The 288,358-nt window shown below is 40.4% G+C and overlaps 11 protein-coding genes across 24 annotated transcripts in view; 8 read left to right on the top strand and 3 right to left on the bottom strand.

The window, feature by feature from the left end:
* Positions 1-26,403, top strand: part of LOC124138468 (major facilitator superfamily domain-containing protein 10-like) — a 43,729-nt gene extending 17,326 nt beyond the window's left edge. For all 4 annotated transcript variants that reach the window (XM_048385156.1, XM_048385157.1, XM_046505108.2 and 1 more), the window contains exons 2-12: positions 4,001-4,215; positions 5,634-5,727; positions 11,955-12,058; positions 12,612-12,770; positions 18,326-18,520; positions 21,212-21,305; positions 22,404-22,515; positions 22,844-22,899; positions 24,034-24,177; positions 24,664-24,801; positions 25,776-26,403. In XM_048385156.1, coding sequence (XP_048241113.1) covers positions 4,001-4,215; positions 5,634-5,727; positions 11,955-12,058; positions 12,612-12,770; positions 18,326-18,520; positions 21,212-21,305; positions 22,404-22,515; positions 22,844-22,899; positions 24,034-24,177; positions 24,664-24,801; positions 25,776-25,876 — 1,412 coding nt within the window. In that variant the 3' untranslated portion in view covers positions 25,877-26,403. The remainder of the gene's footprint in view (positions 1-4,000; positions 4,216-5,633; positions 5,728-11,954; positions 12,059-12,611; positions 12,771-18,325; positions 18,521-21,211; positions 21,306-22,403; positions 22,516-22,843; positions 22,900-24,033; positions 24,178-24,663; positions 24,802-25,775) is intronic.
* Positions 26,404-50,687: 24,284 nt separating this feature from the next.
* LOC124138528 (cytochrome P450 26A1-like) lies at positions 50,688-58,969 on the top strand. Its single transcript, XM_046505233.2, has 6 exons — positions 50,688-51,285; positions 53,113-53,317; positions 53,735-54,232; positions 54,918-55,148; positions 56,537-56,716; positions 57,354-58,969. The coding sequence occupies exons 1-6, from the start codon at positions 51,209-51,211 to the stop codon at positions 57,705-57,707; spliced, it is 1,545 nt and encodes a 514-aa protein (XP_046361189.2). The 5' UTR covers positions 50,688-51,208; the 3' UTR covers positions 57,708-58,969.
* A 7,461-nt stretch (positions 58,970-66,430) lies between these two features.
* LOC124138469 lies at positions 66,431-88,538 on the top strand. Of its 4 annotated transcripts, none has more exons than XM_046505109.2 (4): positions 66,431-66,640; positions 80,106-80,252; positions 84,876-84,956; positions 86,973-88,538. In XM_046505109.2, the coding sequence occupies exons 1-4, from the start codon at positions 66,590-66,592 to the stop codon at positions 87,438-87,440; spliced, it is 747 nt and encodes a 248-aa protein (XP_046361065.1). In that variant the 5' UTR covers positions 66,431-66,589; the 3' UTR covers positions 87,441-88,538. The 4 variants fall into 4 exon arrangements, with proteins under 4 accessions (XP_046361065.1, XP_046361066.1, XP_046361069.1 ...); XM_046505110.2 differs by lacking the exon at positions 66,431-66,640 and adding an exon at positions 70,688-70,933; XM_046505113.2 differs by lacking the exon at positions 66,431-66,640 and adding an exon at positions 74,247-74,290.
* Positions 88,539-99,703: 11,165 nt separating this feature from the next.
* LOC124138472 (gem-associated protein 6-like) lies at positions 99,704-102,904 on the top strand. Its single transcript, XM_046505115.2, has 2 exons — positions 99,704-99,842; positions 100,921-102,904. Exon 2 carries the CDS (start codon positions 101,312-101,314, stop codon positions 101,831-101,833), a length of 522 nt encoding a protein of 173 aa, XP_046361071.2. The 5' UTR covers positions 99,704-99,842; positions 100,921-101,311; the 3' UTR covers positions 101,834-102,904.
* A 1,835-nt stretch (positions 102,905-104,739) lies between these two features.
* On the bottom strand, positions 104,740-124,560 carry LOC124138474 (E3 ubiquitin-protein transferase MAEA-like). Its single transcript, XM_046505120.2, has 9 exons — positions 124,482-124,560; positions 122,690-122,875; positions 118,824-119,027; positions 118,299-118,421; positions 117,069-117,145; positions 114,409-114,517; positions 113,653-113,786; positions 109,981-110,176; positions 104,740-108,439 (listed from the first exon to the last, which is right to left on the bottom strand). Exons 1-9 carry the CDS (start codon positions 124,518-124,520, stop codon positions 108,338-108,340), a joined length of 1,170 nt encoding a protein of 389 aa, XP_046361076.1. The 5' UTR covers positions 124,521-124,560; the 3' UTR covers positions 104,740-108,337.
* Positions 124,561-124,717: 157 nt separating this feature from the next.
* On the top strand, positions 124,718-165,778 carry LOC124138473 (C-terminal-binding protein-like). Of its 4 annotated transcripts, none has more exons than XM_046505118.2 (11): positions 124,718-124,991; positions 144,972-145,079; positions 151,092-151,254; positions 152,128-152,285; positions 155,324-155,468; positions 157,182-157,388; positions 158,046-158,144; positions 159,349-159,474; positions 161,320-161,451; positions 162,039-162,218; positions 163,229-165,778. In XM_046505118.2, exons 3-11 carry the CDS (start codon positions 151,197-151,199, stop codon positions 163,459-163,461), a joined length of 1,338 nt encoding a protein of 445 aa, XP_046361074.1. In that variant the 5' UTR covers positions 124,718-124,991; positions 144,972-145,079; positions 151,092-151,196; the 3' UTR covers positions 163,462-165,778. The 4 variants fall into 4 exon arrangements, with proteins under 4 accessions (XP_046361074.1, XP_046361073.1, XP_046361072.1 ...); XM_046505117.2 differs by having other exon boundaries at positions 159,349-159,486; positions 161,323-161,451; XM_046505116.2 differs by having other exon boundaries at positions 159,349-159,486.
* Positions 165,779-166,884: 1,106 nt separating this feature from the next.
* On the bottom strand, positions 166,885-189,654 carry LOC124138475 (tRNA pseudouridine synthase A-like). 5 transcript variants are annotated; one of them, XM_048385142.1, is made up of 18 exons: positions 189,611-189,654; positions 187,418-187,528; positions 186,130-186,225; positions 185,003-185,097; positions 184,043-184,136; positions 182,934-183,002; positions 182,156-182,225; positions 180,333-180,433; positions 179,803-179,830; positions 177,480-177,558; positions 176,950-176,995; positions 175,581-175,674; positions 174,905-174,975; positions 174,164-174,208; positions 171,615-171,689; positions 170,679-170,749; positions 169,412-169,523; positions 166,885-168,512 (listed from the first exon to the last, which is right to left on the bottom strand). In XM_048385142.1, the coding sequence occupies exons 1-18, from the start codon at positions 189,629-189,631 to the stop codon at positions 168,216-168,218; spliced, it is 1,575 nt and encodes a 524-aa protein (XP_048241099.1). In that variant the 5' UTR covers positions 189,632-189,654; the 3' UTR covers positions 166,885-168,215. The 5 variants fall into 5 exon arrangements, with proteins under 5 accessions (XP_048241099.1, XP_048241100.1, XP_048241101.1 ...); XM_048385143.1 differs by having other exon boundaries at positions 185,003-185,094; XM_048385144.1 differs by having other exon boundaries at positions 189,508-189,650.
* A 4,987-nt stretch (positions 189,655-194,641) lies between these two features.
* Positions 194,642-199,417, top strand: LOC124138529 (alpha-(1,3)-fucosyltransferase C-like). The gene is made up of 3 exons (XM_046505234.2): positions 194,642-194,823; positions 197,282-198,502; positions 199,131-199,417. Exons 2-3 carry the CDS (start codon positions 197,366-197,368, stop codon positions 199,170-199,172), a joined length of 1,179 nt encoding a protein of 392 aa, XP_046361190.1. The 5' UTR covers positions 194,642-194,823; positions 197,282-197,365; the 3' UTR covers positions 199,173-199,417.
* A 10,075-nt stretch (positions 199,418-209,492) lies between these two features.
* On the bottom strand, positions 209,493-234,187 carry LOC124138476 (trace amine-associated receptor 5-like). The gene is made up of 2 exons (XM_046505127.2): positions 234,066-234,187; positions 209,493-214,677 (listed from the first exon to the last, which is right to left on the bottom strand). Exon 2 carries the CDS (start codon positions 211,136-211,138, stop codon positions 210,020-210,022), a length of 1,119 nt encoding a protein of 372 aa, XP_046361083.1. The 5' UTR covers positions 211,139-214,677; positions 234,066-234,187; the 3' UTR covers positions 209,493-210,019.
* On the top strand, positions 216,476-219,644 carry LOC125374212 (the record flags this gene model as incomplete). Its single annotated transcript, XM_048385131.1, has 2 exons — positions 216,476-216,517; positions 219,570-219,644. Coding segments are annotated over 2 exons (117 nt in total), but the record flags the coding sequence as incomplete, so codon positions are not given.
* A 52,128-nt stretch (positions 234,188-286,315) lies between the features above and the next one.
* LOC124138477 (zinc finger protein 595-like) overlaps positions 286,316-288,358 on the top strand; it is a 16,267-nt gene continuing 14,224 nt past the window's right edge. The window contains exon 1 of the mRNA XM_046505128.2: positions 286,316-286,405. The gene's annotated coding sequence lies outside the window, so the exon portion shown is untranslated. The remainder of the gene's footprint in view (positions 286,406-288,358) is intronic.

Genomic DNA, 288,358 nt, shown 5'->3' with positions numbered 1-288,358 from the left:
ATAATTTCAATACTTTAATATTTCATTATATCGTTTCAATAAAAAAAAATAGTCAATATTTCACAGTTTGAAGATACCTTGTCACTATGTCCCCTGTGAATAGATACATCTGCTTCGCAGTGTAGTCGCTAGTCTCATCCAACCAATCACTGCATAGCCTGGTTAAGGTGAGAGGAAAGCCACGGTGATCGTACCAATGAACGTTATTTTGGCATCATCAACGTTTCTCGTTCACCATGCCGTTGCCATGTCTTGTTGCCATCTATTCAACAAATTGCTTTAATATCAGGCAACGGTAGGTTTCGAAATTTCATTTCATCATTTAGATTCCATGAGTAATATATGACCTCATTTCATTACTTGATGAGAAATATACACTTGTCACTATATGCTACACCGCATATTAACTGTCATGGGTGATGGAGAAACATTGTGTATACAAACCCAGGAAGTTTTGACAACGTGTTGTGGTTAATGAATCTTGATGCAGAAACGTGTCAATGTAAAATTCATGATTATATCGAAACAAAGAGTGCCATGCAACTCTGATAGCACAGCTCTAGCATATGTGGCTGTAGGTCGAGGCTATTAAATGCAATCAGGCAGTGTTCATGACAGTGAACATAATTGCATTGTCTTGACATCTGTGAACCATTCCAATACTGGATTGAAGGTTTTAGTGACTTTGCACAGCCAGGTTTTGGTTGGCAGTGGATGCAGGCAGGTTTGGTTCCAAGATGCAGAAATGACAATTCCTGGTTCCAGGAGGCAGAAATGACAATTCCAGGTTTCAAGATGCAGAAATAAGAATTCCTGATTCCTAGACGCCGAAATGACAATTCCTGGTTCCAAGATGCAGAAATAACAGTTCCTGGTTCCTAGACGCAGAAATGACAATTCCTGCTTCCAAGACGCAGAAATGACAATTCCAGGTTTCAAGATGCAGCAATAACAATTCCTGATTCCTAGACGCAGAAATAACAGTTCCTGGTTCCAAGATGCAGAAATGACAATTCCTGGTTCCAAGACGCAGAAATGACAATTCCTGGTTCCAAGACGCAGAAATGACAATTCCAGGTTTCAAGATGCAGAAATAACAATTCCTGATTCCTAGACGCAGAAATGACAATTCCTGGTTCCAAGATGCAGAGATAACAGTTCCTGGTTCCTAGACGCAGAAATAACAGTTCCTGGTTCCAAGATGCAGAAATGACAATTCCTTGTTCCAAGACGCAGAAATGACAATTCCTGGTTCCAAGACGCAGAAATGACAATTCCAGGTTTCAAGATGCAGAAATAAGAATTCCTGATTCCTAGACGCAGAAATGACAATTCCTGGTTCCAAGATGCAGAGATAACAGTTCCTGGTTCCAAGATGCAGAAATGACAATTCCTGTTTCCAAGACGCAGAAATGACAATTCCTGATTCCTAGACACAGAAATGACAATTCCTGGTTCCAAGATGCAGAAATAACAGTTCCTGGTTCCTAGACGCAGAAATGACAATTCCTGCTTCCAAGACGCAGAAATGACAATTCCAGGTTTCAAGATGCAGCAATAACAATTCCTGGTTCCTAGACGCAGAAATAACAGTTCCTGGTTCCAAGATGCAGAAATGACAATTCCTGGTTCCAAGACGCAGAAATGACAATTCCTGGTTCCAAGACGCAGAAATGACAATTCCTGCTTCCAAGACGCAGAAATGACAATTCCAGGTTTCAAGATGTTGAAATAACAGTTCCTGGTTCCTAGACGCAGAAATGAAAATTCCTGCTTCCAAGACGCAGAAATGACAATTCCAGGTTTCAAGATGCAGAAATAACAATTCCTGATTCCTAGACGCAGAAATAACAATTCCTGGTTCCAAGATGCAGAGATAACAGTTCCTGGTTCCAAGATGCAGAAATGACAATTCCTGCTTCCAAGACGCAGAAATGACAATTCCTGGTTCCAAGACGCAGAAATGACAAGTCCAGGTTTCAAGATGCAGAAATAACAATTCCTGATTCCTAGACACAGAAATGACAATTCCTGGTTCCAAGATGCAGAAATAACAGTTCCTGGTTCCTAGACGCAGAAATGACAATTCCTACTTCCAAGACGCAGAAATGACAATTCCAGGTTTCAAGATGCAGCAATAACAATTCCTGATTTCTAGACACAGAAATGACAATTCCTGGTTCCAAGATGCAGAAATAACAGTTCCTGGTTCCTAGACGCAGAAATGACAATTCCTGCTTCCAAGATGCAGAAATGACAATTCCTGCTTCCAAGACGCAGAAATGACAATTCCTGGTTCCAAGACGCAGAAATGACAATTCCAGGTTTCAAGATGCAGAAATAACAATTCCTGATTCCTAGACGCAGAAATGACAATTCCTTGTTCCAAGATGCAGAGATAACAGTTCCTGGTTCCAAGATGCAGAAATGACAATTCCTGGTTCCAAGACGCAGAAATGACAATTCCTGGTTCCAAGACGCAGAAATGACAATTCCAGGTTTCAAGATGCAGAAATAAGAATTCCTGATTCCTAGACGCAGAAATAACAATTCCTGGTTCCAAGATGCAGAAATAACAGTTCCTGGTTCCTAGACGCAGAAATGACAATTCCTGCTTCCAAGACGCAGAAATGACAATTCCAGTTTTCAAGATGCAGAAATAACAATTCCTGATTCCTAGACGCAGAAATAACAGTTCCTGGTTCCAAGACGCAGAAATGACAATTCCTGCTTCCAAGACGCAGAAATAACACTGCCCGGCACTCAGCATTAAGGGGATAACGCAAGGACTGGTCCGCTCGGAGTCAGTATACATTGTCTGAGTAGGGTATACATGTTAAACTGCAGCATGGTAGTTTGGACAATAAGAAGCACACACGCGCATGCATGCACTATGAAAGTGCAATTTATCTTGAACGTGGCATCAATCTCGAACTTAACGTCAAACACCATTTCACCTTTTTGAAGCTTGTTTATAGCTGCTATAAGAAAATAATCGTTCTTTATGTAGATGTAGTTTTAACATATTTTATTCAACTTTACTTGAAAGGGTTCAGTGAACAGACCAAACTGGCTTATTTAAATACTGCTCCCTGTTACATGATAACATTTGTGTAGACATCCAAACTTTAGGGAAGAGAAACAGTACAAAATGTATTGGAAGACCACTCATGTTACCAACACTACAGTCACATAAGCTTATTACATATTCATACTCAATGTGCAAACTTACTTATGGAGATATGGTACGGGGAAAGAACATTTTCACATCTATATAATATATTTAATGAATATGCTGAATGTACTCTTCCAATGGTTTAATTGAGCATCCAAGGCCCACTTGCACAAAGCGATCTTAGCGCTAAGATGATCTTAACTCCCATACTTTATCATAGGCTTACAATAGTCTTAGCGCTAAGATCGTTTTGTGCAAGTGGGCCCAGGACTCTTTTCTGCATGTTCACTTCCCCAACTTGGACCCAGGAGTTGTCTAGGCCCCTGCACTTCCTTTTGCAAGAGCCGGCACATTTGTGTTAGCAACAGAATATATTCACTGCTTCCTGACACAAATGTTTTCTTTGATTTTCTATTTCTCAGGATGATCATGATCATGTCCAGGGAATATAAATATTTGTTTTTAAATTTGAGGCAAAAATGTATTTTCTGGAACAAATTCTGTTTATAATAAAGAAACTCCCAGTGCACCCAGAATATCAGTGGGCTGTCTCTTACCACCAAGGGGCGGTCGGGTAGCCTATTGGTTAAAGTGTTTGCTTGTCACGCTGAAGACCCGGGTTCGATTCCGACATGGGTACAATGTGTGAAGCCCATTTCTGGTTTCCCCGCCGTGATATTGCTGGAATACATGTATTGCGAAAAGCGGCGTAAAACCTCACTCACTCACTCACTCTTGTCAGCAAGCTGTATAAAATATTTCGAGAAATAATGCTTCTTCTACTAATATAGTACCATATCTGTGATATAAAATGTTTTATTTCAGACTCTGCCGAAATGGCCAGTACCGCTTCAGCCAAGGTCAATAATAACTCAAAGACCGTCATCACGGACGCCCAGAGCATGACGCCCCAGGAGGAGAAACGGATGAATCGTGTCTACACACGTGTGTTTCTCATGCTACTCCTGGACCTCATCGCCTTCACTGTCATCCTACCACTGCTCCCTGGGCTGCTTCAACACTATGGAGAAAATGATTCAGTAAGTTATCTCCCCTTATGGTGCGTTGATTTGACTGAGGTTGACTGCAACGTTAGCGAGAAAAAAGTAGAGAAAGTTATCTCCCTTTATTGTGCATTGATTTGACAGTGGTACGGGCTTGTGTGATCAAACATGTAACTTGGGAAGCCATTTTCTCCAACAGTGACCATATATGGAGCCTCTAAGTTTGTTTCAGCCTTTGAAATTGCTAGACAGGACTAATTTGCAAATTATTCTTATTTATGTGCTGGTTTCGATGTTTTGAATTCGATATTTGCTTTAACAATGTTTTGATCTGTGCTGTTCTACATAGTTGTACCTAACCATGATCCCAACTTTAGGCTGCATCATTGTATCTCGGGCTTGTACTATAAAACTGGCATTAGTCCGGACTAGTACTAGCAGACGCAGACACGTGATGCACGTCACAATGTAAGTGCAATAATCTTGAGCTTGATGTTAAACCCGCCCGTAGAGAGGATGGTCCGGGGTTCAATCCCCGGCCGCGTCATACCAAAAGACATTAAAAGATGGTACTTGTCGTTACCCTGTCTGGCACTCGGCATTAAGAGGTCAAAACAAGGACTGGTCGGCTCGGAGTCAGTATACTGTGTCTGAGTGGGGTATTCATGTTAAACTGTGGCATGGTATCTCAGTGTCCTAGCACTATAAATCGGCATCAGTCCGGACTAGTACAAGCAGCCACACACACACACATGTGCATGCACGTCGCTATATAAGTGCAATAATCTTGGATGCGACGTTAAACCCCATTTCACCATCACCACCAACTACTGACAAGCAGGAATGTTGTTCTTAAACATTTCAGTCTTTGGGTTAAGATTACTCAGTATTTCTGGTGACTTTTTTCAACTACCGGTGGTAGAGCGTCTGCCCGGGGAGTGGAAGATCAGGGATTCAATCCCCAGCCATGTCATGCCAAAAGAAGTTAAAAGATGGTAATTGTTGTTACCCTGCCTGATACTCTGCATTAAGGGGCCTGGTTGGTCAGTATACTGTGTCTGAGGGGGTAATCCTGTTAAGCTGCGGCATGGTATCTCAGTAGGCTAGCACTTTAGAATCGGCATTAGTCTGGACTAGTACAAATAGACAGACAGAGACACTTATTGTGTAAGTGCAATAATCTTGGACATGTCTTTAAACCCTATTTCACCTCACCTCAAGTACTGGCCCAGCACTTTTATCCAGTACTGACTAGATAATGCGAGAATTGGGGAGTAAAAACCACTCCCCAACTGTTCTTACGCTTACCACGAGTATCTAGGGCAAACAAAGAAAGAGTGCATCGTCTGTTAGGATTCCCTCATCATTTGCCCCATACACTGTGTTTCTTCAGCTTCTCATGTTACAGAACGTTGCATAACATCCCTCTTCATTAGTGACTCTCATATTTCCAGAGTGGCTTGTACTACCTGTTGAGGAAAACGTCATCAGGTTTCCGGTCTTTCTGTGGAATCAAGGACGAAAATGCTGACGCTGTCTTTCTTGGAGGTCAGTGGCTTTCATATTTTGTATCCTGTCTGCAAAGTAGAGATAACCCCACAGCAATGTAATTTATTTGTTTTTTCTTATCTCAGGGCTAAGTAATATTAGATCTTTTACTCCCATACAATATCTCTGTGCATGAAGATCTGAGGACACCCCTAAAGGTCGCATCAGGTGAACTTTCTAATCAGCCAATCAGCACGAGGCTTCTAAATTCTTTATACAAGAGATCAAATCATTCAGACATGCATGTCTGATTTCAGTTTCTTGAAAACGAATATGATTGGGAAGTTCTGAATGCAACAAACTAAAGCCTTGCTATGACTTTGTTGTGGATATTTTATGCATCCTGTCAGTTATCGAGGTTATACATGTATCTGTATTCAGGGCTCCAGATAAAGGCCATATTGGCGTATGTATGACAATATGCATGATACGGAGCAGGATAATTTATCAGATACACATTACAGCATTCATGTACAGTCTGGCATTCAACTATAGATGTATTTCTCAAACATTATACTCTGATTTCAAGCAGCGTATTTTCTTGAGAATAGTGCAAACCTTTTTAAGAAATCGCAGCTGTGTAGAGGGTATATATACACGCCATAATGAGTTTTGATGTTTTTTTCCTCCAAGGCAAAGACATTACAGTGAGCACGTAACACTGGAAATACAATGTCAACAAATGCATACTGAAGTACGCAAATTTATCAAGTAATAACACTGACATAATAAGTCTTTCATTGTATATTTGGACTAAAGTTTGTAACCTATTTTATTAAGTTTAATCAATATTTCATTCAATATTGTTTACGTTATTTTTGGGAAAATCGTGTGTGAAGTGTTCGGTACATCATGCAGCTCACCATGATTTAGAGCAATCATGTTCAAATTACTGTTATTGACGTCTTGAAACAAACTTTAGTTGACAGAGAAAGGATGCAAATATCACAAATGCCATACTTTGACTTGTTTAAAGTCATATTTGCAGTAGTTTGACTTCTATGAAAGTTCAACACAGAGTTTTTGCGAGCACGAGCGCCGGAGCCTCAATGGTGACTGAGAGACTAACATCTAGTCTCTGAAATGAACATATCGTACAGAATAAAAAAACAGTTGTTAAATTATCTTTAAAAAATATAATAAAAAGGAGCCCAGAGACTCATTTCCTGATACTGGATTGTCTGGTATCAGGTATAATTACTTACAGATTGCCGTCATATAGCTGGAATATTGCTGAGTGTGGCATTAAACAAACCAACCAACAATACGTAAAAAAAATATCCAGCAATAGCAAACGGCTGTACCAGCTGTTCGCCTATGGTTTATTGTTATTTTAAATATATATCGTAAAGCTGCAACTAAAATAGTGCAATATTGGAATATATTATTCCTGATACAATGATAGTTTCAGGTTCAATTCTTCTGAATAAAATTCTTTAAAGTTATATCATTGAGTACTTTTTAACCAAATCACTGGTAGAATGGGAACAGATGTGTTGTCAGCTGATTGCTGGTTCCAGCTTAGTTTACAAGAAAATATACCCGGTAATCTCTGCTTCAAAAACAATGCCTAGTAGAACTGGAAATACTATTTAAACGGTAAATCATCATGTCTAGTGATATTTTATCTCAAATTTCAAATTTGCATTGAGCAAGTTTGTTATCACCTGTTCGCTAACCTGACTTTGCTGAAGGGATACGATGTAAAATATTTCTATCCATAATGTGCGACTTTAGTTGCTCCAAAATACTGAATACCTTAGAGGGGAGTGCACATTATACAATAGACATGCGTGTACCCAGTGTCTGAAACTCAGCAGAGTAAAGTGAGAGCCAGCATATTCCAAAAACTGGAGGCCTCGTGGAAAAACTGGAGGCCCAAACATTTTAACTGAAGCAAGGAGACATACTCTTACTATATAAATTACAAAACACAACCAGTCAACGAGAAGCTTTAAGTGCTGTTACTGCTGTCACTGCTTGGTTCCCAGAGACTCGGGGGTGATAGATGAAGCACACATTTATCAAGAAAATTATCAGCTTGTAAAACGTGTTTGCTACTACATGTCATAAATCATTTGGAAGGTCTCATCATACTGTTCTTAAATATTCAAGTTATGTTTATCACATTATTTAAACAATGCATTTATAACTTAATTAAGTTTGTTTTTAATTAAGAAAAATCCATTTTCATTACATCCAAAATGAAATATACTCAGCAACAAAAGTTTCTTTGACACAATATGGAACAAAAACCTGATAAAAGTAGACGCTCACATCTGAACGAATTCATATTTTCAAACAGACAATGGACCAGTCAAACAAGTTTACTGATTTAATGACACATATCTAGCACAGAAATGACGTTATGACAAGAGAAAGATGCAAGAACAGAATTGTCAATTCACACGATAGTAGCGTGTGTGTCCCTCTTGCTTGGATGCATGCAATGCATCTCCTTCGCATTGAACGGGTCAAACATCTAAGACAGCAGTGTGGATGGCATCCTATATCTCCACCAGCCTGTCTCTCAGTTCCTGTGCTGTAGTCGGAGCAGGTGGTAAACGTCGAGACGGCGGTACATTTCATCCCACATGTTCTGGAGAGCCATCTGTCCATGGAGTCACATTGTCTGAACAATCCGGGCTGCATGGGGTCGGGCGTTGTCATGCTGAAAAATCATGCCAAGGCCTTGTTGATTCAAAAAATGGCTAAACGATAGGCTGGATGACCTTGTCACGGTAACACTGCTGGTTTAAATTGCCATTGATCACTTGCAAACAAGTTCTCTGTCTCTCCGTGATTCCTCCCTGCACCACAACACTGCCTCCTTCAAAACGGCCTTCCCCTACAACACAGTTCTGAGCGTAACGTTCGTCGCGATGTCGGTATACTCATATTCGGCAAACCATGGGAGAGGTGAAAACAAGACTCGTTTGTGAACAGAACATGTCTCCACTTAGTTGCTGTCCAACACACTTGCTGTCTCCACCACTGCAGATGCAATCGGCGGTGATTGTTGGTCAGAATTGGGCATCTGGCTGGTCTGTTTGTACAGTCAGGGATTGTTCTCACAGTGATTGTTGCAGGCAGGAACTGAGTTTGCAGATGGGTGGTTCAAATTCAACGATCTTCACCGACGCTCGTAACGGATGGCCTGCCGCTCCTTGGCCTCTGATAGTGTTTGTTTGCTGCCATCGCTGACATAACATCCAAATGGTGTTTCTGTGCACATTCAATCGCCTGACAACTTCATGCTGTTCCTGACTGAAGCATACCACTGGCTCACAAGCTGTCATTTTCAGATAGGCGAGGCATCTCCAAACCTCAAATAAATGACTGAAATTCCCTGGTTTACATCCTTACTTGCACGATTGCCATCAGATCATGCTTTTCTGCTGAGGTTGCGTTTGTGCTATGTTATCATATCTTTGTATCCGATTTCAACATCAGAAAGTTTTTTCTTGTTTGCAACCAATTTGAAAGGCGTGTCACAGGAACATTCGTAGCTTAATACACAAAATTAATCCCTTAAATTCCATTTAGTACTCTAAGTGTACTCTTTCGTTTTGCCAGTATATTAAAACAATAAGGAGTACATACTTCTGGTGCTGACAAGTTACCTGGAGCCCAGCTGTATTCAGTGGCAGCTTACTTTACTAAGGCCGCACTTTTTTTACTTGTTTAATGGATCTGCTGACTAAATTTTATTGAAATGAAAAAAAAAAAATTCTTCAGAATTTGCTCTCTTTTTTTATCACGCCAAAAGTCTGATAGCATACTGCTGCAAAACCAATTAAAAATAAAGACCCACTGAAGATGACTTCTATTAAACAAGAAAACATGTGTACAGCTTATTGCTGTTTCCAGCTTAGTTTACGAGAAAATACACATTGTAATCTTAATCCCTGCCTTGCAGTACAAAAAATACAATTCAAACGGTAAATCAACATGTCTGGTGATTCTTTATCTCAAGTTTCAAATTTGTACTGACCAAGTTTCTTATCACCCATTCGTTTACCAGATTTCCCTGAAGGGGTACTGTGTAAATTTTTTGTGTGCATAATATTTGGAGAAAAAAATTATCCAAAATAATGAATCTGCTAGAGGGAGGTGCGCACTACACTCAAGAAAATATGGTAATAGGATCCATAGATGCATAACAGCATTTACCGGTACACAAATTCGTCAGGTTAACATTGCTTAAAGCAACAGCTGTGACTCAGGCACTGCTCCCACATTAAACTATTTATACTTTTTATGCCATTTGACCTGTCGTGGAGGAAAAAACTATTTTCCTGTAGAAAATCTGTAAAGCAAGTAAAATAAGAGTGTGGCCTCAGAACCTAAGATAAAAAATTCTGATTTGAGGTGGTAAATAAATTAAGCTGAAATGTTTTAACAAGCTGACATCTGATTTGTCTAGACTGTCATAGCTCACTCTGGGTTTTCCTGACACGACCTTTCATTTAGAAGTTGGGTGTAACTTTGACTAGGAGTATTATGGCTGACAACTTCTGTATTCTACACTCAGGAATGACAGGGTGGGAGACCATGACATATATGCTTTCATATGAAGCCACGTGTAATGAGATACATGGAAGGGAAGCCAGTTGTTACAAAGTTAAAGTTGGTGTACAATTTATAGGGAGTTGATGGACATAACAGTTGTAGGCAGGCAGAATTAAGCTTTAATCGGGTCAACGGCCCTAACAGTACAAAAATAACAATGTAACATGACATGAGCAGAGCATGGGAGAAGCATCACCTGGTGGCAAGGGAGTTGACGGACTGTGAGAGTCCAGTTTCCACCCTTTCCGAACTAGGCTGGAATTTCTGGGCACAGCAGGGGGCGAAACTAACAGTTTTCGTCCACTAGTCCTTATAATAACATATAGCAAAACCCCTAAAAATGGCAAATTTCTACTAGTCCTTATGATACCTTTACCATTAGGCAGTTTGGCAAGGACTATAGGACGAGTGCCAATTTCTAAGGCTGCTCAGTCGTAGCGCCACCAGTGGCTATTACGGTTTACCGTATTCGATGTAATAAGCGTCCTGCTCTAATAAGCGCCCACGGCGATATTTGCTAATATATTGGCTAGTGAACAATCCCATTTAGTACCCCTTCCGATTGGACAATGACAACAAGACTTATTTATTCGCATATAATACGCACTCGTTTGTTATATGCACCCTTAATTATGGGCAATTGAATTCTGGAAAAATATATTTGTCGTACATAAACATTTCAGGCTGTCATCATAAACCACGAAATTTATCTTTCAACTCTGTTTTTTTTAACCAAATTGATATTCTAATAAGAGCCCCCTATTTCTAATTTTGAGAGCGCCCTGGGCGCTTATTACGTCGAATACGGAATGTCCTTCTGTGTCCCCACTACTGACCAATATGATTCCACCTCTCATATCACTATTGCATTTGCTGAACAAAATCGCAGCACCCAGTCAAGATGATCTCATTAATGATAAAGATCTGTATTGTAATATAATGGGTTTTAACTCACAAAGTGCATCAAATCACTTGAACGTACTGATTAAAAACATGAAAAGATTTTGAAAATATCTGTCGATGTCCAGTTGATGGTACACATGCTCTGCAAATACTGCAATCGAATGAATTCAGCACGGCAGTTTCGATGTTGTTTATGAACCACCTTGCGATTTCGTTACGGGATTTTGATTGGACTATGCATGGACTCGTTATTCTTGCCAAAATAAAACTCCTTAATACCCGCCAAGTTTGGCAAGGATGGAAACTGGACTTTAATAGTCAGTTAACTCCCTTGCCTCGGGAAGATGAGGAGAGTGGATACAAGGCAATGCCATCTACAAGTGATTTTAACAGTGTTCATACAATAGATTAAATGAGTTTTTGGTGGGGTTGACTGAAAAGTCTGTTAAAACTAAATGTCCCATGCACTGGGTAGGAATACTCCGTGATCCAATTGGCTTGGATTGGCTTGTTTGATATGGATAGCTTCTTGGAACTGCGCTTCCTCCAGATGTGAATGTTTGTGCAGAGGAACTCAGTGTGATGCCAGGAGATGTAGTGGCGGGAGTGTTGATGACATGTTCTGGTAGGAATGATTTGGGGTCTACTTTCTGGATGGAGGGTTTGTGTTCTTAAAGCGTATGTCAACATGTCCACCCATTCCGTTTCAACTCTCTCCATAACCATGGTAACAAGTTGTTTCGTTTTTTCAGGGATGGTGAGCTCCCTATTCTCGTTCCTGCAGTTTTTGTCCTCACCGATTATCGGTGCTGCATCCGATGTGTACGGCCGGCGCAGGATGATGATGCTATGCATGGTATGTAATCTGAATGTAAAGGTCAGATTCACATTTTGGCATGCATGTTTTCGAGAACACCAGATTATATTTCTGGAACACAATGAGTGAATGAGTGAGTACGATTTTACGCCACTTTTAGCAATATTCTAGCAATATCACGGCGGGGACACCAGAAATGGGCTTCATACATTGTACCCATGTCGGGAATTGAACCCGGGTCTTCGAGGTGACGAGTGAACACTTAAACCACTAGGCTACCCGACCACACCTGGAACACAATGAACCCATTGAAATTGACCAGATGAAGGCATAATAGGTACACAGTAATGTCCCTATGTAAATTGATATGGCAATTACAATTCTTGTTTTGTTAAATGGATGCTTCTACCTAAAATTTATAAAAAGGAAAATTACGATTGTGTTTGATCAAAAATATGCTTCAAACATGTTTTTGTTATTACTTCCATGTCAAATATTTTCTTAAAAAAACCTACCCCCTATTCACGGCCTTAAATTATTGTAAAACTGCTGAGGGTGCGACTGAGTAAAATATATTTTTCCCATTATACAGGCTGGTGTGGCGTTGTCATACGTCCTGTGGATGCTGTCGCACAATTTTGCATTGTTTGTCCTTGCTCGCTTTGTCGGCGGCATCAGCAAGGGCAACATCGGCCTCTGCACTGCCATCATCGCTGATGTCTCTAACAAGGAGAAAAGAGGGAAAGGCATGGTAAGTCATTAACCACAGTTTCAAATAAGTGAACCTTTGAGAGTAGATTTTTGCCACGTAGCCATTAGAGGTGTAACAATACGGTGGAATCGTGATACGATACGTATCCTGATACCATCAGTGCGACATGATTCATATCCTGACACGGTAATGTGGTTAAAGTGATATAATACACAGCTATAACACGCTGTAGTTTAGTGTAAATGTGGTTAATGTGATATAGTATACAGCTATAACACACTGTAGTTTAGGGTTAATGTGGTTAATGTGATATAATACACAGCCATAACCCACTGTAGTTTAGTGTAAATGTGGTTAATGTGATATAATACACAGCTATTACATACTGTAGTTTAGTGTAAATGTGGTTAATGTGATATAATACACAGCTATAACACACTGTAGTTTAGGGTTAATGTGATATAATACACAGCTATTACATACTGTAGTTTAGTGTAAATGTGGTTAATGTGATATAATACACAGCTATAACACACTGTAGTTTAGGGTTAATGTGGTTAATGTGATATAATACACAGCTATAACACACTGTAGTTTAGGGTTAATGTTGTTAATGTGATATAATACACAGCTATAACACACTGTAGTTTAGTGTAAATGTGGTTAATGTGATATAGTATACAGCTATAACACACTGTAGTTTAGGGTTAATGTGGTTAATGTGATATAATACACAGCCATAACCCACTGTAGTTAAGTGTAAATGTGGTAAAAGTGTTATAATACACAGCTATAACACACTGTAGTTTAGGGTTAATGTGGTTAAAGTTATATAATACAAAGCCATAACACACTGTAGTTCAGTGTAAATGTGGTTAATGTGATATAATACACAGCTATAACGCACTGTAGTTCAGTGTAAATGTGGTTGAAGTGATATAATACACAGCTATAACACACTGTAGTTTAGGGTTAATGTGGTTCATGTGATATAATACACAGCTATAACACACTGTAGTTTAGGGTTAATGTGGTTAATGTGATATAATACACAGCCACAACACACTGTAGTTTAGGGTTAATGTGGTTCATGTGATATAATACACAGCTATAACACACTGTAGTTCAGTGTAAATGTGGTTCATGTGATATAATACACAGCTATAACACACTGTAGTTTAGGGTTAATGTGGTTAATGTGATATAATACACAGCTATAACACGCTGTAGTTCAGTGTAAATATGGTTCATGTGATATAATACACAGCTATTACATACTGTAGTTTAGTGTAAATGTGGTTAATGTGATATAAAACACAGCTATAACACGCTGTAGTTCAGTGTAAATGTGGTTCATGTGATATAATACACAGCTATTACATACTGTAGTTTAGTGTAAATGTGGTTAATGTGATATAATACACAGCTATTACATACTGTAGTTTAGGGTTAATGTGGTTCATGTGATATAATACACAGCTATAACACACTGTAGTTTAGGGTTAATGTGGTTCATGTGATATAATACACAGCTATAACACACTGTAGTTTAGGGTTAATGTGGTTAATGTGATATAATACAAAGCCATAACACACTGTAGTTCAGTGTAAATGTGGTTAATGTGATATAATACACAGCTATAACTCACTGTAGTTTAGGGTTAATGTGGTTAATGTGATATAATACACAGCTATAACACACTGTAGTTTAGGGTTAATGTGGTTAAAGTGATATAATACAAAGCCATAACACACTGTAGTTCAGTGTAAATGTGGTTAATGTGATATAATACACAGCTATAACTCACTGTAGTTTAGGGTTAATGTGGTTAATGTGATATAATACACAGCTTTAACACCCTGTAGTTCAGTGTAAATGTGGTTCATGTGATATAATACACAGCTATTACATACTGTAGTTTAGTGTAAATGTGGTTAATGTGATATAATACACAGCTATTACATACTGTAGTTTAGGGTTAATGTGGTTCATGTGATATAATACACAGCTATAACACACTGTAGTTTAGGGTTAATGTGGTTAATGTGATATAATACACAGCCACAACACACTGTAGTTTAGGGTTAATGTGGTTAATGTGATATAATACACAGCTATAACACACTGTAGTTCAGTGTAAATGTGGTTAAAGTGATATAATACACAGCTATAACACACTGTAGTTTAGGTTTAATGTGGTTCATGTGATATAATACACAGCTATAACACACTGTAGTTTAGTGTAAATGTGGTTAAAGTGATATAATACACAGCTATAACACGCTGTAGTTTAGGGTTCATGTGGTTAATGTGATATAATACACAGCCATAACACACTGTAGTTTAGTGTAAATGTGGTTAAAGTGATATAATGCACAGCTATAACTCACTGTAGTGCATTGTAAGTGTGGCCATTGTCATAATTGTGGTGTGTTATAATAGGAAACAGATGTGTCTTGAAACAGCTGTGCTTATCAATACTAGCTCCACATATTCAATACTGTGTACAATTGACGCTACTGACTGAAAATCTGATCAGATAGTTTTTATGTGAATATGATTAAGTAGAAATGATTTTGTCAATACTGTGTTGTATTTCTGAATGTATTGTAATTTGGATGACCTAACTGTATCTGGGTTTTACAATGATGTAGCTCACCTGAGAAATAAGAAAACATGCAACTTGATGGATAATAACTTCTGGTTTATTGCATGTAGCGACGTTTCGATATAGATTCTTTCACCGTTATCAAGCTTGAGTATCTAGAATGCCGATCAAACAGTTACTGTATATCACTGTGTATAAGGCGAGTTTTTCTTACCACGAATTAGGGGGCTTTCCAGGGGGGGCGTCTTATTCACAGGGTTGAAGAGTTTTGATGTTTTTCCCCCCAAAACAGACAACCGTGAGCACGTAACACCGGAAATACCATGTCAACAAATCTGTAATGAAGTACCTAAACTAATCATGTAATTACACTGTCCGGTTATAAAAACAGTTCATTATATATCAGGACTTACCTAATTTGTAATCTATTTTATTGATTTTATTCAATATTGTTTATTTTCATTTTGGCAAAATTGTATGTGAAGTGATCGGAAGATCCCACAACTCGCATTTATCATAAATGCCATACTTTGACTCGCTGAAAGTCATATTTGTTGTATTATTTGTCAACTTTGTAAAGTTTTCACTATCATGAGCGGGAAGCATCGGTGGTGATTGGTCAAATTGTTCCATATGAAAAAAATATCCGGCAATAGCGATCAGCTGTACCAAAGTGCTACGCTAATGGTTATTAATATATTTCAAATATATATACTCGGACCCCGTGGTACCGCGGCATTCATCGTATCATGGCATTTGTGATTTCCGGTAGTTCACGCGTCTGTCTATTAATGCAAATCTGTAACCAGGAAGTGCTCGCTTCATAAACAATTTCAGTTTCCTCTAAATGTTCCGGCTGCTGTAAATAAGGAGTTATTAACGCGTTGATACTTACTTACTTTTTTAATATTGCCTTACCCATCTATCAATGGCCAACGATATAACCCGCAGTTCCCCAAGGAAACTTTCTCTATCGACATGAACTCGATCATCTGCATATTCATGGCGACTTATAAGGTAACGGAAGTTACGTAGCCCACACATTTTCCCCCCTCTCTGTGCCCAGAATCTGTTAAAAGATCATAAGGGCCATAATGCCATACTTAGAAATACGGACTTCACTAGTAGCCAAAAGATAAATACATACTTTGGTCATACTAGGAGTGCTTTTTATATATTGATTGTTGACTTTTAACATTTTTCGATTTTATTGACAAATTATTGTCATCCAAATTTTTTTTAAACAATCTTAAAGTATCATTTCTGATATTTTGTTTTTTTCAAATATTTTTCTCTTACTTTTCGGTAAATATGCATTTAATACCTATTACTGATAACACATTTAGAATTTTACTTGTGTTGTCTTTGCACTTGTCTGGACAAATCACTTAAGCATGTTAAGTCTGGCATCATCATACTAAGTGGTTGGTAGAATTATGTCCTGTTTTTGTCCAATTCAGACCTCCATACACAACTTTTCCCTGTACCTCGATACGATGGAGTTCTCTCCCTTGTCAAACAGAGCGCAAGGCCCGGCTTTTACTCGGAGCTACTAATGTAAATAATGAACATTTATCAGTAAAATATGCATTGTTAGATAAAATAAATTACATCTGACTTAGAGAATACAAATACCATATTCGACCCATTAAGCACCCAGGGCGCTTAAAAAAAGACAGAAGGGGTGGGCGCTTATTGGGGCCAATTCAGAGTCAAATGGCGTAAATTCATCAGTAGGCCTTACCGTATTTTCTTGAGAATAGTGCGCACTTTTTTTCTCCAAAAAACACAGCTGTGTAGAAGGGGGTGCGCATTATACACGAATTAATGATTGGGGGAGGGGCGCTTAATGGGGCGAATAAGGTAATCATAAAGGTAAGTGAGTGATTTCGTTTTGTTTAGCGTACATAACAAGTACCGCGATAGCCCGAGGTTGCAGTTTATTATTATTTTTAAATTTATTCCGAAAAAAAATAATAGTTTCATATTCAATTTTTTCGATAATTTGATGAAAATTCTTTAAAGTTATATTATTGAGTAATTATTAACCAAATCACGGTAGATTCCGAGAAACGTGTGTACAGCTACTTCCAGCTTACTTTACGAGAAAATAATTTATCTCAACTTTTAAATTGGTATTGACCAAGTTTAATTGTTATGATCTGTTAGTTTCCCTGATAGCTGAAGGGAAATGATGTAATTTGTTCTGCGGAAGACAAACACGTTTTTACTTCAAATATAGTGATTGTGTATGCGCTGGTGACGTGCTTCATTCTGATTCACTTTATAGACGGGTATACAAATTAACAACGATTTTAAAGGCTTGTACAGGGGGGTCCTCTTATACGTGGGGTCGCTTTATAGACAGCGATATACGGTAGTTCACCTGAAAATTCTTTGCTTTCAATATGCTAATAACCTGACATCTCCTCTGAATCCACAAGGCCTAGGAAGGCGAAACGTTTGCACTGATGATCCCAACAGTAGCGTCAAAGAAAAACTCAAGAACTCCAATATGATTCTTTACATGGCCACAACACGTTATTGTAATTGGTTCAGAGATTTTTGTAGTTGTATCTTTCCCTCATTGAGTTTTTTGTTAACACAATCTTGACTGCCTCCCTGGTCTAGTGGATGAATTGTCTCCCCAGAGAGTGGAAAGTTGGTGCTTCGATCCCCATCCATATCATAACAAAAGATGTTAAAAGTTGGTACTTGTTGTTACCCTGCCTGATGCATGTCAAATAAGGGGCTAAAACAAGGACTGGTCAGCTCGGAGTCAGAATACTGTGTCTGAGTAGGGTATTCATGTTAAACTGCAGCATGGTATTTCAGTGAACTAGCACTATAAAACCTGCTTCAGTATCTCAAACTATGTCTTATACTATTTTATACTGTCCTTCCTCAGCAAAACAACAGATGTCTTAAATATTTGTCAAGCTACAGATATCCAATATCCTCCTATATATATGTATATGTTGGCAGGCTTTGATAGGCATAGCCTTCTCCCTGGGCTTCATCATTGGACCTGCAGTGGGAGGAGGGTTCTCTGCTCTCACGCGGCACGAGGAGAAGGGAATATTCTACCTGTTTCCAGCCTTGTTTGCCTTCATCCTGACGGTGTCCGATATCCTCTTCATATACCTCTTCCTGGAGGAGACTCTACCAAGCTCTAAAAGGGTATGTATCATATATCGTGAATAGTGTATCATGGTATGTATCATATATCGTGAAGAGTGTATCATGGTATGTATCATATATCGTGAAGAGTGTATCATGGTATGTATCATATATCGTGAAGAGCGTATCGTGGTATGTAGACCGCCTCCGTGGTCTTGTGGTAGAGGGTCCGCCCAGAGAGCGGAAGGTCCATGGTTCGATCCCCGGCCGTGTCATACCAAAAGACATTAAAAGATGGTACTTGTGTGTATTGTGGTATGTATCATAGATCGCGAAGAGTGTATCATGGTATGTATCATAAATCGTGAAGAGTGTATTGTGGTATGTATCATATTATGAAGAATGCATTGTGGTATGTATCATATATCGTGAAGAGTATAATGTGGTATGTATCATATATCGTGAAGAATACATTGTGGTGTGTATCATATATCATGAAGAGTGTATTGTAGGATACATCATATATTGTGAAGAGCGTATTGTGGTGTGTATCATATATCGTGAAGAATACATTGTATGTATCATATATCATGAAGAGTGTATCATGGTATGTATTGTATATCTTGAAAAGTGTATCATGGTATGTACAGTCATATATCGTGAACAGTGTATCATGGTATGTGTTGTATATCGTGAAGAGTGTATCATGGTATGTATCATATATCGTGAAGAGTGTATTGTGGTATGTATCATATATCATGAAGAATGCATTGTGGTATGTATCATATATCGTGAAGAGTGTATTGTGGTGTGTATCATATATCATGAAGAATATATTGTGGTTTGTATCATATATCGTGAAGAATACATTGTGGTGTGTATCATGTATCATGAAGAGTGTATTGTAGGATGCATCATATATCGTGAAGAGCGTATTGTGGTGTGTATCATATATCGTGAAGAATACATTGTGGTATGTATCATATATCATGAAGAGTGTATTGTGGTATGTATCATATATTGTGAAGAGTGTATCTTGGTATGTATCATATTTTGTGAAGAGTGTATCATGGTATGTATCGTATCTTGTGATTAGTGTATCATTGTATGAATCATGGAGAGTGTATCATGGTATGTATCATATATCGGGAAGAGCGTATTGTGGTATGTATCATATATCGTGAACAGTGTATCATGGTATGTATCATGAAGAGTGTGTCATGGTATGTATGGTATATCGTGAAGAGTGTATTGTGGTATGTATCATATATCGTGAACAGTGTATCATTGTATGTATCATGAAGAGTGTGTCATGTTATGTATTGTATATCGTGAAGAGTGTATCATGATATGTATCATATATCGTGAACAGTGTATCATTGTATCTATCATGAAGAGTGTGTTATGGTATGTATTGTATATCTTGAAGAGTGTATCATGGTATGTATCATATATTGGGAACAGTGTATCATTGTATGTATCATGAAGAGTGTGTCATGGTATGTTATGTATATCGTGAAGAGAGTATCATGGTATGTATCATATATCGTGAACAGTGTATCATGGTATGTATCATGAAGAGTGTATCATGGTATGTATCATATATCGTGAACAGTGTATCATTGTATGTATCATGAAGAGTGTGTCATGTTATGTATTGTATATCGTGAATAGTGTATCATTGTATGTATCATATATCGTGAACAGTGTATCTTTGTATGTATCATGAAGAGTGTGTCATGGTATGTATTGTATATCGTGAATAGTGTATCATTGTATGTATCATATATCGTGAACAGTGTATCTTTGTATGTATCATGAAGAGTGTGTCATGGTATGTATTGTATATCGTGAATAGTGTATCATTGTATGTATCATGAAGAGTGTATCATGGTATGTATCATATATCGTGAACAGTGTATCATTGTATGTATCATGAAGAGTGTGTCATGGCATGTATCATATTTTGTACAGAGTGTATCATTGTATGTATTGTATATTGTGAAGAATGTATTGTGGTATGTATCATATAGTGAAGAGTTTCATGGAATGTATTGTGAAGTGCATCTTCCCGAGGCAAGAGAGTTAACTGACTATAAAGTCCTTTTTCCACCCTTGCCGAACTAGGCTGGTATTATGGAGTTACGTTTTGTCTGGACTAACTAGTCTATGCATAGTCCAATCAAAATCGCGCACCGAAATCAAAATCTGGTTCGTAAACTGTCGTGCAGATTTCGATCGATTGCAGGGTTTGCAAAGCATGTGCATCGCCAATTCGTTGTCAGGAGATATTTTCCAAATCCTTTCATGTTTTTAATCAAGGTGCTCATGTGATTTGATGCATTTTCGCGATGTAAGACCCGTTTTATCACAATATAGATCTTGATTATTGATCAGATCGTCCTGACTGGGCGTCACCATTTTGTGTGAAGCAAACGCAAGTGATACGAGAGGTGGAATCTGATTTGTCCATAGGAGAGTCTTAGAAGGGATATAATTGGTAATAGCCACTGGTGACGCAACGATCACGCCCAGTAATTCTAGCCTAGTTCGGCAAGGGTGGAAACTGGACTTTTAAAGTCAGTTAACTCCCTTGCCTCTGGAAGATGCGTGAAGTGTATATCATCGTATATATCACATATCATGAAGTGTATATCATAGTATGTATCTATTCTTAATGTTTGTCATGTGAAGTGGAAGAAAACATCATCTATTGACCCATCTTGGCAATTTTCCCACTTTGGTTGCCAGGTGCAGGATACGTCTTATATATGGGAGAATGCTGGCAAATTCATCAACACAAAGTCCATCTTTCAATTTGAACCTGTGCAAATGGGATCAGAAAGTAAGTTGTGTCGCAAGATTTGTTGAGCCTCACGGTAGGCAAGTGGTATTAAGATTGGCTCATCATCTGGGTTTGATTCCTGACAAGGGTGTGACGTCTAGTCGTCATCTACGTCTGTGGTAGCAGCTCCAGTATATATATACTCCTACTTTGAACTGCACTTTGTGTTAGGAACATTTATAGATTGTATATTTAGAAGATAGATTTATCGTTAGGACAGACCAAACATTGCAACTTGTAATAGTGTGACCTGGTATGGAGTCATCCCACTGATGCCATCTTTACATTGTCAGCTTGCTGTGGGATCACTTCACATCCTGCTACAAATGGAAGTGTTTCCTAGACCAGTTGTATTAGTATTTGCGTTTCCCGTGGAGAGTCCGGTTCAGAATAGGACCAAATCAACCAATGCTTGTTGTAAGAGGTGACTTGTTGGATCAGACAGACTTTGTGGTTGGATTGTCATCACGCCTGACAATTACTTGATTGTCTAATCCACACTTGATTCTTTACAGTCATTTAGGTAGACTATTGTTGAGTGCTGTGTTTAGCAACCCAAATAAATAAAAAATTGGTACCTTATTTTCTTGAGTATAGTGCACACTTTTTTGCCCCAAAACACAGCTGTGTAGAAGGGGGTGCGCATTATACACACTATAATGAGTTTCGAGAGACATTACCGTGAGCATGTAACACCGGAAATACCATGTCAACAAATCTGTACTGAAGTATGCAAATTAATCATGTAATTACACTGGTTATAAAAAGTGTTCATTGTACCGTATTTTCTTGAGTATAATGCGCACCCCCCTCTAGCGGATTCAGTATTTTGGAAAAAACAAACAGAATATTATGCGCAGAAAATTATTACACCGTACCCCTTCAGCGAATTCCAGTAAACAAACAGGTGATGAGAAACTTGCTCAGTACAAATTTGAAATTAGCGATAAAAAAATCACCAGACATGTTGATTTACCGTTTAAATTGTATTTTTTGTTCTGGTTGGCATTGTTTTTATATCTAGGGATTAAGATTACCTTAAGATTAAGATTACCACCCCCCACCCCCCAAGTAATATTGAGTTTTTGTTCTCCACAGGTAAGAAGTCTATACAACGCATCGGTCTTGTCTATTTCCTGTACATGTTCATCTACTCTGGCCTCGAGTTCACCTTGCCCTTCCTCATGACCTTCCGGTTTGGATACAACAAGTAGGTCAAATTGTTTGGGTCAACAAGTGGGTCAAATTGTTTGGATACAACAAGTGGGTCAAATTGTTTGGATACAACAAGTGGGTCAAATTGTTTGGATACAACAAGTAGTTCAAATTGTTAAGATACAACAAGTAGGTCAAGTTGTGCAAGTCCAGGTGCTGTAATTAAGCAGTGTGTTACTTGAAGACATTTTGACATAAATTGCAGTGTGTTCTGCAATGTGATTGGTTGAAAAGCACTGATAATGGGATCAGATCCTTAAAGTCATCCCATTCGCATAAATGTTTTTCAATGACTATCACAACTACTTTTTTCTTTCTCTCAGTCGAGGACAAGCGAAGATGTTTCTCATGATCGGTGTGATCATGTTCCTTGTACAAGGTGGGTCTTGTATGTTCTCATGTACCACTCTGCTTTGATATGGATACTGCAAATTTCCTCTTTGAAATAATAAGCATAATAATAATAATAATGATAATAGGCTATGTATTTTGTGCATATTTCCACACCACTCATGCTCAAAGCGCTATCATTACACCAGTCACTGAATCATTGTGCACTCAAGAATCATTCTCAGCTCCCTGGGGAGTATACAACCCAAGCTGCCAGTTAGGCACTGGAAGGTGTCAATTCACTGCTGGGTGAACAGAGGCACATTTCGAACAAAGTCACTTGCCCAAGGAGACACCACATGTGTTACATGTGCTTCAGTGTGGGGCAGGACTGAAGCCCTAGAAACTCTTAGAAGCCAAGCTGTCGAAACGCGGTCACCCATCCGCGACAGACGTTGCTTAACTTCACCTCATTTGTGACCGGTGCGCTGTGCACAGGACCACATCCACCAGGTGAAGGGAGAAGTTAACACAGAAATCGGTTCACACAGCGACATAGTGAAATCAGCAAGGCAGTAGTACTTAAATCCAGAACAGTGTCGGAAGCTGGCAGGAAAACAGTATTTTCAAATAGGCATCCCTGCTACTATTGCATGTAGGTTCGAGACCAGTCAGGTTGAGAAGGCTGGAAGTTGCCCTCTGTCGCTCTTATAAAGCACAGTCGGCCTTCTTGAAACTGTCGGGGGCGCCGTGATTCGCTATGCAGAATTGCATCCATTGGGCACGCCAGAAACCGAAGTGGTAAACGTCTGAGACCTGCATCATTTCGGGCTTTCCTCCCACATTAAGCTTGCACGCTGTGATATAACTGGAATAATGTTAAAAGCGGCGTTAAACAAAACTCACTCACTCACTCTGGAAACTGTCCCATCCAGAAACATTGAGAACAATCAATGTTGCTCATGTATAGGGGCAGATAACTCTAAATTCAGTGCAAAGCGCTAACTCCTCTCCACAGTTGTGTTGTGGATATACCTCTATGACATCATGTAATGTCCACAGCAAAACATTTCACTATGCCTTCTACGTGAGGCTCCGAACTTATCAATCAACCCTAGTTTGAAGGTTTACCAATAAGGATTATCATTAGAACAAGCAGTATACTGTAACAAACACTTTGCAGGCTGTTACACGCGGAAAGTGAAGGCCGGAAGAGAGAGGTCTGTGGCCAAACGGGGAATGATGCTTCTGATGCCCGCGTTCTTCATCCTGGGTATATCCCGGTGGGAGATGTACAACATGATTGTGTTCCCTCTATTTGCGTTTGGTAAGTCTCCATATTTGTCACTGGTTTGTTGGTGGATAAAACAATTTAAACCAAAAGAATTGTGGTCAAAAATAAATTAAACTTGCATTATAGCAAACTAACACAGGTTATGATAGAAATATGGTGTGTGGATTGTTTATTTGAACTTCATGCCAAAAGTTTACTTTCTTTACCATAATGAGTTACTTCCCTTACACATTTCACCTACTTAAAGTTTTTTAGCTTACCTGACTCAAAGGGGGATTAATCAAAAGTATTCTGGTTGTCGTCAGTGAAAAAATAATCTAGAAACAATGGAGTTTGATATTTTACAAGCGCTTCATTCATTTGTAAATTACAAAATCTACTGCCACATAATATTCATGAGTAAAATTATGGGTTGACGTATTATGAGTCAGTTAAATGTATCCCACATATGAGCTTATGAAGATAATGATTAAGATGATGGTGATGACAGTACAACAATCTATATTATTCTATTCACAGCCTCAGCAACAGTTGTGCCGTGCATGACGACCATGGTATCAGTGTGCGGTGGGGATGACCAGAAGGGCATCATCATGGGCATCTTCCGCTCCCTCGGGGCACTGGCACGAGCCACAGGGCCCCTCTTCTTCTCCGCAAGTAAGTCTTAGGCAGTAGACAGCTTCAGTTTCGTCGGGGCACTGGCAAGGGCCACGGGGCCCCTCCTCTTCTCCGCAAGTAAGTCTTAGGCAGTAGACAGCTTCAGTTCCGTCGGGGCACTGGCAAGGGCCACGGGGCCCCTCCTCTTCTCCGCAAGTAAGTCTTAGGCAGTAGACAGCTTCAGTTCCTTCGGGGCACTGGCAAGGGCCACGAGGCCCCTCCTCTTCTCCGCAAGTAAGTCTTAGGCAGTAGACAGCTTCAGTTCCGTCGGGGCACTGGCAAGGGCCACGGGGGCCCTCCTCTTCTCCGCAATTAGGTCTTAGGCAGTAGACAGCTTCAGTTTCGTCAGGGCATAGGACTGGGACATGGGTCCCTTGTCTTCTCCAGAGGTAAGTCCTCAGCAGTAGAAAGCTTCAGTTCCCTCAGGACACATGCCAGGGGACCTGTCTTCTTCTCCGCAAGTAAGTCATAGGAGGTAAACAGCTTCAGTTCCCTTGGGAATCACAGGGGGCCCAGTGGTCAAAGGCACAGCAATTCACTGTGAAATGATCGTGAGTTCAAATCCCGGTTCGCCCGATTATATCTCGGTTTGTCAGCACCTTACCTGTGCTTGTGGGTTTCACCAATGCGGTAAGCGTCAAAGACCTGCATCACTTTGCGCTTTCCTCCCACATTAAGCTGACAGGCTGTGATGTAACTGGAATGCTATTCAAAGTGGCTACTCACTAACAATTTATTGCCAGTTGTGGCTGCACTGTCACTTGTGACTTGGTAATTGTTCCTGGTCTGGAAGTGTTTTTTGGACTGAATGTACATTGTGGTATATTTTTTAAAAGACTTTTGAAGCTTTGAGGAAATGGTGATTGAAGGGGCTGCTTCTGTTTTTGAAAGTCCTTGCAAATATAATACCTCATGTTATTTTCTTAAAAAAACATCTTATGAATTATTTTAATGGCATGTGTTTTAATTTTCAGTTTTCTGGCTCATGGGAGATCACTGGTGTTACAATATTGGAGCTGTGTCACTAATCATTCCACTCCTGCTGCTGAGATCGAAGGAGAGGAAAGAGGACTGAGCAGCCATGTTGAAATTGTCGGCCATCTTGGAATGTCTGACACACATATCGGTCTTATGTCAAACGACGTCCAAAATAAGATTCTGGTGCTTCAGAAGATATTTTGTCCTTTTTTCAGAAAATATGAATTGTAAATAATGAATTTGGAGTAGAAAGTAAGACTAAATCAAAGTGTTCAGCTATTCGAACATAAACTCGAGATAAAAAATCAAAAGAAAATATTACTGAAAAAAGTGATATAAACATTAAGGTAGTTTATTAACAAACATCATAAATCTGATACTATCTATTGCATCAGGGTTTTTTTGCCTCATAAAGAAGTCATGATTAATGAATAGATATTAGTTATCTATATATCTTTTGTAAATATTTTTGAATTTTCTATTTTTACAGTATGACTGAGAATAAATTATTTTTTGGTAATATGTATAGATGGAAGTTAGAAATGTATACATACAATATTTGAAAGTGGACAAAAATGTCAGTCAGTGAGAGTATAAGTGTTTCGCATTATCCATGTCAACCGACATCCATTTGCACAAAAATCATCACTTGGAAAATTGCTCTCAATCATTTGTAATGAATTCAATTTTTCATATTTCTCATTAAAGTTTCAAAGTATTTACAGTATTTTCTGAAGATTACAAAATGCAAGTGTTAAATATATCAAATATATGTCCAACTGTTTGGATAAGTCACATTTCCAGCTCTACAATGCTCAGTAATATCATCATTAATATTTCTTATACAAATGATAAACAAATTTGTTGAATATATGAATATGTATCCCCATAATTTTCTTATGATATCTTTGATATTCTAATTCATACAATAACAAAATAACTCTGTTTTTAATCTCTCTTGTTCATATCTATTTAAAACCTAAATATGATGAGACAGAAATTACTGTACCTTTCAATATAAGGCCAAACTTGAAACAGTATCAGATTTAGAATTGACAAACAGATCGATTGCTTGGATTTCTGAAATGAGACGTACTGTTACAGAATTAAGCTGATCATGAATTGTATCATTTAGTTCTTGTATCATTGGTGAATTGTGTCAGTTGTTGAAGAGGTGTTGAGTGAAAAAAGTGGCCTTTCCCCTGGGCATTGCTGTGTTAAGCTGGAGTTTGAATGATAAAATCATTATTAGATATTGCAAAGTTTTCCATTATATTCATCGGCCTAGAAGCATTAAATGCATAATGACTCCTTGTCAGGTCTGATACTTTACAGTATTGACTGGAAAAATAGAATGGGGATTACCTGATGGTATACTCCCTAAATTTAAATCAATCTTATGTCACTTTTTGTTGGAAACCCCCAATGTCATTGTAGCTAACATGGCTTGACATGTTGAATCTGCTTTTGGCTCTTTATTATGTAATTGGGGCGGTTGGGTAGCCCAGTAGTTAAAGCGTTTGCTTCTCACCCCGAAGACCTGGGTTCAATTCCCCACATGGGTTCAATGTGTGAAGCCCATTTCTGGGGCTCCCCACCCTGATATTGCTGGAATATTGCTAACAGCGGCATAAGCCCATACTCACTTATTAAGTAACAAAACAATTATCAACTTTAGGCAGATTCAAGACCTTTTTTTAATGGATCCGGATAAATAGCATGTCAACCTTGGACTTACCTGTTATTAATATTGTTTTTATTGTCCATAAAAGCAGGTATTGACCTCATATATAGTCTGTAATTGTATGGTTTTACTTAGTAGGATAAACATGACACGTTTCTATGTGACATCATCCTCACTAGTCCAGGGTATTATATTGCGATTTTCATAAATACCCATAACCCATTTAGCTTCTTTTGGAGTATGATTCAGGTAACATGATGCTAAAAATTGCCTTCAGTCAAATTACACCCATCAGAGAGATACCTGTGAAGATCCGGGTTAGATTAGGTCTTCAGCAACCCATGCTTGCCATAAAAGGTGACAGGCTTGCTGATTTGGTTGATGCATGTCATCATATCACATTGGTGTAGATCGGTGCTCATGATGTCAATCACTGGTTAGGTCCTCTGTATTTATCATAATAAAAAGGAGATATAATACCCTTGGTAAACAAGGATGGTGTGATGTGGGCCAGACTGTTTTGTATATATTTTGTATGAATCTTCAAAGCCCGTATACTGTATGCTGCCATCTTTACAACGAACAAACATGCACGAGGGCCTACTGCAGAAGTCTTTGGTATTCAGTCAAATACCTTATGCATGAAACAGTGTTCATTGTAGCATAGCTGGCACCAAGGGGGTCAATTGGGAGAAATACATCTTCACCAACGATGTGGTTCATTTCAATATCAATCATACTTATGTGCTTCATGCCTTGAAATTCATTTTTAAGAATGATCAAGACAGTACATATTGGTAGCCTAGCAACAGTGGTAATCAAATAACATTCGTTAATAAACTAGATGTAGAAAAGATTACAAAAGAAACCAAAATAAAAAATGGGCTTTGACTGCTCTGCAAAAGAATTTGAATTAAAAGTTGGAATGAAACTAATATCAGTTAGTGTTTCTAAACTAATCCTGCTTTCAATTCAACACATCGTTAATACTTTAAAGATTCCATACTCTACGTTTCCCCACTAGCAGAGAATAGGGAAGCTTGTGGTGTAGTCACTGTTTCGAACCATGTTCCTGCTACAGGGAAACCACCAATAAGCCCTCCCGTTACTCCAAGCACAGAGCACAGGATTCTTTTGACTTCCGTGAAATATACACGGCCTCACTTCATTAGTATGAAAATCACTACCATACCACAGCCGTTTGTGTTCCATCTTCCCGAGGCAAGAGAGGTAACTGACTTTAAAAGTCCAGTTTCCACCCTTGCTGAACTAGGCTGGAATTCCTGGGCTCGATCATAGTGCCACCAGTGGCTATTACCAGTTATGTCCCTGCTAAGCCTCTCCTATGGACCAATCAGATTCCACCTCTCGTATCACTTGCGTTTGCTTCACACAAAATGGTGGCGCCCGGTCAGGACGATCTGATCAATAATCAAGATCTATATTGTGATAAAACGGGTCTTCCATCGCGAAATAATACCAGTCTAGTTTGGCAAGGGTGGAAACCGGACTTTTATAGTCAGTTAACTCTCTTGCCTCAGGAAGATGTATGTGTTCAGGGGTTAATTATTTCACTTAGATAGATATTCTGTTATTCTTCATCACTTGAAGGATATTCCTGAAGTCAGCAAGACCAGTACGTATTGATGATGATTAAATGAGTACAGGATAGTTTTTATTTTGTTTTTACGCCCAGAAAGAAGAAAACTTACCTGTACTTACAGGGCGAGATAGTTTGTAGAAGTAACACACATATACAGTAGTTAGTAGTTGTTTTCTAGTTGCTGATTAGGTGACTATTGAATGCAAGATGGATGAAGCAACTTGTAGTCTGTTCGTGTGGTCAGTGTCTTGAAGTGTGTATTGGTCAGGCTGTCCTGACACTGACCAGAGTGGTCTCATCTTGACCCGACAGTGGTCAGTCAACGAGGTGTCCGTGTGCTCCCGATTTGATCTCACAATCTACTTTGGACTGATGAAAACAGCATTTAGCATCACTCACTCACTCACTCACTCAACTCATGGACAGATACTTAGTCTTGTTTTACAACCATAAAATGTAAAAAAATGATATTTTGGTGGCAGGTTTTAGTGGGAAGTTGTAGATAAAGGGTGGTCTTCCTTGACCGATTAAACATATCACTTCATGTTTGGTACCACTATTACTATTATGTTTATACATTATTATACTAATATTATACTAATATTATACTAATATTATACCTGTGGTAACACACAACTGCTGCCATTGTCTTTTATACACTATTTGTAATATGTATGTGTTTTTATTGAATTTTATCTGCAGTGACTCCAAGGACATTTTGTGCATAAAACTGATAGTGTTTTCTTTAGAATGAATGCTATCTGATCAACCATTATGAATTGCTAGACTTTGGGTATTGTCTATCTCAATAGCATACCTTCGAGAACTGTGGATATCTTAAAATAATTACAAAGATATTCTTAAATTATTTTTTTATATTTTGATTAAAACATATCACATAGAGAAAACTAGGTGACAGTTGTTTGTTTGTGACAGAATACTTCAGTTAACCTGGTCATTTTCCAAATCAGTGGAACACCGTGATATAACTAGAATATTGTTAAAAGCGGCATTAAATCCAACTCACTCACTCTCTCCAAATCAATGGTCGCCATTCTATATTAGTGTCCTCAAGCGCGGGACAATTTCCAAACTGATATTCTGTTATGTTTCATGGTTTAAATGAAATACTGGCTATATATGTTGCTGGCTACAAGATAGTGTACAGTCATTTATGAAAATAGATTGTTGCACATTTTTGTACATGAATATCAAACATGCAAAAGGTAATACTTGCAATTGCACGTTGAAAAAAACTAAACTAAACAGCGGGGCACGGGTGGCCCAGTCAAAGGCGCTACGATTCGCTGTGCAGAGTCGCGTCCCTTGGGCACTCCAGAAACCTATGGTTGTGGATTCGAATCCAGGTTCGCCCCAATTATGTTTCTAGGTTTGTCAGCACCATACCCGTGCTCGTGGGTTTCACCGAGGTTCTAAACGTCTGAGACCTGCATCACTTTGGGCTTTCTCCCACATTAGGCTGACACGGTGTGATATAACAGGAATACTGTTAAAAGTATCATGAAACCAAACTCACTCGCTCACTGAACTAAACAGCATTATCTCCCCTTAGTTCTGAATTACCTCCCCTTGACTGTATGTGACCTTCCCTTGACTGTAATTGACCTTTTGTTGACCTAGTCAGATTGTAATCCACAATGAGACTGAAAGCAAGTGAAGATTCTGTGTGCTTATTTTCCTAGATATAATTTATTATAATTTACATTGAATATGATATGGCTGTGCAAAACAACATGACAAAATAGTGACAATTATGTATATATTGTATTGTTTACAGAACTTTTTAGAACTTGATATACCAACAACACTATCCAAATAACACTCCATACAAAACCACATTGCTAGCAAAACAACAAAGCTATAAAAAATATCACATAAAATGAATTGATTAATCAATACATCCAAAGATACCTATCATTCTACATGCTTTGGGTAGCAGTTTCTAACTAAGATAGCTTAAAAACTCTTTGTGTACTTTATCATTCTGATTGCAGGGTAGTCTATAATTTCTTCTTTAAAAGGGATTAATGGTCATGTTACTGTAAACTCATTTTTTGGAGAATTGGCAGACTTTGATTTCATCATATTAATCCAGATTGCTTATTGTGGTTATTGAATAATAATTGACCATATCATATAGTGCTTTTTGCTTATTTAGGTGTTGTTTAACTAATTATCCAGGAGTAAACAATAGGCCATTATAAGTTGATAACACGTTTGTCAGATTTGTTGGTCAAAACGTGGATCTTGGGTGAAGTTGTTTTGAAGGAAATGTATCATTATTAGTCATAATGTTCTTTTTCTGGTAAACAGGAAGTGATTCTAACAATCAAGTTATCAATTTGTCGTGACCTTTTTGTTTCAAGTCAGATGGAAAATGTTTGAACAAATCTGCTCACTTTCTGCATTGAAACATAGATATAAAATTGTTATTTATCTAATATTTTAATAAAAATGTTATTTTCCGACATGGTTTTGTCATCATATACAGATCAAGATGTTTGATCACATGGCCATTGGCTGATGTTTGTGACCACCTCCATGGTGTAGTGGGGGCACGGGTGGCCAAGTCGTCTAAGGCACCGCGATTCGCTGTGCAGAAGGGGACACGGGTGGCCAAGTTGTCTAAGAGTTGCGTCCCTTGGGCACACCAGAAACCTATGATTGTGGGTTCGAATCCCTGTTCTCCCCGATTATGTTTCTAGGTTTGTCAGCACCATACCCATGCTCGTGGGTTTCACCGAAGTGCTAAACGTCTGAGACCTGCATCACTTCAGGCTTTCCTCCCATACTGTTAAAAGAAAGCGGGGTTAAACCCAACTCACTCACTCACCCATGGTGTAGTTGATGTAGCGTCTCCCAAGATGAGTAGGTGGTCAGTGGTTCTTATACAAGCCATGTCAGTCCAAAATATGTTACAAGGAATGTACTTGTTACCCTGCCTGGCGTTCAGCATCAAGGGGATAAACAAGGACTGGTCGGCTCGGAGGCAGTATTTATCTGAGTGGGGTATCCCTTTAAACTGTGGCATGGTATCTTAGTGGGCTAGCACTATAAAACTAACATAAGTCCAGATAAGTGCCAGCACCCACACACTCACACCTGAATGCGGGTCACTGTATGAGTGAAATAATCTTCAATGTGACGTTAAGCATCATCATCATCACCCATTGAAAAGTTGTAGGATCAAGCTGCCTTTGATGTATATTTTCCAGTGCTGTGCTATTGTCTCCAGTGTGCAGTAATGTTGGAGGTCAAACCTCCAAACTGGTGTGGAGATGGTAGCAGTGGTGTTGATAGTAGTTTCGGTGGTTGGGGTGAAAGAGAGAGACCGAAATACATATGGTGTACATTGCCCCTATTTGTGACCAACGAAACAAACGACAACCAGGTTGAGAAACGGGCAGGTTCTCTGACGGGTCTCTGGGTCTGACCAATGAGTGTTCAGATTACATAGCACAAACGGCAATATTTCCCGTGCAACATATTTACAATCTTGCGGCTTTCTACTCTGCACAATCTCATAAAAATCAGATCTAAGTCACGTCAGAACGACCTTTCATCCGACCAATCAAAGCGTCGCTTACCAGATCATGAAAGTGACAGTTGGAATGTGTTTTCTATTCATGCAACCTCGAAAACGTTAACACGGGGTATTCCGAACGACAGTTACAGCCCGTACGACTGATATGTCAAAACTTATCGTCTATCTCTCGCTTCCATAGGAGTAACATTTGAACGGAAGAGGCGTTGCACAGTACGTGGGAAGCACTGCCAAAACACTCTCAACCATATATACTAGCCACATAAAGAAACTGTGCACGGAGAAAATATATTCTGGATTGAAATACAACACAGCAAGAACAAAATGATGCAGACGCTGTAGCAGCTGAATGATCGGACCATAAGAAAATGTCAACGGGACCTGAACAACATATGTTACGATGACGTCAGAAGATCAAAATGGAGTGGGGGGTCAAACGACAAAGTCACAAAGTCAATAACGGGTATGACCACCCTGTGCGTGAATCACAGCAGTGCATCGGCGTCGCATGGAGTCCACCAAATGGGCATGGAAGGCCTGGGGAATGGCCTGCCATATCCTCCTCAAATCCTGTGCCAAGTCACGGACGTTATCTGGAGGATGTGGAAGACGACGGAGACGGTGCTCCATTTCATCCCACACATGCTCTATTGGGGAGAGATCTGGATAAATTGCAGGCCATGTCAGTAACATGACATTGTTATGGTGAAGGGAATCCATTGCGACCCTAGCCGGTAGACACGTTGGCGCCCGTCACTGTGGAAAATGTTGAACCTCGATTCATCTGTAAAGAAACATTTCTCCACCATATTCGAGGTTGGCGAACATGATTTCGACACCATCTTAGACGGTTGACTCGATGACGGTGTGTCAGGATGGGACGTATGGCAGGGCTTCGTGGTCGAATCCCGTCTGACGTAAACGATTCCTGACAGTGTTGGGATGGATACGGCGCAGTCCAGGAATTGTCTGGGACGTCGTTACTGCCGTTTGGAACCTGTGTCGGAGATGTGTAACTCGAATCCATCTGTCCTGTTTTGGCGTCGTTACTCGGGGACGTCCTGAACGTGGGTGGTCGGCAACGTCATTTGTGTTCTGATAACGCCTCACCAATGCCGATATCGTGTTACGATGGCATTGGAAATGTGTTGCCACCTGTTGTTGCCTCATTTCCGCTCGGATCATTCCAATGGCTTCATGACGCTGTGCAGCTGTCAATCTTGGCATGATTTGCTTGTGATATGCTTGTGTCTGCGCCTGAGAAGTTTTGAATTTTTGAATGACCACAGATCATGCTTTCCAAAGTGACAGCGAATTTTGAGTTACACATGCTGTGTACAGCTGCACAGTATGCACGTGCAGTAACACATTGCACGTCCATAGGCCCCCATCAATGACGTCATATCGCATGGCACGTGCATGAGCGTTTGAATGTCTCCAATAATTGCTGTGTTCAAACCTATCTTTCATATATGGACGGTGTGCCCTTATATCTATATTTTCTCCGTGCACAGTTTCTTTATGTGGCTAGTATATATAGACATTCCGGAATGTTAGTTTGTTCAATTTTCAAATTTTAATCGAGAACTGTGTCGATATTTTTCAAGCGTAGTCGTAATGGAAGTCGCCAGATCGCCAGGGTGCCGTAAAGATCGAGAAAGCTGCTTTCTAATTGGCTGATGTCGACTTCTGGTTAGTCATTTCAGTGGTCGGTCAAAGTTCGCGAAAGGTTGTCTGACGTGACCCGTAATGGGATGTCCTCAGATCGTTGTTTAGCGGCAGGCAGAACTTAGACCTGATTTTAATGAGATTGTACTCTACACATTGTCTCAATATCAGGAAGTGGTAGAGTAATGAATTCACATGCAAATCCTACATGGACTCATTTGACTTTCGTGACTGAGCACGGCCTCATTTTATTTTAGAACGTCTTCAGCAACCCATGCTTGCCGTAAAAGGCGACTATTCTTGTAAGAGGCGACTAACGATCAGATGGTCAGGCTTCACTGACTTGGTTGATGCTTGTCATCGTATCGCAATGTGTGGCTCGATGCTCAGGATGTCAACGGCTGGCATGGATTGCTGAAGACCCATTCTACACCGGATCTTCCCGGGTCCCACAATCCATAGTAGTAGTAGTAGTAGTAGTAGTAGCAGCAGCAGTAACAGTAGCCCCGGTGGTGGTAGTAGTAATAGTAGTAGTAGCCTTAGTAGTAGTAGAAGTAGTAGAAGCCCTGGTAGTAGTAGTAGTAGTAGAAGCCCTGGTAGTAGTAGTAGTAGTAGTAGTAGTAGTAGTAGTAGTAGTAGTAGTAGTAGTAGTAATATCCCAGCTATATGACAGTGGTCTGTAATTAATCAAGTCTTGACCAGACACTCCAGTGTTTGACATCATGAGCATAGATCTACGCATTTGGATACGATGCTGTGCATCGTCCGAGTCAGTGAATCTGACCACCGATTACAACAAGCATGGGTTGCTGAAGACTAACACGAATCTCCACTGGTGAGTAGTAGTCATAATCACCATCATCATCAGTAGTAGTAGTAGTAGCAGCGGTAGCAGCAGCAGCAGCAGTAGTAGTAGTAGTAGTAGAAGCCCTGGTAGTAGTAGTAGCAGTAGTAGTTTATAGTAGTGGTAGCAGTAGTAGCAGCAGCAGCAGCAGCAGTAGTAGTAGTAGTAGTAGTAGTAGTAGTAGTAGTAGTAGTAGAAGAAGAAGATCTTCGCGGGTGAGTTGTGTTAGTGGTAGTGGTAGGCATTTCCCTTGACTCTGCACTTTACAGAAACTCCCACACATGTGTGTAGGCCGTGCTTTCGTCACACTGGGCGGGGTGTGACCAACTCAGCGTTAGACCGGGGCATGACCTTGTGCTGACCATCGCTTGAGTGGACGCGAGGTGGACAGGGGTCAGCTGAGGTGAAGTCTGGACCGATACAGGGTACACAGGGGTTAGCGTGAAATCTCGGACTCTTGTAAGTCATGCAATACTGTTATCAAGTAATAAAACCAAAAAGAGTTTGGTTTATTTCACTGACGTACAGCTCACAAAGATCCATGTCTTTCAGGTTGTCGTTGATAAAACATTATCATAAGTGGCAAATATGCTATGACACTTATGTGTTCCTTAGAAAACAATTTAAAACTTTAAATCTCTCATAAATGGGAAAGGAAAATCTTTTCCTGGTAACATTCATGTGATGTATACTTGAACCAACATGATCTGCATCGCTGAAGAAATGAGCCGAACTTTTAGAAAAATATCAGATGTGTTCATACGAATGAATATTTGACTTGATTTGCAAGTGTTTCAAGTTGGTCAATAAGGATTGTTGTCAGCGATAGGTACGTGTCAGACAATTTTCATTCCATTCCATTTTTTAAATTGACATTTCCATGGGGTTTACTAAAGGCAGCCCTTATGCTGATTGGCCCTCTGATGTTCCCTAGCGACTAGGAATCGATATGCAATGGTAATAGTACTGACTGAATGATTTCAGAAAAAGGAATGCATACACACAATCTTACTACAGTGAAACGTAAATTATTTTTAGAATAACGTTTTCTTTCTATAATGAACCCAGAGCACCCTACAGTACCGGGTGCAGACCCTAAGACCCTCGTTAATCCGGACGCTTCGATTTCCCTCACAATCAGTCGTGGGTCCTTCAGAACTTGTATGCAGTGTGTAAGCATGTAGGGTGATAGTTTCGATCTATATTTGTTTGAAACACGTTTCTGTGTAGATATCGACCAAAGCCCCACAATTCGCTGTGCAGAGTTGCGCCCCTTAGGCGTGCAGGAAACGTATGATTCTGGGTTCGAATCCCAGATTTTACTGATTATATTTCTAGGTTTGTCTGCACCAAACCTGTGCTCGTGGGTATGACATATGGGGGCGAGCAGCTTTTTTGGAAAAGACGGGTACACTTTGATGTGAAAAGCAAATGTGCACCTAAAACCCTTTCCCCGCGAAATAATGACCTAAGCCTTCCCCTGGCGTAATACAATCCCGCGTGTAAACGTGTAGATGCATTAAAAGCACACTTTGTGGTACATTAGTAGTACATTGTAAAACACATTACCCCACCAACCCCTTTGTTGTTGTTGTTGTTGTTGTTGTTGTTGCTGTTTTGGGGGTTTTTTTGGAGAAGGTGGGGGTGTTGGCAATCACATTTTATTCGAAAGAATAAGTTATATTGATATAGTATGAGGATAAAATGTTTATACTTGCCTTCTCAGAGAGGAACGAAAGTGTTTCTTCAAATCTGTTTACTTCTGAACTGTAGGGTGAAGTCTTGTAGTACTAGTACAATGATTATAATGGGTCAGCGGTACATGTTAGGTTACGTTTTGACAGCACTGGTGTATAAAGGTAGTCAAATTCTGTAGAAGCTGGTCGAGGTGATGCAGGTCTCAGACGTTTACCACTTCGGTGAAACCCACGAGCACGGGTATTGTGCTGACAAACCTAGAAACATAATCGGGGTGAACCGGGATTCGAACCCACATCCGTAGGTTTCTGGCGTGCCAAAGGGACGCAACTCGCCACAGCGAATCGCGGTGCCTTAGACGACTTGGCCACCCGTGCCCCCTCATTTTTTTATAAGCATACAAAATGTGTTACTTGATGGACAGGACGTATATTAAGATGGAATATAATGATTCAGTAGATCTCTGTAATGTGTACTGATGAAAAGGACATGATTTTCATCTTCAATAGTATTCCTGTCACACATTCTACAAATTTGGTTCCCAGTGGCTTGAAATAGTTTTTTTTGTAAAACATTAAATCACAATAACCACAATAAACCAATTGCGACAATGATATTCTTAAGTTTCTTATATTGACAGAGGTCAAATACTTCTTTAAGTGGCATTTAGACGCCGTTATGATGAACAAGGGAGATAATTCTGTGGATATACAACTTCTTTATTACAATGATTGCGACGTTTCGGTGTAGATACTAACACCGATGTACTAAGGAAATTGTGTATCCACAGAACTCTCTTGTTGGTCACATAATTCTCACATATAAAATTAGTGCGAGTGCGGCGTTAAACAAAAAACCACCAACAACAAATAGTACAATATAACAAGGTGTTGAATTTCGGATGCCTAGAAAACATTTACTTGCTTATAACTGGATTTTCTCAATACATGTATACCTTTTGAATACCCCGAACCTCAGAGCCATACAACAGAATTGGCAAGATTTTAGAGTCAATGATTACGAAATAAAGTAACTACGCTGAACGGTTATGAGAACCTTCTTAGCTTTAAGAGGCAGATGTTTCCTGATGCTTGCCAAGTGAAACTTTCAGAAAATAGCATAGTTACCAATTAGTTCCACGACGATGAAGCAAGCTTGTAAATCCACTTTTCTGTTTGGGAAGGTTTGCCTTCATTTTTTTAAATACAGTATCCTTGTTTTGTCTAAATTCACTTGAAGAGGCCATGTTTCGCAACAATTCTCTAAAATATCGATTATTTTGATTTTGGAGTCCAATTACAGTATCCGAAAACAGAACAACATTATCAGCATATAAAGAAGGAACAGCTCCAGTAAGTATGAGAATAACTGAATTCCATTTGTACAAGTGGACGTGATTTCATTCACCAATTCATCAATGAAAAATGAGAACGACACGGACTAAGAGCACAACCTTGTCGTACTCCTAAAGGACATTAAAACTCTTCTGTATTTACAATTGTCGATGTCCGCACCCAGGCCTTCACATATTGGTACACTGATCTAACACTTTATCCATTTTGTAACAAACCATTCTTTTTCAATACATACCAAAGCTTTACTCTCATGACAGAATCGAAGGCTTTTGGAAAATCAATCAAACAGGAATTAAAAAGTGTTTCATGATCGCGTAGAATTAAAGATAAAATGCCTACGCAACTCGCCAAATGAAATGACAAGAGTTTTAGCAATCAATAGCCACGTGTATGTCTTGAAAACAAACTGCATCACTGTATAAAACTGTATAAACACAATAAAATCAACAAGGGCAATATTTCGAGCAACGAAGCATGGATCGTGTTTTTGGATTAAAATACTCCAACGATTCAAAACATGCTTGGATGCCAGTTTCTCGAATATAAGCTCTCAATGATTTCAAGGGCGGTGTGTTTTTGTTTACGGGATGTGTATATCGGGTAGGTGTGGGGTCACTTAAGGGTAGACAGGGGTAACGCCGGGGTCGTGAACCTGCCCCCGGGGGTGAACCGTGTGTCACTAGAACAGTATACAGTATTTTACAGATACAACAAACCTGTATATTCAACAAACCCATCCCATCATACGGGTATTAAAACCAATCCCACCATACGGGTATTTAAACCCGACAACAAACAACCGACTTCATAGCCGGTAAAAATATGCTTACCTGTTGCAAAAATAACATTTAATTTTTAATTAAACTAGATATATAAATATCAATCCAATTCTTTCTTCAGGTATTATGCACCCTCGACGAACAACCAACTACATGAATACGTTTCAACATGTTTATTTTAAGAAGAGAATATTTAAGGTCTTTCGGAATAAATATAAATAACCCCTTTATCAAATTATTATGTCTATCCAAGCATTCAATGTGTCAACGATATAAATATCTTTTCAAAAATAGTTTTATAAAACCACTATTATCGCAATCTTTTAGGGTTAGGAAACAATCTTGGTCTAAATATGATATATGAATTGTAAAATGTCTTTGATTAATTAATTGATTTATCATTGAATAAGGGGGGTCGTGTGTTCATCGCATGTTGAAATGTATTTGTTTAATGTCATGTAAATGCCCCCGGTGTTAATCGCACTATAATTATTGTATTTTGAGTCTCTCCCTTAACCCGATGACAAAATGCCACCACTTAATCGGTTTGGTGGTAACTGCTAAACGATAAACTGCCATTTAAGTTTCCCACTCATCGCTAAATAGTTTTGAAGAGCCTCGATGCTCTGACAGTGGAACCCTTCACTAAGTGAAGAGACACATGCGCTTATAAACTTAATTGAGACTGCATTTTGAGACAGTTAGCATTATCCCCAGCATAATACCCTAAAACATATTTATAGGTGATTCGTCTGCATTACAAACACTTCTTCATTAATAGGACTATAGAATCAATCAATCCATTATTATTATATGGCTTTAAAGGACAACTTCTTTACTAGTTAAAATAATCACGGAAGAATGCACTGATTTAGAGTGGAGGCATCGTAAGAAGCGGACATAAAATGTCAAGTGCACGGCGAAATGAGCGTCGTCACATGTATTACCGTTGTGATATTGCGTGATGTAAGGCTAATGAAGAACTTTAAAGAATTCTATTCCAGAACTATTTTGAGAGAAATGAAGAAGTCCTTTGATGATTTAATTGTAATTTGGCTTTCAAGTTTGAAATAGCAAAAGATGTTACAAATTATTGGTCATGGTTTAGTCCCCCCCAAAAACCGCAAGTAGTAAAGTACACGAATAACTATCATACAGTGTGTTACGCCGTGCTCAGCACCACCTATATGGCGTCAGTCTGTAAATAATCGAGTCTGAACCAGACAATCCAGTGATTGACATCAGTAACTGGGATATGATAACATGCATCAACCAAGTCCGCGGTCCTGACCACCCGAAACACTCAGTCGCCTCTTACGATTAGCAAAGGTTGCTGGGAACATGTCGATATATCGTTTAAAATCCACGATGTATCTTTTAAGCTCAGGCTGATTCTTAATCTACTAGTCTTAAACTGCAACCTAATTTTTTAAGATATCTAGTAAAATATATACATACATTAAAACACACGAAAATCAGCCTGGTCAATGCTCATGCAGCAATAGAAGAAAACGTTTTCTTAACATTCAAAATCGGCGGTTTCACAGATTTGAGCCGAAATCGATGTTCATATACTATACATTCACAACCAGTGCATACTTATGATAATTTTCATTATTTAATCCATTTTGCAAATTGTCAGTTTTATTAGGCAAAATTGGCTCTTAACGTTTTTACCTTGTGATAACGAAAGAAGAAAATTAAATGCTTTGTATGAGAAGGATGCATGACACTTTCTGAGGAAAACAACTTCTTTTCCTCTTTGTCACGACGTTTCAGAGCTACTTCTTGCCCCTTCATCAGTTAAATGCTGAATACGTACATGGAGTTTATTTATATATATATACTTCTAAATGCCTATCAAAGACTTTATATGTGACAAATATTATTAACACCATAATACGCCCTACCTTTAGATGCTTTAGGTTTCGTGATTCGACCAAAAGTAGCAATAGGAAAATATTAAGTAAAAAGTTAAAACGAGTCTTTATTTGCCGGACCTTTCTATCTTTAATATCGTTTTTTAGAAAAATAAATTATGAAATAACTACAAAACTCTCAATAAAACGTGACTGTTAACTGTTTAAATATTTATGTAATGTTTTGTAATGTATAAAGGTTCTGGTCACTCTAAACCTATTCACAAAGGGGACAAACTTCCCTAACGTTAAACACATGTACTGAAACAAATATATCCAATACACTCTATGCAAGTCTATAATAGTAGGCAAGTCTAGATTACTGCAGCTTCAGTTTATCCGAAAATGAAGAAAGTCTCTTGACTCTTTATCTATTCTATTTTGTTAAAATAAATTAGCAACAGTTATTTTCTTTAAAATATTGTCGTGCCCAAGTTAAATGATCAGCAGAAAACCACTAAAGATGTGTAGCCCTTAAATCAACCATTAATCGAAATAGGTTCGAGATGACAATCCATCATTGTTCGCTTTAACGGTTGTCCTGCTTACAGATAAAACTATATTGTATATTTCCTGCTTACAGCTGAAATTATTTTGTATTTTTCCTTTCAACAGATAAAATTATATAGTATTTTGTTTTATTAAAATAGTTAACTATATTCAATTTCATCCACTGTTGATTAAAACCAGAAAGAGTTTAATCTGTCTTCGCAAGTAGTTTGCTTTCAAAATAAAACAAGCCGACCACACTCTTGCCATGCAAAAACACCCCTTTGTAGTTGTAGAATTGCCGAGTTCAAGTGTGAGTGAAAGTTCAATTAACATAATGTTTAAAGGAATGTTTACGAAGTGGATAAAATGCATCAATGTCACTTGCCCACACCCCCTCCCACCAATTAAGCTCCTGCCCTGCCCGTATACCCTGCACCCATGGGATAACCTGTGACCCTTGACCTGGGTCAATTGCGTAAGGTTACAGTTCACCATTGTGGAAGGGTCGCGCCCCGAAAGAACGGCTTATGGTTTTATCCGCACTCGCTCAGTAAAGCGTTTCGCTGAGACTATTGTCGTGTATTATCAATGGTGGCCGTTTTACATCGATGATGGGCGGTAGAGCACGTGTCAATGTCGAAGGTGAACAGTAATTATATGTTAATACACAAATAGGAATAAACACACCTCCCATATGTGAGATGTCACTTACACTCATTCTCTGTCAGTATTGTATATTAGTTCGGGTTTACACGCTTAAAAACAAGAGATTCAGTCGTCAAATGAAGGGACAGTGTTGCATAAATGCGACTATTTGGGAAGAATTATTTATCCTTTATCGTTTGTAAGCTGAAAAAAGTTGGATTGAAAACACAACTTTTCTTTTTAAATACACTCTCACTGACTCAAACTCTACCCAATGACAACCTTAGAAACAACATGCGTCTTTTTTTCAAGAAGTATACTGGGGTGGTGTGATTGATGGATTAAGGTTTGTGATTCTGTTGTTTATAATTTTTACGGGTAACCAATCAAAGCATGGGTAAATGTGTAGATATACATGTATGGATGTAGTATGTCTGTCACGGTGAATGTTTTACTATAGGGTGTGTACAATCATGTCAAAATGCTTAATTGCCAACGTATACCCACAGGAGTACATGCATGAGTACACCACACAATTGAGTAGGTGTTGGGCAGGGGGAGTACTGGGGTTATTGCTAGAGACAGAATATAAATAGGTTTCGCTTCCTGCGTACAATTATTTCTCTCATAATTTTATTTTATTAACATTCCCAACATGTCCAACGAACAATTATTTTTGGTTTGTATAATTATTTTTTCCTATATTTACTGGAACCAGTTTTATTTTTCAGATGATCAAATGGCTGGCCCCTTACTTGTTAAATTACCCTACACTAAGGTAGATTCTTATCAGTGTTTATCAATTTGGTATTTGATATTATCCACGCTCACTTTCAGAAGATATAACATATATGGGGATGAGTGTGGTGATCTTGGGGGTAGCGAGGTGCACTGTTGCACTTTGGCAGAGGTAGAAGTGAAAATATGAGAGATGGCAACACAGGACGATCAAGAAGGGAGAAAGTTCAAATACCGACCATGGTATAGCAAATGTCAGCCGTCCCATCTGCCTCAAAGGGTTCTGTAAATTCGAGTGATAATTTTAATTAGCAGAACAAATTTAGCCGCTCAGATCAAACGAGGCCGAATAGACAATGGTAGTCTACACTGACGTCCGCGCGAAGAGGTTGCGACAAGTCTTGTCTTCAGTGAGGTCCGCGCGCAAGGTGGAAACGGGGATCTCTACAGGAAAGACCATGCGCCCAGGAAATGACCAGTGTCCAGATGAAGTATTGTCCACTGACCATCCCTTCTCCCCTGATGCGGCCTCTCTGGCCAGCCTCTGACCTTCATCAGGTCATTCTCAGGCCACGCGTGGAACACTGAACAAACCACTCGTGACCACCAGATCGTGGCCATTTTGGTCTCTAATGGAAAGTTCCTAACAATACAGAGAACTATAAATGGAATTTAATAGTTCAGACACAAAACTACTTTATACTTAAATGTTCATATAAATCCTTTTCATGTTTAGATATCGTAAGTGCAAGTATAATGATTGTAAAAACGGAAAACATAGTAAAACAACGTACATATAGATGTCTAAACCCGAACAATTTGTAAATCGACGGGTCAAAATGAATGTGGTACATATATTTTATAAATATTACAACCACTAATATGTTTTTACCAGAAAATTAACAGATATCGTATATGTTATCACTATCCCTCCTTTGTCAGTGTAAGATTCAGCAAGTGATGTAATCGACACTGCAAGTGTCGTCATGACGACCCATCCAGGACATCGACACTAACACTGCATACTTCGGCACGGTCAGCTGAACACACATCCCAAGTTAAGAACTAAAACATGTACAAACCCAGAACGAATTCATTGTTCATATTTTGATGAATACATTATATCAGGACCAAAAATCATTGACAGATATAAAAAAACCAAGGATCCAAACCCTCTGAAGATTTAAGGAATGGATGATTATGTGTAATCTAAGAGCTTAGCTATTCAATTACCGTGTCAGACAACTCACGTCGTAACGATTGCAGCATAGCCTCGGGCATGCAAGAGGGCAAAAGGTCACCAGACAAAGGCCTGAATAACAAGAAACTTAATCAGACTCTCATTAACAAGGCAAAGAAGCCTCAAACACCGAGAAGGGCGGCCATTGCACATAAACATTTACGGCAAATAAGACTCAACTTTTCGTTAGGACATTTCTCTTATTTCTTGATTTACAGAAATGTCACTGTGAAAAGTTAAGTACTTAAACTATAGTTTGGCGTCCTTCAGCCGATACGGCTTTAAGTGTATTGTAAAATATCCTTTAAATTAAGAAAACTAGATTGAAAAAATATCTATTTTTAACAAACCACACCTACCATTAAAAACTGCTTCGTGTTGACAGAAAATCAATTTCTACACAGAAACTAAATGACATTTTAAATAATGACGAAAATAAATGCGCAGATAAACATGTTTGTTTGTTTTACTGATATGGCCATAGTCGTGTTCCCCTCTATTGAACAAAAATCAGGTAAATACATTTTGTTGACTGAAGTCAAACGATTGATTTTCTTTTTTAAAAGGACAAGAAATGCAGTTTTCGGGAAAAGGGAACCCTACACAAAAACAGGTGGGTTGAGGAATTTTGCTTGAGACAAAATATTGTTTCGATCAGAGCCTCACAACATGCAACTTTTCTCTCTGAAAGTTGGTACCAACAATATGTACAACAATCTGTTTTAAGTAAATAATATTCATATATTTGGTTAAAATGGTCTAGTCTTTGGCCCAAGTCGGTTTTAATGGGAGCTAACATTTCTTACTATGTTTTTGTATGAAATTATCTAGGTGAAATATTTGCTCAGATTTAGAGATTCTCTTGAAGATAAAAATAACAGGTTTAGAATAATTTTGTACAAACGTATGGGATTCATCATGTCAGAGGACCAAATTTTACAAGTGTAGGACAGAAAAAAGGTCTAGCTTTCCGCCATTGAACATGCCTGACTTTCCTACACAATGATACTTCGCAAATATCAGCACATTAACACTCCTCGTCAACTATGAAGTAAAATTGTATAAATGAAATTATTGACGTCAGCAACGAAGTCGGTAAAATCAGTGGTTGAGTAACACTTTACATAATTTGACGTTCCATTACAAGCATGACGATGGCAACTTATAAAATAAAACTATTCCCGGTTGTGCCCCTGAATGACATTACCTTTGACGAGCATCACGTTTTCTTGACGTCATCACTTTCTGTGCACATCATGTTTAGCAAACCGTGTGCAACATTATGTAAGTTGGGTAAGGATCAAACGTTGTCTATGTAACCAGTTGTATGACATACGTCACCTCTGATATCTGATTGACCACTGTGACGTGAGAGCCGTCCCCTAGGCGCTTTAGCTAGATAAGGCTAGGTAAGGCTAGATAAGTTACACCACCAGTAACACGTACAAACTTCGTCCCTTGACCTCGCATGCACCACATACCATTGCTGATGAAGCTTACTCCAAATATGGTCATGTTCGACAGCACCTTTTCAATGCTGACCGCGTCTAACTATGAATAAGCCTTAGGAACTATATTGTATACACTTAACTTAAGTATTGAATCATAAATGGTTGTTGGATGTAATGAAATGTAACACATTTAAACGTCAATGGCAGATGCGGGACAGACACGAATGCACACATACGCACGCGCACGCACACGCACACGCACACACAGGGCGAAAGAGTAAGAGTTCACATAAGGAAAGAATTGTTATCTTTTGTGTCCCCTTCAACTGGCGATATGATTTTCCTACTCCTGATCGAGTAATATCTGTGCCAGTTTTTCCTTGCTAGATTGCGTTTTGAAAAAATCTATTATAGCACCCCTTCACCATTAAATAGTACCTATTGTTTTTGCATACATATATGTAAATGACGGTAAAGCAATGCGAATGTAACATGCTCCAAGATACAGGTCTGTTCAAATTTCAGATGTGTTCGGGGCGATGTAAGGTAGTCCATGGTTTGTGCGTTCGCTCGACCAAAACAAAATCTTTACGATGTCTGCCTAACGACTCCTGTGCTTTGGAATGGCAATACATTTTTTCGTTTTCGTGTATTAGGTCAAGTCTTAAATTACCTGGAAACTTGGAAGGTTTCACTGCTGCAATATAAGGCGCAAGTACATTTAATACAATAAAGATATTTTGAACATGTGTGGAAGAGCAAATATTTACAATTATGAAGATCGGAGATTCATGGCATCTTTAATGTATTCTGATAATTATTTTAGAACTGGGACATCAGAGGACTACAACAATGTTATCACACTAACCCTTTGAATAACATACGTATGGACATTGAAAAAAAGGAAAAATTTTAAACGGATATTCACACGTTTATGTATTTTACATTTTCGTTTTGGTGGCCATTAAGCGGGATTTTTTTGTAGGCTGTGTTTAATGTTTAATTAAGTACTTGTTTGGTTTGGGGGATATGTTTAATTCTGACGTGTACAGAAAGGGAATTATATTCCATCCCACGTGATACGTTAGGTCTTTCAGCCTTTTAGATTGACTTGATGATTACCATTAACTATTTCTTGTGTCTATCCTTTTAAACAATGTACAAAAGCGGAAACACCAACATGGAAATGATGAATATACTGATAGATGACTACTGATGATTGTTGAACTCTGTTAGGTCAAACGTCATTCCCTGTGTTGAGACTGAATGTGGATCTATGCCCTCTCAGCGTTTCACTGTGGCCTCATGACGACGTCATCGCTCACCCTCACCACTCCTCCAGTGACCCCCACGCCGACTCTATAGCCGACCCTGTCGTGTTCCGGCACAGATGGATCGGCTTAGGAATAAAGCTGCCGATCACTCCGGTCATATCGATAAATATAACTCAATTATAATAATAGTAAAGTACACTTCAAACTTTAAACCTAATAATATTTACAGGAATTAAGGGAAATAAGTGATGTATAGAAATGTCCGATTGGGCGGATGTGTGAGGTGGATATGGTTTGGGAGGTGGATGGGATGGGGCTTGGGACATATGTGTCCTCATTCTAATTAAAAAATTAAATTCTAATTTAAATTTTTTATTTACAGTTTTAATAAAAAATAAAATTATAATTAAAAATTAAATTCATTAAAAATTAAATTAAACATGAACAGCCATGGCATTTACTTTGCCACTCAGAATGTTGAATTAAGTGATTTGGATCTCGTACACTCGAGAATCCTCATTTGATGTAAATGAAAGATGGAATTTGTCACTGTGACATAGTTTCTCAGTGAGTGTGGTCTTATGCTATAGTCAGCAATACAGTATGTAACACGACGCCAGTAAGCAGACACGTGTTGGCCCACACAAACCGTTGTTAAATACTCGGGACATGGCGATGTAATAGGCCGTCATGTGAGATGAGAAAAGTAGGTTCAAGGCCGCTTTGATAAGTATATTTGTCATACCACTGTGTGACAGTTCAATGTTGGAGGAAATCCTTAAGTGTGACAAGTCATGGGGGTTTAAAATCGGGAACCATTTTAAAGCGAGTGTGGTGCTGACAAACCGAGGATCATAGTCGGTGACTACTTAATCGCCTTTCCCGACAAGGATTGGACCCTTGAAGATCCGGGGTAGAATAGGTCTTCAGCAACCCATGCTTGTCGTAAAAGGCGACTATGCTTGTCGTATGAGGCGACTAACGGGATCGGGTGGTCAGGCTCGCTGACTTGGTTGATGCATGTCATCGATCCCAATTCCGTGGATCGATGTTCATAACATTAATCACTGGATTATTAAGACTCGATTATTTACAGACCGCCGTCATATAGCTGGAATATTGCTGAGTGCGGCGTTAAACAACAAACCAACCAACCGACAAGGATTCGGCCTGCAGTGACGGACTGTGTTTAAGTACAAGATATGCATCAGACTATAGAACAACCAAAGATGTGTGGTGTATCAAGAAGTAACTTAACTGGATTAAAATGATTTTAAACAGGCACAAGGGGATATGTTCTACCGATTATGGTTAAACAGATGGAACATGTAGTGTGACCGCTTGTAGTTATCTGACTGTCGACCCTCACACGGATTGTAACCACATGATCCAAACACAGTGATGTTTATCGCTAGCGACATGGATATTTCCAGACAAGCGCACTTTACAATTTTTGACATAACTAACTAACATTCCATATAGCCGCAATGGTTTGATTTCACATGCAACTATCTTCGTAAATTAATAATCGCGATATTTCGAGATTCTGTTTCAAATGGCGAGGACTATGTTGGTCTTCACCAAAGTGGTAAAACGTCTCAGACCTGCATCACTCAAGGCTTTCCTCCCACATCAACCCGATACGGTTTAATACAACTGAAACACTGTTCAAAGCAGCGTTAAACTCACTCACTCACTCACTTCATATTGAAAGGAAAGTACATGTATTAATATTATTATTTATAGTAATCTTCGATCATCTAATGTATCACAACTCCATTCTCTTATGATAGTGAGTGAGTGAGTGAGTATGGTGTTACGCCGCTTTTAGCAATATTCCAGCAATATCACGGCGGGGAACACCAGAATCTCTTATGATCAACAGCAGACAATTGACGATGAGTTTTGCCCACCACCGAATAGAATTGAACTGAATCTCTGCACTATCACGTCACATTACAGATTTAAGTCATGGTATATCTGAGGGTATAAGTTTGGTGTTTTCAACAAATACCGGTCTCGGTACAAGCTACGGCAATATGGCGACAAAACAAACGGTGCTCATCACATCTCCGTTTCTCTCAAAATGTGGTAATTGATAAATATGGTGAAATTAAAGTGAATGTGTTGTAGTATTTATTCATGTCGGCTAGGGGCACCCGGCCACGCGGGGGGTACATCAAACCGTTTTTCCCTCGTGATAGGTCCACAGTGTTAAGACATCTACATGGCGTGTCAATGCGGTCTGACTCGCGCCCTTATTGGAACATGGCCCACTTGCACAAAGCGATCTTAGCGTTAAGATGACCGTAACTCCCATACGTTAATATAGGCTTACGATAGTCTTAGCGCTAGGATCGCTTCGTGCAAGTGGGCCAGCTGGACCAGTGTGCCGTTGTACAAAGCGATCGTAACGCTAAGGTGATCGTAACTCCCATACCATAACATTGGCTTACGACAGTCGTAGTGCTAAGGTTGTTTTGTACAACGGCACCAAGTGGAGGATAGTGTGAACACACATATTTATCGTCGAGATACGCTGGCCATTGTGTCCACCCGATCAACTCAACAGGAGCTTCCTGCAAAAACAATGAATGAGACACTTTCCAGATTGTCCACTACAACAGATACATGCGGTCATGAAGCCACACACAAGACTGAAACGAAGGCTACTACACAATACACAACGATGAACTTGAAAAATGACTACATCTCGTGTTTCAGAGAAAATGATACTTTTTTTAATGATCTTTAGAAACATGTTTTCTGTTTTGCCTCTAATACCAAACTGAACAACAAGTTCAGACATACATGTTCAAAGTTTCTCTTCTTACGCGTGGTTCGAAGTTCAGGTTACAAAGGAGCAATTGTATTCAATATTTCTTAATTTCTACAATAATTACTAATTTGTGTCGTTGTACGACACGTGTTGCGAGACGAGGTAGTTATTTACTATATCTAAAGACGAGCTGTCAATAGATTCACACCCAGCCCAAACTAATCCCATCAATACAAACTGAGGTTTTATCCCCCCGCGCCATTGTATCAGAAGGTGAAATGCGGGTCATGGAAATGCAGGGAGTCTCGGACTGGGATCGGTACTCGGTGACGCGGAAAGTTCTTGCGCTGGTACTTCCGGGTCCGTGCGTTAAGCCTATATAGACTTGGCGTCTGTCTTTAGTTTAACTATGTGAAAAAATGATAATGATATAATAATTCTGTGTGGACGTTAATCAAATTGACTTAACCTTTCCTTTTGTTTTTTTTCGAAAGGCTCTTCTTTATGCATATTTTTGGATAAAAACAAAGTTGAACTGTTAGTGCAAAGAATGCAAAGCATTTGACATTTAGAATTTACGGAAAACACTATATGTGCTTAGTTTCATTATCAATATAATACTTTAAAACCGGATGTAGAATTGCGTCTGATGAATGGTTTGCCTGGGCACGCACTGTACCTCAATACCTCGTTTTGAGCGAAGTTTTTGGGCATCACACTAAAAGTGAAAACCGTATAGAATCCTTCGATACTCTCTTTAGTCCATTTCCCTTCAAGTCAATACTCGAACACTGTGTCATAAAATTATTAACATAGAATAAATTACCTATTACTGTAAAGAAGTTTAATTATGTATTTATATCATAGTGATATTTGAACGATTATAAATATGATGGAAATGTGATGAACATTATGAAGATTTGGGACCCTCGAATCTTATTCCATCTCTTCTCAATGCATAATTACTGTCGTTGTTTGTTGTTGTTGTTTGTTTGTTTGGTGTTGTTTTGGTGTTTTTTTTGGTTTTTTGTTGTTGTTTGTTTGTTTTGGGTTGTTGTTTTGTTTTGTTGTTTGTTTGTTTGTTTTGGTGGGGTTTTTTTGTTTGTTTTTTTTGTTTTGTTTTGTTTTGTTTTTTTGTTGTTGTTGTTTTGTTTGTTTTTTTTGGGGGGGTTAACACGCAATTGTTTAACTATAATGAAATCTCATTTGAATTAGCAAAGCTCACTCCAAGCCAAATGTCCCCATAAGGCCAAGCAAGCGCTGCTTTCGCTTGTCAAATTACCAACGCTGGTTAATCATGGAAGCTCTCCACAAATTCAAATTAATTGCGTCAGATTTAAATTTGACCTAAGGCTTGCCCTGACCAGGGCATGGCAGACAGATGGGACCCCTCCCTCGTCAAACCACGTGACAGGGATGGGGTACCACGGGGGGTCGGGAACAACATGTTTAGGCTGAACCCACCTCCTCCAATGGAAAAGAACGATGTTTGGAGGTAAAGGTCAGGGGTCGTAGTCTAAGAACAAAAGGGCAGCGATGTTCACCGTTGCTTTCACCTGACCTTGGTGACCTCGGGGGCAGCGATTACGTCGATGCAAGGTCAGTAATTGGTTTACGTGAGACTCGCCGGGCGATATAAGACCGGCTGCTCCTGTTTCTTGCATTACTAGACACGAGCTTTTACAAGCAACAAGCATGGCTGTTTACGAGTGCAATGCGAGCTTCTCACAAGTTGCCTTTACTGTAGAGGAAATTAATTATGGAGAAATAAGGTAAGGGTTTAATTCGAATTTTGTTGACAAACGTTTTAATTCATTTTTTTAATATATATAGTTGTTTGAGGTTATATTCAGTTTTATTTAATTAACTTACCGGCAACCGGCTTTAGCAAAACAGGTAAATGACAATTATATTTTTTTGAGTTTTTCATTTTTGTGCTTATGAATATTTTTGTAACTGTGTTTTAAAAAATCGTCAATAAATCATAACAATAAAGTGTCATATATTTTCATGAAATGTAACAAATATGTGTAAGTATATGTTCAATACTGATATGCAGCCATTCACAAAATACTTTATGTCCTCTGTAAGTGTGCCCGGCGTGAATGTATCAGTGTGATCTCTTCTAGGATACGTGTTGCAAAGTGAAATCGGTACTTCCTCAATACTGATACTTCTTTAGTTGTCAAAAGAAAATGTTTGTCAAGTCCGTAAACATGTCAAATTTGACGAATGTAAGCTTGTTACCTTGAAGCCAAAAACTACCCTTTTAAAGAAACAAGACCGCTTCAAATAATGGTTCTTTATTAAGAAATGTTAAAAATATGCCCTAAAGAAATTATTATTATTATTATTATTATTAATGTAAAACCATGAAATAGTTTCACACGTTAGTGCAGCAAGCAAATATCTTTAAAATGCTATACCTGATTTCTAAAGATACTTGCCTATCATGTAGTGTCGGAACTTCGTCAGCGATATACACATGATTACGACTGTGATTTTTTATTTCCTAGATCAATATGGGAAAAGGACTTAGATGAATACATTGAGATTAAGTAATAAGTTTGATATTTAGAATATTATAAAATTAAATAGTCACTTATTGTACCGACAAGGAGTGTCCAACCTGGTTTTAGCGCACACGCAAATGTACCACGTGACCGCGCTGCGCATGCGTGACCGAGGGAGAAGGTCATATGAGGTGAGGTCTGGGGTCACACCGGCTACACACAGAGGTCAAGTTGTCGCGTGCTGGGCGGAGCGTGGTCATTCAGACCGACCACTCCTACGCGTGGGCGTGCAGTCCACCGGTCAAACATGATACTGCCAATTAAACTGATATCTTGTAAGCTTTAGGCTGGGTATGGGTTAATCATATCCCTAGAAACAAGACAACCGGCATACTTATAAGATGTTTTCGTAATTGAAGGGGTTAAAAAATCCGATATTATTTGTTTATTATATTATTTATTATATTATTTGTTGCATTGTCTGTAAAGTCACAGTTAATAATCAAGTACTTAATATGCCACAGATTAGTATAAACAGCGGCTACACATTGATAATGCTCATCATGGAATGGTGTGTCTCCGTGGGCCATGCGTGCGAATCACGTACTGATATCACATCTGAGCCAGATCTTTACACTGGCCAAGCTGATGTTTCGTGGATAAGGATGGAAAGACAAATATACTGTTAGTTAAAACGCACATGTTGCCTTGTTTGTTTATAATAATTATAAATAGTTAATAATTATCGATACTAATTATTCTTTATTACAACTAATTATTTACTCGTGAAGATCCGGGTTTGAAAAGGTCTTCAGCAACTCATGCTTTCCGTTAAAGGTGACTATGCTTGTCGTAAGAGGCGACTAACGGGATTAGGTGGTCAGACTCACTGATTTGCTTGATGGTTGTCATAGTATCCCAATTGCGTAGAACGATGCTCATGATATCAATCACTGTATTTGCTGTTCCAGATTTGATTATTTACCGACCGCCGTCATATAGCTGGAATATTGCTGAGTGCGGCGTTAAAATAAAACAAACAAACAATATAAATTATTATTCATTTGTAACTGTTTGATGTTGCAGCTTGTTGGAACCGAGTGAGAGAAGTGTGCTTGCTATAATGTCTGTGCTGATGCCATCGATACTTCCCATGATCCTCCTGGTTACGTCCTGGCAATTGTGGTACATCTACAACGTGAACTGCCGAGACCAGACCTGCAAACTTCCGCTTCCACCAGGCAGTATGGGACTTCCGGTCATTGGGGAAACCCTCAATCTTGTGTTAATGGTAGGCTTGTAATTCGATTTAATTTCTGTTAAAGTGAATAGTAATTATGATTTCTAAACGAAAACGCTTTGAATAATGCATTTAATGTGTATTTTCTCAATTTAAAAAAACATATTGTTATCCCTTGAGGTTTGTCGGAAATATATTTTGATACACTTTTACCTCATGGTCCCATGGGGATTCTGGGTGAGAACATAGGTCCCTAGCATCCTGTACTTGTCGTAAGGAGAGACTGAATGGATCGGGTTGTCGGAGACGTGTTAATTGCAAGTCATTTGCGTTGATCGATGCTCATGATGTCAGTCACTGGTGTCTGATTCGATTATTTCCTGACCGCCGTCATATGGCTGGAATATTGCAGACTGCGGCGTTAAACAACAAATAAACAATCATAAACGCAATGTTCCTCTTTTTCAGGGCGCCAAGTTCTACAAACAGAGACTCAAGTCGTACGGGAACGTCTTCAAGACACACATCCTGGGAAACCCCACCATCCGGGTAGTCGGAGCCAAAAACATCCGGAAAATTCTACTAGGAGAGCACTCCCTGGTGACCGCCTACTGGCCCAAGAGCGTCCGCACTCTCATGGGGGAGGGGACAGTTACCCACGCCATGGGTGACACCCACCGCCACCGTCGCAAGGTCATCCTAAAGGCCTTCAGTCACAAAGCGCTGTCGTCTTACGTCGGCGCCGTCCAAGACGTCACCCGCTCCTACATCCAGAGGTGGTGTCAGCAGGGATACGTCTTTGGGTACCCAGAATGCAAGAGTATGACATTCAAGACCGCGTGTCGCGTGCTGGTGGGGTTCAAGGTCAGCGAGAAGGAGCACCAGCAACTCTTGGAAACATTTGGGGAGTTCATGGACAGCCTCTTTTCCCTTCCCTTCAATGTTCCCGGATCTGGCTTTAATAAGGTACAGAGTTCGTTTGTTTGTTGGTTGGTTCTTTAACGCCGCGCTGAGCAATATTACAGCTATATGACGCAGCCTGTACATAACTGAATCTGGACCAGATAATTCAGTGATTGACATCATGAACATCGATCCACGCAATTGGGATACGATGATATGCATCAACCAAGTCAGTGAGCCAGACAACCCGATCCCGTTAGTCGCCTCTTACGACAAGCATAGTTGACCTTTATGGCAAACATGGGTTGCTGAAGACCTATTCTAACCCAGATCCTCACGGGTTACAGCTATATGACGGCAATCGGTAAATAACGGAGTCTGAACCTGTCCGACAATTAAGTGATTGCCATCCTGAACATCTATCCACGCAATTAGGAAGCAATGACATGCTTCAACCAAGACCACCCGATCCATTTAGCCGCATACATCAGGCATAGGCTGCTGGTTCTATATTCTTATGGATACCTCACGTGGCATCATTTAAGGTTCAGTCTATACAGGTGCAAATAATGGACCACAGAAGCTCTGTTTATTTTCTAATACCGACATTTCAAATAGTAACAAGCAATCAATCGGCCGATTTGGCAGCAGCACTAATTTTGTAACAAACCACTCGTCAGATATGAGACGGTGACGCACCATAAACTTATACGTGAATATTGGTTTTCACCAAGATGTTTCTCTCCAGGGTCTGAACGCTCGTCACAAACTGTTGTCTAAGATTGAGGAGTGCCTTCAACAACGGAAGGAAGAAGGGAGCGGCTTCGACGCCCTGTCCCTCATGATGGGGATCGACGGGGAGGAAAAACTAACGCTGGAGGAGCTGAAAGACGTCGGCCTTGAACTTCTGTTTGCTGGCCATGCCACGTGCGCCAGTGCTGCGTCATCCCTTCTTCTCCATCTCGCCAAGAACAAACACGTGAGTGCAGCTACTACTACTGCTACTACTAATACTACATCTCCTACTACGACTGCCACCACCACCACCACTACTACTACTACTACTACTACCACTACTACTTCTTCGCTGCTACTGCTACTTCTTCTACTACTGCCGTACCACTAGCATCTGGAGCCTGGATTGGGCTTTCCTTCCAATACTGAATAGTGTTCACTTATATCACTCTACTGCTATTACTGGTATCACTACAGCAGCTACTCTACTGTTTTTTATCTCAACTACTACTACTACTACTACTACTACTACTACTACTACTACTACTAGACTCGATTATCTACAAACCGCCGTCATATAGCTGTAATATTGCTGAGTGCAGCGTTAAGCAACAAACAAACATAATACTACTACTACTGATAATGATGATGATGATGATGATTATGAAAGGATACAGCCTTTTGAAAAGTGTGTGTGTGGGGGGGGGGGGGGGGGGGGGGGTCATGCACAAATGATTAGAAATAATTTGGAATACAATTTGCTTTTGTTAGCCGAAACCTAGTTCACTAATCGTTACAATTGTCCTTGTGCCTTTATGTATTCCGTACGTAGCAACTGACAATACTTAGTCGCGCTACAGGCCCCAAATCTTCCCGAGGGAACTCTTGCTGTGACATTACACAACAGTGACCCAACACAAGCAATTGTTATGACAAGCGGCGAGCACAATAGTTCAATGACCTTGAGAACTAACAGCAGATATACTGAAAGCCCTCCAGACCGACTGACTGGAATTCAAAACGTGCACTCTGTGACGTAACGATGTCACCATCACCCCGGGTCATTCACCCCGTTGCCCGGGGGTCTTAACGAACGCCCGGAGCCTGGTTGAGTCAGTTGCCAAACTGGTCATCCTTGCACCCCACAACCACCATAGTCACGGCTTAGTGCCGTTATACATGATTAATACGTAATGCGTAATTTGTGGACGTAAAGACGTATATAGATATATACGTCTTTGGTGGACGTAATTGTACGCTGAAAACACGTAACAGAAAAATCTTTTGTTTCCGAGGTATTCATTCGCGTTACGTCAAAGAGAGAAGGGTCATTACACCATGTTGAGGTTTTCATTAATTCAGAAAAGACAACAGACACTTGCAATAGAGAGGTAACCCGGGGACAGTGTTAGAAACCAGTTAATGCTTGCCCCGAGCTAGTAACATCGATCCCAATTTGTTTGTGGGTGATTATTTACAGACCGCCGTCAAAAAGCTGGACTATTTCCGAGTGCGGCAAAGTAACAAACAAACAAATTACCATGCCGTGTAATAACTGATATATACTGTTTTGAACCAGTCGTTCATCATGTAATAATTCCTTATATTGATATATTATTGTCTTGATGACAGGTTGTTGACCGGATAACGGAGGAACTAAGAGATCACGGTCTGGATGAGGATGACACGGAGTTGTCGCTGGAGAAAATAGGTCAACTAAAATACGTGTCCAATGTGGTGAAAGAAGTTCTTCGACTAGCGCCACCTATCGGGGGAGGATTCAGAAAAGCACTCAAAACATTTGAAATTGATGTAAGTCATTTTGTTGTTTGTTATTTAATGCCGGACTATATTCAGCTATATGGCGACGGCCTGTAAATATTCGAATCTGGGTCAGACAAACCAGTGACTGATTTTATGAGGAACGTTCCACGCACAGGGGTATGATCAACCATGTCACTGTCACAGAGCCTAACAAACCGATCCATTTGTTCCAAGCCCGACAAACATTATGTATAGGTCCCAAGCAACCTTGTATGTTGTCAGATTTGACTAAATTGGATTTGAGTGTTCAGTATTTTTTTATTTTGGTGATTGGCTGTCATGCCGATGGCGTTGATCTTTGTTCATGCTTTCAGTCACTGGTTTGGCTGGTCCGGACTCGATTATTTACAGGTCATCGTGATATATCAGGAATGTTACTGACTTGAGATATAACAACATTCACTTACTCATATAGCAATATTTTAGCGTATGTTACGACTTTCTGCAACGCTTGGTACTGAAATCCTGTTCCGCTTTACAATCCCTCTTTTCAACGATGCCGTTTTGAAGAATAATCGAAACACTCGTGCTTCATCGTCGTATCTTGAATGTGATAACGCAGCACTGGCATAAGTGGCATTAATTGCTAATTCGTATACTAATTGCTGATCTTATTTTATTTCAGGGCTACCAAATACCTAAAGGATGGACGGTCGCCTTCAGCATCCGCGAAACACAGGAACTTACAGAAATATTCAGTGAAAGTGACAAATTTAACCCCGACAGATGGAATTCAGTTTCCGATGACCGCTTTCATTACATTCCTTTTGGGGGCGGAAGTCGAACATGCGCTGGAAAGGAACTTGCGAAACTCATGCTCAAAATATTTGCCATTGAACTTGCAAGAAACTGTACGTGGCGACTTTTGAACGAGTCATCAAAAATGAAATATATTCCTGTTCCGCATCCGGTTGATGGACTTCCTGTTCACTTTTCACAAATTCCCAAAAACAAACGACCGCGTGCTTTCACGTGGTAAGGTGCACGTGAACGAGACACTATTGAATTCCATTTTTGACTGGTTCTGTGATTGCGGTTCGTCATAGTGATAGTTTATGTCACTAACAGAAGGAACGGCAGCGGCAAACCTGTCTGGCTCAAATGACAAACTTGAAATTCCGTCCTTATTTGCCTCTGAACATCGGCTTCTTGCAAGGTTTAAGTGGCACAAGGAATCGTTACCTTTCTTGTGGGGCCAAAGACCCGGGCTCGATTCCCCACATGGGTACAATGTGTGAAGCCAATTTCTGGTGTCCCCCGATGTGATATTGCGGGTATAATGTTAACAGCGGCGTAAAACCATATTCACGCACTCTCATTCACGCACTCTCCCTACCTGTCTTATGTTATCGGTAGATTCGTTTGGGTTTTTTTTGCTCGTCGCTACAAGTCGGGTACACTTGCCTCATTGCCATGTCTACCCGTTCAAACAATATAAAATATAAAGAGTTGATTCGGATACATAAAAAAGAAATCTCCAGACAACCAGTTCTATAATATCAGTTTGTAATTTTGTAAGTTCAAGACTTCTGGTTATCCAAATGGTTCCATATCCTGTGGACAAACCGGCTGAAAGAACATCTTTGAACATGTACGGTGCCTGCTAATCCAATGGGTAATCTTTCAGCATACAAATGATTCAAATCAAACATTCCCAACATGTTTTTGTTTCAGTTATTTTTTTACTTCATCGATCTGATATCTGAAAGGAGCGCGTGTGACGTTTCAATCCAAAAATCATGTCGCTGCTATTAGTCAACCTTACTATGACATTCTAACTTCGCGGCAAACGTCGGGAGTGTGTGTCCCGAAATGAAATGTGTGTTCACGCATACGCTCTTCATCCTTTGAATCTTGATTATGTTTATTGAATTTTTCATCTCGAAATGGCTTCAATGTTTTAAATATATCATGTTTATTTATGTCATAAAATTATGACATCAGTCATATCAAAATGTTTTTAGATTTGAAATAGATCATGTTTATTTATGTAATAAAATTATGAAATTACATTCTCTTTGATTGTTATTTTGCGCGATACATTTATAGGTAAATACGGTTGACTTTGTTGCCGTAATTTGCTATGGGGAGCTGCGTCCCTCAGGCCAATGATCGTGGGTTCGAATCCCGGTTCTTGTGGCTTTTGTTTTCGATCTGCAATCACTACAGAACAGAAAAAAAATGACATGGAAAGTGGTGTGACATGGACTTTAACAGCGACTTATATAGCGACGTGCATGCAGTGTGTGCGTGCGTGCGTGCTCGCCCCCCTTTTCAGACACCTTACATGTTAACTGCGGTCTCAGCTAAGTTCAGTAATGTCCCTTTTTCAAAATCCTCGACCCGCCTATGGTCTGTCTGCTTCTAACAGTCTGGACTAATGCAGGTTTTACAGTGCTAGCACCCTGAGGTACAATGCCGCGGTTTTAACATACCCTACTCAGACACATTATACTGACTCCGAGCCAACCGCTCCTTGTTTTAGCCCCTCAATCTTGCAGAGCGACAGGCAGGGTAACAACAAGTACCACCTTTTAACGTCTTTTTGGTATGACACCTTGGGATGGAACCCAAGACCACTATTAAAAGGGGAACGGGCAAAGGGATTCATTAACCGCAGGTACCGGTGTCCCCACAACTATTTATATTAGATAATACAAAAACTTTTTAAATCATAATTATCTTTTTTCCCCCTGTTCTTTGATATGCTGAGTCTATTACGCCGAAATTTCTACAATGATCCCCAAACTATCAGAATGAGAAATACTTCATTCAGGGGTATCAATTACATTCGGTACCTAGACGAACTTTCTCCACGTCTGTTGACATGACCCTACCCTGACACCAGTTGCATGCTTTGTCCGTCACCTGCAGCCGGTATTTATCTCAACATCCCCCTTGCATAACAGACGCACGCCCCCTCCCCTCCCTTCGAGGGGTAACTTTCCCAGTTGGGTGGACTGTTAACACACCACGCAATCACATCCGGTACGCCGGTTTCACCTAAAAGCATGACCGGGTCACAACAGCGGACGGCTTTGATGCAAGCAGGCGCACCTGTTTCGACCACCCGTCTGCCACCTCCTCCGCAGCTCGCGTGACCCGACGTTGCTCAAGAACGCCACGACGACCCCACGATGAACTAGGGAATTGACTAACGCTATTGTTTTGCTCAACATTGGCAGATGGCGCGTACCCATCCTCAAAGGAATTATAGGAAGCCCATTTGCTCTGTGCGAGCACTGACTTCTGGAATTTATTGAGGAGATAACATCAGCAGATTAACTGTCACCGTACACCCCTTCCCCCGCAATTCACCTCCGTGCCCCTCTCCCACCCTCCCCCTACCTCTCTTCCGCTCCCTCCCCCACACACTCATTCATACTTCTGAAGTCGTTCATGTTCGACCATCAATGAGATGCAATCATTAAGGTGGTGGGTTGATGAAGTGGGCAGAGACTGTCCCACATAAACGATGTTGCCTGTCCCACAGTCTCTGAACCACATTATTTTCTCTTAAGCCCAGCCCTTACTATTACTGTAACGCTGTTCTAAACGAAGCAAGTCTAGATTTTCCACACGTTCCAGTTCTGAATCAAGCGTCAGTCTAATGTTTTACCGTCACAATCCTCCAGATGCATTATGGGGTTAATTAAAACTGGTTTCTCGTTGGAGTTTTAACACATTACTTAAACATATTAATCTTTCAAACGCACTGCAAGATTATTTAAAAAATTTCTTGAACGTTATATAACCTATAATAACAGATGGCGCCAGGAATCTGCAGTAATATCAATGTCAAAATGGACTCTCTCATATGTAAAATGTCCCTGTCTATTCCCCTCCAACAACAAAATGACAAATCTCCAATATATTTTTTTCTTGATCTATGCCCAGACACTCTTCAGTAACGTGCCACACATCCATGTTGTTAAGGGCTTACTATTACTCGCATATAATAAATTTATATTCCGTATTTTACCACCTTCAACCAATGACATTCAAAGAACTAGTTTTGGTTGCCAATGGAGGCCCTCAAACATCTATATATAATTTTCCTAAGAGAATGATCTCTCTGGAATAATAATTATTATATGTGCATTTATAGAGCGCAACAATTCACAAAATAACTATGCTCTGTGCGCTTTAGCAACTGTAAGACTGTTAAAACAGAAATGTCTTAAGCTGAGATTTGAAAGAGGATATAGTGGGATCAGATTTCAGATTTTCAAATAGCCGTCATGATCCTGCCCAAGCGGAAGAGTACAACTTCTGTCTGTACGCATATACTTGTACTTGCATGTATACAATCTCTGGAAACGTTACCATTCATCTTCATTAGTGGTTTACGGCCATGGCATCCAAGGCGCGGCAATACAGTGAGTGAGTGAGTGATAGAGTGAGTATGGTTTTACGCCGCTTTTAGCACTATTCCAGCAATATCACGACGGGGGACACCAGATATTGGCTTCACACATTGTAGCCATGTCAGGAATCGAACCCGGGTCTTCGGCGTGACGAGCGAACGCTTAAACCACTAGGCTACCAGACCGCCCCCGCTGCAATTCACTGCAGAGTTGCGTGGGTTCGAGTCCAAGGTTAGCTGTTATTATTATCATTGATTGGTTTGTTTGGCAGCACCATGACGGTGCTCGTGGTTTTAAATTGTTCAAGTGATAGTGTATGGTAACCAGCTTTAAAACATACAAATTTACCAGAAAATGTAAAAGATAGATCCAAACAATATATTTGCTTCGACAATTTTACAAAAAACATCCCAGCCCCTAGCTCTCACTATTCTGACCAATACAATAGAGAAAGATTATTTCCTCGTCCAGTTAATAGGTACATCAGCTTTTATTGCATTACCGTTATTCCAATGGTTATCGTGACGCTTGTGTCATCTAAAAGTGTAATTCGCTGAAACCAAGCTTTAGTCAACAACGCTCCTACTCCACAGAACTAACAAAACTCAAGTAAGAATTCAGTTCTGACCTTAAAGTGTGTTCCATGAGACAGACATTTTAATTAACACTATCCGAAACTAGAATTAAGGATAATAACCCTTGCAAGTAGAAACAGTGAAATTAAACAAAAGGACAAAGTCATCGATACCCCCTGCAATGGTAAATAATTGTCGTGGATACGTCAACTAGTTATACTGATTAGTTGCCATGGAAGTAATTTTTCACAAAATCCCAAACTATAGAAAGGCACCAGTTCACCACTAGACCTATCTATGTGCCAAGTTTTGCACGGACGGGCAGGGATAACAAAGCATTAACAAAACTTGTAGCAAGGAAATAGTGATGCAGAGCTTCAGACTTTTCATTTGGACTACACTGTTGTCCTCAGTAGGTTAACACAACTCGTCCTTATAAGTGGCCGTCTAAATCAGGAAAAAGTGACAGTTGAATGAATTGGTTAAAATTTCTACAACAGTAAATTAGTCAGCTTACCAGTTTCATGTTGGATCAGGAAGTATGTGTAAAACCTGAAAATATTAGGCTTATGTATACTTCCCGGGTTAATCACACATTACATATATTCCTCGAACATTTCAGAGAATATACATATTTCCTGATCAGCCATATACACGCAAAATGCAATATAGTTTGATATTTGTGCAAATCCTCTTTAAGCAAAATAGACAGATTTCAGAGCTATTCTCTTGAAACAAAACGAACTCACGTTTAACCTTGAGCTTTGTTCTCACAATGTGCAGGTATCGTAACTAATTATACATTACTCCATGAAATATTCAATTTGTACACAAACTTACAGGATCGGTTATCCAGAGTAAACCTATTTATCTGCTGTATTTCAATTACAAATATTAAACATTATGAATAGCAAAGTCACTTTCAACACTTTATTGGTGTGTAGACAAAGTTTCAGGTTAAGATCTCGAGCGGGCCCTGCAGCTTTTTATACAACCTAACCGTAAATCTTTGAATAAACGCCGGTTTAACCGACATAATATATTCACACTGTTCAAAGTGATGTCCAGCCGATAAGGAAACGGCCGTATACTTTTGTAAATCAACAATCAACGTCAACAATTAACAAATATTAGATCACATATGATACTGCAAAACATGTTTTGCTATATAAAGTTGGACCCCGTCATCCCGAGATCGGTTATCTCGAGTGTACCGATATCTCGAACCTAACGTAGAAAAAAATTAACGACCTATTTAGTCTTCAAAAGTCACTGAAGCGTACATACTTTTACTTGCAAGAATTGGTTTAAAAGAAACAAATGTTCCCCTAATATCACTTAAAGGCGTCTTTAAACATAAACTTGATATTTTTTCCATAAATAGATTTTATATGTATATATTCAAAACACATTTCACGTTAAACTAAAACATAAAAGACACTTTGAAAAATATCACAACGGTTTCAGGGGGTTAGAGAAAAATTATCTTAAATATTCACCATTAAAATAAAACAGTAAGTAAACATTTAGTATCATTACATTTGGCCATGCAGCTAGGACTTGTAGGAAAAATAAGTAATTTAACGTCAATAATCAAATTTGGTTTGTGTATATTTTATTATTGCAGCAATGTGTTCCATAATCCCTACATGAATATTTCCTTATTGCAACCATGTGTTCTATAATCCCTACGTTATTATGTCGTTATTGCAGCCATGTTCCATAATTCCTACGTGAATATTTCCATATTGCAGCCATGTGTTCTATAATCCCTACGTGAATATTTTGTTATTGTAGTCATGTGTTCCATAAGTCCTACGCAAATACTTCCTTATTGCTGCCATGTGTTCCATAATCCCTACGTAAATATGTCGTTATTGCAGCCATGTTCCATAAGACCTGCATGAATATTTCCTTATTGCAGCCATGTGTTCTATAATCCCTACGTGAATATTTCGTTATTGCAGCCATGTGTTCCATAATTCCTTCGTGAATATTTCCTTATTGCAGCCATGTTATACAATCCGAACGTGAATATTTCCTTATTGCCGCTATGTGTTCCATAATCCCTACGTAAACATGTCGTTATTGCAGCCATGTGTTATATAATCCCTACGTACATATGTCGTTATTGCAGCCATGTTATATAATCCGTACGTAAATATGTCGTTATTGCAGCCATGTGTTATATAGTCCCTACGTAAATATGTCGTTATTGCAGCCATGTCATATAATCCCTACGTAAATATGTCGTTTTTGCAGCCATGTTATATAATCCCTACGTGAACATTTCGTTATTGCAGCCATGTTATATAATCCCTACGTAAACATGTCGTTATTGCAGCCATGTGTTATATAATCCCTACGTAAATATGTCGTTTTTGCAGCCATGTTATATAATCCCTACGTAAACATTTCGTTATTGCAGCCATGTTATATAATCCCTACGTAAATATGTCGTTTTTGCAGGCATGTGTAATATAATCCCTACGTAAATATGTCGTTATTGCAGCCATGTTATATAATCCCTACGTAAATATGTCGTTTTTGCAGCCATGTGTAATATAATCCCAACGTGAATGTGTCGTTGTTGTAGTCATTATTATTTTGCATGTTATCCCAACTATTTGAAATTAAAACCACCAGAAGTAAAACTTCATATGTATGAAACGATGCCAAAGAGGAGCTTAACCCCAATAATAAAACTTGGTTCCTTAGAAAGGGTTGAGCAATGTTCCTGAGATATCCATTGAGAGGCCTAGAAGTCGCAATCTCCTCGCCATTCACTTCGACTTGTGCAAGATTCAACATCTGGTGTGACAGTGGTAGTTTGTCGGAATCACGAATACATGTATATGAATGATATTTTAGAATATATTAGAATGAAAACACATTATTTCATTTCAAACAATAGGTTCCTCATTCATTGCAAATATCAAATGATACACAGAACATACTACAATACTACACTGTACCATGAAATAACCTACAGGAATGTAGGAGATATGTAGATTTTATGAACGCTTCACGGCGTTTTAGGAACTTGCTTCCGTATTTGAAACAAGCTTTGTCCTATTTCGGAGAATGTATCTGAACTGGCCCAGCAGAAACTGGGGGGTGTTGGCTGTATTCTGTGTAACGCAGGTGGATAGATACATAAATAACGGTATTTCCTCAAAATGACAAGGCGTGGGGTTCGCTATCAAAAAAGTGTCGCAACATAGCAATCATCCCCGATTAACAAACTCGCGTTCCTTTAGCTACGAGGGAGCGACTACATATTTCAATTCTCAATGTCCCTATGATATTTATAAAATATTAATCTTGTTGTATAACGTCTATTGTATAAGAAAATGGGTGTATGGTTATGTATAATCTATGATGGAAAGTAGACAGTATTTTATCCAATTCTGGAAATGATCTGAATAAATGTATGTGCCTATTATACGGAAGACAAAAGAGTTACTTTAATGATGATAAATAGTACACGATAGAAAATCGATATTGTTTAATTCAACTTAAAATATCCCGTATAACATGATTAAAATAATCACTGTGTTCAAAATACGTGCCTATAAGACAGAAATAAAAGGGTTTGTGTCAGCATGACAAAAGATATTCTTTCTCGAGCACATTTTTTTTCTCAAAAGTGCATGAGGTGGGCGGTAGGTCTTTTTGTTTTTTAAAATATTAAAACAAAAATTGTAAGGGAAGAACGCTTTATTTTTTCCACAAAGCATACCAACAAGCACAACTGGGCTTACCGGTAATATGATGCGGGGAATTGATTATTTTCAACTGGCAATACAAATGACAGACTCTCATGATTGAAGGTGACGCATCGATATACGTGAGCGATATGTCTTCTTATATCTGATAATACGCTTCTATTTAGGATTTTGGGTAAAATCAGGTTTGCTTGCAAAGTATGACAGTATGCTAGGTGTTGGTAACATGATACTGAAGTCCCACCCTGCCGGGGTACGATGGCACGCCAGGACAGCCGGGACCAGCATGTTATTCACTGCATATCTGGCTTCCCAAGTTGGGTTACCGACCTGTGTTAGTTATATCGACCTCTTGTGGCACATTTTCGTTCTTCTGTTCACATATCTTAGAATGTTCAAATATCGAAAGTCGACGAGTAAACTAATCTTAGAATGTTCCAATATCGAACTTCGAAAATCATACAAGATCATAATACCAAATCCACCGAATTCAATATTTCCTATTTTACAAAAAATATATCCAGATTCTTAAATAATTTGTCTAAGCGGCTTCCTAATTTGGTAAGCATCAGTCCGTCAGATAGTAAATCTATTCATGCATCTATTTGAGTTCGACGGGTATCTCATACAGACCCCAGGGCGGTGGGGTAGCTTTGTGCTTAAATCGTTCGCTCGTCACGCCAAAGCCTCGGGTTTGATTCTCCTTATCGATTCTTCTTATCCCCACCCCCGCCCCCCTTGCACAAGCCTTGCTTTGGCCACACATTATAATAATGCATGACTATTTCAGATACATCGTGCTGAACTTTGCTAGAATATTCTCATGACGTATAATGCTCACTTCTTCCGATCATGTTGGAAAAGAGTTATCGCCCTTTATTAACAGCTTCGGCATTGAAACCACTTAAATTGCGAGTAATTATAGAACATGTTTCACCTGGCATTAATCTTTCATTTCGAAAAAAAATGCCCACCGCCCAACAACTAAATCCGTGCAGTTGCTATGGAACTATTTATATTGTATCAGTGCGCAGTGTCCAACTCATTTGTCTGTGACGTCACGGGTCTGTTATCGCATTGCCTGAAGGCGATTAGAAGCGGGTGTCAGTACAACTTGTGTGCACACTTTACAAATGGAGTTCTACAATTTGCTACAGTTCACGGAATAATTAATCATTTGATTGGATAACGATGGCAAAAGGCAGGGAAAATGCAAGGTGTACGAAAGCAGACGGAATCTGGGTAAGTCAACCATTATTCATATTAACTTTAAAAACATTATTTGTGAAATTTGGTTTCGCAATAATTAGACGTTATTTAAGAAATTGAATAACATTTAAACGGACATCTTATGATGATGCTCATATGTTCAGTATAAAGTACACGACTAAAAATCTCCGTGAAATCTATGGAACCCCAAATGAGTTTTATATATTGAACATAACGATTGAAAACAGATTTTATAACAACACTCTTTTATTCTTTTATTCCTTTACGTGTACACCCAGTCGCACCTAGCTGTTACCTATAAAGCGATAAGTAATAATGGATAGTAAATTTAACTAATAATTTCTTTCGATGCAACCTAAATAAAGCCTTAAAATTGACATCAAGCAAAGTTAACAGGCTAAACAAACATAATGAAACATGCTACAGGATCGCAATCATTGCTGTATTGCCAAGTTCGCTTGCAAATAACAGCTGTGTAATTAAGGTGTTATCGAACAACAGCGAAACTCAGTAGCGATCAGTTAGCTTCATTAGTGCTTACTTCAACGGGTTGCTATGATGGTCGCTTTCCGGTATTAGGGAAAAACCTGGAATTCATGCCAGATTAATGCATTTATTGTCGGACATTAAGGATCAATATGGTGGTAATATCATCTAATGCCGATTATTATCGACTAGAACGAAAGCCAAGATCATTTCGGTGCGAGTCGTTTTCTGTAGCAAGTGCGAGTGTTTGAATTAAAATCAGTTAATTGTTATTGATTCTCGAAGCTATGTAGCTTGCATGGATTTGAGGTTTTGATTACTTTGATCTTATTTGACGGCTTCTTAGAAACATTTTTGGGAAAGAGTAAATACGCGTTCGTTTATGAACTTTCATATTGAATTGATCAGTGTTGATGCGGTTGTGTATGCAGATCATAGGGTTGTTAATAAAGGCGTCAGTGTTTGAGCCGCACACAACACTATCCACACAAGAACACAGCGGTCTGTTACGTGTCGAGTCTGGACCCGGCAAACCAAGGGCAATATTCCACGATATTGGGGCGCAGTCAGGGTCATCAGCCCTGACAACGAGGCTGTCCAACCGATGCATTTCGACTGTTGCCACAAACTCTTAGGTTATTGTAGGTGTAGGTAGGTTTTTAATTATATATTCACCATAACAAGCTGATAACTACTGCCTGTAGGCAGAGAGTTTCCACCGGTTCGCCATTCTTCACTGTAACGTGCGGAATGTTTTTAGCCATTCACTTGTTTTTGCTCCCTACATCTCGTAAGCAAATGTTCGTGTCCACTCTCACTTCAGGCAAAATGAAAGTCTCGTGGTTCTAAGAGGCAGCTATTGATAAATAAATTATAAATAGTTAGTGGCAACAGTAATAAGATTTAGAACGAACATGGGCAAATAAACTACCTGTCTGCGTCCAAAATATGGTTCATTGGTCATAGAGTTATCTGCCCTTGTCGTGTAGTAAAATCCGGAAAGACGACCAGGCGCAAAAAACGACTCGGGTGGAATCGAGAAATAACATATTTTTCGACCTAGTCCAGCTGCATTACATTACCACGTGCGCATAGCTTTCTCGGTTATCATCTATGGCGTTTATAAGATTATCAATTGATTACCATTTCCTGCCTACTTAAAACACGCCAAAGCTTGAGATAAATGTTCATGTTTTGCACAGCCTGTAGTGCCCTTCACCGGCCTATAGCTATGTACACCGGATTAATATAACCGGATCTTATACAGCCTACGTCGCTACATGACCGTTCCCTTCACTGTAAGCCCTTAAGTAACAGTCCCCTAACGATAACACAAAGAAAAGGCGTGTGTAGTTTCATAGAGTATTTGTATATGAAACCGCAGATCCTTTTTAAGGCTGCACTGATTTCAAACAAAACACCTTAAATTGTTGTCAAGTTTCCAGAATAAATATAGAAATATATTTGATATTCAAACATCGAAAGTTATTTTTATTGTTTATATACTGTTTTGTAAGTGGCCAAAGTTGTATTTTCTGATTTAGCTTCATATTTTATCTTTTTAAATTCTTTTTGTATGTACAGTATCTTTCATGTGACCATACACACTTTGTGTTTTAGAACATGTTCCCGTTTTAAGCATTGCTGCAATAGTTTTGCAATGTTTTTGCGTTCTTTCATCAAGCATAAATCTATGTATGATTCCACTTACGTGGACAGTGACTGTGGACAATTATTAGTATCCCCCGCTATCAGATTGCTTGAAGATGAGTAAGAGTAACATGCACTGAAAAGGTGTATATAGTAATCTGTCATCTCACTGGTTCCAAGCATTACCTTGAGTAGGTGGCCACAGTTTATAGGCATACCTTGCAATGCATGTAACATTGTAGCTCGTGCAGGACGCCTTCTGTTAAATGTCTACCATTATACGTAATGTTGACACCGATAAAACTGAAACACTCTTCAAAGCGGGATTAACCCAAACGTTTTCCTTGTAAGTAGCCAGGTGGCTAAAGCCTTCGCTCGTCACGCCGAATGTCCGGGTTCGATACCCCGCATGATGTGTGAAATCAGTGGTGTCCCCCGCCGTGATGTATTGCGGGAACATTGCTAAAAGCGGCGTAAACCCGAACTCACTCACTCATGTTAAGGACGAATACATGTACCATTGCATGGTTTCCGAATGATAGCTATCAAAGTTGAAATATATCTCAAAACGGGAAATTTTCTCTTAAGATGTAATAATTGAATGGCGACTTTGTTTTCTGATGTTGTTAACAAAAGAATGTTATAGTCTGTATTACAAAAAACCCATCATCCTATCACGTTAGCTTCAGTGATGACAAGAATCGCTTCGACAACCGTGTATTATGATATACATAGAATCAGAGCACGGGCGACTACCTGTCCAAGTTGCGTCCCTTAGTCGTGCAACTCTCAAAGTTACAACACAACCATCTCAGCCCCTCACCCGCATAGCCTATTGCAACCTGCTAGGCAATATTTAGAGAATCAACAGATTATATCGGAATGTAGTGTACCGTGATACCACAAAACTCAAATTCAACGTTGTCAAAATAGTTTAAGAAGCGTTCGTATAATCTGACGTATATATCAAGCGGTTATCCACATCGGCGCTCAGTTGCCTTGCCATGATTCTGAGGTGAGGTGAAATGGGGTTTAACGTCGCGCGCGTTTGTGTGTCTGTCCGTACTAATTTTTCGTACTAAAAATCCGTACTAATGCCGATTTTATGGCTCTAGCCCACTGACATAGTATACTGACTCCGAGCCGACCAGGCAGGGTAACAACATGTATCATCTTTTAATGTCTTTTGGTATGACGCGGCCGGGGATCGAACCCCTAACCTTCCGGTCTCCGGGCGGACGCTCTACCACTAGACCACGGAGGCGGTCTCGTGATTCTGAAGAGATAGTAGTTGTGCTGTTTCAGGGTGGGTGGTTGTAGACAAAGGAGAAGTAGTTGCAGCAGTGGTCGTGAAGCAGTTATAAACATGCATATCCACCATCACAAATAATACATTTAAGGACAACATATTTGTAAGGTAGCGTTTTCATGCGGAATTATTTAAACGAATCGATTTTCATCCTCCTTGGAGTATTAAATCAATATTTAACTCGGTGGGGATATTGATTCTGGAGCTAATAGCTGGAACTCCTTTATTATTTATTCCACTTTTTACAAGCATTGCATATGTTTTATACTTAATACAATATACGTGGAGAAATACAGCCCACGGTAACAGATCTACAAGATTACCTTCTCTCGTGTTCAATGTAAGTTAGATATATCTTATTCACAAATCAGCTATTGAAAAGCTTACGATCTAACACCCGTATTTTCAAAGACAGTACGTTTTATTCACCACGTTGTCACAAGTCCTATTCACGGGGACAAGAATGGGCTAGATATCAAAATACATATCTATCGCGTCCCCCAAAATCCCGCGAATCACGTGACTGCATCGATCTATTGATATCCACCGAGGCCTGACTTCCCATTGATTTTTATCAAAGGAAATACCGAGCACTGTGAAAGACTATTGACACTTTGTTGGCGGGTCTATCAGGTAATTCGCTATGGGCCTTCGTCATAAATGAAGTATTTAACTATCTCAATGCTAGTATTTACCTCGACACAGCGTTATGCCAGTAATCAAACGAAACATCTATACCGGTGTTGTTTGCCTGGGAGACGGGCCACGGGTGCCTGCGTTACTGTTACTCGGTTCTCTCAAAGGCTACAAATGTCACACAATTGAGCCCGGATTTCATAGATTTCGGAATACCAAAAATGGTGAGTGTTAGAACACATTTCTGCTGTTAAATATGTCGATATGTTGACACATATTTAATTGTGGGTAAAGCTTTCCCAATGTCATACAATGGCAACTGCTAACAAAAGTGTCAACGGATTATAGATATCAGAACCCAATAGTATTGGTGCATCAAAATGATCATTTTCTTTCAAACACATTTATTTTGAAAAATGTTTAGCTTATATATATTTATTTTGATAAATGACATATGTATATACACTTTGCTATAAATTATCCAAACTGACAAATATTTATTACAATGAGTATTACAACGTGTGTATTTAAACCTCTTACTGTGTTATTGAAGTCTATCTAAATATGACGAGTTCTTAATGTCAAGTTTGATATCATGTCTAACTTACCCACTTTGCACAAGCTGTTGCACGTGTTGATAAAGGAAACGTTTCCGGAAAGAAGCGTCAGGAAATGACAAAGATTAAATAAACCGATACTGAGGAAATATGAAATAGATAGAAATTTGAAATGTGAAATATAGACATGGCTCGCGTAATAATTTACATTCCAAGATTTATAAATATATTCTCGAAGATAATGTAAATTAAACTCTGCTTTCTGGTGTGGGTGGGGGGGGGGGTGGGGTGGGGTGGGGGGGCGGGGGGGGGGGGGGAGAGGGGGGGGGGGGGCGGGGGGTATGTAAAAATGACGTTTTCTTTCAACAGTCTGCACCACCGTTCATTGCGATGGATTGCTCAAAAGCATTATATATAAGCTTGTCAACATAATGGATGTTTGTAAATATCTATGTGTGTACATGTTTATATATCCATATACTCGTCATGAAATTTGTCCCTGCGGCCAAGAGGAAATCCTTTGTGCTGAGCTTGTTCGAGTCGCCTTCGCCTGTTGTACCATGAATCAACCAAATGCCCTTGTGTCTTTGCTTAAAAATGTCTAGTAGATCAATTAATATCACGAGAGTCAGAAATGCACTATTCTATTTATCTTTAGGATAGTGCATTTCTGACACTCGTGATATTTTTATCTAGACATATTTAAGCAACGACACAAGGGTCTGTATGATCACCTGGGGGCTTTGCATTATGCAGAGTTGATTCCATTACCTCCGCCAGGATCCGCTGGTTGTTCTGATAACGACGCTAGACCGTCTACTCGTTCTCATTATGACACCTATATTCATATATTATTGACAACTGCAGGGACACTGGTGACAGTCGACTAGGGCGCACAATTTACAGTGAAGAGTTGCGTCCCTTAGTCTTGCCAGAAAAATGGCATGGGTTCGAATACCAGATTCTCCCTGTTTATGTTTCTAGGTTTGTCAGCTCCATACCGAAGCTCCTATCTGCTGTGATAACAATAAATATTATAGCATACCGTCACTAAATTACCGCTTCTTCAGGCAATGTTCGCGTTCCCTCACTGAACCAATGCGTTGGCTGGCTGTTCCTTAGCGTAAGTGGCGTTCCCGCTGCAATTCGCTGTGAAGAGTTGCGTCCCTTCGTGTGCCAGAATCCGAAGATCGTTGGTTCAAATCCAAGATTCGCCATCTGAAATAAAGCGGCTGTAAACTCAAGTCACCCTCTCACTGATTCATCTCAATGATTTACGGCATCTTGGGTCATAACTGTGTCAGTTGACACAAAGCCTCAAGTCCTTCGCTTGACCTACAGGTATAAACCTTTCAGTGCTGAGAACTAATAGTGCTGGCTGACAGTTGATGTGATGGTCACAATAAACACTACAACACATTTATTTATAATGATCGATCCATGTTGGCGTTCTCCACAGCAATGGCTATCCCAAAGGGGGATGTGCGTGAGTATGGAGGAAAAAAAACAACAATAAAAATAACACATTGTACAATAAAGTTTCACTGGCGACCATGTATAGTTTGGAAGGACGTTTCATGGCTACTTCTTGTCCCTTCGATAACCCGATGATAATCTGATGCAGGGACAAGAAGTAGCCCTGAAACGTCGAAGGAAGGAAGGAACGACAGACGGACGGACGGATGGGGATGGATGGACGAATGGATGCGGCCGCGGTCAATCCATCCAAACCTATCCGAACCAACCCCACCTTTGTCTAGACTGTACATCAGATGTGAGGACCGGGGAGTCGCACAGCCCCGCCCCCACCTTTACTAGACTATACATCAGATGTGAGGACCGGGGAATCGCACAGCCCCGCCCCCACCTTTGTCTAGACTATACCTCAGATGTGAGGACCGGGGAATCGCACAGCCCCGCCCCCACCTTTACTAGACTATACATCACATGTGAGGACCGGGGAATCGCACAGCCCCGCCCCCACCTTTGTCTAGACTATACATCAGATGTGAGGACCGGGGAATCGCACAGCCCCGCCCCCACCTTTGTCTAGACTATACCTCAGATGTGAGGACCGGGGAATCGCACAGCCCCGCCCCCACCTCATCTACAATTACCCGTCTCGATTCCCGCATGCTACAAGGGTGAATATTGGATAGCTTATCGAGAAGGATAATCTAGATTAAAGTTATAGATGTGTGGTTATTTAATCAGTGTGGCTCTTCGTGAGTATATCTGACACCTTTCTGTCACCCTTTGTTTGATTTAGTACAAAATACACTGTTTGGCTACATATCATCTTCTTCTGGACGTAGGCAAATTGTTTTATCAATATTATCAAGAAGTGGAACATTGGCATTTCATGAAAAAATATCGAGAATTTATCTGATATGTTAAGAGTCTTTGCATATTAGTATATTCATTTGTCAGAACGATTTTTATGCAGGTCGAACACGATCTACTTTAAATGCGTTTTCGTTTGGGAGGAATATTTTACCTAAACAATTTATTGATATACTTTTAAAGTGTATATTAACATATATTCACATTACATTTGTTTCAAATGTTTGACTCAGCGTAACTGACAATTCAGCAAGATAATACATGACACCAGTGTACAACTATTGACGTCGCCTCTAAGTACAATTAACAGCTCAGCGTGGCATCGCACTACTCAATACCAATCTTTATACGAAATCGGTTATATTCATTTAATACTGTCAATGTCAATCTTCGGCTCAATATTTATTGCAAATGAACTTCTACGTCGAGCACAAAATACTATCTTATCGTTACAGCTGTCTAAAGAGTGATTTACAACAACTTCTGATCCCAACAGACAAACTCAGACTTGAGGATCGTGTTCGTTGAAGAAGCACAAGTGTAATCCCTCAATCGATTCCATGCCGACTTGAATAACTCACATAACACATATCGATAAGCGCGATTTCACGACAACCAAAGGGGGGTAATTGCTTTGGATTGGGAATATATTTACAACATTGAAGTTTTAAGGACTCGCAGGTAAGTCTATCGCCGTCGTTTTAGTTCACGTCCAACTTTTGTTACAAATGGAGTTTTATATCAGGTTGCGTGTGAATAGTGTGGAAAGAGCATTTACATTGATAACCTTTGTCAGCTTTGAACAGTTTCAGCAGAACGGGAGAAAGGGGGGTATATATGGTTCGGGAAATGAGTAACGCAAAACGTGCACAAATCTGTTTTGAGTAGTTGGACAAATAGGCATGGCAAATAAACCAGGTTTTAAGACTGAGAAGTATTGTTAACACGTGGAAATGGTACCTGTCAGTTGTGACGGTGTATGGGTATGAACAAGCTGCTTCAGATTTTTTTAATGCAACACTTTGTCATGCGACGAAACATAGAGAGCCACGAACACAGCTCTGTCTATTGAAGCATTCCGGCCCACTCGGATATTTCCTTACTACATAATACCTCGCAGCAATGGAATTGCGGTGATGCATGATTTCACTTTAAACCGCATACCGATTGTTCGCATCTATACTACTCTCTTATTTCATATTATTATCGTAATATGAAAGGCCTGGGTGGTCCGTAACTTCTTTTAACTTGTATGTATTTCGTACACCATGACGGCCGATTTGAGAAAACCCTGTTTTCATGGCTTTTAGAAATTAAGTATAGATACACATATATAAATACATAACGGCAACGACTACTGGGGAATTATGTTGTGTTATGTAATAGGCACATGAAGTAGTGAAACTAGTTTATTCATTTCCAATATGGATGACCTGTGGGGTTGAAGAGAGGCGAGTGTCTATTGGGAGACGATCTCAAAAAGGAGGTCGGTAGGCGTAAAAAAACACATTATACATTGATTAATACTGATCATTGAGCATAGGATCAATATTGTCAAGTTGAGTCTAATTTGATCTTGACATTTGTATTAAGTTAAGGATTTGTGAATCACACGTGATGTAGTGTATGTATGTGTGGGTGATACAGCAACCATTAGACACGCTAAGAGGGGTCTCCGTTGTCTTAGGCGACGCAGTTTTGTGTTCAGAGTTGCTTCCCTTAGACGTGCCAGAAACCAATGGTCGAGGGTTCAAATCGCGGTTCGACCTGATTATGTGTCTTGGTTTGTCGGCACCATACCAGTACGTGTGGATTTTACGTGGTAAACGTTTGATACCTGCTTCTGGCTTTCCTCACCCAACAATCCGTGATATAACTGAAGTGATGTAACAAGCAGCGTTAAACCAACTCACTCACTCACTCTTGACGAAAAGTGTATCTGCCATTTGGGTTAATTCATTTGTGTCTTTACGTAGTTGTATACCTAGAAAGTATCATTCTAGAGTATCTACAGAGTCCCTACGTGGGTCAGTTGGGTTTGTTGCTGCCTTGTACGTCATCCATAGGCGTAAAGGTATTCAGCTCTTGGCCGTTTACAACTTTGGAACCACACGAGCACGTGTATGGTACTGAGACGCCACGAGTCTGGAATTCCAACCCACGAATAAAAGAACCGTGCCCCTATGGGACAAAACTATCGCCGGTACAATGCCGGTAAAGATGTTTTTGTTTTTTTATAAATTAGTATGTAGGACTTCTTTTTGTTACAAAGACCATATTTTACAGGTTTCCTATGAGTTTGTTATATCGAGGTACATGTTCTCTATCCATAAAGGGGCGGTCGGGTAGCCTAGTGGTTAAAGCGTTCGCTCGTCACGCCTGAGACCCGGGTTCGATTCCCGACATGGGTACAATGTGTGAAGCCCATTTCTGGTGTCCCCCGCCTTGATATTGCTGGAATATTGCTCAAAGCGGCGTAAAACCATATTCACTCACTCACTATCCATAAAAGTCGATTCCCCACATGGGTACAATGTGTGAAGCCCATTTCTGGTGTCCCCCGCTGTGATATTGCTGGAATATTGCTAAACGCGGCGTAAAACCATATTCACTCACTCACTCACCCACTCACCCACTCACCCACTCACTCACTCACTCACTCACTCACTCACTATCCCTTAAAGCCTGGTTGGGATTTACTGGTGGAATAGATCCCAGGTCAAGTACGTGTCATCGTGTCCTTCCTGGTGACATGGGTTTAACTGATGCCTTCAGTCACTGGATTGTCTGGCCCAGACTCGATTACTTACAGGCTGCTGTGATACAGCTAGGATGTTTGAGCGGCGTTAAACAACATTCACTCATTCGTTCTACATCGTGCCTTCTATGAAACCTATCATGGTATCTGTAATCATAACAACCAGACATGCACCGCTGTTTATTGATTAAATATCTAACTACACGGCATGGAGTTAAGTGATCTGACACGAATATGATCTTAATAAAACGTTGTATTTATCGAACACTGTCGACGCATGAGATACGTGGATTACCGTACCATGAGCTCAAGTAACAGCTGAAATATTTATCGACCTACAAAAAAGGTGTAACCTTTCCGTGCCTAGTTACAGGGAGCGCAGTTGTTGTGAGGATATTGATTAAAACAATTTGAGACTGACTGCTGAGAAGGGGGTTGACGTTTGACGTTGGGTATGTATATATTTTCGTTGTAAACGTTCATTGAATAATATGCTTTATTTACGTCTTGATAATGAAGATACCGTTATGTTTGATACGTCACGCACCTGTGTAATCGATGCCGCGTATGAGTCGATGTTTTGTGTGTAGGTACACATGTAAATTAAACAAATCGAAATCCATGCTAGTTTACACCATATCAAACTGTCATCGGATATTTACTTTTAGAATAGTTTTATTTGTGAACTAGATTCCTCTACAAACATCCTTTTACATCATAAATTATATTGAATATCACTACATATAGAAAAGTACCTTTCTTTGGGAAATTCGGCAAAACAGATCCGATGTATTGACAAATGAATTACAATCTTGAAAAACGTGTTCCCCTTGAGCAAGTCATGTAAGGAATTATCGGTGTCCACTAGTTTGATCTCATTGCTGATTTTTTCGGAAACAATCATGTTTTGTTTCATTAAACGTATACCACATCGGCGAAACCACGTTGCACGTGTATAGTACTGATAAACCAAGGTTCATAATCGCGCTAAATCTAAGATTCGAACCAGGGTGATCGGATCCTGGAACGACAAAGACGACTTGGCCACCCTGGATTGTATTATTGACTTTCAGGAAACATACAAAGTAGACAAAGTTGGTGCATGTTTCTTGTGGAAACAATACAATTTCTGTGTGCACGATGAAAAAGACCAGGGCCCATTCACCAGAGACCATAAACTAAATATATTTTGTTACATCTGCTCTCACTTCGCGGAGACGTGATCCCTATTGTTCAATAATGTTCGACTGACTTGGTTAAAGTAACAATATCAAATTCAGCCAAGTATATGTACATATATATGCGATGTCAAAACGAAATCACCGTCTCAACTTCAGTAGTCAGTCGGGTTAGGGACATTTCAAAATCTTTAGCCCGACCGAAATTTTGCAAGCAACGACAGCGTTAGAAATTGGCACACTGGATGCCACACGGGGACACCGAATAGGCGAATATGACAACACAATTACAGCTTATTCCGGTCAGTCTGTGAGTATACAAGTATAAGATCCGGGTAGAGAATATGTCTTCAGCAACCCATGCTTGCCGTAAAAGCATTCGTGACTAACTCGTGTTATTCCGGGACAAGCCGAATAGTGACTCGTGCCCCTCTCGTGGCCATTTTTGCGACCGGGTTCCGTCTTAGCGCAAACGGGCATACCTAAAACAAACTCGTTGCGTGATGGTTCACATATATTTCCCCATATAATATATATATATTTCAGATGCAATTATAAGCACATCGGGACATGCGGAAATCATACCGTATGATTGAACATATTTAACTGTGTCTTGGGTATAATTTTAGATGCAAGACATAAGTAAAATCAAAAAAATATTTCTGAGGGATTCTTTGACGAAGAACTTGAAATCATACGCGCATTCTGATTGGTTTGTCGAGTCTTCTTGTAGGTTACGGAAAGGGGCGAGTGGTGACGAGTGGCCGTAAAACAACAACTAAATAAGTATACCAGTCCGACTTTGACAATCCAGTGATCGCTAGTATGAGTATGGATTACGATAACACAATCTGCGGGTCATATCAGATTCATTCGGCTCACCTCTGTCCTCTAGGTCACCTCGGACAGCATAGGGGATCTCCATATTGGAACTCCGTTCACTTATTCACGTGACTTTCTTTACACAACATCAGCTGGCGGCAGATACTAGTGTATATATATCAAATGTATCATCATTTCAATGGCTGTTAAGTATAAAAAGGCTTCTCTGAAAATCAGCTATATGCGGAGAAATCGATTGATATATGGTTTACAGTGTAATCGTGCAATATCTCTACAGTACTCCTTTGTTGCCCGAAGTATCACGAAAGTTGCGGAATAGGCCGAGTGGACCCGAATGCATTTGATTCTCAAACTTTGCAACCCTCACGGGTTGGGATACCTGATACCTTCTTGCCCAGAACACTGACACAAACTACATAAACTTGTTGACCAACTACCAACAGACAGACAGGCAGACAGAAATACAATTCATTTATCAATGTCTTATCTCATATCAAAAATACATGTGATTCAGATCCACTTGGAGATGACAGTTTCAGGCGCCACCTGATGAGGGTCATGAGACACGATAATATCTGACATTAAAAAGGCAAAATCGTAAATATTTACAAATAACTATTTACTTATCTCACCTTTTTTAAAACGTAATATCATGTTAAACAAGACTACATCAATATCCATTGAAACATGACACCAAATATTCAGCAATAAGTAATAGCTGGAAGCGCTCGTAAAATCTTCAGAAAATACGTATTCAAGAATGAAAAACTTAAATCAGACACAGCTGGAAGCCTGATACGCTGGGACACTTTCAAATATACATACAAATATAGAAATGATATGATTTTATATACGGCTGTAAAAACAAAATAACAATGAAACTCTGTTAATCAGGAAACTCCGCATTCCGGACGAATGTTGCGTGGACCCTCTGTATATTCTAAACAGAACATTGCACTCTGTATACCACTGATTGCTTTATACGGAAAATTGTTAATCATGACGATTTCACGTGCGGATTAAGAGTTAAGATTGATAGTCACATCGGCAGCTATATGGCCGTCCGTATTTACGGGGTTTAACGGTGTATCTTAATCTTCACCTTTGTTCAAAAGAATTATACCAATCCCCGAGATTTATCTGTAAACAGAGAAGCCATGTTTTCCTGAGGTTGGTAGACTATCGCGGCGATCGCCGTTACAGAACCGCTAATGTGACGAAAACCAAAGTGATCTCTCTTTACTTCCCCTTATTGCACGGAACCATACCCCGTGGAAATGGAAAATACACCTATTGTATGGGAAAATGCGAAAAACATGTATTGTGGGGGTAAATGGGAAATTGATGTATTGAGTGGAAATGGGAAATACATGTTTTGTTAGGAAATGCGAAATACATGTGTTGCGTGGGAAAATACATGCATGGCAATTTATTCAAAGTGTGTTTTTGGTTTACCGTGAAATTGGTATTTTTTACATACGCCTGAAATTGCTAAGGTTTATATTATACATTTCGCTACAATAATGAGAGAGACATTCTTTATATGGCTGCACTTGATTCGTAACCCGACAGTAGGACCGGCGTGTGCGACAAGATTCGACTATTCTACACATTGCCCGGATTTCGTTGTCACGTGACACACAATTAGATCATCTCAAAATGCGTCTCGCATGCAACATACGGATGCACTTGGTGAAGAGTTTCTTGTCTGTTGCAGTATCGTCATCGAGGCCTGGAGCCTGGTGTGGTAGACATGCAGAGAGCGGCGGCAACGAGTACAGGGTCCATGCTTGTTGCACCGTTCATGGACGACAACGAATACGTGCCACAACCCCCGCCTCCTCCATTCAACGTGAAGAAAGATGTGAGTTTTATTTTGTCTATGTGCTCTGTTGAACGAATTATTAGACATAAACCAAATATTTAAGTAAGCATCGGTGGTACAATACGACTTCCGGTTATCCGGGGCGAATATTATTCATTCAGCCCGGGATAGAAAATGAAAAAGTAAAACCAAAGTCCGGCGCAGTGGTGACTTAGCATAACTCTGGGTCGGAGAGTGAAGAAAAACATAAAACAATCATGGCTTACGCTTAACCGAGAACGTCTGCTCCGCAGCAATCAATCCCGGTCTAGCCGGAAGTCATGTTTGAATTGATATTACAAAGCTGAAAAACAGTGAAATGTAACTATGTCAATATAGAGTGAGTGCCAGGGGAATGGATGAAATAATCAATATTTTATTGACCAGAGGCCTTGGTACTCTGCCGCCTGTCTGAGTGTCATACACGGAGATTGTGAGATTGCATTAACAGAAAGTCAGAGGAGACTGGGACAAAGCATTTAATGGAGTATTCAGTGGAGATAACAACTTCCGGTCCTTGGAGAGATTTCCGAGAAGTGAACATTCAGCAGGGGTCACCGGAAGAGAAAAATCAATAAAACTGACATGGAGTTGGATGTTCTTAATATCAAGTCTTTGTTTGTCAACCCACTTGGATACACGCTGAGCGTGGTTTTATACATTGGAGTTAGTGAGTGAATTGTGTATGCCGCCACATTCACAATAGTCCACCTACATCATGACGGCCCTTCAGTCACCGTCTGGACCAGATAACGTATACCGCTATCGGAGTTAAGGGGAGGTTAGACTTGCTCCAGTTGAGAGTTCCATCATATTTCTGTCAAGCCCTTAAAGAATAATTTTGTTTTTCTGATAGCTCAAAAGTTATGATGAACGTCAATCTAAACTGCCTGGCAATAGAAAGTATGCACTTGAAAATAGGATGTGAGAAAAAGAATTACAGTTATGAAAACGTTACTTGGCTGAAGACAGTCGTCGAAACACTACGAACTTACGGTAGTGATACCCGTATCAAATACATCACCATCGAGTAACCATTTCTTGTCAGTTTTATTTTTAGCCGCCATCAAACGTGGGTGTAAACGTACTTTTTGCCCAAAGGTTTAGTAGCTATTGTAGTTTATGAAACGTAAGTCCATCTTTTGCCCAGAGGTTTAGTAGCCGGTGTAGATAATGAAACGTAAGTCCATCTTTTGCCCAGAGGTTTAGTAGCCGGTATAGATAATGAAACATAAGTCCATCTTTTGCCCAGAGGTTTAGTAGCCGGTATAGATAATGAAACATAAGTCCATCTTTTGCCCAGAGGTTTAGTAGCTGTTGTAGTTTATGAAACATAAGTCCTTCTTTTGCCCAGGGGTTTAGTAGCTGGTGTAGATAATGAAACATAAGTCCTTCTTTTGCCCAGAGGTTTAGTAGCTGGTGTAGATAATGAAACATAAGTCCTTCTTTTGCCCAGGGGTTTAGTAGCTGGTGTAGATAATGAAACATAAGTCCTTCTTTTGCCCAGAGGTTTAGTAGCTGGTGTAGATAATGAAACGTAAGTCTATCATTTGCCCAGAGGTTTAATAGCTGGTGTAGGTAATGAAACATAAGTCCATCTTTTGCCCAGAGGTTTAGTAGCTGGTGTAGGTAATGAAACATAAGTCCATCTTTTGCCCAGAGGTTTAGTAGCTGGTGTAGATAATGAAACGTAAGTCCTTCTTTTGCCCAGAGGTTTAGTAGCTGGTGTAGATAATGAAACGTAAGTCCTTTTGCCCAGCAGTTTTGACTGGTGATTGATACACTGGATAATGGAAGGTGCCCTTTATGTAAAACATCTGGACAAAGAAAGAAAACGCCTCGTTGTTATAGGGCGCGCATTACGGTATCTAGACCGTGCAGGAGACCGTGTAACACAATACGCCTTTAAGAAAGTTACTTCACCAGAACGCGTCTGCTGGGCAGAATTCTCTCACCTTCCGTACGCTAACAATGATGCATCATGCACCACGAGTTTGACTGTTGTTACACGAGTCGAAGAAAGAGCTGGCGAACCCTGTGTCTGTCTCGCCTAATCCCCCTACAACAGGACGGATTACGCGGAACCTGGTCTATCTCATCCATGTCGTTTATACACGTCATCTCAAAGCGTTCATATAACTGTTCAGGGTTGAGAATCGTGGCGCTGTGATCCAGCAACAATCCAGCTTAAGCCTTAGTTGTTATACTGGGAACCTCACTTGTGTTGCAATGTCACGGTCAAGCCTTATACACGTATTTTCAAGTTATGAGGATCCAAAATAGCCTTGCGTACGTAAGAACTTAAATAATACATTAGTACACAATATACTGTGGATAATACTGACACATTAGTACACAATATACTGTGGATAATACTGACAGATTAAATTCTCAACGCGTTGGAGTAGGATTGTCAGATGTTGATGGTGGCTACAACGTGACCAGTTGTCATGGTAACTCTGTATTCCTTCATCTGTACAAGGATGGATGTTGGAATTGGTTTAACTGTTAACATTGATATTAAGGTTGCTTTTGCGTGATTACATTGCTTGAATATATATCAGTACTTAATAAATATTTGTGTGCTGTTATTACACACATTTAGTGTCTGACGTGAACCGAAACAAACAACGAATCACAATGCAAGAAAATAATTTGAAACCTTGTTTTGAAAAAGTAAAAACATAGAGTAACTGTTTCATGAGATTTATTGCTTTCGAAACACAAGTGAGGAAGACGCAAAATTCATCGGATTTTGTATGTTTTCGAAAATTGGGATAGGGACTCACTCCAGTCTAGAATACGAACTAGTTTCGTGAGATTTGTAGTCTGTCATACAGACCCTAAAACAAATATATCCAATACAGCCCATGCAAGTCTATATGATTTGGCAAGTCTAGAATAATATCTCTGGGCTCCTTTTTGTTAGCTTTTATGACTATAATTGAACAACTGTTTGTTTTTTTGTGAAAGAAATAGTTCATTTCAGAGGATGGATGTAAATCTATCAGATTTGATACCTTTATTTATTTATATTTTTTTCAAAAACATTCCACACTTTTTTAATGCTTCTATTAAAAGTAAAATACACTAATCCCTATTGTTTTCATCATTTTACATTTTTCACTGGCAGGCCATTTATACTACACTAATCCTTTGTTAGTGGCTCGTTGTAAACTGAAACCCTTTGTTAGTTCGATTTTTTTGTTAATTTGAGATATTAAAACCACTATGAAACAAATCCTTTACCATGACAATTTCATAATATTTAAGATTAACATTCCCATTGTCACTTAATCCAACCCCGTACTGCAAACCAACATTAACATGAGTTTCACTCTGTCGCTTTAATGTGTTTTTTTAAATATAAAAATATTCATAGCGAATGGAAATTTTCTCAAAAAGGAATACCACATAAAAATGCCTAGATTAACATTTTTGCTTCCAGATTATAGTTAGAAACACGAAAATAGAGTCCGTTTCCATGGATACCATTTTACGTGAGAAACACGCATTATTTGAAATACAACAGCCAACTTCGATTCGAATTCCCTGTAAACATGTTGATTGGCTTAAGCTTTAGGAATAAAGGTCTTACAGAAAGGTATCGGTTTTGAGGAAGTTGTCAGGGCAAGTGTACTGTAATGTCTTCAACTGAAACCTATTGTTATTTAGAAAGTTATGTTAAGTAACAATGGGTTTCCGGAAGCAGCAATTTAGGGAGAGTCCTGTAGTTCAAAGCCATTAGTATTATTAGGTTGAATGAGCAGCAAGGGTGAATGGCCTTAAATCATGATCTTGACGTTGTAAAGACATTTTAAGTACCCGAAGCTAAGCCCAGCTATGAGAGTTAGGGGAGCAGTGTAGTAACGTGACAATAGGCAGTGATGTCACGAGTCCCATTGATCTGTTTGCTCGGTGAAAAAATAAAAATACGCATATGTTCATCTGTTTGGCGTGTAATGCATGGATAAATATACAATGTGATATGTTTCATATCATCTTTGTATTTCAACATGTATTTTGAGATCGAGGACAACATAAATTATAACTGGTTGTTTTCTTTACGTTTAACTTTGAAAAACAGATTCGTATTAGTCAGTTTAACGTAGAATTTCAACAACAATTCAACTTCATTGCAACTTTCAGCATACAGTGACACCCCGTTAATTCTAGACAATAACGAAAACCCCGTTTAACTGGCAAAATGTTTCAGATGCCTCGCATATGGAAAAAATAGGAAGAAAATAATGTGCCACTCTTCTGCCAAACAATACAGTTCGTTAATATATTTAGTTGAAAAATATAATTGAGTGCCTGTTTATGTTGGAACAAATGATAGAGTTCCTGAACGTTAAAAATTATACTGCTGATCTGCCCTCCAAATGACAGCTCCCAAAGTGTCTGGAAATCGGGGTTCAGTATTAACGGGGTCCAGACTAACCAGGTGTCACTATGGAGGGCGTCTCACGCTACCCCGACCCTCTTTGTATCGCACGCGCGCGTCACTCTTAAATCATCCAGCGCACAGCTTGGGCATTCGAGGTTGAATTGTCGATTGCTAATCGCTTATGAGATGGTTCGTTTGGTAAACTGATTCCATTGTGTTTTGTATTTTGGCAGGTGAATTACAAGAAGTCCAACCGGTTCAGTAACCACGACAACAGAAACGCCTTTCAGGACCACGGCGTGTACCTCGGAAATGTAAGTTCGAGTTTGTCCTCGTAATGGTTCATTGTTCATACGGCGGAGAGATGATGGTTACAACGACGAATTCACATTAGTAGTCAGACGGCAGATAATTATATTAAATGTTCAGAAATTCAGTTTTAAATACAAGTTGTGTTGAATTTTGAAACGTATTTCATGACATCCTAACTTTTTTAAGCTATATTTTTTTAAGTCGGCACTGAAACAAAACAAAAGTAAAGTGCCTAAAGCTTAGATTTGCCTGAGCCAAAGGGTATTTTCATTGTTGACTTTAATTCTGTCTAATCGGAGGGAGCGGGACAGGTTACCGATTCTAGGTCTCATTTCCAAGCTTGCTCTTCACTTTCAACGGGTCGTATCTCATTAGCATACCACCGTTTATCACGTGACCACGAACGGGCAATGGAAAGTTAGAAAGCAGCGTAAGGCACTGAAATGACGTCACAGGAGGAGCTCATGGTTCACAAGCCTGTTGGTTTTTTTTAGATTAATTCCATTTTAATTGTGTGTTACACGTGATCTAGTGAAGAGATACCATGAAGTTGTTTAATTAATCTGGTGGTTATTTTAAAGATATTCATGTGACATAAAACAAAAAGGAAAGTAAGTAAAACCACGGACCTATATAACAAGTTATTCAAGTCCGTAGTGAAACAGCATGCAAATATTTGTTTTTAGTTAAATATCAAAGGTCACTACTAGGCGGTCATTTGGAATAGTTCTCGGATGGGAATATATTGAAGGTATGTTGCACATTTAGCGTAGTCTGTCTTCAAGACCCGAGAGGATGAATTGAAAAAGGAATCCAACTCAGTTTCTAGGACGATTCGGCAAGGCTAGATCCCTCAGCGTCTGAAATTATGCTTTGTTCTGGGCTCCATTTGGATTTTATTTTAGTTTGTAGATATATATTTTAAAATAACTTAATTGTATTTCTGGGACTTAATGTTGGTATAATTAGGCCACTATTGTTCAGACAGTTATGAAAGTATTGGTATATAAGCTAACTATACCATACCATACCATACCATACCATACTAGACACAAAGGAAAACGAAACTACAAGATTTCGTCACAATCACCATTTCTTGGATTAATTAAGCTATAATTTTTTAACCAGAAACCATTTACAATTACTATATGTTGTCTCTGGTTAACACGCTAAATCCTCCTCATTCAGTGACGCGCGCAACTATTCCTGACATCACGCGTTCACATCAACGTTCCAACGCTGAAATTAGAAGCGCTGAAATGTTTCTTTTTCTTTTTCACTATAAGCATTGCGTCATATTTGCGTCTAAATTTAGAGTGAGTGATTTGGGTTAAACGCCGCTTTTAACAGTATTCCAGTTATATTGTGGCGTGTCAGCTTAATGTGGGAGGAAAGCCCAAAGTGATGCAGGTCTCAGACGTTTACCACTTCGGTGAAACCCACGAGCACGGGTATGGTGCTGACAAACCTAGAAACATAATCGGGTCGAACCGGGATTCGAACCCACAATCATAGGTTTCTGGCGTGTCCAAGGCACGCAACTCCGCACAGCGAATTGTGGCGCCTTAGACGACTGGGCCACCCCAGGTCACGTCAGAACGACCTTTCGCAAACAATGACAGACCACTGAAATGATTAACAAGAGTCGACAACAGAAGACAGCTTTCTCAACATTACCGCACTAGTTCCTAACTAGCGACTTCCATTCCAAATCATCAGATCTTTGTTTGGCGAGAGCTTGGACCTGATTTTAATGAGACTACGTTTAAATCGGACGATGTACCTTTAATTCTTCCATCAAAAACGAACATCCCCAAGAGCAACGCCATTGCACAGCATTCCCGCTCAATCGATTGGGCTGTGTAACAGTGTGAGATAACTTAATACTGGAGATGTATTAATTTACTATTAAATGTCACTTTGTAGGGAACGCCTCGGTGTTGCTGCATCTTTAGTGTGATCTCTATAAATATAAATCAGTGTGGGTTGTGCTCTAAATTATGTTTTTGTTTTTAAAGGGTCGCGAAACAAGGCTTCTTGGTCGACGTCTTCTCAGCAGTCACCAACCCCTCCACCAAACCACCAGTGGCTTCCTCTCCCACCAAACGATGCAGCCGATACAGGTCGATCAGAACAGCTTATACACAGCTTCGTTTCTCGGCCATCCAACAAGAGAGCCCCCAGTTCACCGGAGATTCCCGAAGGCTTACAAAGAACCCCGGGAAGGAACGATTACACTCGACACATCCACACCAAGCTGGTTCAAGACTCCAGAAGTTCCCTATAGAACACCTCTTCATGTTCTAGCTGTGACACAGGAACCCTTCGTAGAACATAATCCGTGGAAGTATTCAAATAATGCTCTCAAGCGAGTTTACCCACCGTATGACAGAAAAAGCGAACCTGTTGTGAACAATACCTTTAATCGGTATGGAGCTGCTTTTGCCGACAAATGCTCCAGTGGCCACAGGCGGTCTCAGATATAGTCATTGTTTCTTTGAGCGTGTTATCTTACTGTATTCGTAAAATTATAAAGTCAGTGGTTTTAAAATGGATTTCGATATGATTATTTAAAGTAGGCTTTCGTAATGCGACAATAAAGCCACCCTTAGTTGTCAGAGAATCACGTCAGTGTCTGAGTAATGTCATATGTTTGTTTCCTGTTTCGGTTATATTATTGAGATGCGCTTGCGCAGGGTTTTTAAAGAAAACTAGTATGTGTGCAAAATAAGACATGGATTTCTGTTAATATCCGGTTAATGTGACCTGACCACATGTTTGAGAATCGCGTATTAATATATTGTGAATGAAGGAAACACAATCTGAGTACAGTTTCGAATTTCGTTGTACAAACAGGAAATGATCTTGACTCTTTCCTTGAAAACGGACTTTGATTATGATATAATATAATATAATATAAAATATTTTCGATTTCTTTCGATTGTAGTTTTATTAAGATCAGATATCGAAATATTTCGTTCAGATTATGGTGTTATACACATTTTACATGTCTACCAATTTTGGACACTGGTGGTATTTCATGCTGATCTGTTTTCGACATAGAACAGTTCTTGGAACAAACTAGTTTTCATCCTCTTTGGTATATTTTCTATCCACCCAAAGAGCTGTCACTTTCGAAACTTACAAATATCGTTTTCTGGAAGGGAATTGTGAAGTAATTCATTTCAAATAATTTCTATGTAGTATATTTTTGTTGTCAATGACGTATTTTTGATCACACGAATTGAATATGAACAGATTAAAGTTTGCCTGCCGATAACATTGGGTGCCCCTCCTTAAAACTGAAAGGGTTACACAACACTCGAACATCATATAACGTTGCTTGATCCAGATTGGTTTCTTTTCGAGACAGGAGTTTGGGGGCACTAATTGCCTGGTTCAGACAATGTGTATTGTTTCGCTTTACGTAATACACATTCTAAAGACACACGGAGAAGGCCATTCACTGTTTTAACCGCCAGTATTACACTGTATGTATTATTCTTATTTTCTGTGATATATTGAAAAGCACACGCCTACGTCGGCATAAGACGTTGTTAATTTAATTAAACAATTTTTCACTATTATTATTGTGTTATCTTTTAATACGTCTGAAATGTGGCATCTTAAATATACCCTATTACCTACTCAAGATAAGCAACGTCAATTTACAAAGGGTGGAAGGGTGACATTACACTGCGGTGGTATTTGACACGATATTGATATGACAAGTTTCAGACTTTCCTTGTTTGTTTGTTTGTTGATAAGTCGCAATCAGCAATATCCCTGCTATGTATTGCAGCGACCCGTAAATATTATGAGCAACGACCTTTATGAAATGTATTCAATCCAGTCACCCAGCCTGACAGTCCGATCCATTAAGTCGTCTCTTACGACCAGCCTAGGTTGTCTCATCTTCCCGAGGCAAGGGAGTTAACTGACTATAAAAGTCCAGTTTCCACCCTTGCTGGTATTATGGAGTTACATTTTGGCTGGACTTTCGAGTCTATGCATAGTCCAATCAAAATCGTGCAACAAAATCGAAATCCGGTTCGTGAATAATTTCGGTCGATTGCAGGATTAGCTTAACATGTGCACCGCCAACTTGTTGTCAACAGATATTTTCAAAATCTTTTCATGTTTTTAATAAAGATGCTCACGTGATTTGATTCATGTAAGACCCGTTTTATCACAATATAGATCTTGATTATCGATCAGATAGTCTTGACTGGGCGCCGCCATTTTGTTTGAAGCAAAGGCAAGTGATACGAGAGGTAGAATCTGATTGGTCTATAGGAGAGACATTGAAGGGACATAGCTCGTAATAGCCACTAGAGGCGCTGCGATAGAGCCCAGAAATTCCAGCCTAGTTCGGCAAGGGTGGAAACTGGACTTTTAAAGTCAGTTAACTCTCTTGCTTCGGGAAGATGAGACAACATGTACGGAACGAAAGTAAAGGTTGAGAATTATTTCGAGGCAGTAGTAAGTATTTTCAAATGATTGGTAGTCTTTAAAAATACTTGTAGTAATTCCCTTTTGAAGAGTTGACGACACCACTTCTCCATGACTGGATAAACTGAAGGCGGATAGTATTCTCAAGTTGTACTATAATGTACACTTTGTTATAATCACCAGGGTAACCAAACATATACGTCAGACAACAATTATCAAATACACGTTTGATATGATAAAGCCATAGAAAGCTTGATTGTGATTTATCATAAAGATTAACATAAAAGTCGCGATGTTATTTTCATGATGTGAAGGCTGACGTTTTGTTGTTGTTTGCCACGTTATGTAAGGAATACATTCAATACAACAACCTATTTTTCCTGTACAAAACTGTGTTAACGGCAAAAGTTAAACGTTAACGTCTGCGTATGTTTTGCTTTATTGTTTAACGCCTTACTCAGTAATATACCAGCTATATGGCCCGGCTGGCTGTACATTATCGAGTCCGCACCAGACAATCGATCCAAGATCCACACTGACACACAATCAAAAGTCACCAAGCCTGACCACCCGATCCATTACGTCGCCCCTTGCGACCAGCATAGGAGGTCTTGGTATGAATAGGTGAGGTGGGGTTCAACGTCGCGTCCACGATTATTGCACTTTCATTGCGACGTGCATGTGTGCGTGGCTGTTTGTACTAGTCCAAACTAATTTTATTGTGATTTTATTGGGCATGTTTAACATGAATACCCCACTCAGACACAGTATACTGACGACGGGCGACCGGTCCTTGCTTCAGCCCCTTAATGCTGAGCGCCATTGGGTATGACGCGGCCAGGAGGACCGGACGACGGAGGCGGTGTTTTGTATCTATAACAACCGTTCTTGTCGGTGCCAAAGTGGATGACATGCGTTACTTAGGGCTTTCGTTCCACTGAAATATACTGCTTAAAGCGGTGATAAATCAAACTCTCACACTCGCAAACCTTTGTCACGCTGCTCCACACTCACTGCAGGGATTCTAAGTAAGCATACGTCACCCTACCGCTACGCCCACGCCCGCACCACGGAGGTTAGGACACATATCGTTACCTAGTGTTTAGAATGTGATGGTTTTGAAAGATAACTTCTGCTTGTGGTGTTTGAGGTGACCAGAGTACATTCAGTTACAGGCTCTGTGCTGACCCTGCCGCTGGGTCTTGACAGCTGATGATCAATGACCAAGAAATAACTCTAGCAGACGACACATTCTTAATTCCCAAAAGAGAAACATTTACACAAATAATATATATAGAGAGGGCTGAAAAGAGGATAGGGATAGTTGTTTATGCGTACAGATAATGGAGTTCATATTACTAATTATAAAAGCAAAGCCATTGCATGTGTAAAACAGAGAACCTAGGCCTAGAACGTTGGATGAGTTTCTTCTATAAATCATCGTAACGACCAGTGGCCGTAATAGTTCCACAACCATGTAAATCAACTGGATATGTAACAGTAAATAAAAAAAGACAATCACTTAACAAAAAGTTACTTTCAGCACTGATATTCAGATATTGTCTGCATAAATACTAAGGACTAGCTCTAATATAGTATAGAATACCATATCAACATAAGTAGAAACATATATGCCAAAGTTAGTTAACACATACCATACCAAGTTTCATTACATTCTGTCCCCGAATGGCTGAATAATTGACACAAAGAGGTTTTTTTCAATTATGTCTGCCATTTCAGCTGCTTTGGTCGAATGGCCTCGGTGTCTTCCCTTTTGACGACTGTGTCAGTGCACAAACTTCATGGGTTAATGCTACCTACCTCTCTTGTTTCTAGGCGAAGCTTCTTTATTTAATTATACTATTCATTTATTCATGAATTCACCCGTTTCAGGTTACAAGTGGATTCAAAGTTGAATATATTACTCGAAAACCCACCAAGGGTGGTACATTAGGATACATATATACATTCAGTATATAATACAATCCTGATGCCAAGACCGGAATTTATGTTTCCGGCAACATGTTTAAACAGTACATTAATGCGTTTAGATGGATTCTCTTTAAGTTTACTGCTTTCTGGGATGATTTATAAGCAAGATGGGGTCCATCAAGAGTTATAAACTGGTATAAAATATTTATTAATTTCTCGATTTCCTTATTTGCTGTAATTGTATGCCAAATTATGTTACTGCGTGTTCACAGTTTAATATTCAGTGGTTCTTTTCTCAAATTTACCATAAACCATACAATTGGTGTTCAGTAACGAAGACAAGCTGCAATTTTCATAAATTTTAATTATATTTTTATAAGTTTTCAATGAGGTTTGTATTTTCAAATCCCGAACAATACTTTACAATCGGGGAAAAAATTATGATACCATACGATCAATTTTAATATTTCGTGCTTTTTTTCATAAAATATATCATATAAGAGCAAATACAACATCTTTGGGCTGAGAATAGATGAAGACCGGCGTAGTCCATTATTCTATAGGTAGGCTTATTTTACCCATTTCCTTTTTTAGAAGTCAAAATAGGAACAGTTATAATGGCAGTGTACCATGGTCTCTGAGGAGATAAGGTTAACAATGTGAAGAAATGCATTATGAGATTGGGGCTTGGTTAAGTGCAAATGTCAAATAAAGGTGGAAATTTAAAATCTCGCACAAAACAGAAAATATGTGTTGATCGCCAATACGAACTCCAAAAGTACCAAATTGTGAAAGAAAATCGCTGAGAAATGGTCATATGAAATTACAGCTTTTCAGTATTGTTAAATCAAGGTCGAAATTTAAAATATCGCAACAACAAAAAAACCAACGACCTCGGAACATACATGTTGAATGATATTGGTAACTACACATGTTCCAAACTTCGTGTCAGGGGCGGTCGGGTAGCCTTAATGGTCAAAGCGTTCGCTCATCACGCCAAAGACCTGGGTTCGATTCCCGACATGGGTACAATGTGTGAAGCCCATTTCTGGTGTCCCCCGCCGTGATATTGCTGGAATATTGCTAAAAGCGGCGTAAAACCAAACTCACTCACTCACTCCAAACTTCGTGACATTTTGAACATTAAATTGCATTTTCATTTTTGGCAGTCATATCATGGAGGCCGTAGTGAAACAGGAAATCGAACGTCTTGAACAAATCAGTGTGTCGTCATTGGTGGGAAGAAGTATGTTCCGCGCCATTGGTCCAGTGAGTTTCTGAGAAGAAGATGTCAGTTTTCTATCTCTGATCACAGACTTAGAGACAGGGACAGTATTATTGGAGCTAGCAGAAATAACTGAATCTTGGACGGTGTTCCTAATTATCTCATCAGAACAGGTGACTAAAACGGGTCTGTTTCTTAAAGTTCAAGGGTTTTTTTATTTACAAGACCCATGCAGCACTCGGCCAAATGCCTTCCCACACTGAACAAGTGCGTTGGCGGTGCAGTGGTGCGCGTCAGCAGTACAAAAATCGCTCGTTGTTGATATTCAACCTTGATTAACGCACTGCAGCGGCAGCGCGATGGCAGAAGATTGTTTAATCCCCCCTAAAGCGTTTTTTTACAGCTTGCAGCCCCGACGTTTTGGGAAATCCCCTTTTTTATAATGTCATTTCATGTTGAAAAGAAATGTGGTGACCCGATGCCAAAATCACAAATATATGAACCATTATTGATTCTGGAAGAACAGAAACATCCGTGTTTGTAGGTCATTGAAACAAAGCATTACAAAGACTCCGAAATGGCAATTAATTCATGGATAGGTACCGACAACTTTGTCAATTTAATTAATTGAAATCAAATCCCTTTGCATATTTAAGATCTGAAGGAGTACGTCCATTCAAGTGATATCTTATTTTTATATATTTCTTCAACAAATGTCGGCTTTATATGATAATCGACACGTTTACTGCATTGAATGGCTGCCCAAATGTTAAAACAAAACACACCGACGCACAGCACAGCACTGGTTTAGTTTGGGAAGTTGGACAGGAAGATAAACTAGCATGGGTCTCTTGATTCGGTAGGACACGTTACCTTCATGTTGCGTGCAAATGAATATTTTTTAAAGCGGATTGAACATTCTCATTCCGAGCTGGCCACGCCTGAAGCTCGAAGTTCACTGAATAATAGATCCAAGATGGCCTTTCCGCTGCGGATGTTGAGAGGCAGAGCGATCGATCGATCGACAATGTAACACCCTGGCGTGGAACGTGATCCACGGACAATTTCAAGGCTGAACACGATAGGAAGCACCTACATCGCTGTGTTTGTCTGTTCAATTAAAGTCCAGCTGTGAAGGTTTTAGTGTGGAAGGCAGATTTATTTTACGGTCCGTTTTATTGATTTGTTCGGAGTTCAGTGGGTAGATGTATGTTATAGTCGTCGTCATGCGATGCTTGTCACCTTTATATTAATGTATGAACGATAAAAATTGATTTTTGTTCACATCCTTATATATATGTAAAATGTTTAGCACAGGTGGCCCAGTCGTCAAAGACGCCACACTTCGTGTAGGGTTGCGTCCCTTATCTTGTGCTCGTGGATTTGTGGCGCTGATTAATTTCTTGGCAACACACCCTTGTTGGTGTTTCTCACAAAAGTAGTGGACGTCAATGACCTGTTCTGCTTTTGGGGCCCGTGTCACAAAGCGATCGTAGCGCTACGACTATCGTATTGTCTATACATTAACATATACTTACGACAGTCGTAGCGCAACGGTGGCTTTGTGAAACGGGGCCTGGCTTTTCTTATGCTACATTTAACTGACACACCTTTATATTACTAGAAAACCGTTCAAAGCAGCGTTAAAAAAGGCTCCCTCACTCATGATCATCAAAATACTCATGTTAGTCATATTGCCATGACAACAGAGTTCTGACGTCATTGGTTGTATCTAGTCGTGTCAGCTTAAACTGCGAGGAAGTCCACAATGATGAAGATGGTAGACGAAAATGAACTCCGCAAAACTAATTGCGATGCTGAAGAGCACTGGATTTTAGTCAAAATTGTGCACTTTGGGTTAAAAGCACCAAACTTGGCACACTTATACATTGAACCATTCTAAACATTTCTGGATATGGATCCACCTCAGCAGCGCCACCTGGTGGTCGAAAATCCAAGATGGCCGCCATCTCTTTTGATGTCCATTTATATTCAATATATCATAATTATTTTGTCAACTTTGGTCATTTAAGTAAAATGTATTGCAACAATGTTGTATATAATTCAAATCTAATATGCAGCGCCCTGTGGTGGCGAAGAAAATCCAAGATGGATGCCAAAATGACTTAATCTTCAAAAAATGTCAAATGTTTGTCCACAATATCAGTATCATGTGTTCATTGCAATCATTTCAATCAAATCTGGCCTTAAGACAATTCCAAGTAATGCTTTACTGAATGTATCAGTTTTTGGTACTAAAATTCGTTCATTTGAAGTAAGATCTGTATTCCGTAAGGCAGATCTGGGGAATATATTAGACTGCATGAACTTGGTTTAAATTCAGAAACTGAACTTGGAATTGGAGAAAGATATTGGACCAGCACTAAAACACGCCTTTTTGATACTGAATCATTAAGGCTAACTAAACGAGCAACACTTATCCGCAGACGTGATTTAAGGTTGAAACAAACTTTCAGGGGAACGTTTCCTCCTGACTGCTATAAACAGTATGTACCTGCCTCTTTGAAAGTTCTAGTCAGTATGAAATTTGAAGGACCAGGTATAAAAAAACAATCCCATTCCAAACTATCTCAGAACATCTTGTCTTCAAAGCGTGAAATGTCGGTGCACCAGCACAAAGACACCACTGAGACCGAGAAATGCAAGTCCCAGTTTACTTGGTATCAAACAAGAAAACGTGATCTTGTTGACACATTTTACAGTATGGGTTTGTGCATTTAGCATGACTGTCTGGTGTATTTCAATAGATATGGCACAGTTTGTGGTGTTTATGAAGACGAAGGTGTGGTATACCCACCAACATTCGCAAAAGATAACATCTATCATAATCCCTGCTCTAAAACAGCAACATATCCACTTCATGGTACCAGCATTTCACTATTGCAGCTGCGTCTAACGGCTGAAGCGGAAGGAACATCACATGTTGTTCTTTTGGCTGAAGAATGCACACAAACAAGGAAAACCATTTCCAAACAGCCCACAGTATATACTAATGTACCCCCATCCTGTTTTAGCAGGATGGGTAATTATGTGCCTCATTTAAAAGTACCTTTCACCCTTGGTGTAGATAGTGTTAACACAATGCCTGATGATGAGTAGAACTACTCATATCACATGAAGGAAGTACTGGGGAAATAAGACAAACATATCCTCAAAAACCAATTGCCAATATGCCAATGTTCTAGAATGTGCACACTCAGTTGCTATGATACAGCATTCAGTTAATGTGGTAAAAAGGGTATTGAGCATTTGAATCCTGGTCAGATGCATGAGCCACCATACACAATTGCTAAAACAATCCAGTGGAACTGTCCTGAATTATATGATGAAGTTCCTTATCATGTTTGGTAGATTTGAATATTGAAATAGTTGCTTTCAGGATTCTCAGAAACTGTCCCGAAGGAAGTAGATGGGAAACTGCAGTCTGTGCTGCTGGAATTGCCTCAGGCATATTTGCTGATTCCTTCATCAAGTGTACCCACCCTGCTACACCATCAGGCATATGTGCATATCCTTCCAGAAACTGGTGTGCACCGAAGTAAGCTGCTCAGCCCGTTTAACCACTGGTTCCTTGTTCTTGAACAAGAACTTTGCATATTGTGCCTGGTTGGTGCAATTCAAAAAGCAGATTTCCCAACGTTTGCAGCATCACTTATCATATTAATGGCTTGCATTTCACAGATATGTCACTCTTACAGTAGAGCACGAGCACCGCTCTACCGCGAATATTGTTCTGGTTGATTAATGACACACAAGACTATACAGACATTCTCTGGTGTGTCCCAAGGTCAGACACATGAACAATACAATAGCCGTATGAAAGGAGATGGGTTGCAGTTGGATTGACTGAAACAGCCGAGAGTGCTCTTCTAGAGGCCCGGGGGCACGGGTGGCCCAGTCGTCCAAGGCGCCCTGATTCGCTGTGCAGAGTTGCTTCCCTTGGGGACGCCAGTACCTATGATTTTGGGTGCGAATCCTGGTTCGCTCCGATTATGTCTCTAGGTTTGTCAGCACCATACCCCTTCTCGTGGGTTTCACCGAAGTGGTAAACGTCTAAGACTTGCATCACTTCGGGCTTTCCTCCCACATTAAGCTGACACGCCGTGATATAACTGGAATACTGTTAAAAGCGGTGTTAAACCCAACTCACTCACTCACTCATTCTAGAGGTCCACGGAATTCAAAGACATTGTCACTATTTAATGCCTTCATCGGTTCATATGCTTGGGATGCGTGTCAAGTATTTAATGAAGTCACCACTGCTTTCCCATCATCAGCAGATATCTCTGACAAGGCAATGCAGATTCTTGAGATGTTTGTCGTTCTCACTGGTTTATTTGGAAGGTCAATGAAAAGCAAATTCTCCGTTCATGAAGATCTTAGACAATTGACATTTCAACCCAAAGTCTCTAAGACAGCACCAATGCATGTATGGGGACAGGTGCTTGAGTCAGGGGTTGGGAGAGGACATGCAGTAATATGGATACCCAAGTGGACAGCACTTGGTCAGGCACAAAGAAGTGTTATAAACTAACACTACACCTGTAAGAAGTCTTGCAAACCGTTGTAAACTTTACACTGCCGGTCTTTAGTGCAGTGCTATGTGATACGTTGAAGGAAAGTGTTCACTGCAACTGGATTATAGAACCGTAAACACATACATTGAACTGATATTCCTGGTCCTACTTGAGTAGTAAGTAAGTTGATGTCAAAGGTTCATGGCAATAATATCAATAATACTTATACATACATTCCTGTTTTTGAGATATGAATCCATTCCCAGATGAGTGGTTTTGGGGTGATCTAATATAAACTAGGCAGAATATTTCTCAGTAGATCATTTATAAAATAATATGCCGAGAATAGATCATACACAATACATATTAATTGATACAATGTCATTTAAAAATGTTTCATCATATCAAAACTTATCAACTTGTCCTCAGTCCAAAGATATCAAATGATATCTAAATCTGCTGTAGAAATAGACAATTTCTGAAAACTAAAACATTTTGGAGGCCATCTTGGATTTTCGTCATCATAAAGCATTGATGAAATTGATCCTGAAAAAAACCACTGTGATAAATTGTATGAATTGACCAGATAATTATTATATAATGAGTACAGATTAAAGTCATTAGAGATTTCAACCATGTCGGCGGCCATCCTGGACTTTCATCACCACCAGGGGGTGCTGCATACTAGGTTGGAATTACATACAGGGTTGTTGTGATTACAATGATAATTTGTATAAATTGGCCAGATAACTATGATATATTGAGTATAGATTGATATCATTAGAGATTTCAGCCATGCTGGCGGCCATCTTGGATTTTCTAAAAACCAGGGGGCGCTGCAAACTATATTTGAATTATATACAGCTCTGCTGCAATTCATTCCGCATGCATTACTATGGATATGTGTATAAATGAATCAGATAAGTATGATATATTGAGTATATATTGATATCATAGAGAGAGTTCAACTTTGTTGGCGGCCATCTTGGATTTTCTTCCACCAGGGAGCTCTGCTGAGGTGGATCCATATCCAAAAATGTTCGGAATGGTTCAATGTATATATAAGTGTGCCAAGTTTGGTGCTTTTAACCCAAAGTGCACAATTTTAGCCTTAACCGCCCCACTACACTGGGCGGACTGACATGAGTAGCTAACTGTGACCAGTTGAGTTAAATATAACACATATGGTCACTCAAGGCATCGTCTTGAGATCCAAACCCAGGGCTCGTAAAGACCAAGGCATCGTCTTGCACCCCCCACACAGACCCAGGAATCGTCTTGCGTTCTGCTGCCTGACTCCTGTGAATTTCTTGGGCTGCCCCACACTGAAGCACATGTAACACATGTGATGTCGCCTTGGGCTCTTTTGTTCGAAATGTGCCTCTGTTCACCCACCAGTGAAAGTTCTCATGTGGGGAATCGAACCTGGGCCTTCGGCGTCACGAGCGAACGCTTTAACCACTAGGCTACCCCACCGCCCCGAAAGGGGATGATAATATACCCTACAACATAATATAGCAACGTTACATTATTGATACTCAATTACACAAATCTGTAATTAAACAAACATACCATTACAGTATTACATTTTACATGTACTGTATACCATGAGCATCACTCTATTCAAGCAAATATTACACAGTACAACCATACAGTGTAAGGCCAGAACAGCCATCAGTATATTATTACAGATACAAATCTCATTTATACGATAAAATACACTTTCAAACATGACACTACATACATATATTGCCAACACAAATGCCAACCTTCACTAAAATGGCACAACTAAGTAAAGTGTAAATTATGCGCGCAAGAGAAGAGAAATGTTGAAGTGTTGAGGCTCAGATCTGTTCACCTGCTACAGAAACAATAGTAGGGCAATCACTGGCCAAGCTGTGCCTGGACCTGGGAGCTAAAGGCCAAGAAATGCAAGCGAATCCCATGCTAACTTACATGACTACTTTACCTGGGATTAGTAGAGAGTGCTCGGGTTAGTTTAGGAGGCTGCTACCGTATTTAACTAAATTATTTACCGTTATTATGAATTAATACATAAATTAAAATACACAATATTTACATTCTGCTTCACATATTATTATATTAATGGATAGTCTGTATCCTACATTGGTTGACCGACATATCTCTAGCGATAGTGTTGAAAAATATATTTTCCGGTCGGGATTCGAATCAATCACGCATATAGACACATACCTATGAAATGAATGTTACACACTGAAATGGACTCGTCGATTTATACCTGAGTGGTAAGCTTGGCCCAAGCTTTTTGTTGACTGATTCACTGAGATCACATACATCACTGTTTTGTTCGATCTTTCAGTGAACGAGGTTTGAAAACGTGTAGATCTGCCATGGATAATGGTATGTTAGTTGAATGTTTGACATGTTTTCCATTTTAGCCCATATATGCATTACATACAATGACAGATGCGAGAGAGACAGAGACTTGTGAACATAACGGCAGCAGTAGGCCTATACTTATTTTATGAAGTTTTCATTTTTAACGCATTTCGAAAACCATCTAGTAACTTGCACTTGGTCCGGTATTTATAACTCCGGGATACGTCCGGATAATATAGGCGGAAGTGATCAGGGGAGATAATAAAACAAGGGGAATGGAGCACGTTGAACCTTTGTGAAAGTTTTTGCAGAGCAATGGCAGCAACTTATGCAGAAAATGAACTCAATTTGCTTCCAGCAATCTATGATGTAATACGCAGGTAATATTTAAGTCTGAAGATAACAAGATGAAGTTGGTTTCATAAAATGCCCACAGAAAAAGTCACCGATTGAGGAATTTGGGCAATTTTCGTTTCGCAAACAAACGTATTTCTTGCGTGACGTATAATATTAAAATGTTTATGGCACATGTGCTGTTGACGTAGAGCGAAAGCCTTGCAAAGCTTGCTTTGTTTTCTTTAGGGATGGCCACCTCATGTTAGCTTACCAAGTTGCCGTGCTTATATGCTTTCAATGCATTTCATATGTTGCGAGTGAAGTATTACGGTGTAAACAAACTGCTTGAGTATCTACAGGTAACCTAGCTCTACATTGAAAACATATGGTATGGTTATCTCCTAATTGATCAACTGGCCAATCATTGAAAGATGATTAAAGATGCTTCAAACAAACACTAAGGTAAATTCATAGATTGTTGGAAACGGTCACTGTCAGCCTAGACACGGATCGAGTCGATACTACGATAGTTTGGATGTGCATTTCTTCGCTTGTTCATTAGGATGGGCTGTAGTGAGGATATTCATAAGCAATCATGCAGTCAAGCCCTCTGACGTTTCTCAATGTATACTGAAACGCTGAGACCAAGATTAAAGGTTCTAAATGATCAGAAAGAAGGCTTATGTATGTTTTCGTGCTGGGAAATTCCCAGGGAATGTGGAAGTAGTCAATCAGTGTTTACGTCATTTCAAGGACACGGTCTCGTAAAAAACGTATGAACATCAATTTTGCGGTCATGTGACCGACCTCTTGTCCAATGGAGAAGCCGTGTATCGTGTAAACGTCAAATTAATAAATTATTTGCTTATTTATTATAATGCCAGCAACATACTAGGAAAATCCTAAGTCCCAGAAAAACAGGACATCTTGTGGTTCATAAAATCATTTTATGATGGCTGATTCAACTGGAAAAGCCTTATTTCATTTCCCTTTGGGTAGTGCATTGATAGACGATATCAGAATCAACTTGTTCATTAATGGAGAATGTCACAGGCCAGGTAACTCAATTCCTACATATTGATAACATTTCACCATAATAAATGTATATTTTCTCTTCCTCAGTATTGAAAAGGACTCACATGATGTCAATCAAAAGATGACTGATCTTAAAAACCAACTACAGAAAGCTCGAGAAAGTGTTGACAAACTTTCTGGTGTCCAGACAAGCAAAGACGAACAATTGAAGAAAATAGATATCCTTCGGAAACAGCTGACACTGAAGACAGAGTTACTACAAAAATACAAGAAGCTGAACAACTTTGAATTGGGGCATTGACACTCTTGTTAAAATATCATCATTCTGTTTTTACTCTACCATCGAACCTCAGTTCTGTTACTCATACACCTCATTACTGAAGCCTTCTTATATGACTGCCTTTCTGCATTTGAGAAGACATTTATAGAGAATATTTCCCATTTAGCTCTTTGAAAATTCATATTAATTGTTTGATTAATGATGGAAGGGGATACCAAGGCTCATGCCATCTATAACAAGGATCCTGAAGAATGGATGCAGTTTGTGTATAAACAAGTCACAGTTCTGGCTGAGGATGGGACCGAACATACAGGTTGGGTGTTTACTGTAGACCCAGTTTCAGAAACCATTGTCCTGGCTCAGTTTGATCAAGATGGCAATGTTAGCATTGACATTATTAACGGCAGCACTGTATCTAAGGTAACTGTTATCAACAATAATACAGAAATATATAGAGTCCAACTTGATCAGCTGTTCAAGCCTGCTTCAGTCTTAGCCTTGACCCCTGATGAAATGAAGAGGAGACAACTCTTGCTAAAATCCTGGCTGGAAAAAAATCGAATTCCAGTCACTGTTGATGGAGACATTTTGACAATTGCGGATGCTCTCTTTATTGAGCCACCATATGGGTTTGAAAATTGTCGCAGTACAAATGAAATTGTGCTTGGTAGAATTCAAGGTTTGATAAAAAATATGCCTGAAGATCATGACACTTGGTGATAAATGTCGCATATACATTCCTTCTTATGTTCGGTTTTGTACTGCAATTATTTTTACCAAAGTTGTGATCAAATATTTCAGTCACAGATCATAAATAACAAAACATTTTAGAGAGAAAAAATCGGGCAATTGATTTCTGGAATTTTGTTCATCTTGAAATATGATGTCTTCTTTTTGCTAAAAAGGTAACTGGCTGGCAATCTGGGCCAGACAGTGTTGAAAAGAACAGGCCCTAATTCACGATATCGGGGCCAATGTTGGCCCTGTTTTCTCAGGTGCTGTAAATTGCTGTGCAGAGTTGCGTCCCTTATATTTTTAGGTTTGTGTGCAACATACCCCAGTGGGGGGTTTGACTACAGTGGTAATTGTCCGAAACCTGCATCACTTCAGGCATTTTTCTCACATTAAGCTGACACTCGTCACTTATCAAATTGAATGTATTAGGATGCAGGAAGTCGTGTCCGATAAATTCCTGATAGCTCGACCATCAATACTTAAGTCTTTTATATACATTCCTCCTTCACCCGTGAATAAACTGCTGTGTCGAATGAAAGCGATATGAAAGCTTTAGCTCGACACACCAGGAGCATTCTTCTGTTGCTTTATTTATCATGTTTCTAGGCGACTGATCAGCCTTTTTAAAGACTATTCCTGGAGACGAGTGTAAATCTTCACCAGTCCTCAGAGTTTGAAGCAGGTCCTGCTTGAACAAAACAAACATGTTAGCCATGTTTACATTTTCTGTCAGTTTTGTTAAGTTCCACTTTGTAGAAAAATTGGTTAACTGGTTCAGAATTTTAGCCCTCAAATGTTACTCGTCAATGAGGACAACCATCGTTGAAGTTTTACTTGTCCTCAGCACAATTTAGTAGTACATGTATTGGGCTTACAGACTAGCATGAATTTTTAGGCTGAACATCAAACATACCCTTGTTGTGTTGCAAGGTTTAGACCTGTAACTTAGTATATGTTTAGACACATTGTATCATGTTCATTATGTGTCAAGATGTCAATCAAAGTGATGAGATGATCATATACATGTTCAATGAGGAATAAATGTTTTCAGATCTTTGAATGTGTTGTGTAATGAGATTTGAGAATAGCTCCTACTTTCAGGCAGAAAAGATTAGAGATCTTTCTTTTGTGGCTTATTGATACTCTTAGCAATATTCTAATTATTTCACTATTTCCAGTAAAAAAAGAAGTCTTGACCACACAAACCAGTGATTGATATTATGAGCAACTTGCCAGATCATGTGGGTAAGATGACACAATCAACCAGAGCCTGAACCCTGAGCAAACTTTGACTGCCCATTCTGAATGGAAGATGCATGGGTTTTTGAGCCAATCAGATGTTGGCTTTCTTCAACAATCACGCTTCATTTCTTACCACTTTGATTTGGAAATTTCAATCTTGGTAAAAAGAAAACTGCACAAATATAGCCTCGATAGTACACACTTTGGGTGTAGATGCCATGGCGCTCAGAAACAACTGGATGTAATAAATATAATATACACAACAATATAATAGCACAACTTTATTTTATGCATTCAGAACTAACCGGTCATATTACATTTCGGGAAGTAAAAATCAGATGAATCTCAGGATGCCTTAACTTGAAAAGAAAGTTCAACTGATGCAACATCCCATAGAGGTCTCCTCAGATCTTCAGGGAGAGATATATCGTATATAATAAGATTGGTAAGGCCACAAACGTGTGGACAAAAGTGGCATCCCGGGTAGAACTTCTCCAGACAGTCTGCAGTGAAGAAACCCCGAAACATGCATATCAAGGCCATTAGTCACTGCCTGCCTTAATTATCCCCCGCCGCGCGAAAGCGCGAAGCGGGGGATATAGTATTCACGACCGTCCGTACGTCCGTCCGTCCGTCCGTACGTCCCACCTGTTTGTTGCCGCGATATCTCAAGAACTAAACACTGGATTGTCTTCATATTTGGAACTATGGTGTATATACAGACTCCGCAGACACCAGTCCGTTTTGGTGACCTTGATCCCATTTTAAAGGTCACAGCAGGCAAATCTGCTTTTGGAGTTGGAAAACGGTGTTGCCGCAATATCTCAAGAACTAAACACTGGATTGTCTTCATATTTGGAACTATGGTGTATATACAGACACCGCAGACACCAGTCGGTTTTGGTGACCTTGACCCCATTGTCAAGGTCACAGCAGGCAAATCTGCTTTTGGAGTTAGAAAACGGTGTTGCCGCGATATCTCAAGAACTAATCGCTGGATTGTCTTCATATTTGGAACTATAGTGTATATACAGACACCGCATACACCTGTCAGATTTGGTGACCTTGACCCCATTTTCAAGGTCACAGCAGGCAAATCTGTTTTTGGAGTTGGAAAACGGTGTTGCCACAATATCTCAAGAACTAATCGCTGGATTGTCTTCATATTTGGTACTATGGTGTACAGGCGGGGGATATTTCGTCACTCTGTGACAAATACTTGTTCTTATATAAAATCAGTTTGTTTTTTGTCTAACATTGCCACATCTTACCACAAGGACAGCATCTGCGGTTAAGTGGAGAAAGCGTCTGCCCAGAGAGCAGAAGGTTGGCGGTTCGATCCTGGACTGCGTCATACAAAAAGATAGTACTTGTTACCCTGCCTGGCGCTTGGCATTAAGGGGATAAAACGACTGGTCGGTTGGAGTCAGTATACTTGAGAGGGGTTTCAAGTGGGCTAGCAGTACAAATTTGGCATTAGCCCAGACTTTTCCAAGCAGACACAGACACATACTTTGTGATGTGCATGTACATTGCTTTATAAGTGCAATAATCTTGATATTGTTCATGATCAGCATTAAACCCCATTTCACCTCACCTCACCTCATCCCAACATTGTGGAACGTTCACAGAAAACATGACAACAAAAGGATTCATATACATCATGTTGCTTTATTATAAATGAGTATATATTATGGTACATGTTCGTCTTTGCCAAGCACACATACAAATACATGCAAGCAAATCGTGCATGAATGTTCGGAGGTGAAAATAGACATTGATGATCTGGACAGAAACATAACTAAAGACTTCAATACAGAATTAAAACATCTCTGTGAAAGACACATTCAAGTAGCAATATTGAACAGGGAATCTTGCAATAAACACCAGCAGAACACATATTTGATCGTCATCCATCAGAGAGTAGATCTGTTGGCTGCTTCAGCAAGATTCCAACAATATCAAGGTAGGGGATATCAGAAAAGGGCTTCATATTCTCTACCAATGTGGGAATCAAACCCAGACCATCGTTGAGATGAGCAAAATGCTTTGTCTCACCTTATATTAAAGTATTAGCTTCTTATTGGTCAAGGAGTGGGCATTTATTTTAGATTAGATTTGGAAAACATCTGTCAACACCGATTTGATGGTACACATGCTCTGCAAATTCTGCAGTTGACATGACAGTTGCCATGTTGTTTTTGATCCGATGTCCATAATTTAACCTAGTTTGGCAAGGGTGGAAACTTGATTTTATAGTCAGTTAACTCCCTTGTCAACGGCCATATGTCTGGAACTTACAGCAGAACTAATGAACCAGCCATCAGATCGTCCTTCAAGTATATACCATCAAGGATGTTATACCAATTTACTGGCCAAAAACACTCCTACTTACGCACATACCATCAGAAATAAACTGATAAATGTCTTTTACTTTGTTACACATAATTCACTGAGAAGAAATCCACACGATGCTTTCGGGATGCTTTTCAAAACGTGAAACAGTAAAAATTCTCAGGCCATGCCTCACAATAACTTTTGAAAGAGTCTTCAAAATTAAGTGTCATGAAAGTTTCTAGGCAGTTGGAGTGAGTGAGTATGTTCGTTTAATGCCGCTTTGAACAGTCTCAGGTATATCATGGTGTGTTGATGTGGGAGGAAAGCCTGAAGTTATTCACATCAGACATTACCACTTTGGTGAAACCCACGAGCACGGGCATGGTGCTGACAAACCTAGGAACATCACCTGGGCAAACCTGGATTTGAACCTGTGATCATAGTGCTTTGGCACGACGCCACTCTGCACGACGCAACTCCGCACGATGAATTGCAGTGCTTTACATGACTGGGCCACCCATAGCCCCTCAAACCAGTTGGAATATCCCACCTAGACTAAATTTAACTAACATTGTGATGTTTTTTAATCCAATCCATGGAGAAGAGGGTGGTACAGAACCAGGATTCGTATGGCCTTGGACAAAACTAAAGTCACGATCATGGTTACAGCAGATATTGACATCACACATATTCAAGACAATCACACTTCTTTCGCCAACAAGAACACTACGTGCCTCAGACATAAACAGACACTTCCCCTGTACATTATGTCACACTTTATTTGGGGGGGTCAATGTCTTCGATCAACCATGGCCATGACAGCCAGTTCACCACATAACGGGTAGTGTTATCGGCTATATATAATTGTTCCCTAAAATACAAATGAGGTCACCTAGCAGGAACTACTTGAAATGTTGTGTGTAACATTCCCTAAAGGATCGGAGAGTTGTTGTTTTCCGATGTGTCAGTGCTTATGAAAACAGCAAAGGCTGCAGATCATTTGACACTACATCATAAATGGGGCGGTTCACTCAGGCTTTATATTCCTACGTGTTTTCTTAAGTTTCACTTCTCACATGTATATTACGCTCCTCCGTAACCAAAGAAAATGTATGTCAACTTTGCAGTGTACTAGTGAGGCATGTTCATATCTACGACAGTAATGAAATGAGACTATGCACAACTCACACAGGTCAATGAAGTGCAACTGGGAACTTTGTGCAAACCCTACCGTTGCCTGGTGTTGAAGCAGCTGGTCACAAAGCCACAACACTGCCATTGTTATCCTGATTATTCCCATGCCATGGCTTGAGTGGTCGGTTAAAAATAGCAACTCTTCCGCAACTTACTCACTGTTTGTTGTCATGGTGATGAAGAAAAGGAAGTGTATATAAACCTGTGAAGTACTGACGATGCCAATGGCAAAAACATAACGCTTAAATGATTCTGCAACTGATTTCCCCCTTGTTTAAGACAAGTACTGAATGAATGCTGGCTAGATAGTTTGAATGTAACGTTTACCTGAACAATATATCAATCTCATTACAATCAGATCTTCAATATGATATCTTTACTCATGACGATCTGCGGACACCTCCATAGCAGGTTACTTCTGTGAACTTTCTAATCAGCTAATCAGCCAATCAGTGCCAAGGCTTCTGAATTCAGGGTATGAATGAGTAAAGTATACAGAGCAACATATCTGAATACTGTGCCTTGAGGCCTGTGAAGATCTGGATAGAGAATAAGACTTCAGCAACCTATGCTTGCCATACCTGGCCATGATGCTTGTCGTAATAGGAGAATAACGTGATAGGGTGTTCAGGCTCGCTGACTTGGTTGATGCATGTCATCGTATCCCAAATGCGTAGATTGATGCTCATGATCTAAATCACTGGATTGTCTGTTCAAGACTCGATTATTTATAGACCACCGTCATATAGCTGGAATATTGCTGAGTGCTGGGTTAAACAAAACAAACAAAATGTAACTTGAAAACAAAATAAACAGTTCTAAATGTTAATAAAAAAACTACACCCAAAATGGTGAACTTTCGAGCGTAATATCTGGTGGCTTTCTTTCTGTAAGTGCCTACCATCTAAGGAATATGTATGTTCTATGTGAGAAGCATGTCTGATTTCTGCACCTCTAACAAGAATATTACTTTTGAGCTCTGTATGTTAAAAAATATAGTCAAGCTATTAAATTGTTGTGAACATATTATGCATCCTTTTGTTTCTGAGCGCCATGGCATCCACACCAAATGTATGTACCATTGTGGGTAATTTTGTGTTGTATGCCAGTTTTCTTTTGCCAAGATCAAAATATCGGAATCAAAGTGGTGAGACAACAATCAGTGTAGAAAGTTGCCATTCATTTGACTCAAGAACCCATGCATCCTTCCTTGAGACGAGGCAGTCAACAATCAATCCTGAGTCTCCTAACGGACCTACTATGGAGGAGAAGTTAGATCTTCATGCAGAGTGGTATCGCATCAGAGTAGGATTTCATTTTAATGAAATTGGGAACAACATCTGAAAAACTTCACAAATAAGTACATATTTATCAAGACTGCAATGCCACACATTCCGGCTTTCATAAGCTATTATTAACCAAAGACAACATTGAACAGTTTGTGTAATCTCACATCAACGACTCACGATCAACTCTCATGATTTATTGACCATTCGCTGCTCAGCTTAAAACTTGGAGTGTTGTTCTGTACATACATTATCAGTCCACATCTCACATCGAGTATCTACACCGTTCTACTTGGTTCTATGTGTAAATGTAAAGCTAAAATCAGTCACAATCCAGTCTCTTTCTTACTTTCAGTAACTATCTATCTATCTATCTACATCACATGGTCGTCTTTCACGCAGTGCCTTTTTCTCCGTCGTGTGAGACTGATCACATGACAAACACCTTGTCGATATCATCTAGCTTGTAGATTTCTCTTGTTCGTGGGCAGACAACCCGGCCATCGTTATTAGAAGCCATTGTCGCAAGAGACTGAAAAAAAGTTGGTATGTTTTGTAAACATAAACAGATATCTTAATCATATGGGTTTGATATGGATGAAAAGAAGAACATTACTCATAAAACCATAAAGTTTCCAGAACAATTATTTTTAAATCTGAAAATGGAGGCTATGCTCCAATCTTTGGTGCCAATTTCCTGTTGAAGTCAAGACAATCTCGTACGTACACAATGTGAAAGGACAAAGCATGGAGGGCACTTTTGCCCACAATTTTGTGAATTGAGGGAAACCATTTAAAATCATTATGAAAGTAGACTTTCTTCATTTCAATAACTGCATGTTTAGGTTTAAATAAACAAGTAAGGCTAAAATGTGTGCAACAGTCTGTATTTAGGGGTTTCAGGTAGTGTTTTAAAATAGTTGATCATGAGCAAGTCTTCGACTAATGGTGATTTTCTTAGGAGATGTAATTAAAACAGCATAAATACATGGTACAGAATTCAAAGACTTGCCCAAACATAGATTTCTCTTTAAGTTAAAAAAATCAGCATTGCAAAACACATGTAAGATTGAAAAAGGCTAGTTGTCAGTCATTACCTCATGTTTTTGATGTCTCTATGTATTTAGGATAATAAAAAAAACACATATCAAATCAAACACAGAAATAAAAAAGGGCCAATTTGCCCAAGCCTAGTGCCCCTCGAATTCCCTAAACATTTGACAAAACAGATGCATACATTCTTCCCAGGGAGCACACAATGCAAATTCTTCTTTAATTATCAATTTAAATTAAGAATCCCTCATTCAAAAACAGAAAGTTGTATCAATATCAATGCAACACATGTTGCTGCATATAAAAGATGTACAAAATTACCAGTAGTCATGGTGATAGTCAGCTGATTTACAAGTAATTGCTGAAATTCTGGATGTATCTTTTCCAGTCAAACACACATCCACACAGCACTCCCTCCTGATTAAACACACAACACTGCCTGAGAGCACAATTCACAGATGAGTTATCTCCCCTTGCCAGACAAGTCCATGTACTCAAGAACCTGCCTGGGCCCGTTCCACAAAGCGATCTTAGCGCTACGACTATCGTTAGCCTATGTTAAAGTATGGGAATTAAGATCGTCTTAGTACTGCGATCGCTTTGTGGAACAGGGCCCAGGACCCTAACGGAGTGGCACCTTTTCACATTAAAAAACATGTTGCTCCTGAAACAGTATTCACTATATTAAGCACCCCGGTCTAATAAGCACACTAAACCAAATTTTAGACCAAACTGTGTATAATCTTCAAAATTGCCTGTAAATATTTCCTTGCGTATATATTAACATGGTTATTTTTACAAGAACACCAGAGCTGTGTAGAAGTGACAACATATCTTACAAGCATATATTGTGAAAGTGAAAACATTTAATATTGAAAGCATAAAATTGATACTGGACATCAGAATTAAACTTGAGTCAAACTTAAACTACCACTTAAGTTTTTAACAGCCTAGGATGCTTTGTACAGTGAATACGGTATGTCAAGAGCAGCTCATAGCCAAAGGTAGAAATCTACTCACATTGTATCCATAAACATGGCCATTGGGGAGCATCATCGGAGGGTTATTCTCGTTGAGGGAACCACCCGTAATTGTGCAGATAAGTTTGGAGTTGGCACAGTGGGCATACGGCAGAGGTCTAGCGAGCTCGTTCAGGTGTTTGGAACACACGGGACAGTTGGGGTTCTTGTTGTCAGATGTAGACTTGTAACAGTGACTGTGACAGTTAAGGATATCACTGGGAAGCACTTGTATTGTGGAACTGACATATTGACATACAGTAAACTACGGTTATAATGAACTCAAAAGGATCACTACATTTAGTTCGTAATATCCGTACATTGTAGTTTGTTATAAGCATATATACAGCATATATACACAAATTACCGGGACCAAAAAATTAGCTTGTTATATCCGTCAGTTCGTTCGTTATAAACATAGTTTACTGTATTTGACAAAAAACTGAATCCACCATAGTCCAGTGATGTGAGTGAGTGAGTGAGTGAGTGAGTGATATGAGTGATATGAGTGAGTGAGTGAGTGAGTGATATGAGTGATATGAGTGAGTGAGTGAGTGAGTGAGTGAGTGAGTGAGTGACATTGTCGGGAATCGAATCAGGGTCTTAGGCATGAGGGTGAACTAGGCTACCCCACCGCCCGAAACCAATATTAATGCACTTCAGGGGACCTGCAAAGTAAGTTCATTACACTAATCTGTGTCAAAAGGTTTTGAGTCTACTTGTCCATACTTGGCTATCAGCATGGTTTTCAGGAGATTCAGTGTTATTAATTGACAATTTCTATCAGAGCTTACATGACCAAACAGAAGTTTACTAGACTCCAGCTTCAGGCAAGTGGCTGAAGATGCAAACTGTTAATCCCAAGTTGGTGCTTCTCCCCCTGTGGCATGCAAAAGTAAAACTTCGGGGGAAATGTTTTGCAATAGTGGACTCTTTGCTGTATCCAATTTCATCCCATCTTGTATTTTAATAAAGACAGTGCCCAAGCCTAAGACACTTGTAACTGTCATGGAGTCAAACCTGGTGTCAATGAGTCAAACAAGTCATGTATTCATACCTACTATCATGGAATCAAACATATCAAGGCTGCTTATCAAGCCAAAGTGAGTGAGTGAATGAGTTTGGTGTAACACTGCCTTGAATATGGCCTCAAAGTTTAATTTTTACATAAGGAGCCATTGGCTCCTAACCATTGTTTTCACGGAGCCAATGTGAAATTCAAGAAGCTAGGTGAGAAATTATGGAGGAAAACTTCCAAGATAATAGTCGGTTAAGGCAAACCTAATCTGCCTAGTTGGAGCTATACTGATTTCTCTGTTCGGTGTAACAATCTTTGTTGTTAGTAACGTTTTTGAAAATACTTGACAAGATTATCGATTAATTTTTACCATACAATTCCCAAGCTGATCATTAGATATCATAAAATGAAATTTTAGTTCAGTTGATCAATAGTTATTTAAATTGTATTTTTGCATTATGCAGTAGTAATATCAGGTCACGGCTTGATTTTTTCATAAGCCAAGTGTCGACAGCTAAAATAATATTGATTGCAAGCTGAAAATATATATTGCCATGGTGACCAAATTAGTTGCAATGTTGAGGCCTGTTGAACAGTAATTAACTTATATCACAATGTGTCCGCTTGATGTGGGAGGACAGGCCAATGCAGGTTTTAGACATTTACCACTTTGGCGAAGCTGACAAATATAGAAACATGATCAGGGACAGTCTGGGATTCGAATCCAAGGTCATAGTTCTGGACACTATGAAGCAATGAATTTCTACAGATGGCTTCCTACCTAAATAAGATGAACTTAATTTAATCATTATTCCACGTGCACTGGTATGGTGCTGACAAACGTGGAAACATAATTAGTGTGAATCTTGGACTCAAACCCATGATCACAGGTTCCTGGCCCGCCATACAGGTGCACCTCAGTGTCACAGGTTCCTGGCCCGCCATACGGGTGCACCTCAGTGTCACAGGTTCCTGGCCCCCCATACAGGTGCACCTCAGTGTCACAGGTTTCTGGCCCGCCATACAGGTGCACCTCAGTGTCACAGGTTCCTGGCCCGCCATACAGGTGCACCTCAGTGTCACAGGTTCCTGGCCCGCCATACGGGTGCACCTCAGTGTCACAGGTTTCTGGCCCGCCTACAGGTGCACCTCAGTGTCACAGGTTCCTGGCCCGCCATACAGGTGCACCTCAGTGTCACAGGTTTCTGGCCCGCCATACGGGTGCACCTCAGTGTCACAGGTTCCTGGCCCGCCATACAGGTGCACCTCAGTGTCACAGGTTCCTGGCCCGCCATACGGGTGCACCTCAGTGTCACAGGTTCCTGGCCCGCCATACGGGTGCACCTCAGTGTCACAGGTTCCTGGCCCGCCATACGGGTGCACCTCAGTGTCACAGGTTCCTGGCCCGCCATACGGGTGCACCTCAGTGTCACAGGTTCCTGGCCCGCCATACAGGTGCACCTCAGTGTCACAGGTTCCTGGCCCGCCATACGGGTGCACCTCAGTGTCACAGGTTCCTGGCCCGCCATACGGGTGCACCTCAGTGTCACAGGTTCCTGGCCCGCCATACGGGTGCACCTCAGTGTCACAGGTTCCTGGCCCGCCATACGGGTGCACCTCAGTGTCACAGGTTCCTGGCCCGCCATACAGGTGCACCTCAGTGTCACAGGTTTCTGGCCCGCCATACGGGTGCACCTCAGTGTCACAGGTTCCTGGCCCCCCATATAGGTGCACCTCAGTGTCACAGGTTCCTGGCCCGCCATACGGGTGCACCTCAGTGTCACAGGTTCCTGGCCCGCCATACGGGTGCACCTCAGTGTCACAGGTTCCTGGCCCGCCATACGGGTGCACCTCAGTGTCACAGGTTCCTGGCCCGCCATACCGGTGCACCTCAGTGTCACAGGTTCCTGGCCCGCCATATAGCTGCACCTCAGTGTCACAGGTTCCTGGCCCGCCATACGGGCACACCTCAGTGTCACAGGTTCCTGGCCCGCCATACGAGTGCACCTCAGTGTCACAGGTTCCTGGCCCGCCATACGGGCACACCTCAGTGTCACAGGTTCCTGGCCCGCCATACGGGTGCACCTCATTGTTACAGGTTTCTGGCCCGCCATATAGGTGCACCTCAGTGTCACAGGTTCCTGGCCCGCCATATAGGTGCACCTCAGTGTCACAGGTTCCTGGCCCGCCATACAGGTGCACCTCAGTGTCACAGGTTTCTGGCCCGCCATATAGGTGCACCTCAGTGTCACAGGTTCCTGGCCCGCCATACGGGCACACCTCAGTGTCACAGGTTTCTGGCTCCCCATACAGGCGCACCTCAGTGTCACAGGTTTCTGGCCCGCCATACGGGTGCACCTCAGTGTCACAGGTTTCTGGCTCCCCATACAGGCGCACCTCAGTGTCACAGGTTCCTGGCCCGCCATACGGGTGCACCTCAGTGTCACAGGTTCCTGGCTCCCCATACAGGCGCACCTCAGTGTCACAGGTTCCTGGCCCGCCATACGGGCACACCTCAGTGTCACAGGTTTCTGGCCCGCCATACGGGTGCACCTCAGTGGCATAGGTTTCTGGCTCACCATATGGGTGCACCTCAGTGTCACAGGTAATGTCCACAGTATTCACACCAATGTGAGGTGGGTCAGTAAAGGATACGGTGTTTTGAGTGAAGACAGTCCGGCCTGGATGGCGGCGGTGAAGACAGACGTACAGTTGAGCTGGTGCAACTTGAAGTTTTCCTCCCGGAACTGCTGGACAAGCTCCTGCCACCGGCTCACATCAAGCAGCTCCTGCAACACCACAGCATACACTCACTCACTCACTGACTAGTCCTGCAACACCACAGCAGACACTCACTCACTCACTGACTAGTCCTGCAACACCACAGCATACACTCACTCACTCACTGACTAGTCCTGCAACACCACAGTATACACTCACTCACTCACTGACTAGTCCTGCAACACCACGGCATACACTCACTCACTCACTGACTAGTCCTGCAACACCACAGCATACACTCATTCACTCACTGACTAGTCCTGCAATACCACAGCATACAATCACTCACTCACTGACTAGTCCTGAAACACTACAGCATACACTCACTCACTCACTGACTAGTCCTGCAACACCACAGCATACACTCACTCACTCACTGACTAGTCCTGCAACACCACAGCATACAATCACTCACTCACTGACTAGTCCTGCAACACCACAGCATACAATCACTCACTCACTGACTAGTCCTGAAACACTACAGCAGACACTCACGAACTAGTTCTGAAACACCACAGCATAGACAAGCATACGAAAAGCATGGGTCCATGAATTTCAGACATTCTTACAGATAACTGTTTCTACTAGACAGATCAACAAAATATTCCATCATTCCCCCAGGTGCCATACCTTATAAGGAGCTATCTGTGTATCACTGGGGAATGCCAGGAGTGCCATGACCTTCTGCACCGCTGGGATCTGGTCGTCCTCGACACCACTCAGGTATTTCCTGGCATGTCTGCACATACGGAACATTTAACATGTCAGGATGGAGATTCAACAAGTTACTTCATTCCTATTGATTTGGGCAAATCAAACCTCCACAGACGAAATCTGGTTGCTACCCTTGCAGGCAGCATGTCACCTGCCTACCAGCAACTATTTTGTTCTGTGGCAACAACTTCACCCAATCTGTTGGAACTTGTCCATGCCAATGGCTCCTAGAAATAACCCTATGTTAATGTTAAACGTTCAACCACTAAGGGTCCCTACATTCAAAGACCGCCTCTGTGGTCTACTGGTAGAGCGTCCGCCCAGAGCGTTGAAGGTCCAGGGTTCTCTCCACGGCCGCGTCATACCAAGAAGACGTTAAAAGATGGTACTTACTGTTACCCTGTCTGATGCTCGGCATTTAAGGGGCTAAAACAAGGACTTGTCGGCTCGGAGTCAGTATACTGTGTCTGAGTGGGGTATTCATGTTAAACTGTGGCATGGTACGTGCATGCATGTCGCTATATAGGTGCAATAATCTTGGAAGCCACGTTAAACCCCATTTCACCTCACCTCACCTTACATTCAAATACTATTCAGCGTTAGAAATTGGCACTAGTCCTGTAGTCCTTGCTAAACTGCCCAGTGGTTAAGGTATCCTAAGGACGAGAAGAAATTTGCCCTTTTTAAGGGTTTTGCTATATATTATCATTATAAGGACTAGTGGGCTAAAACAGTTACCATATTCGATGTAATAAGCGCCCAAGGCTCTCTCAAAATTAAAAATAGGGGTCTGTTATTAGATTATTATTTGGGTGAAAAAAAAACAGTTAAAAGATAAATAACGTGGTTTATGCTGAGATCCTGAAATGTTTTCCAGAGTTTAATTGCCCATAATTATGGATGCATATAACACATGAGTGCGGATTATACGTGAATAAGTAAGTCTTTTGTACATTGATCAATCGGAAGGGGTGCTAATTGGGATTGTTCACTAGCTAATATATTAGCAAATATCGCCGTGGGCACCTATTAGAGCGGGGCGCTTACTACGTCAAATACGGTAGTTTCTATTGTTGCTATTGCAGCAAACTCCCAGGACCACTGTGGTGCTTCTAATTCCTAACATCGCTGATTTTACCACAGGAACATCAACCTTAGATTTTGGGGAAGCAAGTTTGTGATTCACATGTGTATTCATCGTGGTTGTATGTGTATGATTTGTTTGTTTGCTGTTTAACGCCGAACACAGCAATATTCCAGCTATATGACGGCGGTCTGTAAATAATCAAGTCTGGACCAGACAATCCAGTGATAGATATCCAGGCATCGATGTAAGTGTATGAAGGCATAACTGTGACAGAAGGGAGGTAACAATGTTAGCATTGATATGGTTAACTATGACAGACTGGCGGTAACAGTGTTAGCTTTAAGGTTAACTGTGGAAGAAGGGTGTATAGTATCAGCATTGAGATGTTGACTATGACTAAGGGAGGTAACAGCGTTAGCATTGAGATGGTTAACAATGACAGATTGGGGGAAACAGTGTTAGCACTGATATGGTTAGCTGTGAAAGAAGGGACAAAACTGTTATCATTGAAATGGATAACTATGACAGAAGGGAGGAAACAGTGTGAAAACTGATCTTCACGGGTCGAGAAGGTACTTAACCATCTCATTGCTAACACTGTAACGTCCCTTCTGTCAGAGATGGTTAACTATGACAGAAGGGCAGTTACATTATTAGCACTGACATGGTTAACAATGACAGAAGGGCAGTTACATTATTAGCACTGACATGGTTAACTATGACAGAAGGGCAGTTACATTATTAGCACTGACATGGTTAACTATGACAGAAGGGCAGTTACAGTGTTAGCACTGACATGGTTAACTATGACAGAAGGGCAGTTACATTATTAGCACTGACATGGTTAACTATGACAGAAGGGCAGTTACATTATTAGCACTGACATGGTTAACTATGACAGAAGGACAGTTACAGTGTTAGCACTGACATGGTTAACTATGACAGAAGGGCAGTTACATTATTAGCACTGACATGGTTAACTATGACAGAAGGGCAGTTACAGTGTTAGCACTGACATGGTTAAGCATGCTAGAAGGGAGGTAACAGTGTTCATTAAGTATGTATGTTTAGGGTAAACCACATGTAACAAAGTTCAATAGCCATATTCAACCACATTGATGCTTAAAAAAACTTTGTCACAAATGTTTAGCCTCAGTAATGACGCTACTTCCACCACCATCGTGCAGCCATAGCAATGAATGACATATGAACCATGGTAACATACATCCGCCTACTAGAAGTGTTGACATCTCATCATATCACATGACCGCATCCACTGAGCTGCAGCAGCATGAAGTACAACACAGGAAGTGTTTCTCAGACTCAATCTCGGAATCAGCCGGAGTGAGTGAGTGAGATGGGTTTTATGCTGCTTTTGGGATGATTCGGTTAATATCAGACCGAGGGCATACCTATCTTTATTTGCTATTTATGGATCTGCCGACTCTGCTAATAATTAAACCCTTTATGATCATGGTGTTTGACTTACTTGACAGCCTCCAGTCTCTTATCACTGCGAACCAACTCAATAAACTCCTGTCTGCGAACTTTGAACTCTAGGGTACTCTGAAACCAAGTGACAAGTGATGAAGATGCTGCTGCTGCCATGTGGTCTTGGTTTTCTTTCTTTCATGTGACAAATATGAGAAAGGAATTGCTGATGCGGGGATTTATCCGAGAGTCTAAAATAAGTGCCCCTTGCTGGCAATTGGGAAAAAATTGTTACTTTGTTCAAATTTAGTTCTTAGTTTCTTAAATTCAGAGGTATTTTAACTTTCAAGTCTTTGAATGGCATTTAGCACCAATTACATAATATAATATAATACATACATAATATGTAATTGTTTTCTTCCCTTCCAATTCGTGGCGGGGGATAATAATAAGCCATGCTAATATATTGTTGCGGATATGTTACACATCCTGTTATCTCAATAGGGTGAACTATCAAGGGTATATTAATGCTCGGTGGCAGTTTTCTGAGTTTGGACACTCAATTTTTACTCAAGGTCCACCTGACCTGTTCCAGAGACATCCTCAGGGAAAACTCTGACTGCCCAAGTTAAAGGAAGGATACGTGGGTTAACCAATCAGGTGTTGGACATTTCCACTTGTGCAAATGAAAACCCACATAGAACACAAATATGCCTTCGATGGTACTCTTTTTTAGGTGTAGATGCCATGGCTCTCAGAAATGACAGGATGTAGGAAATATCCACAGTATAATGCTAATGGTACTTTCTACTTGTCATTTTAATTTGTTTTTGAGAGACAGAAATCATTTGTGATGGTTTGAATGCTTCACTCATATTAAGCGTTTAGAAGCCTTGACATTCATTGGCCGATTAGAAAGTTACTCTGACACAACCTCTTGTGGAAGTGTCCCCAGATCTTGACGTAGAGGTATTACATTCGAGTAAAAGATCTGATTTCAATGAGGTTTTGTTGGTCCTGATACCCAAATTTCAAAGTAAGCTACAAAGGTGGTAACGAAATGAAGTATTTTAGAAAAGTGATGTCTGATCCACTCAACAAACCCACACATCCTTCATTATGATTGGGTGGATTAAAGTTCACATGAGATCTTAATACAGAGCTCTTGTTTCAAAGTAGGATATTAAGATATACAAGTAAACGAGATCTGGTGGTGTTTGTACAATCATCCCAATCTACGTCACTTTCTAACATAAACTATGATGCATACAAATTATGAAAAAATAACCTTCATCTTTCGTAGTTTGGACTTGTTGTCGTAGCACCAAGCTAGACAGGGCCCAGTCTCGTGTCTCATCAGCGATTCCTCAACTTCCTTTGAGGTCAGGAACAGTTCTATGTTTGTCAAGTCCTGCAAAGATACATGTGACTTTCATGAAAGCTCAAGCACATTTACAGAAATAGAGCACCAGTATGACTGTGGTAATATTTTTCTCCAACATATGGGAAATCCAATTTATGCTTAGGTCAGAGAACTTGGAATTTTAGTGTTTACAATGTCACAATGCGGAAGTGAAGGTACAAAATCTAAAGAAATCAGGGTTAAAAAGATATTTCTTTTGGTAAAATTTGGTTTTGTCCAGTTATCTCAGCCAAAAATTGCTGATACATAAGAGAAAAGTTCAGGACAAGAGCACTCAAAGATTTTGTTGCAGACTGCTAAATATTATAACCAAAAAAATCAGCTGAACTAGGAGCCAGATTAACATATCTGTGAACATGAACTTTGACAAAGCAACAAATCAAAATGTACCTCTATCTCCGAATGCCGCGCCAACTTCAGAGCTGTGTTATAGTACCCTGCCCGCAGGAAGAACTCCACCAACATGCGATCCAGGCGCTTCTTCTGCCATAGCGGACGCGCCTCCTCGGGGAGATTCTCGGCCTCTTTCAGGTGCTCCACACGGCGCTTGATGACCCTCGCAGCTTCCAACTCATCCTGGATACTTTCATCAGCCTAAGATCATACATCATTTGCAGTGAGTGAGTGAGTGAGTGAGTGAGTGAGTGAGTGAGTGAGCGAGTGAGCGAGTGAGCTTTTTCAATGGATGAGTGAGTGACTTGAATTTAATACTACTTTGAACAATATTTCAGTTATATCTTGTCATGAAACGCCCGAGCACAGATGCAGTGCTGAAAAACAAAGAATTCTAATCAGGATGAACCAGGGATTCTAATCCATGACTAGGTTGTGAGCAGACGCATATTGTTTTCTTGGAACCAAACACTCAAAGACACTTGAGGAAGCCACAGCATTGATCATGAGACATTTGCAACGTGCTGAACATTTATGTGTCATAGGCATGTTGCAGGCACACATTAGAATATTGTTGCCCTAACACTTCATGTTTAACAATCTGTCATCAGAAGATTGGGGGCCTGATACCAACAAACAAATAATGTTGATGATCATCAGCATCGCTCAGGACACCCAAGGACAAATAAGAAATCGAGTTTCGAGACATCCTGAGGAGCATTTCATGGATGCTAACATCTTACAGCATGACAGTTTTGGAGGTGGGTCCATAATGGCATGGAGTGGTATCACAGACTGGCCAAACTGCGCTAAATATTGTCCATGGCAACTGTCAGGACATCATTGCACCACTCTTGGTGCCATTTGCACAAACTGTTAGGCAATGTTTCATCTTTCAGGATGTTAAGCATGTTCTCATCATGCCAGGATTGTGACTGAATTATTCCAAGAGCAAAACATCCATGTTGTGCCAGGGCCAGCACTCATTCCTGACCTTTCTTCCATAAAACACTTACTGGATGTCATTGTACGTCAACGTCAAAAGCTACCCATCACTCTCAATGAACTCGGTATTGCTCTCACTGATGAGTGGAACACATGAGTTAAGCTGACATTGGTCGACTCGACAGAAGGATGCCTCAAAGAATGCGTGCATGTCTGGCCAGCAGAGGTGGTTTTAACCACAGGGATGTATCTAGATCGCCTCAAACACTGATATTCAGCACCAAGTCGGCAGCAAATCTCAGTAAAACTTCCCAAATTGGAATGAAGAAATTCACAATTCATGTTAATATAGTTATAACTAATGTATGGCATTGTTGAGGTAACTTGTATATCACTGACAACAGGGCCAATAAAGTGGAAGAGGAATTAATGCTTAGCTTTACATTACCACACTGAATGCAATGTTAAAATAGCTCAGAATTAAGGACAATAAAAACTTTCAAAAATCCCAATTTTGAACAGAATAATGATTTTTCCCAATTTGCCTTCCATGGGCACTTAGTTTAGAATCCTGGATCAATCCCTGATCCGATACAAGTGACGTTGGCTGCAACATGCAATTTGGAATTTGACCCCGCCCTCCATAATGATCTTGTGTGCCACCATCTCATCACACATTAGAACTCATTAGATCTGATCGCCTACCCCCTAGCAAATATGAATAATCATATCATTTCCATTTGCCAATACCATATCCCACTATCCTCTACTTTATTAGCATAGTATATTATGTCATTAGGTATTGACAGTCATGATAAGAACCTATTGACTATCATGCCTTATTTGGGACAATGATGAATGAAAGCTGTTTTATGTTGCAGTGTGCATTATCAAGGTTCATACAGATGTGGAATACTTAATTCAAGGCCTTTTCAATGGTTTCACCTGTCATTTTCAAGGCTTTTTTTAGTTGGCTTATTTGCCTTAGTCTGTCAATATTTGTCTTAAATCCAGAATACTATATACAGTATCAGTCCCAAGACTTAAGAAGCAGTATGAACATCACAAATTTTCCAAAAAAGATTTATTTTCACAACCAAAAAATAAAATAAATTAACTCATAAATTTTAATACCAGTACTTTCATAAACAAGCAGAGCTCCAGATAAGCTTTTGGTGTTGTGGGTATTTTACCCATGCATTTTAAAATCATTGGGTAACAGTAATTCTATCTGCGTATTCAAATTTCTGTTACCCACTAGTTTTTACAGATGTGGGTATTTAAGTTAAATATTTAAAAACACTATTCATCTAGTCCCTGCAAACTGGTGTCGTGTGGGTTCGAGAGCTTTATAGGACTCAAAAATACCACGATACTTCCACAAGAAAGTGTGATGGCAAATGATCATGATGTGACTGTCATCGTGGAGTTTGGCAAGGTTGACGGAATGCCCGTTTATAATAATACACAGGGTTACTTCACAATATTTTGATGATACGCACAAATTATATTTTTGTAGCATATCTGTAATGTTCATTGCGTATTTGATACCCTTGGATTATATTTTACTGCGTATTTCTGCATTTCTGATGCGTATTTCACGCAGATACGCAGCTTATCTGAAGCTCTGACAAGTATGTGTCATTTTATAGAATTCAAGGCTTTTCAAGTTAATTTGGTGATTTTTAAGGATTTTCAGGCTTGACACTAATCATCAAGGCTTTTTAAAAAGGGCTTAAAACTCAAGGCCTTATCAAGCCTGTTCGAACCTTGAATAATCAAGGTGTATCATTGTAGCATGTAAGTAACAAAGTAAGGCCAGGTCAACCAGTTATTGAATGCATGAGCAATAATCCACACTGTAGGGGCATCATAATGACACACAATCAGCTGAGTCCCACATTGCAACTGCCTGATCCTCAATATTCAACTCGAACAACAAGCATGGTGATGTGGATCAGTACTTTCCTGGAATCAACACAGATGAAGTGAAAATGGGTAGTTATATGGACCACTGTTTGTTTATTTGTTTGTTCTTATACTGACTCAGAAATATTCCAGACATATGACATTGGCCTGCAAATAATCAAGTGTGGACCAGTATGATGACACGCAATCAACCATGTCACCGAGTTTGACCACCCGATTCATTTAGTCACCTCTTACAACCAGCATTGGTTGCTGGGGACCAATTCTAACCAGGAATCCCCACAGGGGACCACTGACTAATAATAGAGGAATGACGACGATGGGCACAGTGACTGAGTATGGTTTTACGATGATTTTTGCAATATTCTGGAAATATCACGGCGGGGGACACCAGAAATGGGAAAATATGAGAAATATCAAACCCGAGCCAAGCAAACGCTTTAATCACTAGATTCCCCGGATGTGGTTTTCTAATCTACATAATCTGCTACTGTTATATACGAGGACATATCTATGATTCTAAACTAAGTGCCCTTGCAGACAAAAGGGAAAAAAATATAATTATTCTGTTTAAAATCAGGATTTTCTACTGTTATTTTCTTAAATTTAGATGTTTTTTAACTTTATACTCTCAAATTGCACCTTCCTCAATTTTGTCCATTTTCCAAATGTCACATCACACAACTTGCTCACTTGACTCAGTTTTTGTGTACATACATTTATGACATTGTGTAATGTCCACAACAAACCATTTCACTCTTTCGTAATTTCTTCAATGTAAGGCTTAGAACTTATCAATCAACCCTCAAACTTTGGAACCAAAATAAAACCTTTTTTTTTCACCGAAGATTTATGGTAACAGATTGACCACAAGATTCATTCAGATCAAATAAATATAAATAACCTGTCAGTATTTTTACCAGGCTTTCCATCACCAGAACAAATTATTGCTTTGTACAAAAATATTCCCTAACTGACAAAAAACTTACCTTCCTCTTGAGAAATGTTAGTTTTTCCACCATGTTGTCAAGGACTCTTGAGACATCACCCACTGAGACACTACTTTCCTGCAGACATTTCTCAAGTTCGTTGCCCGCACCTTGTATGTGAGAGACCTCACGGTCAATATTTTTTTGTGCTGTGCGAAACTTTTTGTTCAGTACTTCATATGGAACCTGTATAACATGAATACATGAAAAGGTCATAAAATCATTTAATCTTAATAGAAAAGTAAACAAAATATCACTGCCATGGTAAACCTATCTTAAACTGGTCAACAAAAACAACACCATATGCAGGAAACTGTGCAGTATGGCACAAGTGGGGAGTTTACCTTAATGACCTACAATACTTACTTCCGTGCTGTTAATATTGCCACCTTAGATTTCATTTGCATATACAGCCATAATTTGCTCTTAGTTTGCATAAAAATAAAGGTATCTGCAATGCACATTTTTTTAGCCCCTTAACAATTTGTGACCACGCGCTTTATAACGTAATCAAGGTAGAAACTTCAAAGGCCACTGAAGACATCAAAGTGTTCGCCACTTGCCACTGAATTATGTTGCAAATTATGCTACACAAGGAAAGATATTAAAAAAATAATGAAAAGATACATCAAACCTTTTTTACATACGTACATTTTAATCAAACTTGATCGGATGATAATTTTGCATTGGAACAATTGTATGTACCAGTTATGTATCGGCTTATGTTTGAAAAGTTCCTGTAATGTTATGTGACTGCCCATGTGCATCTATTTTAAACTGGACTCTAATGGAGGGGTTCGAAATCATGTAACAGTAAGAAGATGGTGCCTGATTGACTCATCACAGAACCGAGATATAAGACAGATGAAGACAGATGTAAGAAGTTTATCTTAAATACATTTGTGATAATTTTAGAGATGTAAGTGATTCAGTTAATTTGAAACTGATAATAAGTTTGACAATACCTTTCTCTGAAACAAAAATAAAACATAAGCCACTAACCTGGTTGGCAATTTTTAAGTAAATATACAATGCTGGCCCAATATCAGCATGCAGACTTTCAACTAACATTGTCCCAAATTGATATCAGTCTGTTTGCTAGGATGTGTTGGAGGTTGTTATTCCAGCAGAGTTCCCATGTTGTTTTAGCCAATCTCAACAAATTACTTTGATAAAGGGGAAAGGGGAGGACCACAACACATGACAAAAGGATACTTGATTACTGTTGGGTTCAGCTAATATTTATGAATGTGCTTGTGAACGAATCTGTGTGAGGTTTTCTAGATTATAGTACTCTTCCTAGCTTCCCTGAAATATGTAATGGCTATATTTTGTGAAGTTGTCTTTGACCATTTTGTCTCTGAGTGAGAGATTCCCCCTTGATTATGACTTGATCGAAGGCATATAAACTGGTTTGAAAATAAGTGTCATTGAAAAAATGAAAACGTAAAAAACGTGAAAGAATGTCTATGGTCGATATCAAATGTTTCCAAATGATTTTGGATTTGTGGAACGTTTGAAAGTTGTCAAATGATGACCTTCACCCATCCCCGTTAAACGTTGAATTACATCTGAGGTTGACACTGTCGATGTGTCGTGAGGGTCTGGCTTCGGTTTTAGTTGGGTCACGTCACATCAGTAATGAGTCGAGACAATAATTTTCCTCTTAATATCCAGAAATAACAGTGTAAACGTTAGTATGTTTCAAAACAAAAAGAAGCAATTATTTTGTAATCTGATTTGTGGTGAATTAAAACAAACTATTGCAGATATCGTCTGAAAACAATCGCACCTTCAATGTTGGATGTTCCAAAGACTTCACGTCCGCCATGATTGTTTGACCCGGAAATGCATGAAACAAATGTATTTGGGCTTCTTTTTTTTTAAAGTAAAACGTTTATGATGATATTGTTTCTAATTGATGCATAAATATTTGATTTTGTCCAAAACAATTATCTCTTAAGTTAAATCGTAAATTATCGTGCCAATTCCGGAAAACCCCGAAGAGCCAGATCTCGCGGCACACTGACTGATGATGCGAGATTTAGCGAGAGCACGCGCCATTTAGCGGCAGGACTACTGACCACTGAAAGTTTTTCAACACTCGAGAAGAAAGCCACTCAATTCCAGAAATTGTCGATAATAATTACGATTTTTCGAATAATTGAAGTCCTAACACCCTGAGCACCATCCCGGTTTACCCAGGAGGTGACTGTGGATATCGCACGGAGTGATTGAATCGTGTTCACAGGACGGACTAGGCCTGTGGCGGACATTGCGAGCCTTTGTCTTGATCCGAAAGGTGAGTTTAATCGAGTCGCGCTGACCCAATGGCGAACATTATGTCGCAGTTTGATGTGTAAATCAGATAATACGTGAATTAAATTAGTCAGCAGATCGATCAAGCAGATTGCATTTGTGCTGTAATTTTACTCTTAACTTTTCAGTTGTGAAACAGCCAAGTTGGCACAAAATTAGGTCATTGCTTGTCGGGGAGCATGGACTCGCTAAGTCCGTTTATGATTTGTACGCTTCAGTGCAATTTTTTTCTCTCGGCAATCGACAATTATTGATTCCTCAATGTTTGTTGAAGGAGGCTGTCGTGATTCCTCCATCTGCCGAGATGTAGCGCATAGCTGACAGGCGCGTGTGTTCAAAATATCCCAGTTTTGACTATTTGCAGACTGCACCATGGGACATCCATGTCGGTGCATTTTATGCAAATGACCCCCAGCAGAGGGGTGTCGATTTCGCCGAGGCTTGATGACGGACCGTACTTCCTCCCTTTGTTTTGCTCCTTCCTAGTGTCAAATAGTTTCGTAGACAAGCAAATAAGGCCACATATATGAATATTTACACAATTTTGTTGGAATTGTGAAACACATTTCAGGTGTTTCCTAGCATTGAACATTTCCCCCGTATATATATGTGGGTTGTGTCCCTGAAGTAGTCCAGGTGTTTTTTGTATTGACAACAATGATCGCATTAATCAGCCTCTGTGTAAACATAATAAATTAACACTTTGATAAAGTGTCACGGCTAACTGGGAGACTTGCAAATTAATCAGTGCCCTACAATCTGGTGAATAAAATTACTCTTCCTGACAGGGTACATTTTGGCTTCAGATGGATTAAGTTTAATGCCAATATTGACCCATATATTTATTGATTTTAAACTTTCATAGGATGTTATTCTGTGTCAGAAATAGATTGTGATTATGTTAATTTGGCAAATGAAATCAATATTGGTGAATGATTTCTTTAGCATGACTGAATTTGATATGCTTGACTCGTTCAAAATTTCACCCTTTCTTAAGTTTCTAAGTCATGATTATATCCTAGACTCTGTAATTGTGGGATTAATTGGATGTCTTATGCTGAACATTTCATAGCAATTGAGCAAATGTCATGCATTTACTCGGTTACCTTAATCCTTTACTTGTTTTGCATACCATTGAAAAAACAGTTGCACAAAGAGCATTGATTGATATTGTTAAATGCATTGATTCTTTTCACCATTTTGAAGTTGTTAAATATTTTGCCCATGTGACCTCTAAATTCTAATTGCTTACACATGTCATTTATCATCATGATCGCTTTAGTTGTTTGTCAGGTGACAGATGTATACAGTTTAGGTTATTTTTGTTTAGACAAAGAACCATTGGTGTTTATGCACTTTATTTATTAAGCAAAAACTGTTCTGTGTCATTTTGTTTAAGAAACTGCGATATGGATAATATACCCATTGTGGGTCTTAAATTCATTTCCTGGTTTTGTTTGTTGTGTAGTGCCACACTCAGCATGTTTAGGTAATCAATTCTAGGTATATGTAATCAGAGATGTTTTTGGTATCTATAATGTATCTAGTACCATTGTTGAAAATAATACAACATATATTATGGAAACTTGTCAAACATGTTTTCAGCGTCAGAAATTGACACTAGTCCTTGCCAAACTGCCCAATAGTTAGGTACCGGTATCATAAGGACTAGTAGAAATTTGCCATTCTTTAGGGTTTGCTATATGTTATCATAAGGACTAGTGGACTAAAAATGTTAGTTTCTACCGCTGATGTTTTAGGTCTGTATGGAATGCATTTGGATTTGAAGTTAAAGGACATATGTTGAGCGAAAAGAATATTGTGTCAGAAAATATTTTTTTGAAGGTGTTATCATTTTCATTAGGAGGTATTTATGTATTGTTATCAGTGCAAAAAGGGAAAGCTAAGTATTAAAAAACACTTGTGAACCAGCTGGTTAGTAGTTTAGGCATGTTTCCGAAACCATGGTCTAGTGCATTTTGTGCATAATCTGTGCATTATGAATGTAATGTCTTGTGACAAGTTAGGATACACTCATTTAGATTTTGGGTACAGGCATGAATTGCGAATGGTGAATCCTTACCCAAGTGTCTTTCTTGTAGATAACAACACAAATTGGTCATAGTGCAATTTTGTGAATTTTTATCATTTTTCATCATTTTTCTCTAAAGACTTTGGGATGCATATTGGTCTAAAAACACCTTAGAGATAATCGTTATTGTGATAACTATATTTGTATTGATATCCCCATTTTATTTGTAGGTAAAGAGTGACGAGTGTTTAAATATTTGTTATTTATCGAAGAGCGCAATAGCGAGCGATCACTGTAGTGGCAAGTGTTGAATATTCATTATTACAGTGGTGAGTGTTACATACTCGTTATAATAGTGGCAAATGTTACATACTCGTTATTATAGTGGCAAATGTTACATACTCGTTATTATAGTGGCGAATGTTACATACTCATTATTATAGTGGCGAGTGTTACATACTCGTTATAATAGTGGCAAATGTTACATACTCGTTATTATAGTGGCGAATGTTACATACTCATTATTATAGTGGCGAGTGTTTAAATATTTGTTATTATAGTGGCAAGTGTTACATACTCGTTATAATAGTGGCAAATGTTACATACTCGTTATTATAGTGGTGTGTGTTACAATTACCACAATAAATGTTTTTCTTGGCTAATGTTTTGTCACTTTCCCCGGTTATTGCTTGGGATGACATGACACACTGATATCATGATGTCCAGTGTATCAGCAGCAATAGAAATTGGCACTAGCCCTGTGGTCCTTGCCAAGCTGCCCAGTAGTCATGACACACTGGTAAATTGATGCATGTCAGATTTACACCTGGCGACGCAGTACGCCTCATATCGATTCATGTTTATGTTCTATATTGGTTTCACAAAGTAATATTGACTGTTTTGCAATGACCCAGCATGATGACTACATCTCATTAAAAATCTATATTTCCACAAAATATAAAGTAAAACATGGAGAATGCCGTACAAATATAGGGAAGTTTGAGTATCATGATTCAAGCTTTACGATATGTGTTGATATGTGAGTAACGTGATACCCCTCTTGCGTATCATAATACTTTGTCGTAAGATCTATATGTATTGCATCATGATCAGCTGTTTGGGTAAACTTGTGTGAACATATGGCCTAAACCAATGTGCCTCAGACAAACTGGCAAACCCAAATTTAAGGTGCCAACTGAAGTTCTTTTCCCGGGATGGTCAGTGGCACTCACTCATGAAGATCCGGGTTAGAATAGGTCTTCAGCAACCCATGCTTGTCTTGTGACTATGCTTGTCATAAAAGCCGACTAACGGGATCGGATGATCATGGCTCGCTGGCTTGGTTGATGCATGTCATCGATCCCAATTGCATAGGATCGATGCTCATGATATCAATTACTGGAATTTCTGATCCAGACTTGATTATTTACAGACCACCGTCATATACGTGGAATATTGCTGAGTGCGGCGTTAAACAACAAACCAACCAACCACACTTGACTTAAAGTGCAAGTCTCTGACTGATTCAGCCCACCACTAAAAGGACAAATTTCTACTAGTCCTTATGATACCTTAACTACTGGGCAGTTTGACAAGGACTATAGGACTTGTGCCAAGTTCTAACGCTGCATGGGTATATACAACTTTGCAGATTTGAATGCACTGTAACATCGTTATGCAAATATTTTATTCAAAACATCAAAAGGGGCACATTAATAAGGTTATTTGCACTTTGTCCCGTCTGTCAGTTTCAAAGGCTAAAAGCAAAATACATCAGAGCCTCTATATACAAAGGCTCCATATATGGTCTTGTAGGAGGAAATTACCTCCAATATTACACACTTGATTGCAAAAGCCTGTCCCTCCATTTGCACTCGAGCAGGCATGAGTATTAGTAGGATTAAAGGATGGAAATATACTCCTCTTTCTTTCAACAATGGAAATGTGACAATTGCCATTTACATCATGTTCAAAATAAGCACTGGCCCGTGGCAAGTAGATTTGCGTTTGGCATGTAGTTTCTAATTTGTAGGGGTCCTTAAGACCTGCAGTAAACTTAGGTGTTGATTTATTTGTCCCAGTAAGCTGCGGGTTTTTTAATTGAAGGCCTAAAGAGTTTAAACAAGGCCTGCATGTTCTAAAGTATGTGGGTCCTGATGGCAGTTGACTCTATTTCAAACAGTGTTTACGTCACAAATTGAGTTCACTATGCTGTGAGGAAACATACTATTTCTTCAATTGCGTTTATTGTTCAGTAATGTTCACATTTTGGTACTTTTATTTTGTTGAGACATTTCTGTACATAAATTATTCACTGATATGTGTATGAATAGATAAAGCATCGATTGTACTTATTGGTGATTTCGGAAGAAGTGCAAATGAAGCCCTACCTGTGACAGACAAGGAAATAATCAGGACTGTCCTCATTTTGGACTCATGGGTTACAAGTGATTGCAAAACAGATTGGCTTGAAGTTGCAATATCTTCTTGTAGTCTTGATATGGCACTACAAGGATGAAGCGACATGCCGTAGACTCTGAATCCGTGTCACATGCTCACATGCTACATTCCACTAGGCACATGGCTGAGTGTTTTATGATACTTGGACTGACTGCTGGCATACATTATGCACTAACCTACTGCAGTTGCCTGTTGTGAGATGAGTGACTAGGTGAGAAACATACTGTTCTGGTTAATTATCATTAATTGGCTCACGGATCAATCAATGTCTCTTTATAACAGCACAGATCGAGGGTATGGGTGGTTGTAGAACCCATGCTCCTAAAATTAAAAAGGAACATATCTTGCGATGAAATATTGTTGAGTGTGGCGTTAAAGAACCAACAAAGGAAACAGTGGCATTCTGCGTCAAAACAAGGAGCTCACATGTAAATATATGGCAGTCACTGCTGCCCGTACAGTACTTCTCTGACAAGGGTTATTAAAAATGGCCCAAAGCCCTATTTTGAAATTAGGACTAATCTTGTTTTGAAACAACTGAGGAAATTTTAAGTTATATAATTATTTTAATCATTCTGTGATGTTAGATAGTCATATTTCTTTTTAAGATAAATGCACTTAAATGAGAGTAGTTTAAGTACCATAATAAAGCCCAAATGTTGATATATTTGAAAACCAGATAGTAACAACAAATTATGAAACGATAGTTATTGATATACTATGAAGCATCACATATTGATATTGAGATTAATATTTTAGTAAGGCACAAGTGTATCGGTGAATTGTTTCCGATTATTTTCTGGATCTTATATGACCCAACAAAAATAATTACCAGTCCATTATTTTTCTAGGTGTATATGCTTATGATCAGATGTCAGAAGAAAATCTGAAATTAGAATTTCAGAAGGTCCTAATTAAGGTTTTCTCTCTCAATAACTTTTCAAACTATCCCAATTTTGCACAAGATTGTTTTTCATTTGGAAATCTTAAATGAAACCGAGGGACCTGTTTCACAAAGTGATTGTAGCTGAACGACCAAGTCTGTGCTGAAAAACAGGACTTTCAATAGTTGGATTTTTACAATTTGCTTTTTGAAACTGAGTCCTGATACCTACATTGCAGTCCTACCAACTTTAAGGCATATGTGTGGGAGTAGTTAATTGTTTTTGTTTTGAGTGCAACATTTAAGTTGATGTGTTAATCCTGTCAATTTCTACGCCTGTCATCTTTTAGTGCGCATGTCATAAGAGGTGTAATTTCACAATGTGAATGTTATCACTGTTTGTGTAGTGTCAATTGACACACGTTTTCAAGGTAGTGTTTAGAGTTTGTCTAAAAGTTCTCCCAATTCCCATTTGATGCAAAATTCCTGATTTTCACTGTGCATGTGTGTATTCTTGATTTCTAAAGTGTAGCGTATAACAAATGGTCCATTAACACTTTATATGTTGGTATTCCACATGTTAGATAATAGATGCCTTGTGGTTGAAACCCAGAGTACAATCTTTTTGTTTGAAGTTTCAGCATAGAAACTCACATTGTTTGTCAGTGTGTTACACTAATATGTGGAGGTGTGCCCATTGGGATTTAAATGTGCCAACCAGAAGAATCCTTTCCAACGAAAAATGAAATGTTATTTGAAATTCTGTTCATATGTTGATAATTTTCCATGTTTGTCCAGTTTACTTCCACTTATGACTGGCTGCACTAAAATCAGAGCTCCAGATAAGCTTTTGGTGTTGTGGGTATTTTACCCATGCATTTTGAAATCATTGGGTATCAGTAATTCTACCTGCGTATTCAAATTTCTGTTACCCACTAGTTTTTACCGATGTGGGTATTTAAGTTAAATATTTAAAAACACTATTCATCTAGTCCCTGCAAACTGGTGTCGTGTGGGTTCGAGAGCTTTATTGGACTCAAAAATACCACGATACTTCCACAAGAAAGTGTGATGGCAAATGATCATGATGTAACTGTCATTGTGGAGTTTGGCAAGGTTGACGGAATGCCCGTTTATAATTTCAAAATAAGTTGCTGATTTGCTTATCAAATACAGAGGTTACTTCACAATATTTTGATGATACGCAGAAGTTTTATTTTTGTAGCGTGTCTGTAATGTTCGTTGCGTATTTGATACCCTTGGATTATATTTTACTGCATATTTCTGCATTTCTGATGCGTATTTCACGCAGATACGCAGCTTATCTGGAGCTCTGAAAATTGTTATTTTAATTAAAGACAATGTGATTTGATAGTGTGCCTTTAAGGCACCGACATCATGCTGTAACTGTGACATTAATTTGACTGACATTATTAATTTGACTGACATTATTAATTTGACGGTGTGATTGGCACATTGTTTGTGTAGGAAATGATCTGGGTCCAAAATTTGTTGTAGCTGAATTATCCGTTTGGCTGCCAGGAGAAGAAAGGGGGCCAACTCTCTTCTAATGACCCACGACGACCAAGCATGTTAATTACAGTGGTCAAGATTAAGCATAAGTCATTATGGTCATGGGACCCAATTTTAAACTTTGAAGTTAAGAATTTAGCGGTGTCCCAAGATTCAAATACTTATAGCAGCAAATCTCAGGGACCAAATTTTCAGATTGATTAATTTTCCCATTTGGGATCGATTAACTTTGACATTGATTGTCATCCAAAATACCCTAAAAGTTTTATTCAAAGTTGGTAATGGTTTTGAAGAATGTCGTTTTGAAAGTAACCTAATGCCATTTGTCCTCAGCAAAGTCGAGGACCACACAAGGCTTGTTAATTTCGAATTGTGCATACAGATTCATAACTATAAATGCTCAAATTTTAACTTGATTCGACACGATTATTTATAAGGTTATATTATGTATACATGGTATATGTATATTCAGATTGATTAGTCTATTAAAAGGTATAGGTTAACTTTTGGAAAAGGCTGTTTTCTTGCTCTGATAATAAATGTACATTTTTTAGTTATATTTTTGGGATGTGTCTTACAGTATTTTCTCGAAAAAGAACCCCATTGCATTCCATTTTTGACAGATCAGTCACTTACATTATGATTATAGTCTTTTTGACTCTCAGACATGTGCATTGAAGGTGTGATGGAAAACTTAATAGGAGCCTTGAACATACATATGCTTCATGTGAAGTGTTTTGAAGGAAGGCAATGAAAAATGTCATGTCAACTTGAGTAGTTTCCAATAGCAGCTTGCTAGTCCTAATGAGTTTCTACTAGCCTCAGGCTAACAGGATAGTGTAGGTTCACTTACCGGATCATAATTCAAGGATGGGTCATGTCCCATAGTGATGAATTTGCCCCAAACCTCTGATCAGATTTAGTCTGACTTTAGTCATGTGTGTACTTCTGTCATGAACCCCTGAAGATCCGGGGTAGAATATGTCTTCAGCAACCCATGCTTGTCATAAGAGGCGACTATGCTTGTCGTAAGAGACGACTAACAGGATCTGGTGGCCAGGCTCGCAGACTTGGTTGAAGCATGTCATCCATCCCAATTGCGTGGATTGACGCTCATGATATCAATAACCGGATTGTCTGGTCCAGACTCAATTATTTACAGACCGCCGTCATATAGCTGTAATATTGCTGAGTGCGGCGTAAAACAACAAACCAACCAACCTGTCATGAGTGAAATCAATTTATAATTCTGAAATGACAGTTTCCTTCTAATCGCAGGTCATATCAAGTGATTCATGGTATATCGGTTTTAATGAAGACCCTTTGTGCCACATCATGAAGATCAATGTTACATAGTCTGTGTGCACAAAAAATCTGGTTCTTGATTTTGTCTTTTTGCACCTTTTTCAGTAAATTGTACTGTTAATACATGTATATGGTCAAATCATAGTTGAGTTTACTAGACTGAAAGACATTTTGCTGGTGTGCTTGTGGGCTAATCGACTTGTTATGTGGTGTTGCATATATGGATTGATAGGATTTGGGTATGTATTCATAAGGTGTGGTTAGCTGTATGAGGGTAATATATATAAGAATATTTTTTTTTTTAATATACCCAAGTTTTCATTCTGTTAGTGCCATTGGCATCATTAATACAGGTTCTCTCTGTCGGAAGGGCACATTCAGAGATTCTATTTGTTTCAGGGAGAACACCTTGTGACGATGTTTATTATATCATGATTTTGATGGAGATATTGCATGAGGACATTTTTACCATATATCAACTGTCGACAGCCCATTCTTAATAGTCTGATGCCTGAATCTATACACTCTGTTCGGTCTAGTAAGCTTGGCTATTAGTAGTGCTTATGATAAAACTAAAGATTACAGAAAAAGATCCTAAGGTACATGTTGTTGCTAGTTGACATTTTAGATAATTGTCATTAAGGAAAATAAAGCTGTCTGAAATCCTGTTTCATGAAGCCAGTGATGAATGTTCTTTTGCCTTGAAGTAAACAAGACAAACACATGTACAAGGATAAATATATGGACACACTGAATTCATAGTGGGAGTCACAAAATAATCAATGGATTCACAAATGGATTGTCAGTTTAAGTGGAAAGGAAGGGGTACTCTAGGTCGTGATGAAATGACATTCACAAAGTTCGGAGATGTTTGTTGGCACGGATAAATTCAGAAGTTTTTGCCCAGGGCTCCAGATAATTTTTGAGCCATTGAGTGTTGACACACACGTTATCATTCACAATTGGTATAGATAGTTTACCTTGGGTACACAGTATATTTTTACTCCCTTGGGTTGGGTCTGCTGGGTATTAATATGTGAATGTGTATTATAATAGGTGACTTCTAATTTGCATTTGCTCGTGTGCTGCCCCAAGTGTGTCACATGTTACAGCAGTAGAAACTAACAGTTTCAGTCCACTTGTCCTTATAATGAAAACATATAGTAAAACCTTTAAAAATGGCCAATTTCTACTACCGGTAGTCCTTGGGATACCTTTACTATTGGGCAGTTTGGCAAGGACTATAGGACTAGTGCCAATTCTAACCCTGAGTTACATAAATCTGATTTTCATGTCTAATTTACACTAAGCAGGTTCTTTTATATGGGATGCCTGCTCTCAATCAGTAAATACACACCTGTAACGACTTGCATGTACACAAGTTGAAAAGGATACATTGGGTAGTAGTGTTTTACACGTTTTTAAAAAAATCATGCTTATTTATACACAAGAAATTAAAATTTTATTGAGTAATGCAGCGTTAGAAACTGGCATTAGTCCTATAGTCCTTGTCAAACTGCCCAATAGTTAAGGTATCACAAGGACTAGTTGAAATTTGCCATTTTTAGGGTTTTGCAATGTGCTATCATTATGAGGACTAGTGGACTATAAATGTTAGCTTCTTCTGCTGGGTTATGCATATTTTGCATATTTTACGCAAATAAACAGCTTATCTGGAGCTTACCCAAACATCCCTGTAAGTCCTTGGGGACAAATACATTTCTGTCGGTGTATTTAATACAGCATCTTTGCAGATTGACTCAGTTTCTTCATATCGGCCTGAAGTGAGCTGCTAACTGGCTTTCTACGAAAGAGTTATGTAATTTCATTAGATCATGAGTAGAAATAACACAATTACAACTGATTTGAGAGCTCTAGATATTGACCTAACTAATCAAAGGGTTATCCAGTGCATTGCTATGGTCCTTTTCTTGACCCATCAATGTCCACATGTAGAAAATTCTGGCAGTGATGATGTATCGAGTCTGGCTTGGCTTTCCTTGATAGGGGGATCTTTTGTAATGGACACAATCTGAGTTGTCAACGATTCTCATGATTACTCAAATATGACACAAATGCGTTTTCCTCAGAAATATTAATGTATATCTGTGAATCTCTTTTTCCAGTATTGGGTTTAGTTGGTGTTGTATTTTAAATACTTGTCCATTTGTCACATGTTGAATAAAGTAATTTATTTGAATTCTTTTGTCTTCCAGCCAGGAATGGCAACTTATTATTGTAATGATAAAAAATCAGTATAGAGGATATTATATGAGTGTTCTATTTATTCCCGGGGGCACGGGTGGCCCAGTCGTCTAAGGCACCGCGATTCGCTGTGCAGAGTTGTGTCCCTTGGGCACGCCAGAAACCTATGATTGTGGGTTCGAATCCCGGTTCGCCCAAATTATGTTTCTAGGTTTGTCAGCACTATACCCGTGCTCGTGGGTTTCACCGAAGTGGTAAACGTCTTAGTCCTGCATCACTTCGGGCTTTCAACATATTTTTTGCCCATGCAGAAATTCAAAAATGCCTGGTCACTGCTCGTCCCTGCTTTGGAATAATGTTAAAAGCGGCAAAAAACCCAACTCACTCACTTACTCTATTTATTACCGAAGATGTCAGCATACAGAGACAAATTTTAGTGTTTTCCTGTAAGGACAGCAAGGTGAACATCAGTGGACCCACACTTGGTCAAATGACGTCAAGAATCTTCAGCTATGGCGTCGTTTCAGGTGTGATGTCATTCTGACCTTACGTCACAATAAGATTTGAATGGCATCAACAATTTCGTCCAGATGATGGAAACAATACACTGTTGTCTCGTGATGTGATATGACTCTAGGACACATATGATTTTTATGAACCCTGATATGTTTTCAATCATAGGTAATAAACACCAATGTTACACAGGAAGTAACCCTTGGATTTTGAAACCTCAATTTTTTAACCTGTCTGATAATGTGTTGATGATTAGTAAATAATGTTAGAATATATTGACCATTCTTGTTTGTAAAAAAATATACCTATAATCAAAATGTGGGTACAATTTGTGAAGCCCATTTCTGGGGTCCCCTGCTGTGATATTGCTGGAATATTGCTAAAAGCTGCATAAACCATACTCACTCACTATAAACCAAATGATTAAAAATGAGGCCTTATATGCTGGAAGTGGGCTAGCTACAGAGTTAAGATGAGTGAAAAAATTGCCCTTGCACGCTTGCACAAGTACTCTGGTGTAGTCTGAGCCAAAACTACTGAATCAGCCTAATGGCCCTAAATTGGCTTTAGGCAGCATCTTCATCAGATTTGACTGTTTATATGGACTGTTATAAGCTGAGTGGCGACAGAAACTTACTAGGGCCAGGCTTTGGAGCAGTTAGTGATGACACTGACAGCTGCATCAGCAAGTTAATGTCCCCAATAACTGCCCGAAACCTTTGAGAAAGAAAATAAATTCACCTTATCCAAAGCATACTTTTAGCCCAGGACAGATTACTCAAGGTTATGACTGAAACTTCTGGATATGAAAATATTACCTTGTTGCCCTTATCACAGTTCCCTAAGTTGTCGTTTATTAAGTTTTGGGGTTATCAGAATTTGAAGGCCAGCAAAACCTTGTGTATCACTGATGCAGACAACTGGGATATTGTTTCAAATAAATATACAATTTCAGCATTGTCAGACAATGAATCATGTTCTTACGTTTTTTATTCAGAGCAGTGTGTCTGTGTTTAACACTTTGTAGTGCAGGGTTGAATAATGCCAAAAGTTTTCAAAAGATGGCATGTGTGGTAATACTGTTTGTAACTATAGCAGAAAACCTCACAGCACCTCGGTTTGTGTCATGCAATGAATAATAAGGGAGTTAATTTTAAGGGGATGCTTTAAAACCCTCTGTCTAGTTGTTAGCAGACATCATTAGATACTTGGTAAGTCCTTACTGAATATCAAATTCTTTAAAATAGGGCATCAACATGTATGTCACGTTCAATTTTGAGGCCTGTTCATTGACATAGTTAAATGTTATCGCAAACAAGTGGTGAAGTTCCAGGTCAAGCATGTTAAAAAATCAACTAATGGCGAATATGCCACACCTTGCGTGACAATATGTTGTTTCTGTGATGCTGTCACATGCAACTGAACCATACAGGAAACGTGATTAATATTTTATAGACAGTGATGCCGTTATGACAACAGCTGGGGACCTGATGCGAGCCACTGCTCGGGGCTACAGACATGAGACATCCACATCACTATGCCACTTGCTTATGAGTAGGCTGCCCTTTATCAGGCTTATTAGGTCAGATTGTCACATTCTCAGTCCGCGACCTATTGTCACGACAGTAGGAAGGACTTCCACATAGTCTACAGGATATATCATCTGCATTTACTGTTTCGGGGAATTGCGGTTATTAATCAATTTTGCTGACGTGTAGTACAGTACATCCTTAAATGGAGGCCTGGTTAATTGTCTTCAGATTCTTTTTGACCAATTTGCATAAAGGATGGGTAGCAGCTGAGCGGTTGGAGTGTTGACATGTCACACCTAAGCCCAGAGTTAGATCCCAAAAGGGTAAGCTGTGTGAAGTTTATGTTGGTATCCCATACTGTGATATCTTGACTATTACTAAAGGCAGAAGGAAGTAAATTAAGACTTGCAGTGATTTTACAATGACCGGACTTGTCATGACATCAAGTTCTGGAAGGACATTCTTCTATGTCAATGCCAAATTTGAAAAAATCTTTCCATGCTTTAGGACGTCCTAGAAAATGAACGGATATGAAACCCAGGGCTTGTTACTGCCATTGTCATGTTGCTAAATATCTATCTCTTGTTATTCACCAGGGCTTGTTACTGTCATTGTCATGATGCTAAATATCTATCTCTTGTTATTCACCAGGGCTTGTTACTGTCATTGTCATGATGCTAAATATCTATCTCTTGTTATTCACCAGGGCTTGTTACTGTCATTGTCATGTTGCTAAATATCTATCTCTTGTTATTCACCAGGGCTTGTTACTGTCATTGTCATGTTGCTAAATATCTATCTCTTGTTATTCACCAGGGCTTGTTACTGTCATTGTCATGTTGCTAAATATCTATCTCTTGTTATTCACCAGGGCTTGTTACTGTCATTGTCATGTTGCTAAATATCTATCTCTTGTTATTCACCTAACAACCAAGGTGAGTGAGTTTTTTTATTTAAAACATTATAACAGGTTGGAACTTTGGACAGAGCTTCTAATCCAGGTCGTCCTGTAGTTCTTTTCCTGAATATTTGGGCAGATTATTTATCTTAATTAGAAAATAATTTTTTTGACTAGTCTGCTGCTGAGCTGCCATCTACCTCATGGTAAAAGTGGTAGTCTATGTAGAAATGTTGCCTGTCCCTTTAAAGTTTACTTGTCTCAGATTAGCAGGTCCTGATAGAAGTTAATTCTTTCAGGAAGTTTTAGTTTTGAAGCTGCAATGGACATCATGGATACTTAAGATAGTGATTATTGTAAACATATTAGTGATTAAGTGGTGAAAACTAGAGAATATTGACTGATTATCTGACTGGATTGACTACTCTGGGGGTGACTGACAAGATAGTGCCATAGATATTTTAGCAGTATTTCCTCTATGATATCTTGTAGGAGTACATTATATGTAAACATACAGACTATACAGTTAACTGGTGACTGTACTTTACTAAACATGATTTTAATTTTTTTTTAAAGAAATTCCACTACAGATGAAATATTAGAAATATTGCTTTGTAGCAAATTAGTATTTTATAGTCTATATGCATGGTGTTTGATGGTTAGATTTATTGCCGATTAGTTGCGATGAGTCGAACCCAGCTCGCTCGCTCGCTCACTCACTCACTCACTCAGAATTTAGTTAATTGTAGACTGATTTGGCATGTTTTATAAAGCACCATTTTGCAAACTCATCCTGCATCATGTAATATGTAGCAGCAATTAAATTAAAGTGGCGTCCAGATTCTTGAGGTTTGCCATGGTATTCTGAATCTTGGAAACCATAAATCTTTTCTTTAAACATTAGGGTTAAGACAATGACCCCTTCACATTCATGCTTTATTTTGAACTCTGTGTACTCAAGTTTATCTTGAGCGTTTTGCAATATCTATGAACTGGAGACTGTCAAATCTGGACTGTGGATTGATACACGTGCTATCACACGTTTCCAGTTTCCGTAGCCCATAGAGTGTCAATATTAGCAGGAGGGGCTCTATCGATTCTGTTGGGACCATAAAATTCATTCTTGTGTGGTAGGGCGGTGGGGTAGCCTAGTGGTTAAAGCGTTAGATAGTTAAGCTGTAGCCCCGGGTTCTATTACCCACATAGGCATGATGTGAAACCAATTTCTGATGTCCCCTTCCGTAATAAGCTGGGTACAACCATACTCATTCACTCACTCACTCACTCACTCACTCACTCACTCACTCACTCACTCACTCACTCACATGTCCGTTATTGAGTTTTCTTGTGGATGTTGCAAGGTGCAGGGTTTTACCTTGACCTCGACCTACAAAACTATATGTTCAGGGGACTCCAAATGCTAATTTCATGGTGCCTCACAGATAATATGAGGTTCCTGAGCATTACTAAATAGTCAGGGTTGAGAGCCTTCTGCGAATTTCCACGAATTTTAGTGACCAAAAATCTGTTTAACACCCCCAAATTATGGATCCCGCTCCTTTGAAAAGAAATTTCAGCTGAAAAGGAAAATATCCATTCTCATCCCTAAACAGTGTAGTGTACTGTACTGTAAGATTTAATAATTACTTTAATTACATAATGAATAGTATTGTGCGTTCCTTTGGATGCAATATAAATTTTATTATGCATCCATCCTATACATTAGCGTGTAATGGATGCACATTTCTGCGTAGCATAAAACCCTGAGTGTTGTCAATGCCTCTCAAATTTATTTCTGATACAATACGTGATCTATGTATCCATTTCACGTTTTTCCTCTGTCGATATTTAAAAAAGTAACATTTGCGACGTTTTGCTTTTATATCATGCTGATGACTACTTAGCTTAGCCTTAAGTTACTGCATGTCACGATACAACATGCTACATCTGATGGCATAAAGCTATCCACACAAACCTAATTGTAACCGTCATGCAAGTTTAACACTGTCTTGACGGCAACAATCTCTTATTAGCTGCACCACAGGCAACATGGAGAATTTCATGCAAAAATGCTGCAATGTGGGCATGGCTAAATGTATCACATCGTGACTAGTTTGTGATGTGTATCGATACACGACATAAATGTATCATGATCCCCTAATATCTTAGCTTTGTGCCTTGTTGAGTGGAATGTGAGCTGTCTTGTATTTGGCTACATCAATAATGGATAAAAAAAACAACTTCCAAGTTTTCAAATCCATGGAGATGAACCTGTTTCTAATCTTGAGCCCATTAATATCTTCTTATTCCAATGCTTCCACCAGTTCCAAGTGATATTCTATACTTTATAATTTTCTCGTGAATTATTGATTTAAATCTTTACCTGATCAATACGACACACACACAAGGGGGGAACAGCACAATCCTTGCAGTTGTACAGCTTTTTGCCCACTCCCTGACCAATCTAAGTTGACTGTTCAGTGATTGTGCAATTTTGTTCAATATTTTTGCTGTGCTTTACATGTTCATCAAGTTATCGATCTGATTCCATATTGGTTTTATCATTTGGAGCTGTAATTTTTAAATGTGTTCTCAGTGTTGATGGCGTGGCTTTTGTTGAAGGTTAAATGATGTGGTGAGATGGCAGATTAGTTCTGGAGGCCATCTACACTGTTGGGATGTTGTTTGAATATACTCTTTAGGCATTGTTTGGAATAGGTTTCTTATTGATAATTGATTTAACAGGGTTAGAAAATAACAGCTTTTGTCCACTAGTCCTTATAATGATAACATATAGCAAAACCCTTAAAATGGGCCAATTTCTACTAGTCCGTAGGATACCTTTACTATTGGGCAGTTTGATAAGGACTACAGGACTAGTGCCAATTTCTAACGCTGTTTAATACTGAGAAATGATAAATTCATACAAAGCACATATGTCACAATGACTTCACCTGAGCTGCAACTTGTAGTCGTAATGCAGATGTCATTGATGACATCCTGTTGCCATTGTTAGCATCCTGACCCATATGGGAGACCACTTCTTCAGAAGGTGCACAGATGGCCACGTTATCAAACGTGTGTCTATGGCACTGGAATTCTCTGAAAAGCATTGCGACTCTTTGTCTTCCCACACTTCTTAGATCATGGGTTCGAATAACAGAATCACCCTGGTTATGATTCGTGAGATTCAGTGCAAGCCCTTGTGAATGGTTTCACCAAAGTGATAAGAAATATATAGTAATGTCTTGGACTTGGCTCAGTTCAGGTTTTCCTCCATATCAATCTGACACGCTGTGATATAGCTGAAATACTGTTTATAGTGGGTTATAATCCACCTCACTCGCCTACTGCAAGGTCTCATATTTTGAGGAAATTGCTTTTGCACAAATGATTAATTCTTTGTTTCTAAGCAGTCAGTTACAAATTCAATTAATTAGCTTGCCACTGCAGCATGGCGATATGACAAATGTTAAAAAAAGCATGAGATCCAATTACTTAAATGCGTGACAGACAAATCATTCATCATAAAATCCGGATGTATGCCATTTGATGCCATCCAACATAAAGTTATGAAATGCTTGTTTGTCATACTGATCAATACAACATTCTTGGGAAGTACAAAATGCTGACACTTGTTTCATTTGCCAGTGTGACACTATCACTCCTGTTCTGATCCCTACATCGTTCACTCGCTCAGATTTCTATATCCTGCTTGTTTGGAAGTAGGAAATATATACGGCTATGTACTTTGTACTGCACATCCTCTGCAATGTCATTGTCTCATCTGTCCCAGTGAACTTCCTTATCGGTAACTAACCAGGATTTATAGAAACAAGAATTTCTCGCGTTAATTTTTCACGTTATTAGATGCAGATCCTGTGATAATAATTCCTGTGAATATTGTTCCTCTATTACACCGCTTCCAATTTCCATAAATCCTGTATATTGGCTGTCATCACAATATATAAATCTTTCGATTTTCAACAGAAGTCCTCTTTACTGTCAGCCATCCATAATCAGTTGAGCAGATAATAGTGTCCTGCTGCCCAATGCTTTTGCACATACAGGAAGTGGGAAGCCTCAATTCTTTCCTGTGTGTGCTAGAGTCCACATTTGAATTTTTCTTCTGAGTTTTTGTACAGCACACATTTTGGTAGTTTGTCACACAGGTTATCTATATTTTCAGTTTCACGTTGCTAGATATATATCATATCTTAGTTTTAGTGGGTTATCCTTGGTTTGGTTTCAATTTGTGAAATCATATTCTTTAGTCTCTTGTGCTAAAATGACTTCTGTTGAGCATATCATGTCCTTTGTTTGAACATTTTTATGTTCCCAACTTGCCTCCGCATTAAGCTTGGAATCCAAGATGAAACCCTAAATATCATGTTCCCTTCATCTTCATCGTTTTATAGATTATAGAAGTTACCTCCTAAAATGTTTGTTATCTTCTGTTATCATATAGTTGGTGATTAGGGAAGAATAATACTTTTCCAGAAGCCATCATCTAGTTGTCTAGCTAGGGCAGGAACTCTTCTGCATATTATTCAGGTATTGCATATTCCATCACTGCCAGGTTCAAATCAAGATTTTCCCAAATATGATCTGAAGTTCCTCTGCTTGCTTGTTTGTTTGTTTGTTTGTTTGTTTCTTTGTTTGTTTAACACCGCACTCAGCAATATTCAAACTCTCTATGATGGCGATCTGTAAGTAACCAAACTGGACCAGACAATCCAGTGATTGACATGAGCATCGATCCACGCAATTTGGATACTATGACCTGCATCAACCAAGTCAGCAAGTCTGACCACTCAATCCTGTTAGTCGCCTCTTACGACCAGCAAAGTCAGCTCCTACGACAAGCAAGGAATTCTGAAGACCTATTGTAACCCAGATGTTCACAGGTTTTAGCTTCTCTGCACCAGTACTAATGGGTTTCAGGGTTAGCATTATCCTGATTTGTGGTAATAGTGCTGAAATACTGTTTGAACAAATATATAAACTGTACCCTAGGCTATATTGTCTTCAAGTACAGCATGAAAGTAGAGTATAAGATCTACAATACCTCATTGTACTAAGAGCCCTGCTACAATATGCATATCCAACCAACTTCTAGATTAATTATCTATGTAAGTGCCCCCTGGTCAGACCGAAACTTGATGTGACAGTCCATATTTTCTTGTGTGTATTTCAGATTTTTTTCAGACGACAGAAGCGTAGAATTGGTTCACAATTGCTTACTAAAGTACTCACGGAAATGAAATTTTTTTTTTCGATCTCAGATTTTAAATAAATGCAGTTAATATACAAAATATATAAATATTCAAACAACTCAGTTAGTACTAATTGGGCCTTGGCACAAATACAGCGTATCAAAGGTTTTTATGTCTTTTTACACGTGAAAGTGTGTAAAAATATGAACAAAACAGACTATTGTGAAACTGAGCATAACCAGGTGATAGTAGATCAAGGTGAATGTCCATGACCTATGACACCTTGACGACAGGTGAAAACAGGTGCTTGAAACCCATGTGCATGGGATTTGTCAGTGGTTAGTGATTTGTCAGTGGCATTGTGGGATAGTGAATCATCGTCAAAATATCAGAACGTAAAAGTAACATATTCCGTTCTCAAACAACAACTTACATGTCATTATTATTATGTACATAAACATAGCTGTTATTTTTATTGTTGTTTTGATAACTTTTTTCCAGGCTAATTTGCATAATGCCTATAGCCTGTTTCTGCCATGTCAATTTGGACTTAGTTATATTTTTGAATGTTGAAAGTGCCTACAAATTACCTCCTGTAAAGTACATTTTGTATTGAGCACTGAGATAAAACTAGCAAATCCAGACTAGTACTTTTCCAGTTGTTTTTTTATTTCATATTTACATCTATGTAATGCTTTGTGTCGACTGTTAAATCCTGCAAAACAGGGTTTTTTCATTTCCATGAGTACTTTAACCTTTTAAGTAAAACTGTAGATGTTTGAACTGTATTTTTCACAACTGCTCTATCTGAAAATATATTAACCTTGTTAATGGTTTTAATTTTCTATGCCTTGGGGGTGTTATTATGGTGAAAACCATACTTGTCAATCTGGCCTCACATACCGTATTCGACGTAATATGCGCCTCACTCTAATATGTGCCCACGGTGATATTTGCTAATATATTGGCAAGTGAACAGTCCCAGTTAGCACCCCTTCCGATTGATCAGTGTACACAAGACTTATTTATTTGCGTATAATACGCACTCATGTGTTATATGCACCCTTTATTATAGGCAGTTAAATTCTGGAAAAATATATTGGTCGTATATAAACATTTCAGGCTGTCAGCATAAACCACAAAATTTATCTTTCAACTCTGTTTTTCTTCACCAAAATTATATTCTAATAAGAGCCCCCCATTTCTAATTTTGAGAGTGCCTGGGTGCTTATTACGTCGAATACGGTATGTAAGATCAGATTGACTAGTACCGATTTCATTTATAATAATAATTTGAATTATTTTGAACGTTGGGTAAAACTTTTTTCACTTCGGCGCTCACTTGATTTATAACAATGTACTCAAAGTGTGTTTTCTTGGTTTCAGGTATTCAGGATGTTGTCGTTCCATTTGAGAAAATTTGACCTGGTGATCGGGACACTACTGTCCTGACGCCACTGTTGAATAACCACTTGAGTTGTCTCCCCTGACGAGGTGAGTTTTCATTGAAATGCTTGTATTGAAGAGACTGCTTGGATACTGCAGGTTAAGAGACATAATGTATAGTGTGGCCTGGTGTGGACCAGGTTACTTGGTTGATTGCATGTCGTCGTACCATGAAGATGTTTCCCAGCTAGTAAGGCTCAAAGGTTATGGGCAGACTGTAACCGTAATTGCAGGTCACTGTAAACCTATGGTGTGGAACATTGGACCTAATACAGGATTTATGTTGACCTGCTTAGAGGCTGATAATCCAAAATCAGAATGACAAATTTTCCAATTCATGTTACCCAGTAATAACTAGTGTTATGTCTTTGTACAAGCGGGGGCGGTCAGGTAGCCTAGTGGTTAAAGCGTTCGCTCGTCACACCGAAGACCCGGGCTCGATTCCCGACATGGGTACAATGTGTGAAGCCCATTTCTGGTGTCCCCTCTCCGTGATATTACTGGAATATTGCTAAAAGCGGCGTAAAACCATACTCACTCACTCCCTTGTACAAGCGGCTTGTATTTCACGGACCAACTTGAACAATAAAGGTTGAAAAAAACCTAAGGGCACTTAGTTTTGAAGTCCTGTCCGGAGTTGATTATTGTGAAACTGCTGGAATAATGCCGAGTGTAAGATGAAATAAAACATTAACAGACATATCATTAAATTGCAAACGAATCACATTAAATTCAAGGCTGTAATGCAACAGCGCAGGCAAGGCGGGTCACCTTAGGTGACGCAGTGTTCGCTGGGTAGAGTTGTGTCCCTTGGTCATGCCAGAAACCTGTTGTCATGGGTTCGAATCCCAGTTCATTTTGATAATGTTTCTAGGTTCCTCAGTAACATACCCATGCTTGTGGGTTTCACCAAATTTGTAAACGTCTGAGACCGGCATCACATCACGTCTTAGACCTGCATTGGGGTTAACTCTTTCAACACCGGTCACCCAGAAGCTTTTGCTGCTGTGCTGGGTGATAGAGAAGCCTTTACTACCAAGGGAATTATCTGCTTTTAAAATCCTACTCTTATTACATATGAACGTTATTTTTATCACATTACTTCAAAAATGTATTTAATTAAGTTTGTTATAAATTACAAAAAATAACAGCTAACACATTCATGGTGTACAGATTAATTTTAAAAATTAGAAGAATTTCGGAAAATATGAGATTTCATGATATCCATTTACCTATTTCTTTTTCCATTTTCATTGTTTATGTGATCGGAAAAATATTTTAGAAAGAATTTGATATAGGATCTGTCATCATCCATTTCCTGATAACAGTGGCTGTCCGCTCAGCTCAATAAGATGAGGAAATAGCTCCGTTTATGAAGCTTCGTATGAATAACGTGCGTCGATGGCTTCAGTGTCAGGTACCATGAGAAAGCTTATGGCATCCCTTAAATGACAGTTAACTCCACTGGAGTCTTTTCGTAGCTGTTTCATGCGATTTTATTGGATAAAAATTGGTTTCTAATGAGGCTTTCTTGTCAAAATCTACTACAAGGTCGTGATTGGTCAAATTTAAGCACATGACCTTAGGCAGCCAATCAAATTACACCAATGGTGCCGTCCTCGTGTATAACAAATTTCAGATTTTGACGAAAGGTTTTGGTTATTGTGTTATTCTGAAAGTTTTAAGCGATCTATATTAAAAATATGGAACTTCCTGGATGTATCATGATAGGTGACGAGCTGTGACAGATTTCTCATGCACATATTTTGCACTAAACATTGTGTCTGAGCCGAGAAATCAACGCATTGAAAGCCGAGATGTCATTTGACTTACATTACATGCGATCGCACAAAAAGATGAATATAATAACTTTGATTTAAGTTTGACAACTTTTAGATATATTTTTGTTGATTTTAGTTATTACTTTAATTAATATATTTAAAGATTTGCTTGAAACATCTTTATTTTGCTCTTTGATATGTTAATTGTGGTTCTTTTGTCGAAAGTGTGTCCAAGAATTTTATTTTCAATAACATTGCAGAAAATAGTAAAATACTTTTTTAATTTATCGATAAAATTGGATAACCTGAAATGAAATACGGATTTCAGATGTTATGAAATGTGTTAGATTTAATAAATGAATGATATGACCGGGGTTCCCAAAATTATGTGCTATTCTGATGTGGCTTCGGCTTGTTGAAAGAGTTAACTTCCACATCAAGCTGACACGCCGTGATATACTGGTGCCAATTTCGCATTTGGTAAAAGACTTTGATAGAATCCTTAGATTAAGAGTTTAAAGTGCAATATTGTTAATTTATCTGAGATATAGTTGACAGTAACCATGGTAACAGTTAGAAAACAGTAATTCAATGCATTGGTTAATTAGTAATAAGGATAAGGTTAAAACATGCAGCTTTTGAAATATTGACAATAGATTATTTAATATTTGATCCTACTTGTATTTATAATAAATGGCATGAGTCATTTAAGTACTCCTGAAATTAATATCCTCTTAATCAGATTGTCATTTCTACTACTCGCAAACTGTGAAAGCCTTTAAAGACATAGAATTTTTAATAAGATTGAATAAGATAAACACTTTAAAAATGAGCTGGCAGTCATGAGTGCTTGTAAGAGGAGTCCTTTTGTCTGCTGAGCATCTAAGTGGTAAAGTGAAAAGCATGGTAAGTTAGTTACGTATTGAAGAGAGTTTGACCTTGGAAGAGCTGATTCAAGGTACATGTAGTTGAATGAAGTTGAAAATATTGATGGACATGGGTGATCTGCTTGTGCTGAACTTGCTCTCTTTGACTAAACTGAAAATATACACACAAAAAACAGTTATGAATTTGAATATGATTAAGGGATTGGTCATTTACTATATTGGTTGTACTATATGTTGCAACTGCCGGGGGGGGGGGGGGGGGGATGTATATTTACATCAAGTTGCTTTGAAACTTTTTGACTATTCATATTTTTTAGCAGTTTCAAAAGAAAAAGTTGAAACTTCCCTCTAGGCACATGTTCGTATTGGCTATTTCTAGGAGTGAACTTGATAGCCCTGTTTACAACACATTTTGTGATGTTTGACAGGTGCTGGGGGTCCTTAGATGAATAGTAAGTAATTTAGTTTACCCAGTGTATCGTCTTATATTGATACAGAAAAAAACGTATCATGTATTGTATGGCGACACGAAGTCACGCTCCACCAATGTATCGTTTTACCCTTACAATCAATGGTACGCTAGACAGCATTTGCTTCCAGTTATTACTCTTCCTGACTGTTTGACACAACAGATACTGGAAAACTGCACACCACAAATTGTTATTATCCCCGCCCCAAAGAAGTTGGCAGGGGATATAGAAATGGGTTCCGTCCATGTGTGCGTGCATGTGTGCGTCCGTCCCGAAATCGTTTCCGGAGCATAACTCAGAAACCGTTAAATATTTCTCTACGAAACTTTGCATGTCTATCAGACTCATGCTGAACCGGTGCCTTTTGCTGTTAAGGAATTTTATGAATTTTTATTTTTTACGTTTTCATGGCAACAAGTTGGACTTAGGTTCTATAAGGGTGCTGTTCGTTTCCAGAGTATAACTCAAAAACTGTTAAATACTTTCTTACAAAACTTTGCATGTCTACTAGGCACATACTGAACTGGTGCCTCTTGCTATTTAGGAATTTTATAAATTTTTATTTTTTACGTTTCCATTGCAACAAGTTGGACTTCCATAGGGTAGAGTTTGTTTCCGGAGCATAACTCAAAACCCATTCAATACTTTCAAACAAAAACTTTGCATGTTTACCAGACACATACTGGACTGGTGCCTCTTGCTATTTAGGAATTTTAGAAATTTTTATTTTTTACATTTCCATGGCAACAAGTTGGACTTAGGTTCTATAAGGGTGCTGTTCGGTTCTATAAGGGTGTTGTTCGGTTCCAGAGTATAACTCAAAACCCATTCAACACTTTCAAACAAAAACTTTGCATGTTTACCAGACACATACTGGACTGGTGCCTCTTGCTATTTAGGAATTTTAGAAATTTTTATTTTTCACGTTTCCATGGCAGTAAGTTGGACTTAGGTTCTACAGGGGTGGTGTTCGTTTCCAGAGCGTAACTCAAAAAACGTTAAATACTTTCTTACAAAACTTTGCATGTCTACCAGGCACATACTGAACTGGTGCCTTTTGATATAAAGCACTTTTATATTGTTTTATGTTTTCATGACAACAAGTTGGATTTAAGTTTTAATGTAGGATTGGTTTACTTAAGGTGTATAACAAATAAATTGTTAAATATTTCCTTGCCAAACATTGCATCTCTATATATAAAGCGCATACTGAACTAGTGCCATTTGATACTAAGGAGTTTTAGAAATGTTTATATTAGAATTTCCTTTGCAGCTATTTTGACATGGGCTAAGAGAAATGTTGGGTCAGTTACCTGGTTTGGGACCATAACGTGTTAAAATGGGCGGGGGATATAGATGACTTTGTCAACTATACGCTTGTTATTATGACTGTTCCAACTTAGGGGGTCCTGGGGTCCTTGAAGATCACTCCTATAATATTGGAATTGAGGGACCCCATAAACTGACACTTCAAACATTAGGGTTATGACAAGGGCCCTTTGACTTTCATTCTTAAGCACTGATGAATTGTAGCATTTTAGATCTTAGTGTTTATATATGGACTACAGGGCTCAAAATTACTTGTGCCGCGTGCCCAAAGCACACATGAAATGAGAATTGACACGCTTGATTTTGTGTAGTGCCTCAAGTGCACGGTCATTTTCATTAAAACTACTTATGTTAATTTTTATTTTGTCTTTGAAATAAATGATTTCTTCCCATTATTTGCATGTTCTATCACTATCTTCTATCATTCTATCACTGTTGTAAAATCAAATATTCAGTGATTTCCGGTGACTGCAACTTACAGACGAGATGGTCAAGATAGCACGAATACATTTGAATGTAATCACGTCTTTATGTATTTTGATGGAATATCGCGTTTCACCTCCAGTGTTCTTAATTGAATCCTTTCCTGTTAATCCCATTATATTGTTATCTTTGAGCATTCGCCCCACCTTGTGTTGTGTAAACATATAATGATTTTCATAAACGGTATGTATTAACTGTAGACACTTTCTCAGCCTTCAAAAGGGCAAGAAGTAGCTCTGAAACATCGTGACAAAGAATGTAAGAAGTTGCAATCCATACAAAGTGTCTTGTATTCAGATACCTGGCTGCGTGGTCTGACGACCCCTCCATAGAAGGTCGTGGCAATTAAATGTCAGCTGTCTTAAACAGATCAACCTTATTTCTGTACCAGTTTGATTTAGAAATGTTTACTGAATATTTGATTTTACAACAGTGATAGAAGATAGTGATAGAACATGCAAATAATGGGAAGAACTCATTTATTTCAAAGACAAAATAAAAATCAACATCCCACACACAACACAGTAATCCCTTTTGGATAGAACGCTGAGAAACAACAAGATGTTTAAGATATGCAGAGTTTTATTGATTGACCTATCATTTGCATTCGGACCTGGTGCACAAAAATGGCAGGGTTTATAAAATATCCAAAATAAAATGGAGGTGTGTTTTTTCGGCTCTTGTAACTTACTTATTTATATTTGTTTTTGAGATCAGATTTGCTGATCTGAATGTTGGGATTCCTGGTACAGACTATTTTGAAGCCTCCACTCTGATTGGCTGATAAGAACTGTCATGTGATGGAGGGGTTATCAGATCTTCATGTAGTGAGGTATCATATCGTTAGGAATCTGATTTTAATGAGGCTGGCGCTTGCTCGACACCATATTGGGTCAAAAAACGCCTTTTAGATTGATGCTGTAGGGAAGGATTGAAGTTAATAAATACAAAGGGTATTGTATTGTATCCATGATTCGTTTATCAAGATCTGTTGTACAATTTGACTGGGAATAAGCTGGATAAACAGGGTTTCTCTGGATGGTTTTTGTCACAAATACGTTGATTCGCGAGATTTGTAGTTTTCTTTTAATATTTCCTTTTTCTTTTCAGATTTAGACAACCATTTTTCCATTCGGTACCAGCCCACCTAGCAGGATTCGCGGTCAGGAGGCATCGTGGGATATACACTTTAATCAAGGTGTCCCTATCCAGCTCATGGATAAAAGGCGGCCGGTACAGCCGATCAAGAAGCCACGAATAGACACTCCCACCAGTGAGTAGATCCCTGCACCAGGGTTAGACTTGACACACTATGCCAGGGCTGGAAATGTAGTTTAATTTTCCACTAGTCCGTAAAAAAAAAAGATCTGCTACCGAGTTGCCATCTTCCTAAAGTTGCCATCTTCCTAAAGTGGTAGTTCACGAGGAAATGGTACTAGCCCTTCTTGAATGTCACTAGTCTCAGACCAGCAGTCAAGATAATTTTGTAATCTGAGAAGCTATAGCGTGTGTCTGATATACGAGAATATTATCATTTTGTTATGACATTCAGCTGTCATTGGCGTTGCTGTGGGGTAGCCTAGTGGTTAAAGCGTTTGCTCGTCATGATGAAGACCCGGGTTCAATTCCCCACACGGGTAAATGTGTGAAGCCTATTTCTGGTGTCCTCGCATGATACTGATGGAATACTGCTTAAAGCGTCATAAAGCCATACTCACTCACCCGAGCTGTCATTTGCACACCTACATCTGTCATGACTTCCTGCCTTTCATTCAACTTGTCATAAAACACCTCGTAAACGAGGTATAGCGGCCTCATGTGGTTGCATTAACTATTTTATTACCTCAGGATGTGTTGGGACTACTGCAATACTTCTGACACAAGCATGTCAATCAGTCTTATCTGAATAATGCTGTCTCTGTAAACTTAGCCAAGAAAAGATAAATCCATTCATACTGCATATCCTTGACCTAGCTTCTGACTCGAAGCCCTAGCCCTATTTTCGTGTTTTTACCCTCTAGTATTATCAGTATATGGATGATCATGACTTTCCTTCCTCACAATAAGTTCTCATGCCTCGATATGAGTGAAATACTGTATTCTGTTGTTAGCCACAGCTGACTCACATTTGCCGCTGTTATTCCAGTGTCGATCCGTGGACCAATCCCTAACGGGCCGATGCATCCCCGTCCCTTGGTAGCTCTCCTGGACGGTCGAGACTGTTCCATCGAGATGCCCATCCTCAAAGACGTCGCTACTGTCGCCTTTTGTGATGCCCAATCTACAACAGAAATACATGAAAAGGTAGGTGTCGCCATAACGCCATCCTCGCTTATCTGGGGTATTATATCTTCGGTTTTATCATATATATACCCTGGACTCCTTCGCAACAATAGCATCATTAGCTACATCTCTTAGCGCAAAATTAGGACAAATTCTCTTGATCATAACTTTGGAATCAACAGCTTCAAACAGGGATTTTTCTTATTCTTAGTGCCTCTGGCATTCAAATTGGGGAAAAATGTTATTTTGGTCAAAAGTGGGAGTTCTTACTTTCTTATATTCAGAGGTTTTTAACATTGTGTTTTGAGATTGCATTCACTACAATAATAAAAAACTAATCATTAAAGATGATTCTTATTGGCACTCTTATCTATGAAATATAGCTTATCTCTACAAAGCGATAAAAGTAGTTATTAATTATATATATTTTATCAATAATTTGACAAGTTTTAGTTCCAATTTGGGAATGTTTAGTGACACTTGCTCTAGACTTGGGGCTGAATATGCTTCTGCGAACAGGTCTAGGTAAATGCCTGCTTCAAGGTATCCAGTTGTAAACGATTCACATGTTTCTGCATCTCACATTGCCCCTACATCTAGTGACTAGATGCATATTTATAGACATGAGGGAGTAGTTTGTTTTCTTTTTATTGCTATATCAACCAAACATTTCACATATATAAAATAATTTCAAGAAGAGCACAAATCAAATTTCTGCAATGAAAAAAATTAAGAATGGATTGATGTTGGAAGGGAAGTAACTCTTGCATTGAAAAACTCCAAGCATTGTTTTTACATTATGTTTTTCAAAGTTGGTTTAATGTTACACTACTGGCTATTCTTTCATTAGCTGATTACATTACACTCAGATATGCAGTTTATTTTTTGACGTCTTACCTTTTGTTTTTGGAAAAAAATCAATCTTTAAGCCGAGTAATAAAAAATGTTCGTATCCAGGGATGTTTTTTGTCTAGGATACCTTTGCAGATAAATTGGGAAAAGCATTTTTTGTTCTGATTTAAGATTCAGGGGTATTGTAATTTTCATTCGTTGCTAAAATGTTAAACTGAACATTAAACACCAGTGAAATGAAAATCATCCCTGCTAAGCAATAACATAAGTTACTACTATAATACCATGACTCATGGTTAGAAATTGACACTAGTCCTGCAGTCCTTGGCAAACTGCCAAATAGTTAAGGTATGATAAGTTCTAGTAGAAATTGGCCATTTTTAAGGATTTTGCTATATGTTATGATTATAAGGACTAATGAACTAAAACAGTTAGTTTCTACTGCTGCATGACTTGGCAATTTTGTTCCAGCCTGGGAATTTAATGACATTTGCTGGGGGCCACAATGTCAACAATTCTTATGGCAGATGTTGTTTAAAAGATTTCTTTATCTGAAACCATGGCAACCTTAAGACATTTTCTCCTTTTTCTAAAATCATATTTATTATGAGAGATTGTCATTCATTGATGTTGTAAAAAACTGTTGAATAATTAAAAAAAGCCACCTTGGCAACACACAAGTTGGGAATATATTGGAAGGTCCATGGTTTATTAAGTGAGCAGCTTTAGGTGAAATTTAAGGATTCAGTTTAATAGGTGTAAATACCAGTAAACTTTTGCAACCATCTGACTGTTATATGTAATTGTTTTGTATTCTAATGTATAAATTAATTTGAAATGTTAATGTTTGGTTACCTATGTATAAAGTACTCATCACTGAAATATGTTGCTAAAAAAATATTAAATTAGTTGAAAGAACATTGTTTTTAAGTATTAAGAATCAGTGTGTAGAAATTCATTGCTTCATGGTGTCAGGCCATAAAAACAACTATGATGCTGGGTTTGAATCCCAGATTGTTCCTGATTGTTTCTGGGTTTGTCAGCACCATACCCATGCTCGTGGGTTCATTGAAGTGGTAAACATCTAAGACCTGCATTACTTTGGCTTTTCCACCAAATGAAGCTGATGTAGTTTTAGAAATACTGATTTACAGGGTGCGGACAGGGCTTGAAAAGGCCTTGATGTTTAGAGTTTGTCTAGGAAAGGCCTTAAGTCGGCATTTGAAAATATACATCCCTTGAAAAGACCTTGAATTATATAAAGTACAAATGTGCTTGTGAATGTCCTCAAATGAATGGAATAATGCTGATCGATAAGTTACTTAAACTTCATAAATGATCTTTGATTGTATTGTTTACGAGTGTTCTACCTAATAAATGTGATTGCAATCCAGAATATCATTTGCATTAAATTTGACTACAAGCACTTTGAAAAGCCTTCAGTTAGTTGAGGACAAGTCTGTACAAATCTGATATAACTGATAGTGTTCAAGGAGGTGTTAACCTGTTAATATCCGGGTTAGAATTGGTCTTCAGCAACCCATGCATGCTTGGCGTAAGAGGCGACTAATCGGATCGGGTGGTCAGGCTAGATGACTTGGTTGATCAGCGAAAGTCCTTGCCAAACTGCCCAATATTGACATATCATAAGCGGGGCAGTGATCACAACCAAACTACTTATATGACATCGAACATTGTTGCAATATCTGAGAAAGATGCCATGCGAAACATGCTGTGTATCGCCAATGTGACTTGTGGACGGTGATTCTCCATCAATAACCTGCACATATATCAGGTTTTAAGTTTTGTGTGATCTGTCAGAGTGGCCCCAGAAGTCTAGAGAATGACCCCACTATGTATGCTGAAGGGGACCCTGTTCCCACTTTTCAGGGGGCAGAACACTGCATAAGGACAAGTATAAATTTGCCCTTTTTAAGGGTTTTGCTGTGTTTCCATACAGACCAGTGGACTACAAATGTTACTTTTTGACACTATTGATGCATGTCATCGTATTCCAATTGCGTAGTTCGAAGTTTATAATTCAATCACTAGATTGTTTACAGATTATTTACAGATCGCATTCATATAGCTGGAATGTTGCCGAGTGGGGATTTAAAAAACAAACATGCAAAACAAACATCAAAGCGACCTAAAACCATACTGTGCACTGTTTGAAGTTGTGGTTCATGTTTCTGTCTGTGTTGCAGGTACTAAACGAAGCAGTGGGGGCGTTGATGTGGCACACCATCACACTCACTAAAGAGGATCTTGAAAAATTCAAAAGTTTACGTGTGATAGTGCGAATTGGAAGTGGTTACGATAATATAGATGTCAAGGCTGCTGGAGAAATGGGTATGCTGAATTGATTTTTCTTTCCATCAGGTTTTAGTTATAAAATATTTATGTCATTACAGCTGTTATCAATTTTAGTGGATTCATGTTTTTAGATAGTCACTCATTATGTATGTGTTTTCCCTGTTAGTGCCATTGTGTGTGTCGTAAATGTGAATTTTGATAGCTTAAGTTGATCGCAGATGTCGTGTTGAACTTTTCTTTCAGAAATCAATAAGTTGCTGATTTAAACAGTCATCTATGCTAATGTCTATGGTTGCTCCACACTCTGACATTTCTTGAGCCTCTCACAACCAGAATATTCCACTGAAGTATTATCATTATCAACTTCAATCTTTATGGGTTTGAAGGTTTCCTTGGCAAATATGACATGGCTAACAAGGAGTTTGTGTCTATTAATGAAATAGCCAAAAGAATTTCTGTTCAAGATATCAAGATTAACAGCTTAAATTCTTATTAAAAATTGATTTTCATGCTGTAAAAATCTGTGAGAAGATATTGTGTTCTTATGGTGGGGAAAAGTGGTTTCCCAGGCAAAATAAGTTTGAACTCTACAAACTGACAGCCAGCTGTTGAAGATATTATTTATTGTTTTGACAGTGTTGTGTACCTTTTTATGAAGAAAAAGGTTGGCTTTTGAAAAAACTGATAGTTTTGTGAAATTTTCAATAATAAAACTCATGTGAAAAAATTTAAATGATTTTACCAACATTCACATGTGTGAAGAATATTGTGTAATGTAAGGTAGAGCAAATGCCATATTATCTCACTGGACAAACAGGCGAAACTGTTCTTTAGCAATTCAGTAAGTCAGAAGTGTTCAGTATGCCATCGAGGAATCAAGGTTGGAAATTTGGGTCCCCATGACCAACTGAACACAGAATTTTCATTTGTGTTGTACTGATAGGGGGTAGAATAGGTCTCCAGCAACCCATGATTGCCGTAAAAGGCGACTTTGCTTGTCGTAAGAGGCGACTAACGGGATCGGGTGGTCAGGTACACTGACTTGGTTGATGCATGTCATCATTCCCAATTGCGTGGATTGATGCTCATGGTATCAATCACTGGATTGTCTGGCCTAGACTCGATTATTTACAGACCGCCGTCATATAGCTGGAATATTGCCGAGTGTGGCGTTAAACAACAAAACAACCAAACAACCAATTGTACTGATAGTGTTGGAGAGTGGAGGTGGTCACGAGTCATGCAGTATTGACTAGTTGAGGTGTCATAGTTGCAAGTCGCAGATTCGTTCTGATCATGATCATAGGTTTGTCAGCACCATACCCATCTTGATCATAGGTTTGTCAGCACCATACCCATCTTGATCATAGGTTTGTCAGCACCATACCCATGCTTATGGGTTTCACTGTACCTGTTAAGGTCTTGGAAACTAAGGGAAGCATGCCAACTTTCTCCATATGTTTGTGCCTTGGACCTCCCAAAGTTATTACTGAGAGTCCTCTGGACTAGAATAGGTTGATCCAGATAAATCCTTGACAAGTGTTGTTCTGTCAGTATTCTGTTCGGAGAGGTCCACAAAGCGATCTTTGAGCTATGATCATCAGAAGTTGATGTATGGGAGATGATATTGCGCTAAGATGACTTTCATGTACAGGTCTGCATAGTGTCTGCAGGGTTATTGGTTAGTCTTGACGTTGATGCAGGATCCCAAGTCCATCTTAGACATCTAACCATCTTCTACTGTTGCAGGTATTGCCGTGTGCAACGTGCCGGGCTATGGTGTGGAGGAGGTAGCAGATTCTACTATGTGTTTAATACTGAACTTATACAGACGGACTTACTGGCTCGCTAATATGGTCAAAGAGGGCAAGAAAATAAATGGCCCTGAACAGTTACGTGATGCAGCCCAGGGTTCAGCACGTATCCGTGGCGACACACTAGGAATTGTGGGTCTCGGTAAGAAATTGCAGTATTGGTCCTAGTCTGACTCAGCTGATATTGACAACCTTGTTCTAGACTAATAATAATAACTGAGTGTTAGAATAATAATGAAACATTCACCAAACGAGATGCAGTAGTTAGGCCACATTTTTTCGTCTCATTTTTATTGATTCGCCTCAGTCTTCAGAAATTGCAATATTTTTTAACGCAAAAAGTCTGTGAGCCCATATAATAAATAATGTTGCCTAACAGTCCAGCCTAACGAGTATCAAGCACTGATAATCAGAGATAGATATTGACACTAGCTTTGACGACATTATCACCATTCAGGCTATTTGATTTCTTAAGTTAATTTCTACCCTGGTAAGTAGATATAATGTTAACGAAATTGTCAACACTTGTTTCCTTGTTTGCTTATATTGAGACTGCTAGAAAATGTTTGTTGGCAATAAGCTCCAGTGAGGAAGGAGATAAATGGTTCATGCTTCATCATGTGTGGAAGATGTGCACAAGGGCGGATGCTGATGCTGCTGTTGTTGTTATTGTTATCATATGCATGTTCTGAGGGAAAAGTACAGTTGATTTAGTACAAGTTGCCCTTGTGTATTGACAATGTCTGACAAACATGTGTTTGTGTTTCCAGCCTTTTGACAGCATGAATTAATGTTTCAGGTCGAGTTGGAACTGCGGTTGCAATACGAGCCAAAGTGTTTGGGTTTAACGTTATTTTCTATGACCCCTACCTCGCAGACGGTATAGAAAAATCCCTGGGTAAGAAACCTGAAAAGGAAGGATGACAGATTGTTGACTTTTTTAGCAATCAGCCAGTCTGTCTGTCCGTCCGTCTGTCCGTCCGTAATCATTTTCTTTTCCGGGGCAGAATTTGAAAACCATTCTGTGTATTTGATCGAAACTTGGCAAAGCTATCAGGCACATACTGAAGTGGTGCCTTTTGATATTTTGGGATTTTTCTAATTTTTATTTTTTTAAATTTTTATGGGATGAAGTTGGACCTAGACTCCATTGGGGAACGGGTTCGTTTCCGGGGCAGAATTCGAAAACCATTCAGTTATTGATCGAAACATGGCAAAGCTATCAGGCACATACTGAAGTGGTGCCTTTTGGGATTTTTCTAATTTTTATTTTTTTTAAATTTTTATGGAATGAAGTTGGACCTAGACTCCATTGGGGAACGGGTTCGTTTCCGGGCAAGAATTCGAAAACCATTCAGTGGGTAAACAATGTATGTTTCTTAAAGAACATTCAACTGTTGACTCATAACATACAGAATTGCACATTTACTAGTGGTTACTTTACAGACAGCTGCCGGGGGGATATGTCATCTTTCTGATGACTCTTGTTAGATGAGGTGCAAGGGATTTGGTAGCTTAGTGTTTGCTTGTCACAGACCTGGGTTTGATTCTCCACATGAGTCATGTGAAATTACATGTATTTTACAACTATTTAGTGCCAGCGCCACATTTATGATCGTTAATTACAACTGCTTATTATCTAGCCTTGGTGAAATGACATTCTCTGAGTTTGATGCCAAAAATGTCTCACTGTTTTTCCAATACGGCATGATACGCTATGATACAACTGAAAAACTGTTTAATGTGTCGTATCATTTTCGTGATGGGGCACAGATGACCCAGTTGTCAAAAGCGAGTTGCAAGCCTTTGGCACACCAGAAACCTGCAATCATGGGTTCAAATCCCAGGTCGGCCAAATTATGTTTCTAGGCTTGTTAGCACCTTACCATTCTCGTGGGTTTCACCAAAATGGTAACGTCAGAGACCTGTATCCTTTCCTCCAACATGAAGCTGACACGCCGTGATATAACTGGAAAACTGTTCAAAGCTGCGTTAAACCAAACTCACACGCACTCATTTTTGTGATGGGAGATCAGGAAAAACTTAATATTCCAGAAAAGAAATAAATGTTGTGTTACTATGGTGCTCTTGTTTTCTTGCAGGCATTACGCGTGTATACACATTGCAGGAACTACTTTTCCAAAGTGACTGCGTATCACTACACTGCAACCTCAATGAACACAACCATCACCTGATTAACGACTATACCATAAAACAAATGAGGCCTGGTAAGTATGAAGGTATCTAAACCGTTATTACAACATAAAACTCAGGGATCAAGGCGAGTTCAAATAAATGTCTTGTTTCACATGACTTACCCCATAAATGGCCTTACCCTCATATTTTTGGATGTGATTTAAAAACTAAGTATTGTTTTTACACCGGATTCTGACTGTTTTTGCAAACCCATTATGTTAATAGTGTGTCAGTTTAATTTTTGCAATGGATTCCGACTTTTTTGTTGCCCACCCATTTTCTTCATAGTGTGTAATTTTCGAGGTGTTATTTACCATTGCTCTCGGTCATCTCTTGTCATTTAGAGTGGCATGGAACCTGGCCATTGAGGTCACGTAGTACATTAGAAGCTGGTTAACTTAAGATGTTTGTAATCTGAAAAAATATAAAAATTAACATCCTCTTAAAATATAAAAACCATTAAAAAAAACAAAACTTCCACATCTGTCCAACCCATGTTTAAAAATGGTCATGTAAAACAAGAATATTTTTCAACTGGCCTCATAGATTATGCCACCACTGGCTCGGATCTACAGCTTACCTGTCTTTGGAGAAAAAGATCCAAATGCCGCAATGGTCTTTTCTCTGTGGCCCGATAAGCAGTAACTCAAAGCCAGGCGGGGTATATCTGTAGTGCTACCCATTGTCATTTTTGTGTGGAAATTTTATAAAAAAATATCAAACTCTGCTCATCTAGATTGAACAAAATATGACATTTGGTTACCAGGCAACTTCACGAAATTGGAGCTGTGTGTTCCCCTTTTCATAGGGAAAGCGTTTATGTGATCATGAACTTTAAATTTAAAAAAATAATAATCACAAATGATACTTTAATACTTTTATTGGGTTGCTTTATGTTGCCTGGGAACCAAAATCAGATTATTTCTCTTAATTTTCGAAATTTTGCAATATTGATTAAATTTCTGACAGTTTAAGAGTCAAAAGTCACATTGAAATCGATTATTAGTCATTGTTTTGTTCTGGCAAAGTTTTGTTTCTATTTGTTTTGAGAACATTTTGAAGATGACAATCTGGGTTACATATTGAATTTTATCTTCCGCTTTTGTGAAATATGCCCTATAACTAGCCAATATTGGTTATATGGCAATCCTATTTTCACCTTCAGTGCCAAGAAAAAATTGGCACTGTTGGGAAAGCAACGAAGACACTTTGGAATGCTTCCTCAGTAGACAAATTGCGGGGTTACAAACATACAGGGCAATGCTCCAGATCTGCTCGTATTTGTGTAAAATACGCAAAATCAGTCACAAGTACCCACCCACTCACCCACTCACTCACTCACTCACTCACTCACGTATTATCACTGGTCAACATGAACATGATCTGTTGATGGTTGTCCCCCTTGCTGTATCCAATGTTGGTGGCAGAATCTTTCACACCAATTCTGACCCGTGAAGATTAGAATAGGTCTTCAGCAACCCATACTTGCCTCAAAATGTGACTATGCTTGTCGTAAAGGCGACTAACGGGATCGGGTGGTTAGGCTCGCTGACTTGGTTGATACATGTCATCGATCCCAATTGCGTGTATCGATGCTCATGATGTCAATCACTGGATTGCCTGGTCCAGACTCAATTATTTTACAGACTGCCGTCACATAGCTGAAATATTGCTGAGTGCGGCATTAAACAACAAACAAACAAACAAACAAACCAGTTCTAATCCATTGGCTTTGTGATAATGGTATCATGGAAAACTTCTAAAAAAGAGTTTTGTTTGCACTGTAGTATTTTTCAGATGGTATTTGTACATGGTGTTTAACTGTATAGTGTGTCTGGTATTCAGCAGGTGGTATATTGTGTGACTTTGGTATGTTGCAGGTGCATTTCTCATCAACACAGCTCGCGGAGGACTTGTAGACGAGCATGCTCTAGCCTCGGCGTTGAAGGATGGGAGGATACGTGCATGTGCACTTGATGTTCATGAAAATGAACCGTTAAATTCCCTAAGTGAGTTGGAGGGATTTGGTTTACTTCTGTTAAATGAATTGTTCGGTTTGTAGATAAAAGTTTTACCCCTTGGATTAAAAAAACAACACAATTTGGTGTTAAGAAAGAACATGGACATAGGAGCTGATCTGAAACTGCATGATCTGAGCACTTCTTAACATCAAGTTTTGATCATGTTTTGCCGACCATGACAGATTATTTTAGTCACACATTGAAAAATAGGACGTTCTTTAACTTCTGTTCAGTAGTGTTCTATTCAAAGCAGCATCAACTCATTTGGGACACCTACCAGGCCACATGATATTGTGACATACAAGATATGACAGTATAATTTTATCAAGAAAGTTAGAGGACACCCACAATTGGAAAGCTGTGTGTTGCAATACCAACCAGCCACAACAGATTGACCAGTCATATGAACAAATTGGCTGTTTTACACTTGAGTAGGTTTTGTTTTGTTGGGAAACTTCTCTCTGCATCCTTTTCAGCAGCTAGAGTGCAGGATGAACGCTAACTAAGGTTTGTTTTACCAATATGCCTCCATTGCCACCATGTTGAATCTGACAGTTACCCCCCTTTGTCCCCAGGTGGCCCTCTGAAGGATGCCCCGAACCTCATCTGCACTCCCCACGCTTCATTCTACAGCGAACAAAGTGTGACTGAGCTCAGGGAGATGGCAGCGGGCGAGATCAGGAGAGCTATCCTAGGTCGAATACCGGATAGCTTAAGGAACTGTGTAAACAAGGAGTATTTCACACCCACACCCAGTGAGTCTTCCCCCTCCCCAGACACCTTGAAAGTAGCGTGACTGGTAGAGTGAGTCCTTCCCAGTGTAACCACAATAGGTTCCGTGAACTGTCATGTGACACAACGACCTTCGTGGTCTAGTGTCCACCTGGAGAGAGGAAGGCCAAGGGTTGGATACCCAGCTGCATCATAGCAGACAATGTTAAAAGATACTTGTTGTACTTGTTGTTTCCCTGTTTCCCTGCCTGGCTCTTGGCATAAGGGGCTAATACAAGTACTGGTCGGCTAAGAGTTGGTATGCTGTGTCCGAGTAGATTATTCATGTTAAAGCGAATGCACACGTATGTCACGTCACGTCCAGTCACATCACGTCACGTCACGTCATTTTAAACCCCATTTTACCTCACCTCAACTCATGAGAGGCAACTGAATAAGGATCATGTGATCTTGTATGACACTGACTTTTTGTTTAAAACAAAACTGGAGTAAAGATGATCAAACATTGACAGTGACATTGACATTCACTGTGCATGCTACTTTGTCTATTATTAGATTGATTGTAGTGAGGGGCGGTTGGGTAGCCTAGTGTCAGGTCGAAGATCTGAGTTCGATTCCCCACATGGTACAATGTGTGAAGCCCTTTTCTGGTGTCCCTCACCGTGATATTGCTGAAAGCAGTGTAAACACATACTCACTGATTGTAGCGAAAGCTTTGCACCCATGTGACTTTCTTATGTGCTCTCTCAGCTCACTTGCATAAAGGACACAATATCATGCGATTGGTTTTGTTAGCTTGCCGCACTCTGCAATATTTCGGCTCTATGACAGTGGTCTAAATAATCACGTCTGGACCAGACAATTCAATCAATAATTGACTTCATGAGCATCGGTCTACGTCAATTGGATATATGATGACATGTATCAACCAAGTCGGTGAGGCTGACCATCCGATCCTGTTAGTTGCCTCTTACGACAAAGCGGTTACTTAACCCAGTATGATGTTATTACAATAACTTTTGTTTGGTTTCAGATCCTGGTAGTGTCCGCTACCCTTTCCCCCCAACTGGTTACCCTGACAGTATGAACGGTGCTGGCTACCCTGCATTTAACCCAGCTGCCGCCGCTGCAGCCATGGGTGTCCACTCGACAACCGACACCCACTCCGTCGTCCCACTAAGTACCGCCCACACGACTGCTCACAGCACTCTGGCTGAAGCAGGCAATCACATGGCCAAAGCAGAAAGCTCCGAGGTCGTCCATTAACCCTATTTTTACAAATTGTGCTGTAAACTAAACTAAAGTGCTTGACCGCACCAGGAAGGGTTCATTTGTGGAACAACCAAGCTGGATTTTCAGAAGTTGAGCTCAAAAGGAAATAGGTTATGCTGTTACTTTTATTCTTGGATCAGGCCCTGACAAATGAGGGAATTTGAGATGAGAGAAGCAGCCGAGATCGTTACTGCGTCTTGAGAGCTGATGGTGCAGGAACTGAAATTGAACAATTCAGAGGAGCGAAGAATGGTGGCCATTGTGTTACCATGGCAACAGACGCAATCTCAGCCACGTGCAAAACCAGACTCCTAGAGTTGCTAAGAGCAATTGTCTTTTCTACCCGAAACTTTAGAATGTAGAGATTTGTGTCTGTTTAAACAAAAGGCAATTTGACAACTTAACTGATTTTAAAATCTAATTGATAAAATCATGTAGGATTTGTGTGTAGTTGCTTCAAAGGTTTGGAAACGACCTGTCTAGAAGACCAGAGTGTGAAGCTTCGTATTGTCGTCAAGAATCACGTCCGAAAAATTGTGTTGAGTGTATTGGACATGGAATATTTTCATGATCGTGGCCTCCAAGGTTTCAAGCCAGTTGGCTTCTAGGTGTCATTTCATGTGCAAAGCAGCTTAGGTCAGACATTATACATAAGTAATATCGACAGCAAACACCTTCCTTCAAGGATGGCTAGATTTTGTATTTTAAGATATTACAATTGAGGTGTAGCATGGTCACTACTTATGTATCTTGTCTGTGTAATAAGGACGCCATGATGGTGGGTAGGTGTTCAGGATTTCATCATCATGAATTTTTACTCGCATTTTGTCAAAGAAAGTTTTTAAGCCAAAGATAGCAACTTTGCACTTCTCGTATGTTCACCCAAATTTCCACCTACCTGAACGTGTGTAGTGTCGACGCAGGTGTAGTAGTAACTTTGCATATATCAAAGGTGATTTCATCTTTGTGGAGGTCGGATCAAAGATGGATTCAGATGAACTTCTGCAAATGAACTTGTTCACTTGAATACAATTATTTTTTGATATATGGTCATTACCAAGCTTTCTTACAGATTTGAAACAGAGGAAGGCAGTATTTTTGACAGACGTAACTTCATTTGTTGCATTTCTTCACTTCATAATGGGAGAGATTTTAGCATCTGTGAGAAAGAAACATTATTACTGCATTTTGCAATGTATTTCATTATTCAATCATAATTATGTTCATCCATTAGCACTGGCGATTTCCCACATGGCTTTTAATCCAAAAAGCTTTCTGACAATCAGCATTGATTGCTTTGTGGCGACACTTCCCCACTCGAAGGACCTACATTCACTTGATGTACTTAGATCATTCTGCTCTGAGAGAGGTTTGTGCCGGGATGTGGTGTAGGAATAAGGTGGACGCTCAACACGATGTAAAAGCGGTTGGGATGATAACGTGGAAACGCTCAGGCAATGGTGCATTCGATTCATCCTCATCCTTATTGACCAATTACTTTGTGTGCAGTTCTACTGGATGTCTACATGGATAGACACTGTTTTTCTCTCTCGTCATCTTTAATACAACCGACATGCATGTTTTCTTTTATACAACTTTCAAAACAGTAACTGCGGTCGGTGCTTGATATGTTTTGTTGAAATTGAAATGTTTGATAATGTTTTGTAAGTATTCATGGAAGATGAGGACTATGCATAGAGGGCGCTGCTCCTGGCGGCCACCCCTCGTAGCGGCTGTATGTGCTTGTCTTACTTTAAACCTGGGACACATTTTCTTGAAGAATTAATTCCATTGGCATATTTTTAGTTCCTCTAATTCCTTGTAGTATTTTCTGAAACCCAAGGATTGAACCGTTTATATTTCCTGATCAACACGTGCCTGTGTCCATGTATTTTATGTTTACATTAGAAAAAAAATAAATTGAAATTAAATTGAAGTATGAGAATTTTTTACAAAGTGTTAGTATTTTTTTAATGCAGTTAATGAATTTTGAAACTCCTGCATCAAAATGGGGAAATTATTTTTTGAAATTTGTATGCATTTTGTTGGTTGAATTTGGATTGTCCAACAGCTTCCAGCAAATGCAAATAACTTAGGAAAATAAAGCTGTGGTTTTTTTTCTCGAGAGTTTGTTGTCCCATGTCAGTATAATGCTTCATTGCATTGTCTACGATTCATTAAGCTTATAGACCTATCTCAGTAGCTGTAGACTAGAAACAAATGTAGATAAAATTCGGAAAATGCCAGTATATCTGATCTGATCTTCCAATATAATTTTATGAATAAAGACAATAAAATTTTCTACAAATTGGTCTATTTCTTTGTTGATCTCTGAGTGACTAGGCAGGCTGCCTTCGTGTGCCAAGAAACGCCCCTTACAAATTAGAAATGATTGTGGGCTGTGTGTTGAGAAAGAAATAGTCTCCAAGAATGGCATTCAAATTGCGTTTTTTAGGCAGTGTGTTGCCAATGGATTGAGGTGTGACATACTGTTGAAATATTGTAGGTGGGGTTAGAGATGGCTCTGTGTCCCGTATCGTAACACAATGGGAAAGGCAGAAACTCAGCTGAGACGTCTTCATAGACACTCTTCTGGTGGGAATAAATGTGTGCAGTCTTCGTAATGTATAAATATGTATGTCATGCTAAGGACAATCTTCCCAAACGAACAGATAGGTCTTTAGGGGTGTTATGTGTAGGAGAAACCATGTCTCCGAGGGATTACTAGAGATCGTAAATCCTCACATGACAGACGTTCCCGAATGTGAGGGTTTACAATCTCTAGTAATCTCGAGGAACTTATAAACCGACTCATCGCATAGACAACGTTTTTAATAAAATAACTAATAAAAACTCTCAAATGTATAATCTGTATCAGATATGAAATATCGCCTGCAGTCGTGAACTCGGTTCAATGAAACCGGTAACCTCAGCACGTGGGTTTCGTAGGCTGTTCAAGGGTTTACAATGATTGTAAGCCCTCCTGCGAGGTGTTACAATCGTTGTAATACCTCCTACGAGGTGTTACCACAATTTCAAAAACTCAATATCGAGTTACACAAACAGCCAGTAGATTTATAAGATTCACTCACGTATGGATGTGCCTACCCATGTATCAATTTACAAAAAGTTATTTTTTAGAAAGTTTTGCTATAAACTGATCTGGCTAGTTTTAGTTTATGAAACAAACTTCTAAATCTGAGAACATGGTACTATTAGATCCTGCATTTAGAGGGCGGGATCCAATCCTCGTGCTTGGTAGATCAATGAGTAGGTGCCATCCGTCGGCACGTGAAGGTACCCGGCTGTGCGAGTGGTCGACTACCCCCTCGTCAGATTCCCCAGTCATTGCTGGAGTTTCCCACATCCTACAAGATGTTGGAGCTGAGTCTGGAAGCTGTTTTCAAACACATGACGCTCTCTTCAGGATGTTTTATTACAATGACATATATACAGATAATGTTGGACTCCATGGTCCCTCATTGCACAAATACTTCTTATATCCATCCACATGATATACATCCTCCAAATAGTTGCACTTGGCGTGGAAATTTTTAAGAAAAAGGATGTACCGTATTCGACATATTAAGCACCCAGGGTGCTCTTATTAGAATATAATTTTGGTAAAGTTGAAAGATTGTAAAATTTTGTGGTTTAAGCTGACAGCCTGAAATGATACAAAAGAAAAGTCTGTGCGTATTTTACACGAGATATATTTTCCAGAATTTAATCGCCCATATAACACACCAGTACGAGTATAATACATGAATAAATAAGTCTTGTGTACATTGATCAATCGGAAGGGGTGCTAATTGGGATTGTTCACTAGCCAATATCGTAGCAAATATCACTCTGGGCGCTTATTCAGTCGAATACGGTATTTTTAGAAGATTCATACATTTAGCTGACAAGATAAAATATAATTAAATCATATCTTGAAATTTTGTTATATAAAGGTATCTTAACACAAACAGCCATCAAATGTTTCATGGGGTGTAATAAATATGAAGCGATTAAAAAGTTCATTTATTGCAAATAATTTCTTTTGACCTAAATGGTACTTTCTATACTCACCGCCAAAAGAAACATGAATACCATACAAGTTGGTTTATATATGAAGAACAGCTCATTTTCAAGAGATTAGTTTTGTCATTAAGTGGTACACATTGGAAACATCTAAACGTACATTTTGGTATAGTTCACGTTTCTTTTAGTGGTGAGTATATAAGGCCGTGTAAGTGGGAGTTGGTTCGAGCATCCTTGATGCATGGATATTATATCTCCACTGCATATACCCTAGATCCATAGTTCTGCCTTAAGCATGATGTGAATAACAAGACGTCCAAAACAGCCATCCAATCAAATAACACTCCCAAGAGAAGTTAGTGATGAGAGATTGAAAAGCTTATGTCATTTTCAGAAGACGTGATGGCAAATGGATCCAGGGTATTAATCATCATAGAATGAAGATATATCCCTGGATAATCGAGGATGGGGCTCACATTCTAATTAACATGAGTGAGTGAGTATGGTTTTAAAGCCGCTTTTAGCAATATTCCAGCAATATCACGGCGGGGGACACCAGAAATGGGCTTCACACATTGTACCCATGTCGGGAATCAAACCCGGGTCTTCAGCGTGATGAGCGCACGCTTTAACCACTAGGCTACCTGACCGCCCCTTATTAACATGACCTCAATGATGCATATTCAACCCCAAGCTTGCTTCTTTCCCCGCGGCTTGAATCATCAGCTCTGGACAACGCTGCCTGGACTGGTGTCTACCTTTTCACCACAGTTCTTGGAGTTGGAGTCTGTCACTGTACCAGATTTGACACCTGACTCCTCACCTTTGGCATCCGATGTTGTCTCCTCTGATTTGGGATCCTGAGTTTTGGTTTCACCTGACATGATCATCTCTGATTTGTCCTCCGTGACGACTGTAGCATCCCCAGCTGCTACTGTGTTGTCCTTGTTCAATGTTGTTCCACTGTCGGTCAAGTCTGCGGAATCGGACGAGTCATCGGTACCATCTTGTTTCTTGCCCTATAGACATAGAACTTAGATAACTGCAGGCAAGAGTGTTCTACTAGACTAACACGTAAGGCTGTCGTACTCACCTCAATGTTCTTAAAAAATTGCATCATAGGGCAACAGTATCACGCACAACTGGCAGGTGTGTATATCACAAATGAACCCTATCATCTTCCTAAGGGAGAACTGACTATAAAAGTCCAGTTTCCACCACTGCTGAACCAGGCTGGAATAATGGAGTTATATTAGATAACGAATCTGCATAGTCCAATCAAAATCGCATAATGAAATCAACATCCGATTTGTAAACTGCCATGCAGGTTTCGGTTGATTGTAGGATTCGCAAAGCATGTAAATCGTCAACTTGGCATCAAAAAGATATTTGTCAAATCTTTTCATGTTTTTAGTCCAGATGCTCATGTGATTTGATGCATTTCGCTAAGTAAGACCTATTTTATTACAATATACATCTTGATTATCGACCATATCGTCTTGACTGGGCACCACCATTTTGTTTGAAGCAAATTCAAGTGATATGAGGTGGAATCTGGTTGGTCAACAGGAGGGACATAGAAAGGACATAACACTGGTGGCGCTTCGATCGAACCCAGAAATTCAGGCCTAGTTCGGCAAGGGTGGAAACTAGACTTTTACAGTCACATAACTTCGTTGCCTCGGGAAGATGGAACCCTACTTGCAAAGGCGAACTATCTGTAAATAGTAACAGGATTGTCTCTATCATGCATTACACCACATATCTTCAACATTTTAACCATTTATTGTGTGCGAAGATGACAGACAGTCGATCATAATTTGTTTGCTGATTCATCCATGGATTATTTGTAATAGGTGAACTGGTCACCTTGACCTAATCAATGTGCATCAATGCCAGGTTAATGTTACCTACTCACCCCCTTTTCCTTTGAGAGATCACCATAGATTTTGAACATTTTCCACCGAGGCACTTCCTCTTCCTTTATGTCAAACTTGTGGAAGTGCATCGTCCCGAGCCACTTCAACATACTGGAGGTCAAGGTCAACAAGGTTTGGGTAAAGCTACAAAGCTTATAAAAAAATAGTTGAACTATCTATCAAAGGCTAGCTCGTTGCAGGCCCTGATTTTGAAATCAGTTTTATACCTCAGAGAAGGCATTTTGATTGGTTGATTTGTGAATGAGAGAAATTTTGTGTTAAGTGTGTGTGTGTGTGAGTTGGGTTTAACGCCGCTTTTAACAGTATTCCAGTTATTTCGCGGCGTGTCAGCTTAATGTGGGAGGAAAGCCCGAAGTGATGCAGGTTTCAGACGTTTACCACTTTGGTGAAACCCACGAGCACAGGTATGGTGCTGACAAACCTAGAAACATAATCGGGGCGAACTGGGATTCGAACCCCCAATCATAGTTTTCTGGCATGCCCAAGGGACGCAACTCTGCACAGCGAATCGCGGCGCCTTAGGCAACTGGGCTACCCGTGTTAAGTGATGAGAGAGTGGTAATGTCACTTCTGAAACGAAGCTGTGTTTGAAAGGGTCCAGGGTATTTATCAAAACAGAATGGCAGTTTCTGAAGTTGAGCATGAGATTCAAGGGATACATGTAGTAACCCTAATGTCAAAAATTAAAAATTTAGAGGGTCCCCTGAATCAAATACAATAGGACCCCACAACCCCCTTAACTCTGATCACTGAATGGAGACAGACACATGGGATGATCAAGATGTGATGCACAGAGCTGTACAGCAGTGGAGAGCGTGTTCAGTAGGATGACGGCCAGTTTTGCGTATACGGAGGGACGGTATTTAGTCTTGTGAAGTGCTACTGCAGCCATACGTATTCACAGGTGACGTAGGGACTGTATTCAGACCCGTGAAGTGCTACTGCAGCCATACGTATTCACAGGTGACGGAGGGACAGTATTCAGACCCTTGGAAGTACTACTGTAGCCATACATATTCAGAGGTGACGGGGGGACGGTATTCAGATCCTTGAAGTACAACTGCAGCCATGAGTATTCACAGGTGATGGAGGGACGGTATTCAGACCCTTGAAGTACAACTGCAGCCATACGTATTCACAGGTGATGGAGGGACGGTATTCAGACCCTTGAAGTACGGATGATGCCTTTAGAGGAGATTCCTGCGCCTCATGGGGAAGCCTGACCACAGAACCCACAAAGGATACACACTTTCCTCTATCTCAGACTTGACTATGTGGGAGAGAATATGCTCCTTTTTGAAATTTTCCAGCACGTCCTGTGGAAGAAAAACAGTTAAGACCAATCAAGACACAACCTACTCCAAGGGCGGATCCAGCATTTTGAAAAGGGGACCAAAATATCAAAATACTCTAACAGATAATTTTACTGCCTACAACATACTATATTTGTTTTTCAAAAGTGCATAGGGGACCCCCCTATGTACTCACTCAGCTTATCCCTTTTTGTTTGTTTGTTGTTTAACGCAGCACTCAGACATATTCCAGCGGTCTGTAAATAATTGAGTCTGGACCAAAACATCCAGTGATTGACATCATGCGCATCAATCCATGCAATGACATGCATCAACCAAGTCAGCGAGACTGACAACCCAATCCTGTTAGTCACCTCTTATGATAAGCATAGTCGCCTCTTACGGCAAGCATGGGTTTCTGAAGACCTCTTCTCTGCCCGGTTCTTCACTGGTCCTCTGTTTTGCTTAACACATCACTCTACAACATATCACTTTCAAAGTGAGTGAGTGGGTTGGGTTAAATGCCGCTTTGAACAGTATTCTAGTTATATCGCGGTGAGTCAGCTTAATGTTGGAGGAAAGCCTGATGAGACTTGAGCTGTAGTTGTTACCTCTTGGGTGAAACCCGCACGTATGGGCATGATGCCGACATACCAAGAATCATAATGAGGGGAAATCTGGGATTCGAAACCCATGATCACATCAAGGATGCAGCCACAGAGTTTACTGTGGTTGCGGAGATCCCTGTGCTAAGAATGGCTCATTATCAGGGCCACACTGGTCTGATATGACCATGGGAGGTAACTCTGCACACCTAACTCACACTTGCCTAAATGGTGAGGTCACCCACACTCTCACACCTTTTGCCTTCCCAGTGGTGTTACTGTACCTCGTATTCTGACCAGTCCAGCGCTTCGTGCATTCCATCTTTGCCAAACCTCTTGTTGTAGCCGTCATAATGGAGCTATCATAGAAATGATCAAATTTGATGATGCAGATGAGACAAGGGACAAGGAACATCCAAACTGCCCCAAAAGAGACAAAATGAAATGGGCTATATGATGTTTATTGCCGTGTTCAAGACTATTTCACTCATATTGATATACTGTTTGTACTAGTCTGGACTAGTGCTAGTTTTATAATGCTAGCCCACTGAGATACCATGCCGCAGTCTAACATGAATACCCCACACAGACACAGTATAACTGACTCCGAGCCGACCAGTCCTTGTTTTATCCCAGGAACAAGTATCTTCTTTTAAAGCATTTTGGTATGATGCGCCTGGTGATCAAACTACTGACCTGCTCTCCGGCCAGATGCTTGATCCACTACACCATGGAGGCAGTAACGAGCAGCTCAAATGGATTCTACAAGACTTCCAATAGATTTGGCAAGAAATATATTTTCTTGGTTTACGGATTGTTTGGGGAAACATCTTTATCAAAAGACATTTCACATTTCTTAGAGGGGATTCAGCAGATTGCTTTGAAAGTTGAAAGTTGTAAACTGAATTTAACATTATTAACTTGATCTAACTGGTGTTTGTTTGTTTGTTGTTTAACTCTGCGGTCTGTAAATAATCGAGCCAGGACCAGACAATCAAGTGATTGACATCATGAGCATCCACCCACACAATTCGGATGCAATGACACGCGTCAACCAAGTCAGCGAGCCTGACCACCCGATCCCGTTAGTCGCCTCTTATGACAAGCTTTGTTGCCTTTTATGACAAACATGGGTTGCTGAAGACCTATTCTCCCCCGGAGCTTTCTAGTACCCACTGGCTTCTTAAATTGATAACCATGTGTCTCTTCACGACTGGTGTATTTGGTATCAAAACGAAGTAAAACTAAATGATTCGGAGTTGTTTTCACTCTTATTACATCTACTAATACTTTTAACAAGTACTTTGTTTGTTTAATCCAGCACTTAGCAATATTCCAGCTATATCATGGCAGTCCATAAATAAACCAATCTGGACCAGACAATCCAGGGATTGATTACATGGGCATTAATCTACGTAATTGGAACATGATGACATGCATCAAGCAAGTCAGTGAGTCTGACCACCCAATCCCGTAAGTCACCTCTTACAACAAGCTTGGGCTGCTGAAGACCAATTCTAACCCGTATCTTCACTGGTTCTTTTAACCTGTAATTGATGTACTGCCATGGGGTCATTTAAGAATTGACCTTCACTTTCTGTGAGTTCATTGGAGTATGAACCTGCACAGAGTGAGGGCCAAACTGTATTAACGTCGGAGCTTGCAACGACGTTCATACATTGTTTGGCCCTCACTCTATGAAGGTTCATACTCCAATGAACTCACACAAAGTGAAAGTCAATTCTTATAATTTTTTATCACAATTTCTTTCCTCAAAGGACGTAGGCCAAGATCTAAACACAATTTTATTTAGTACGTGTGACTTCATGTTTACACTGACAGCCAAACAACAACCAGCTATATCGTGGAATAAAATAGTTCCCCAAAAAGAGAGGTGAGCGTATGGATGCAGAAATTGCTCTTCAGAAACATCTTATGCAACACATATGTTCATATAATATCCCCATTAGATGAGAAAGGTCTGTAATGAACTACCTCAGTAAGTTAGTCACAATGACAGCGCGTCGTAATACATTTACATCAAGTACAAGACGTTAAAATGGCCGACACGATAAACGTGACGGGAGGATTTCCAAAGTTGTTAATGAACCTGTGGCGGTTACATGTGTTAGTCATCATTGATCAACTGACCGATTATTGAAAGGTGATTAAAGATGCGTCAAACAGACACCAAGGTAAATTCGTAGATTGCTGGAGACGGTCACTGTCAGCCTAGACACAGATTGAGTCGATACTGACGATAGTTTGGATGTGCATTTTTTCATTGTTCATTAGGATGGGCCGTAGCGAGGAAATTCGTGAACAATCATGCAGTCAAGCTCTCTTCAAGGTCAAGGTTTCTCAATGTATACTGAAATGCTGAGACCAAGATTAAAGGTTCTAAATGATCAGAAATAATGCTTATGTATGTTTTCATGCTAGGGAATTCCCAGGGGTTTCCCCAGGAATGTGGAAGTAGTCCATCAGTGTTTATGTCATTTCAAGTTCTCGTGAAAAACGTATGAACGTCAAATTGTGTCGTTCATACACTTATGAATGTCAACTTTGCAGTCATGTGACCGACCTCTCGTCCAATGGAAAAGCTGTATATCGTGTAAACGTCAAATTAAAAAATTATTGCCTATTGCAATGCACCGACAGCTGAATCAGTTCTCACACCCAGCCAAGTGTTAATCCAGTGCTGTAGATCAACATAAGTTATTTGTGATCAACTCATAGGCTTGCACAACAGCTGGAATAAAATATATAGTGTTTCTGTATGTTTTTTCAACTTATCAATATTTTAGAGTCGACATATCCCGTAAAAACATACCTGCTCCAGCATGAGACCAACTCCAGGGGCCTTCGGTACATCAACCTGCAAGCACCACCAGACATGGTCAAACTAACTCTATTGCAGTCACACACCAGACATGGTCAAACTAACTCAAATGCAGTCACAGCACAACAATGTCAGCAATAAGGCTAAAAAAATAATGGTCTTGGTTCTCAGGCACTGACTGCATCATCATGAAGTTCACTGCACATTTCGTTTTTATTTCCATTTAAAAAAAAAAATCAAAAAATCAAAAAAAAATCCTTAAACATTCCAACTCCAATGGTAGTCAAATACTGTATTCCAGTAATTTACTCATCAAGGAAAACATTTATGTAGGGAGGCCCTTTCCAAGGTTGATTGTATTTGGTTACACAACTGTTTATTTGGTTACATACTAGTTTGAACAACTAAGAAAAGAAAAGAAAAACGCCCGCCCGTACTATATTTTTAAAAGCCATTGTCTGAGAACCAATTCATTCCTTTTCTTTAGCCTAAGCTATGAACTTAGTGTATATATTCACATGACATATTTTGGGTACTGAACACTTAGACTTAACTGGAATTCTACATTAAAGAAATATCTAATGCAAGTTATCTTAGGGCTGATGCTAACTATTGGCTGGTATCTGTGGTAAAATATAAGTGACTTTGGCTAGTATCTTGGTGTTATGTGAGTGACCATTAGCTAGATTCCCTGGAGCAATGCGAGTGCCACAGATCGCCATGTTGACCCACCTTGTCCGGCTGCCATGCTTTCTCCATCACCTCCTCGCCACAGTAGCCTTTCACAATGGCTATCATCAGTCCTGAAGTGAGTGAGTGAGTGAGTTTTTGTTAACTCTGCTTTCAAGAGGTATATAAGTTATATCACTGCATGTCAGTTAAGTGTGGGAGGAAAGTCTGACATGACGCTAGTAGTAACTGTTAACCACTTGGGTGAAACTTTTGAGTATTGGTATTGTGCTGATCAACCAAGAATCATAGCCAGAGAAAATCTGTGAATCAAAACCACGATCACAGGATCCTGGTACATCTAGGGGAGGCAACACATTTTTACATTTTAGTGGTTTGGGACAAGAAGACAACCAAACCAAACAGTTTTTAACTGTAACCATTGATAAATGATATACATGTCCCACAATAACACCAACTAAGTGAAAAGTGGATGTGATCACGGTCTACTCAAGTGGATGTGATCACGGTCTACTCCAGTCAATGTGATAACGATCTACTCCAGTCAATGTGATCACGGTCTACTCAAACGGATGTGATCACAGTCTACTCAAGTGGATGTGATCACTGTCTACGCCTGTCAATGTGATAACGATCTACTCAAGTGGATGTGGTCACGGTCTACTCAAGTGGATGTGATCAAGGTCTACTCAAGTCAATGTGATCACGGTCTACTTACCGATCATTTTCCGTATATGATGAAGCATGAAGCTCTGCCCTTTGACCCTCAAGACAACAAACTCGGTGCCATCTGTTACAAACGGCTGGCCACACTGGAAGGTGAGAGAAGGATCGTGGTCATGGTGACACTGCACACCTGATACGTTTCATTAGTAAGGTAGTAAAGGGGGTACTAATCAGGAATCCATGCAACATTCATTTATCCCTTCACAAAACGTACTTGCATCAAATTTAATTTAGTTTGCTTGTTTACATGCGAGATAGGTTCTTGCAAAAAGTATAAACACATCCATACCACATCGGGCATTTGGGGATCTAGCATTCTTTCTAAGTTAAATGTAGACAGAGTGCTTCTGGTTTTACCCCACTCTCAGCAATATTCCCTCAATATCACAGCAGGGGACAACAGAAAGGGCTTCACATGTTGTACCCACGTAAGGAACAGTCTACACTTTACCCACTACCCCATATTTAAAACACATCTGTGACGTCATTCTATTGTTTGAACGCTCCATTATTTTTCAGAAAGAGTTGTTTGTCAACTATACATTATCTTGAATCAACATTTGAATTAATTTCCACTTGGAATAGATGGAACTATTTTTTAACATTTATTGTCAAGTGAATATTTTCATTTTCTTTCAGAAAAAACATGTGTCGCCAGCGGGGTTCAAACCCGCATTGTTTGATTTGAGAACGTGTTATTGTCAACCTAAGCTACGGCGGCACATAAAGGTATGGTGTGAAATTAACTATTAAATATTTTCATCATTTTGCATAATGCTTAAAAGCTAGTATATATTCTGTGTTAGAGCAGGTTACGTACAATAATGTTCATATTTATAGCAATTATATATTCTGTGTTAGAGCAGGTTATGTACAATAATGTTCATATTTATAGCAATTAGATAAACCTTTGACGAGAAAAACAAATCAGGTAATATATATATCCTTGTTCGGGACTCCATATTTCCTATTATTCCTGTCAGCATGAATTGACAATGTGCAAGCGATTGATAAATACTAGTTCAGGACACAATGAAATGATGAAGAGCCGTGTACCATGCATTGTAAATGTCAGCTCGTGACGGAGCTTGGTGCACGTGCAAAAGTGCCAGAGAACTTATTCCTCGTGCATCACGCAAGTTGACTCACGCAGTATAAATACAATCTACAAAGAGATCTGGTTTATTTTTCAAATATTTTCCACAACAGAATATTTTGTCAAAGTGTAAAAGTAGGAATGAGTAAAAGTAGGGGAATATCCTCATAACTCTCCATTCCTGCGGCGCCTCTGCTCCATTATTTTTGAGGAATGGAGAGTTATTCGGACATTCCCCTCTACGTAAATACAGTAAGGAACGTACCTCAAAACTAATGATATATCTCTTGGCGCTAGGATCATCAGGTTTTCTGGAACAAATTACATAACAATTTATGAAATGGGATGACAAGGCTGGAACACTAAAGTTTGCACAATTCAAAAAGATTTATACAGGTAGATGTATGAAAATACTGTTTGATAGTAAATTAACATTAAATCAATTTTAACAAAAATAATTCTCCTGGCTCTTGGCATATTGAGAAAACATGTTTGTCTGTTCAAAATAGAAAACAACTGGGAAATTATCTAAGCTCCTCTTAGGAAGCTGTTTCTTCAGTTGTATATTTGCTTGTTGTTCAATGCTATACTCAGAAATATTCCAGCTACATGACAGAGGCCTGCTAATTATGTCTATCCCAGATTATCCAGGGACTGATATAATGATCTTACAACCAGGATAGGTTGCTGGGGACTGATAGCATAGCTCAGAATCCCCATGGGTTCCTGATAGTCGCCTCTCACAACTCGCTGGGGACACATTAATATGTTTTGGTACACAGCTTTCAGACTTACATGCCGGAGGTAAAGTTGTGGAAGTTGTGAGTTCCCTTGTACATAGCAAGAATTCTGTTGACCTCTGTGATGATATCCTCTGAAACAAACAATTAGTGAATCAACCATTTTCCTCTGTCTAAAGTAAGTGGCCTTGGTTTGAACAGTATTTGAGTTCTGTATGTATTTATCATCCAAAACTGACGTCTGCACAGGAGATATCGCTGGGATGAGATCAAGCAACATCTAAGAGATATCACAACAATGAAATTGTGTATCAATGCTTTTCAGGTCATTGTGATGTCATCAGTAACCATGATATCACAATCAAATGACATCACTAATCTCTCTTTCACTGAAGCTGTTCAGCTGTACCTTCTTCACTCAAGACACAGGTTATTACTGTCGCAAAATAGACAACGTTGATTTTGGATAATAAAAAGAATCCCACCTTTTTGTCTTTTGATATCAAAATTTATGAACACTTGTCAATAAAGTTTTAAAGTTTTTTATTGACAAGTGTGTGGTGTGCTAGATTTACAAAGATAGCACAAACAACGACTGATGAGTCCTCAGAGATAGTATAACAGTGAGTGAGTGAGTGAGTGAGTGAGTGAGTGAGTGAGTGAGTGAGTGAGTGAGTGAGTGAGTGAGTGAGTGAGTTGGGTTAACGCTGCTTTTAACAGTATTCCAGTTATATCGAAGTGATGCAGGTCTCAGACGTTTACCACTTCGGTGAAACCCACGAGCATGGGCATGGTGCTGACAAACCTAGAAACATAATCGGGGCGAACCTGGATTCGAACCCACAATCATAGGTTTCTGGTGTGCCCAAGGGACGCAACTCTGCACAGCGAAATGCGATGACTGGGCAAACCGTGCCCCCAGATAGTATAACAAGCATGACTGGGGTATCCATGACATACAACTGCAGCATGGTATCTCAGTGGGCTAGCACTATAAAACCAGTCCAGACTAGTATAAACAACCACACACAAGTGTGAAAAAACCTTGAACACAAGATTAAACCCAATTTCACCTCACATCATCTGAAGTGTGATCATTACTGTCCCAATGTTTCTACATTTCAAGTCAAATTACTTCACACCAATGCCAATGTTATAAATTTACTTCTCAGCATGTCTAATGTTTGGTGCAGCAATCATGTCGGACAGTACATTACATTTCAACCAAAGCACCACTTCAACTTATGATTCATATGCTGCTTCCGGTATGCTAAACGTTACACACAAACCTATGGCCCAAACTCATTCAAATCAGATGGAGGGAGGGTTTTCATAAGGTTATGCATCATCATTCATTGAATCAGAGCAACAGCCTGGTTGTGGCCTCGCATTGCGGCTAAAGGGCCATAACTCTGCATACAAAGTCATGACCCCTTGGCAACCTATCCCCACTCCAAAACTAGGCAAACGCCAATCTCATCAAAATCAAATCTTAGCTCCTGCCATGGCTAAACAAAGACCCGAGGACATCCCATTACGGGTCACATGTAGATGCCATGCCATGCTGTAGTGGATGTGTATAAAGAACCCACAATATAATGGTATGGCCTTAATATCTAAATACAGGACTATTAGTTCCAGTTCGTGTTTCAAGATACAGAAATCAGACATGTTGGTCTAAATGCATCGCTCACTCGTACTGAGAATTTAGAGTCCACACTGATGGCTTACTTGAAATTTCCACTGATGCAACCACCTATGAATGTGTCCTCAGATCATCACACAGAGAGGTATCGTATCCAAGGCAAAAAATAATAAAAGTCATGATTCTTAGGCACCACCTGCATTATCAGAAATTCTGCCGTATGTTTCATTTTTATTTCCTTAAAAAAATTTTTTTTAACAAAATCCTAATACTTAAAAACAATGCGATCCAATATAGCACGCAGTTACTTCCCTTTACATGCGCACTGCTTTACTGCACATCTTGTGTTAAGGTAATGGCGGCAATAGGAGTTTGTTTGCTTGTTTATGTAGGGAGGCCCTTTCCCAGTTTGATGGTACACAACTGTTTATTTGGTTACATACTAGATTGCAACAAAAACCAAAAACCACCACCCTCCCTCACTATATTTTCAAAAGTCATTGCCTGAGAACCAATGCTTTCATTTTTTAAAGCACAAGTCCAAGATCTGATTTACTGGTAAATGAGATTGGTTCTACCCGGGGTACAGCGACACTGAGTGAGATCACACATTAGAACAATCCCATGATACTGTTTGTATGACTCAATGTCAAGCATTGGTACTGGCAACCTATTCTTCAGGCATGACGCCTGGAGACACAACTCACTTCTTATGATGCATGTCTTGTCTTACCTGTGATTCTATATTCTGCTGTTATGAACTGAAAAATACAGAAATATCATTACAGACTTTCTTTTATCATCAAGATTATTTCTAGATTAATAGATTTAAAACAGAATTGATTACTTGACATTATCAAAGTGTATTGCTATTCATACCATTATCACAGATTCTTGGATCGGGATGTTAAGATATGATATGTTGCCACCTAATACACAGTTTGGAGTCTGTTGGCACATCCATTTCCTATTTCAGATAGAATAGATCCTAATATAAGGGAGATAACTGTTTTACACATATTGAATGTTGTCCTCTGGGTTGTAAGTAATGTAATGTTTTAGCTAATTACAGTGATGTCATGGTAACATATGACAGTGATTAGAATGATGTGTGTGTCTGGTACAGTATTGGACTCTTGAAAATACATGTAACATTTTTCATGCCCCTAAATCTTTATCATCGTCACAAAACATAGAACTGTGTCACATAATCAATGACCAGTCCAAGTCACTTGGCAGTGAACTGCCATCATAACAACCCACCTTCTTGAGCGGTGCAAACGCGTACGTTGGCGTCATGTAGGCGTATGTTCGGCCACCACACTGGTTCTTACTGTTGAAGGCTTTCGTCGCTCTCCTGTAGGCTGAAAATATTGAAACATTCACTGAGAGAGTGAATTCTGTTTATTGATGTAGTCACCAATATTCCAGCTGTCATGGCAGCATAAAAATATTCAAGTTTGGACCAGGCAACCAGTCACTGAAAGCAAAGAGCAACGATCCATGCTTACGGGGCATGATTACCTGTTTTGCCTTTTTTTTCCTCTTCTTTTTTTAAAGCAATTCAACTATCATATAAGCATTTACCATCATTCCTCCTATCATGATGTCATGCCAGTGTGACATCATTCTGTCTCACACCAAATCTCATTAAAATCAGATCTTAGTTCTCGCTACCGCAAAACAAAGATCTGGGGCGGTATTCATAAAAAAAACTAAGATTTTTCTTAAGTCTAAACTTAAGGTTTTTTTCAGACTTAAGTTCTTTTATGAATACTGCCCTTGAGGACATCCCATTACGGGTCACGTCAGAACGACCTTTCGCAAACGTTGACCGATCAATGAAATGACTGACAAGAAATTGATATTAGCCAATCATAAGGCAGCTTTCTCAAGCTTTAGGACACTAGTTTCAAACTGGCGACTACACTTCGAAACATATTTTGACATATTCTCAATTAAAAAATGTTAAAACTGATAAAAAGAACATTCTGGAATGGCTTACAGATGGCCTAGATTGTATGGGTATAATCATAAAACCCGTAACTGTCGTTCGGAATACCCTCTGTTAAATATTTCGAGGTTGCATGATTAGAAAACACAATCCGACTGTCACTTTCATGATCTGGTAAGCGACTCTGATTGGCTGGATGAAAGGTCGTTCTGACGTGACCCGTAATGGGATGTCCTCAGATCTTGTTTAGCGATAGCGAGAACTGAGATCTGATTTTAATGAGATTATCTCACACCTGGTGCTATGGAAAAGTACCAATACATTTTCATATTAAGACCTGACTTTAAATTGGCTTACGATCTTCCAACCCTTAAAAAATATAAAGTGAAAGAAATTTACCTGAAAACATAAATATCTACTGGGTACCCCAAATACATTTGCACTCAATATGGTTACAATAAGACAAACTGGCTACGCACTGCTCAACATATTCATATGACTTGAAAAAAAGTTGGAAAAAAAATCTGAAATTTCATGTTTATTTTTGTTTTTATTTCCCTATCAACCAAAGATTTCATAAACATATCAATGAGGCAGGTTTAAAGAAACAGCTTGCCATGTAATGTTGAGATACATTATCTGCAGGTCATGCTTACACACTACTTGTGTATGTATAAACCATTATCTGCAGGTCATGCTTACACACTACTTGTGTATGTATAAACCATTATCTGCAGGTCATGCTTACACACTACTTGTGTATGTATAAACCATTATCTGCAGGTCATGCTTACACACTACTTGTGTATGTGTAAACCATTATCTGCAGGTCATGCTTACACACTACTTGTGTATGTGTAAACCATTATCTGCAGGTCATGCTTACACACTACTTGTGTATGTATAAACCATTATCTGCAGGTCATGCTTATACACTACTTGTGTATGTGTAAACCATTATCTGCAGGTCATGCTTACACACTACTTGTGTATGTGTAAACCATTATCTGCAGGTCATGCTTATACACTACTTGTGTATGTGTAAACCATTATCTGCAGGTCATGCTTACACACTACTTGTGTATGTGTAAACCAGACTGGGGTTTGTCCAAATCCTGACTGTCTTACTCACCAATAACCCTGATTTGTGGTGGCAAGCTTGCATTGATGTTGTCCACTAAAGTGTCCTGATTGAGCAACATGTAAAAAAAAATATACCAAGGTCAACATATCATCATGGAAAATATAACAGAAATTAATTGTAAAAGTGTGTTTGTTTGTTTGTTTGTTTGTTTGTTGTGCATTGCAGTCAGCCATAACCCAGGTATATCACATGACCAGACAAACCAGTGGGTGATATAATGAGCAATCCCATAGCGTCGGGTATGATGACACGTCAACCAAGTCACCGAGCCTGACCACCCAAACCCATGTAGTTGCCTATTATGACAAGCCATAAAGTGCTGCAGACCCATTCTAACCTGGATCCGCATGGAACATAAAACCCAAACAGAATTGGAATCCGGCTTAGTGTACAGCTACAAATGTCTTGCTAATAGTGGAAGAATATTCTTCCCGTGTTGTTTGCTTATCTGCCAAAGACACAGGTTTTGATTCCAATTTTGCGATACCTCTTATGCGTGAAGATTTGAGGGCACCTCCACTGGAGGTCGAGTCAGCTGATCTCTCTGACCAGCCAATCCACGTTGAGGAGGTACAAAAATGAAGCCAGTATATTTAGAAGCTGATTGGCTCAAGAACCTGTGCATCCTTCATTGAGATAGGACGGTCAAAGGTAAACTAAGGGTTTTTGCATTAATGTCACTAGGACCTTGATATGACAAGCTTGGCTCAAGTCACAGTTTTCACTGAATGAAAGGATCATTGGGAATGAAAGTCGAGCTACATATCTTCAGTGACACCACATTTCCCACGGCTGAGACACCCTTGTCAGTTCGGGCTGCTCGCTGGAAGGACATCTGTAAGACAGACAGGGGACGAATCAACACAACATCAATAATGGTTTACTTGTTGCTTAACGCTGCAGTCAGCAATATTCCAGCTTTATCACAACGGCCTGTAAATAGTTGAGCCCGAGTTAACCAATGGTCAATATCATGAGCAATGACTTATTCTGTCGGGGTACTATGACACACAATCAACCAAGTCACAGAGCCTGACCACCAGATCCATTTAGTCACTTATTACATGCACAGGTTACAGGGGAAATAATCTAACCCAGGGCGCCATGGGGAACAGAACAGGAACGGAAGAAAAAAAAACAAAAACTGTTGTCAAAGGACCCTTGTTATTGACTCCAATACATAAATTATGATCTTCTTTTTTCAGATAAAAAGAACCTCATGTCCCTAAGTTTCTAAAAGACAGGGAGACAGGAAGGACCTACTCCATTCTGCTCCGGAACCCCTCAGGGAGACAGGAGTTGTCTCCCTTATCTAGCCCTGAAACCTAATGATGAGATTGGAACGGTCTCTCCCTATTCTACCATAAAACCCACTGAGATAAGAGGGGTACTACCCTAGTTTGTTCTCAAACCACACTGGGAGACTGGTGTTGGCGTCCATATTATGGCCCTGATACACCACAGATAGACAGGAGTAGTCTCCCCTAGTCTGCCCAGAATCCAAATAGGAAGGATGGAATGGTTTCCTATTATCTGCCCTGAAACCCTATAGGGAGACAGGAGTGATCTTTGTTAGTCTGCCCTGAAATCAAACAGCGAGACAAGAGTGGTTTTCCCTAGTTAGTTCTGAAATCCCACTGGGGAGACTGGAGTGGACGACCATATTTTGGCCGTGACACATTAGTAGACTGGTGTAGGCGTCCATAGTCTGCCCTGAAACCAAACTGGAAGAAAGGAATGGACTACAACTGTCTGCCCTGAAACACTAGTAGGGTTACCTTAAGAGATACAGGAGTGATCTCCCCTAGTTTGCCCTGAAACCAAACAGTGAGGCAAGAGTGGTCTCCCCTATACTGCCACGGACGTCCACCTCACCTTCTGAGGACAGTCAAAATGTTCCTGTGGAATGAGCTCGTTCTTGAGTAGCGCTTTCAGCAATTCCTCCTCGATGGTGTCAAATCCTTTGTTTCTGTTAAAACATGATGGAGATAATTAAACCGGAAATTTAACTGTCACATTGCCTTTATGGGAAAGCAGAAAGGATAGAAAATGTAACACAATGCTTGTAGTTATGTCATTTAGTCATCTCCTGGCAACAGTGAGTGAGTGAGGAACCTTTTACTCCGCTTTTAGCAATATTCCAGCAATATCACTGCTGGGGACATCAGAAATGGGCTTCACACATTGTACCCATGTCGGGAATCGAACCCGGTCTTTGGCGTGACGAGCGAACGCTTTGACCACTAGGCTACCCGACCGCCCCAGTCCTTGAATTAACAAAATGAGGATATCTACACCAAACTTGGCCCTGCAATATTAATAAGAGTTTATATGCCATGTATATCATAATAGTTCAGGGTAAAGCCAAAGTTATTCACAGTTACTATATATCTGCTGAGACACTGTTTATCTGGTCTTTGTTTAATGCTACACTCCGCAATATTCGAGATATATGACGTGGTCTGTAAATACCAAGTCTGGATCAGACATTCCAGTGATTGATATAGTGAACAACAAACCACGTCATTAGGGTATGATGACACACAATCAACCAGGTTAGCAAGCCTGAATGCTGACAAAGGATTATAACTTAGGCTAAAAAGGATGAGTGAGTGAATGTTGCCTTATGCCAGTCAGCAATATTCCACCTGTTTCAATAGTCTGTAAATAGTCAAATCAGGGTCAGATACGTCAACATTCAGTGGTTGATATCATGAGCAAAGTACCACACACAACATGACATCCAGCAATTTTCACTGTTAGGGCTTCCATAGATGTAGTGTTTTGACTCATTTCAAACGTAACCATGGTAACTATTATCGGGCCAGTTCATACCTTTGAATACCGTAGTATCCTTTACCACAGTAGGCCAGCAAGATGGCCACCTTCCTCTTCCTGTCTGCCCGACCCTGCATGGGGGCAACCTGCTGCTGAAACACCACAGGGGTCAAAGTGGACAACAGTTTACATATAACAACTACATTATTCAAGAAATGACTTTCACTTTGTGAGAGTTCATTGGAGTATGAACCTTCATAGAGTGAGGGCCAAACTGTCTACTTCTTAGAAATGCCTGTCAAAGGCACAGACATTTCATGAAAATCCCATTTTCCACTGACAATTCCATGACCTGTTAAAAACCTGCCATATAAGCACAGTGAATATTTTAGCATAATTGCAGTGCAGAGATATTATCTTACTTTGTAATACAATTAAAAAAATACTAACAAACAAGCCTTTGTTTAACAATTAAACAGGTTAAGGTGCTGAAATACCATGCTGCTGTGTATCATGGACACCCTACTCAGGACACTGATTCCATGGTCGACCAGTCCATGTTTTATCCCCTTAATGCTGACAGGGTAACTAGGATTAAAACCATACTTGATATAATGAACTGACCCTAAAGTATTATATTTAGAATATTAAACACCCACTGAGCTCATCTTCCCAAGGCAAGGAAGTTCACTGACTGTAAAAGTCTAGTTTCCGCCTTTGCTGAAATAGGGTTTGATCATACTCATAGTGCCTCCAGTGGCTCTAAGATTTATGTCCCTCCTATTGACCAATCAGATTCCACCTCTCATACCTCTTGCATTTGCTTCAAACAAAATGGAGGTGCCCAGTGAAGAAGATCTGATCGATAATCAAGATCTATATTGTAATAAAACGAGTTTTATTTTGCAAAGTGCATCAAAACAGGTGATTAAAAACATGAAAAGATTTGGAAAATATCTGTTGACTCTTAAGTTTACGGTACACATGCTTTGCAAATCCTGCAATCAACCGAAGTCTGCAATGCAGTTTACGAACCAGATGTTGATTTTGTTACAGGATTTTGATTGGACTATGCATAGACTTGTTAGTCCAGCCAAAATATTACTCCATAATTGCAGCCTAGTTCTGCAAGGGTGGAAACTGTTAACCCCCTTGCCTCGGGAAGATGACTGAGCTAAACAAACCTCTTGTTTGACTTTCTTCTGTGCAGGTTGTTCGTCAGGGGCATCTTTCTCGTCCTTCTCCAACGGCCTCTTCTCCATACCTAGCTCTGGGGAAGCCTGGGAAATAGTAGTGGACATGTGTCAGGATGGGCTGAATACTGTAGAGGAGTGTAAGCGTCAAATTCCATTCACTAAGTACATTATTATTGCCCCCGTCACTGGATCAGTGAGCACTTAACCATCATTCTCAGCTCCCTAGGAAGTATACAACCCATGCTGCCCCTGAGGCGGTACGACGTTAATAACCACATTCCTATCTCATCCTCCCGGGTACCCATTCACTGCTGGGTGAAAAGAGGCACATTTTGAACAAAGTCAGGACCAAAGTCCTCGAAACTCTCAGGAGCCAAGCATGGTCAGCCATCCAAGGACTCTCTGCGACCATTGTTGCTTAACTTCACCTGAGTTGTGACCTGTGCACAGTACCATGTGCTGCCCTGTGGCATTACTTTGTGACACACGAATACTGGCACTGAATCACTTCAAGTTTCCATCTTGTTGTCCATCATGGAGGGAATGATAAGAACATTAATTTATCACAATCTACACAATAAAAGGACTGACTGTTAAGTTTTATACAAATCATGATGTATTTAAGAAATAAATGACTATTGGTCATTGTTTATTGTCCAATAAAACACTGGAGGAAGAGTAAACCATGAGGGAACAGCGCCGAGTGGTTTATTCTCCCGACAGTATTTTATTGTACGATAAACATCGAACAAGAGTCTATTCATTTATTTTATACATGAGATATCAACAGTATGTACAGTCTCTTCAAGGGTGTTAGAAAAAGTCCAAGATTTGAAAATATTTACCCATATCTAAATATTGACTCCATGAATACAATTTGATCACGGCAATGAACGATAAGTCCATTTTATGAACAAGGAAGATAAGTTTAGTATCTCCCGGATAGTCTCACAATTGTCACAGCGATGTTGTTGTTTCTCCAATACAGATTGCCATGATATCTTGCTCACATTTGGAAGTGACCATTCGGCCATTGCATTTATTTGCGTTGCCCAGCTACATCTATGGGGAACAACTAAGACACTTCCCTCTAAAAAATAACGTCATCCAATTTACGTCATCAAATTGCAGGGGTTGAATGTATGTTTGTTGTTGTATGTTTGAATCTCCAGAAATGATGTCATGATGGAACAATGTTTTATTGTGAAATAAACCATGCTTCATTCTTCAATGTTCTTGGTGTATCGTATACATTATAATATACTGGGATACCCACATGTTTACTAAGGTCCAGTGCCTCTGCCATATTTGCTGTCTTCTTGATAATTCTAGCTAGAGAAGCTGATAGACGTCGAAGCATCCGTATCTGCTTTTCCTGAAGCCCCTCCTGTCAAATCATATAAATGATATTATCACATAATTCTGACATTATAAGACAAAGCGATAAGGAACATATTAGGAATATAAAACAGTTTGAATAAACCATTTTTTTAAATTCCTAAATATAGGATATTAATGATATGGATACACACATGGATACAATATTTTCTTCAGTATAGTGTGCACCTAAGTATAATGTGCTTCCCCTCTAGTGGATTCAGTATTTTGGAAAAATGATTTTCCAATATTATGTGCAGAAACAAATTACACCATACCCCTTCAGCGAATTCCGGTACACGAATGGGTGATAAGAAACTTGGTCAGTACAGTATTCCAATATCATGTTATTTTAGTTACAGCTTTTACTAACTATATTTAAAATAATAATAACCCTAAACATAGCACTTCGATGCAGCAGATTGCTATTGTCGGATATTTTTTTGACATGGAACAATTTGACCAGTCACCATCGACGCTTCCGCACACGTGATCGCAAGAACTACATATTGACATAGATTTGTCAAACTACAACAAATATGATTTTTAATGAGTCAAAGTATGGCATTTATGATATACATCCATTCTCTAATTAAAGTTTGTTTCAAGGCACCAATAGCTGTAATCTGACCATGGTTGCTGTTAATAACGGTGAGTTGTGTGATCTTCCAATCTCTTCACACACGATTTCGCCAAAATTAATTAAAACAATATTAAAAGTAATTTTGAATAAAATTAATGAAATAAGTTACAAACATCAGTCCACATGGTCCAGATATACAATGAACACTTTTTATGACCAGGCAGTGTAATTACAAGATTACATTGTGTACTCCAGTACGGATTTATTGACATGGTATTTCGGGTGTTGCATGCTCACAGTAATGTCTTTGCGTTGGGGGAAAAAAACTAAAAAATTCATTATGGCATGTATAACATGTATAATGCGCGCCCCCTTCTACACAGCTGTGTTTTTTTTTTTAAAAAGTGTGCACTATACCATTGTATACTCAAGAAAATATGGTAATATCCTCTATGCAAAGGCCAACTTTTTCTTATCTTGGCTGACAGATATGCCAACACTAAATTACTATATCCTCCTGCAATCAAACTTTTAGGAATCGCTGTGAGAAAATAATTCACATTCATGCACTGTTGCTGTGTCTAAAGAATGTGGTATGTATCTCTGTACAACCACAGAATTTGTCCCCCATTCATGATTTTATGTATTTTATTTTCTGTAGGGTCCAAATCCTGTATTTTATTTAACCCAGAATTATTTCAGTTATTTTTCCCAGATAAATATGTCACTCTTCTAATGAAAACAAGCAAAAATAAAACGAGTAACAATCATGTGCGCACAATACCAGGGTTGCATGAAAATTAGTTACTAACCAGTAAACGAATGGTAAATGCGTAGGAGTCAAGTGTTTTGACGGACCCTTTAACAAGAGGAACAACAACTGAGGCTGTAAACATGGTAAACTCAGAGCTGTATTGCAATACATATTGTAATAAGTATCAAGGCCCAAATAATATATCTCTATTGTTCAAAGGGTACTTCTTTAATCAATAAGAAACCTGTCTTACATGTTAATTCTTCTGTGGCCGTATTGGAAAATTAATACGCAAGGGTTGTATTGCGATACGTGTATTGCATATGGACTTATTGCAACACACTGGTATACCAGTTATATTGCACATCCGTAGCACTCGCACACACTGAAGTTGAGGAGGCAGGTGCAAACTTAGTATCGGAATCTCTAATAGGAGGTTACCAACTGTATTACGTATCACAGCGATCGGGAGGTATCAGATAATAAAAGCAGAGTAGTACATAGCATACGATTTCGAGGCTACCGTCGGTGAAGCACAAGTTGGCTGACGCAGCATGGTGAAATGTTCACAAAAATGTTTTACTTTTAGCTAAGCTTAAAATTATTTTGAACGTCACTAAACATAAATTGGCATTTACAAAAATTAACAAACCTTGTGTTGGGCACTAGTGTTGTAACACTCACTGGCACTACTGCTTGAAATCAGTTCCAATAAGTTGAAAACTTCGCGTTGAGTTACCGAAAGTATTACCTACACAGCCATGTGTACACTGCATGTCGCCATGTTGGGTCTTGGGAGTTATCTGCCCTTTGCAAATATTCGGTACATTGTAAAATCGGAAACTGAAACTATTTGAAACCAAATTGTCGATTTTAATTCGTCTCACTATATTCATCATTCATAAATATAGAACGTGATGATCTTAACAATACAAATATTTATGACCTTCGTTGAAAATATACTTACCGGGAGCAATTATTTTATTTCCAGGGAGTGGTTTGAGATCGGCATGTTTTTATTTATAAAGGAGCACCATTATTTTTTGTATTATACTAATGATAATAATAATAATAAGAAGAATGATAATAATAATATAAAAAACACCACAACCAACAACAACAACAACACCAATAATAATAAAAACACCACCACCAACAACAACAACAACAATAATAAAAACACCACCACCACCAACAACAATAATAATAATAACTAATTTTATTGTCGTCAAGAAAAAGGCACATTATGTTGTTTCTACAATGTGAGGCATATGATTTTTTTATATCAGTAAAGCAGGGTCTTCCAACGACAGTAAACGGGTGTGTCAAGATCACAATTAATGGACTATGGACTATGGCCTTTTGAGTTAAAAGTTATCGCATGTGCATGTATAAATATAAGTGAACATTCCCAGCGGCTGGCTAATTTCGTACCAAAGGGACTATCGATTAACTTGTATTAACCTAACACAAAATCGTTTATCAACTTCTGACATTTCTTAGTTTTAAAGGGGGACTATCCTCCACGAAACGGCTCCCACTGTCGGACTGGTTCTAGGCCTTGTAATTAGTAACTCTTGGCCAATTACACACGTTTTGTCTCTAAGCAGTTATGATAATCACCAACCGATAGAGAGAAGTAAATGATAAAATTTGAGTTTACAGACAAGTAAGGTGTGTTTTGCCCCATGGAAACTGGACGTTTATCGTCTGTTGACCTGCTTGCCTCCTCGAAACTGGACGTTTATCGTCTGTTGACTGTCCTGCCTCCTGGAAACTTGGCGTTTATCGTCTGTTGACTGCCTTGCCTCCTGGAAACTGGACGCTTATCGTCTGTTGACTGTCCTGCCTCGTGGAAACTGGACGTTTATCACACTGTGGCTTCCATCGAGCTTTATATGTTAGTAATATGTGTGACTATTGTCCATCTTATCTTAGACTGGCAGCAGCACGTTTCCAATATTAATGAGAAGTATTCACATAAAAATACTTAAATATATTTTTCATCGACCTGGGTTTCCGAATGCATACAATTTTGGGAACAATTATGTTTCTATATTTATTCTTTAAACGCTCCAAAAAATATCAACAATTCCCCCAAAAGTAAAAAAAAAACATATTACCGATAACGAAACTAGGACTATTAACATCTCATTAAAACTAAGGGCTATGTCCAGGAGTAAGAGATCTATATAATGAGATTGGTACATACTACTATCAACAGCACAGCTGCTGTTTTATGAAGAATTTAAAAGTAACTAACAATGTAGTAATCATTGTAGTTGATATATTATCACGGTAAAAAAACGGTTTTCTTGGTCAAGACTCGATTGTTTACAGGCAGCCGCGAAGCTGATAACATTCACTGACTAACTGTCCCGTGATATTGACATGTCGTGCGGTCGAGATAAGGGCAACAGATTGCACTGATAACGAGGCAATGTTTGGGTTGAAGGGTCTGTTAGGCGTGCTTGAGAATGTTCTTGAAGACCAGTCGCACGTTTGTGGGTAGGTACGCAGTGAATTCAAAAATACAAAACTGAATAAGAATACAAAGGAAACGAGTGAGTGAGTATGGTTTTACGCCGCTTTTAGCAATATTCCAGCAATATCACGGACACCAGAAATGGGCTTCACACATTGTACCCATGTCGGGAATCGAACCCGGGTCTTCGGCGTGACGAGTTAACGCAAAGGAAACGAACAAAAAATATGGAGTACAGCTTGTTGATCTCTTGATAATAGGTCAAGGTCACGCAGCTTGTGCTGTAACGGTTCAGACATACATGTATTCTTTGACACGACGAGGAGAGTTGTCTGAGAGAGTCCTCACACAGCTTATCACTGATAACAGAGCCCACCATCTCTTGAGATCGTTTATTCATTATTACACATCTACTCTGGAGTTGTTGTTTAACGTCACAAGCAATTGGGATACAGTGATATGCATCAACCAAGTCAGCGAGCCTGACCACCCGATCCCGTTAGCCTCTCACGACAAACATAGTCGCCTTTTACGGAAGACATTGGTTGCTGAAGACTTATATTCTAACCTGAATCTTCGCCGGTGCATCTACTCTAGAGAGCGGTGTTGAACAAGGAGAGAGTCAACAATTTCTAGATTCATTTGACATGTGGAGCACTTGTAAACATGTTCAAGATCCATTACATGCCATAGCCCCGTGAAGATCCGGTTTAGAATAGGTCTTCAGCAACCCATGCTTGTCGTAAGAGACGACTAACGGGATCGGGTGGTCAGGCTCGCTGACTTGGTTGATGCATGTCATCGTATCCCAATTGCGTAGATCGATGCTCATGATGTCAATCACTAGATTGTCTGGTCCAGGCTCGATTGTTTACAGACCGCCGTCAAATTGCTGGAATATCGTTGAAAGTGACATTAAAAAATATACATACAAATAAACAAACAAACAAAACATGCCAGTTACATAACAAAGATCAGGCTGTCAGATGGGATCTTGCGGGGAGAGTTGTGGTTGGCGAATGCGTTGCAGGATCCTGGTAGTACAAAGGGAGGCAAGTGTGTGTCACCCGTGCCTCTTGAGTCCGAGTGCGGAAATGACCTGCCAGATTCTGGCATGGCTAAGGGGCGCAACTCAGTGCCTCCTGAGTCGGAGAACGGTACTGCGATGTTTTAGTGAGTGAGTAAGTGAGCTGGGTGTAAAACACTGCTTTGAACAATATGAAGTCGCCTAGTTCTGCAAGAGCCACGCTAATGCTCTTGAGCTTCACTTAAGCAGGAGTTAACAGGGGCGGTCGGGTAGCCTAGTGGTTAAAGCGTTCGCTCGTAACGCCGAAGACCCGGGTTCGATTCCCGACATGGGTACAATGTGTGAAGCCCATTTCTGGTGTCCCCCGCCGTGATATTGCTGGAATATTGCTAAAAGCGGCGTAAAACCAAACTCACTCACTCAGGAGTTAACAGGTTACAGGGTGGAAGAAATACGCCTTCCTCAGGATATGAAACAAATAGCACAGGCCACAGGAGAAAACATCTTGTGCATGTGATGAAGAAGGAACGGGTCCACATTTCTACTGTTATTCATCATAGCTAAGTACAGATCAATCGGAAGCTACATAGATCCCGGGTGTGTAGACCACACGTGCTGTTTACACGTACATGACACGACAAAGTAACCTGAAGAAGATCACTAGGAGAGTGTCAAACACGTTAGGTTTGGGCGGGACGAAGGGTCCTTTCAACAATATAATTTCTTTTCAACATTCTGAAGCCTAAATTTTTTTTTAAAATTTTTCTGAGACATTTGTTTTTAGACAACTCAACCCACCCCCATGAGTGAGTGACTTGGGTTTAACGCCGCTTTTAACAGTAATCCAGTTGTATCACGGGGAAAGCCCCAAGTGATGCAGGTCTCAGACCTTTAGCGCTTCGGTGAAACCCACGAGCACGGGTACAGTGCTGACAAACCTAGAAATATAATCGGGGCGAAACGGAATTCAAACCCACAATCATAGGTTTCTGGTGTGTCAAAGGGACGCAACTCTGCACAGCGATTCGCGGTGCCTTAGACGACTGGGCCACTGTATCGAGATTTAGTCAGTCTTTGTTTCTTATAGTGAGAGAGTCAGCCAGTTACTTAAATAAAACAAATGAAACGACTTTTAAATATATTGATGAATTGGTTCAGCTCTGTCTGTATGTCCATAAAGAGATATACTCAAGTCATAGCACTTAGTAAATTTATGAGTGAGGCATACCAGAGTTATAGTCGATGTAATTATGTATTTAAACATATAATTAATCATTATAAAGGTTTCACTGTATGAAAATAAAGTTTGAATCAGATACCCGCGATCCCGATTTTGTTTTTCTCAAACCGCCGATGAGTGACTGAAAAACGTGGACCTTCGCATCAAGGTTTGTGGATTGTGGTCTATTGTCCAGTGTTTGAAATAAAAACAATTGCCTGGCTGCCATCGGGTCCCACAGACTTAATTAGCTGCAGGCCCTGACCAAACTCTTCTGTCCCTCATTTAAAAAACAAACTGCAGCTTATTGTGACAAACAAGTCCACATTGTTTCTGCAGGCCATAAGCCGCCACACAAATTTGAAACTACGAGCCCGAAGCGACATCTACCTGCCACGGGCCTACGGGCTTGCGCTTTTGTCGAACACAGCTGTTGTCGTGTGTGGGCACTCTACGGTACACACGCTCTGACGGTCCGCCTCTTGGACTCTCGTGGTACAATGCAAGGATATATCAGTTTTTCACACGGGGATGGGGATTGGGTGTGGTGGGAATTTTGTGATTCCTTTAATACGGGTGCTAGAGGAATATAAATAACAGAAAACAGTGTTATTGGTGGTCGTGTTTCAACGTTAAAAACATGTCCAACTTCTTAAGGTATATCGGTGAAATACGTTGACATTTACCCGATGACCTGTGAAACCATAGCATTATGTAAATTGATTTATGATTCAAAACATAGGGGTACCCCTTTATACCCTCCTGATAGGTGTAGTTAAGGCAGTTCGCTTTTAGAAGGCATACAAACATTAAGAAGCATCCCCGTGTAACTTCCATTGATAACAGCCGTATTTAACTATTGAGACAGTTCGTCCTTATAAAGCATAATAGTAAACACCACCACCAACACCATCTCTTATAACACCCCTTTTTAACAACGTATCGGCAAATTCCGTATGCAAATAGATATTTCGCAACCCCTCGCCATGACGACGACCTTTACAGGTGTTTCGAAACCACATGATCGATTATAAAGCTTCCCCTATTTCCTCCACTGAGTGCTCCGCTGACCCCGCCCATGATCGCGACTGGTCATTGACGGTATAATCTGGGTCGCGGTATTGAAAGGACTCAAGGTTTGCACACATTTACGTCTCCATGAGAGAAAGCATGTTGTGTGTATTTCGTTGCCTGATTATAAACATGTTATGTGGACGAAAGACGCCGTCATACCAAGGTATGTACAACACTTCCTATGGATTTTTGTCGTGGGTGTCGTTGTTGTGAAACACGTTGTTTATAGTAAAAGACTTCGATGGTGATACGATAAAGCAGATGTTTCTGAGATGAACGGTTGGGCAATCAAAGAAATTATTCACTGATGTTAATGATACAATATAATCATTTCAAGAATTATATTGAGATGGAAAACATTTTTCAATTTGATCCAAGCTATCCAGAAATGCTATAAGGGTGCGTTAAAACAATGTTTCCATCTTCCCGAGGCAAGGGAATTAGCTGACTTTAAAAGCCAAGTAGAAACTGGACTTTTACAGTCAGTTAACTTCCTTGGCTCGGGAAGATAAAAACCTTCATAACGTAGGACCCTGTTATACCGGAAACCTCGGTGGCCGGGCGAGTCTGTCGCCGAACACTGGAACGTTCAATGGCAGAAGCTCATGGTGGTCAATTAACTGAGAGACTGCATTGGCTCCAGTGCCGGTTGACCAGTACAACACGGTATGTCTGCTTAGTGTGTGAGTAAAGCCCAAAGTAATGCGGATTAATATTGAATAAATAATCTACGTCGCAGTCAATATTTGAGCCATACATAGCAACGATCTGGTGTACGATATCTACACTTTGCTGAAACCAACGCGCATAATTATGGTGTTTGGGACCGACCACCAAACAAAAAATTATGCTTACGACTGTTGAAAACAAAAGAAATTGACTGCCACAAAAAAAAACATTGTTGCAAGGTGTGATAGTTTTAAATAGAAAAATATCTGGTTTTGTAGCCTTAGCTGAACAAATTTCTCATCTCGATTAACAATCCCAGGCCACCCCCCACCCCCACCCCTATATCCCTATCCCCACCCCCACAGAATATCAAATGGTCGGTCTCGTGTACGAGAACGATAGCGCCAAAAGCACTGGCAAACGTTCAGTTACAACCTGTCGACAATCTATCTACAACTGTAATGGCTAGTCAAATAGTCCATACATCACGCAAGGTAAACAGGCCCATCAATGTCATACCGTGAGCAGTCAGTGTCAGTGTTGCCCCCGTGTCTCAGTCTGGGTATTGGCATGTGAGATACCGTTATTTGACCGAGTCACTTGATACAGAAGTGGACTTGAGTCCGAAGTCCAGTAAATTCCGTCAGTCCGTCAACGTCGTTACTGTTTGATTTGACCTCGAACATGATGTCAGAGTTTCAATCTCATTAAATTCGGATTTTGACTTCGATGTGGTACCTCTTTGCGTGAATATCTGGGGACACCCCCGTAGAAGGCCGCGTGAGGCAAACCCTGAGTGAGCTATCATGCGTGGATTCTTTTCAGCTTTCTAATACGAGTCGGCTTCGTTTATTTATCCCATCGATTCGGAAATTTCGATTTGTACAAATGAAAGCCACAAAGACACAAATGTACCTTCGATCGCACTCCCATTTGGATGCAGGTGGCGCTCAGAAACGACAGAATGTAGGATTTGTTTGTTTGTATGTTGTTTAACGGCGCACTCATCTATATACCAGCTCTATGACGGAGGTCTGAAAAATAATGGAGTCTGGACCAGATAATCCAGTGATCGTGAACAACGATCCACGCAATTGGGATACGATGACATGCATCAACAAAGTCAGCGAGCCTGACCACCCGACCCAGTTAGTCGCCTCTTACGACAAGCAAAATCGCCTTTCATGGCAAGCATGGGTTGCTCTAAGATCTATTCTAACCCGGATCTTCACGGGTCAGAATGTATGAAATATCCACAACAACGTAATGGCGCCGCTATCTCTACTTTCGGAACTTGTCGTTTGACTTCGTTCTCGAGATACAGATATCAGCTGGTTTGAATGCCCTTGCTCACTCCGAGACGTTCGTCACCAAATCGTGATATTGCGGGACAAGAGTAGGTGGCTCTATTTGCAGGTTACGGAAAAGGTCGAGTGGTGACGAATGTTACTAAGACCCCCTGTGGAGGAGTGAAATATGTAATTTTAACGAGATTGTAAAAGTTTCCCCAAGAATAAATTCTTTTGTCGTGCAGAAACAAGCAAGAAAATAATCTTTTACCTATACATAAATATCGCACCAGTTTGGTTAAACCAACGTGGTGGTTCATGAAGCGGACAAGATAAAATTTGATTCGAACCTACAACCAGCGGATCCAGGCACGGTTAGGGGACGCAACTCAAAGCTGCGGCTGAGGTCCGGATGCCTCTTGCATGGTCCCTTGATTGGATAGCTTACCCGTAAACCCAAGTTCTAGTCCGTGTATTTGTCTGGTCTTGAGATAAACTTGAATTGATAGAGAAATTTGTTGATGGGAAAACGAAGGACAAAACGGCACTGCTAGCCCTTATGATCGATGTGGGTCCGCCTTTTACAAAACGATAATCTATTGCATGTCCCGTGTTTAGAAATCTTGCAACTGTGAAATATGATATTCTGTTTTATTTTTTCAGGGCAGCGGGATTATGCGCGAAAGTTGTCTTGGTGATAGTATGACGTAAAAGTCCAAATCACTTATGACAGTGTGTCGTCACTAAATGAGCGATATGAAACGGATATTAAGACATTCAAGAATAACTCTAAACACCCGTCTTAGAGTATGTGGCGCGTGCCTAATCACATTCGTTGTATTTCTGGAAATATTTTCAATGTCAGAAATAACTGACAACGAATATATTCATATTTTCAACTCTGAAGAAGTTCCAAACGCCTCGCATAAAACCATACTTCTTTGGACCTCACTTTTCAATAACAACACATGGACACTGCCAAATTTAAACATACCCAGCTGTCCAAAGTATTACCCAAACAGATGTGAACTGACAACTGATCGAACACGCCTCGTCACAAGCGATGTGCTGCTATTTCACTCAGGGGACATTGATGAGCTGCCTTCGATTAGACGGACGGGTCAGATCTGGGTGATTTTCAATATGGAAGCTTTACCAAACATACGACAAAGTCTCAAACAGTTTAATGGTCTTTTCAATTGGACAACCTGGTACAGGACGGATTCAACTGTACCCATGGTATATGGGTATGCTCTGAAAAGGCCTCGAAGAGACATGGAACTGTCAATAGATATATTCGCAGAAAAATCCAAAATGGCGTTTTGGGCAGCTAGTAATTGCGATGATCCAGTTCATCGATACAAGGTTGTGCATGAACTGAAGAAACATGTCGATGTGGATACGTATGGTCGATGTGGGGAATTGGTGTGTGATAAGACTGATAAAGAGTGTTTTAAGAAGTTAACGGACTACAAGTTTGTACTTTCATTCGAGAACAGCCACTGTCGAGATTACGTGACGGAGAAGTATTGGTTGGCGCTGAGAAGGCGACAGATCCCTATTGTTTATGGTGGCGCTGATTACGAGTCTTTGGTACTTCCGCGCTCGTATATCAACGTCAGAGATTTCACTAACCTATCAGCACTAGCGACATATATGATCAAGGTCGCTGCGAACAGAACGTTATACAACAGTTATTTTGATTGGATGAGGGAGTATGAACTGCCACCGTGCAATCAGGAGTTTAACGAGCACTGTTTTGATTTGGAGTCCTATTTTTGTTCCCTGTGTGGAGCTCTGCATGATCGGACTACACCGTCCCAAGTGTACAGCAACCTGCATGGGTGGGCGACAAATGACCTTCCACAGTGTCAGGAGTTTTCAGTAAGTACCGAGCCTCTTTTCTTCCTTATATAGACCGCCTCAGTGGTCTAGTGGTAGAGCGGAAGGTCCGGGGTTCGATCCTCGACCGCGTCATACCAAAATACGTTAAACGATGGTACTTGTTGTCACCCTGTCTAACGCTCGGCATTAAGGGGCTAAAACAAGGACTGGTCGGCTCGGAGTAAGTATACTGTGTCTGAGTGGGGTATTCATGTTAACCTGATCCATGGTATCTCAGTGTGCTAGCACTATAAATCGGCATCAGTCCGTATTAGTACAAGCAGCCACACACACACACACACACACACACACACACACACGTGCATGCACGTCGCTATGTAAGTGTAATCATCTTGGACGCGACGTTAAACCCAACCCATCTCACCTCACCTCTTCTTTTTATAAGTGAGTTCAAACACAAGCAAGAGCACAAAGACAATGATGTCACCTAGCCCTTAGAATATGTGCATAAAATGAAGTTAATAAGTTAATGTAAATGTGAAACAGTGGTTTGTCTCATTTACTCCAAATGTCCCCACCCCCACCCACCCCCACCCCCCACCCCACCCCCCAGCAACCCATCCACATTATAGTGATGCACCAACATTTAAATATGGGTTGACTTCAGTATTTCAGGTTGTTCAACCCGTTCAGACTGCTGGGCGTGTAGCCAGTGCCCCGAAGGAGGACCCTCGGACAAACGGTGCAATAGCGGTTTCCAGGGGGACATTCGTACTGATTACGCTACACAGTGATAACTTTGTCCACGAGTTTCGACAACAAAACATGTACTTTGATCTATTTATTCTTCACTAGAATTGTTTCATCAAAACCAACATTTTTATCAAAATCAACCCCCTCGACAACAACACACACACACTCATCAACACCAACACACTCATCAACATCATCAACACCAACAGACCCATGAGCAGACCCGTGAAGGTCCGGAGTAGAATAGATCTCGCTGACTTGGTTGATCGATGCTCATGATGTCAATCACTGGATTGTCTGGTCGATTATTTACAGACCGCCGTCATATAGCTGGAATATTACTAAGTGCGGCGTTAAGCAACAAACAAACAAAACACTCATCAATATCATCAGCACCAACACACTCATCAACATCAACGACCTCATCAACACCAACACACTCATCAACATCATCACACTCATCAACATCATCGACCTCATCAACACCAACACAATCAACACCAACACACTCATCAACATCATCACACTCATCAACACCAACACATTCATCAACATCATCACAACCATCAACACCAACACACTCATCATCATCGACCTCATCAACACCAACACACGCATAAACATCATCAACACCAACACACTCATCAACATCATCAACACCAACACACTCATTGATCTCATCAACATCATCAACACCAACACACTCATCAACATCATCAACACAAACACACTCATTGATCTCATCAACACCAACACACTCATCAACCTCATCAACACCAACACACACATCAACATCATCAACACCAACACACTCATTGATCTCATCAACACCAACACACTCATCGACCTCATCAACACCAACACACACATCAACATCATCAACACCAACACACTCATTGATCTCATCAACACCAACACACTCATCAACCTCATCAACACCAACACACACATCAACATCATCAACACCAACACACTCATTGATCTCATCAACATCATCAACACCAACACACTCATCAACATCATCAACACAAACACACTCATTGATCTCATCAACATCATCAACACCAACACACTCATTGATCTCATCAACATCATCAACACCAACACACTCATCAACATCATCAACACAAACACACTCATTGATCTCATCAACATCATCAACACCAACACACTCATCAACATCAACACCAACACACTCATCAACATCATCAACACCAACACACTCATCAACATCATCAACACCAACACACTCATCAACATCATCATACTTATCAACATCATCGACCTCATCAACACCAACACACTCATCAACATAATCCTCATCAACATCAACACAAACACCGTCATAAACGCCACCGTCCATCATACCATCAACGCCAATGTCAATTCAAAAACCTAAATCAACATCATAATAATAATCATCATCATCAAAATCTAAATCAACATCAACTCCACCATCAATATTCTGATTCCTACAGAGTCGGTACTACTCTGTTATATTTGCAAAAGTCGTCCTACAGGGTAAATGTCAATAAAGCATCAACCTTTGTCATCTACGAAGAGACAGGTTCCCAGTTCGTCTCGCAACCACTGGTTTCAACGTTGGCTCACCAGTATCATGTATATATCACGTGCGAAGAAGGCCTTAATCAATGTATGTCTGTCTCGCAGTATGTAGGAGATTTTACACCGAATATATTTTTTGAATTATTTGATGCCCAAATCCAACCAGAAGTATGGGGATTTCAGCGATACGATAGTCTCGGAAAGCTACATGTTTTTATCCTGTAAAAAATTCCTATCCGCTGGTCCATCAACCCCCAATTGTATGGTCTGTGGCGAGTGTGGCAGATACTAGTTATATATCAACTCCCAAATTAGATGCTTGAAATACTGGTTTAATATTCTTGGAATGCATGAACGCCGAATCCCCAAACTTGCTTATAATATGCTTGTACCTTTAGACGACATGGGCAAAGGAACATGGGCATCACATGGAAACCTTTTGTTTTCACATGGCTACGGGTTGTATGGGTAAACTAAGCAGTTGGTGATGTTAAACTCTTTTTGAAACAATTTCGTGAACAATCTATAAAATATGTTTTATCAGGAATGGCATTCCACTCTAGAAAACAGTTCAAAAACAGTTCTAGACTTGTATAGAACTTTAAGAGTCTCATTCAACCCGAAAAATACTTATCTACATTAACACCAAGAACCCTTCGACGTCCATTTATTCAATTTAGGCTCGGATTGTTAGATCTCATGATAAATGAAGGAAGAAAAATGTCCTCTGAAAAGTCGAAGAGGCTGTGCCCATGATGTCATTCAGCTATAGAAAATGAAATTCATTTTTGTTTTGTACGTCCTTATTATTCTGATCAAAGAAACAAGTTTATACCAGGACGCTTATCCCGTACCTGCTTTTATTTCTCTTCTTTCTTCAAAAGATGATGCTGTCATATTAAAACTGGCTATATATGTTAAACATGCAATTTCCCTCAGAAACAAATTGTTAAATTGAGTATATATCCAAATATGTAAACTATTTATTTGTAACTCTTTTGTATACGGGCCGGAGGCCTTACATGCAATAAATATCTTTGACTTTGACTATTATATTTGTGTAGCCAGGATCCATGTTGTAAGTGATGCTGTCACACGATCTGCAAGAAAAATACAGCTGGCAGGAAAGGTCATTCGCCTGACACAGACTCGTGGTCTCAACAACTGAGGCACTGAAACATGACATCAGCAGGAACAGATCGTCTGAATGTAGCAGCCATTCAATTTACATCTTAATGGACTCACGGACTATAGCGACAGGGAGTAGGTGTTGCGGGTAAATCGATTAACTGTGTATGAACACACAATGTCATTTAGAAAGTGGTCAAATGTAACAAATGTTATATTTGGGATAACACTTTTTTAGTAAAGTACAGATTCTCGTACTTTTTTGGGTTGAGTCCCGTCCACGATTAACTGTGGTAGTGAATGAAGTTGATTATGACGTGACCTCGAAAAGCTGAGTGAAACAAAATGTGATGTTTGACACATATGTTTTATTTGTAAAGGTATCTGAGGGCTCGTTTGCTATGCATCCTTGTGTTTGAAAGGTACATAAAACGTCCCGCATTCAGGAGAAATACCAACATACAGAAAGTCTTAATCCTCTGTTTTTTTCACAGATGTTTTACCTTTGGCATGGAAACAAAAAAATTGTGATTCTACAGTTGAAGGCATCGCTTTCGTCATTCTTCTTGACATGTATACCTTGTTTGTTTTACACTTAGCATCTTTGATATTTAACTTTGTACTTTTCTGTGAACGCTGATCGTGAATGTATATGTTCACGTCGCTATATGACTGAACTATTGCAGTCAAATATTAACTCGTCTCTCACTAACAGCGGAGGGGAGGTCGGGTAGCCTAGTGGTTAAAGCGTTCGCTCGTCACGCCGAAGACCCAGGTTCGATTCCCGACATGGGTACAATGTGTGAAATCCTTTTGTTCCCCACCCTGATATTGCTGGAATATTGTTTAAAGCGGCATAAACCATACTCACTCAATCACCAACAGATGTGCCATGTCATTGTTAAACGTAAAGTGCATTCTGTAGCGGAGATAAAGCTACTGCGTTTTGAAATTTAATGTCCCACTGGTGAGTAGATACCTCTTATTTTAATTTGTTTCAAATGTATATATAAAAGGGTACTACACAGGACCTTAGGATCTTAGAACCTTCCGATAGTGCAAACTGTACGTTGTTTGTCATATGCGCAAGCTATTTGCTTTTTGTTTACACTGCATGACGTATTTGAGAATGCTGTTATCAAGATTTATTATAATCGACATTTTATTGACTAGTCGCCGTAGACATTTTACGTTCGTTTCTTTCCCCCCGAGTGTAGAATTCGAAATATGTCCAGATTCTAAAACTGGACGCGAAAACAAGTTATATTTGTAAATAAGAGCATCGCTTGAAACTACTGTGGGCGTTTTTGGAAACCCAGAGGTTAAAGCATTCGCTCGTCACACTGAAGACCCAGATTCCACTCCGGTCATACATACGATGTGTGAAGCCCTTTCTGGCGTCCCCTGCCGTGGTATTGCTGGAATATTGTTCAAACGGCGTAAAACTCTACTCGTTCACCCTCGCATTTGTTTTTTGGCTCGCTAAGTAAACACATGGGCCAATACCTCAGACATTCGCAAAACACCAGTTCCTGAGGTTGTCCTCGGGTTGACTACACTTGTTTTTGTTGGGTCTTCTCCATGGTATTTCCTTTCTGTATACATTTGCGTGTCTTTTTAGTTTTGGGCGTACACTAGTTGCAAACATATTCCGGCAGACATCTGACTTGTCACCCATGTCTTGAGGTGTATTCCCCTCACAGCTTACCTCACAGTCGTCATTAGACAACATTAGCATGTGCAAGCAGATTAAATAATTTTTACTTTTTAAGTAAATGACAAAACCCCAGGTCTCTATGCTAACAGTTTATTGAATATCTTGGATATTTGAGATAAGGTGGCATTTTAAATACGTCTAAACTCGATGGTAACGCTCCCTTAACGTCTTTCTCAGTCAGCACAGACGTTATGGATCAACAAAGGTGTCCCGTTTACTGACTGCTGGTATGTTCGCGAACTGGATAGCTTTAAGACTGCTAGCTCGTCGTACTGTCTTAGTTGTGACAATTTTGTCTCCATAGTTGTCTTCTGAGCAGCCTCGGCTCTTTCCACTATTGTATGATGTCACGTCTACCTTGGAGTACTGCTTTGAAGAGGGCACGCTACGACGGGTATTATGTTTGATCTACGATGACCTTTCTTTAGTATAGGTTGGAATGTCTTCCTCGTTCGATTTTCAAAATACTGGATAAACTTCTTGGGGTCCGGAACCAATACTTTTCGTTCCATTGTCGTTATTTTAGGAAAGGATAATGGCATGTCCATGTTAAAGAACTGTCTGACTTTGTCTTGTTCAGACAAGTTGCGACATGTGTGAACTTGTTCTCCTCCGTCAAACAAACAACCAAAGCATAATTCAACACTGAGACGTTTCCTGATTTTACGGAGTTCCAGACTGTAACATGAGTGAGTGAGTTGGGTTTAACGCCGCTTTTAACAGTATTCCAGTTATATAGCGGCTTGTCAGCTTCATGTGGGAAGAAAGCCCGAAGTGATGCAGGTCTCAGACGTTTACCGCTTCGGTGAAACCCACGAGCACGGGTATGGTGCTGACAAACCTAGAAACATAATCAGGGCGAACCGGGATTCGAACACACAATCATAGGTTTCTGGCGTGCCCAAGGGACGCAACTCTGCACAGCGAATCGCGGCGCCTTAGACGACTGGGCCACCCGTGCCCCCCTGTAACATGATGCCAGCAAGGATTCAGTATACTTCATCGCACAAACAGCTTCAACTTCATCGCACAAACAGCTTCAACTTCATCGCACAAACAGCTTCAACTTCATCCACCAAAACCTGTAGCGTATTTTCTTGACAATCACCCGCTTGGTTGCTTTCACATCATAATGAAATCTGGTTTTCGCAGCTTGCACACGTTGGTGTCTGTCTTGAAACCATTGGGGGATTGTACAACCACTGTTATTGAGGAGATCAGCTGCTCGCATTACATATTTCCATCTGTAGAAAGTGGCTCTGTCATCTGTCACACTTTTTGAAATAGAACAAAAGTGTTCCCTGACTTCCGTTAATATTTTCTCTAATAAATTCTCTCCTCACCATTTTTGACGGAAATACAATGCTCAGGTCATGAAGAGATAGTCTAACGCCCTAAAGTTTATCATAAGGACTAGCCACTACGAGAATTCTAGGAAAAGAGTAAATCAGAATGTCTTTTAAGTGAGCAGACTGACGATATTAGGCCAGAGATACTTTTCACACCACATCACAGCATACACTGTCCCACTTCCATGCGTTAAACTGTCTTACACGTTACCCAATCGTTTCTGCTCTGCAGGTGTTGAACATTTTAAAATCTGCTCGGCTGTGTCCCAGTCTCCAAATATCACCGCTTTGCTGTACATGTAATATTGTTCAGCACAGTTAACTTCCTTGTCATCGATATGAATGACAGTAGCGTAGTGTTGACTGAATGGAGAAAACTTGAAATAAAACAGTACGAGCCTACCTGTCATAATTGTTGCAATAACTTGATTCAATATTGATTGGCTGTTGAAAGCGTAAAGCAACCTGACTGGTAAGAATACTTTTTCGCATCATATATATAATTAACTGTTAAAATGATTGGTCCTATTTCACACAAGGTAAACAGAGATTGGTTAGGTAGAACAGGGAAGGGTATTAACATGTGAAGGAAAGATTCATTCACATGAAAGGTAGGATTTCACAGCCATTTTGTCATTTGAGCATCGGCCTCTATTTGGCTTGTGTGGACTGCAGCCCAGACAGCGAATGGGACTTCTCCCAGAAGGCGCTGCCTAGTCAAACCCACCTAGAACTTTTCGGAGAATGTGAAGACTCACTCAACACACACTGCAACCTTCTGCATTACCACCCGGATTGTCAGAAGGGCTGTATTCCTGGCAACAGTGCGTGAGTAGTCTTTTACGCCGCTTTTAGCAATATTCCAGCAATATCACGACCGGGGACACCATAAATGGTCTTTACACATTGTTCCCATGTTGGCAATCGAACCCGGGTCTTCGGCGTGACGAGCGGTTAAACCACAAGGCTACCCGACCGCCCCTCCTGGCTGCAAACCCGGGTTCCTAACCTAAGGCACCGAGAACAATCTGGAGTCGGACAACTTGTCACTTGAGATGCAAGTCTGACGTTTCGAAAGCGAGGTCTGCATATTTGCCATGTTTTTTTCTGAATCTTATCAATCACATTAGTGTCAAAAGAGACAGAAAATTCAATGATATAAATGATTTCATTGGGCTTATCAAAAAGGGCAAGATCAGGTTTGTTGGCCTGGCTAGATCTGAGGCTGTATACTGGCCTATTCCAAAGAATTTTGTATTTATCATTTTCCATGACGCCCTCTACATTTTCTTGGTCGTACCATGGACAGACCTCTGTTTCAAAACCACAAGCATTGCTTAGACGGTAATAAAATGATACTGTGTTTTTGCTAAAGCTGGGCATCCACTGACAATGTGTTGGACAGTCTCATTTAATTCATTGCACAATCTACATTTCGTGTTTACATTATAATGCAAAATCACACATTGACGGTTTCGATGGTTCTTGTTGTCACCCTGTCTGGCGCTCGGCATTGAGGGGCTAAAACAAGGACTGGTCGGCTCGGAGTCAGTATACTGTGTCTGAGTGGGGTATTCATGTGAAACTGCGGCATGGTATCTCTGTGTGCTAGCACTATAAAGCGGCATCAGTCCGGACTAGTACAAGCAGCCACACAAACACACACACGAACATGCACGTTGCTGTATAAGTGCAATAATCTTGGACGCGACGTTTCCCCATTTCCCCTCACCTCACCTTTTAAGGTGCTGAAGGTCTACCAATTATTCTACTCCCGAGCACGAGCTAGACCAATGGTTAAATAGGTCGCGTTGGTGATCATTGCACTTATATAGCTACGTGTGTGTGTGTGTGTGTGTGTGTGTGTGTGTGTGTCCGGACTAATGCCGGTTTTATTGTGCTATCCCACTGATATTTATCAGAGCCGACCAGTCCTTGTTTTATCCCCTTAGCGCGAAGTGTCAGGCAGGGTAACAACAAGTACCATACTTTAACTTATTTTGGTATGACGCCTCCAGGTGATCGAACCACCGACCTTCCGTTCTCCGGGCCGACGCTCTATACTCCACACCACGGAGGCAGTCAATGGTTATATCATTCATTCCTTACGCCGCATGCCTGGGTTTGGGTACAATGTCTATTCTTGGTGTTCCCTGCCGTGATGTGGATGGAATATTGCTATTAGCGGCGTAAAAGCATACTCACTCACAGATGGTGATTCCGAGAGCACTGTTAACAACGCCCAGCCTGCATCTCACTGCTTCCATTCGTCACCACTCGTATCTGTTCGTAACCTGCAAGAAGCATTCGTAACCAACTCGTGCCATTCCGGGGCACGCCGCCTTCGTGTGTCATTCCTATCATATGACGTTTTCTTGAAGGTTACGGAATGATGGGATTGGCGACGATAGATTTTTGTAGGTTACGGAAAGAGACGAGTGATGACGAATGCTGCGAGATCATTCGTGTTGCACCGGAATGATTCGGAAAGGTCACGAGTACCTGCTTCAACACACACGGGACAGTATTGCATGTTTCAGACAGAAGTTAATTACCCAATGTATCTGGGTGTGGCCTTGTGTGTCGGTAACAGGAGAGTTCTGTAAAGTTGGTTTCAGCTATCGCCCTTGATCAGTTGACAAATAGAGATTCTCTTCCCTATTTATTTTTTTGTTTAACGCCGCACTCAACAATATTCTAGCTGTATGACGGTAGTCAGTAAATAAACGAGTCTGGACTAGACAACTCAGTGATTGAGTTCGACGTACACAGACACACACGGGACATAATAATTCTGAGATACATACTCAGACAAACAATCCAATGTTCATTATCGGGGAGTATCTAGTATTTCAACCTACAATTAACTGGTACTCGCATCCGAGCTGGAAGAAGAAGGGGAATCGAACCCCGACCATCATTGGGAAGTCTGGCAAACACAATCGTGCTAACCAACCGCCGTGTCCTAAAGAAGGGTTTGTCTAAGTAGTGTTATACAATCGTAAATCGAGTCCATATGGTTCTCCGGAAGTTTCATTCCAATAAATTGCGGGCAAAAGAAAGTTTACAACCATGTTGGATTGTGGCCAAAATGAAAAAGAAACCAAATGGTTATTGGGTCGTAATGTGTTTGATACGGGTATCACAGTTGTGTTTTGGGTCGTAATGTGTTTGATACGGGTATCACAGTTGTGTTTTGGGTCGTAATGTGTTTGATACGGGTATCACAGTTGTGTTTTGGGTCGTAATGTGTTTGATACGGGTATCACAGTTGTGTTTTGGGTCGTAATGTGTTTGATACGGGTATCACAGTTGTGTTTTGGGTCGTAATGTGTTTGATACGGGTATCACAGTTGTGTTTTGGGTCGTAATGTGTTTGATACGGGTATCACAGTTGTGTTTTGGGTCGTAATGTGTTTGATACGGGTACCACAGTTGTGTTTTGGGTCGTAATGTGTTTGATACGGGTATCACAGTTGTGTTTTGGGTCGTAATGTGTTTGATACGGGTACCACAGTTGTGTTTTGGGTCGTAATGTGTTTGATACGGGTATCACAGTTGTGTTTTGGGTCGTAATGTGTTTGATACGGGTATCACAGTTGTGTTTTGGGTCGTAATGTGTTTGATACGGGTATCACAGTTGTGTTTTGGGTCGTAATGTGTTTGATACGGGTATCACAGTTGTGTTTTGGGTCGTAATGTGTTTGATACGGGTATCACAGTTGTGTTTTGGACCTTGTGTTTGAAATGTTCGGAGACTCTTTCAGGTTAGTAGCGTTTTATTAACGTTTGTAACTTTTTTTTATCAAAACCATTTTTCAAATTGTTTACTTTCTTTTGCCCGGCAGTTTTGGTTCAGCCCGTAGTAATTTCAATCATTTTGAGATAACGTTGCAGCGTGGAACAGACGTTTTACTTCTGGATTGCGAATTGATATAAATAAGTAAAAGAACGTTTGAAACCACTATTTCATTTTGGACATCTCTGGTCATTTTGAGGGTGCATTTTGTGCAAGTAAAACTGACGCAACTATGGATCATTATGTAAACTTATAGAGAAATGATAAAACATAACATGGTTAAAGTCGGAGAAATCACTCGAATCTGTTACGGAAGTGGAATCAATCCGGAATTCGGAAGTAGTATCCGGAATAGAAACCTATCCGTTCATTCGAGATTGCTCTTTCGTGGATGTACGTTTGGTTTCCCTCGAGCTTTTTGCCAAGAACTGTAACATTTAAAATTCTGTCTCCCTCTGTTCCAAATGAGAGAGTGAGTATTTTTTACGCAATATTCCTGCAATATCACGACGGGGACACCGGAAATGGCCTTCACACATTGTACCTGGGGCTTCGGCGTGACGAGAGAACGGGGCTACCCCGTTCCAAATAAATTAGCCAGCATTAAATAATCCCAAACGCCCGCAAATTTAAGACACAGTATGTTTGCCATCACTGCGTTATCTGAACGAAATATCATATTCTTATTTCAAATATATACAGTCAAGGTTGTTGGGATGGACTCAGAAATCAATGATTCATGACTCAAAGGTATATATATATATATATTAGATTTAATATCATTTTTTCAAGACATCCAACATGTTCAGTATACATTTATGGTTGCGACAAAGACCTGAGGAAAACATATTTTCTTTCAGTTTTGGGCAATTCTTTGGGTTTTTTCAGAATAACAAATGACAAATGCTTAAAAACGATAAAAATGCCTGAAAATCGGCACATGATGTGACACACAGTCCTCCTGCAAGATCAGAGTGAGTGAGTGAGTGAGTTGGGTTTAACGCTGCTTTGAACAGTATTTCAGTTATAGCACGGCGTGTCAGTTTGATGTGGGAGGATAACCCGAAGTGATGCAGGTCTTAGGCGTTCACCACTTTGTTAAAACCCACAGGCACGGACTTGGTGCTGACAAACCTAGAAACATATTCGGGACGAACGGGGATTCGAACCAACGATCATAGGATTCTGGCGTGCCCAGGGACCCAACTCGGTTCAGCGAATTGCGGCGTCTTATGATATACATGTTATCTGTGTCTTATATTCGCCATGGACAACGCGTCACTAGGTATATGTCGAGCCCGTAGTCTTAACAACAACATTTTTGCAGACTCCTTGTACGATCGGTTCGAGAAGTAATATATTAAAGGATTCAGCATTGAATTGACATAGCCTAGCCACACGACCAGTCCATACACCTTGTCTGATATTTTATAGCCCAGGAATGGATTGGCCACGGTGACAATTTCCGACGGGAGCCAACATACGCTGAACGCTACCAGGATGATTCCAATGGTTTTGGCAGCTTTCAGTTCCTGCTTAACACTCTTTCCACTCGTCCCGTTGTCGCTCACCGACAGAGTTCTGATCAGAACAGCTTGTTTTCTAGCCTCGTAGAAAATCTTGAGATAACACACCATGATTATAATGAGGCAAATTACAAATGTCATGAAAGTTGCAAGTGAATATGTTTTGTTGGCGAAAAAAGTACAGTGACCCATGGTTGAGCCTAATGGTAATGCGCATGCGTACCAGTCCTCCAATCCGATTCGATAAAGCTCACTCATGATTGGTAGGAAGGAAAAGCCGATGGGAGCGATCCATGACGTCATTAGCATGAATATGACGCTTTTCTTTCCAACTCGTTCGTAGAAGAATGGGTAACTTACACTTAAACATCGGTCTATCGCCATGAATGACACGTGGAATATTGATAATGTACACAGGTAGACATCAAACGAATTCAACAATAAACACACGAAGTCGCCAATGTGCCACGTAAGGCTTGTATACATTAAGTATGTGCTAAGCGGCATTGGTCCAAGCGCTATTAAAAGGTCTGCGACTGCAAGGGAGAAAACCAAAATATTTGTTTTTGTTCTACGCGACCTGTTGAAGCAGACGATCATGATAACGAGGCTGTTATCCAAGATGGCGACCAACGTAATTAGAACCATCAATGTGCATATTACTATCCTCGCTTCCAGCTGGAATCTCGTTGCTGGAGGAGGGCCCTCCAAGAGAATTCTTGCACACGCGTCGTCCGAAATAGTTCCCGATTTGTTCCCTAAGTCTAAACTATTGTTCATGTTGATTATTAGTGAAATCACATGTTGATGTGTTTGTGAATACGATATGGAAAACATTCGGAATACGAAGCTATGGCACACTACTTCCTGATTAGACTTTACCCTAGGGCAACAAAGACATCAGAGTTTGTTTTTGTGACGTCACAGAAAACGTGATCACACCCTCACAACATGACGGCACATCTGATAAATCCAGATATGAAGATGTGCCGTAAACGAAAGAGTCCTTCTAATTAATCGGAGTATTGTATTAGCGCGAGTAGAATCGTTACAAATCCACAGGAATTGACGTTAACCACTGACGTCATATCTCTTCAGGCAAATGTCCGTCGTTGAAGCAATCAATCATAGGGACTGGTAGCACAACAAACACAATTTTCGATTAGTCTTTTGATCACTTAGAGTGACCTACCTTCCTTGACGACCATCTGTCGCCACCAGGTGTCGCTGTCTTTCCTTCTGAATCACTTGGTGACTATTTACGCTCCAAGAAATCACTGCACGTTGTAATATTTTCTCCAAGTAAATGATCCAATAACAATAGCACACAATCAGCAATAAAATGCATGTTCAAAGCTGATGGTTACGTCCTCACAAGTGCAAGAGAATAATATATGGTATAGTTGCCGGGAAATCGTACGAAACACATCAGATAAACTCAAAGATAACCCGGTTATCACATGTCCAAAGCTGACACTTCATAACATTTAACATCCTTTCCAGGAGTACACGGAAATAGACTTATTACACCATACACACTGTTAATGGCACCACACACGTGCTTCCAATTGCTGTCCAGCTGCGCTCACGAATGCTCAATGGCTATTTGGATACCTCCATATAGTATATCCCACACAAGATGCTGTACTGTTATCCCGTTATGGTTTACCACGTGTGGATCAGCTGTAATCAAACTGACTGGTCAGTGCTCTTGAGGTGAGAAATGGTCGATGGATAAGATTGCTCATACGGGAATGTTCCAACAATAGGCCGTTATCAGCATTGGTTTCCGAGCTCAACTTTCAGTGCATGGTTGATACTATTCAGGTCACCTATGACGTAGAGAAATGGTTGATATATTTTTAATATGCACTAACGGTGATCATATTCCCCACTTTGAGTGTTATCGGTGGTACTGTTATTCAAGAGGAATGTTTGAGACATATCCTGGTTCCTTATTTCACACAACAGTAGCAGCAAGGTGACGGATTGAGATGTCAGGCTCCATATATAAACAGCATGCCATCAACACATTTTCAATTGCACTTGAGAACCTGTTAAATTATTTTCGTTATTTAAATAATCCCACTTTAAAGCATAAGATTTAGCTTCTCTTTGAAAGCAAGATATTGTACGTTTTGTTGCTTTAAAAGCTGGTGATTAGCTTTCACTAAATGAACTGATTTCCTTCTCCTTCAAAAGCTGTTGGTTTACTTTCACTTTATAAGATATTCACAAAATTCAAACCCAATAACTGGGGATAAATTTCCACTTAAAAGCCTCTAGATGTTATTCTATTGTAAACTCTCTTGACGCCCTTCGTCTCACAAAATGCTGAATTATTCCACATGAACAAAATGTAGTAAAGTTCCACTGTTCCACGTAATCCTGCTCAGTGAGATCCCTTTGGATCACTTTTGATCACCTTTCATCACTTTTGATGGACTGGTGATGCAATTCCAATGCAATGACTTCCCAGAAAAAAAGCACAGGGCCCGAATCGCAGATTATCCTCTTAATGCAGACATTGCCTGTTATTCCTTCTGGAAACAATCCTCTGAACAAATTCAACTTTTTTCTTTGGAGACCACAAGCTCATATCATATTGAACAGGTCTTTCAACTTCCTGCGATCGCGTTAATCCAGAATACCGCAACGGTAATGAATCCTGAATGTGTCAATGTCCAAATGATGGGTCTTTTCACAATGCTCACATTTTCCTTGCATACCTAGAAATGACATTCGTAAGAATTGCTTCAAAACTCCCGAGCAGGTTGTAAGTATACGGTAAACGGCGCCGCGTCTTAATTATTAATGATATACAAATTATAAACACTTACTTTCCAGCATACTCTTTCATACTGCATATGATATGCTCTAATTAGGGAAATCGGGTAATAACCCATCCATCATAACGCACACCATGTAATCAGCATTTACGTCCTGGTAACATGTAGTTGCTCTTGCCTATGGATGAGGAGCTCAAACTATCTGGTGTTTTGAGGTAGAGATAACACATTGAAATATCCATCACATGAGCGTGTTTTTCACGTGTTCCTTTGTTGTTTATTCCACGTCATTTGTATGTATATCGATGTTTGGATTGAGGTCATAAAATATCTGACATGTTAACAATGCCAGAGGCCAAGACACTCAAGGTGTCTTAATTGACACATGTTTACATCTCGAATCAAAAGAATCCATTTCACGGATGAAATCGCAGGTACCACATCCCGAACTAACGCATTGTCACTGTCATTTCTGAATTATCCAACCTCCTGATTAGAAGAATGAAATCGAATATATTAGAAGCGCTGAGATAGATTGACCGTTAATGATGAAGAACTTTCTTTCGGAAATATCGTTAATGGAACAAAGTGATTCTAAACTACTTTTTCTGTTAACAACGAACTAATCGGATCAATTGCATAATTCTCCCAAATTAGTGATTGTCATTGATGGGTTCACTTTGGAACCGGAAATCCCGATTCCGCTTTCATCCATTAATCCATAATCTGTAGTATCATATAACACGCTGTTCGATCGATACTATCGAGAAATCTATTCCGTTCTCATTCCACACTCCTATCTTCTTAGATGTTAAACTTGAATTGATTGCATACGTAGTACCACAGATGGTTTCAGCATACCAGTCAGTCATTACCATTCTTCGAACGTACACTTAACTGGGTCCTTTCCGCCTTTCGAATCCAAAGTTATTTAGCATGTAGAATTGATATTGCCGTTTTGTGTAGTTTTCTCTGTCTGAAGTGTCGAAGATCTGGACATTTCCTGAATACATGTAAACCATTAGCCGTTTACAAATTCAGAAAGAAGATATTGGTTTCCACATATGATTTGTCAATTCCAGTTGTTTTAAACATAGTTATCACTGCAGCCATTAGAACTGATTGCTAATGACAGCCTGTTTGAATATTTCCATATGAGGCACTTATAACGACCTTGTATTGTCTTGATATACTTGAAATTAGGCTAATCAGCTTCTGTTCGGTGTCACTTGGTGTCACATCAGTGGAATGGTACCTTTCAAAACAATAATCACATACTGGAGAAACGAGCTGTTTATACAACCCAGTTCTGTTAAACATGAAGAATACCTTCACATGGTTCCTTGGTATTCCACAGGGACAATAGAGTCAGAATAAATATTGATAAATATAAGCATAACATCTTCGGTTTTACTTTATCAACGGCAACATGTTCAGGTCAGCTCTGCGCAGATTGCTTTCATTGACGTCCGCGCCATTGGCCTCTTAACGGTTGTTTCCTCTGAGGTCCGCGCAGACAGTTTTCGATTAGTTTCATGAGAGCATTAGCAGTTGGTTCTATAAGGGTTGCTTTTCTCAGTTCATAATCTGTAATAGAAATATTTGAAAATATAAACACTAAACAAAAACAATTGACAACATCGTATTCAACTATTAATTTCGGCATGTGTGCGTGTTACTCCTCACTAAGAAAGATCTAACATAAACAATAAAGATATCTGATCGATACGATCTCTGGTCCCTGTGTATGAAGCAAAACAGAAAGTGTGCTTGATACTTCAGATTACATTGCCTAACTGATTAAATCGCTTTGAATCTATTAAATGTCCTGACCTGGCTCGGTTTACCGATATAAATCGACTGTTCTAGAAACAGTTGCAATATCGATTCCAGAGGAGGTAATTCAATAAAGAGAACAGCCAATCTTATGTAACAGTGCATATTGATTGTGGGCGCAGTGCGATCACACTGCGTTTATGTTATTCAGTTAGGCTACTGCCATGAAGAGAGATACTTTATGCGTACATGCATCTAGCGAGACTTAGAGAGACTTGAGAGAGAAAAGAGGGAGAGAGGAGAGATAGAAAGAGAGAGACACACAGAGAGAGAACAGAGAGAGAGCAATAGAGAGAGGAAAAGAGGAGAGAGATAATGAGATCAAGAGAGAGAGAAGGGAGAGATAGAGGAGGGAGAGGTAGGGAGAGGAGATAAAGTGAGAGATACAGAGAGAGAGAGAGATATAAGGAGAGGTAGAGGATGGATAGGTAGAGAGGGAGATGAGAGAGATAGTGAGAGATACATACACAGAGAAGATAGAGGTAGAAGAGAGATAGAGAGAGATAGTGAGAGATACATAGAGAGAGAAGGAAGAGGTAGAGGAGGGAGAGGTAGAGAGAGAGGAGAGAGACAGTGAGCGATACACACACACACAGAGAAGGGAGAGGTAGAGAGTGAGGAGAGAGACAGTGAGAGATACACAGAGAGAAATGGGAAAGGTAGAGGAGGGAGAGAGGAAAGGTAGAGAGATGGGCGAGAAGTAGAGAGAGATAGTAAAAGAAGCGATAGAGAGATAGTGAGAGAGGCGATAGCGAGAAAGATGAGAGAGGTAGAGAGAGAGAGGGGGAGAGAGGTAGATAGAGAGAGGGGAGAGGTAGAGAGAGGGGGAGAGGTAGATAGAGAGAGGGGAGACAGGTAGAGAGAGGGGGAGAGGGAGGGGGAGAGGTAGAGAGAGGGGGGGAGAGGGGGAGAGGTAGATAGAGAGAGGGGAGAGGTAGAGAGAGAGGGGAGAGGTAGATAGAGAGAGGGGAGAGGTAGATAGAGAGAGGGGAGAGGTAGAGAGAGAGGGGAGAGGTAGAGAGAGAGGGGAGAGGTAGATAGAGAGAGGGGAGAGGTAGAGAGAGTGGGGAGAGGTAGAGAGAGAAGGGAGAGGTAGATAGAGAGAGGGGAGAGGTAGAGAGAGAGAGGAGAGGTAGATAGAGAGAGGGGAGACAGGTAGAGAGAGAGGGGAGAGGTAGAGAGAGAGGGGAGAGGTAGATAGAGAGAGGGGAGAGGTAGAGAGAGATGGGGAGAGGTAGAGAGAGAGGGGAGAGGTAGATAGAGAGAGGGGAAACAGGTAGAGAGAGTGGAGAGGTAGAGAGAAAGGGGAGAGGTAGATAGAGAGGGGAGACAGGTAGAGAGAGAGGGGAGACAGGTAGAGAGAGAGGGGAGACAGGTAGAGAGAGGGGGGGAGAGGTAGAGAGAGAGGGGAGAGGTAGATAGAGAGGGGAGAGGGAGAGAGAGAGGGGAGAGGTAGAGAGAGAGGGGAGAGGTAGATAGAGAGAGGGGAGACAGGTAGAGAGAGGGGAGAGGTAGAGAGAGTGGGGAGAGGGAGAGAGAGAGGGGAGAGGTAGATAGAGAGGGGAGACAGGTAGAGAGAGAGGGGAGACAGGTAGAGAGAGAGGGGAGACAGGTAGAGAGAGGGGGGAGAGGTAGAGAGAGAGGGGAGAGGTAGATAGAGAGGGGAGAGGGAGAGAGAGAGGGGAGAGGTAGAGAGAGAGGGGAGAGGGAGAGAGAGAGGGGGGGAGGTAGAGAGAGTGGAGAGGTAGAGAGAAAGGGGAGAGGTAGATAGAGAAGGGAGACAGGTAGAGAGAGAGGGGAGACAGGTAGAGAGAGGGGAGAGGTAGAGAGAGAGGGGAGAGGTAGATAGAGAGAGGGAGAGAGGTAGATAGAGAGAGGGGAGAGGGGAGAGAGGTAGATAGAGAGAGGGGAGAGAGGTAGAGAGAGAGGGGGAGAGGTAGATAGAGTGAGGGTTGAGGTAGATAGAGAGAGGGGAGAGGGAGAGAGAGAGGGGGAGAGGTAGAGAGAGGGGAGAGGTAGATAAGGAGGGGAGACAGGTAGAGAGAGTGGGGGAGAGGTAGATAGAGAGGGGAGAGGTAGAGAGAGAGGGGAGACAGGTAGATAGAGAGAGGGGAGAGGTAGAGAGAGAGGGGAGAGGGAGAGAGAGAGGGGGGGAGGTAGAGAGAGTGGAGAGGTAGAGAGAAAGGGGAGAGGTAGATAGAGAAGGGAGACAGGTAGAGAGAGAGGGGAGACAGGTAGAGAGAGAGGGGAGACAGGTAGAGAGAGGGGAGAGGTAGAGAGAGAGGGGAGATGTAGATAGAGAGGGGAGAGGGAGAGAGAGAGGGGAGAGGTAGAGAGAGAGGGGAGAGGTAGATAGAGAGAGGGGAGACAGGTAGAGAGAGGGGAGAGGTAGAGAGAGTGGGGAGAGGGAGAGAGAGAGGGGAGAGGTAGATAGAGAGAGGGGCGACAGGTAGAGAGAGGGGGAGAGGTAGAGAGAGAGGGGGAGAGGTAGATAGAGAGAGGGGGAGAGGTAGAGAGAGAGGGGGAGAGGTAGATAGAGAGAGGGGAGACAGGTAGAGAGAGGGGGAGAGGGGGAGAGGTAGATAGAGAGAGGGGAGACAGGTAGAGAGAGGGAAGAGGTAGATAGAGAGGGAGACAGGTCGAGAGAAGGGAGAGGTAGATAGAGAGGGGGAGAGGTAGAGAGAGAGGGGAGACATGTACATAGAGAGAGGGGAGAGGTAGATAGAGAGAGGGAGAGAGGTAGATAGAGAGAGGGGAGAGGGGAGAGAGGTAGATAGAGAGAGGGGAGAGAGGTAGAGAGAGAGGGGGAGAGGTAGATAGAGTGAGGGTTGAGGTAGATAGAGAGAGGGGAGAGGGAGAGAGAGAGGGGGAGAGGTAGAGAGAGGGGAGAGGTAGATAAGGAGGGGAGACAGGTAGAGAGAGAGGGGGAGAGGTAGATAGAGAGGGGAGAGGTAGAGAGAGAGGGGAGACAGGTAGAGAGAGAGAGGGGGAGAGGTAGATAGAGAGAGGGGAGAGGTAGAGAGAGGGGAGAGGTAGATAAGGAGGGGAGACAGGTAGAGAGAGAGGGGAGAGGGAGAGAGAGAGGGGGGGAGGTAGAGAGAGGGGAGAGGTAGATAAGGAGGGGAGACAGGTAGAGAGAGAGGGGGAGAGGTAGATAGAGAGGGGAGAGGTAGAGAGAGTTTGGAGACAGGTAGAGAGAGAGGGGGAGAGGTAGATAGAGAGGGGGAGAGGTAGAGAGAGAGGGGAGACATGTAGATAGAGAGAGGGGAGAGGTAGATAGAGAGAGGGAGAGAGGTAGAGAGGTAGATAGAGAGAGGGGTGAGAGGTAGAGAGAGAGGGGGAAAGGTAGATAGAGAGAGGGGTGAGGTACATAGAGAGAGGGGAGAGGGGAGAGAGGTAGATAGAGAGAGGGGAGGGGGTAGAGAGAGAGGGGGAGAGGTAGATAGAGAGAGGGGAGAGGTAGATAGAGAGAGGGGAGAGGGGAGAGAGGTAGATAGAGAGAGGGGAGAGAGGTAGAGAGAGGGGGGAGAGGTAGATAGAGAGAGGGGTGAGGTAGATAGAGAGAGGGGAGACAGGTAGAGAGAGAGGGGAGAGGGAGAGAGAGAGGGGAGAGGGAGAGAGAGAGGGGAGAGAGGGGGAGAGGTAGATAGAGAGAGGGGAGAGAGGTAGATAGAGAGAGGGGAGAAAGGAGAGAGAGAGGGGAGAGGTAGATAGAGAGAGGGGTGAGGTAGATAGAGAGAGGGGAGACAGGTAGAGAGAGAGGGGAGAGGGAGAGAGAGAGGGGGAGAGGTAGAGAGAGAGGTGGAGAGAGAGGGGAGAGAGGGGGAGAGGTAGATAGAGAGGGGGAGAGGTAGAGAGAGAGGGGAGAGGGAGAGAGAGAGGGGGAGAGGTAGAGAGAGAGGGGGGCGAAGGGGAGAGGTAGATAGAGAGGGGGAGAGGTAGAGAGAGAGGGGAGAGAGGTAGAGAGAGAGGGGGAGAGGTAGAGAGAGAGGGGGAGAGGTAGAGAGAGAGGGGAGAGGGAGAGAGAGAGGGGAGAGGGAGAGAGAGAGGGGGAGAGGTAGAGAGAGAGGTAGATAGGTAGAGAGAGAGGGGAGAGAAGGGGAGAGGTAGATAGAGAGGGGGAGAGGTAGAGAGAGAGGGGAGAGAGGTAGAGAGAGAGGGGAGAGAGGTAGAGAGAGATAGTGAGAGAGAGGCGATAGAGAGAGATAGTGAGAGAGGAGGCAGAGATAGAGGAGAGAGGTAGAGAGAGAGGGGGGGAGGTAGATAGAGAGGGGGCAAATGTAGAGAGAGACAGTGAGAGAGGCGTTAGAGAGATATTGAGACAGGCGGCAGAAATAGAGGAGAGAGGGGGAGAGAGGTAGACAGAGAGAGGGGAGAGGTAGAGAGAGATAGGGAGAGAGAGGCGATAGCGAGATAGAGAGAGATAGTGAGAGAGGAGGCAGAGATAGAGGAGAGGGGAGAGAGGTAGATAGAGAGAGGGGAGAGAGAGAGAGAGAGAGAGAGAGGTGGGAGAGGTAGAGAGAGCGGAGAGAGAGATAAAGAGAGAGGGAAGATAGGGAGATACATGGAGAGGTAGAGAGAGAGAGAGGGGAGAGGTAGAGAGAGGGGGAGAGAGAGAGAGAGAGAGAGAGAGAGAGAGAGAGAGAGGTGGGAGAGGTAGAGAGAGCGGAGAGAGAGATAAAGAGAGAGGGGAGATAGGGAGATACATGGAGAGGTAGAGATAGAGAAGGGGAAAGAGGTAGAGCGATACAAAGAGAGAGGAAAGGGTGAGAGAAGTCGAGAGAGAGAGGGTAGAGGTAGAGAGAGATAGAGAGAGAGAGGAGGGAGAGATAGAGGGCAGAGGTAGAGAGAGAGAGAGAGAGAATCATCGATTACCACTTTTAACATATACTTGGTTGGGGCTACATTTTATTATTCGTGATTGTGTATGGAGCAAAGACATCATGTCTAGCATACAATAACACTCTGCTCAAAAGTTTTCTGGATCGTATACGTAATAGTCTCAAAGATGCTCGTAAGAGAAAAGACTCAAAAGATAGACAAGACAGTGGTAGGCAAAAGAAAGAAAACGATAAAATGCTCGTAGGTCCACTTTGGGTGCTTTAAAAAAGAAATCATTTTCTGGGTACGACCAGTCATTTCCTAGACTACAAACCCCAGTTTATCGTAAAACTAAAACAAAACCAAGTTGATTGCAATTGGGGCCATCATTAAACATTGATGAAAGCCGTTTCCTGATTTATCGATATCGTGCTAAGTTTAAGTAAACCCAACCCAACTGATTGGGTCAGTGTTACTGACATGTCTGGTTCGCCCTTTGCATATCTGAAACAGATACAGCAAAATCCGTTTACCTTGGAGCTAATTCATCTTTCATAAACGTGTATCTTATTCTTAGTTCTACCGAACCCAATTGGGCATATCGACTTGAGATAGCGGTTGTATTCGGGCGATAGGTTCCTTATTCGCGAGCAATATTTTACTCCGCGAAATATATAATGTTCGGCGTAATGTCCACGCTAGTCCTGTGCAATGACTGTGGAAATATTATATAGTTTACTGAAGTAAGTCTCTGGTTTCCTTGATTCCACATTAACAGCAGAGCAGGAAAGGTTCTTTTGAAAAAAATGAATTACAATTATCTGAATGAAACGCTTTATTAGTCTATGTTCATGCAAACAATGCTATAAACCCAGTAGAGCTAATTCATTTTCATTATCGTGTAGCTTCTACCGAACCCGGGGCGGTCGGGTAGCCTAGTGGTTAAAGCGTTCGCTCGTCACGCCGAAGACCCGGGTTCGATTCCCGACATGGGTACAATGTGTGAAGCCCATTTCTGGTGTCCCCCGCCGTGATATTGCTGGAATATTGCTAAAAGCGGCGTAAAACCATACTCACTCACATTCACTCTACCGAACCCAAATGGGCATATCCACTTGAGATGCAAGTTGTATTCGGGCGATATGTTCTTTATTCGCGAACGATGTTTACCCCACGAAAGAAATATTGTTCGGTGTAATGCTCATGCAAAAATGCTATAAACAGAGTAGTCGCCATGGTAACATGTAAATACTAAATGTTTCATAGAGGTCGACTCGAGCACGGCCACAGAGACTGTCCTGCTTAGGAGGCATGTATCAGCACCGACATGTCGCAACAGAGATTGACATTTAGTCCCAGAAATAAAGTTATCTTTTTTATAAATATATATTTTTAGGGCTGTCGTTCACATAAATTGGTGGTTATTATGATCCCGTTGTACATAGAGCCACAAAAAAAATATTCTTTTTCATATTAATATTTTAGTTCTCATTGATAAGGGAACACGGTTCAAAAGTGAACGTTTATTGTCATGTACGGTAAGAGGATATCGGCAGTTAAACAAAAGATAACTGTCTGTCTGAATAGATTCATCACACATAAAAGGGCAATCTGTTTGTGAAGGGCTTCAACCGCATTGAAATCAGATCTTTTACTCCGATAAGATTCCTGTCGGCGTGGAGCTTGTCAGCTTTCTAAAACGACTGATTTTCATTTTGTTTAACCCCTCGACTAGGAAATTTTGATGGGGACATCGCACTTTCACCCTGGATGTAAATAGAACCCGAGCGTTGGCATGACGAGCCAACTGTTAACCTTTTAGCTACCCCACTCTCCTCATGGTATAGCCCTTGGGTGAAACAAGTTTTAGCTTAGCAATATCACGGCGCGGATACCTGCAATGGGCTTCTCACATTGTACCCATGTGGGGAATCGAACCAAGGCCTTCGGCGTAACGAGCGAACGCCTTAACCACTATGCTACCCCGGGCCACCGCCCCCTTAAATATGAAAATGTCGTGTATTTGAAAGTAGTCTATGTCAAGTGAGTATCGACTGTTTTCTATCTACATTGTTTACAAAGTGTTTAGAGCACGTGTTATTATTTTTGTTAGCCACAAAGGGAACGTGCGGTTATTGTTTTTTTTCTGAATGTTGTTGAGTTCTTTTCGGAATTGACAAATTAGCCAAGTAAACGTGAGATGCCATTAAAGCAAAAGTTGAGAGAGAGTTAGATTGTAGAAGATCTAATCAATACCGTGGAGTCGTTCATCATCCCCAACGTCAACTAAACTGCGCAGCGTTGTTGAGTGTAGAGGATGGCATTTCTCTTAGATGTGCATCCCTGGTCTTTCACATGTTAGAGAGAGACACGACCTTTCACTGCTCTCTTTAATTCCTGTGCAACGAAGCTACTTTAGATCACATACTTTCTTTGTCTATGAACGGCATGACATTTCACCCTTGTTCAAGATAACGGTAAACGGTTTACTCCTTATTCAAGATAACAGTTCGACATAACGGTAAACGCATCTAAAGCATCTGTTGAATCCTTTTACGTTTTTGTGTGTGTAGGTGTTAATTTTATCATCAGGAACACGTTAACTGACAAACAGGGCCTTTATGCTTTGACGGATAGCAATCCAGTTTTGAGAAATAATGTCTATCCTCTGATTTTAACTCAAGAGTTTTCAAAATTATCCATTTATAGGGAAAAGGGGGCTCTTGGTTACCCTAGGAGTCATGTAAGTATCAGGGATCTAGTTTGGGCCAACACTTTTCATCTTATAACAGACTACGTGGTGTAGTGGATAAAGCGTTTGCCTGGAGAACGGAAGATCGGTGGTTCGACCCCCTGGCTGCGTCTTGCCAAAATACGTCAAAAGATGGTACTTGTTGTTATCTTGCCTGGCGCTCGGTATTAAGGGGATAAAACAAGTACTGGTCGGCGTGGAGTCGGTGACCATCGGTACTTTCTGGATGTAAAGAATGCGCCATGGTTCTCCACAAACGTGCAGGACAACGTGTATACATAACCATGAATGATGGATGAAGCTCCTCGATGGCCCAACCAACGCATGCCAGTTGATTCAGTGGGGCGGTGAGGCAGGGTAGTGGTTAATGCGTTCGCTCGACACGCCGGAGGCCTGGGTTCGATTCCACACATGTATCCACTGAGATATGGGGGATTATTGCTAAAAGCGGCGTCAAACCATACTCACACATTTATACAGTGGAACATTGAATACAGCACCCCGCGTCGATTATTAACAGGCAGCTGAAATACTGCTGACTGCGGCGTAAACCAACATTCACTCACTCCAGTAGAGTTGGCAGTATTGGCTAACGTAAACAACAATTCATCTGGTTGATCTTTATATGAACTTATCGAAACGCTGAAGTAACACATTTTGAAATTACGTTAAAACAATTTTAGATCGGTATGTACATAAAATGCTGATGTTAAAGATACATCACGTTCTAGAGAGTGTGATGACCTCGCAATATATGCACAACATCATGCTTGGTCTTCTCAATTACTTTGTTCACTGAGTTTAAATGTTAAGAAACCCTAGTTACAGTTTTCAACGAGTAATAAACACTCAGTAAGGTCAGTAGGCGATGTGGCCATTAGCCCTTTGAATTCTCAATTTAGAAATCTTTTTTAATCCTAACATATCCTTGAAATGACTTTTTATTTGATTCACTTGCCCGAATTACTTTTAACATATCCTCTTTTTGTGCATTTTGATAATTCGTTTACCAAGTCTCATGAATCAAAAGGCGCCCTACAGCTCCACAGTTGCCCTGGGAGAGATATCGACGCACTCACTCAGCAAATGCTGCATATAGCTGAACGTGAGACAAGGGTGAAACAGGATCTATCTGTGAGCCCCCCTCCATCACTCATGAACACACACACACACACACACACACACACACACACACACACACACACACACACACACACACACACACACACACAATGGCCATGGTGCTACATAATAAATGTTTTCATTTTCAAAAGGCATAGTCGGTGTATTATAGTTGCATATCTTCGATATTTAATATAAGTACGAGCGCACGCAAAACCAAGTTCACATAATATTCGATACTTTCTACATTAATATTAATTGACCATTTCGTTTCGCTAGACACTTGACATTTCTATAATTATCCAACACGAACGCAAGCATAAGCCTAAACAAAATAGCAAAATACTTATCTGGATAAGATGGGTTGTCGGGAGTTTTCACTCACTCACTCTCCACGCTATTGAGTTCTCGTCACAAGCGACCACGAATAAGAGTTTGTTTTCACGTTAAGAAATGACATTTTCATGAGAAAAATGCAGTAAAGCCGTTTTAATATGCAAGGTCCTGTAATAATCACGATTGTTGGGATTAAGCTCGGACTTGAAACATGTTTATCTTATAACGTCTTAACATAAGCAGGATGTAAATATTATATTCTACATGCAATTCACTCTGCAGACCAGCTAATGTTTATATATAGTTCATATACTACTGTCACACAGCGTAGTGGAAAGAAATTGCGTATTTACCACACAAAGCGTCGTGAGAGAATTATCCACCACTGAAATACTATGATAAATAAATGAACCTCCTTGTGTCTAACTTGGATGTGTCGAATTCCCGGTTGTGTCAAACTCACCTACCGGTCCCTGCTAATTCCTTCTATATTTATCATAATTTATTCTCGGATCTGTCGAACTGGGTGTTCGGATAACTCGTACTTTTTCCCTCGACACAACGAGGTTCGAATGTATATACGAGGGGTGTTCATTAAAGATTCCCCCTAAACCACTTAGGGTTATCATATTTGGTTGAAATTTCACATGTATAATGATACATGTATCTATGGGTTATGTCTGAATTTGCAACACCGAACTATTAATCTTACCACTTTTACAGGTGTTATGGTCGAGTAGGGTGTGACAATGGAGCCAGTAGAATACCGAGCAGTGATTAGGTTTTTATATTTGAAAGGTCGCACACCAAAAGAAACTTTCGATGAAATGAAAGCAACTTATGGGGAAGATGCCCCATCATATGACGTTGTTAAACACTGGCATCGACAGTTCAAGTGTGGTCGGACATCTGTGGAAACAGCTGCCATTCCTGGTCGCCCCCATTCAGCCATTGATGAGGACACTATCAAGTGGAGACCGCCATTTTGGCAGACCGACGTATAACTGTTCGCCAGTTAGCACAAGATGTCAAGATCAGTGTAGGGTCTGTGGAAAAAAATCATCCATGACAATTTGAACATGCATAAGGTGTCTGCACGATGGATTCCCAGGTTGCTCACACCTTTCCAAAAGCAGGAACGAGTCAATTGCTCAAAGGATCTTTTGGACATGTGCCAAAAATCCAGGCAAAATTTTTTGACAGACTTATCACACAGGATGAAACATGGGTCCATCACTATGATCCTGAGACTAAAGTTCAGTCGATGCAATGGAAGCATGTGGAGTCACCACCACTGCTGCGGAAATTGCGGGACGCTATCAAGCTTAAGAGGCGTGGCATGCTGACCAAGGGTGTCTGTCTCCTGCGAGACAATGCTCCAGTACACAACTCTCATGTTGCCCAGACAGAAGCGCGGTCCTGTGGCTATGAAATCCTTCCACATCCTCCTTATTCTCCTGACCTTGCACCATCTGACTTCCACCTCTTTCCAACCATGAAGTCATTTTTGAAGGGAAAACGTTTCACAGAGAAACACTGATTTCTGAAGTCAAGTCCTGGTTTGAGACGCAAAATAAGGGCTTTTCCAAGCGAGGTCTCCGTAGTTGCATAAAACGATGGGAGAAGTGTGTAACTCTTGGTGGTTCCTATGTGGAGAAAGACTAATACCTATGCCAAGTGTCATTCCACTAGGTCCATCGGAAGTGGGTCAGGGGAAATCTTTAATGTACACCCGTATAAACCTATCATCGTAAGGTTATTAAGTAGGTATCGACATTATATACAAATATACAAATCATTGTTCACGGGATTGTTAGAACAACTATTTTGTTTCAGATTTAACCAAAACAAGTGTTTCCTGAAAACTTGGAATAACATTCGTTTTGGTTCCTCCTTTCTGACAAAATAAATATTTGTCTTGAAGTAGTGTCCAAAGCAAATTTCCCACCTCCCCTCCCCAAAAGAATAATAAAAGGTCGCCCCCTCAGCATTAAACGGTAGGTGAGGTGAGGTGAAATTGGGTTTTAACGTCGCGTCCAAGATTATTGCACTTATATAGCGACGAATATGCACAATATGATCAAATATTTATTCCACTTTTCTACGATGAGTCATACGACCTTTCTCGATGTATATAGACAATATAGACTGACGTCATAAGCAAATAAATTTAACAAGAAAATAACAATCATCGACATTTGCTTTTACGTCTTTAAAAACCTTCCATGGATCCACATAGTTATCAGCAACGCTAAATTATATTTGAATCTTTGTTTTTTTTAATTTGTGTCACAAAAGAGAAAGTACTACTGTTCTTATACTGGAGATATCAACAGGAATAAACTACGTCACCAGGCACGCGCAGACGTATTCCTACATTTGTTTGAAGGTCAGCAATATGACGTCACATTACCGGTGCCCTCTATGGCGTTGATACTTCCGCGAGCTGATAAATATTTCCGATGTGTCCAGTCTTTAACGAACAACCTAAATGTCACGCGGTACTGACTGTCAACGTCCGATTTAGAACGACATGAGACAGACATGAGACCGCTTTTCGTAGCGAAAGAATACACGCTGGAAAAATAACAAAAATGGCGCTTTGCGACACGAGCAGTCTCTATTGACGAGTTAAATGCGATTTTTACTGTTTATAAAGAATAACAACAAACGGCAATTAAGATGCGATATAACTGACCGTTTGTCATTATTTTACCTTGTCAATGTGGAACTAAAATATAAATGAAGTCAACAGTTTGTGTACTGGCTACACGTATGATAAAGGGAGATTATTTGCGGGGAGGTAACTCTTATATGACAATAGTTCCGTTAAGGCGTTATGTTCATTTCAGTGAAATATCAAGTATTATGGTCACTGCAATGAAAATATCATTTTTCTTAACTTCCAAAAACTTCACACTGAAGTATATAATAAATCCTAACCTCTACATGACAGCAGACTCATGACGATCCGGGGTAGAATCATCTTCCCGAGGCAAGTGAGTTAACTGACTTTAAAAGTCCAGTTTCCACCTTTGCCGAACTAGGCTGGTATTATGGAGTTACATTTTGCCTGGATTAACGAGTCTTTGCAAAGTACAATCAAAATCGCGCCCCGAAATCGAAATCCGGTTCGTAAACTGTCGTGCAGATTTCGGTCGATTGCAGGATTTGCAAAGCACGTGCACTGCCAACTCGTTGACAGCCGATATTTTCCAAATCTTTTCATGTTTTTAATGAAGGTGCTCACGTGATTTGATGCATTTCGCGATGTAAGAACCGTTTTATCACAATATAGATCTTGTTTATCGAGCAGATCGTCCTGAGTTAACTCTCTTGCCTCGGGAAGATGGGGTAGAATAGGTCTTTTGCCCATGCTTGCCGTAAAAGGCGACTATGCTTGTCGTAAGAGGCGACAAACGGTATCGGGTGGTCAGGCACGCTGACTTGGTTGATACATGTTATCGTATCCCAATTGCGTGGCTCGATGCTCATGATATCAATCACTGGATTGTCTGACTCTTTTATTTACAGACCGCTGTCATATAGCCGAAATATTGCTGAGTACAGCGTCAAACAACAAACAAAAAAACATGGCGACATATAACACGGACACGTGCATATCCTTTCGTTTAATATGACTCAGACACGTGTTTTTCCTAGCGTTTTACATGACGCCATATGAGCCGCGCGTGTATAACCTTACGTGTAAATGGCGTTATATGACTCAGACACCTGTATATCCCGAAGTCTCTTCGGAAGATCTAGTGAATATTGTTCTGTTAACTCCCCAGGCAAAATGAGCATTTCCAGTGTTTTCTGAAACAAACTAATTGATCCGTTCTATAAGCCAGAGACAAGCCCCTTTGTATCAAACAGCCCCTCCCTAATCAACAACCTCGTGGTCTTATTTTCAATCACTATCAGACAGTCAGGCACCAACATTTACAAAGTCAACATTAATGAGGTTTGGCTAAATGGAGTTATTGGAGTTCAATGATAAGATATGTATATATGCAATATACAGACAGGCTACAGATCAATCCAATGACGTCACAATGTCCTCATCGTTAATCTGAAATCAACTGACGTCATACCAACGGTGAACTGTCAAGCCGCGTGGGGAAAATATTGATTGAATTTCATTTTCGAAACCTCTTCAGCCGTGTGGTTTACGCTGTTGCCATTTGGTTCTTGAAAATCTGAATGTCACCTTTATAAAGGTTTTCTAGAATCATTAATAATAAGTGACTGTTTCAGCGCCTTGTTGCGCCCACACAAATAGTACGCAAATACAGAAGATGCGGGTGTGACAGGTATTTCAATAATAATTTAGACCGAATAATACAGTCTCGTTTATCAAGATGTCCGCTTAAACAAGGTTTAATGTATTACAGGGTAGGCAGTGTCTATCGGTGTGTAATTCTCCTTACCATTGGTTTGGTATGACCAAACGATCGATTCATGCTGTTGAATAATATCAACCATACACTACAGCCTTATCCCACTATTAAATGTCCAAACTCGAAGTTTGGCTTTGTTTGGGGTTTGCTTTTGTTTTTTTAGGCCCCGTTATATCCAGTGGTTGATATTATGAGCATCGTCCCACGCCGTAGGGGAACGATAGCAACCAATCACCCAATTAGCCGAGCCGGAGCACCCATTCAATCTTAAATCATGCATAGAATACTTGGGGCCTGTTTTACCCTGGAGTCTCAACGGAGCGTACGGATTGCAGCCGTGCCTGAGATTCTTTGTAAAATTTGGCTTTGTACTTGTGCAACAGCACAATGAAACAGTGGACCCCACGATATTCTTGCAATTACCGTCCCAAGTGAAATTATCCGTATAAATGAGTCATTGGTAATAAGTGACGTCAATCGATATAAACCTCCCTAACAGCTCGTCTGGAATGGCGGGTGCACGTACTAAGGAGCCCCCCTTGCACTTAATCAAACCATGAGGTTCTATTGTTGTGCGTAAATATTTTCACGCCAACCAAACAAGAGAAACACCTGAATAGACTCTTCAAAAATATAAACAAGCCAGTACGAGACACCGTGTACACACAAGCCAGTACGAGACACCGAGTACACATCACTGAGTACGAGACACCGTGTACACACAAGCCAGTACGAGACACCGAGTACACACAAGCCAGTACGAGACACCGAGTACACACAAGCCAGTACGAGACACCGTGTACACACAAGCCAGTACGAGACACCGAGTACACATCACTCAGTACGCGACACCGTGTACACACAAGCCAGTACGAGACACCGAGTACACACAAGCCAGTACGAGACACCGAGTACACATCACTCAGTACGAGACACCGTGTACACACAAGCCAGTACGAGACACCGAGTACACACCACTCAGTACGAGACACCGAGTACACATCACTCAGTACGAGACACCGAGTACACATCACTCAGTACGAGACACCGAGTACACACAAGCCAGTACGAGACACCTTGATACACAGGCCATTACGAGACAACGTGATGCACAAGCCAGTACGAGACACCTTGATACACAAGCCAGTACGAGACACCTTGATACACAAGCCAGTACGAGACACCGAGTACACACAAGCCAGTACGAGACACCGAGTACACATCACTCAGAACGATACACCTAGTATGCACACCTCAGTACGATACACCGAGTACACACAAGCCAGTACGAAACACCTAGTATACACAAGTTAGTACAATACACCGTGTACAAACAAGCCAGTAGGAAACACCGAGTACACACAAGCCAGTACGAGACACCGAGTACACACAAGCCAGTACGAGACACCGTGATACACAAGACAGTACGAAGCACCGTGATACACAAGCTAGTACGATACACCGAGTACGCACAAGTTAGTACGATACATCGAGTATACACAAGCCAGTACGAGACACCGAGTATAAACAAGCCAGTACGTGACACCGTGATACACAAGCCAGAACGAGACACCGTGATACACAAGCCAGTACGAGACACCGAGTATACACAAGCCAGTACGAGACACCGAGTATACACAAGCCAGTACGATACACCGAGTATACACAAGCCAGTACGATACACCGAGTATAAACAAGCCAGTACGTGACACCGTAATACACAAGCCAGTACGAGACACCGAGTATACACAAGCCAGTACGATACACCGAGTATACACAAGCCAGTACGATACACCGAGTATACACAAGCCAGTACGTGACACCGTAATACACAAGCCAGTACGAGACACCGTGATACACAAGCCAGTACGAGACACCTAGTACACACAAGCCAGTACGATACACCGAGTGAATACAAACCAGTACGATACACCGAGTATACACAAGCCAGTACGAAACACCTAGTATACACAAGCCAGTACGATACACCGAGTATACACAAGCCAGTACGATACACCGAGTACACACAAGCCAGTACGAGACACCGAGTACACACAAACCAGTACGAGACACCGAGTACACACAAGCCAGTACGAGACACCGAGTACACACAAACCAGTACGAGACACCGAATACACACAAGCCAGTACGAGACACCGAGTACATTCAAACCATTACGAGACACCGAATACACACAAGCCAGTACGAGACACCGAATTACACACAAGCCAGTACGAGACACCTAGTACACAAAAGCCAGTACGAGACACCTAGTACATACAAACCCGTACGAGACACCGAATACACACAAGCCAGTACGAGACACCGAGTACACACAAGCCAGTACGAGACACCGAATACACACAAGCCAGTACGAGACACCGAATACACACAAGCCAGTACGAGACACCGAGTACACACAAGCCAGTACGAGACACCGAATACACACAAGCCAGTACGAGACACCGAGTACATACAAACCAGTACGAGACACCGAATACACACAATCCAGTACGAGACACCGAGTACACATAAGCCAGTACGAGACACCGAGTACACACAAGCCAGTACGAGACACGGTGATACACAAGCCAGTACGAAACACATAGTATATACAAGCTAGTACGATACACCGAGTACACACAAGCCAGTACGAGACACAATGATACACAAGCCAGTACGAGACACCGTGATACACAAGCTAGTACGATACACCGAGTACACACAAGCCAGTACGAGACACAATGATACACAAGCCAGTACGAGACACCGTGATACACAAGCCAGTACGAGACACCGAGTATACACAAGCCAGTACGAGACACAATGATACACAAGCCAGTACGAGACACCGAGTACACACAAGCCAGTATGAGACACCGAGTACACACAAGCCAGGACGAGACATCGAGTACACACAAACCAGTACGAGACATCGAGTACACACAAACCAGTACGAGCCACACGATACACACGCCAGTACGAGACAACTAGTACACACAAGCCAGTACGAGACACCGAGTACACACAAACCAGTACGAGACACCTTGATACACACAAGCCAGGACGAGACACCGAGTACACACAAGCTGGTACGAGACACCGAGTACACACAAGCCAGTACGAGACACAATGATACACAAGCCAGTACGAGACACCGTGATACACAAGCCAGTACGAGACACCTAGTACACACAAGCCAGTACGAGACACCGAGTACACACAAGCCAGGACGAGACATCGAGTACACACAAACCAGTACGAGACACCGTGATACACAAGCCAGTACGAGACACCACGATACACAAGCCAGTACGAGACATCGAATACACACAAGCCAGTACGATACACCACTAGATACAAGCCAGTACGATACACCGAGTACACAAGCCAGTACGAGACACCACGATACACAAGCCAGTACGAGACACCTAGTTTACACAAGCCAGTACGATACACCGAGTATACACAAGCCAGTACGAGACACCATGATACACAAGCCAGTACGATACACCACGATACACAAGCCAGGACGATACACCGAGTACACACAAGCCAGGACGATACACCGAGTACACACAAGCCAGTACGATACACCACGATACACAAGCCAGTACGAGACACCACGATACACAAGCCAGTACGAGACACCACGATACACAAGCCAGTACGATACACCGTGTACACACAAGCCAGTACGAGACACCACGATACACAAGCCAGTACGAGACACCGAGTACACACAAGCTAGTACGAGACACCGAGTACACACAAGCCAGTACGATACACCGAGTACACACAAGCCAATTGGAGACACCATGATACACAAGCCAGTACGAGACACGGTGATACACAAGCCAGTACGAGACACATAGTATATACAAGCTAGTACGATACACCGAGTACACACAAGCCAGTACGAGACACCGAGTACACACAAGCCAGTACGATACACCGAGTACACACAAGCCAATTGGAGACACCATGATACACAAGCCAGTACGAGACACGGTGATACACAAGCCAGTACGAGACACATAGTATATACAAGCCAGTACGATACACCGAGTACACACAAGCCAGAACGAGACACCGAGTACACACAAGCCAGGACGATACACCGAGTACACACAAGCCAGTACGAGACACCGAGTACACACAAGCTAGTACGAGACACCACGATACACAAGCCAGTACGAGACACCGAGTACACACAAGCTAGTACGAGACACCACGATACACAAGCCAGTACGAGACACCGAGTACACACAAGCCAGTACGGGACACCACGATACACAAGCCAGTACGAGACACCGAGTACACACAAGCCAGTACGAGACACCACGATACACAAGCCAGTACGAGACATCGAGTACACACAAGCCAGTACGATACACCACTAGATACAAGCCAGTACGATACACCGAGTACACAAGCCAGTACGAGACACCACGATACACAAGCCAGTACGAGACACCGAGTACACACAAGCTAGTACGATACACCGAGTACACACAAGCCAGTACGATACACCGAGTACACACAAGCCAATTGGAGACACCATGATACACAAGCCAGTACGAGACACGGTGATACACAAGCCAGTACGAGACACATAGTATATACAAGCTAGTACGATACACCGAGTACACACAAGCCAGTACGAGACACCGAGTACACACAAGCCAGAACGAGACACCGAGTACACACAAGCCAGGACGATACACCGAGTACACACAAGCCAGTACGAGACACCACGATACACAAGCCAGTACGAGACACCGAGTACACACAAGCTAGTACGAGACACCACGATACACAAGCCAGTACGAGACACCGAGTACACACAAGCTAGTACAAGACACCACGATACACAAGCCAGTACGAGACACCGAGTACACACAAGCCAGTACGGGACACCACGATACACAAGCCAGTACGAGACACCGAGTACACACAAGCCAGTACGAGACACCACGATACACAAGCCAGTACGAGACATCGAGTACACACAAGCCAGTACGATACACCACTAGATACAAGCCAGTACGATACACCGAGTACACAAGCCAGTACGAGACACCACGATACACAAGCCAGTACGAGACACCGAGTACACACAAGCCAGTACGATACACCACTAGATACAAGCCAGTACGATACACCGAGTACACAAGCCAGTACGAGACACCACGATACACAAGCCAGTACGAGACATCGAGTACACACAAGCCAGTACGATACACCGAGTACACAAGCCAGTACGAGACACCACGATACACAAGCCAGGACGATACACCGAGTACACACAAGCCAGTACGAAACACCGAGTATACACATGCCAGTACTAAACACCTAGTTTACACAAGCCAGTACGAAACATCTAGTATTCACAAGCTAGTACGAAACACATTATTTTCACAAGCCTGTACGAGAAATGAAGTTGACAGCTGAAGTCGACAAGTCACGCGTTCCATTGTGGATATGTACATGATTTCATTTTACAGTAAACATAACACCTGAATAAACTCATCAGAAATATACACACGCCAGACATAGAGAAATACAGCTGTCTTACCTGTAATCAAACAAATCATAAGAAGTTCTGTGTATACGTACGTAATTTCCTATAACCCCAACAGCAAACAAACACCTGAATCAACTCACAAATTAGATAAACCAGTAACGAGCGATATATGTCTTACCTTCACTTACAGGTGTAGTGTTGCACGTGGCGTCTTCCTTATCAGGTTGAGCTAATTACGAATGGCGTACACAACATGTCCAGCTGATTGGGAACAACAGTTCCCCGGGACGAGCCGGTACCCTTCCTCCTGCGCGAACTGTAGCGAGCAAATCAATACAGTCGGAGAACGAGACGGTTGTAGAGCGCCATCACCTTTGCTCTCTGTGGAATGAGCGCATGAAGTTATATACGCGGAAATATTGTGCTTTTGGAGTAAGGATTTCTATAGTGTGGAGACGGTAGATAGCAAAGTGGTGGTAGCGTTCGCTTGTCACACGAAGCGAGAGTGAGTGAGTGAGTGAGTGAAGCTCACTGTGGGGATATTGTACGAGTGTTGCTTTAACCTCATTCACGCCCACACAAAAGGGACATCTATTTCGATAAATGATAGACCCCTGAATCTTACATATACTACGGACACCTGATGATAATGAACAGTCCCCGAATCTCACAACACATGCTACATATACCTAACGATAATGAACGGTCCCTGAATCTCACCACACATTCTACATACACCTAATGATAATGAGTGAGAGGGTGGGTATTTTTTTACGCCGCTTTTAGCAATATTCCAGCAATATCACGGCGGGGAACACCAGAAATGGACTTCACTCATTGTACCCATGTCGGGAATCGAACCCGGGTCTTCGGCGTGACAAGCGAACGCTTTAACCACTAGGCTACCCGACCGCCCCTGATAATGATCGATACCTGAATCTAACCACACACTAACACACCTACTGATAAATGATCGGCCCCTGAATCTCGCCACATATACTATACACACACACATACTGATAAACAAACGGTCATCGAATCTCACCACGCACACTAAATACAACCAGTGATACATTATCGGCCCCTGAATCTCATCCCACTTGGTACAAACTCCCAGTGTTAAATGATCGGTCCCTGAATATCACCACGCAGACTACATACACCCAGTGATAAATGAGCGCCCCTTGAATATCCCCACGCAGACTACATACACCATGTGATAAATGATCGCCCCTTGAATCTCACCACGCATACTACATACACCAATGCAGTGATAAATGAACGATCCCTGAATCTCACCACACATACTACATACACCCTGTGATAAATGAACGGTCCCTGAATCTCACCACACATACCACATACACCCTGTGATAAATGAACGGTCCCTGAATCTCACCACACATACTACATACATCCTGTGATAAATGAACGGTCCCTGAATCTCACCACACATACCACATACACCCTGTGATAAATGAACGGTCCCTGAATCTCACCACACATACTACATACACCCTGTGATAGATGAACGGTCCCTGAATCTCACCACACATACCACATACACCCTGTGATAGATGAACGGTCCCTGAATCTCACCACACATACTACATACACCCTGTGATAGATGAACGGTCCCTGAATCTCACCACACATACCACATACATATAATGATAAAAGAAAGGCCCGCCAACCACCAGGGATCACGTGTATAAGTAAATCTGGTGCCGAAACTCGACATCCTCAATCCACCGATAAGCTCCTGACAACATTACTGTATCAGGCCTGCCTTAATGGCCATGTCTGGAGAGGCCACTTGTCTGTCGGTGATGCGTCTCAACGGGCCATTAATAACACTGCAACACAAGCGGTTGCGTCCACCGCCTACACACCCAGTATAAAATGGAACATGTCAATGAAACTGGTTTACCAGCGTCCTTTAATTAAGCAAGTCTACTTCAATGATAATTTCAGATATATTTTTACACATTGAAGACCACGTTCGTGTCTCTCCGTGTCAATACACGACTCCACTAAAGCGCCAAAGGGACTGAACTGGTTTTTCGAAAGATACGCGCAGCATATATGTCAGCATTTACAACAGTTCTTTAGTCGTTTATTGACACGACACGGCAATGCACAATAAAATCTAGCAGAGGCAGACTACTCTGACAGGTTTCTCAGGTTAATTCATTTAGAATTATATGAGCTGACCAGCCGTAACCCTAAACGGAAGTACAAGGGGGGACCTTCAACTTGGCGCCAATGCATTCATTGCTGGCAAGTGCGCACCGTGAACACCAAACATATCTCTACAAACTGAAGAGTCAGCTGTTTCCCCAAATTTTGGAAAATAGACAGTTTGTCTCTGTCTACACGTTGATTGAAGCAATCTAAATTTTCAAAAATGAATCAATAGTAATATTACCTTATAATATATCACGTAGCTTTGCGGCGACTAACGGGATAGGGTGGTCAGGCTCGCTGACTTGGTGGATGCATGTCATCGGTCCAGACTCGATTATTTACAGACCGCCGTCATATAGCTGGAATAATTGCTGAGTGCGGCGTTAAACAACAAACAAACAAAACGTAGCTTTGCGCGATTATGCATATATTTGAAACTGCAATAATTCTAGTAACATCTCGGTACAATCTAAATTGATCATGTCTCCCGACTGTGTCACCATGAGTCTCTTCCCCTGTGTGCTCCATGTGCTTTTTCCACGTGATCAATGTCAGCTAGAGGCTTTGTGTAAATCATTTCAGAAAGTGAAACAGTTTTTGGAGGTAATTTGGGCTTGAACCCACAACCTCAGTGTTTCAACAGGTAGTACTCCTTGAACAATAACATAACCATTGAGTTAGTGAATGAGTGAGTGAGTGAGTATGGTTTTACGCCGCTTTTAGGTACATTCCAGAAATATCACGGCGGGGGACACCAGAAATGGGCTTCACATATTGTAACCACGTGAGGAACGAACCCGCGCCTTCGGCGTGACGAGCGAACGCTATAACCACTAGGCTACCACTAGCCTACTCCATCGACCCCTTAAACATTAGACTATTGGTAAAATATATATTCTAAACAACGGTGTGGAAATATGGTCATCGTTTTTATGTATTTTCTAGCTTGTAAACTAATTGTAAATCATGTGCATATATGACATAGATTAGCATACCCTTGAAATCTGGTATAACAATGTTTAGATACAGTCTATGTTTCATGCCCTCCTAAATAGGTAAAACTATGATTACGCCATTGACAGTATTCAGCAATAAATTCAATGGTTGATGAGCACTACCAAGTTAAAACGTGTCAGTTCAAACAAGTATATCCCTACAATCCTTGAGCTGGCCTCTATTGTCTAGTGGTTTGGGGTTCGATCCCGGCTGCGTCATACCAAAAGATGTTAAAAGATGATACTTGTTGTTACCCTGCCTGCGGCTCGGCATTAAGGGGCTAAAACAAGGATTTGTCGGCTCGGAGGCAGTACACTGTGTCTGATTGAGGTATTCATGCTAAACTGCGGCATGGTATCTCATTGGGCTATAAAATCGGCATTAGTCAGGACTAGTACAAGCAGCTACATACACGCACGCACGCACGCACGCACGCACCCACGCACGTGCACGCAAGATGTACAAATGTTCAATTTCTACAAACATTTTGATAACGCTCTGTTAATTTTATTGCTTCACATCTCACATTCGTGTAAAAGACTTTTAGTAATACTGAATCTGCCCTAATATCGTGCAATGAAAAGTAGAATCGTAAATGCATTTGATATATTCATGCGTGTATCTCTGTAACCTGTCGACCAACAAGATCTACATCATCTAGTTCATTAGGTTGATAAACAACATGAGTTTATTATTCATAGAAGAAATATGACGGGAACGCAACATGCCTACAAGGCAACACTATTTCAGCCATGAAAAAAATATATTTCTTGGTAATATATTTGTCCTTTTCCGTTTCCATCAAACATATAAATTTAGTTGTTGTGTTTAATACTCTGCCGTTTACACGCATTCCCAAATGTACGCGTTTTGTGGACTAAGTATGTACCGTATTTATTATTTTGATTTAAAACATAATGTTATTGTCGCAAGTATAGTATGGAACCAACTAAATAAACATACAGCGTTTCGTATTTCTACCCCAAGAAAGATATTTGAAGTTATACAAACCAAGGGAGACGACAAATGATGAAAATTATCAAACATGATTGTACTTATAGTGACAATATGTTTCAAAGATGCAACCTATTATAATATGAAAGCTAGTTCATATAGGGCAAATCCGGTCATTGCATGCATTTCCTGCGGTATTTGCTTTGTTTCAAAGGTGTTAAATCCGGATTTTGGTGCCGTGTTTTATTCCCTTTTTGAGCTCCAGCAGCATGTACTGATGAACCATAAGAGAGCTCCTAACAATCATGTCAACATGATAATTTGATAATATATCGATATGATCATCACTGAATGAATTTTATTTGGTGCCCTACTTTGAATTGTGTAAGTTTATTGAAAATCCATATTCCTATTTAAACTTCTAAAACGTTGGAAGCGTGTTTTCAACACCCGGTCTTTGCCAGGTCACGCATCCTCTTAGCGAAGAAATCAAATAAATGAGCATTATTTGTCCCATATATGTTAATAAACTTGCGTAACATATTCAAAGTAATAGAATTCTAAATAAACTGCCAGGCAAAGTAAATCATACGCCCATGTTTGATGGTGGCTACAAATGAAACAAATAAGAAATGGTTATTCGAAGGTGATGTTTTATAACTGAGTTTTGCACCTTAAGCGTGCAGTGTTTCGGCGACTGTTTTCAGCCTCTTAATAACGTTTGTAATTTTCTAGATTTGGTCTTTCTTTTGCCCGGTAGTTTACTCTAATTCGAAACTTCCATAAAGCGAAAAAAGAAAGATTATTTTTCATTTTATCTAAAGAACGATCAACTCGAAATAAACCGTTAGCATCCTTTTTTTGTCCATGCAAGCTTGCAGAAAGAATTAACGGTTTCTTAAACTCGACAGGGGCTGGGGGATAGCCGAGTGTTAAAAGCAACTGAAGTCAACCCTTGGCGTCCCCTACACTGATATAGCTCGTCTATGATACTAGAAGCAACGTAAAGCTAATTCACACACTCACTCATTCTTGACTGGGCGTATGACATCTTCTCTAATATGACGAGATGCTTAGCTGTGTCCCGCGACTTCCTGAGAGATGTACCCAGATGAAGAACAGACTCACTTGTGTCAGACAATGTGAGCATTGATTCACGAAGTTAGGGTACGATGACTCCGTTGATCAGCCGGTTCATAATCCTGGTTCTTTTGACAGATTGAATTTACAATGGTGAAACAGATTGGGTACAAGTTGTCCAACTTAAACAGCCTCTGCATATATTTACAACATTCAGTTACAAGATGTACAAAAGACAGAAAGAAGGGAAACAGAAGCAGAATATATTATCTATAAGACGCGTGTTGGTAATTATAAAATATTTTGTATGCTAGTTAAACAATTGAGCTGCATTAAATATACATTGATTTTTAGTAACTTAGAGACCTGCATTGCCATACAAAACGAATTTGATATATAACGGCAATTTGCTCACGACTATATTAACACTTGCTAACAACTCATTGCGTGACAAACATACGCTTTATATTTTAAAAAAATGAAATTAATTTTCATATGGATCGCCATAGAAACACGTTAAATCTCTGATAATGCATAGTCTGTATAAATCATAATTTAATTGGCTTTTCCTATATCTCAGCTAAGTATGACTTATATTTAAAGGGGTTTTTTGCCCCCCAAAATAGGCCCAATCGATTTACTTTTTTTAAGAGTTGCTATGAACTGTGATAAAAATGTAGAGTTTTTCTATCATGTAATGGAATGTTATTTGACATTCTTATTGTAGAAAGAAAACGTTATTCGTGAGAATGTTTTAATTGTGTAAACGGAAGTTTGGTGTTGTCATCATTTCGGATACATGTTCTTTGAATTTGATTGGTTGAAACACGTTGCCAAATTGGATTTGAAACCCGGAAACCTTCTAGACTTTTCAATGATGAGTATATTATTTTCTAAATAAGGAAAAAAACGCCGAAGATCGAAAAGAAATTTCCGCGGGTTATGTACTCAAGCACATGTGATGATGTTAGCGTTTATCTTAAGTTAACCAGTTGAACAGATCCGCGAAGTAAAGCATAAATTATCATAATTGGATTGCTTGCTTTACAACGATGTTAGAAACCCATCAAAACAACGCTATCTGTAGCAATAGAGAAGTTGTCACAAGCGTTAATTACATTTTAGTAATTCATCAAACTTATAAATGATCAATCCACCTGTTATTTGAAAAAGATCCCCAGAAGGACTTTAATCTCAGCAGATATGAGCACATGTAAAGCGTCGTGTAGAATAAGGCCACACGGCGTGTTTGTTGCTGATAAAACCGCGAGGCCGACAGTCGCAGCATGTTTGACATATGAGATGAAACGAACACGCAAGGGCGGCAACATTTTTGACGTAGATCTGTAAACGCCAGTTGTGTGTTTGTACGATATTCAGCAAGCTCCCTTTCATGTGAATTAGCGAGTGATTGATGACAAGCGCTACAGTATATAATAATTTAGCCATTTTCGGAAGCTTTCATGTTAAATCACGACGTATCAGCGTACACGAGGTTTTAAAGGTTTTTTTCTGATAACATGTTTTTTGTGTGTGCGGTTGGTAAATTCTAATCTCAACTGTAAACGTTTGGATATCACGGGCTAGACATCTCTGTGCTGGCATTATCCTACTTTTCAGTTTAGGTTGCAAGAGAACACGAACTTCCTGATATGAATTAAATATAGCTGTCTGGCCCGTTTTCCAATAACATCGACAGGGAAGAGCGTGATTCGTCATTTAATGGCTGCCAAAGTAGGAAACAACAGTTGAAAGGGTGGTTCGGCTTTTTTATTAGTTGCATTCTACTTTGGTTAAAACTGACCCAATATTTTACAGTTGTGAATAAATTCACAAATCTAACGCCAGTCTTATTTCTTCAAGACGGATCTGTTAACAACAACAGTTAAGAAAACATCCTAAAACCTAGGTCAAAAGATGGGGTGTAACTTAATCATTTGTTTACTACAAACACATGTAGTTAATCCTTTTGGTTGATCTTGAAACCTGTTAGTTTTTTGTTTTTTTATATCATTTTTCGCTTGGTCGAAAGTAATGTGTTAGTTGTATTTTTGAAAATGTTATTGTGAAGCGCCATCTCTTTAAACTAAGACCGGTGTATACGATATATGGATACGAATAAAGGTCCCCAGCAACTTATGCTAGTCGTAAGAGTCGTGTTGGTTGAATGTATGTCATCGTATCCAAACACATCTGTATACGAAAGCTCCCTGCTCCCTTTAATTATAACTTCAAATGTTGATGGTGGCATAAACATGTTTATATTTTTGTCATTTGTCTCTCTGTTATACATTTAATTAGAAATTCATATATATTAAAACTTTCGTTATGAGTTTCGTGCAAATATGGGTAGACGTTTTATTGGCACGAGCTCGCCCTAAATTCTACAGTTCTAAAACTTGCCACTATTAACAATAAAAACATATTCTACATTTCCTTTTTTTGATTGAACTACACAAACTATATACAGAAAAGACCGATATTAAAAACATTGTTATAGGCTTCTTTTCATTCTTATATCGATCATCGATCCTTTGGTTCAGGGGAACATATTGTAAAGGAATAAACAAAAACTATAAAATAACGCCTTTAATTGAGAAGGTGAATATTTTAACAAGAGACGGACGAGAGAACATTGGAGGAAAATCGAATTTTCCTGTTTTCACTAAAAATAAAATGTAATCTACATGTTCAAGTAAAATTCCCCTTGGTCACGTGTTACCCCCGTAACACATTTCCCTATACCCTCCTCTATCGCAGCTGTCAACCCTTCCGCTGAATGGGCCTTGGGCGTTTACGTCATAGCCATTGATGTACTCCAGCATACCAGACATAAAATACTTTTTGGAAATTTGACCCGATTACTAACCATATTTCTTCCGCCTTTGAACCCTCACAGATTAATCTCCTTAATGAGCTGATAGCAAGTGTGAAAAACACTGAGTGAAGGTCGCCATGAGGGTGGCAGCGTTCTTGATGTGTGGGCATGTCAATGTGACCTCTCGTATAGGTTACACTGGCACCCCCGTTTGTTTGTTTGGCTGTTGTTTAACGCCGCACTCAGCAATATTCCAGCTGTATGACGGCGGTCTGTAAATAATCGAGTCTGGACCAGACAAACCAGTGATTGACATCATGAGCATCGATCCACGCAATTGGGTTACGATGACCTGTATCAACCAAGTCAGCGAGCCATCGACCAAGCGACCCGATCCCGTTAGTCGCCTCTTACGACAAGCATGGGTTGCTGAAGACCTATTCTACCCCGGATCTTCACGGCACCCCCGTGGATCCCCGATGCGCAATGGTTGTTCTGACTACTGGGGACTGATGACAATGTGCGTGGCTATTATTCGTCATATTTTGTTGCAAAATAATCATTTTACAAACATTCTTATGCGAGTACTGTTAAACACTGATTTGCAGTCTCGGGCTCATATATTTACAGGCGGTCGTGAACATTGCTAGTTGTAGCGTAAAACAACATTCACTCACTCTTAAACCCGAATTACTCCTGTGTTCCGCCTACAGTAAGTGAGTGACTGACAGAACAATACATATTTACTTTCATGCCGTCTCCACACACCGACACAGCATGTGAGTGAGTGTTGTTTTACGCCGCTTTTATCAATATTCCAGCAATATCACGACGGGGGTCATTGTACCCATGTAGAGAATTCAAACCGGGCCTTCGGCGTGGCGAATCAGCGCCCTCAGAGCATGTGACAGAGCTTTGCGACAGGAGAAGCAATACATCTACATAGAGTGCGTCCTTTAACAACAAACACACAAACAAACATGAAAGAAAATAATGATAATAAAAAAACAGAGACTTACAAAGAAGTCTTTTAGTTTCAGATAATAATGCTACACATCTCGTTTAACTTACCCAATGTGCTTGGACAAATGCTATGAAATATGTGACAAATTTGGTACTGTTACGTCTTTCACAAAACATAATAAAAGTGCCCGGCAAAAGAAAGTAAACACTTGCAAATTGGATTAGACCAAAAAATTACAAACGTTATCATGACGAAACTAGGCTGAAAACAGTCGCCGAAACGCTGCAAACTTAAGGTCCAAAACACAGCTGTGATACCTGTATCAATTACATTTTCATTTCCAGCCACCATAAAACCTGGCTGTATACTTTTTTTTGCCCGGCAGTTTAATTTGAACATATTCATTATCTTGGTGGGGGCATAGATAACAAATATGTAAACACATGCCAGTCCATTGCCCGATCTCTACTTGAAAGCGATGGTTAGCAGGAAAAAACTGCAATAACTTTACCCAACTGCTGCTTGATAAAGTATTTAAATAGTTTTTAAACCCGCAAACTGTCTTCAAAATCTTATAGTTGTATCAGCTGTGAAATCCAACAACTTCGGCATTAATACAGCCACAGTGTCTGCGTTCGATTAAAAACTTTGGACAACCCAGGTGAACCCGTGTGGACCAGTGTTAACAAATGTTAACACATGGTAACCTATTTATGTCATACGGTTAACCAAAGTTGCCCATGCCTACTTGAACCCCTCGGGAACGGCACTCTAGGTGACGTCATCGTTAATGCTTATTAGTTTCATTTAGTGATTCAGTCATGAATACAAACAATTAATAAAATTAATATAATTAACTAAACTCAAGGACATAAGAAACGCCACCTCGTATATTTACAAAGCTACATTTTTAAAAAGTGACAGTGTATTTTAAAACACGGTAAATTTACAACATGTTTGCACTGACAAACACTGACAAATCCAACGGAAGAAATTCATTTGATCGACACGTTTTGTGAAGAAGGTTAACCAATATTCGACCACCAATACAAATGAGCTGCCACTTTCAAAATGTTATTAAAAAACAACTATCCAGTCAATATCGGGTGTGTCCTCCCCGAGCTTCGATGTAGGCTCTGACACGACACCGAGCAGAGAACGTCAGTCGTCTAATGGCGTGCACAGAGATCAGACGTCATTCTGCTTGCAATGCCAGTGCTAACGCCAATTGTCTCTCGACGTGGCTGACGTTGCCTAGTCTGTCGTCCCAGGTGGTCCCAGAGATGTTCTATTGGAGACATGTCAGGAGATCTTGCCGGCCAAGGAAGAAGGTTCACGTTGTTGGCGTGGAAAAATGTCCTGGTAATGCGGGCTGTATGAGGCGTAGCGTTATCTTGCTGGAATAACGTTTTCAGGTGACGTTGAGGAAATGGCAGTAGAGCTGGCGTTAACACTTCATTGATGTAGCGTGCAGCGGTACGATTGCCATCAATAACAACCAGATCCGTCTTCATGTCTCCTCAAATCCACCCCGACCATCACACTACCACCACCGTGTGGTTCAATTTCCTGCACGCAACAACGTGCCGTCCGTTCCCCTGGCCGCCGATAAACAAGCACCCTGCCATCTGCTTTGGAGAGTTTGAATCTGCTTTCATCGTTAAACAGTACTCTACGCTAATTTATCTGCTGCCATCGCTCAACATTCCTCGCCCACTCCTTTCTCTGTCGTCGATGTTCACACGTTAACGTCATGCCCTTGAACGGTCGGTAGGCTCTCAGACCATGGTGACGAAGTCGTCTGGACACAGTCTCCCTGCTGATGGGATGACCAAGAGCATGTCCTCCCCATGACGTCATTGTGAGGTGTCTGTTGCTAAGGTGATGCAGCCGTAAATGGCGGTCTTCCTGAGAGGTGGTAACTCAGGCCTGTCTATGCCTGTCTGACTTGTCTGCCTAAACCGGCCGACTATGGCTCAGTATCGTCCTTCTCGAACAGCCCAATACCCCAGCAACATGGGCCTGAGTTGCCCCCATCTCCAACATTCCCATTGCCCTTTCTCTCTGTTCCAATGTTAATCGAGGCATGACCACTTTTGGCAACTGAATGTGCCAATGGTAAAGAACATTTTTGCACCCGTTTTATACCAGATTTGCATACGGGTATTTATACAAGGGTTATGTCTTTTTCTGGGCAATAAGGTCATTTTCACACCTAGTTCGTGCATTTTGCGCATGTCAGTGATAGGACTAAATTGCGTTTAAGTATTTAGACTTTGGTTGAAAAATAATTTGAGGTGACGTTTCTTAGGCCTATGTCATTGATAGTATATATGTATTTTGACAAGCGTCAATGAAATTCAGATATTGATATGATACCTTAGAATCAATAACCCTGATCATGATTTTTCGTCTCTTATTATGAATGGCTGTTGTGTTTCATCGCCTCCTAGCAGCCATTTTGTATGATGTCCGGGCGATTCCACGTGGAACGTTTTCGTCTGCGTTAACGGTGTTCCACTATATATAAATAGGACTCCATGTAAGGATTCAAGCTCAGATGCAGACTTTTGGAGAAAGAGAGGTGCACTTTGTTGTTTGTCAATTCTTGTTCATTAGTAGTGTCATATTGTTGAAAATATATCATTAAAATTATGGTTATAGTTATGATATTGTAATACCAGTTCACTATACGCACACGCACACGCACACGCACACGCACGCGCACACGCACACGAACACCCACGCGCACGCGCACGCGCACACGCACACGCACGCGCATACGCACACGCAGTAGATCGTCGCTCATGCTTTCAGTCGCTATCTTATTGATCCAGACTGGGCTGTTTACAGAGCGCCGTGGTAGTGCTGGCTGTAAAAACAGACACTCCGCCCGAGTCCTTCTGGTCATTTGAGTAAGTAGATGAGAGGCTTCAGGTTTCAGAAATGGGTATAAGTTGTATCCGAACAGGATGGGATCTTAACAGAAGCGTTTAATAATTGTGAAGAGAGCAGACCCAGTCCAATTTCCCGTGGGGGCCATGTTCGGCCAGCCATTGTTTGCTAAGTGCATGTCTTGCGTGTCAAACTGGGGTTGTGTTCAGGTGAAATCTGCACACGGGTTCAAGTTCCCAAATGTTCGCGAGTTGCACGTTTCCATGGCGACAGATGTGAGTCCATGTACAATGTCACTTGGGATTTCTTAGAAGAAGGGTATGTTTGCTCTGGCCCATTCTTGCTTTGGAAGTGGTTTCAGATTTCGACCTGGGAATATCGCAATGGCTATCGAGCAAGATTCTTGTCCACAGCACAAACACTAAACAAGGGTGTCGCCAAAACACTGTCAACCTGAACGCGTGTGCGTGCGTGCGTGCGTGCGTGCGTGCGTGCGTGTGGCTTGTACGAGTCCGCGCTAATGCCGGTTGCATAGTGCTAGCCATCCCTGGCGCATTTTAACATTGACATAGGTAACAACAAGTACCATCTTATGACGTCTTTTGGAATCGAACCACGGCACCCACATTCCGCTCTCCTAGCAGACGATCTAGACCACGGAGGTAGTCTCCAGTTATATCAAGGTGTGTCCACTGAATAGAGGAGAGACACCGGAAGTGACGCAGCTCGTATCATCCAGGAGCACCAGTATGGTTCTGACGTACCAAGGATCAAAATCAGTCCCGTCCGCAATTCTTCACATCGCCTCTATTACCATTTATAGTTCCCTGCGAGTAAAATGTAGATTTAAAATAGATAATAGTTGATTCCAGAAAATGCCCGAAAAAGTAGTTTTGTGTCAAATTTCCAAAACAATAATTCAAATAAATCCTGGTAATAAATATGTTTGTTACTTGTTTGAACTTGAGCCCAGAGGCTATAAGGGACAAATGAAGATCTATTTTCGGTAAGATTATTTCTGAAAACGAAAGTAACCCTTACAGCACAAGTCTCCACGCGAGAAATTTCGTCTAGCCCGTAAAAGTACCAATCACCTCAAAGCCCAAAATATTCTCGCTAGATTACAAAGCCATTTCACAAACGTTTTCAAAAGACTGCGTACTTTCTGTTGGTCCCCGTGGTAACGCATTACAATTGTGGAGCCTGTTCTGCTTCAGATTGGCTCCACGGTTTAATTCAAGCCCCCACAAGGTAGAGTGAGTGAATGAAAGTGTAAATTGAACTTCATTAGAAAAACCCCAATTAAAACGATCGAAATGAGAGCTGATATTCAAAGACGGATGAGTGAGTGAACTCCGCCGGGTGACTGACAGCATGAGCATCGGATCCACGTTATCGGGGCACGATTGCACGCCATCGGTCAGAGCTGACCTTGACTGACATATCCTTACAACAAGCATAATTATGTTACTGGGGACCAACATTTGTTTGTTGGTTTGTTGTTTACCGCCGCACACAGGAATATTTCAGCTATATTAACGCGGTCTGTAAATAATCGAGTCTGGACCAGACAATCAAGTGATTGACATCATGAGCATCGATCCACACAATTGAGATACGATGACATGCATCAACGAAGGAAGCGAGCCTGACCACTTGATCCCGTTAGTCGCCTCTTACGGCGAGCATGGGTTGCTGAAGCCCTGGTAACACAGGACTAACCGGACCCGTGGTTAGTCACGTGGTATATTGTTTAAAGAAAAAAATGATCTAGAACTCTGTAAATACACTACAGGTCACAAATGTTCATATTTTTAAAATAAGATTTAAGATAGAGCCTCAGAAAACTTTAGTTAAGCATGAGCGGATCGTTTTATAGTGTACCTAAATACTTTTTGCCAGGCCTACTGAAGGGAATCCCCTTAGTATAAGTTAAAACGGGTTATCGGTGTTTTTCGTGCGCTGCGCAATTTCAACGATGGGGCCGGCACCCAGTCTGTCTGGTGGTTTATTAGGCCAATGATGTCTAGTGTGAGAAACTTCAAGGTAAGACTTGGGACACAAAGTAAGTGCTGATCCCTTGACAAGCACGTGTACACTAAATAAACAAACACGCCACCAATTGCAAACTATTCTGGGTGGTTGCTCATAATATCAGTCACTGGTGCGTCTGGTACAAACTCGATCATTCAATATTGCTGACTGTGGCGTTCAGCATCTACTTGCTCACTGAAAATGAGCCAAATTGTATTTGCCAGAACTGGTTCAGGATCTCCAACCAACGATGTTCTATCGAGTGTCGCGACAATGACTACATAACATCCGGTAAGAGTGATCATTTCCGGCAATATGACTTTATTGGGTTGGCTCAGCTATTATTGCTAATTGGAACTGTATGCGACTATTGTCTTTCGATGGCTGCTTCACCAATAAAACTGCAGGAGTTGTGCCAGCCATCGGCAGTAATTGTGATGATGTTGCATTAATTTCCGCTCGAGACACAAGTCAGACGAAACCCCTCACCCATGCTCCTCAACGTCTCATATAGCATATGCATACGCTGCAAGGAGTCGTGCATGACACTTAGAGATCGAAAAACACTACGTGCGTTCCGTAATTAAAATTTCAATAGCCTGAGTGAACCGAGATAACCACATTTCTAGATTCAACCTGAGTTAACCAGTGTTAATCAAGGGTAACTTTGGGCAGTACCCGAAATAAAACGCATAAAAAATATTTTGTTCTATTGAATGCATGTACACCGACAAGAATGTTCAAAGTAACGCGTAGAGCATCAAACAGGGAGGCAAATTCACCTTCTAAGTTGCATTATTGATTCTAAAATATTTTTATCATTAATTGAAAGTTTACTTTTCCTGGTGCATATCAGAATACATCAGTACAAAGTTAATTATAGTCACTAAAATGTTTTTAACCATGACTGAATCAATGCAATTTAATTAAACTAATTTAATTTAACGATTTAGTCACTTGAAGGCTGCTAACCAGAGTACGGCACCCGAGGGGTTCAGTAAGTTTGGGCAACTTTGGGCAACCGTATGACGTAGATCGGTAAAATTGTGCTGACATTTGTCAACCGCATGACGTAAATAGGTTAACATGAGCTAACATTGGTCAACCGCATGACGTAATAAGGTTAACATGCGCTAACATTAGTCAACCTTTTGACGTAAATAGGTTAAGATGAGCTAACATTGGTCAACCGTATGACGTAAATAGGTTAACATGAGCTAACACTGGTCAACCGTATGACGTAAATAGGTTAACATGCGCTAACATTAGCCAACCTTTTGACGTAAATAGGTTAAGATGAGCTAACATTGGTCAACCGTATGACGTAAATAGGTTAACATGAGCTAACACTGGTCAACCGTATGACGTAAATAGGTTAACATGCGCTAACATTAGTCAACCTTTTGACGTAAATAGGTTAACATGAGCTAACACTGGTCAACCGTATGCCGTAAATAGGTTAAGATGAGCTACCATTGGTCAGCTGTATGACGTAAATAGGTTAAGATGAGCTAACATTGGTCAACCGTATGACGTAAATAGGTTAACATGAGCTAACATTGGTCAGCCGTATGCCGTAAATAGGTTAAGATGAGCTACCATTGGTCAGCTGTATGACGTAAATAGGTTAAGATGTGCTAAAATTAGTCAACCGTATGACGTAAATAGGTTAAGATGACATTGGTCAGCCAAGGTTGACTTATACGGGTTTCGGGTTTAAAAAGTATTTAAGGATTTTACATGCAGGAGTTGAGTATTAGTTTCGTACTGTTAATCATCGCCTTCCTGTAGAGGTCGGACGATTCGATCATCTGGATTGTCAAGGGTTGTGAAATGGCCACGACAGCTGTCAGGTTGTGCTGTGAAATGTGTTTGTCACGTGAACGATTGAAACTAGTGTAGACTGGCCGAGGTGACTTATGGGATTAAACTGAACCGAGAAGCAGTACTTAACTATATTTACTTTTCCGATTCAGGTCAATGATTATTTGCCCAGCGTGATATAGTGCAAACACGCATACAGTACCGTTCTCTTAGTGGCCATGTAAACCCCACCGCTACACAACGAAAACGTGGGATGGAGACAATATAACTAGGATGTTGGGTTGCCAAGTGACATATAACTATGAACTCAGTCGTCACGGTGGAGTTCCGAGTTCGAGTCCCCATGTTGAGAAAAAACATTTCTGCCCTCGGCGTAAATCCCGTTCACTCACTCACCCACCGGGTACTGTTAAAAAGGTCGCTTATAAGTCGGACTGAGTTCGATTCCTGACCGGAATGTGTGAATGACATGTACGATGTCCGTCAAAGTCATTATATGAGTGAAGGTAACTCATTAAGATAACGATGAGCCAAACACACTCACACACCTAGAAACACGGGCTTGTTTAATCATATTAATTGCAAGTCGGCTCAAGGCTGCCTCCGGTCTGTTCTGCGTCCCTACACACACATTCGTGGTGTATTTTACCCTAAGTGGCTTGAAAAACAAAGTAACCCATAAGTGAGTGAGTTAGTTGGGTTTAACGCCGCTTTTAACAGTATTCCATTATATCACGGCGTGTCAGCTTAATGTGGGAGGAAAGCCCGAAGTGATGCAGGTCTCAGACGTTTACCACTTCGGTGAAACCCACGAGTACGGGTATGATGCTGACAAACCTAGAAACATAATTGGGGCGAACCGGGATTCGAATCCACAATCATAGGTTTCTGGCGTGCCCAAGGGACGCAACTCTGCACAGCGAGTCGCGGCGCCTTAGACGACAGGGCCACCCGTGCCCCTAACCAACCCATGAATAGACAGGGTGTTAATTAGGAAATAATCAATTTCTGTTAGTTATCAATGCAATACGGAAGAGGACGTTTTATCGATGGGGTCCTAAGGGCACGTTTTGCCAAGCTGTCTAATTTGGCGCAATTCGCTGGGTACAGTTGCGGCCGTTAGGCCAGCCATTATCCGACGAGTGTGGGTTCGAATCACAGGTTCGTCTTGATCATGATTTACCGTTTGTCAGCACCATCCCCGTGCTCGTTTGTTTTAACCAAGATATACAACGTCTGAAACCTGTACCACGTTTGGCTTTCCACGTATCAAATGAGAGAATCGATCTTCTCTTTCTCAGTGTGAACATGCGGTTCCTTCTGTGGGAGCTCCTGTTCGCAGTTAGTTTATAGCATATAGCTGGAATAATGGTAACAGGTTTTTATTATTTTCATATGTTTATAGGGTTCAAGGCCAAATTCTGGTTTGATACAAGAGTAAAATGTTCCTCTTGATGACATAGTTTGGTCTTTGTCCCATCCCTGTATAAACTGGTCTTTAAGCCTACTTTCTACAGTGGACAGCAACCACTGTCTGTTGCCAACCCTTTGACTTAACCATACAAAGCTTAAACCACAACACTCCAATATATCAGTAAATATTACAGTATCGTCTGCGTACAATAATAACATTAGTTGCAAAACCCCAGCAGAAGTTTCAAGGGACACACCTTTACTGCTTTGTTTGGATTGTTCAATTATTTGTATTACGATTTACCCAAAACAATTGCATGTTTAACATTCCTTGAAAGAATAATCCCAAGATAATGAGAATAGCATCCTGCTACATTCTGACAAGCCAAACAAACACTCAGCCCCGTAAGGCGGAATTCGACATGATCCTACCAGAGAATAAATAGCGAGTTGTCACTTTCACAAACACAGAGTTGCCATTTGCATTGTGCTAAAGGGAAAACCGTTCAAAGTAATCATTATTGTACACGTGGGTCTCTGAATGATATAAGCTATATTTATCAGTTTTAGTGATGGATTCTACAGAAAACGTCGCCTTATTGGGAGAATCGTGCATACCCACTGCTCTTCAAACTTCCTAATGTACATTTGATGCAATGTAAGAACAAAATACGAGACACAATGATAAACCTGATACATTTGCCCAACAGGTAAATACATGTAGCTGGTAGTTTGCGTATCAGACGTGTTGTACGCCCGCGCGTGGGTTCGTCTTCTACTCTTCTCCTGGGAACCATTCATGACCAATTCGTGTTATTCCGGGACAAGCCGAATAGCGACCCCATTCATGACCAACTCGTGTTATTCCTGGACAAGCCGAATAGCGACTCCATTCATGACCAATTCATGCATTCGTCACCACTCGCCCCTTTCCGTAACCTGCAAGAACATTCGTCTCCACTCGCCCCATTCGTCACCACTCGCCCCTTTCCGTCACCTGCAAGAAGACTCGTCCCCCTGTGGATGAATGTTATGTGCGAAAATACGACAAACCAATCAGAATGCGCGTATGATTTCAAATTCTTCGTCAAAGAATCCCTCAGAAATATTTTTTGATTTTACATATGTCTTGCATCTAAAAATATACCAAAGACACAGTTAGATGTGTTCAATCATACTGTATAATTCCGCACGTCCCGATGTGCTTTAAATTACATCTGAAATAAATATAATATATTGGGAAAATGTGTGAACCCTTACGCAACGTGTTGACAATTGATTTAGGTATGCCCGTTTGCGCAAAGACGGAACCCGGTCGCAAAAATGGCCACGAGAGGGGCACGAGTCGCTATTCGGCTTGTCCCAGAATAACACGAGTTGGTCACGAATGCACATTTAACTGTATCTTGGGTATATTTTTAGATGCAAGACATAAAGAAAATAAAAAAATATTCTTAAGGGATTCTTTGACCGAAGAACTTGAAGTCATACGCGCATTCTGATTGGTTTGTCGTATTTTCGCACATGATAGGGGGGAGTCTTCCTACAGGTTACGGAAAGGGGCGAGTGATGACGAATGCCTGCGAACAGGAGTTCCAAATGTAGGAACCAGATGTTTACTCTGAGAAAGGGAGGATCGATTCTCTCATGGGACTGTATTAAGACGGCAAAATATAATATTTTAAAAAAAATATCCAAAGCAGCGTTGAAAGAACCCAACTAAACTTCTACTTCGTATAAACGAAATGGCATGTCACAAGAACATCACTAATGACATGTGGAAGATCAACCCTTTCGCTGACGCCATTCCCTGAAGCTGTACGTGATGGTAATATTGATTGTGAAAATAAAATCTGTATTCTTAGGCATCAAAACAACGTGTAATAAATAATCGATGCTACATAATAATTGCTGCAGTATTGTTCTCCCCTGCTCCTAATAAAGCTGCCCGATGTAATTTGCCGATTTTGCATTGAGCGCCATTCGACGTCGTATCACAGAGCTTGTGATATAATTTCTAAATGTTATATAACTGAGCTTGTGAAAATCATTCAGTGTTATATAACTGAGCTTTTGAAAAATCATTCAGTGTTATATAACTGATCATGTGTACCTTTTCCGTGCCACAAAATGTTCAGTGTACATTTTCAGGGTTTATTATAAAACCTCTCAACGTTATTTTACAGAACTTGTGATGAATGTTATTTTACAGAAGTCTCAATGTTATTTTACAGGGCTTGTGATTAAATCTATCAGTGCTATTTACAGGACTCTCGGTGTTATATAACAGGGGATTGGGAAATACAATAGCGGCCAAGCGATCTCCATTTCAACGGACCACTCAGGGTTTGTTCTTGGACAAGTAAATGTTTTCGGCACATTTATCAACCGGGATCGACAATATCATGTTGGCATCCATTGTATACAGATGGTCCTGGGGTCCCGCCAGCTGTGTGATCTTGTGTTTGGAGGGTATACATATCCAGCACTAGGACCCCACACGACTACAACCTGAATCACAATTGGCCCACAGGAAATGGCAAATTTAGAAGATAACGTTTCTTTGTATGAAAATTATGTTCAAATGGCTTTTTTCCTTCTTACGCGTGCAAGATTAGGACTTCTGACAAGTTCAAGTACACAAGTATGGCTTAAAAGAGCGAAAATGGCTAATTTTCCGAACTTCAAGAGAAAATCTGTTTGAGTAAGTCCGTTACCCAGGATAAATGTTTTACTGTTATGTTTTTGTTGTTATCTCATCTACTTAGAGGATCTGCTTGGGTCAAAGACTTGCTCATGTTCACATACTAAAAAGGTGTGTACTGACATTTCTAAAATCAGCCATTTTAACACAGTTTGTTTGTTGTTATGAGTCCAAAACATGCAAATGTTCAATTAACAGAGTCTATTTCTCCTTTAAATGAATACATGTGAAAACCTTAATAATGATTTGAAAATTAAAGCTTTCTTCAGTTCTTCAGATATGCATATTTCATGGGTCGAAAGGTCCCTTCTCATATGTGGAGCTCGGTCACCTGACTGACCTCATCTGAGAGATGCTGGGAGATCGGTGAAAGTTGACATGAGAACATGAGATTTAAATGAGTGAGTGAGTATAGTTCTACGCTGCCTTTAGAAATATTTCAGCAATATCGGGGCCATGAGAAATGGGCTTCACACATTGTACACATGTTGGGACTGATTGAGCATGGGTCTTCGGCGTGGCGAGCGAACGCTTTAACCATTAGGCTTGCCAACCGCTCCACGTAAGATTTAAGAGTGAGTGAGTATGGTTTTACGCCGCTTTTAGCAATATTCCAGCAATATCACGGCGGGGGACACCAGAAATGGGCTTCACACATTGTACCAACGCGGGAATCGAACCCGGGTCTTCGGCGTGACGAGCGAACGCTTAAACCATTAGGCTACCCGACCGCCCCGTAAGATTTAAGAATTGAAATTAAATTAATATATTTGTAAAGTGCTACATCCACACAAGCATCCTCTCATCAGATATAATTGCATTTCATCACATAAACACCTCCATTCGCGAACAGAACGCAAATTGATGTACGCTTTGAAACTGCTGCGAGTTCTTTGCCTCATACATTCTGGAGGTGACCATATAACAGAAGTATTCACAGACAAACACACCTACAATCCTTTCTGAGTGAGAGAGTTGGGTTCAACGCGATGAGTATAGTATATCAGTGTCTGTCATGATCAACTAAATGTGGGAGGATATTGCCCGAGGAGATGCAAGTACCAGAGCTTCACCACGGGTTTGGTGCTGACAAACCAAGGATCATAAATAATGACTAATCTGAGATTCGAACCTACGTTCAGCGGGTCCTGGACCCGGGGATGGAACTCCGCACTGTGAATAAAATATTAGACGACTGGCAAATCTAGACTTGATTCATCTAGCATTACAAAAGGGCTTGAGCGGAATTGAAAATAATATGGTTCAGGGACTGTGAGGCATTCTAAGTATAACTTGTGACCCATGTTGATGGTGACGACATTGATGCTTTCCCGACAGCGTGACGTTCTATATGTTATAACTTAATGAGTCTCATTGTTTGAGGGGCGGTCGGATAGCCCAGTGGTTAAAGCGTTCGCTCGTCACGCCCAAGACCCGGGGTCGATTCCCGACATGGGTACAATGTGTGAAGCCAATTTCTGGTGTCCCCTGCCTTGATATTGTTGGAATATTGTTAAAAGCGGCGTAAAACCATACTCAATCACTCACTCACTGTTTGAAGGAGATGTATGAAAAAAATAATATTAACATTTTAAATCCCCGTTTTTTCCTGCAAATTAATGCCCGTACATTATTTACAACATTGGGTTAACAAAAAACGAAACCCTAGCCACTACACAAACAGAGATGAAATGGTCCGCCCCAACGTATTTGATTTTATTAAGCGTTATTTTCATCAATATGCCTTGTATATGCTATATTTTGCAGGAAATGTATACAATTGCAAATACTCTCTGTTTCTATGAAAACAAGATTGACCGTCTGTATCATTGACAGTGTCAAAAATGTTTAGCTTATGAAAATCGATTACGTATTAGGTTGACTTTAAGCATCTCCAGAATAGAAACGTGGCTAGGCTCTGTCATGCACAATCAGAACTGGTGCCCGCGGCCTTGAAAGCGACGCTCTTATTGCGCCTTATAGACCCGTTATAAACGTTAACTAGAAAATCGGGCGTAATTGTTATTATGGTTGGCGTAAAAGCGAGATAATTATTATTTGCTTTTTGAGAGGGTAATGGAAATAAGGGAGAATGCTGCCCGTTAACTGCGTCGTGTCTCCCGTGTCCCTCGTACCTCCCGTGTCCCTCGCATCTCCCGTATCACTCGTATCTCCCGTGTCCCTCGTATCTCCCGTGTCCCTCGTACCTCCCGTGTCCCACGAATCTCCCGTGTCCCTCGTACCTCCCGTGTCCCACGAATCTCCCGCGTCCCTCGTACCTCCCATGTCCCTCGTATCTCCCGTGTCCCTCGTATCTCCCGTGTCCCTCGTATCTCCCGTGTCCCTCGTACCTCCCGTGTCCCTCGTATCTCCCGTGTCCCTCGTATCTCCCGTGTCCCTCGTACATCCCGTATCCCTCGTATCTCCCGTATCCCTCGTATCTCCCGTGTCCCTCGCATCTCCCGTGTCCCTCGTATCTCCCGTATCTCCCGTGCCCCACGTATCTCCCGTGTCCCTCGTATCTCCCGTGTCCCACGTATCTCCCGTGTCCCTCGTATCTCCCGTGTCCCTCGTATCTCCCGTGTCCCTCGTATCTCCCGTGTCCCACGTATCTCCCGTGTCCCTCGTATCTCCCGTGTCCCACGTATCTCCCGTGTCCCACGTATCTCCCGTGTCCCTCGTATCTCCCGTGCCCCTCGTATCTCCCGTGTCCCTCGTATCTCCCGTGTCCCTCGTATCTCCCGTGTCCCTCGTATCTCCCGTATCTCCCGTGTCCCTCGTATCTCCCGTGTCCCTCGTACCTCCCGTGTCCCACGTATCTCCCGTGTCCCTCGTATCTCCCGTGCCCCTCGTATCTCCCGTGTCCCACGTACCTCCCATGTCCCTCGTATCTCCCGTGTCCCTCGTATCTTCCGCGTCCCTAGTACCTCCCGTATCCCTCGTATCTCCCGTGTCCCTCGTATCTCCCGTGTCACTCGTATCTCCCGCGTCCCTCGTATCTCCCGTGTCCCTCGTACCTCCCGTGTCCCTCGTATCTCCCGTGTCCCTCGTACCTCCCGTATCCCCCATGTCTTTCGTATCTCCCGTGTCCCTCGTATACTGACTCCGAGCCGAAAGGTCCTTGTTTAGCCCTTTAATGCAGAACGCAGGGTAACAACAAGTACCGTCTTTTGGTATGACCTGGTCGGAGATCGAACCCGATTTTCCGCTCTCCGGGCGGACGCTCTACCACTAGACCACGGAGGCGTTCATAAATGTCAAGGGAATAGTTACAACAAACAAATCTCTAAACACGTGTCAAATCTAAAAAAATTAATTAGTCAGTGGATTAAGTGTACCCAAAACCCCAACAACCTGTACTTGTCGGAAAACGTCGACTGAGATGATGTAATGTTCGGGCTCTTGGCTGATTGTGTGGCATCCTGTCCCAATGGCATGGATCTTTACTCATACGCCTGATCCAGAATCTATTATTTACAGGCCATAGTGTCGTCCACTTGGGGACCCTGGGTAGAACTGGTCCACAGTAGCGTATGCTGGTCGTTTAACAAGTGTTTGTTGTTAAACGTCACAGTCAGCAATAGTCCAGTGATTGACATCATGAGCAACGATCGACACAACTGGGAAACGATGACGTGCATCAACCAAGTCAGCGAACCTGACCATCCGATCCCATTAGTCGCCTCTTACGACAAGCATTGTCGCTTTCTACGGCAATCACGTGTTGATGAAGACATATTCTTTCCGTTTTCTTCAAGGGTACGGTGACTAGGTATGGTTGGTTTAGTTTAAACAATATTTTTCCGGTTGTATAGGATTAGGAACAAGTTATCCAACTTAGGACTCCCTCTCCATGAAGAGAAGCAATATTCCAGCAATTTAAAAGAAATGTTCTTCACACTTTGTACCCATGAGAGGAATCGAACCCGGGTCTTCGGCTTTAATCACCAGGCTACCCAGCCTCCCCGCTAGTGGTAAGAGAGGACTAAATGGATCGCATGGTCAGGGTCGGTGATTTCATGGCATCAAACCCTGGCGGATTGTCTCGTCCAGATTTGATTATTTCCATGTAGCTGGAATCTTGTAGACACTCATTCATATCAAAGTCACAGGTAATCTTAAAACCTATATTTGAATGAGTGAACTGGATTAACGCTGTCATTTAACAATACCTGACATCAGAAATATACCCAGGTGTGTGATAGTCGACATGTTTATGTTGCACCAAATATGCCATATATACACATGACCAAAAGCCGGATTTTACACATTGGAAACACACGCAAATACAGTAATACATGCAATGACTGGATTTACGTATGATTCCCAATATGAGCCAACTTTGATCCGTTTATTTTATATGTAGCTAAACCCCTTATCATATTGCCGTATGCACGATAACCATTGTCATGAATGCAATGACCGGGTTTGTAGAAAACGAGTGAGTGAGTGTGTTTTTACGCCGCTACCAGCAATATTCCAGCAATATCACGGCGGGGGAAACCAGAAATTGGCTTCACATATTGTACTCATGTTGGGAATCGAACCCGGGTCTTCGGCGTGACGAGCGAACGCTTTAACCACTGGGCTACCCGACCGCCCCTTTGTAGAAAATGAAGTTGAAACCCCAGGAAATACTTCCTCATAGCGTATTTGAAATGTTCAAATGTTTTTACCACCTTCTAAATTTACAAGGGTTTGTTTTTTTCCTTGGGCGAGGAAACATTTCTAAATTTATGAATTTTCAAAAGTTAACATACCCTAGAAAGTTATATGGACCATGCTTACCAACATAAATCGGGGCGGTTGGGTAGCCTAGACCCGGGTTCGATTCCCGACATGGATACAATGTGTGAAGCCCATTTCTGGTGTCCTCCACCGTGATATTGCTGGAATATTGCTAAAAGCGGTGTAAACCCATACTCACTCATTCACTCAAATGAATGTACATCAACAGGGAGATATGTATACATGTTATATGTCAATGTCTATAATCAGGCAATATGTATATGGAGTGAATCAGTCAATATACATATTGCCTGGTTAAAGGCATTGACTGTAACACATAAGAGTTGGTGAAATATCGTTTGGGCTACCGGTTATTGTGGTCGTCATATCGGAGTGGTCGCTTGCCCTTCTGGAACTATAGTTAACATTATAACAGCTGTCGATGACACTGAATAGCAGCAGGAATAAAATGTATAAAGATCACTTTTAAATGTAATTTGACATGCAGGCACATTAAACTTATATGGATTTAAATAAATATACTTGTCTCGCAAGGAAAGTCGACATTTCTTCAGTCGTATAGGATTTCTGATTAAGTTCGAAAAACATCAAATCGAAATATACCTCTACTACCAATAACATGTCATCTAGAGTCATCTGTTGAATATGTATATGGCTTTTATGTTCGAATCGATATACATCTACATGTAAATGTAACAGTCAATATCTATAATCTCGCAATGTTCTGATTGACTGACATATTTCAGTCAATAGACATATTGCCTGAAAATGAGACTGGATTTTAGATTGTCTGAAATGAATTAAACTCCATGATTTAATCTCCTTATTTTGATTTGAATCTTTTTTGAATTTATACTTTTGACAAATATGTGACTTAGAGTACAGTGATATTGTTTGAACATAATGTTTTGCGGTTGTTACGTGTGAACAAATATATCATCAGTCTCAATTTGAACTGTTCTTGTTGTCTCTAGTCCGGTTTGTGGAGGAGCATGATGCAATAAGAACGTCTTCAGACACCATTCTCTGAGAAGTTCTGTTGGTAATTGGAACGAAGTCCAATTTTAGCTTCAGTACCAAACAAGGCTTTGTGTGGTGACTGTTTGTTACCAGAATTGTGGCTCCTGTTTTGGGGATTGTACATAACGAAGACTCACTGGCCAGTCTGTTGAATCATTGCCCCCTAACCACGCAGTGAGTATGTCCTTTACGTCACAGTTTAAACGTTCAACTAAACCTTGGCTTTATGGGTGTTTGGGCTTCCCATCATCCATCAGAAGGTCAGGCCAAAAACGCTCAGTGACAATAGATGCAGTAAATTCACTACCATTATCATTCTGCAAAATGTCCATCACCTGAAAGCCAACTTCTGCAGCACGTTTAGATGTCAATGGACGCAACACACAATACTTGATGTACCATTATCCACTTGTGTGAGCTATTAGCCATTGACTGCATGTCGACAAGGTCGACCTGGCCTCGAGATCCATAGTCTTTGAATAGGATGGGTTTAACAACTTCGCCCTTTGTTGTGATTTGTTTACGCTCCTCCTGACATTCAATGCAAAGGGAGTTTTACAGTTTTACAACCTCACGAGTGATATTAGCATAATTTGCCAATGCTTTCAACGCTTTGTCACGACCAGCATGACAAGTTGAAATGTTATCTCTCTTAATGCTGCCAAACATATCGTCGAAATGTGGAAGTATATGGGTTCTTGAGCACTGTCATTACGCTACGAATAAACATTTCAATATCACGACACTGGAGAGATTCATACCGGCCTAAGATGTAATACTGACGAGGGGACTCTTCAAGTTACGCAAAATATTCGTTCTTGGTCAATAATAAGGACTTGTTATCAGACTCTTTCTTTTTCAACAACTGTTCATGCAACGACACTTCCACTAAAGTAGCCATTGCAAATTTGGACAGAGGAATGCTATAGTATTTCTGTCCTATTTATTTCATAGGTCACTGTCCTCTATCGTTTTGACATTTAAGAATTGACCTTCACTTTGTGTGAGTTCATTGGAGTATGAACCTTCAGAGAGTGAGAGCCAAACTGTATGAACGACGGAGCTTGTTCATACTCCAATGAACTCACACAAAGTGAAAGTCAATTCTTATAATTTTTTTATCACAGTTTCTTACCTCAAAGGATGTAGGCCAAGATCTAAACACAATTTTATTTAGTACGTGTGACATGTTTACACTGACAGCCATACAACAACCAGCTATATCGCGGAATAAAATAGTTCCTCAAAAAGAGAGGTGACATGGGCGTATGGATGCACAACTTGCTCTTCAGAAACATCTTACGCAACACATGTGTTCAAATAATAACACCATTAGATGAGAAAGGTCTGTAAAGAACTACCTCAGTAAGTCAGTCACAAAGACAGCGCGTCATAATACATTTACATCAAGTACAAGACGTCAAAATGGCCGACACGATAAACGTGACGGGAGGATTTCCGAAGTCGTTAATGAACCTGTGCCGGTTACATGTGTTATTCATCATTGATCAACCGACCGATTATTGAAAGGTGATTAAAGATGCGTCAAACAGACACCAAGGTAAATTCGTAGATTGCTGGAGACGGTCACTGTCAGCCTAGAAACAGATTGAGTCGATACTGACGATAGTTTGGATGTGCATTTTTTCGTTTGTTCATATTAGGATGGGCCGTAGCGAGGAAATTCGTGAACAATCATGCAGTCAAGCTCTCTTACGTTTCTCAATGTATACTGAAATGCTGAGACCAAGATAAAAGGTTCTAAATGATCAGAAAACATGCTTATGTATGTTTTCGTGCTAGGGAAATCCCCGGGGTTTCCCCAGGAATGTGGAAGTAGTCCGTCAGTGTTTACGTCATTTCAAGAACACGGTCTCGTGAAAAACGTATAACACGACAAATTGTGTCGTTCATACACTTATGAACGTCAATTTCGCGGTCATGTGACCGACCTCTCGTCCAAAGGAAAAAAAGTATATCGTGTAAACTTCAAATTAAAAAAATATTTAACTATTGTACTCATCTGGCTTCTAACCAGGTTAGCTGCTTTGACGAGGAGACTGTTTCAGGTCACTGGTACCTATTATTAGACATATCACCTGTTTATTAACAAAACAAAGATTGATTCCAATATATTGTGTAAACTGAATACTGATCCAAATTAAATTCGGGAGATTAAATTAAGGAGTCTAATTCATTTCAGCCAATCTGTCTAAAACTGAAAATTGACTGTAAAATTTACATGGATTAGGGAGAACGGTCCGACGTCTGGCAATATTTCTTGTTATCCCAATTACTCTTACATATGGACACTCGGTTACCAAATATTAAATTCACTGCCATAATATCTCCAAGGATGCTTGCTCAAAGTGTAAGTGAAGTAAATCTGTCTGTTTTTGACATATGGCCATTCCGATTTCATTCCGACAGTGTTCAGGAGACAGTCTACAAGATGCCACAAGGCAATCCTGAACACGTAACACGGGAAGCATATATATTTATAGTCATATTGTAGTGTCATGAGTTTAAAGGATGAAGGTGGCATTAGTGATTAAAGAGTCCAATTCGAACTTGTTTAAAGATTTGTTTCGCTGTTTTAATTTTTAGATGTTCGGAATACATGCACAAACAAATAGCGTTTTGCTTTGTTAAACAAAATTAGGACGCATATTTAATCAACAGGCAGGGTGTCCAACGCCTTTTTTCTTGTCCTCGTGTTAGTTCGCTAGCCTCAGGATAGCACAGAGATCGCATGCTGCAGTCTGAAATAATATCGTAATAACATATGTGTTGTTGGGATAACATCAGTTGAATCATCGCAACCATGACGAGGGTTATGGGACGCTCCCTCAGAGCGAAATGGGTGTTACGATGCATCGCAACTGAACTATGTGACGAACCACAGGTCTCATGAAAGCATTTTGATTCATTTGGAATTAAAGGACACACTGCCTGGGACCCTAGCTTCAATATGCAAATTATCATTTGTGGCGCGTGGTTAAGTCATACTTTTAGATTGTTCTTTGTATGTCCCTTCCCATAGCACACGCCAGAAATACATGAAAACGATGGCCACATTTATATACACACCACTGTATTATTTAAGAAATAAACGACTCGTGGTCGTTGTTTATCGTACAATAAATCACTGCAGGGAGAATAAACCATGAGGGACGCAGCCCCGAGTGGTGTATTCTCCCTGCTGAGTTTTATTGTATCATAAACAACGACCACGAGTCGTTTATTTCTTATACGAGATATCAACATTATGTACAGCCTCTTTATGGATGTGGATAAAATGTACAAGCAATTATATTTTCCCAAATCTTAATAATTATGACCCCCTGAATAGAATCCGACCTCAGCAATGTCTGACAAATCCATTATACGAACAGGTGGGTTAAGATTGGTATTTCACAATCCTCACGTCGATTATCTGTACCTTTTCTCCGAATACCGATTTGCCATATCTCTCCCACTTTTGGATGCGATCGTTCGACCATTGCGTTTATCTGCGTACCCCAGCTACATCTATGGGGAACAACTAACATGAGACAGTTCCCTCTAAAAAATAACGTCGTCCATTATATAATGTCATCGAATTGCGAGCGCATATTTGAATCACCAGCTATGATGTCTTGATAGAACAATGTTTATCGTTCTTCATTGTTCTTTGCGATTTATCGCGTAGCTATCTAATATATGTTTATAGTGACTAGAATATGCTTTCATTTCAAGACCCGTGTAAATGTATACACATTTGACGGCCAAATGATATGTATGTTTCAAACGTTTGTCATTTGGACCTAGGCTTACACTTTCATTTCCTAGCATGTATACATGGGGAAATACGATTCCTTCGTGTGGTGATAGTATACCATATCAGTGTGTGCTTAATTCCAGCCATTCCAGCTCTGAGGTTACAGAAAGACGCGAGCGTTGACGAATGAACCTGACATGCGCACATCGCAGCGTGGAGCCAAGTGGTAATGACTGTACCTATGATTATAATCATATGGCTCCGGTACATATTACGAGACACCATCAATACCTCAGTACATGTATTTTCGTTCTTGAAGCAATCATATTTATCACACAGTGAAAGACACACAAATAGTATATATAATTATAAAGAGCAGAGTGAAATTGTATTCAGTTTAAGTAAGTTAGTCTTTGTTTATCTTTCATGTATTTAATAACAGAACTTTTGGGTTATGGGAGTATTAGGACTGATGTGTATTTATTTTTTTGTAAGTTTCATTCAGCATTTTCCAGCAGAGTTTTGGTTCCTCCAAGAGAAAATTATATTCGCGGAGCTTACAAGAGGAAATAAGGTAACAACAGTTACGTGTTTTGACTGCATACCAGCAAGAAGGTATTAGTTGATCACTTTTCTATGAGTGTGCATGTCAAGTGCCAATTGAAGTACCTGGCAAATTGTATTGATGTTACTATTGTGCACTCCGATGCATAACGACTGGCAATTGAACTGCTGGCAAAATGTATTATTGATGTTACTTTTTTGCACTCCGATGCATAACGCTCAAACTAACCAATACAGGTATATATAGAATTTTCGTTTTATTATTTATAACTTGCGCGGAAATTAGTCCCAGAAAAACGGAATAATACAAAACCTGCTAAGGTCAATGTAATCCATACAGAATTACTAAAGAGAATACGTACTCTGTATTAAACACCATCTATATCTAACAACAGGCGGTCGGGTAGCCTAGTGGTTAAAGCGTTCGCTCGTCAGGCCGAAGACACGGGTTCGATTCCCGACATGGGTACAATGTGTGAAGCCCATTTCTGGTGTCCCCCGCCGTGATATTGCTGGAATATTGCTAAAAGCGGCGTTAAACCATATTTACTTACTTACTCCAACAACAGTATGACTGGTTGCAATGGTAACAGGTGACGCATAACTATCATAGTACGATTGAATCTATGTCGAGGCAGTATTTTACTGATACCATTCCACGAGTGAAATCAGAGTAAGGTAACCCTATTAAAAAACAGCGGAACTCTGTTAATCCGGACCAAAACGTTACCGCGAAATAATACGGATATAGTGTCCGGAATATCGAGTCATGGTTTATGAGGTAATATCGGTAATATGTTACCGTTCTTAGTCATAATCGTCCGGGAGGTGGGGTGTCCGGATTAATGAGGTTTCACTGTATACAAATAAACACATAAACGTCTGTATGATATGGCTCGACGATTTTTTAAAACGAAATACCAACGTCAGTTCTCCCGATCGTTTTTTTTCTCCAAAACTGACACGACGACGCGATTATTTTCTGATTTTTTTCAACGAGCTCATTTGGATGACTGCGAATGGTGAACTCTTCGCATTCTGGAAGGAAAACTTAAGTATTGACATGCCCTTTTTCAGCGGTTATTAAGAGGTCACTAGAGTGGTCATGTCGACTAGGGCGCCCCAATTCGATGTGCAGAGTTGCCTCCCTTTGGCACACCAGAAACCTGTGATCGAATCCCGGTTCGCCCCGATTACGTTTCTTGGTTTATCAGCACCATACCGGTGCTCGTGTGTTTCACGAACGTCCTAGAACTGCATCACTTCGGGCTTTCCTCCTACGTCCAACTGACCGAGTGATGTAACAGGAATACTGTCAGAGCGGCGTTAAACCCAACTCACTCTCTCGGTGAATTCCACATCTTGCCAACTGGTACAGGGTGAACATGTGTGCGTTATTGATCGAAATAAAAAATGATTATATAAAGTATATGATCAATTCTGTTGTAAAAGTAAAAAATATTTAAAATGACGCTTAAAGTTCGGTTAGTCACTGTATCAATAAAATATAAAATGAAACATGCCTTCATTTCGAAGTTTCTTTTTCATATAATTGAAAATTGAAATAACTGTTGTTAAATTTTAGTATTTATATTTAACCATAACCATTCCTGCAACAGTTGGTAAAAAGTAACATGTGAGTGGGTTATTTTGTGTAAAAGTACATTTGGTCAGTGAAGACTGTGTATTTGCAACCACATGACACCCATAATGTTTAAAATGTTGTAAATTTAAGAAAGCAAAGGTACTAATTTTCAAGATGTCTAAGAATCCCATACATGCAGATGTGTATTAAGTGTTTTTTGTTTTCATTTTTAAAGTCAAATTATATTCTAAAAAATATACCAGTAGATGATCTTAGAGTTCTGTCTCAGTTCTTTTTTTTTAAATATCACATCGCTAACTTGCGATTGAAAATCAAACATATACTAAATTTAGTATATGTATGATAAAATCAACCGAGAGGTATATTTTCTTTTCTCCCCTCCGTTTTTTTTATTGTGAACTATTTTATGAACATCCCTTCTAGGAGGGATGAACTTTCAACTCATTCGTCGAAAATGAAAGTTTTCTCTGTTTTCGATAAACATGTAAATAAACTATATACAGTGGAACCCTGATAATGTGGACGGTAGCATTCCAAGTGAAATTGTCCGTATTAACAAATTTCCGGTTACCGCCTGAGTATGAAATGCTGTGCTTTTTATTTGTGGACGATTAAACGGTATTCGCCCGCAATATGGAGTGTCCGGAATGGCTAGGTGATGACTAACAGGCTGTCGCTGCAAATATGTCGATAAAAATCTATAAATGGTATTACTGACATAAATGCTACATTTCCAAAACAGAATCCAACGTCATGTGTAATAAGGCCATACCTGGAATAGAATGGTGCTGCTAATTGTCTAGCGCAGGTGTCGTGGAGGTTGTTCATCCTTATCTTAAGAGACGTCATATCTGACCCATATGCATAACGTGGAAGTCCTCCTAGAACTGCCGCGGACAATCTTACATTATGGCCACACGCGTGTTCTTGAATTGCCACCAAACAATCTAGTACACACAGCGCTACACGAACATGTGCGCGACAAGCAGGTAAGTGGATGAGACTCGTCAGTCGTCTGGTACAGTACTGATCACAAATAAGTGACAGTCTTAGGAATTGCCTCACTCAGTGTACTTGAGGTCTACGTTGCGCGGTGCTGGTACGTTTCATAGGTATATACTTTACACCAAAAGAAAGATGTTCGATGGGCGATATTACCATACAGGAGTAATGTAAACTTATATGATGAATTACACTTTTGATTAGACACAATTCCATTTTATTTCACACGGTAACATCACCAAAACGCAACTTGCAATACCTTCACAAGCTTCTCTGGGAAATGCTTAAAAGGAGGAACACTCAAATATTATCAGAAGGTTTGAGGGCGTTTCGATTGATTCATTGACACCTTGTTGTCTGGCAATAATAGATGTTGCTTTTGTAGTCTGATTTTAATTTTGACACAAAAACACCATGCCTCATCTAACTTTGAAAAACCGAAGGGGTATTACAGAAGCTGGATTGAGCATGCTACGACTTGCTAGACCCCTTGGTATCCACCATTCCACAACTTACAGGCTTCAGGAACGTCATCACTTGACCAACAGTGCAGGTGACAGTCCACCAAGCGGCAGACCGCGTGACGCCAGATACACATCAGCTCGAATGACGGACCAATCAGCGGCCATACACGTTACTGAATGTGATTAAAAACGACTTCTAAACGTCAACGTGACCTTGAATCCTAAATGAAGCTTATGAAAATAAATGCTGTTTGAAGGGGAAGGGAAGTTAAATGTGTTGGTATAACCCTGCTAATTTTGACTTCTTTAGGAAATTTTCATTTTTATGGCATTTTACTTTTACCTCTTCAGATTGGCGTTTCTTTTGGAGTTGAGAGTATATAGAGGTTTGTTATCATAGAATGGGTGGGTTCCCGTCGGGATAAGGTAACGGGTAGATATGGTATCTGTTGAGGTCATTTACGGATAAACGTAAAAAACCGTAGGTCAGGTAGGCACTAATTTCTGAATCAGTGTTTACAAACAAACATGGTGTCGACCTTGTCTGTCGACGACTGAGTCAGAATTAGCGATCGGGATTCTGGACAAATCAAAGAGATTACAGATCAATGTTCAATTAAGACTTACTCCAAGTCATTCTGGGTTCAGATCAATGGGCCTGATTATGAAGAACAACTTGAACGACACCGTTGAACCAAGATGCCAGCACCAATCCCACGTCCGCCCATCTCCCAGCAGACAATTTCAAGTTTCCGTTTTCCGGAAACTGAAGAGAGCATACAGATGAATGAAAATCAAAATACTGCTAAAATTTTGAACAATAATTCAAGTGTGTGAGTGCGTTGGATTTAACGCCGCTTTGAAATGTATTTCAGTTATATCACGGCGTGTCAGCTTGAGTGAGTAAGTGAGTGAGTTGGGTTTAACGCCGCATTAAACAGTATTCCAGTTATATCACGGCGTGTCAGCATGATGTGGGAGGAAAGTCCGAAGGGATGCAGGTCTCAGACCTCTCCGGTGAAACCCACGAGCACGGGTATGGTGCTGACAAACCTAGAAACATAATCGGGGCGAACCGCATTCGAACCCACAATCATACCGGTAGGTTTCTGGCGTGCCCAAGGGACGCAACTCAGTACAGCGGATTGTGTCGCCTTAGACGACTTGGAAAATAATTTAAGAATGACATTGGTAGCATCATCATCATCATCATCATCATCATCATGTTGTTGTTCTTCTTGTTATAATAGTATATTTCTAATGAAAAAATGGTTACCAGAAAGTTCCAATTCGCTGTAAATTTTCCAAATATTCACTTATGTTTTTTTTACAAGAAGAAGGTACCTTACCTTCTTCCCTGTCCAATATTCTCAGTGCTCATGTAAGGACTTTTTAATGGTTTCAAATGAACAACACATGTAAATCACGTTTTACCCTTAGTAAAATGGGGCTACAATATAAGTCTCTAAAACGTGATTGAGTCTGGTTCAGACAAACCATTAGATATAGTCCGAGTATCGATCCAGTCAGGGACTGTTGACTATGAAGACATATTATGACAGACAGTCGAGCCCCTTTGTCGCTTCGATCAAAATTCTTTGACTTCGACACAATACCTCTCCGCATTAAGATCCGGGTTAGAATAGGTCAACCCATGCGACTATGCTTGTCGTAAGATCGGGTGGTCAGGCTCGCTAACAGGTTAATGCATGTCATCGTATCCCAATAACGTGCATCGATGCTCATGATATCAATCACTGGAATATCTGGTTCAGACGCGATTTATCACAGACCGCCGCCGTATAGCTGGAATTAAGATCTGGGGACACATCCATAGAAGGTCGCATGAGATGAACCCTAAGTGAATTTTGACAGGCCAATCAAAACGAAGGATGTGTGAGCCACTGGTATATAATATAAGGTAAGTTATGCATCACTAGCATTACTGTAGAAATAACAGGGGCAGGCAAGGTGTGGTATCTCCTCTGATAGACTCCTCTAGCGTGCATTCTTTCGGATATAAGCATGCCCCGTATATTCTTCACGTCTCCATGAACGATTTGTTATTTTGGCATTCGGATCCAATCGGCATCTTCCGCTACCTACATAACACCTCGGGCAGTAATGAAGTAGGGATATTGCATGAATTCACCGTAACCCGTGTAAAGCCAGACTGTGCTCAACAGATTTGATATACTCGTTGATTTGAGTGAGTGAGTGAGTTTTGGCTTTACGCCGCTTTTAGCAATATTCCAGCAATATCACGGCGGGGGACACCAGAAATGGGCTTCACACATTGTACCCATGTCGGGAATCGAACTCGGGTCTTCGGCGTGACGAGCGAACGCTTTGATTTGAAGACAAAAACAAACTGAAATAATTTGAGTCATATTAAATATACAGCCGCCAGGTTTTGTTGTGTCACTTCCCCGAAACTAATTCCAATATGGATTCCAGAAAATGCTGATCGAGGTTATATTGGACTGACACGAGCCAAGTGGGCATTTTGGTACCAGAGGTTTGGGACCATTCATTTTGTGATTTTTCATCGGGGATCATTCATTGCAATTTTACTGGACCCGTCGTGTCATAGACAGGGTGCTTATCTTCCAATTTACACGCCGTGTTTTCGAGTGAGTGAGTGAGTATTGTTTTACGCCGCTTTTAGCAATATTCCAGCCTATCAAGGCGGGGTACAACAGAAATGGGCTTCACACATTGTACCCATGTCGGGAATCGAACCCGCGTCTTTGGCGTGACGAGCGAACACTTCAATCACTAGGCTACCCCACCTCCCCCCGTGTTTTCGAGGAAATACCGTTACCATCCTCCAGTATTCTAGAATTGCATAGAATACAAGGCTTCCACATTGAGATGACCTTCAGAAGAGATTGCTTCAGTGTACTTCATTTACTTGATGCCAAGTCGCTTGGATAAAAAGATCAGCTCAATGACGATACAACATACAGCTGTTTCTGTTCCATTGTGGGGATGGTTTTAAGCAGTTTATAATGCACCATCTAGATTGCTGGGCCAAAAAACTATACACTTTCCAAGACCAATCAGAGAGCTGCTTTCCGACACACACCAATTCTGCGCAGGTCTGATGTCGGCCATTTGTTCCCAGTTGGCTTCAAAGTGGCGAGACGACAGCTTTCGGTCGATATTACGACACATCAACCTTCAGGGAAACATACATCATAGATATGAAGCTAAAAACTAAAAATATGTGTGTAGGATTATTTCAATTCAGCAGAGAATATTGCTACTAGACAAGTGGTAAAGTGTCAAACAACATCTGTAGCCCATTTGAATTTTACGATCCACGATTAAAGGTCAAGAGTCTAGGGGAGATAACTGCAGCTGATTCATGATTTTTAAGACCAAAATCGCGTTGCTTAGACCAAGCCTTATCCGTCGCTGTCCATTGCTGCTCTATAACACCTCGGACCCGTGAAGATCCGGGGTAAAATAGATCTTCAGCAACCCATGCTTGCCGTAAAAGGCGACTATGCTTGTCGTAAAAGGCGACCAACGGGATTGGGTGGTCAGGCTCGCTGACTTGGTTGATGCATGTCATCGATCCAAAGTGCGTGTATTGATGCTCATGATATCAATCACTGGATTGTCTGGTCCAGAATCGATTATTTACAGACCGCCGTCATATAGCTGGAATATTGCTGAGTGCGGCGTTAAACAACAAACCAACCAACTATAACACCTCGATGTGACACAGCGCAGAAGAGTGAACGTCTGCAACTCTTGGAGATGCTTAGCAGTGCTGAGAAGCTAAATATAAATGGCGGCCAAAAACATGACAGGACATGACAACGAAACAAATTTGACTGTCTTTCCCTCAGGATGAAGCGAGGTTTTCTCATTTGTTATTATGCATCAGTTTCTATTTATTATTTCAACTTAAATATTTGTGAAGGAATCTTTGGATTATCCATCGCTGATTAGTGTGTGAGATGCATATATCGCTGTGGCCTACTTGTGGCACATAATCAGTATGGCAAAATTACTTACATTCATCCAATATATATATAGAGAGAGAGAGACTATGATCTGTATGGTATTCTGCTTCGGGACACACACACACGTCAGGTATATCTATGTGTGCAGATATGTAGCGGAAGGTAGCGCACTTATTTAATGACTGCTTGTCAGCTGCCTCGTGCTGTTCCGAGTTGCTGGCTTAAACAACGCGACACAGGTCAGTTTGACCTAGCCTTTCTGAAAGTGTCAATATATTGATAGATATATGTTGTCGAAACATATGTATGTTGATGTCAGCTTGCAACGCGAGTGATCCTTCCCATGTACACGATATTGCTAATGACGTGAAATACCCATTCACTCACAATTCCATTATCGGCGATAGGAGTGAGCGGGTGAGTTTGATTTGAACAGTAATTCAGTGTTATCATGCGTGGACGATAGCTCGAAGTGATGCAGGTCTTAGACAATTACCACTTTTTAAAAAAAAGAGAAACGTGTTGTAAAAAGATGTTTTATCACACGACTAATTACACTTTGTTTATATACCCCAAACGACAATATTGTGATCATTTACTCCGAAAAAGGCATTTGGAAAAAACTATTTCTATTTTAATACGACCAGCATATATCCATGTTCTAATTGGCATTTCCCATATCAATACTTGGTATTCCAGCATAGGAGATAATGTTTCAGACATTTTCTTTCCAAAAGATTTTCGCTGCAACTTCTCATTAATGAATGACAATCTTAATTGTGTTACGGAAATGTTAGGTTTTGAGCAGCATCCCTAGCTGATGTGCCGTCTATCACATATTCCCCCGATATTTTGTTCGTTCGTCAGATATAACAAGAAATGATTTTAGGGGATCTTTATCACTTTTCAAAGAAACTCATCCGTCAGATTGCGGGGCTGTGAGTAATTAGAATTGACAGTTTTCATTGTTGGTTTATATCTATAAAAATACTGATCGCATGATTTTTCTGTTCGAAGCATAAACACGGTCTGTTTTCTGTGAATCATGTACCAGGGCATGGACGAATCAATCGCATTACTGTCGAGAACAAATAAGGGAATTATTGATTTTTTTTTATTATTGCTTCCAAGTTCAGAAACTGTTCAAAGTGATATCTAATGGATGATTTGTTTGGACATTATGAATTGTGTATGAAAAATGCTTTTCTTAAGTGAGAGTACATTTTATGATCAGATTACGTCAGGCCACGTGTGGATTCTGGGTTAGAATAGGTCCCCAGTCCCGATAGTGTTGGGCGTTGCTCATAATATCAACCACTGGTTTGTCGGGTTCAGTCAAACAAGTCGGCAAGATCCAGATTTATCACGCTGGCCTGTATATAATCTTGTCTGGGCCACCTTACAAACCAGTGACTGATATCGTGAGTGACTTCCTCTGCCGTCGACCTCCAGATCTGACTTACTCCCTTCCTACAACACATCCTGGAGGAATGTTGACGATCGTTTTGGAGCAGTCTGGAGTAGACTAACATAGACACGCCCTGTGATCGTGTACGGCGGGTGTTCTATCAACAAAGCAATCAACTCTTTCCACTGCGAGTGATAAATTAGCAAGCATCGTTTCAGTGTAGCATTTACCTATATTTCTCGTACACAATCACAGGGGGTTATAGTGTCCTTGAAAAGAAGTTAAATAAAGTACGGTTAAATAAAAATAATTCTATAAGGGTACCCTAGGGCTCCCTGGGGGCAAGAAGGGGGATGAGTATTGGCTAATAGAGTTGAGAAGGAGATGGGGGGAGGGGGGTTCAGTGGGGACGGTTGTTCTATTAGATATATGCGCGGGAATAACTCGAACTAAACAAATAATCATCATCGTTTATGAAATCTGTTCAAAAGAAATTAGTATTACGACGTCACGCTATTGTTGTTGCTGACGATTCCAAGCAAGGAAATCTATGTCCGTTCTAATTGCATTTTTGAAAGTAAAACTGACGCAAATATTTCAAATTTTGCAAAATTCTGGAGAAATTATATAAATCAATAATTCAAATCTTTTCATTCCGGAAGGGGCACGTTGATTCTACTTCTCTGAGGATCTCGCCATTACCGTTTCGATTTGATCAACTTCATAATGTGTCTCAAGTTGATAATTTTGTCTCTAAAGACTGAATGTAAAAAAAATATTTTTTTTAATGGAAGTCTTTCCCGAGACAAACATGTCGTTCATTACCGGCTGTATTTAGTAAACTGCCGGGCATAAGAAAGTATACACCTATGTTTGATGGTGGCTAAAATGAAACAAACAAGTATTGGTTTTTCGATGGTGATGTATTTGATACGGGTATCACAGGCGATATCACATGCATCATATTAATGAGTTACTCACAACAGGTGACGTGCTCACGACGTCTCAAGGAACATGGTTATGAGCAGAGTGAAGTGTGAATTTTCAAATGGATACTTTCTTTTGCCCGGCAGTTTAGTGTTTATTCAGAAGCAACTCTGCAGCTGCCACACTCTGCGTCGTTCAACTGGACAGAGGGACCCTACTTTCATGTCTGTAAAAACCAACACCCAATCCCAGAAAGTGTAGAATATCTGGCCTAATGTCAGTATGCTAGTTCAGTTTGTGAAGTGACTTGATTAAATTAGACTTCAATTCTCTGTGACTGCTTCTTTGAGAAAGGACTTTGGGAGGTTGATTGTTAAAACAAGGCGACTAAGACTGGTAGTGTTTTTTCGCTGTGATCATAACGCGTGCAGTACAATGATCATCTGTGTCTATGACATCCTAAGAATGATATCCTTACACGCGGCGCATGTTCCCAGGTTCCAGGTTCGAATCCAAGACTCACCTCGATTATGATCCGTGGTTTGCCAGCTGAAACTCGACATGCAGACAGGGGCCGGTCATTGTATCATTCGTCACCACTCGTATCCTTCCGTAACACCGAAGAAAGACTATCAAATACTAAACTGACGAGCACCTACGGAAGCCTTTTAGGGCCATTTGTTTTTTAATTCATTTCCTCAAAGGCTTCCGTAAGCAACATAAACTACACCAAAATCAAACTGATTACAATCTGAATTCAAACAGGAACAAAGTTCCCGAATCAATGCTACAGACACGATGGAGCCGAAAATCGTCTTTAGTTCACTGAATTTCAGTGTAAAATAACTGTATTTGATAAAATTAGAAATGCATGTGCAACATGATCACAAGATGCATAGTAGTATAAAAGCACTATTTTCGTCAATGCATAAGGAGTCCAGAAATCAACAGTAATATGCCACGTTTGTGTGCGGAACAGATAGCAAGGACGTCTGATATACAGCTGGGGTCCGGACATGACGCCATTGCTAGACACATTGGTTGCACTCATGTAAATATTACCAGGTCCCTGTCACGATACCGGCAGACAAGACAGAGCCACGACTGGAACGCTACGTGGCACCAAATGCAAGGACGATTTCAGGAAAGGCTTCTTGGCCGTGACATCAGAATCAACTTCCCTACGACTTGTTGTCATCCATTTCATTGTATCCAGATGGCTGCGTCACCTTGATCTTCGGTCAGATACTTTGACACGTTAACATCGACGTCAAAGACTGAGGTGGACTGACACTATACAACGATGTCAGAACTGGAACTGACAAAGAAGCATGTATTCTGATACGAGCATGTTTCAGCTCTTTAGAGCAGATCGTAGATTACCTGTGTATTGTCGTCGGGGAGAACACACGACTGATTGTTGCGTCCAGGGAACACGGCGCAGTGTTTTGTGTCGGGATTTGTAGTCAGGAAATGACGCCCTACTTGTGTTATGCGCTAATCACACTGTACAATACATCGAAGAGATATTGTTTCCATGTGTGCTTCCCTTTCTGAAACAGAACCCAGGATCACGTAGTGTCCGTCACTTTCTGCACGTCAATGACGTCAAGGTTTTGCCTCGGTCAGCTCGTTTTCCTGACATGTCGGCAAATGAACACCTCTGAGACCACCTTCATAATCAGATTAGAACAAGACCTAACCCGCCTACACACAGACGTGACCCAATACAGGTACTAAAGGAGGAACGGTATCTACTATCGAATGACGTAACCCGGCGTCTAACGAACTTTGCGTTCTTGACTACAAACTGGCAATAAACCTCGAGCCGTGTCCTTCTTTTCCTCACAGGTCCTGTATTTTCACTGCCAGTGCATTATAACTCGTTGCTGTCTATTTGCGTATTTCATGATAAAAACCGCTTCATTTGGAATATCTTCTGGTCTTTTGTCAAGGCTGATATTTAGCTTGGTGTAGTTTCCTTTGCCCGTCAGTGTAGATTCGTAAAAACCATGAGATCAAAATCATGGTGGTGTCATGGCTCGTAGTTGTCATTTCAGAAGTTAGACTGAAAGTAGAAAAACTCTAACTTTCAACTAATCCTCCAAATATTCTCTGTTTGGCCAAGTGGAATAAGCGGTAGCTCGTCACTTCCAAGAACCGGGTTCAATTCCCTAATGTGTCAGACGCCAGTTTCTGGTGTCCTCTCGCTCTGATATGAAAGGAATATAGCTAAACGTGGTTAAAAACGAAACTCACTCAATGTTCATAGCGAGTATATGCTATATGTGGAACGAGTTTCATATTCATATTCATATGAAACACACATTACTGCCAGTCCAACCTATAGGAAACCAATGTACATGTCCTACTTAAACGTATACTGTGGGTCCAGCCTTTTATGATGCTCTCTAAACCTAGCATAACACATTTTTTTTTAATTACCGCTTGCAGAAGAACTGGCAATTCGAGTATAGACAGAATAGTTTTCTTGAGTTCCAATGCCATAACAAGACAGTATTGACTGCCTCTGACTCATCATGTGTTAAGACCAGGTCAGTTTGACCTAGCCTTTCTGAAGTTTCAATTTACTGTCAAGATATATACTGTCGAGATATGTTGTCATGAAATATATAATTATGTTGTTCGCGATCAGTGTGGGTCGTCCTTCCTTGGTGTAACGATATTATTTTTGATCTAAAAACACCTTTCACCCTCAATTCCATTTTCAAACCAACATCACCAATCACTTCTGCGATGAGAGTGAGTGGGTGAATTGGTTTAACGTTAAGACCAGTGTTCCAGTTGTATCACGGCGTGTCAGCTTGATGTGGGAGGAAAGCTCGAGACGATTAACACTTTGATGAAAGCCACGAGCACGGGTATGGTGCTGACGAACCGAAAATCATAATCAGGGCGAATTTATGATTCGAATCCATGATCTGAAATTCTGGCAGCTTGCCGCGCCTTGTCGACTGGTTACCCTCTAGAGGAAGACGAATAGAGAACAAGTTCCAAGTTATTCTCAACATGTCTTCGGGAGGCAGAGAGCTTATAAATCGGTCCTGTCATACATCCGCTGTTCATGTTGTGTTTGTATTGATTAACGTTAAGTGAAGGAGACTCAGGTGGGCTTCAATGAAAACGAGGCCCATAATGGACCCATTCCGAGGCTTGTTTGTCTGTGTGCTTCTACATTCTATGTGCTGTCTGTCCTTCTTACCAACATAAACATTAAAGAGACTATAGAGGTACTTAAGTAGGCCGATTTAATATTGTACGCCTTCGTTATATTTAATATATGTAAATGTTATTTTTGTTTGATTATTTGTTTATTTTAAATATTCATATATTTTGTGTGTGTGTGTGTCCTTCCTAGGTGTAACGATATTGTTTGCAATGTAAAAACTCCATTCAACCACAGTTCCGTTTTCAAACCAACACCGCTCATCACCAATCTGCGATAAGAGTGAGTGGGTGAATTGGTTTAACATTAAGACCAGTGTTCCAGTTGTATCACGGCGTGTCAGCTTGATGTGGGAGGAAAGCTCGAGGTGATGAAGGTCTTTGGCGATCAACACTTTGGTGAAGTAGGCCCAGTTTATACACAATTAATATTTTATAAATGTCTTTGTTAATTTATCTTTGTTTTTGTTAATTTTTTTATTTTATGTGTGTATGGGGGCTGACAAGAGTGTCTTTTCTGGATTTAATTTTTGTTTAAAAACAACACCAAAATCATAAAACACAAAAGTCACAGAACCTGACCACCCGATCCAGTTAGTCGCCTCGTACACGACAAGCAGAGGTCGCTCATCCTTACACGGAATGTACATCCTATTTATAACAGGAGCTGATCATTGTTGAAGGTAACACCTAATAGAGCATACAACGAATAGGTAAGTAGTACTCCGCAGCTATGAGATCCTATACACAATATTGTAACAATATCACGGCACATCATAACTTTATAACCATGCATGGTTAAAATAGTTCCAGGTAGCGGCCATATGTGTCTCCCCGACAGCCCTGGTGGAAGTGCCCTGTATCCATGGGCTGTACAGTATGTGTCAATGTTTTGGAGTGACTAGTGGCAGCTTAAATGAAAGACTAGATATTGAAAAAGGTTTTGCGATTTTTTTTATCCACAATCTCAATAGGACGCAAGTAAGATCGGCAGATGGCCATACAAAATTCAACCCAAGTTCCACAAAAAGAACTTTACTCATACTTAAATGAAAGGTAAGTTAAAGTAGCCATCTCACGCCTCAGGTGCGGTCACAAAAAAGCACTATGACAAGTTGCCCGGGCTCGTTTAAAACAAGAATTGAAGTTAGATCCGCTATCTGTCGTCCATCTCCTAAAGCCAAGAGATGCAATAGCGAAGGCCAAACTAACTCTATTTCTGAGAGATGGACAGCTACTCGAATGTATATAAACAGAGCAGCCAAAGATCAAACCTAAAATCATATCAATATACAAAAACAGAAATTCTATGAATACCAAAACTCACAATAGATATGTGTACCCTACTCACACACGAGTCCCAAAGAGGGACAAGTCGGCCGAAATTGCTCAGGTAGAAGGCGACCTCTTAAACACCAGAAGCATGTAACAAAGTGCACCAAGGGTCACTTTACGGCCAACATATGGCCAAGAAAAATCCATATTCCTAATAAGCGAAGACATGATAAGATCAACTAATAAGTGTACATGTATTATAATATAGAGATAGCATCACTGCACTTGTGGGTAGTCGAGATTAATAAAGATTATATCAGGCCGCTGTATGCCTTAAAAATTATTGATATGTGAACTGCGGATGTAGCAGGTAATAACAGATAAATTAAATAGATAGCTTAGGGCTGCCTATAAGGATGCCTCAGTACAAGGCATGGCATAGCAGTTCCTGACGTGGCCCCATCTAGTTCAGACAAGCCCTCAGTCTCAGGTGGTCCAGGCATAGCAGTTCCTGTCGTGGCCCCATCTAGTTCAGACAAGCCCTCAGTCTCAGGTGGTCCAGGCATAGCAGTTCCTGTCGTGGCCCCATCTAGTTCAGACAAGCCCTCAGTCTCAGGTGGTCCGGGGAAGACAACGTTGGGAATAAAAACACCCTGCAGTTTCTGAAGTTACCTCTTTGTTGCTTCTTGACGGTGTTGCATAAGTGGGTTCTTTGTATGTTGGGTGCCGAGGCCAGGATTAATGAACGCTGCGATTTAAAGGGTAAGTGACGTTACTGCAATTGTTCTTTTCCGTGGACCCACCTTTGACCATTTCTTGGAGCTATAGATAGTTAGTTTAAGGGTTTTTCACTGTTCTTTTTAAAGATATACTCTTTAGAAACGCAATACGGATATTTTTGGCCATAATAGCTAAATTAGAGGACCAAGAGGTGCAAAATGAAGAGGTTTAATGTGTTATAGTGTCTGTGAAAAATTTCCCAGATAAATGATCACAACAAGGACATGCATACAATCAGTCGGGAAACTCGTACGATTCGGAAAAAAACCAATATATTAACAAAAGGGCCATGGAGCTGCACGTACTACACGTGCAGCAGCACTATGAACAGTATTTAAGTGTAGGGTTTTTGATTGCCTGACATCTGCGTCAATCGAACAGTGACAGTTCAACAACATGCCAAGATTAACAGAAGTACAAAGAAACAACGTCAGAGGCCGCTAGCAGGCAGGGGAAACCCGATCAGCTGTAGCCAGGGTTTTCAAAGTAGCGCTCAGCACCATCACAATGCTATGGGCTCGGTTTCAACAGCATGGGTCAACACGTGATCGGCCAAAGTCGGGACAACCAAGAATAACCACCCCCGCCCAAGATCGCTACATCCGACTGCGCCACCTACGTTAAAGGACGACCACAGCCACCCCAATCGCATCCCAAATACCCGGACTTCGTAGAATCTCCGACCAGACCGTACGAAACCAATTTAAGAGCAGCAGGTCTACGAACAAGGCGTCCTGTTCGACGCATCATATTGAGTAGACAACATCGTCAACAACGACTGCATTGGTGTCGTCAACACAGGGTATGGCCTGATGTTCTCTCCTGGCCATCAAGATCCCCGGATTTGAACCCGATAGAGCACCTGTGGGGTGAATTGGATAGACGGCTACGCCGACGTAAACCACAACCCCAGACGTTGCAGCAGTTGGCTTTTGCGTTGCAGGCCGAGTGGGCTACCATTCCCCAGGATGTGATTCGCATACTCGTCTCTTCCATGGGCAGGCGATGTCAGACCGCTATTAATTCCAACGGGGGACATACGCATACCCCTCCTTATCTGAAGATGCATATGATAGAACTAATAACGCTGTCGCTGAAGCAGCTTGGAGGTTGTTTTATTGACGGGTTAAATTTATATCATCTCAAGGTTAAATTAATGAGAGACAATCCCAGAACTCCTCATGTTGCAATTGAGTTGACAAAGCGAGAAGACAATTAACAGGCTAGGGTCGATCTCAGATTAGGTAGCAAAAACATTAAAAGAAGGGTAGAATTTCGATCAGAAGGAGAACCCATGGACGTGGACAGGGTCAGACCGGCAGCCTGATGCCACACGTGCAACAGTACCGGCCACAAGTCACGTGATTGCCCCAGAAGAATCCAACCGAGACGGATCAACGATGTTAGCGGCGAGGAGCGTTTCACTGATGGAGATTTCAACCATTGAATGAAGATTTTGTATATTTAATGCGGGTGTGCAACGTGTTTGTTATACAAGGGAATTAATATTTTGCTGTCAGGAACGTATAAGTGAATGGAATTGTGCATTTCGAGATACGTATTTCCGAACTAGATTGTACAAATACCGCCGAGGTTATGATAAAACAATGTGATAGTATATTCAATCATTTATGCGTCGTAAATCAACTGCATGAAACGCAAAACTTTTGTGTATTGTGCTCATTCGCACAGTCACGAGAGGCTTTGCGAACTCGAGATTGTCATGTTTATTTCATGATTAGTCGCATTTGTTGCACCTTGCCCTATCGTTTTGCCATGAGTCCAACAAAATAAGGCACTTTTTTTATATGCTTTTCATTAAAAAATAATACGATGTGAAAGAAGTGTGAAATCAAACTGCGGAAGGGGCGATAACTCTGTTCAATTTGTACAATGACATCTTGAAACCCACTTCTTTTTCTGAATATTACATTCTAAAACTTAGTGAGTGAGTGAGTATTGTTTTATGCCGCTTTTATCACGGCGGGGGATACCTGTAAATAGGCTTCACACATTGTACCCATGTGAGGAATCAAACCCGGGTCTTCGGCGTTACGAGCCAAAGCTTTCACCACAAGGCTACCCCACCGCCCGTATACTAAAGTAAAAATAATGAGTAAGAATGTGTGGAATGTCTAAAATAAAACTTGAATTAAATAGGGACATAAGGATAAATGTCTTGCCTTTAATCCCAGATTCGACCTGATTATGTTCCTAGGTTTGTCAGCACAATACCAATGCTCGTTGGTTTCATCAAATTGGTGAATGTCTATGACCAACACCTTTGGACGTTCCACCCACGTTAAGTCAACACACTGTGATATAACTTGAATACTGTTTAAAGCAGCGTCAAATATACTCACTCACTCACTCACTCACTCACTAGAAATCAACTTAATCTAACGAACCAATGTCTTCCAATGTTATCAATGTTATGCTTATGAAACAAAATCCGTTTATAACGATCTGATATTCGTTACATCAGAAGTTCGCTGTAAATATGGTGCTCATCCATAACAATTTTGTCTTAGTTACCATTCAAACTTCTAAATGCCACTCGGGCGGTCGGGTAGCCTAGTGGTTAAAGCGTTCGCTCGTCACGCCGAAGACCCGGGTTCGATTCCCGACATGGGTACAATGTGTGAAGCCCATTTCTGGTGTCCCCCGCCATGATATTGCTGGAATATTGCTAAAAGCGGCGTAAAACCATACTCACTCACTCACTCTAAATGCCACTGAAAGAAGTTATACGCGTCGTCTTCATTGAGACGTGGCAATCTCAGCCATCGCTTGATAACGGTGTTAGAATCTACACCGAAACGTAATTGTAATAAAGAAGTTGCTCATCCATAACAATTTTGTCTTAGTTAAATATGGTGCTGTTAGACGTAGCCATTTGAAACAGGAAAGGTGGGAATGGCGTGACCATTTGCACTTAACCTACGGGGTGTAATTCATGCATACTAACACATTAACATGTTACTATATAAACTGCAGGGCAATAAAAGTACACACCCATGTTTGATGGTGGCTTAAAATGAAACAAACAAAAAATATTGTTTTATATTCTAGCATCTTTTCAATGACACACCAGGTCAGCCTAAGCAACGTTTTGATAACGTTTGTAATTTATTTGGTCAAATCCAATTTCAAGTGTATATACAATCTTTTGCCCGTCAGTATATATACATGTATTTACTCGCGGATTTTCTTAAATATATAACTTTGATAGCAAGTTTGTCAAATTATCCAAGTGGATTTGGCTTCGCCAGTCGATTATTTCGAGCTGATAGAAAGAAAAACTAAACACAAATATATATTCATCGAACAGCTTTACACATTTGACAGATTTATAGTAATATTTTCTGTAATGCAAGTTATAAACATCCCCGAAAAGCCCCAAACAAACGTTTCTTGGGTTTGGAGATGTTGTGCTAAATTAACTTAAATTGATATTGATCAACGCGAACAGGATCCGAACAGCTTTTTGTTCAAAATTAAGAAATGATGCCAAATATAGGATCTAATTAACCACTAGGTCGTGCGCTGACACGTGATCTGCTTTGATGGACGACAGATGCCACAAATTTCTCGTTATTTTGAACACGTGAAATAAAATACTAAGTGCACATGCACTTTGATTTCTTTTCAAAGGCACTGTATTCTAAACAGAGAATGTCGTTAGGTTTGTCATTTTTCCGATCGTTGATAGCCCAGCCAATCGTGGGTTGTTTCGCTTGTACCATAAACCTTCTTTGATGTGGAGTTTAATCATTATTCCCGGCGAGAGGTCGTAACAAAATTATGTTTGTGTATAGAATTGATAGCACACACACACACACACACACACGCACGCACACACGCACGCACGCACGCACGCACGCACACAGCAGGAGCAACAACAACAACAATAACGCACCATGGTGTTCGGATCTACTTAAGTCGAATATCACGTTTGGCTATTTCCGTCAAGACTGGAAGAAAACTTATGCCAGCACCCGCTGTTGGCAGACCGTGGTCGCCGCTTTTGAAAGGTGAAGGTCATGCAGGTGGAAGAACGGTAGCAGCGGCCATTTGATAGTCAAGTGGGAAGATGCTGGCAAACATAATTCGCTATACGTACTGGATGTTCTGAAAAGCAATGTGTGTCCCTTATAATTGTTTGGCGCCACTTTCAGAGAAAAATAATAATAACAACCAAATGAAAAATAAACAAACAATCAAACCTCCCTCTAAATATCCGAAAAGCGCCATGTTTTCATTGCGCCGTATTGAACTTGTTTATATATACTGCTAAAAAGAAATTAAAGAACATATTATTATTATTACTATATTTAACCTAGCCTTCAGTTGCATGTCCGTCCGTCTATCCTGTCCAGTACGTTGTGTATTCTGGAATGTAAAGACTTTAAGTGTAAGTGAGCATGAAACCCGGTGTTGGGTTAATTCTTGCATGGACGTGAGCCACAAATATCTGTAGGTAATTAGGAGGTACGGTCCTCGGGTCCCTCGCTTCTGGACTTGGAGAATCTATCACGGTCTTGAGAGTTGCAGAATGGCGTCCCAGCATCCCAACATCAAGAGGGTATTTTGGTTCCCATGGGAACAGCAAAGCCAGTTGCAACATGCCGATGACCTGAAACCCCAAAACACAGGGTGAGCTACAGTCCCTCTGCGTCCGTCTCCCTTCCTTGCCGCAGATGCATGGCCTTCACACGTGACGTCAAACAGCGTCAGGTTTCTTCAATCTATACTCACTGGCCAGAAGTTACATGACGGTTTAAAGAGCAAATTATGTTCGACGTGTTCCGTAAAGGAAAACAGTACCGTAGGGACTTAACTACTGCATCCAAGACTAGTCGACAAATGTACAAGTTACCGAGAGCAGATATAATGCTCCATGGAATACTAGTATCTCTTTCTACACGAAATCAGTGCTATAACTACTATATATACGTGTTGTTACTACTATATATACGTGTTATTACTACTATATATACGTGTTATAATTACTATATATGCGTTTTATAACTACCATAAATATAGTAGTTATAACACTGATTTCGTGTGGAAGGGGTAATAGTAAACTACTGAGCATTATATCTGCTCTCGGTGACTGGTACGCTTGATTGTGTCTTTTTGTATATTTAATGCATAATACACACAAGTGATTTTTTTTCAGGTGTATAAGCTGTATATTGTCCTGTACAGTATTTGAAGTGAGTTAATGCTAGTTTACACATTATCAGCGATATGCAGACCAGCTATGAATATTCGCATGTAAACCGAGGGTTGATAACATGAACATTTCCACGCCATCGGGCATGATGACAAGTATTCAATGTTTGTGTTAGAGGATGCCATGGAGCGATATCTAAAGACTGGAACACCTAACGGAACACGTGATGTAAATACATTATACGTCTCAGTAGAATGCTTCACGATGGGGTTGCATAGGGGTTAATGCGTTCGCTCGTCACGCCGAAGGCCCGGGTTCGAATCCTCTACATAAGTACAATGTGTGAAGCTCATTTTTGAGTCCCCTGTCGTGAAATTGCTGGAAGATTGCTAAAAACGACGTTAACCCATACTCACACAGTAGAATACAAGTACCTCTTTGCACACGAAGTCAGTGTTATAACTACTAACGTGTATAAAAAAAAAACCATCTGGGGTTCCAACAAACCATCTTAGATTTCTGGCACATCTGACATCTGACCCAGAGGGGTGGGGCGTTGGGGGTGGGGGTCCAGGGGTCATGTGGTTTTATCGCCGAAGTATTACTGAATGTAAGGGTAGGATTAAACATGTAAAAAGGGTATCCCTATAGATGGATTCTTATAACATCACATGCCCTCAGATAATATTAATTGTAGCGGCAAATGAATGCAACGTCACGCCAGTTTTCTCAAAGATTGGATGTGGTTCACGGGGCATTGGCAGCTTCGAATGTTGGAAAACACCAGTGTTCTATTAATGGATCATTATTGTACTACGTATTATATTACGTATTTGCTCCACAGCACCCCTGTGTGCAGATTACCTGTTACATTATCTGCTCTTATCATCCAAGGGGGAACGGGTGACCCAGTCGTCTAAGGCGCTGCGATTCGCTGTGCAGATTTTCATCCCTTGGGCACGCCAGAAACCTATGATTGTGGGTTCGAATCACGGTTCGCCCTGATTATGTTTCTAGGTTTGTCAGCACCATACCCGTGCTCGTGGGTTTCACCGAAGTGGTAAACGTCTGAGACCTGCATCACTTCGGGCTTTCCTCCCACATTAAGCTGACACGCCGTGATATAACTGGAATACTGATAAAAGCGGCGTTAAACCCAACTCACTCACTCACTCTAACCATCCAAGGGGTACATTTTTAAGGGCCTGTGCTCTACTCAAGACTTTGTCGTTTTTCCACATACTATCTTTTCGTGCGTAAATTCAACTCTTAGATAATCAAGTCAGTGGTCGATATTTATATTGGTTACCACTGCAGCCTGACGGAACTGGCCGGAGAACCCACCGACGCCCATGACCAAAAATACTACACGATCACAGCGGGCGGACAGACAGCCTTTGTTAATTACTGTAGCTGAGTGTACACAGACATTACGCATGACTGAAGCTCAGCCGGGGAAAATGTATTATCCCGGGGAAGGGCTGCCGAATAAAAACACATGTCCCTGAATATGGATGTTCGATGTTTTTTTAACATGCTATTTATATGTCTTATCCAACATGGCAATGATGAAGGGAATGGCATCCTTTCAGACATCCAGCAATGTCTAAAGTGCATGCTGGGTATATAGTTACGTGAAAAGAGGTAATTCAACTGGAACGAATATTTGATGGGATATGAGAGAGTTGGTGATACGTTTAACAGCTTGCATCTTCTATGAATCTAACGAGCGCATTTATTCCATCGGGAGAATTGATTTTTTAATTTGTTCCGTCAGAGAGTCAATAAGACCTTGTTGAAGTGACCTCGTATATTAATCGTGTCAGCAGAGGTAAAATGAAAAAGCAGCTTTGTCATGATAGTTTGGTGTGGGAGAAAGCTATCTCGTGTCATTATTATCACGGAATCGTGATTCCCGAGCGTAAAAACAAAGTAAATATCTTTATTGAGAACATGTTGAAAAACCACCAACCTTAATTTATCGTCTCGTGCATATAATATATAATAATACAAAAAGATTTATTTACAGAACCTAACATTGGATGATGCACGGGGGATTCAAAACACACACACGCGCGCACACACACACTTTACACTGCTCGTATGTTTGAAAAGGACTGTTTGGGTGTTGTTGGTTGCGTGTGTGTGTGTGTGTGTTGGGGGGAGGGGGGGGGGGGGGGGGGGTGAGACTGGTGGGTCTAAGGACGGTTGTGTGTTATTTTCAAATACAAATAAATCTGAAAAGCCAATTTTAATTTCAACAGACTCATAAGGTTTTATTACAATTAAGGAACAGCTGCATCCTTACTCTGTCCATATTTTCACACGTAATATTGCCGTGGGCCCTTCTGGCAAGCAGTTGTAACACATGTGTCGGTCTACCCCTTGTCGTGAGCGTGTGCAAACGTAATATTATAGGTCCGCTTCATCATCTTCATGCCTTTTACTAATATTTCATATCTCGTTGTAGCAATTGTCTACAAATGTCTTGTAACTACGGCATGTTATATGTATCTACCATTTATTAACTTGAATTAATTCTCGAATTCGACCATTTCGCTAAAGTCAAAAACAATTATGTTAATGTCGCATATAAATATTTTTTTTAGCGGCAGTCCTTCTCATACCAGGGGAGATAATTCCGGGAAATGATTAAAATAAATCCCAAGATGGCCTCCATCAAAATATTTTGGTGTTTCTGGTTACAAATTACTTAGAATTAGGCGGTTTTCTGTGACTGTGTTCATCACAGGTAGGTAGAATAACGCTAATTTGTAATTGTGAAGTAGATTTTAGTCTTTGAGGTTCCTTATGCACGTCTTTTTCACAAGTAACAGAATCTTTTTCAGCAAAAATTGCAAAAAATGTGACAACCTGCCGATTGGTGAATGTCTCTGAATGCAGTAGAGTTGATCGTTTCTTATATTTTTTAATGTCAGCAATCTCGTTTGATCATGTTTTAGAACGCATATATACTTTATAAATAGTGTATCTGATCCAATATGTCAACGCACCAACAACACCCGGCAGCACTATGGTTTCCTTATATGATTCTAGCAGTTACAGTTTAGCAGACGAACTGGCATATCCATCCAACAACTGTAGCATCGGTTTTTTTAACGGTAACTAAAGTTTGATTTGAATATTTTTTTATTCAGTGATCAAATAGATAACAGCAAGTTATTACAACATATCATTTTCAGACAGTTGATGTGGAAATAATTATCGATGAACAAGTAAAACTTGAAGAACAGTTTATGTATATTTTGAGATATATCGCCCATTTTTCAAATGGTGATGATGTCGCATACGACTATATTAGTAGCATCAAACAAACATGGTGGATAGGTGTTAGGTGAAATGCATGTGTACCACATTCATTCAGTCATAATTTTCAAAATGTACACACTTGAAAAACACATTCTGTTGCACAGAGTCAGAGACCATATCAGTATATGCTCTGGTTGCACCCTGATGCATCCTGTAGCCACACAGGGATATGTTGATCATTGGTTCAAATCCAGTATTTATCCTTTTTCAGATCCTTTTGCATGTTGGCCTGGCAGCATCATGCATACCCCCAAATTTCTATAACCTGCATCACCTTAAAGGGGCACTGATCTAACGCAATTTCCCGGAACTGGTTGTTGCCTTTGTTATTGTTTTTTCCCAGTGAGTACCCGGATGTATAGCAGAAATCTAGACTAGTTCACGACCTCTGCTGCGCCATTCGTAAGCGCATTAGTCACTTTTATGGGTAGTAATAAGGGCGTATGGTCACATTGATCAACAAAATGAAATACAGTTTTCGAGATAATAAGGAAATGTAGGTATCTTTTTTGCGGGTAGCATCAGTAATGGTGACGAAATTTTGATAAATCACTTGCTTGGTAATTTTGCGATTTTCGTTTACACTATTTTGACTTGCAACACAAAGTAAATATTTCACCTGAGCATTGATTTTTTTTATAGTGTGTATATTTTTTTACTGTCAAAATGTGTAACATTTTCAAATTTATTAAACGCCTAAATATTCAGTTATTTTACAAAGTGACTGAAAAACATTTCCATCTGTATTATTATGATAACGAATTCCAAACATTTTGATGTTTAATGTCATCACCAAGAGACTGAAAATGTTACGTTGAAAGTACATTTCTATGTTGTTTGGCTTCTAATCCAACATAATAATCTGTTGTGATGTTGTTAGGCCCTTTTGATCGTCTTAATCAATTTTAGTCAATCTGAAGAATTTCCCAACGAAGACGTAGAGGAACAAGAACGAATCGGTTCAATGCTACAGCGAATGAAGGAAAACAAAATGCAAATACCATAATTACAACCTACCAAATTTATGTGTATAAATTTTGGGCAGCTTCCTTGTTCGAGAAATGTATCCGTGAATATCCACACAAAGGAACAATATCCCACTCGTCTGCAGCTGTACAAAGAAACTTATTCGATGTCACATGTCTCTGTAACAATCAAATATTTTTAAAGATATATATCGTTTCGGGATATTATAACCCGTGTTCCTTTCTAGACTGATCACTTAGATTGTTTCAGGTGTTTCACATAGGTGTCAAGTCTCAAGGGTCAGCTGAGAAAGCCCACGTGACAACTATTTTCATAACATCCACGGTTCCTGAAAAATCCATTGAGTGATATATTACAATGAGCAATCAATCAACGTATTATTAGTTAA

Source organism: Haliotis rufescens, unplaced genomic scaffold (genome assembly GCF_023055435.1).
Source record: "Haliotis rufescens isolate VD_foot unplaced genomic scaffold, xgHalRufe1.0.p SCAF_54, whole genome shotgun sequence".
Taxonomy (NCBI): Eukaryota; Metazoa; Mollusca; class Gastropoda; order Lepetellida; family Haliotidae; genus Haliotis; species Haliotis rufescens.
Note: the sequence above shows the minus strand (reverse complement) of the source record. Positions and strands in the feature narration are given on the sequence as shown.

Bases quoted from the DNA above. Each gene is read 5' to 3' on its own strand.
- LOC124138474 (XM_046505120.2), bottom strand. From the start codon at position 124,520: ATGGCGGACGTGAAGTCTTTGGAACATCCAACATTGAAG. The intron at 118,422-118,823 runs GTACATTTTGAT...GTATCTTTGCAG, and splicing joins CGCGGCATTCGGAGATAGAG to GACTTGACAAACATAGAACT. The intron at 113,787-114,408 runs GTATGGCACCTG...GTGGTGTTGCAG, and splicing joins CACAGATAGCTCCTTATAAG to GAGCTGCTTGATGTGAGCCG.
- LOC124138473 (XM_046505116.2), top strand. From the start codon at position 151,197: ATGGATAAAAGGCGGCCGGTACAGCCGATCAAGAAGCCACGAATAGAC. The intron at 151,255-152,127 runs GTGAGTAGATCC...CTGTTATTCCAG, and splicing joins ACGAATAGACACTCCCACCA to TGTCGATCCGTGGACCAATC. The intron at 159,487-161,319 runs GTATCTAAACCG...TTTGGTATGTTG, and splicing joins GAGGCCTGGTAAGTATGAAG to CAGGTGCATTTCTCATCAAC.
- LOC124138528 (XM_046505233.2), top strand. From the start codon at position 51,209: ATGGCTGTTTACGAGTGCAATGCGAGCTTCTCACAAGTTGCCTTTACT. The intron at 53,318-53,734 runs GTAGGCTTGTAA...CCTCTTTTTCAG, and splicing joins CCCTCAATCTTGTGTTAATG to GGCGCCAAGTTCTACAAACA. The intron at 55,149-56,536 runs GTGAGTGCAGCT...TCTTGATGACAG, and splicing joins ATCTCGCCAAGAACAAACAC to GTTGTTGACCGGATAACGGA.
- LOC124138529 (XM_046505234.2), top strand. From the start codon at position 197,366: ATGAGCGATATGAAACGGATATTAAGACATTCAAGAATAACTCTAAAC. The intron at 198,503-199,130 runs GTAAGTACCGAG...GGTTGACTTCAG, and splicing joins CACAGTGTCAGGAGTTTTCA to TATTTCAGGTTGTTCAACCC.
- LOC124138472 (XM_046505115.2), top strand. From the start codon at position 101,312: ATGATGGAAGGGGATACCAAGGCTCATGCCATCTATAACAAGGATCCT.
- LOC124138476 (XM_046505127.2), bottom strand. From the start codon at position 211,138: ATGTTTTCCATATCGTATTCACAAACACATCAACATGTGATTTCACTA.
- LOC124138475 (XM_048385142.1), bottom strand. From the start codon at position 189,631: ATGCAGTGTACACATGGCTGT. The intron at 187,529-189,610 runs GTAGGTAATACT...ATGATTTGACAG, and splicing joins TGCAGTGTACACATGGCTGT to GAGGGGCTTCAGGAAAAGCA. The intron at 185,098-186,129 runs GTTTGTTTAGCT...GTGGTGTTTCAG, and splicing joins AGAAGAAAGTCAAACAAGAG to CAGCAGGTTGCCCCCATGCA.
- LOC124138469 (XM_046505109.2), top strand. From the start codon at position 66,590: ATGGCAAAAGGCAGGGAAAATGCAAGGTGTACGAAAGCAGACGGAATC. The intron at 80,253-84,875 runs GTGAGTTTTATT...GTATTTTGGCAG, and splicing joins CATTCAACGTGAAGAAAGAT to GTGAATTACAAGAAGTCCAA. The intron at 84,957-86,972 runs GTAAGTTCGAGT...TTGTTTTTAAAG, and splicing joins ACGGCGTGTACCTCGGAAAT to GGTCGCGAAACAAGGCTTCT.